Source organism: Trachypithecus francoisi, unplaced genomic scaffold (genome assembly GCF_009764315.1).
Source record: "Trachypithecus francoisi isolate TF-2019V2 unplaced genomic scaffold, Tfra_2.0 Lachesis_group3, whole genome shotgun sequence".
Taxonomy (NCBI): domain Eukaryota; kingdom Metazoa; phylum Chordata; class Mammalia; order Primates; family Cercopithecidae; genus Trachypithecus; species Trachypithecus francoisi.
This window is the reverse complement of record NW_022681468.1, coordinates 137,210,907-137,494,373: the sequence shown is the minus strand read 5'-3', so window position 1 is coordinate 137,494,373 and position 283,467 is coordinate 137,210,907. Positions and strand designations below refer to the sequence as shown.

The following is a 283,467-nucleotide window of genomic DNA, read 5'->3' as shown; positions in this document are numbered from 1 at the left end:
TAGGTGTTTATTGCTATAAACTTCCCTCTCAGCACTGCTTTTGCTGTATCCCTTAGGTTTGCTATGTTGTGTGTTTCTTTCTTTCTCCCCTTTTTTTTTTCAGACAAAATCTTGCTCTTGTCTCCCGGGCTGGAGTGCGATGGCACGATCTCGGCTCACTGCAACCTCTGCCTCCCGGGTTCAAGTGATTCTTCTGCCTCAGCCTCCCAAGTAGCTGGGATTACAGCCGCCTGCCACCATGCCCAGCTAATTTTTGTATTTTCAGTAGAGACGGGGTTTCACCATATTGGCCAGGCTGGTCTCGAACTCCCAACCTCAGGTGATCCGCCCACCTCAGCCTCCCAAAGTGCTGGGATTACAGGCATGAGCAACCTTGCCTGGCCAGTATGTTGTTTCAATTTTCATTTGTTTCAGGAAATATTTTTATTTCCTCCTTAATTTCTTCCTTGACTCAATGGTCATTCAGAAGCATGTTGTTTAATTTCCACTGTATTTTTAGTTTCCCGGGTTCCTCTTGTTACTGATTTCCAGTTTTATTCCACTGTGGTCTGAAAAGATACTTGATTTTTAAAAACTTGTTGTGAGTTGTTTTGTGTCATAACATATGATCTATCCTGCAGAATGTTCCGTGTGCTAATGAGAATGTATATTTTGTAACTGTTGGATAAAATGTTCTGTAAATGTCTGTTAGGTCCATTTGGTCTATGTGCAGTATTTTTTGTTTTTATTTTGTTTTTTTTTGAGACAGTCTCACTCTGTTACCCAGGCTGGAGTGTGTTGGCATGATCTCAGCTCACTGCAACCTCTGCCTCCCTGATTCAAGAGATTCCCCTGCCTCAGCCACCTGAGTAGCTGGGATTACAGGTGCATGCCACCACGTCTGGCTAATTTTTGTATTCTTAGCAGAAATGGGGTTTCACCATGTTGGCCAGGCTGGTCTCAAACTCCTGACCTCAAGTGATCCACCTGCCTTGGCCTCCTGAAGTGCTGGGATTACAGGAGTGAGCCACCAAACCTAACCTGTAATTTAAATGCAGTTTTAAAATTTTCTAATGCTGAAAATGCAGTGTTGCAGTCTCCACTGTGATTGCATTAGTGTCTTTCTCTTTAGATCTGATAATGCTTGCTTTATCAATTGGTGCTCCAATGTTGAGTGAATATGTTTAGAATTGTTATATCCTGATAAAACTGATCCTTTTATCATTTTATAATGTGCTTCTCTCCTTACCATTTTTGACTTAAATTTTTTTTTATCTGATTAAATATAGCTATTCCTGCATGCTTTTGGTCTCCATTTGCATGGAAAAATCTTTTTCCATCTCTTTACTTTCAGTCTTATATGTGTCATTACAAGTGAGATGAGTTTCTTGTAGGTAGCATATAGTTGGGTCATGATTTTGAATCCATTCAGCCACTTTATCTCTTTTTTTTTTTTTTTTGAGGCGGAGTCTCGCTCTGTCGCCCAGACTGGAGTGCAGTGGCCAGATCTCAGCTCACTGCAAGGTCCGCCTCCTGGGTTTACGCCATTCTCCTGCCTCAGCCTCCTGAGTAGCTGGGACTACAGGCGCCCGCCACCTTGCCCGGCTCGTTTTTGTATTTTTAGTAGAGATGGGGTTTCACCGTGTTAGCCAGGATGGTCTCGATCTCCTGACCTCGTGATCCGCCCATCTCGGCCTCCCAAAGTGCTGGGATTACAGGCTTGAGCCACCGCGCCCGGCCCACTTTATCTCTTAACTGGAAAGTTGTAATCCGTTTACAATATTATTGATATGTGAGGGCTTATTTCTGTGATTATTTCTGGTTGTTTTGTATATCATGAGCTGGTGTTGGCAGCTGATGGAATGGGCTGGGTTGGGCCAGTCCCCAGGCCCACAGGTGGCGTATTAGGTGGGTGCCCACTGTGGTGGTAGCAGCAGGTTCAACAGGACTGACATCAGGCCCCCAGGAGTCCTCAGATGTCAACAATGGTGGACTCAGCTGGGCAGTCCCCAGGTCCCTGGATGGCATGCTTGGACACAGGATGTGGAGCCAGGCTGAGTGGACCTGTTCTCAAGCCTCCTAGTGGCGTGTGCAGGTACTGACTGTGGCAGGCAGGGGAAGGGTGATCCTCAGGCTTATAGCAGGATGCTTGTGGTGGTGGCGGCGGGGCAGTGGCCACACTGCAGCTCTGATACTGTAGAGGGCAAGGTTGTTTTCAGTTGCAGCAGCCACACCCAGGAGGCTATGAGCCTGCGCTTCACTCGTGCATTGGCCCTGGTTGCAGCAGCCTGCATCAGGCCACCGCAGGCAGTGGAGTTTGTCCTCGGGGCACACAAAAATGCATGCCAGCTCTACTACTGGGGCAGCAAGGTCTTTACCAATGGCTGGGCACTTCAGCCCTGTAGGGAGCAGCCAGCTGTGGTGGTGGCTATTGGGTGGTGAACATCAATGAGGTTCTAGAGATGTGGAGATGCAAGGGCTGTAGGGCCTCTCTGCAGGACGCACTTTGGTGGGGGCTAAGCACTCAATATGGTGCCTTGCTGTAGATGCTTAGGGCTTTGGGTGAGGAGATAGTGTAAGCTGTCTCTCTGGAGCAGTATCTTTTGTGGTCTCCAGGCAGCTCCCTATGTTAGTCTTGGGGTCTGCGAGGGTCTAGAGGCTTTCCTGTGGCTAGGATGCAGGAGTCTGTGGTGAGAATGTGGACTTCTGGGAGTCACTCATTTAACCCTTCCAGGCCCCCAGAAGATCCTGGCCAAGTAGGCTGCCTTGCTTCCCTCTCCTCCCTTAAGTGTCTCCTTTCCTTTCTCTGTTTAATTCCTGAGTTCTCTCGTGAATGATCTGGCTGAGGTGTTATCTCCTCACTATTGTGGCTCTCTGTGGAGGAGCTGAGTACCAGATGTCTCTAGTCAGCCAAGTTGAAGCCCCTCCTCTGTAATGTTTTACAAATAAGATGAAAAAGACTCACAATCTGCAAACATTTAATCCTACCTTACGTACAAAGCCTTTACAAATGAAAAAAAAAAATCAAAGATTACAAGTCGATTTCTTTCTGCATACAGTAATAGTTGAAATATAGAGAGATCAACTTCAGAAAAAAACACAGAAAAACATACCACTTTAATAAGACAACACTGCAAATTAAATCAATAGAAATTAGGTAGATCCATTTATTTTTTAAATACAAGTATAATTTTGGAAAGGGTATTTGACAAATTCAGCATTAACTGCCAACTCTATAGACATGTTTAACAAAAAACAAAACAAAAAACAAAACAAGGCATTTACTCTTGGCCCTTTCAGTACAGGTGACGTGTCCTACTGCATCACAAGTGCTAGTGATGCAGTAATAGATCCAAGGGCATAATATTAAATGTTTTTTTCCGACTGCGATTTAGTTGAAAAATAACATAATACAAACATATATTAACTATCAAGACCACCAGTGATCTGCAGAATACCTAGAGACCTACCTACTTAGAAGGTTGAAACTTAGTAAAACTGTATTCAAGTCAGTGTTTTTATTCTTAGATTAACAATGACAGAATGAGATATCTTTGATTCCAACTTTATAAGGTGTGGTGGGGAACTGAGAGGAGATATTGGGGAAGACTGGCAGTGTGTGCTGAGTTTGACTTGGGAATGTGGCTCAAATTAGTCAATATTGATTAGGATATTGTTTTAGAAAATTTTAAATGTGTCCTAAATTGTGGCATATTGAAAACGATATTAAGGAACAATGATTCATTAGCCCTAAACACAATTTAATGAGTGCCATCGATGGGCTTAAGAAATAAGCAGGGATGGGGGATGGTGAGGCAAAATGAGGTGAAAGAGAAAATGGAAAGTGGAAAATATGCTTGAACATTGGAGAATGTGAAAAGGCCACCAAATAAACTGCTGTAGTTATCACTCAGAAGTGCTCTTCCCATTGGCTACCTGCTCCTGATCACCCAAACACCAATTTTAGAGCACAGAAGCAGTAATCCCCTTTATCTGCAAATTCACTTTCTGTAGTTACCCGAGGCAACCTTGGTCCAAACACATTGCATGGAAAATTCCAGAAATAAACAATTCATGTATTAAATCACAAGCCGGCTGGGCATTGTGGCACATGCCTATAATCCCAGCACTTTGGAAGGCCGAGGCGGGTGGATCACCTGAGGTCAGGAGTTCGAGACCAGCCTGGCCAACATGGTGAAACCCCATCTCTGCTAAAGATACAAAAATTAGCTGGGCATGGTGGCAGGCACCTGTAATCCCAGCTACTTGGGAGACTGAGGCAGGAGAATTGCCTGAACCCAGGAGGTGGAGGTTGCAGTGAGCCGAGATTGCACCATCGCACTCCAGCCTAGGCAACAGAGCGAGGCTCCATCTCAAAAAAAGAATAAAATAAATCACAAGTCGTCCCGAGTGATGAAATCTCATTATCTCTTGCTCTATCCTGCCTGGGATGTGAATCATCCCTTTGTTCTGCTTACCCACACTGTATACTACCTGACCCTTAGTCGCACAGTAGCCGCCTTGGTTGTGAGATTGAAAAAACATAGTTGATAAAGGGTTCAGTACTATCTGAGGTTTCAGGCATCCACTAGGGGTCTTGGAATGTATCTCTTGCAGATAAGGGGATACTACTGTATTACATTTCAGCTTCCATAAACTTTAGTAATTTGGATTAAGAACACAAAGCTGATTTAGTAAAAAGTATCCATAAATATTCAGAGGTATAGTTTTGTTTCATCAAGTAAAAAGAGCAACTAATTCCAACTGTTGAAGTAGTAACAAGTAAAGGCTTCACCAGGCTTTCCTTGATGAATAGTTAAGACATATTTTTAGGTCATCAGCACAAGATTATTGAATAACTTGTATGCCACAAACATGCTGCTTCCACTCATCAAAACAACCCAATAATCCTTACTATTCCAACTTGCTGAGAACCATGTCAGATGTTGCGTTCAAGAATGAAATGTTCCTCAAAACTGTTCTATCAAATGTAGTAGCTATTGGACATAAAACAAGTAATTTATTTCAGACTTGAGTTTTCATGAAGTATTTATCATCAACTTCAGTTTATTCCAACATTAATTTATGATAGGACAGTTATTAAGATTAGCCATTTCTCAGACTGTAACTTTGAAATAATAAGAAATGGACAATTAAGCTCACTAGTCAAAATCTTGATTCAAGTGGTGACACAATAGCTTACAAATGTCTTCAATAAACTGAGCTTTGAGGCAGAACAAAAAAACAGAAAAATCTAAAACCTCTCTATCCCAAGCACCAATAATGGAGGCTAAGCAATTATATCTACAAATCTGTAACGACAGGTCTCTCCTAATGAAAAATCCTGAGATTTAAGCACTGTGACTTACAGAAGGCAGGTTGGCTTAATGAGGAAATTTACTTTTAATAAAAAGACAATCAGCAATATTTTATTTTGGGCACTTAGCATTTCACAGATCCTCAATACGTTTTGAGGTAGGTCAAATATTAATAGTGTATTTTACAAACAAAACTCAAGCAGTTGTTTTGTTACTTGTCCCAAACCACAGGAGCAGTTCTATCATGGTCAGGAATAACATGGTCTCTCTGATCTTTCAGATTAGTCTTTCATGTGTGAATTTAATGGTAATTACTTGCAAATATTCATGAAAAAACCAAAAGACTAGATATAGAAATTCTACTCTGGGATATTTTAAACTTCTTAAATTGATCCTATAATGAGTATATACTTGCTCTCGTTACAAATATATATATAACTGATCTTTACAATTACAAATGAGCACAGGAGTGACTGTGTTGCTTTTCTGCCTTTTGGGGTTAGCACATCAGGAAGATAATCAGCAAGCTTTCCTCAGAGCACTAGGCAGCCTTTAACTGAAGGTGCTATGTTCGAGGCACCATTGAGTATGACTTGGGATCACAGGAGAGCAGGTATATTGATGGAACCAGGATTCAGAAAAGATGCCTGGATCCAAAAAGGGGAGGCTCTCTGCAAGTCGAAGATGAAGAGAAAAACAGTAACATCTCAAGCTACTGATCCTGAGTATCATGCTACAGCATCACAACTACTTGTGACAGGAGCTCCTACAAGAGCAGTAAACTTGTCCCAATAAAGTCTGTTAAGTTCTGACTAACTAGATAAGCCACAAGTAAAACTAAATTGGTATTTTACTAAAGTGACATCTACAGAAGCAAATATCTACACATTTTTAATAGGAGTTGTACCTGTCATGTGAATTACTCTCATTGTCAAAAGCCTAATTCAATTAGCTTGTCATAATCCCTAAAATAATTTACCAAAATTCAGCTCATTTTGACATACGTTCTTGAGCCAGTATTCCGAACTGTTTCATTATAAAGTTCCTTTTATTTAAACAATTGTAGAATATTAGTAATAATAAAGGATCAAGAATAGTTAACTTGAGCCTAGGAGTAAGGTTGCAGTGAGCTATGATTGCAGTACTGCACTAGAGCTCAGGTGATACAGCAAGACCCTATCTTAAAAAAAAAAGAGAGAGAGAGAGAGGTTATCAACTGAGAAATTAGAAGGAAAATGCCATTATTGTGTTATATAAAAGAGTAAGGATATAGACACCTATGCTTCCATATACAACAAACAGCTCAATACCATTTTGAGTCAAAGAACAAAGGGGGAAAAAAAACAGGTGGCAGGGACATGGAATGCGGAGTATTGAAGCCTTTTACTCTAGTGTCTCCAAAATTAAGTGTGGAAGTAAAAAGTTTCTACATTTAAAAAGTTCATATAAATTACATGAATTGCAACTTTCATAAAAATCAAAATGAAAGGTTCTGCATAGGACAAAAGATATGCCTAAGCAACATATCGTATTTGCACAAGGCCACTGAATGTCACGGATATTAGGAACAAATGAAAAGCTTAAGTCTATGGCAGATTGAACTAAGATTTCAGTTTGGTATTCTATAAGCCCGAGATTGTAAACTACTCATTATACAAAAGCTATTAATGACTTACAGAGTTTTGTGGAGGAACTCTTGTGCTTCTGGTTGGCACATTATCTACTTTTTAAGTATGTGAAATTAATACAGACATTTGTGAGAGGTTGTGCAAAACTACTGTATTTACAAAAATGGCACAAAAGTGAATTCAACAGTCAATGCACATGCATACTTCATTCACATCTTCAACAACAAAAGGTATTCTAACTCTACAGAACTGAATTATTAGCTTCAATGGCAGCTGTTAAGCACTAGAGTCACGTAAGTTACACCAGAATGGGCAAATATTGCCCAAGTAAAATTCTACTGTTAAAGCTGAAACAGGTTTAAGGCCATTCAAGTTCAAGCACAGAGATAGAAATCTTTCAGAGCCCCATCGAGTTGTGTTTGAAATATGTGACCTTTCTTCTAACTTGTGGTCTTAAACTTCTGTTTTACAAAATCCAAAAGGTAAATACAGAAGAAATCAATACAACAGAGATTATATTAAATAAGAGTAACATACAAAGCTATAATTAAGACGAAGTAATGAAAGCCAAAACATTAAAATTGTAAAACTTGCTTGTTATTTGTTAGAACCAGTACTACACTAGGAGTTAGGTAATATATACAATTTTTTTTCAAGTAGTTTACTTATGTTGCTCTAACATGTCCTCTTCACCAGTGCACTGTTAAACTAATCAAAAATTCTACACATGTATATTCTACAATAGCAGCACACACTACTGCTACCTGCAAAGCTGTCAGTCTCAAATGACTTAGTGAACGAAAGGAAATAAAAAGTAGATAAGTAACATATTAAGGAGAAATAATGGGAATTAGCAGATTCATGCAGTTCAGCCTTTTAATCAGCCAGCCAGCTTGCTAGCAACAAGGGATGGTTTCCGTTGAGGAAGGTCCTGCGGAGTGGGAATGTGGTCACCAGTGACCTCCGTCTTATCTGGAGCTGCAGCAGGAAGTTGCTTGTTCTTCATTTTTGCTTTAGCCATGTTGTAATCCCCAGAATCAAAATATTTTTGCTATAAGTAAAAAACAAACAAACAAACAAAGAACAATTCAGATTAGAGCTTAGCAATTACTGATTTAAGATGTCGATGCAATCTCATACTGTCAGTACAAGGTTGGTCTAAAAAAATTTAAACAGGAATATGAATTAGATGAAACAGTCTCTGTATTGAGTTCCAGCATAAGTCAACAGCTGAGAAGCCCCCTTCAGACCAGGCACAGTGGCTCATTCTTGAAATCCCAACACTTTGGGAGGCCAAGGCAGGCGAACCACTTGAGGTCAGGAGTTCCAGGCCAGCCTGGCCAATATGGAAAAACCCAGTTTCTACTAAAAAAAAAACACAAAAATTAGCTGGGTGTGGTGGCGCACACCTGTAATTCCAGCTACTCCAGAGGTTGAGGCATGAGAGTCACATGAATCTGGGAGGTGGAGGCTGCAGTGAGCCGAGATTACCCCACTGTACTCCATCCAGCCTTGGCAACAGAGTGAGACTGTCTCAAAAAAAAAAATTAAAAAACCCTCCCCCTCAGGCTTTCTTAAACCATTCTGGTTCTAATAAAGAACCATCAAGACTAATAAAATATTAAGCTATTTGGGAAGTCCCAGACTCAGTGAAATAAAAACCTTTCATTTATTAATGGAACAACCAGGTTGAAACACTTGCTTAAATTATTTTATAAATAAAACACATAATTTGGCTGGGCATGGTGGCTCATGCCTGTAATCCCAGCACTTTGGGAGGCCAAGGCGGGTGGATCACTTGAGGTCAGGAGTTTGAAACCAGCCCGGCCAACATGGTGAAACCTCGTCTCTACTAAAAATACAAAAATTAGTCGGTTGTGGTGGCGTGTGCCAGTAATCCCAGCTACTCCAGAGGCTGAGACATGAGAATCGCTTGAACCCGCCAGGGTGTGGAGGTTGCAGAGAGCTGAGATTGTGCCACTGTACTCTAGCCTGGGTGACAGAGCAAGACTGTCTCAAAAACAAACCCAACCCCCATAATTACAGTTATTAAAACTATTACTTATAGTTTCTGGTATTCTGTCATTTAGAGCAAGTGTTTCTGCAAGAATTTAAATCATATTTATTTGAACTAGAGCAGTTCACCAAAAATTAAGGTAAAAATATAGCGCCGGGCGCGGTGGCTCAAGCCTGTAATCCCAGCACTTTGGGAGGCCGAGACGGGCGGATCACGAGGTCAGGAGATCGAGACCATCCTGGCGAACACGGTGAAACCCCGTCTCTACTAAAAATACAAAAACTAGCTGGGCGAGGCGGCGGGCGCCTGTAGTCCCAGCTACTCGGGAGGCTGAGGCAGGAGAATGGCGGGAACCCGGGAGGCGGAGCTTGCAGTGAGCTGAGATCCGGCCACTGCACTCCAGTCTGGGCGACAGAGCGAGACTCCGCCTCAAAAAAAAAAAAAAAAAAATATATATATATATAAATATTAGAGTAATGAAAGAAATAAACTCACTAGAAATTACTACTTAAAATGCACATCCCTACTCTACACCCCCTCCATTTTTCACATAGAGACACGAAGTATGACTACTGCTTTTTTTAGTTGCCCTTTACCACTAACATGCAAATTGTGATGAGAGCTAAATATCAACCTTAATACAACGAATCTACTTGACTTCTAGAGTGAAAACATAAATTTGCCTGGGTTCTGACTTACACCTATTATGCTGAGCCCACCTTTACTGAGTGCCTGCTATACGTGAGGCACTATGTGAGAGCTAGAGTCAGATACAAAGATGGGACAACAGTCAAGTAAATCAACGATTACAATACTGCCTTAAGTACAAACAGGGCTATATGATGCTCAAAGAAGGGGACTCTAATCTCAGTCTTGGGTTGGCCAAGGAAATAATCCAGATATGAAACAAGGGCTTGGACAAAGGGTGAAAAAAACATAATATTTATGGAATCTTATGCTAATATCTTCAGGGATATTTCACGTGATAAAACAAAATAGCTGGGAACTCACAGCTTAGTATAAGACTGTTGAGTGGCCTCAGGAAAGTCTCATTGGCTGCTTTCCTCCATCATTCTTTGATAAGCCAGACCTGGCCTACGGCCCAAAGGCCTAAGGATAGAAACTGCTTTAATGTATTACTGTATATGTACCATACAGAACAGTAACAAGGAACCCTGGACCAGGCCTTTCTAAAGCTTTCTGCAGCTTCACTTCTGTATGTTTTAAAATGAGCAGACAGAAAAACCTCAGAATTTTGAGGCACTGTATCATATTAAAAAGCTACTTCTGAATTTTGTAGCCTCTAGAGGAGAACAAAGCAGCCTGCCAAATTTCTTATTTCGTCAAAAGCACATACTGAGAAATTTAACACACATGTACATTTTAGGCAGATTTCCCCCCAATGTAATAAACCCAGTTTCTAAAGTGAGTAATTTTATAGTAAGCAAAAGTTCATCACAAGGGGATCTCATTTAACTGTAGATTAGGCTACTCTGGGGGAAAGGAATTAAATTTAGTATGACTAGAGATAAAACTAAAATCAATGCTTGACAATTAGAATTGCCCTAAAAAGGAAAAGTTTACTGCAAAAGGCAGCAAATAATCAAACAGAGATTCAGCAAATATAATAATACAACAAAGATGTCAGAGAAAGAAGTTAATGCTTTAAGATAGAAGTGAACTAAATTAATGTTTCTCAAACTGGGATCCACAGATAACAATGACGATGATATCAGCTGTCTTTAACAATCTCTAGAGTTTGTAATGAAAACATTTAAAAATTAATTATGATCTAGATGATAATCTTATAAAAGCCTTCTCTCACCCAAATTTACAGGCCATACTTAACATCGGCATTTACAACTACACTGACACTAAGTCATCACCTAAACTGATAAAAGTTCAACTTTAAAGCCATGTTTCTTACAACTGGATTCTCTCTTTTCTTGGGACTTCACAACCCCTACAAATATGAAAAAACAAAACAAAAAACAAAAAGAAATAAAAAATGTAAAAATGGGCTACACAGCTTCTTGATATCCCTCCTAGCTCTGATCATCTATGTAGTCATGCATACATGGTCATATTGTTAAAAGCCTAATAGTAACATTAACCTCATAATAACATTAATGAGTACAACACAGGAAGAGACCTATTATAATCATCACATCTAACCAAACCTTCTCAAATTAAGAAGCTACTTAAAGATGCTAAGATAATTTGTCAAGTTTGCTAACTAGTGACAGAGGAAAATTAAAACCCAGAACCTGTGATCCAGAGTTTTAAAAAAATCAAAACTTCATATAAAAGAACTTATTCACTGATATTCTGTTATAATACAGAATCATTAAGGAGCTCACTTCTCAATTTCTATCTACTTATTTCTTGATTCAGTGGCATTTTTTTCCTTCTCAACTATTTATATCTACAACACCAACTCCAAGATACAATGAAATCTGACTTAAAGATACTTAAAAAGTAATAAATAATTGAAGCTAGAGAAAAATTAAAATGACAACTGCCCAAATATTGGAAGAAAGCCTATCAGTCAACGTTATGCTGAAGATGAGCAAAGAAAACACTTCCTAAACAGTAATAATCAAGTCAAAATAATTTAATAGCCAAAGATTAAATAATTTATCTCATAACTAAAAAACACAGTTGTCATTCTACTTTTTCTATTTATCCCGTACATTATGATCTTTATGTTCTAAAATAACCACATAATACTCTATTTTACTGACTTCAACTTATTTAATCATTTCTCTGCTGTTGAATAGTGGGGTGCAACATACTAATTATAGTTATAAGCTATAAGGAGGATCTTCCAATTTGGAAGACTTTTTCCTTGTACTGAATTATACCCTTAGATTTAATAAGACATTATTGATTTGAAGAACATTTTTATAAACCTTAATCCATACCCCATTCTGAAACGAGTAATAATTTTTAATGTTTAAACACAACAAAGAGCGTGTTAGTTTCATTCAACTTCAACCTTAGCAACAGGTATTATTTTAAACATTTTTGTAATTTAGTTATATAAATACTATGATGTAATTTGCATTTCATTGATTTCTATAATGTATAAACATTTTTCTGTTTACTATATTTCCTGTTAAAATCCTTTATCCAGGAGCACCTTAAGTGTTTTTCTTGTATATTTAAAAGTTCCCTTTTGTATATTTAAAAGTTTTTGTATGTATTTTAGATATTAACTATCATTTTTGTAATAACTTCCTTACTTGATTACATATTTCATGGTACAGGAGTTTTACATCTTTATAGATTTGGTGTAATTATTTCTTGTCATCCTACTATTTTAAAGCTGTGAATGTCATTCTTTTATGTAAGATTAAAAATACCATTCTATTTTTTGCCACTGTAAAACAATCCATATGTCACTAGAACTAACACACACACACACACACACACACACACGTTTTTTAAGCAAGCGGCCGATACCAGTATATCAATGTATTTAAGGAGAAACATGATTTAGCATCTCATTCAACAATTCTCTTCTGTAAGTAATATTTCATCCTTCCCTGTATAGTAAATAATTTGAATATGCTTAAGCTGAAGATGGAACTAATTTTTTATGGCAAAGGAAGGGGTACAGGACAATACTTATAGGGAACAAACAGGTCAGCATTATCTCAATCTCATTATTGAGAAAAAATGGTATCTACCTCACAAAACATGGCAAGAATTTGAAAATAATATCTTCAGTAATTTCAACTATGAAAACGAAAATGTTTAAATTGTATTAGAGTAAATCTGTGAAACATATTACATAAAGGAGACAGCTATGCTTTTATAAGTGATCATTTCATCCAAATAAGTATTTTAAGCTTTTGAATGTTGTGTGGGAATCATCTGCAAAAAAGATGTAAGTTTCAAAATATGGGCAGAAGGATAAACACCAGCTTCTGGATAGTGGTTGCTTTTGGAGAGATAAGAGAAAGGGCTCATATTTACATATAGGGCAGGTTTCAACTATATCTACAACAGTTTCTTTCTTAAGAAAGATAAAACTGAAACCAACATGGCAAAATATAAACATTAAATCTGGGAAGGGGTACATGGGTTCTGTTATATCAGCTCTATTTCTACATGCTTTAAATAGTTTATTATTAAAAATGCTAAAGAGTGGTACATTCTCATAATGCTTATTTATAAACTTCAAAATATTGGAAAAACCCATTACAGATACATATACACACACGTACATATCTGATAGAGTACAACGCTATATGCACAGATAGTCATTTCACAATCTGTCAGCATACTGAGTTCGTAGGGCTTAAGTATTTGGAAATTACCCATGAAAACTTACCCCTTTCTGCAAACGTTTCCTTAAGAAATCTGAACCTCCAGGCTTTTGTCCCAGATGAGGATATCTTGCTTTTAATTTTGCTTCTTCTGCTTTCTCTGGACTAGTCACTTTATCTTCCATTTCCTAAAATAATTTCAAATAAATTACTTCTCTATTACAACTCAGTTATTTAAAAGAATTCACCTTTAAAAATCTGGATTCTGAATTCTAGTTGTTAAATGCCAAGTACCACAGCTTCTGACTAAGAAATCAAACCCAGAAGCCTTTAAAACATCTCTATCTTGTTTTTCAAAAGATCCATGTGATAGCTCTATTATAGCTGTGATGCATGTGTAACACCCCACACACTGGATAAAAATATCAAGATAGCTCAGCTCTGAAGTCTTGCTTGCTATTACTTTTCCAGTCATGTATAATACATTTATAGTTAGTCACCTTCTATGGAACTCTTCAGTTCTTTGCCTATATTTAGAGAATCATCCTAATACTGTTAAAATATACAGGATTTTTTTCTATTTATGTAAAATTATGTATGATTTGAAGTTACTGAGATTCTTTACTAAAAACTAACAGCAGCCTACTCATCAGTACATTTTTCTTGAATAAAGATGATCCTGATATTTGTTACTTTTTATAATAAATTTTTAATATTTTTATTATTTTAAATAATAGGCCGGGCGCAGTGGCTCAAGCCTGTAATCCCAGCACTTTGGGAGGCTGAGACGGGCGGATCACGAGGTCAGGAGATCGAGACCATCCTGGCTAACACGGTGAAACTCTGTCTCTACTAAAAAAAATACAAAAAAAAAAAACTAGCCGGGCGAGGTGGCGGGCACCTGTAGTCCCAGCTACTCGGGAGGCTGAGGCAGGAGAATGGCATAAACCCGGGAGGCGGAGCTTGCAGTGAGCCGAGATCCGGCCAGTGCACTCCAGCCTGGGTGACAGAGCGAGACTCCGTCTCAAAAAAAAAAAAAAAATAAATAAATAAATAAAAAATAAAAAAAAAAATAGAGATGGGGTCTTGCTATATTGCCTAGGCTGGTCTTGAACTCCTGGGCTCAAATAATCCTGCCTCGATCTCCCAAAGTCATAGGATTACAGGCATGACCCACCATGCCTGGCCCATCCTGATATTTTTAAAGAAGAAAAACATCAGTTTTTGTCAATCCTCACATCTATGTATATCACTGCCTAACTCTCCCCCATGTTTAAAATGACAAACTCTGTTCATGTCAAACATCCTATTCTTTAATATATCAAAAACCTGTTTCCTGTCAGAACTATCAATTCTTCAGTCTATTCACTTTGAACAACAGTTTTGATTTATTCTGCTTTCTTTCAAAGTGCTATATTTTATAGGGAAGGAGTGTTTATTACTTCATGGCAAGTACTGCAGAAGAATGAATCAAGAAAAACAGGCTGGGCACGGTGGCTCACTCCCGTAATCCCAACACTTGAGGAGCCGTGGGCAGATCCTTGAGGCCAGTAGTTCAAGACCAGCCTGCAATATGGACAAAACCCAATCTTTGTAAAAAAGTTTAAAAATTAGCCAGGCCATTGGTATGTGTCTGTGGTCCCAGCTACTCAAAAGGCTGAGGCAAAATGACTGCCTAAGCCCGGGAGGTTGAGGCTGCAGTGAGGCATGATCATACCACTGCACTCTAGCCTGGGTGACAGTGAGACCCTGCCTCAAAACAAAACAGTGAAGGTAAAAAAAAGAAAAGAAAAGAAAAGAAAAGAAAAAAAAAAAGGAAAGGAGGGGGAGAGAGAGAGAGAGAGAGAGAGAGAGAGAGAGGGAGAGAGAGAGAGAGAGGGAGAGAGGGAGAGAGGGAGAGAGAGGGAGAGAGGGAGAAAGGGAGAGAGGGAGAGAGAGAGAAAGGAAAAGCTGTCCTGAAATAGACAAACCAGGCAGCTGGCAAGGCACATTTTCTAAGTAATGGACTCATTTCTGCACATTAAATCAGCAAATCACATACATCTGCCTATCTTGAGCCTTCTAGGTTACTTAGGAATAGTCAAAGCAAACCATTTATCTATCTAAGAATTGGAAAAAAATACTTTATAAAATGTTGGCATATATTATTATATTCATATATTAAAAAAAAAGAGAGATGAAGATCCTGTTTCCCTTCCCTTTGTACCCACAGGGGGGAAAATTACAGGTCAGGCTATATTGTCCAGGCTGGTTTTGAACTCCTGGCCTCAAAGCTATCCTCTCACCTCAGCTTCCCAATGTGCTGGGATTATAGGCATGCACCACCACGTCCAGCTTTCAAACATGTTTTATAATCAGCTTCATTCATTTTATATATTATCAGTATTTCATCCTGAACTGCTTCTTCATTTGTTGTTAGATCTTCTCTTTTTCAGTCTTGGAGAATTTTGAGAAAAAAGCTGCTGCTCTCAAATACTGTTTTCTGTGGAGCCTCTTTTTATGCTGCAGATTCATCCATTTATGTTATCTCTTTACAGTGGCCACATCATTCACTCACTTGACATGCACGACATTCAATTATGTGCACTCAGCCAGAAATAGAGAATTTAAATAGTAGTGGTGAGTCTACCAGTCATTCCATTCAAGAAGGGTATGCCCTAGAGAGGTAAAGTGTGAGGTATGTGATGCAAACCTGCCATTCCCACGTTAGTCTCTCGTTGGGTATCTTGCAGAGCCTAAGTACATCATCATTGTAGTGTTTAAAATCTCAGCCCGTACAACACAAGCCTATTACCTCAGCTAGCACTCAACCTAAGAATCACCCTAGCCATCTAGCCATCTGTTCAAACACTGTACATAAAAGTGACTACCTGCTCAACTGAGAATTGATGGGGCAGTCTCCAATATGATTATGCCTTCTCTAGAATTTTGTCAAGGGTGATTTTAGTTATATGTGATTTTTTTTCCCCTTACTAACATTAGAACCTAAGCCCATGTAAGATATGACCACACCATATTCATCACAAAAGCCAGAGAAATAAACATAAATGTAAGATTACCAAGTTTAATGTAGGAAGGCAGGCTGAGTCACTGCACAGCTTCACTGTGGCTCAGCCCTCACTGCAGATACCTACTGCAGCCCAAGGGTGTTCTCAGTGCTGCAGTTTAGAAGTGGATGTGGGAGGAGAGGCCTACTCTTGGGTTTCCCTGCACAGCTGGCTTCAAATAATATTGGTTGAAAAGGACCCCCAAGCTAATTGTCACCTTTTAGTCCCTGCACCTTCAAATTAAGGGTGTTACTGGAGTCCTACATTTCCAATAAAAATTCAGCTTTCTTTAGCCTAGGAAATGAGACCTCTCCACTTCTTCCTTTGATTTGAAATAGTTCTCCAAGTCTAACAGTTCCCTGAATGCCTAAAACATTTTCAAAGGAAAATTGTATGTAGGTAGCAACTTACTCTAGTTTCCAGTGTTTCTGCAGGTTTCCTCCATTTGATATATAAAGGAAAATACCTTGTACACAATCCTGGCATTTCCTTATTTTCTCTTTTTTTTTTTGCCATGATGGCCAGGCTGATCTTGAACTCCTGACCCCAGGTGATCTGTCCGCCTTGGCCTCCCAAAGTGCTGGATCACAGGCGCAAGCCACTGGGTCCAGCTGCATTCTCTTGTTTTCTTAATAAGGAATACATTGATATATCATATTAAGCATGCTCAATTAAATTAAAAAATGTTTTGGGCAAAACAGCATCTATGAGCTGCAAATACCATTTATATTTAGAATGAATTTATAATATGTCTTCTTGAACATTCTTGCCATAGCACAATTGAAAGCCCCTGCTAGCTGCAACTTCCTAACTGGATTCAGAATTTCAGTTGGATTTAACACCAAAAGGGGAAAAGATGACCTAGTCTAGATTTTTTGATGTGGTAAACACCATTAAGACATCCACAATACTTTTCATGACTCCTACAGAAACATTCTACAGAGGTAGGTAGTTCTAGGACCTTAATGATAAGTTAGTTCAAGTGCTTGGACATGCATTAATATTCTGACAGTTACTGAGTTTCTATTAGGTTCTGCCAGATTAAAAGGCATGAGAGAAAGAATCCATTCTGCTCCTGGTGATGCCACCACCAATAGCAGACAGCAGTCGCCCCTGTGAGCTCCCACAGAGGGACATATCGCAGATAAACAGGGGCTCTAGTAGCAGATGATCGTCTGGTCCATGGGAGCAGACGATCATGGACTCTGAACAGTACTCATCCTTGCAGGGTCAAAGGCTTTCTGTAATCCTTACCTCTGGAAACATCATCTTCCTCTCTTTTGTTCCTCTATTCCTTCTAATAATGTGTAACCTTATTCCCTAAAAATCATATTCCTTCCTTTTTAAAACATGCAAAGTGGTTTCTGCTCCTGTCTCCCAACAGGACACTGAAAAAAGCAGGTAAAATAAGCGATTTATCCATACAGTCATGTTCAAAAATGCAAAATAGAATATAATTTGATGGGACTCCATGTTTCTGGACCTCAAGGGAATTCCCAAACATTTACTTAAGCAAGAATGAAAACAAAGGGGAGATAAGCAAATAGTTATTTATTTGCTTATTTTTTCCAAAAAGAATCACAGAAAGATTAAATCATAAACTAGTCAAACTTTGGGTTAAACAGGTTAGGATGTAAGGGATAAAGGACAGAAATGACTATTACTAAAGAAAGAAATTGGTATATATATACATATACTGGTAACAAGTCAATATTGTAATTTTAATGTCTTTATCATGTAGAGGTAAAAAAGGAAAAAAAAATACTTTATAACAGTACCATATTTTTAGTTTAAGTGTTCTATGGTCCTGTATAATTTAGAATAGGGCTTATAATCTTAATTTTTACATCTTGTTTAGTTAAGAATGCATGAAAAACTTAAACGAGAAACAATTAAATAGCAGAAATAAAAAGGAGTGTTGGGGAGAGCAAGAAAGGAAGAAAAATTTAAAAAATTTTAAATACCAAAAAGAAGCCAAAGGTAAGGAGAAACAAATCCCAATATGTGAATAACCACGATAACTATACTGAAGCAATAAACTATCCATTTAAATCCAGTAGCTGAATTAAAGAAAAAAAAAAAAAATCTAACCACTTGTGGAGCACACATTTAAAAAAATCTAAACAAGGACATAGGTTGAAAGTAAAAAAGACTGAGGGGTAGGTGATGGTGGTGACATACCAGGCAAATCCTTACCAAAACAGAGCTAGCGCAGTGCACCTACATTTTTTTTTTTTTTTTTTTTAAGATACATGGTCTTCCTACGTTGCCCAGGCTGGTCTAGAACTCCTCGCCTCAAGCAATCCCCCTGCCTTGGCCTCCCAAAGTGCTGGGACTGCAGGTGTGAGCCACTGTGCTGGACTGTGCCACTAATAAAATGGCCTGAAAATATATAAAGCAAAAATTGACAGAACTATAGGGAGCAACTGACACTATGGAATTCAACACACCCTCCTTACTTATTGATAGCTATAAAAGATAAAGTAGTTAAGATACTTGATTTTACTTTTACACCTAACAATTAGGGAATACATATTCTTCCACAAGCACAAATGGAAAAACTGACTTATACTAGGCCATAAAGCAAATCTTAACTATTTTCTTCCAGACCACCATCTATGACTGCAATTCATTAAAGTCAGTAACAATAAAAAAATTATAAATCTCTAATATTTAGAAATTAAAAACATACTTCTAAATAACTCCTGGTTAAAAAAGAAAGCATGAGTATTTTAAAAAATAGGAGTTCTACACCTACCTGGCAACACAGTAAGACCTCGGCCTTTACAAAAAAATTTTTTTAATTAGGTAGGTGTCGTAGTAGATGCTTATATGCCTATAGTCCTGGCTGCTTGGGAGGCTGAGGTGGGAGGGTCACTTAAACCTACCCTGGAGACAGAGCGAGATCCTGTTTCTTTAAAAACAAACAAACAAAACCCTACACATACCAAAACTTGTGGGATATAGCAAGTATCCCTCAAGGGCTTATATCAGAAAAGAAAGCTAAATCTCATGAGCTACGCATCCAATTTAAGAAGTCAGACAAAGAAAGGAACCCAAAGAAAATAGAGAAATAAAAAAGCAGAAATTAATGAAAAAGATAAAATTGAAAGGGCCAACAAAGGGGATGGGGATGACAAGCTTAAGAAGTTTTTTTTTTTGAGACAGAGTCTCACTCTGTTGCCCAGGCTGGAGTGCGGTGGCATGACCCTGGCTCACTACAACCTCCACCCCTCCCCGTGCCGAATTCAAGAGATTCTCCTGCCTCAGCCTCCTGAGTAGCTGGGATTACAGGCACCCACCACCGTGCCTGGCTAATTTTTGTATTTTTAGTACAGATGGAGTTTCATCATCTCGCCCAGGCTGGTCTTGAACTCCTGACCTCGTGATCCACCTGCCTCTGCCTCCCAAAGTGCTGGGATTCCAGGTGTGAGCCACCGTGAAGAAGCAATTTTTATAATTCAAATCTGGTTTTGAAGTTTTATTCTCCAAGAAGTCTTTGTGTTACACAGCAATTTTACTATATTTTAAAAATAGATGCTGTAATGTAAGTGGATTTACTTAGGTAAGTAGCTTCTAAATTGATAATGGGGTCCGGAGAAGGCAGAATTCTGAACTTCTGGCTATTGGCTACAAGTTGGGAAAGGAACCCCAGGATATGGTAACACAGATATATGTTTACACACAGATACATGTATACGATGTATCCAAAACAAAAACTAAAACCTTAAGAACAGTATTTTTAATAATAGTTATTATCTTGGCATGTGCATTTTTGTGAAATGTACAACTGAAATACATCAGAAATTCTTTCTGTGAATAGGTGGAGTATAAGTTATAAATACATACATGTAAAAAGGACATTCAAATAACTAAGGATTATTTTGTAGTCCATTATACACTGAGCATAATTATGTCTCAATGACTGTTACTACTTTTCAGCCTTTGGCAGAGGAGAGTTACACAGCAACACCAGCAATAAAAATCTGATCACTCTAAGCAAATTCTCCTCTATCTGCTCAGCAGTATGTTCACCGATGCACTGATTGATGAATAACTGAAAGGATTAATGAAAGCCAACAAATGCTTTGGGATATTGCCAGGAAGGTACCAATACCGTATCAAGCTCTATGGAAAATTACTGTTGTCATTCTATTAAGTCCTTGCTTGCCCAGTGTCTAGCATTTAATGAATGTTCAATAAAAGTTCACTCATCTGAATGAAAAAATACAATGTACTTGTTTCCATAAAGCTATAAAGCTAAGAAACTCTCCACACTTGAGGATTTCACCATCAGCTCATCTTTAATATTTTATGTTATAGTCAAACACAGCTTCAGGATTAAAAGTTGTTAAGTATTAAAAGTCTTGCACAAACAAAAGAAGCAATCCTAACAAACTGCTGTATAGCAAACTGCTAAGACAGCTAAGAGAAACACTTAAAAACTTTTCTGACGTTTACCTCCAGATTGTTAGGAATCGATGGTTGCAAAGACCAAGGGTGCTTGATGTGTTCACTCTGAATAGAAACAGAAAACATGGATGTGGCGGTGGCTCACACCTGCAGCCCCAGCTACTCGGAGGCTGAGGTATAAGGCTAGGTGAGCCCAGAAGTTCAAGGCTGCAATATGCTATCATTGTGCCACTGCACCCCAGCCTGGGCGACAGAGCAAGACCCTGTCTCAAACATAACAAAAATATTCTTGAGCCTTTAGGTAACCAAAAGTAGTGTCAAAAGAGCCCCTGAAAATACCAATATGAACTCCTATTTTTAAAATACTGGAAGCATCGGAAAACAATTTATATCTCTTTATGGTTGATATATTAAAATAATTTAGATAAAGGTTCTTTTCCTCTTCTACCACTCATAAAGGCACCAACCTGTATCTTTTACCTGACAATGTCATTGACAGCTTTACTGTAGGTATCCTTTCCACGACATGTTAGTTTGGTGAGTCTTACAACCTCTAGAAAACCTGCTATTGAGATCTTAAAAAAAAAAATTAAGGCTACAACACAAACGAAAAAATATATACACACATCCCTGTAGTTTTGTTCAAGAGATCTTAAGTGGGTCTAAGCTAAGGTTTTCATCTTACCATGGTCTATTCTTCTTTGTGGTACTAGCATTGTCATTTGTTTTGAAATAGTACATCGGCAAAGGTTTTAACAGAAAAGTTCTGAGAAAAATCCATTCAACCATTTTGTAAATAATGTCAAGCACAATGTTGAGTGCTGTGAGAGAGCAGACATACAAACCAGGGTCCCTAAGCATAAGCTGCTCACAGTGCAATTAAAATTACCATCTCTCTTTTTTTTTTAGACAGGGTCTCCCTTGGTCACCCAGTGGCGCCATCAAAGCTTACTGTGGTTTTGACCTCCTGGAGGTCAAGTGATCCTCCCCTCAGCCTCTGGAGTAGGTGGCACTACAGGTGTAGATTTATTATTATATTTTAGAGATGGGGTTTTTCTTTCTTTTTTTTTTTTTTTTTGAGACTGAGTCTGGCTCTGTCGCCCAGACTGGAGCGCAGTGGCCGGATCTCAGCTCATTGCAAACTCTGCCTCCCAGGTTCACACCATTCTCCTGCCTCAGCCTCCCGAGTAGCTGGGATTACAGGCGCCCGCCACCTTGCCCGGCTAGTTTTTTGTATTTTTTAGTAGAGACGGGGTTTCACCGTGTTAGCCAGGATGGTTTCGATCTCCTGACCTCATGATCCACCCGTCTCGGCCTCCCAAAGTGCTGGGATTACAGGCTTGAGCCACCGCGCCCGGCCTAGAGATGGGGTTTTTCTATGTTGCCCAGGCTGGTCTCAAACTCCTGGCCTCAAGCGATCTTCCCACCTTGGCCTCCCAAAGTGCTGGGATTACAGGCATGAGCCACCTTGCAGGGCCAGAATTATCTGTTTTAAGTTCCCACTTGCCTCTTCTCCCCTCCAGGTCTAGTACACATGCCTTAGCTTACTGTTGATAGATTCATGAGCTCTGTGCTCAAAACTTCTAAATGTTTTGTTTTCACTTCAGTGGTTATCTTAAAGACAAATATAAGCATATTCTGCGGCATCTGAATCACTATGTTGCATCTAAGTAGTGCTATGTGGGTTCTGCATCTGAGCTTTCTTGCACAAAGACTCAGCAGGTTACTCCAACTGTTCAAGAAAATGAGAAAAGAATGGAGCTGAACTTAAAATGTGATTGTATCTATGACTCTGGAAACTCAGTGACCTCATAGCTTACTCTTAAAGTGAACTGAGCCACCACATGGCCTAGGGGAGTGTTTACTTGACAAACTCAAAAACTCCCTTAACTTTTAACAATTGCTGTCATATTCCAAATACATTGGAAACTTAGTTTCAGCAAAATACCAAGCACACAATCAAAAATTTAGACTGGCTTTGCTTGTATTTAATCTATTTTAAATTTTATTTTTTTCAGACAGAGTCTCACTCTGTTGCCCAGGCTGGAATGCAGTGGCACGATCTCTGCTCACTGCAACCTCCACCTCCCAGGTTCAAGCCATTCTCCTGCCTCAGCCTCCTGAGTAGCTGGAACTACAGGTGTGCGCCACCACACCCGGATAATTTTTGTATTTTTTAGTAGAGATGGGGTTTCACCATATTGGCCAGGCTGTTCTTGAACTCCTGACCTCGTGATCCACCAGCCTCGGCCTCCCAAAGTGCTGGGATTACAAGTGTGAGTCACCGTGCCCGGCCAAATTTTATTTTATTTATTTATTTTTTGACACAGAATCTTGTTCCGTTGCACAGGCTGGAGTACAGTGGTATGATCTCAATTCACTGCAACCTCTGCCTCCTGGGTTCAAGCAATTCTTGTGCCTCAGTCTTCCGAGTAGCTGGGATTACAGGTGTGGGCCACAGCACGGCCTTTTAAATTTTTAAAAAATATTTTTAAAGCAGTTCACTATAGCCTCAAACTCCTGGTCTCAAGTGATCCTCCCACCTCAGCCTCCCCAGTAGCTGGGACTACAGGCCTACAGGCATGCCACCACACCTGGCTAATTTTTATTTTTATTTAATTAAATTAATTAATTTTTATTTTTTTATTTTTTTTTGAGACGGATTCTCGCTCTGTCGCCCAGGCTGGAGTGCAGTGGCCGGATCTCAGCTCACTGCAAGCTCCACCTCCCAGGTTTACGCCATTCTCCTGCCTCAGCCTCCCGAGTAGCTGGGACTACAGGCGCCCGCCACTTCGCCCGGCTAGTTTTTGTATTTTTAGTAGAGACGGGGTTTCACCGTGTTAGCCAGAATGGTCTCGATCTCCTGACCTCGTGATCCGCCCGTCTCGGCCTGCCAAAGTGCTGGGATTACAGGCTTGAGCCACTGCGCCCGGCCAATTTTTTTTTTTTTTTTTTTTGAGACAGAGTCTTGCTCTGTCGCCCAGGCTGGAATGCAGTGGCATGATCTCGGCTCACTGCAAACTCCACTACCCGGGTTCGTGCCATTCTCCTGCCTCAGCCTCCCGAGTAGCGGGGATTACAGGCACCCGCCACCACGACCAGCTAAGTTTTGTACTTTTAATAGAGACAGGGTTTCACCGTGTTGGCCAGGATGGTCTCAATCTCCTGACCTCGTGATCCGCCCGTCTCGGCCTCCCAAAGTGTTGGGATTACAGGTGTGAGCCACCGTGCCAGTCCTATTTTTATTTTTTGTAGAGACAGAATCTTACTGTGTTGACCAGGCTGGTCTCAAACTCCTGGCATCAAGCAATCCTCCTGCCTCAGCCTCCGAAAGTGCCAGAATTACAGGCAAGAGCCACCATGCCTGGCTGTTTTAGTTTTAGAGTGGTACACAAGTTAAGAGATAAGAGTTTATACTTATTTTTTATGTTTGTACATATTTAATTGTATCCTAATACAAGATAGGAATCTATCTGGTTTTCTTCTCTTACCAAGGGAGCACACACCACTCAAGATAGAGAAAGTGACTTAGCTTTTACTCCATGCAAGGCCCAGCTATCTACCTTAATTCTTTAGAGGCAATAGGCAACCTACCAGTAAACTATAAAGGTATTTTTAGCTGAATACTTTGGCTTTAAGTGGAGGGTCAATTGGGTACACAGACAATAACTCAATTTTTTAGGTCATCAAACTGATCCTTCAAATAGAAGAAACAGGTGATTTGGCCCACAGGAACACAGAAGTGACTGTGCACATTTTCTTCATGGTTAGGTACACTATCCATGCCACAGCCACTTAGCATTTACAGTCAATCCTGAATTTAAGAAGGAACATTATATTCCTAACATATTTTGGTTGATTTTAATGACAGCAGCTAAAACCAAAGCACCTTAAATGTTTAATGTAGACAATCAATAAGAGAAAATGTTCAAGCTACCCTTAGTATTGTTAAAAGATACATTAGGCTTTTCCAAGTAAAAGTATTTACACTCTAGAAATCAACACTGCATACTTTAGCAACACACTAACAGAACTTATCAAAGATAATTACACAGCACACTACGGTGCACCAGAAGTTAATGCTAAGTTTGATGTCAGTGTTTAAGACAAAACACCACAGACAGGGACTTATTTTTTAGGGTTCCTAAATTTCAAGCAATAATGAACACAACAAGTATTTTTACAATAGGCAGGTAATACTTAATATTCCTTTTAAGATTGCAATCTTCAATATTTGTATTTTTTGTCCCCCCCAAATTCATTATTTTGGTAATGTGTTAAAATATCTATTTTCACTGGATATTCTCAAATAATGTGGTAATTTGGACTTTTACCTATGCTATACGTTGTTTTCTCGCTTTTCAATTACTTTAACATCCTAACAGAAGCACCCAACTCAAGAGAAGTTAACACGGTTTTAAGAACATATGGAATGGCCTTAGAACACTAATCCAATTCCCAACTTAATTAGGACATAAGCGCAACATTAAGCAGAAACCCGCACGAAGGTCAAGCAGTAGACCAAAATCGTATTTAACGACAACACAACCTGATTTGTAAGAAAAATTGTTGATAAACAATTTAGGAAACAGGATACCTCGGCCATTTCTCACTTCTCGGCCAGTCACACCTACCTAGGAGAGCAGGGCGGTGGAAATAATTATAATGGGAGAGACAAACACTAGCCTAAAAAGAGAGTCTTGATAGTCATAATTTGAACCACACTAACACTCCTGGCCTATTCCCCTACATCAGGAAGGCACAAGTGCGTTTTAAAAATATTCCTATGTTTCCAATAAAACCCTGATTAATTTCGTGAGTAAAATTTTAAAATTCCATCCTTTCGATTTTTAGTCGAGTATCCTATCTGAGTCCCATTAACTGCAACCTTTTCTGGCACAGACTGCGCTGAACACTACAGGTGACTCACCTCTAGGCCTCACCCCGCCATGGGAGGCAAGCACCAGGATTCCGCCTTTACAGGTGAAGGCACTGAAGGCCGGACTGTACCCACTGACCATGGTTACAAGGGTTGGCCCTGAAATGCCAAGCCCGGCCCACATCGTGGCCTCACACGAGGCACTGCCTTTGGCGTGAACCGCACGCTTACAATACAAGTAGTTGGAGAGTTCTTCAGAAAAAAAAATCAAACTTCCTAAGCAAATTGACGCTCACAGAAAAACTTTAGGCTCTACGCCCAGACTGCGTCCTGGGCGCTCACGTAAATGTAAGCAACTGAGGAACACCGAGACCCACGGAGGTGTTAGAAAAGGCACGATTCAGAGTAAATGCGGGGCACGTTGGAACTCCCAGTTTGTCGGCGCACCAGCCAGTGACTGCGGGAAGCCAAAAGTGGGGCGCAGGCGCCTCGGCCCCGCACGCAGGGCGCGCCCCTCCGCCCGGCGGGAGCAGGCCGCCCGCCAGACCCGGCCCCGGCCAGGGCCCAGAGCCCAGGGCCCACGCCCCACGCCCCACGCCCCGCGCACTCACCTTCTGCTCCTCCGCGGAGGCTGCCTCGGGGATTTCCGCAGACATAGTGCTCCCTCTGCAGACGAGACGCCGGGAAAAGATGCGATTAGCGGGTGGCCGAGGCCACCCGGCAGCCTGCCGCCTCAGGCCCGCCCGCCGCCCGGCCCAGCTCTCCCAGCGCCCGCCGGGCCGCCTCCGCCCGCAAAAATGGCCGCCGCCTTATGACGACACGGAGCCGCGAAGCGCTCCGCTGGCCAAGGCCCTCGCACGCCGGAGCCCGCCTGCCCCTCCCGCACCGCGCCCCTACCTACTTGACCCCGCTTCTCCCGCTCGCTGTCGTCCAAACACTTCCTTTTTTCCTTCAAAGGTCGCCGCTCCCGCCTCACCTCACATCCGTCTGTGGCTGCCTAATGCTTCCTGGGAATTGTAGTTTCTAAGTGGAACCGCCTTTCCCCGCCCTTTCCTGCTCACTCTATCCCCCTCGTTCTAGGAGCTTTTTGTTTTACTCTTTCTACTTAACCAGCCTCGCCTAGTTCTGTTCTCCTCGCTCTCCACTCTGTAGCCATACAGGCTGTCTTTTGGGCACGCCAAAGCTCCTTCCTCCATTCTGCCACGCCTTCACATCTCCAGTCTTACCTCTCTGCCTCAGAACCTTTCCTTCCTAAACCTCTACACTAGGCCAGAGCCACCTCTTAAAGGCCGTCACAGCTCTGTACAGTTCCTCAACAACACGAACTGTATCATTAGACAATTGTCGTGACTTTAGGTCACCTTTCCTGCTCAGATAAGCCACACCAGGGCAGAGATCTCGTCTGTAATTACTTATATTTTACTCTGAGGGTCCAGCACTTCCTGGATAACTAACGAAGCAATTCAGATTCATTTGTCCACTCCCAGGGGGTCCACTCCCACAAGCTTACCGAAACTGCTAGCATTGAGCTCCCCTAATGACTCTTCCATTTGCCAAGCCCCGTGGCTTCATACTGAATCCTCATTCTACTTGATATCTGAATTTACTGGCAATGTTTGTCGATTCCAACAAAATGTCCCTCAGAAACTTGGAAATAAGATTGCCCTCAAAGAGTTAAACTAGTAAAAAACCACAGAAAATGAATGCAATTCTGGGGGCAGGGAAGCAATCGAAAGACCCTAAGTGGCTGGATAAGGAATTTGGAAACCATCGAAACTCAGCCAGGATGTAGAATCTCAGACAGGAAGAATTGCACTGGAATTGCAACTAGAAAAACAAAAAGAGTTAATATTGCGCTCCTTTTGGAGAAACGAAGGAAGGTGTTTGTCAGCCAAGGAAGTATTGAAAGTAAAATGGTTCAATAGGCCAACTGTTTGACAAAGATACCCCTTAAGAATGTCTCACGCTGGGCTAACTGAGAAACTATAAGATCAACGACATATTTGTTCTCATTCTATACTCACAAAGTAATATACTGAAAATTTGCCTTTCCCTTAAGCAGAACTGCAGAGAGAAAGAAGAATGCACTAGTTAGGCCAACTGGAGCATTTAACAATTGTATTTTTATTAATAAATTGACCGGCATTCTAGTATATGTCCTATATTAATGTATTTGTGAACTTGGGTTAAAATCTGATAGACATACACTTATGATGAAACACAGCCTCAAGAAAATTGGCTGTGGCCGGCAGTGTCTCACTCCTAATCCCAGCACTTTGGGAGGCCAAGGCAGGCAAATCACTTGAGCTCAGCAGTTCAAGACCAGCCTGGCCAACATGGTGAATCTCTGTCTCTACAAAAAGAAAAAAAAAAGTTTTTTTTTCTTTTTCTTTTTCAGACAGACCACCCAGGCTGGAGTGCAATGGTGCAATCTCAGCTCACTGCAACCTCTGCCTCCTGGGTTCGAGCAATTCTGCCTCAGCCTCCCAAGTAGCTAGGATTACAGTTGCCCACCACCACACCCAGATAATTTTTTGTATTTTTAGTAGAGACAGGGCTTTCCCCATGTTGTTCAGGCTGGTCTTGAACCCCTGGCCTCAAGTGATCCACCCTCTTTGGCCTCCCAAAGTGCTGGGATTATAGGCGTGAGCCACCACACCTGGTCTTTTTTTTTTAATTGGCTATGTGATCTTGGTTAAAAAGAATCTGTTTCTGATAGTGACACTCCCAGGAGGGGAAGTTTGAATTTCTGGAGGGCAGACTTTGGTCAAATGGAGAATTCACCATGGGCAACGCTCCACTATACAGACTGCCTGGAAAGTCATTCTTTCCCAACTAACACCACTCTGCATCATTATGAACCTTAATGTGTGAAATGGCACACTGGTCCCCAGCACCCTGTTTCTCAAAACTCCCTTCTCTTGATCTCCAGGATACTATTGTCTCATGGATTTCCTCCTACTTGACCTGCCTGTTGAATCTTAACCTGCCTCTTAATGGGAGGATTCTAACAGTTCTGTCCTTGGATCCCCTTCTCTTCTAGGTTTACACAGCCACCAGGAAATAACTTCCACCTTCATAACTTTTTTCTTTTTTGAGACAAAGTATCACTCTGCCACCCACGCTAGGGTGCAGTGGCACGATCTCGGCTCACTGCAATTTGCCTCCTAGGTTCAAGTGATTCTCCTGACTCAGCTTCCCAAGTAGCTGGGACCACAGGCACATGCCAGCATGCCTGGCTAATTTTTTTATTTTTTAATAATTGTAGGCCAGGTGTGGTGGCTCACACCTGTAATCCCAGCACTTTGGGAGGCTGAGGTGGGTGGATCATCTGAGGTCAGGGGTTCGAGACCAGCCTGGCCAACATGGTAAAACCCTGTCTCTACTAAAAATACAAAAATTAGCTGGGCACGGTGGTGGGCACCTGTAATCCCAGCTACACGGGAGGTTGAGGCAAGAGAATTGCTCAAACCTAGGAGGTGGAGGTTGCAGTGAGCTGAGATCACATCACTGCACTCCAGCCTGGGCGACAAGAGCGAAACTGTCTCAAATAATACTACTACTAATAATTTGTAAAGACGGGGTGTTGCTTTCTTGGCCAGGCTGGTCTCAAACTCCTGGCCTCAAGTGCTCTGCCTGCCTCAGCCTCCCGAAGTGCTGGGATTACAGACTTGAGCCACTGGGCCCACTGGGCATTCATAGTTTCAACTGCCATCTAGGGATACCTTCTTTTTTGGGGCTTCATTTTATTGTACTTCTAGATACTGCGTTTTTCACAAATTGAAGGTTTCTGGCAACCCTGCCTCCAGCCTCTATAGGCGCCACTTCTCCAACACCATGTGCTCACTTTGTGTCTGTGTGTAACATTTGGGTAATTCTTGCAATATTTCAAACTTTTTCATTATTATTACATCTATTATAGTGATCTGTGATCAGTTATCTTTGATATTACTATTGTAATTTTGGGGGAGTACCACACACCACTCCCAAATAAGACAGTGAACTTAACCGATAAACGTGTATGCTCTGACTGCTCCACCAACCAGCATTCCCCTGTCTCTCTCTCCTTGGGCCTCCCTATCCCCTGAGACACAATGATATTGAAATTAGGCCAAATAGTAACCCTACAATGGCCTTTCAGTGTTCAAGTGAAAGAAGAGTTGCATATCTCTTCCTTTAAATCAAAGGCTAGAAATGGCCAGGTGCGGTGGCTCCTGCCTGTAATCCCTGAATTTTGAGAGGCTGGGGCTGGTGGATTGCTTGAGCCCAGGAGTTTGAAACCAGCCTTGGCAATATGGTAAACTTCATCTCTACCAAAAATACAAAAATTAGCCAGTCTCATAACCTGATCTCTAAAGAAACAAATAAATAGATTAAAATTTTTTTAAAGGCTGGAAATGATTAAGTTTAGTGAGGAAGGCATGTCAAAAGCTGAGACAAGGCTGGGCACGGTGGCTCAAGCCTGTAATCCCAGCACTTTGGGAGGCCGAGACGGGCGGATCACGAGGTCAGGAGATCGAGACCATCCTGGCTAACCCGGTGAAACCCCATCTCTACTAAAAATACAAAAAACTAGCCGGGCGAGGTGGCGGGCGCCTGTAGTCCCAGCTACTCGGGAGGCTGAGGCAGGAGAATGGCGTGAACCCGGGAGGCGGAGCTTGCAAGTGAGCTGAGATCCGGTCACTGCACTCCAGCCCCAGCGACAGAGCAAGACTCCGTCTCAAAAAAAAAAAAAAAAAAGAGCTGAGACAGCCAAAAACTAGGCCTTTTGTGCCGGAGAGTTAGCCAAGTTATGAATGCACAGGAAACGTTATTGAAGGAAATTGAAAGTGCTACTCCTGTGAACATATGAATGATATGAAAACGAGACAGCCTTATTGCTGATATAGTCCAAGTGTTAGTGATCTGTATAGACAGCAAACCAGCCACAACACTCCTTTAAGCCAAAGCCTAATCCAGAGCAAGGGCTTAACTGTCTTCAATTCTATGAAGTCTCAGAGAGGTGAGGAAGCTGCAGAAGAAAAGTTTGAAGCCAGCAGAGGTGAGTTCATGAAGTTTAAAGAAAGAAGGCATCTTCATTACATAAAAGTATAAGGTAAAGTAGAAAGTGCCGATGGAGAAGCTGCAGCAAGTTACCCAGAAGATCTAGCTAAGCTAATTGATGAAGGGGGCTACAGTGAGCAACAGATTTTCAGTGTGGACAAAACGACCTTCTGTTGGAAAATGTCATCCAGGACTTTCATACTAGAGAGAAGTCAATGCCTGACTTCGAAGCTTCAAAAGACAGGCTGACTCTCTTCTTAGGGGCTATTGCAGCTGGTGACTTTAAGCTGAAGCCAATGCTCATTTACTGTTCTGAAAATCCTAGGCTTCTAAATCTGCTCTACCTGTGCTCTGTAAATGGAACCACAAAGCCTGGATGACAGCACATCTGTTTAGAACATGGTTTAGTTTGACTTAGTTAATATTTTAAGCTCACATTGAGACCTACTGCTCAGAAAAAAAAAAAAAAAATCCTTTCAAAATATTATAGCTCATTAACAACGCACTTTCCTAAGAGCCCCGAAGGAGGTGTACAAGGAGATTAATGTGTTTTCATGCATTCTAACACAACATCCATCTTGTGGCCCATAGATCAAGGAATAATTTCAACTTTCAAGTCTATTTTTTTTTCTTTGAGATGCAGTCTTGCTCTGTTGCCCAGGCTGGAGTGCAGCGGGTGCAATCTCGGCTTACTGCAGCCTCTGCCTCTTGGGTTCCAGCGATTCTCCTGCCTCAGCCTCCTGGGTAGCTGGGATTAGCCACCACGCCTGGCTAATTTTTTAATTTTTAGTAGAGACGGGGTTTTGCCACGTTGACCAGGCTAGTTTCGAACTCTTGACCTTAGGTGATCTGCCTGCCTTGGCCTCCCAAAGTGCTTCAAGTCTTAATGGGAAATCCATTTTGTAAAGCTATAGCTGTCATATACAGTGATTCGTCTTATAGATGTGGGAAAACGAAACTGAAAACCTTCTGGAAAGAATTCACCATTCTAGATGCTATTAAGAACATTTGTGGGCCGGGCGCGGTGGCTCAAGCCTGTAATCCCAGCACTTTGGGAGGCCGAGACGGGCGGATCACGAGGTCAGGCGATCGAGACCATCCTGGCTAACAGGGTGAAACCCCGTCTCTACTAAAAATACAAAAAAAAAAAAAACTAGCCGGGCGAGGTGGCGGGCGCCTGTAGTCCCAGCTACTCCGGAGGCTGAGGCAGGAGAATGGCGTAAAACCCGGGAGGCGGAGCTTGCAGTGAGCTGAGATCCGGCCACTGCACTCCAGCCCGGGCGAAGGAGCAAGACTCCGTCTCAAAAAAAAAAAAAAAAAAAAAAGAACATTTGTGATTCAAGGGAGCAGGTCATTGTATCAACATTAACAGAAATTTGGAAGAAGTTAATTCCAACCCTCATGGATGACTTTGAGGTATTCAAGACTTCAGTGGAGGAAGTAACTGCGGATGTGACAAAAAGAGCAAGAGAACTACAAGTGGAACTTGACAATGTGACTGAATTACTGCAATATCACGATAAAATTTGAATGGATGAAGAATTGCTTCTTATGGATGAGCAAAGTAACTGGTTTCTTGAGATGGAATTTACTCCTGATGAAGATGCTGTGAATGTTGTTGAAATGACAACAAAAACTTCATTGGTACTCATTACCAACCTCTCTTCATCCTCCTCTCCCCAATTCCTTTGCAGCTTCTGGTAATCACCATTCCTCTCTCTACCTCCATGAGATCCACTTTTTTTTTTTAGCTCCCATATGAATGAGAACATGCTACACTTGACTTCCTCTGTCTGTTTTATTTCACTGAATATAATGACCCCAAATTCCATCCAGTTGCTGCAAATGACAGAATTTCATTCTTTTTTTATGGCTGAATAATATTCCATTATGTATGTATACTACAATTTCTATACCTATTCATCCATTGATGTACACCTAGGTTGACTCCATATCTTGGCTATTGTGAATAGTGCTGCAGTAAACATGGGAGTGTAGATATCTCTTTGACACATTGATTTCCTTTCTTTCCTTCTTCTTCTTCTTTTTTTTTTTTTTTTTGAGACAGTCTCACTCTGCCAACCCAGGCTGGAATGCAGTGGCTTACTGCAACCTGTGCCTGCTGGGTTCAAGTGATTCTCATGCCTCAGCCTCCTGAGTAACTGGGATTACAGGATGCACCACCACACCTGATTAATTTTTAGACACGGTTTCACCAGGCTGGTCTTGAACTCCTGATGACCTCAAGTGATCCACCTACCTTGTCCTCCCAAAGTGCTGAGATTACAGGTATGAGTCACTGTACTTGGCCAAGGATCTGAATTCTTTTCTTTTCTTTTTTTTAAACTAAAAACTTTTTTTTTTTTTTTTTTTTTTTTTTTGAGACGGAGTCTCGCTCTGTCGCCCGGGCTGAAGTGCAGTGGCCGGATCTCAGCTCACTGCAAGCTCCGCCTCCCGGGTTCACGCCATTCTCCTGCCTCAGCCTCCGGAGTAGCTGGGACTACAGACACCCGCCACGCCCGGCTAGATTTTTGTATTTTTTAGTAGAGACGGGGTTTCACCGTGTTAGCCAGGATGGTCTCGATCTCCTGACTTCGTGATCCGCCCGTCTCGGCCTCCCAAAGTGCTGGGATTACAGGCTTGAGCCACCGCGCCCGGCCTTTTTTTTTTTTTTTTTTGGAGACAGAGTCTTACTTGGTTGTCCAGGCTGGAGTGCAGTGGTGTGATCTTGGCTCACTACAACCTCCGCCTCCCAGGTTCAAACAATCCTCCCACCTCAGCCTCCCAAGCAGCTGGGATTACAAGTGTGTGCTACCACGCATAGCTAATTTTGTAGTTTTTTGTAGACAGAGTCTCACTGTGGTGTCCAGGCTGGTTTTGAACTCTGAGCTCAAGTGATCTGCCCACCTTGGCCTCCCAAAGTGCCGGGATTATAGGCGTGAGCCACTGCACACAGCCATATGTCTTCTTCTGAGAAATGTCCAGTCAGGTCTTTTGTGCATTTTAAAATTGAATTATTTGTTTGTTTGTTTTTTTGCTATTGTTTGAGTTCTTTATATATTCAATCTCTTGTTTGATGGAAGTTTGCAAAGTTTGTAGCTTCTCTTGTCTTCATTTGTTTACTCTGCTATGCAGAAGATTTTTAGCTTGATGTAATCCCACTTGTCTATTTTTGCTTTTGTTGCCTGTCCTTTTTTTTGTTTGTTTCTTTTAGAGATAGGGCCTCGCTCTGTCACCCAGGCTGGAGTGCCATGGTGCGATCTCAGCTCACTGCAACCTCCACCTCTCGGGTTCAAGCAATTCTCCTGCCTCAGCCTTCCCAGTAGCTGGGATTACAGGCATGAGCCACCGTGCCTGGCTAATTTTTGTATTTTCAGTAGAGATGGGGTTTCACCATGTTGGTCAGACAGGTCTCGAACTCCTGACCTCAGGTGATCCGCCCACCTCGGCCTCCCAATATGCTGGGATTACAGGCATGAGCCACCGTGCCCGACCTGTTGTCTGTGCAACACCTGTTGAGGTGTTACCTAAAAAGTCTTTGCCCAGACCAATGTCCTGGAGCATTTACCCAATGTGTTTTTTTTAGTAGTTTTAGGTCTTACATTTAAATCTTTAATTCATTTTGACTTGATTTTTGTATATGGTGAATGATAAGGATTTAATTTCATTCTTCTACATATGGATATCATTTTCCCAGCACCATTTACTAGAGAAACTGTCCTTTCCCCAGTGTATGTTCTGGGAATCTTTGTCAAAAATGGGTTGGCTGTGTATTTGTTTCTGGGTTCTCTATTCTGTTCCTTTGGTCTGTGTGTCTGTTTTTATGCCAATACTATTCTGTTTTGGTTACTATAGTTTTGTAGCACAATTTGGGTAGTATAGACATTTTAACAATATTAACTGTTCCAATCCATGAGCAAGGGATAGCTCATGGTGTGTTCTCTTCAATTTCTTTCATCAGTGTTTTATAAATTTCCTCATAGAGGTCTTTCACTTCTTTGCTTAAATTTATTCCTAGGTATGTTACTTTTTTTGTAGCTATTGTAAACGTAATTGCTTTCGTTTTCAGATTGATTGCTACAACAAAAGGTTTTAAAATATTATATAAACTTAGCTCATAAAGCAGTGGCCAGATTTGAGAGGACTGACTCCAATTTTGAGACAAGTTCTATTATGGGTAGGTAAAATGCTATCAAACAGCATTGCATGCTACAGAGAAATCTTGTGTGAAAGGAAGAGTCAATTGATGAGAAACTTCATTGATGTCTATTTTAAGAAATTCCCACAGCCACTCCAACCTTCAGCAACCACTACCCTGACCAGTTGGCAGCCATCAACATTAAGGCAAGATCCTCCACCAGTAAAGATTATGACTTCTTGAGGGCTCAGATGATTGTTAGTATTTTTTAGCTATAGATAATTTTTTTTTTTTTTTTTTTTGAGATAAGGTCTCACATTGTCACCCAGGCTGGAGTTCAGAGGTGCCATCATAGGCCACTGTAACCTTGAACTCCTGGGCTCAAGTGACAATAAACTATTTTTTATTTTTATTTCTTTTAGAGACAGGGTCTCACTTGTCACCAAGGCTGGAGTGATCTTGGCTCACTGTAACCTCGAACTGTTGGTGTCCAGTGATTTACCTGTCTCAGCTTCCCAAAGTGCTTGGATTACAGGTGTGAACCACCATGCCCAGCCCCATCATCTGTTTTTTGTTTAGGGTGTGTTTTTAGACATGATGCTATTGCACACTTCTAAGGTATAATATAGTATAAACATAACTTTTTAAAATTATTATTTTGAGGGGAGTTTCGTTCTTGTTGCCCAGGCTGGAGTACAATGGCATGATCTCAGCTCACCACAACCTCCGCCTGTCGGGTTAAACTGATTCTCCTGCCTCAGCCTCCCAAGTAGCTGGGATTACAGGCATGCACCACCATGCCTAATTTTTTTGTATTTAGTAGAGATGGGGTTTCACCATGTTAGTCAGGCTGGTCTTGAACTCCTGACCTCAGGTGATCCACCTGTCTCAGCCTCCCAAAGTGCTGGGATTACAGAGTGCGCCACTGGGCTCAGCCAAATGTAACTTTTATATGCACTGGAAATAAAAAAATGTGTATGACTTACTTTATTGTTGTGGTCTGGAACCAAACCTGCAACATCTCCAAGGTATGTGTGTATTCTAGATTAGTGCGGTCTCATAGCACTTTGTGTGATGGAACTGTTCTATATGTGTGCTCTCAAATACAGTAGCCACTAGCTACATATGACAATTGAGCATTTGAAATGTAACTAGGGAAACCAAGGAATTGAATTTTTAATTAATTCTATTAGCCATAGGGAATAGAATCACGGAGTGACCCTTTAGACAGAGATTCTCATTAAGTTTGGGGCAAGGTCCAACAATTGATGTTTAACCAAAGTTCCTCCGGTGATTCTGATGCATACATGCACAACATATTTTTTTGATTTGGAACTTGATAGGTGTATAAAAGCTTTAAAAAGAACAGGGTTCCTTTTGAGGTTTAGTTGGCCTAGTTCAAGAGTTTATAGGAGTAAGGAGATGAAGTAATGTCTCCCTCCATTCAATCCTCAAACAATTGAGAGAGGAAGTCCACCTGCATCATCAGAGTGTAGCAAACACCAAGAACAGAACACATTTTGAATGAGAGGAAGAGACTGGAAAATCAACTCAGGGAAACCAAGTGAGATACTGAACACCAAAAATCCTGGGATGAATAGTGATTTCTGTGAGCAAAGCCCAGAGATTATTAACTGAATAAACAGGTCAGATAACTGTAAACAGCAGTTTCAACAACTTGCGTGTTGCAAGTGGAACTTAGAAAGTGGATGATCCCACTTCTCTAGACTTAGTGGTTGGAACAGGAAAATTTTGAATAAATTAAAAATAAAGGGCTGGGTGTGGTGGCTCACGCCTGTAATCCCAGCACTTTGGGAGGCAGAGGTGAGTGGATCACTTGAGGTCAGGAGTTTGAGACCAGCCTGGCCAACATGGTGAAACCCTGTCTCTATTAAAAATACAAAAATTAGCTGGGCATGGTGGCAGTGCCCAGCTACTCAGGAGGCTGAGGCAGAAGAATCAATTGAACCTGCGAGGCGGAGGTTGCAGTGAGCCAAGATCATGCCACCGCACTCCAGCCTGGGTGACAGAGTGAGACTCCATCTCAAAAAACAAAACAAAACAAAACAATACAGTGAACGATAGGGTAAAAGGGGATCTGGAAGAGACTCGAAAAACTGAATCTTTACCTCATGCCTCCTGACAGTATATTACGTTGAATAGCGTCTGAGTTGCATTAGGATATTCATTCCCAAAGTTGTAGGTTTTAAAAAAATTGGACACTTGAGGTAGGCATTTCCTTACTATACCTCACTTACCACGTGGAAAGTATTATCTTTACTTCCAAGAATATTGATGGAAAGTATATTTCTGGTGGAAAAATATAATGGAAATGAGGAAAAAAGGCAAAATATCAGTGTAGTAGAGTGAAAAAGACACTCTGTAACCCGGATTTGAATTCTGGTTCTTCTACTTATTGCCAGTATGACCTTGGGCAAGTTTCAAACCCCCTTTTAACTGGAGAATAACTGTAGAATTTTCACTCTTTTTCTGAAGCATGGTTTTTAAGGACTCAGTGACATATAAACTGCCTGTACAATGCCTAGTACATTGCAAGCATTCATATGTTCTCTTCCTTCTCCCCATGTCCACATTTTTGCCGTATCTCCCACAGATAGCCTATGATGGAGTAGAATGGGCTGATTCCAGTGCTATATAGGGATAGTCTAGGGATTTAGAGTTAATGCTCACCAATATGAAAAGCCTACTTCCATTTATATTGATCCTGTTTTCCTAGGTCTAGCAAACCATATGGTGTATCACATACCAAATTTTCAGCAGTCACCAGCCCTGTTAAAGCAGTAGCTGCAAAGATCAACTTGAGGGAGGGGACTTTTTCATTTACTTTATATACTTATATGATGTGAACATTTTTTATAATGGACATGTATTTTATAAAGTCAGAAAAGAATCACCACTTTATTCACAAAGTTAATTAGGAAAGAAAGAGTGAGGATTTTTTTTTTTTTTTTTGAGGCGGAGTCTCGCTCTGTCGCCCGGACTGGAGTGCAGTGGCCAGATCTCAGCTCACTGCAAGCTCCGCCTCCCGGGTTCACGCCATTCTCCTGCCTCAGCCTCCCGAGTAGCTGGGACTACAGGCGCCCGCCACTTTGCCCGGCTAGTTTTTGTATTTTTAGTAGAGATGGGGTTTCACCGTGTTAGCCAGGATGGTCTCGATCTCCTGACCTCGTGATCCGCCCGTCTCGGCCTCCCAAAGTGCTGGGATTACAGGCTTGAGCCACCGCGCCCGGCCCGAGTGAGGATTTCAAAGGTGAAGCCTTTGAAGGAGAAATTTTCCCCTTCGTTAGCCCTCAGGGAATGACAGATCTGGTGAGGGAAAATGGCAAGAGGGGAGAACCTTCTGTTGGGTATTTTCCAGCTAGACCTCATTTCATCACTTCGATTTTTTAAATTCTCATGACAGATTTTAGCACTGTAATCGAAGAAAATCTCCAAAGGTTATTTGTGATCCATAGTTCCCTTTTTTTTTTTTTTTTGAGACGGAGTCTCGCTCTGTCACCCAGGCTGGAATGCAGTGGCGCATTCTCGGCTCACTGCAAGCTCTGCCTCCCAGGTTCACGCCATTCTCCTGCCTCAGCCTCCAGAGTAACTGGGACTACAGGCATCCGTCACCACGCCTGACTAATTTTTTTTTTTTTTTTTTTTTTTAGTAGAGATGGGGTTTCGCCATGTTGGGCCAGGTTGGTCTCGATCTCCTGACATCATGATCCGCCCACTTCGGCCTCCCAACCGTAGTTCCTTTTTAAAGGGCGTTATCAGTTATGACTCATTTTATTGATCTGCAACACTGCCAGCTGGGCCTGCAGTAAGATCTCTAGTATCTATCACAGGTAACAATGTTGGTTGTCTGCTGGTGTCTTTCTGTGCATGCCAACACTCAACTGTTATATAATCTAGTGATATAATTGAATACAGATAATAGAGATGTGGTAATGCCTTGGCCTATAACTACACAAGGGTAGAAAAAGAACCAGTGTGATAGAGATAATGCCAGGGCAAGTGAGAACAGACGCTGGGTAATTTTACCTCACAGAGGAAAAACATAAGTGAAAAAGGCCCTAAGAAGTAGAGGAGCAAAAGGTCAGCACGTGCTTGCTCTGCACAAACTTACCAGGAAGAAAGCACAGGATGCACCCAGGTGTTCTATTCAACTTCAAAGTTTCTAAAAACTGCTCAGAAAGGTTGGAAGACCATGTACTAGAAAGCATCTTGGAAAGACTGCAGTGTGGTATCCATGCAAAAAGACGCCTGCACACAAGTATGTGACTATTTTTTGGTTAAACTTTACTGGAGAGGTCAAAAAAGAAATTTAAAAATGTTTTTGATGTTTTCCAAGTTTTATATAAAATTATCAATATTGACTTACCACATGCATATCTAGATTTATATATTGAAATACTTATTTCAAGAATTAGATAACAGAATTTAAGAAGAGAAGGCACATTAATCATACTCTCGCCACATTTTCTCAATCACACAGACCTGGAAACATTAGGGGATTCCTGGAGTCAGTTCCATCAGATACCATTAAAGCTGGGACTACAATCCAAACCTTTGGGTCCTTGTCCCATCTGTTTTCCACACAGTCTAAAGATTGAAAACAATCTTCATAAATTTGCACCACTGAAATATATTTTTTTTAGCTTTATGGAATATAAACAGCCTTTTTAAACTGATATTTTAAAAGAAATATATTAAGAGGTATCTGCTTGCCATTCCACAGTCTGCTGGCCTGCAGCCACACACTCATCACCTGGACAGATAGATTCTCTTAAGCAGTCTGTCTAATGCCTGGGTCCGAAAGTAGACTTTCCCCTTTCCCAATTCCAGACTGCTTACCAGGCTCTAGATTCCCACGTCTCCTGGGTCTGGCCTACTTGAGTGGTATGTTTTTTTAACTTGCAGTCATAGATTTCTACCAGCATTCCTAGTATTTTTGCCTTGTTATTTAATCTGCTGTTGCCCACTGTCTGAGCACAAACATCTAAAAACCACCCTGTTTTTTCCAAGGGTGTTGGAAGACAGACTTCTGATGTGCTTAGTGATAAACTGGGAACAAGACTCAAGACATCTTCCCCCTCCTTCTTTGCAGCTGTACAGCTAGAATGAAAATGCCTAATGGCTAATTCACTCAATCACATAAATGTCTCATCTACAAATAAAAGCCAAGTACACGTTTCTTAGTTTTTTTTGCATATATTTACAATATAAATACTAATTTGTTTCCAAAGTACATATTCTTTTAACAGTTTGAGAAAATTATCTAGCATAGGACAGTAATTTAATGTAAAGACTCTATAGTAGTGATTAAGGAAAAATAGAACTGTTTGGGGGTTTGGGGGATAAGGAATCCTGGCTATGAATGGGCATGATGATCTGAACTTGCAAAGGGAATGTGAAGCAGCTTAGTCCACATTGCACTGCTAATACAATAGGTGTGAGATAGCAACCTGGATATGGTGTTATAAAAACTAAACATGAGAGATGTAAGAAGTACACATGCTTGCATAGTGTGTTAATTTTAAAGAAGCTCAACATTTTATTCTCATTTTCAATAACTTAAATGAACAGCACTTAACACATCACACAAAATTAAAGACTTGTGCATATATTTCAGATTTCAACATTAATGTCAAAAATACATAGTATGATTTTACATAGGATTTGTGCTACATTAGAACACTAGAGACAAACATCACTTGAGTATTAAGGAAAACATTAAATATTAAATAACTGAGAAATAAAATGTGTAAACACTAATCTAACTGGGGGTTTTGCTATTGCAACACGTCCAATGAAGTGGTTTCAACAGTACAAAAAGTATCAGAACATGAGTTTTTCCAGTCTACATGGAATATATGGATTTCATTTCAGGAATCCTTTCATAAAAACTGGTCCAGGATAACGGGAGAGGATCCACTCTCCTGATTGTTAATTTGGTACACTCCATTCTATGCTAATTTTTACTTGCAAACTTGGGTACTGAGTAAATACTTTAAATCATCACTCCTTATCAACATCTTGGTGAAAACTGAGGGTTTGTTGGCGATTCAGTGTAAGATTTGAGTTCATACGCAGCACCGCTATCAACCTCCATTGACTTTCTAGAGAACAGGAGCCGTACATCTCTATGGAGGTAGATCTTTCCAGATTTAGAACTCTGGAACCTAAACAAATAAACAAAATATAAAACATTTCAGAGAATGAGTTTTTAAAATAAACTAGAATAATTAAAATTTGAAAGCAGGAAGAACTAATCTTGCTACAATATTAGGTCAACACTAACTATTTAACATGATATTTAAGGTCTTTTCTAAAGACCAAAGCATATGCTTTTATTTAAACATTGCTCTCTTACCATTCCCTAAATACCTCATACTTCTTTTCCTTCCCTGAATGCCTGAGATGCTTCTTCCTGTAGATCTTGAGTGTCAAACAGAATCTTACTTTTCCTCCCTGACTCCACAGTACACGCACCTTTCCTCATCTGCAGGTTCACGTGGCAGTTCACTCACATTACTCAATAACATTACATTTGGGCTCTGTAGCCCTGGCATCTTCTAGCTCCATAGACCCATTTCACACAACGTAGCCTCCCATGATTTGGGGTAGATGATAAAAAACTATAATCAACAGTGGCTAGGCTAAGTAAAACCCAGCCACCATCAAAAGTCAAGAGAAAAGTTAGCAGTAAAATGAAAATGGCTATCAAAACCGTATATGAAACTGTTTCTATCCACTGCTAGTATCTGTAACACAGTGCAGGGATTTGGAATCTTCACTCACATTAACTTACCTACCAAATAGACAAACATACCCTGTAGTGCTAACGTCTCTTTGTTTTTCCCTTGGCATAGCATAAATACTCTCTGGGTTTGTGGATTTTACTCCTGAACTAGCTGAAAGATGTAGTGGTTACAGCTCTGTATGTTAAAGCAGACTGGCTCTGACTGGGCTCACTCTTCCCTCCTCTCTGCAGTTTTTCACCTTCCCAAACTGAAGGAGAACATTCTTTGGGAAGTATACCGTTTTCCCTAAAAAGGTTTCTTTAAAGTGTCCTGTGATTATGTGGAGATTATAAAAGCTAAGGTGGCTGATTTTTACTCTGGCCAGTATCAGTTACAATTAGCTATGGTTGTTAAACTTCAAGAGGAATGGTGTCAAATGTAAGTTTAACCAGAGAGGGTTGAATCTTTTTCTGGTTTGGGAGGTATTCTCATAGTCTGCAATTTCATACCATGTCATTCATTTATTCACTCATTCATTTATGAGACGGAGTCTTGCTCCTTTGCTCAGGCTGGAGTGCAGTGGCGCGATCTCAGCTCACTACAACTTCTGCCTCCCAGGTTCAAGTAATTCTCCTGCCTCAGCTTCCTGAGGAGCTAGGATTACAGGCGTCCACCACCACGCCTGACTAATTTTTGTATTTTTAGTAGAGATAGGGTTTCACCATGTTGGCCAGGTTGGTCTTGAGCTCCTGACCTCAGGTGATCGCCCGCCTCGGCCTCCCAGAGTGCTGGGATTATAGGTGTGAGCCATCGCGCCAGGCCATACCATGTCTTTTAAAAACTGTTTTCCAAGTCTGTTTTTCATAGATTTTTCATTCCTACAATCTGTGTAACATTTCTCATGTGGCTTACAGGTAGTATCAGGTTTGGTTTAAATACATTATGCTGGCTGAACATGTCTTTTGCATACAGAACAACAGGCAGAAGACTGAGATGAAAGAACGAATTAAATAGTGCTTTGGGAAGAATAATTAACAGACTTTCATGTATGGGACTTGAGTGTATAACTCGCTGCTTTTTCACTCCAGATCACCACTGCAAGGCATATATAAAGAAAGATAGCAGGTGGTCACCATCAGCAATAACAGATTGAAGAAGTCTTCTGCCTGGACCCGAGATGAAAGTTGACTCCTCCTGATGAGTAACACTCCTTACTGTAAGGAGTTAGTCTAAGATAAACATCACTGATGTGACTGAGGACTTTCTATGGAAGGGATCAGAAAATTATTAGAAACAGAGTTACAGGCAAAAGTCTACTGAGCCCTCTTTTAACCAATCAATTCACTCATTGATCCTGAGAGCTAAACTAGGCTTTCAGGGCTGAAAACCTTACCCTGGCATACTGACAACTTTGGCCTCAAGAGCAAACAAGTGGCTTCTCACAACCTTGAACCATGAGTTGGGTAGTAAAAGTTAGAGGGAAAGATATCTATAATGGAAGGACTAGAGTATAAGCTCTACGAGAGCAGATTTTTGTCACTGCTGTTTTGCTAGTGTCTAGAAGCACGCCTGGCCCATAAATATCAGTTGAAGAAATTAATGAAGTTTAAGAACTTCTCTTTCCAATACAGTAGCCATTAGCCATATGTGGTTATTGAGCATTTGAAATGTAGCTAGCTCAAATTTAAGTGTAAAATGCATACTTGATTTCAAGGAGTTGGTGATATTAAATATCTCATTGATAATTTTTATATCAGTTATATATTCAAATGGTAAAATTTGGATAGGCTGAGCTAAATAAAACATATTAATTTACCTGTTTATTACTTTTTAAACATGGCTATTGAAAAATATAGAATGATTTGGCTGGGCGTGGTGACTCATGCCTGTAATCCCAGCACTTTGGGAGGCGGAGGCGGAGGCGGGTGGATCACAAGGTCAAGAGATTGAGACCATCCTGGCCAACATAGTGAAACCCCGTGTCTACTAAAAATACAAAAATTTAGCTGGGTGTGGGGGTGGGCACCTGTAGTCCCAGCTACTTGGGAGGCTAAGGCAGGAGAATCACTTGAACCCAGGAGGCGGAGGTTGCAGTGGGCCAAGATTGCACCACTGCACTCCAGCCTGGCAATGGAGTAAGACTCCGTCTCAAAAAAAAAAAAAAAAAAGAAAAAGAAAAATATAGAATGATTTATATGGCTCGTATTACTTTTTTTTTTTTTTTTTTGAGACGGAGTCTCACTCTCGTCACCAGGCTGGAGTCCAATGGTGTGATCTTAGCTCACTGCAACCTCCACCTCCCAGGTTCAAGCGATTCTCTTGCCTCAGCCTCCTGAGTAGCTGGGATTACAGGAACCCACCATCACGCCCAGGTAATTTCTGTATTTTTAGTACAGACAGGGTTTCACTATGTTGGCCAGGCTGGTCTCAAACTCCTGAAGATGATCCGCCCACCTCGGCCTCCCAAAGTGCTGGAATTACAGGTGTGAGCCACTGCACCCGGCCCTCGTATTACATTTTTAAATAGTATTTGTTTAGAAAATGTGTTTCATTGCCCCAGATGCATTTGTTTTGGCATAAAATATTTTATATTAAACAGCTATAAATGAAAACTTCCTTAATTCAACAAGTAATAACCACAGGAAGGCATCTTGGCACATCATCAAGAGTCCCCAAGCTAAGCAAAGTCCCAAGGGACACTGGTCTAGTTACAGTCACAGTTTAAAAAAAAACACTAAAAATTTCAGAGTTGTTCTAAAGTAACATTTTCATATTAATTTGAAGCATTACCTCAGATGTATGAGGTAGCGTAATAACCGTTCTTCTGTGTGTCGGATGTTCTCTTTATTAACACTTCTCTTCACTTCTTGTTTAACAGGTACAGAAAAAGTTCTTTGTCGTAGGAATGTCTGATGATTGGCTGGCATATCTCGTAAATCATATATCACAACAAACATCTTCACCACAGTCTTATTAGGATTAAATAAGGTCTGAAGAAACAATACAGAAATTATTCCTTAAAAATAGTGATTTGTTGATGTGACTCAGAATGATTGTACCAATAATCAAACAAGATTTTAAACAACAATACCACTGAATATAATTCAGTTTCAGGGACTAAAATTAACAAAATTTCAAAAGTTTATGAAATAATATTCAGTATTTTTTAAAAGGTTCAATTTTTTGTTTTACAATAACATAAGGTCCAGTAAAAATCAAAATCTTTAGTCACAAATTTCATATGTATAAATTTTACTCCTTGTTCAGAGGAGTAACTCTAAGGAATAGTTCTACTAGCTTAAGCAAAATACATCCTTATTGGGTTAAAATATTCCAGTTCAATTATTTCAAACATAATAGCTTTGCTAAAGAGTATCAACTTCAAACTTCTCAAAATTGAGTTTTAATTTTTCTCACATTTTAATACCAGAGTATTTCAAATAAAAATACAAGCTCAGTAAAATTAGCATGTTTGATGTCTTAGGGACATGTGATTATTATAAAATTTAAAATAGGTGCTCAAAGAAGAGACTTTTTCCTATCTGAACATTTCCCCAAGTTTAGAAAACAAAGCTCACTAGATCTATTAATATTAGATCTAAATTAGGCTTAATACTTCATTTACTCATACATGGAATCATTTCAAAATCTGTAGCAAAACTAAGCTTTAAAAAAAATCCTCAATATCATTATAGACCAAAATATGTATCCATGGTGACGACTGAATTAAATTCAATTGTTGCTTGGTTATGAATAGTTGAAGGAATATTATTTTTAAAGTACTCATTTTTACACAAAACCTCAAGCTGCTGATCTGACTTTAACCAAATTACCAACACATCAATAGGTAACTTGGTACCCATGCTTTCAGAAGCTCATCCGTGGCACTGGACATCACTCACTGAATCAAAATGAGAAATATATCAATATCATAATCCAATTTTTGAAATCTAGTGAGTCTTAAGATTAAGGCTAATACATTCAACAACCACACCTCATAAGCCAGGAGTTCAAATCATGTTTATACACAGTTAAACTGTACACGGGATAGAAGACATACCCACATTTCATACTTATAATTAACCACTAAAGTTGGCAGTCTCCAAACGAGGTGAATGTGTTACCTCCGAGTTTATGCTTCACTATGATCACAACTGACAGCTAGCTTTCTGCTGACTCACACTTTCTCATGAGCTACACAGCCAAAGGCAAGAGAACACTGTCACTCCTTTACTTCAAGAAATCGGTTTACTTGTGGTATTCTTGTGGTAATTCCTCCTCAGTAAAACTTATATAAATATGTATTACTATATATGTATATATATATACACACACACGTACACATATTACATAGTTCTGTTTCATTCCTGTGTGATAGGAAATAAATGTATAGACTCCTTGCAGTATTGGAACAATGATGATGAGTAAAAGTGATCTGACAAAGTACTGAACACACTGAGGTCAAAGGTCATAAAAAGGCTTGCTGGATTAGGTCAAATCCTGGGAATGAGGAGCAAGCCTTAGCTAGACTCTCTTTCAGTCTGCAAACTCTGTAATAGATTTGAGGGCTTGCAGGATTATGCTGGGTCAGATCTAGAGTGAACTCAATTTCAAGCTGGCCTTAATATTAGATTCTTCTTCTCAGAACCCTAGACCAGGGACGATGAAAGACTGTTCTGAGATAGGAGGACTCTGAGCCAAAATATCAATGCCTAGACCAAAAGGAATGATGCCTTCTCTGCCCTGACATCTGTCAGACTATATTTCTGCTTTGTGTGGTCATCTCATTAAATCAATTTTAGAAATTATTAGAAATAAAATAATTTTGTTTCTCAAGTTTTCCTGCCAAAGCAATTCTAATATTTGGGGTCTCCTTTTAAATAGGTTCGTCTCAATCTGGTTTATTAAAAAGAAGGCACCAGTAGTATTAGGTTCTAAATATATTGAAAAGAGCCCTATTGAAGTTATGCAAACTGTCATATGCTATTTTTCTTAAGTATTCACCTTGATTAGCTTATTAATGCTTTCCTTTTATGGAGGTCCCCAAATGGTCATTCCTGGGGCAGAGCAGGGAAACTCCAAACAAAGCTGCAGCCCCACTGTTACTTACCAAAGTTGTTGCAGCAGCAGTAGCAGGAGAAAGGGCTAAGTTCTATATGTATGTGAGAGAATGATTATTGCAATTGTAGGCTATAAAACACATACCACTTGTATTGTTCCTGAAGGAGGTACTCGATAACCCCTTTTACCAAGGGACTCTAAAGTAATCACACCCTTTAAATAAAAGAAGACAAATTGAGTACAAACTGATGCATATGTACATAAAAGACTAAAATAACTCATGTAATTTATTAAAATTTCAGAATCTATTTCTATGGAAAAACATTCATATTGAATTAATAGAGATACATTCTATGTTTCTACCCCTAAGGAAACACTTTACTGTTCTTCCTGGTGATGTCACTATAAAGAATATATAACATCAATGGCCACAGCACTCAAAATTACTATTAAGATATAGGAATAAAAGTAAGGAGTTCCTAACTAAAAAGGAAATGAAGGAAGGTAACAGGACCCTTTCCATGTATCTTGAGGGAGAGGGGAAATGAAGGAGCAAGTAATTTATTGGTCTTTGGGCATGTAAAAAGTCACAAGTGTAGGAAAGTAAGTCTTGGCCAAAAATAAAGTCAATTCTTCAGTCTGGGAGTTAAGTTACATATCTGGATTTCTGAATAAAGACAGAAAAAAAATAAAAAAGGAATTTGGAAGTCTGTAGTTCCTGCCTGGTACTACTTTATGGGATAAGAGATGTTTAAGACAAAATGTGGAAAATGAAAGTTAAATCAGTAACTTTCAGGCTGTGGAATGTTCTATAGTAAAGCTATAAAATCTCACCTTCCTAAAATTAAATATTTCTTCAGAAACAATCTTATGTTGTGTTTTAATCTGGATATTATTAAGGTATTTTGCTTTTGTTTGGTCATTTACTTATTAAGGAATCTAAGAATCCAAATTGATTCTAAATCAGAACACAATGGATTGAGAGCTGATTTGAGTCAAGGTTAAAGCTAAATGAGGGTCATTTCATTAGAGAAGTCTAAAAGAGGATATTAGGAGTCCTCCAGTTGGTCTGGTACTCAAAGAACGATCCTCAGATGAGCATCATCAGCATCACCTGTGAACTCGTTAGGACTGTGAAATGTCTGGCCTCTTCCCAGACCTTACGAAGTCAAATATACATTTTAACAAGATTCTCCAGATGATATCAATTTACATTAAGGTTTGGGAGCCCTGCTCCAGTATATAAAGTAGTTTTTCTCAGGATGTTCTCATCACTGCAAAATCCAATCAAAGGGGAAAAAGCGTATATTAAAACAAGGTAAGTTCAAACGGAATGTGTAAAAGTTTCTCAATAACCAGGATGATCAATAACTAGGATAACCAAATGACTATCGGTGGTAATTGTGATACTTTTTTTTTTTTTTTGAGACGCTGTCTCAGTCTGTCACCGAGGCTGGAGTGCACTGGTGTGATCTCGGCTCACTGCAACCCTTGCCTCCCAGGTTCAAGCGATTCTTCTGTCTCAGCCGCCCAAGTAGCTGGGACTACAGGCGCTCACCATCACGCCCAGCTAATTTTTGTATTTTTAGTAGAGATGGCGGGGGCGGGGGGGGGGGGTTCTACCATGTTGTCCAGGCTGGTCTCGAACTCCTGACCTCAGGTGATCCACCCGCCTCTGCCACCCAAAGTACTAGGATCACAGGCGTGACCCACCGTGCCCAGCCTGTGATACTTAAAGAATGAATGCTGATGCATTTATGTTAACTGGGATAATACTTTTCTTTCAAGCAGTTAAGGTAGTTAAGGAGAACTGTATGTTCTACATTTCATGATTCCATTATTATACATCGTACATGCCAAACTTATGTAAAAGCAAATATAAAACAGGCCTGTCCTATTAGGTGACATCTCTCTGTTGGGTTACAGGGTTAGGAAGTAAAAAGGAGTGGATAAAGGTAAAAGGGAAAGCCACATTCTGACATATGGATTCCTCAACCTCAAGTGAACAACACTTGACATCAGATTATTAAATTAACACATTAAGGTTAACACATACGTGGTTCTTGACAAATCAGATTTGTCAAGTGGTTATTAAAAGCATGAAAAAAGCACATCAACAAACTGCAACCCTAACCAAAACAGCAATGAAACAATTTACCTCTTGCAATCTGCCCTTACATGCCTAATGAGGTACTCTGTATACTACTTTTTTTAATGAGCACAATGTGGCTATTTTCTCTACATGAAAAAGGTATGGTATATTATACACATCTTCTTCCTAGTTTCAGAAAGAAAAAGTAAAATATACCTAAATAATAGCTATCTTTAAAATCACATAACTACATGTAATATACTACCGTTCTTCCTTGCCAGCCATCGGCCTCCCCACCAAATACATACAGTAAAAGTGGTAGAACAACTACTACCAAGTTTATACTCGCTTCCTTTAATACATTCAATTCCAATAGTTTTTAGAACACAGTAACAGTAACTAAATCAATTTATTAAAAAAAATAGCTTTTTGAAAAAAACCATAAAGTTTAAGGCAATAATTTAAAACAATTTGTAAGCAATGTTAAGACTAGTAGCATTGGCAAGTTAGGAATTTTAGAAAGGGACTGGGAAATTATTTGGAATTTTATTATTATTCATCATTATTGTAATAATTTCATCATTTTAACTGATCAGCATATTAATATTAATACCTACGAAAACTTACCATATTTAACACAAAAGAGAAAAACACATTTTCTTCTGGCATTTTTGTTTTTCTTTTTTTTGAGATGGAGCCTCGTTCTGTCATAAAGACTGGAATGCAGTGGCACAATCTTGGCTTAGTGCAACCTCTGCCTCCTGGGTTCAAGCGATTCTTGTACCTCAGCCTCCCGAGTAGCTGGTATTACAGGCACCTACCACCACACCCAGCTAATTTTTGTGCTTTTAGTAGAGATGGGGTTTTACCATGTTGGCCAGGCTGGTCTTGAACTCCTGACCTCAAGGTATCCGCCTGCCCCAGCCTCCCAAAGTGCTGGGATTACAGGTGTGAGCCACCATGCCTGGCCTTTCTTCTGGTATTTTAAAATGGAATAGTAGGGTTAAAATAAATATGGTCAAAATCTTATACAAAAATTCCTCAAATTATTATGGAATAGTGAATATGCACAAATAAGTGGAAAACCGAAAGAAATATATCTTGATCTGGTTAATTACAAATGAAAGGAAATCATACGTGGCCCTGATAATATTATAATGAAAGTCATATTATAAATTTGCCACTGGCACACCTGCCTTAGATATTTCTGCCTGGTTTCACAATACAACAGTTTCTAGACAGCTAAGTGTTGTCATATAACACTTGGAGAACATTTTTACCACTAACTCCCAACCGGAGAATAATATTATATAGCTTTGAGTTAATCTTTAAGGAATCATTTAATGAGAAATCCTATACCACACCTCTATACCACAAAGATAGATTTTTCTGTGCTAAAATTTTACCCGTGTGAGTCATTTGAATAATCTGTGATAAGACGTCCCAAAATTATTATCAGAGTAACAAGGTTATTATAAGAGTAACAAATAGGAGTTTTATGTCTTCACCCTGCTGGTTTGTGATATGCATAGTCTTACCAAAACATAACCAGTTATTTGAAAAGAGACTCAACTACAAAAGTATAGATAATATTCCCTGAGGAACAAAATTAATCCATAGCAGGAAACACTGGGACTGGGTCATTTGCAAAAAGAATGCATTCCTAATAAGTAAACTTTTAATAGAAAAATACAAACTATTTTTTGAAAATATTCTAATTTTTTCATAGGAAAAATATAAATGGGATAGTTGATTGAAGAATGTTATCAGAGAAAAGAAAATCAGAGATTCTCAAAAGGATAGATTAAATTCAGTAACCTGATTCATACCCTTGCCAATATCTATTCAATGATCTGCAATCATCTGTGTGTACATCTCTAGTACTTTCTGGAGTGATAAAATCTTTTATGTCCCAATCATTCATTTTTTAGACATCAACTAAGGTAAAAGATTAATGCTGTTTTGCTTTTTTTTTTTTTTTGAGACGGAGTCTCGCTCTGTCGCCCAGGCTGGAGTGCAGTGGCCGGATCTCAGCTCACTGCAAGCTCCGCCTCCCGGGTTCACGCCATTCTCCTGCCTCAGCCTCCCGAGTAGCTGGGACTACAGGCGCCCGCCATCTGGCCCGGCTAATTTTTTTTTGTATTTTTTAAGTGGAGACGGGGTTTCACTGTGTTAGCCAGGATGGTCTCGACCTCCTGACCTCGTGATCCGCCCGCCTCGGCCTCCCAAAGTGCTGGGATTACAGGCTTGAGCCACCGCGCCCGGCCCTGTTTTGCTTTTTAAAAGCATAGTTCAAATTACCTTTTGCTCATTAATTTCCATCAAAGATATTTATATGAGCTGATTTTCAGCCAGTTTACCCTTTTATCTTGTTTCCAAGCCATCCTAATGGCCAACAGGGACTCTGTTCACTAATGACAGATCACAGTATTTTATTTTATTTATTTATTTTGAGACAGAGTTTTGCTCTTGTAGCCCAGGCTGGAGTGCAATGATGCGATCTCAGCTCACTGCAACCTCTGCCTCCTGGATTCAAGCGATTCTCCTGCCTTAGCCTCCCAAGTAGCTGGTATTACAGGCTTGTGCCACCATGCCCAGCTAATTTTTTGTATTGTTAGTAGAGACAGGGTTTCACCATGTTGACCAGGCTGGTCTTGAACTCTTGGCCTTAGGCGATCTGCGGGCCTCAGGTGATCTGCCTGCCTCAGCCTCCCAAAATGCTGGGATTCAGGCATGAGCCACTGCACACGGCCAGATCACAGTATTTTAGACCTTATCTTTCCATCCTCTATTACTACATGCCAATAAAAGGTGTGAAACTGATGAGACTCTTGATGTCCTGGTAAGGCAAACAGGCTGTAGATATACTCTCATACTGTAAGTATTTGAGTATGATATGCATTTATTCTGGTATTAAACTTATCTCAGTGGTACTTTCCATTTCATTAACTGTCCAAAATTATTTTTTCCAAAATAATTCTGAAAAGTGGGTACATCTTTCTATGGTAAATGAAGAGATAGCATATGTAATAACTGGGCAGGTTTGTGAAGGGGGGCCTCTTCTTTCGATAATAACCTATGCTGGGCATCTTCATGCTTATGACCCACAGATGTGAATGTTGTTGGGAAAAGAAAATTTTGAATAAACAAGCAGACACCACTATGCTTTTTCTATGAAAGTGTGAAACACTAATCAAGCTCTTGACTAATATCTTCACCCTTACAATGGAATAAGCTTTCCTTGAGGAAACTGGGCCAATAATGAGTAGGTCACATATGGGTTCCTAAGAGTAGCTTCCTTTCCTCTCTGTTGTTTCTCAATTATATAGATGTCCCTTTTTACAGCTTTTATTTAATAACAAAAGTCATTGTTACTAATGTCCTTGAAAACCTAGAAGGTTGGAGAGAGGCGTGTTAGGAGAGGAAGCAGTTGGGCCAGGTAGTAAGTTAGGAAATTCAAGCAGCAAGACTAGGCTATAATGTTCAATGCCTACAGTAATCTGCATTTCTCAAAAGTAACACCTAACATGAAAACCCGGATTTGACTCCGTATTTGATACCATCACTGTCAATTTTTTACAGACCTGCATGGCTAGCTGCTTACCTCTCTTTGTCTTTTGGAAGAGGGCTGATACTAATCATATACTAGTACTCAGTATCATTTTTGCAAACGAATGCTTATATTATCCACAAGCCATTGGAATAAAAAAAAATCAGAAAGGTGAAGTCATAAATTGATCTTAAGGCTCAACACTATAACTCAGAGGTGTCCCATCTTTGGCTTCCCTGGGCCACACTGGCAGAAGAATAATTGTCTTGGGTCACACATAAAATATACTAACACTAACAACAGCTGATGAACTAAAAAAAGAAAAAATCACAAAAAAATCTCATAATGTTTTAAGAATGTTTACAAATTTGTGTTGGGTTACATTCAAAGCCTTCCTGGGTTGCATGTGGGCTGTAGGCCAGACAAGCTTGCTCTAACTCCTCTTAGTTATTTCACTCTCCATTAAGACATTAGCATGAGTCTGAAGTAGCTAGTATCCTAAAGAACTCTAGGATTAGGCCAGTTGTGGTGGCTCATGCCTGTAATTCCAACACTTGGAAGGCCAAAGTGGGAGGTCTGCTTGAGGCCAGGAGTTCAAGACCAGCCTGGGCAACATAGGGAGGCCCTGCTTCTACAAAACATAAAAATGAGCTAGGCATGGTGGCGCATATCTGCAGACCCAGCTACTTAGGAGCTCCAAGGCAGGAGGATGGTTTGAGGCCAGAAGTTTGAGGCTGCAGTGGGCTATGACTGTACCACTGCACTCCAGCCTAGGCAACAGAGTGAGAGCTTATCCCCCCCCAAAAAAAAGAACCCTAGGATTAGAATAGGCCCAAAAACAAACCAAACCAAACAGGAGAAAAGGGAGTAAAAGGGCCCTACAGAAGCCTTATGTCACCAAAGCCTTGTAGGACTAGAGGGCCGAGTGCATAGTAAGCATTTGAGAATGTGTGTGAACCCAGCACAATGGAATTACAGTGTCACTAATCGATTTTTACCATTTTTTCAAGACAAAGAGAAACAAGTACATTTTTAGTACCATCCTTAAATGCAAAAGAGGTTATCTGTTGTTTGAACTAGCTTAGAAAGAAGTCGTGAGGTAATATTTTGGCATGTTAGTTTGTATTCAGCTCTTAGGAAGTGATTTATACTTTCAAGAATTGCACCAAAGCACTTAAAGAAATTTGTCATTAAGTTGGTTGACTTGGCAGGAAGACACACAATATAAAAAATACTTGCCATATAAGGAGAGGGAGCATTGTCATCTGAAACACTGTAGAATGACACTTCAACTGGAAGAGTCAAATGTGTGGGGCAGAAAGCACCACTTGCCCCTACCTCGGCAGTAAAACCATCAACAATGCCGAGAGGATCTAAACGATAGTTCAAGACAGATTCCTGGAAGACAAAATAATTTTTATAACTCAATTTAAAAAGCTAACACATTCATTTTTTTTCTATTTAAAGAAATATACACTTAGCCTAAAGGCAGAGAAGTGATAAAAAGAAATATATTACTAAGCTTTCTAGCACTAGAACAGTGGTTGTTACCATTGCCATGTCCTTATTTCTGCTTTTCATCTGACTTGAAGTCAACTCCATCTCCCATCAGTCTTCTACCATCCTACAACAGTTTGTTCTTCTCTCACTATTCCAACTCACACTGAATTCTCCTGCAACTTCAGCATTAGTTAGGCCTAATTATTTACTATGTTGTTTTTATATCTGTAAATTTAAAAATATGCTCTATCAGAGCAGGTATTTATCCCTCGCAGTGCCTATTCATGGTGCTAGGCACAGAGAAACACTTGAAAACCTAACAGGTTATATATGGAAGTTCCATTAAAAGATGAAGTCAAGCACTTATAATTCTAACCAAGAAATAATTGCTTCTCTTATAAATACTGTAGTATGTGACAAGTTTTATTTTGTTTAATTTAAAAACATAAAAACATGCATTTATAAAAAGTTAAAAGTACAGAAATAGTACAGAAGCCCTTATCCATCCCTCCCCCCAGGTCATTTAGTGAGATAACTACTTTTAACAATTTAGTGGTTATCTTCCCAGTTATGAGAAACATATAAAACTTTTTGCAAGCTTTATTTTATATACATATATTAACACATATATGCATACATCATGAAACATGAGTAGCATTCTTTTAATTCTTTGAAAAGAAATGCTACAAAGCCTCATGATTCTAAAAGTTTGTGTAGTCTAAATGCGAAATAGTGACATATCAGCAATTCTAATCTCCTGATCAAAAAGATAAAGCCAAATGACCTGGGTCACAATCAACCTTCTATATCTCCTTTTTGCCCTCTAATCAATCCAATCCATATCCTGTTGATTTTACCTCTCAGTCTCATGGCCTCATCTCCATCCCCACCACCACCACTATCCTAGTGATCCTCATAACCTCTCCTCTAAATTAACGCTACATCTTCTAATTAGTCTTTCTATCTGTAGTGTATTCTCTGTAGTACTGCCAGAGTTCTTTTTTTTTTTTTTAAGGCTTATAGTATCATCTACCACTTAAAAACTTTGTTTCCTGCTGTCTATAGGATGAGGTCAACATTCATAGCACAGCACTTAAGCTCCACCATGCCTCTTGTTTCATCTCTCCAACATGTACAGAGTCCCATGCTCCAGCTCCAGTTGATCCTTTCCGACATCGCCATGCTCTTTTACATTTGCACATGTGCCTTTGCACATGCAGTTCCCTTTGTCTATAATCTCTGATTCCTGCACAAATTTACTCGGCAAATTCCTTCTCATCTTTTGTGACCAAGCTCAAACGACAGTTCCTCAGTAAAGCTTTCCTCAATTCCTTTTTAGCAGAGACAGTAGATATAAGTACTAGGAAACTTCTATTACAATGCTAATTACTTGAGTTTATAAATTATTTACCCTCCTGGGTAAATTATATGCCCACCTTCTCCAGTAGACAATAAACGTCTCTAAGGCAGGAACTTTATCATTTAAACTTTGTATTCCTAGCACATAGTAAGTACTCAACTAATGTTTCCTAAATAAGAAGTCCATTCTGAAGATGCAAAAAATTTTCATAGGAAAGGCACATACAAAAATGTTTATGGATTAAGGCAAATGACCAATATTAGTTGCTGACTCTATCTGAGATAATTTAGATTTTTGTAAATGTAATATACAAGCATATATGCTAGGCCCCACTCAGTGCAGCATGACAAGAAAAAAAAAAAGGCATGAAAATAAAAAGCCAAAACTATCCATATTTATAGAGGACAAGATTGTCTACGTAGAAAAATCCCAAGGATTATTTTTAAAAATCTACTGAAATTAATGAGTTGAACAAGATCACTGATTTTTTATAGATAATACACACATACATTCATTTAAAAATACTAGCAACGAACAACTGACAATTTTTAAGTTACAATATCCCAGAAAACATGAAATACTTATGTATACATCTACAAAAAGATATCAAAAATCTGGGCTAGGCGTGGTGGCTCACACTTGTAATCCCAGCAGTTTGGGAGACTGAGGTGAGTAGACTGCTTGAGGCCAGGAGTTTATGAAAAGCCTGTGCAAACACAGCAAGGCCCTATTTCTACAAAAATTTTTAAAAAAATTAGCTGGGTGTGGTGGTGCAAGCGTGGAGTCCTAGCTATTCGGGAGGCTGACGTGGGATGAATGCTTCAACCCAAGAGATCGAGGCTGCAATGAGGTATGATCATGCAGCTACACTCCAGCCTGGGTAACAGAGAAAAGTCCCTACCCCTATTTTTTAAAAAAAGATGTCTGAGATATGCATGCTAAAATCTATAAAACACTGACGAAAGAAATAAAATAATATCTAAATAAATAGATTTCATGGACTGAAAGACTTTATATTTTTAAGATGTCAATTTTCCTCCAATTGGTCTATATTAAAGTAAGCCAAACAAAATCTCAGCAGGCTATTTTGTGGAAATAGACAAGCCGATTCTAAAATTTATATGAAAAAATAAAGGAGCTAACATAGTTTAAGCAATTCTGAGAAAAAACAATAAAGTTAGAACTCACATTACCTGATTTCAAGACTAGAAAATTGAACATCCATATGCATAAAAAAGGGAACCTTGACTGCACACCTCCTATCATGTAAAAATCAACTCAAAATAGATCACAGATCTAAACATATGAGCTAACACGAACTTTCAGAAGAAAACAGAAAAAAAGCTTTGTGACCTTGGGTTGGGCCAGTGGTTCTCACCCAGGGGATATATGGTAATATATGAAGACATTTTTGGTTACTAGAACTAGAAAGGGGGGTACTATTGGAATCAAGTGGGTAGAGGCCAGAGATTCTGCTAAACATCCCACAAAGCACAAACAGCCCTTCAGAAGAATTATCTAACTCAAATATCAACAGTACTAGTGTAAAGAAGCCTTGGGCTAGGTAATGTTTTTTTAGATTCAACATCAAAAAGTAAGATTCATTAAAGAAAATGTTACTAAATTAGACATCAAAAAACTTAAAATCTTTTTCTCTTGTAAAGACACTGTCACAAAAATGTACAGCCAAACTTCAGACTTGGAAAACATATATGCTTATTTGGCAAATAAGTGCAGGAAAAGAGGCTCAACATCAATAGTCATCAGGGAAATACAAATTAAAACCACAATAATTAAGGTGAAAACGACTGATCATTGCAAACACTGGCAAGGATGTGGAAGAACTAGAACTCTCATACAATGCTGATGCAAATTAAAATGGTATAATCACTTTGGAAAACAGCTTGGCAGTTTCTTTTTTTTTTTTTTTTGAGGCGGAGTCTCGCTCTGTCGCCCGGACTGGAGTGCAGTGGCCAGATCTCAGCTCACTGCAAGCTCCGCCTCCTGGGTTTCCGCCATTCTCCTGCCTCAGCCTCCCAAGTAGCTGGGACTACAGGCGCCCGCCACCTCGCCCGGCTAGTTTTTGTATTTTTAGTAGAGACGGGGTTTCACCGTATTAGCCAGGATGGTCTCGATCTCCTGACCTCGTGATCCGCCCGTCTCGGCCTCCCAAAGTGCTGGGATTACAGGCTTGAGCCACCGCGCCCGGCCGGCAGTTTCTTAAGAGTTAAACATACATCTATCCTATTACCTACTCTACTCCTATTCTCTTCTCTTCTCTTCTATTCTTTCCTCTCCTATTCTGGGTAATTACCCAAGTGAAATGAAAATTTATGTCCACATAAAAATTCATACACAAATGTTTATAGCAGCTTTATTTTTAATAACCCCAAACTGGTGACAACCCAAATGTCTAAAATCAGGTGAATGAATAAACAAACTGTGGTCTATCCATACAACAGCATTGAAAATGAATGAACTCTTGATACACAGGACAACACAGATTATCTTAAAAAAATGACAGTGAGTTAAATAAATCCACAAGCCACCCCCCTAAGAGTAAATATTGTGTGACTGTATTTATATAAAATTCTAGAATATACAAGCTATTTTATACTGACAGAAAGCACTAAGATTCTCTCCTATAGGAAAAATAACTCATTTCCAATGGTTGTATTATGCTGGACTGAACTGACTGAAGAAAATCACAGGACAGATGAATTGAATGGAGGATGACAAGGTTTTGCAGTAGAAAACTCTAAATAAGGGGTGTCCAATCTTTTGGCTTCCCTGGGCCACATTGGAAGAGAACTGACTTGGGGCATATGTAAAATATGAATTGTCTTGGGCCACATGTAAAATACACTAACACTGGTTGGGCATGGTGGCTTATGCCTGTAATCCCAGCACTTTGGGAGGCCGAGGCAGTTGGATCACCTGAGATCAAGAGTTCAAGACCAGCCTGACCAGCATGGTGAAACTCGTCTCTACTGAAAATACAAAAATTAGCTGGGCATGGTGGTGTGTTCCTGTAATCCCAGTTACTTGGGAGGCTGAGGCAGGAGAACTGCTTGAACCTGGGAGGCAGAGGTTGCAGTGAGCCAAGGTTGTGCCACTGCACTCAGACCTGGCGAATAGAGTGAGACTGCCTCAAAAAAACAAAAAAAAAACCAAAAAAAAACCTCTCTCTCTCTCTCTCTAGATACATATACATACACATTAACAATAGCTGATGAGCCTAATAAAAATCACAAAAAAAATCTAACAACATTTTAAGAAAGTTTATGAATTTGTGTCGGGCTGCATTTAAAGCTGTCCTAGGCCCCAGGCTGGACAAGCTAAATGGTGGCAAGAAAAGGTGACTATTAGCTATTAGACTATTTGGGTGTTATTCTATGTCCATGTGTTTCCAAACTCCACCTAATGCCCCACAAATAATGTCTAAGGATGATGATTTCCCCCAACAACATTACAGGGATAAGACTTTTCCCTGTTTTCACTAAACAAGTCTAATGTGTCATTTTAGTGACTCAAATCTAACCCCATCTTTTATTGCACAGAATGTCAAATTCACTAAGCCGAGGAAATATCTTCTGTAATTTACTTAAGAAAACATCAAATTCATTATAAATAAAACCTATGGGTTGGACAGTCTCAGAGCATCTCTATTTCTTCCTTAAGTCACTTGAAAAATGTATGTATATCTGCACAAATAGAATCCTCTGAAAAAAACTGTGTACTGATTTTTAACTATCTTCCCTGATATGGTTTGCATATTGTCTCCTTCAAATCTCATGTTGAAATGTAATCCCCAGTGTTGAAGGTGGAGGCCTGGTAGGAGCTATTTTGGTCACGGAGGTGGATCCTTCACAAATGGCTTGGTTCCGTCCTTGCAATAGTAGGTTCTTACAAGATCTGGTTGTTTAAAAGCATATGGCACCTCCTCCCTTGCCCTCTTGCTCCTGCTCTCACCATATGATTTGCCTGCTCCCGCTGTGCCTACTACCGTAAGTAAAAGCTCCCCGAGGCCTCATCAGAAGCAGATGCCAGCACCATGCTTCATGTAAAGCCTGCAGAACTGTGAGCCAATAAACCTCTTTTCTTAAAAATTATCCAGCCTCTGGCATTTCTTTATAGCAATGCAAAAACAGCCTAATACATTCCCTTTTCTAAACTTTTCACATATCAGACTGCTTTCTTTTTCACTTATACATTTTTTGTAGTACATGCCTCAAAAGTGGCAATAAAAAAAATTTCTTGTAGTACAAAGGCTGCAGAGCCACCCGACCCTCACAATGGCCTATGCACTTTTAATTTGATGACAAAGAGGAACAGAGAGCTTGACATCTTTGAACTGGTACCTTGGAAGTGACATGGAAAAGACTTACTTACCATGAAATATCTTTTCATTCCCACTAAAACTTTGAAAGATAGCTTCACTAGTAAAATAGTTATAAAGCAAATGGTTAATATACCAAAACACAACTCCTGTAAAACTATCTTAAAAACACAAAATTTTAATTATTTTCCCCTAAAAAAACTCACCAGTTAAAATCACTTTAAAAATGTCATTTATACATTCATGTTTAAGGTTAAGCTGATTTCTAATTACAGACAATTGAAACCCATGATTTCTACTTGACCCCAAGTAAAAATATTGGGAGTAAACATATCAGAAATCTTTATTTGAATTTTTAAAAAATAACCTTGTTACTTTAGAATAGCTGTAGATTTACAAAGAAGTTGCAAATAAAGTACAGAGAACCGTTTGGTTTTGTAAATCAACTTTCCTGATTATGAAGAGGCTGCTAATAGTCCCTCATTATTTTCTCTGGGTCCTAGACCCAATTTTACCAAGTAAGAAGATGTAGCCAAATCTATCCTCCTGGCTTAAGTACCAGATTCCTCAATCCAACCTGATTTCACCAGGTCTTCTCTTCTTCACTACCAGCTACCCAAATCTAAGATGTCAGTGCCAACTGACTTCCCTTCTTGTGAAAATAAAGTAAAAAGATAATTTCAAGGCTTGAAAAAAGACAATTAGTTATTTCTTTTTCACAACCAAAGTTAAAGACATAAAATGACATCCTGGAACCTAGGGTATAAAATTTTCATTTAAAAAACAGTTTCAAAGCACATTACCTCAAAATTTCCTAGGAGACTAAGACTTGTTATAGGTGGAGCACTAGAACTCAAAAACGGTTTTTCATGAATATCTGGATCATCTTCAATGTTTAAACATGGTCGAGGACTATTAGAAAAACAAATCAGCAAAAGAACACATTAGCCACAATACTTTATTTTTTTTAATCTTGACACAGGGTCTCACTCTGTTACCCAGGCTGGAGTACAGTGGCACCATCATAACTCATTACAGCCTCAAACTCCTGGCTTCAGGCAATGCTCCTGCCTCAGCCTCCCAAAGTGCTGGGGATTACAGGCGTGAGCCACCAAGCCAAGGCACAATATTATTTACTTTTGTACAAAATTAGGAAAATCTGAACAATCCTACTCAAACTACCATATTAATGTTATCAAATTTTACAATATAAAATTTCAAGTTTAAAATTCCCAGATTTTATTATCTTTGTTACAATATTTTATAAACACACATACACACATCCTAAAAGATTTCGAGGTAGAATTTAGAACATATCACATAGTGGCATCTACCGGAAATAAATAATAATTCAGACTTCTATATCAATCTTATTTTCAGTTAAGTATGAGAATACAAGGGCAAAATTGTGTCACTAAAGAATATAATCAGAGTATTATTTGCCAACATGGAAAAAAATGGCCAAGGTTGTTTTTTTCCCCCCTGAAAGAGTGAAAGGTAGTAGAGGTTAGTAACTAGAAATATATAAAACCATTTAAATGTTAAAACCAATGTAAGAGTTCATTATGATGACCACTAGATAGTTGCTACTTACTGCCTTAATTTCTTCCACACTCATCCTTAATAACTGTGTGTGTACATGGTATCATGCTGTAAATAAGATTCCTGTTAAAATTCTGATTTTTAGAATCAACATTATTTATTGTTAAATACCAGAATTTTGTGAAATTCTGTTTGAAACACACAAATGAATTTTGAGATAAATACCTTCTAGATGAGAAGCTTTTCAGATGCAGTAATGAAGAATCCAGATCAAAGCAACCTGATTGTGTTTTTCTCTGAGGAACCTAAAGTCAAAATGATCATTTGTGATATTAAAAAAAACCATAATTTCTTTCTTGAATTGATAAAAGAGTTTTTAAATGAAATTTAAGCATATCTTTGAAATACTACAGCTTCTCCTATAATAGCTTATTTAAAATCATGCTGTTCATTACATACTGTTCTTATTTTTACTTTATTAACTAGTGTTGGAAAAACAGATGATTAATAAAAGCACTTTTACTAGGTTTTGATTTTTTAAGAAGCAGAAACAGTTCTTTCCAAAACCTGTTTGGAAAAACATGGAAAAAATTGCATGGAATTCCAATATATAGTATAAAGATTATTTTGCTTTTTTATATACTTCTCTATTTTTTTGGGAGGTGGGAAACACTTCCAACTTTAAAATAAAAAGGAAAAAAAACAAAAAAAACAAAATAGAGATAGGAGCCTGAGGTCCCGCCAGCACTGCCCACTCTTTGCCCATTCCACCTACTGCAACATTTCCAAGAATCCTATGTTTTACAGAGAATAGATTTGAAAAGTACTACACTCCTAGGTTTTCAACCATCGTTGTATACCAGATTACATTTAAAGCAAAACACCACCTAGCTCAAAATATCCTAAAAAAAAAATACCTAAATGTTAATTAAAGGCAAAATCATATACAACATACAAGTTAGACAGTTTTGTTTCTAGAATATTAAATATGTGTACCTGACTCTCTGGTCTAATTGGTGACTGAAGAGACAGATGACACTGAAAATTTAAACCACCTCAACATTTTGGAGAGCTGTACAAGTGCACCATGTTATTTACTGTAGTCAGAACTTAACTGTGAAATTTTCAATCTAAATCCTCATGTCTTCAATTCTGCAAAGTTCTCTACTTTCATTTCTAATATTGCATTTTCTTATTCTATTTAGTCCTTCCTTTTAAACTTCTACCAGACTTACATTGAACATCTCATTCTTTTTTCTTTATGGCTTTTTCGTGTTTTACTATTTCTCTTCCTTTTTGTGCTTCATTCTAGGTGCTTCCTAAATATTTGTCTACCCACTCACAAAATCTCTATTGAGTTGATCCTAGTCTGCTGTTTATTCATCTGTATGCGTATGCAAGTGTGTGTATACACTTCATGTATTTTTCATATCTAGAATTTCTATTTAGTTCAAATCCATGTTCTTTCATCTAAATTCCCTATCTTTGCCTTCATTTCTCTCCCAGAACACTTTAAACAATTTTTAACTCTCAAGTTGCTCTGATAACAGAGTTCCTATACGTGCATCCTTCCATTTCTTGCTCCTGCTGATTCTTTTAAGGTGCTTTGTAATTTTTTTTTCCTCTAAAGTCATCTTCAGTAAGAGGTATCTTCCATAGATGTGGGATAGTTTCACGTTTCCCCTACTAATACTAAATGGATTTCATGGGTTCTTTAGTTTTTATGGCTATTTCTTAGCTAGACATCTCTGAATCTCACAGGTAGCATAAATTCAGAACCCCTACTATGTGTGGCTTAGATTTAGGTACAATTTCTTTCGGGTGCTTCCTTTTCTCCCATGTACTCCACGCCTGAGTAAATAGATGGATATTTTTTTCCCCCTCTCTCATTTAGAGAAGGCCAGTCTTCCCTGTGCCTGGCTTTATGAAGAATCTGGTCTCAGCTAAGATTGTTACAGACTTGCAGCCTTGACTCCTATCTCAGCAGGGGCATTGAACTCTAGTGCTATTTTAGGTTCAAATATCCTAGCGGAGCAAAATTTGACCCAGGTTACTCCTTGGGAATTTTTCTTTCTTGCTCTTACACAACGTTATGCATTTGGAAGTTATTATACCTCTTCCAGCATCTCTGTGGGGGCAAGGAGCAAGTGTCTTCCTATATTGACTCAGTCCACCGTATTGACCAGAAGTCTGTGGTGCTTTTTACACTAGCAAGACACTGAAAATTTTTTCCCTGATCTCTTGGGCATTTTAAATCACCTCACAGGTAGGTCAAACATTTGGGGTTTTTATTTTAAAATGGACAAAAAAAATCTGAACAGATGTTTCTCAAAAGACAACATGGAAATGGCCAACAGGTATATGAAAAAATGCTCAATGCCACTAACCAGAGAAATGCATATTAAAACCATAACAAGATGTTGTCTCACTCCAGTTACAATGACTCCTATCCAAAAGACAGCCAATAACAGCTGCTGGCAAGGATGGAATAAAAGGGAAACCCTCATACACTATTAGTGGGAATGTAAATTAGTATAGCTGCTGTGGAGAAGACTATGGAAGTTCCTTAAAAAACTAAAAATAGAACTACCATATGACCCAGCAATCCCACTGCTGGGCATATATCTTAAGGAAAAAAAAGGGAAATTAATATATGAAAGAGACAGCTGCACTCCAATGTTTACTACAGCACCATTTGCAACAGCCAAGATATGGAAGCAACCTAAGTGTCCATCAATAGATGAATGAATAAAGAAAATGTAGTATATACACAATGGAATATTATTCAGCCACAAAAGGAATGAAATCCTGTCATTTGCAACAATATGAACAAAGCTGAAGGACATTATGCTAAGTGAAATAGGCCAGGCAAGAAAGACAGATACTCCATGTTCTCACTCATATGGGGGAGCTTAACAAAAACAATTGAACTAATGAAGATAAAGGGTATAAGGGTGGTTGCCAGAGGCTTGGAAGAGTTGTGAGGAGGCAGGGATACAGTGGGAATGGTTAATAGGTTCAAAAACACTGTTGGATACAATGAATAAGATCTAGTATTTGGTTGCATAACAGGGTGACTATAGTTAACAATAATTTATTGTATATTTAAAAATAAAGAGTGAAATAGGAAGGTTCCTAACATAAAGAAATGATAAAGGCTTGAAGTGATGGATAATCCATTTACCCCGAATTGATCATTACACATTGTATGCCCATATCAAAACATCACACGTACCCTATAAATATATACAACTATTATGTACCCGTAAGAATTAAAAAAAAAAAAAAAAAGCAAAAACCATTTGGAATTTTTAAAAAGTTGTTTGGACTTTAATTTTTCTAAAATAGAAGCCTGAGGTCCATGTTATACATTTAAATTCTGCGTCTATTGTCCAATAATTATTTTTTGAACATACACAAGATACTGTATTTTTCTAGTTACTAAAAAACACATACAACTAAAAATACGTTTGTAGCAAATTACAAGGATTTTTAGTTCTGCTACACAATTTACAGCTTACCTCAAGTTTAACTGAAATGGTAGCCATACCAACTAACTACTGACTGCTTACATGCAAGAGGGATGATACTAACCATCCTCACAACACTAAGGTAGACATCATCATCCTGATTTACATATGAGGAAACAGACTCCAAGAGATTGTGTTGCATAACTAGGGGGAAGTCAATGTGACTCCAAAGTGATGCTTTTAACCACTGCACTCAGATCTGTAAATCTATTTGTAATTCAGGAGTGGAGAGATTTATATGTCTCAAGATGATTAAGTGAAGGGATTCCAAATCAAAAACAGCAATAGATTTAACTTGCAGATGACCCAGTTAGTGGTATCAGTAAGATAAAAATCCACTTGATGGTTTTTGCTTTTTTCACATCTAGTAACAGTTAAAATGTTAGGCAAAAGAATTTCAGAGAAATATTGTAACTCTAATACATTTAATATTTATTCACATTTTTGTCTTTCCCTGTATTATCACATAGCTGTTAAACGTGTGGTCAAAAAATAAAATGTTTCATAACTGGACATTTAAAGATATTTAAATTTTTTTCAATTAAAATTTGAATGAAATTATTTGTAAACCTTTCAGATGTGTGCAAGTTCTAAGCACGAGATAAGAAAAAAAATGCTTACAGGGCTTGAAAGAAGAGGCAAACCAGTTTGAGGATGAAAGGCTCTGGTTGAAGTTCCATCCAAGGAATGAAAATTATGTTTTCGCCAGACATTTGAATGTTTCAGTGTAGTCCTCTGTTAGGAAAATAATTAGATTTTAATTGTAATATTTAAATACCATTTAAAGAATTTGGACAGCTTTTTCATTTTTAGACTCATTCCTAATACATTCTGAGGTACTGCTGGTGAAGTTGGTGATACACAAGTGGGATATCCCTTATCCAAAATACTTGGGGACTAGAAGTGTTTAGAAGTTTGGATTTTTTTTCTGATTTTGGAATATTTGCATCATATATACTTTACTGGTTAAGCACCCCAAATGCAAAAATCCCAAATCTGAAATGTTCCAATGAAAATTTCCTTTGAGCACCTTGTCAGCAATTAAAAAGTTTGGGATTTTGGAACATTTCAAATTTGGGATGCTCAACCTGTACATCTACATCTTATGTTTACACACAATATATATATTTCAATTGGAAAACAATGTCTAAAATGGTTATTGCAATATGCTGAATTAAGTTCTAAAGAAAATATGTCCAAATGTAAATGCCTTATATGTTCATGTTTGTTCAGAATTTATCATCTAGCAAGCTAATATTTGATTATTTCAATTTGTGAAAAAACTACTACAGTAGTCCCCTCTTATGCTTAGGGGATATATTCCATGAACCCCAGTGGATGCCTGAAATCACGTGTAGTACCAAACAATGTATATATATTTTCCTATACATACCTATCCTAAAGTTTAATTTATAAATTAGGTACAATAAGAGATTAATAATAAAAAAAACACATAATAATATGACATAATAAAAGTTATTTGTGAATGTAGTCTTTCTCTCTTTCAAAGGATCTTATTGTACTATACTCACCTATTTTCTGACCTGGTTGACCATGAGTAAACTGAAACGATGGATAAGGGGCGACTACTGTACTCACAGGAAAAATTAGTGTAATGTTAGTATATTATATAAATACTAGTATAATGAAAAAATATAAAACTATGTCAATTAAAACCATTTTCAGATGATATAATTTGGTGGAACATCATACAGAAATATAAGAAACACTGTAAATTTAAAATTATATATAATGCAGTCACAGCACTATGTTTTTGATGTTATACAAGAAATAGGTTAATTCTTAAGGATTGGACAAGTTTATACCCAAAGATCAGAAATTCATAAAAATTACATGAATAAAAATTATAAAAGACTATTCTGGGTCTTGGCTCTACCATTTATTAGCTTTGTAACCTGGGCAAGTTATGTAATTTCCCTAGCTCAAGGTCCTCATTTGTAAACTGGAGTTAGTAAAAGCACCTAATCTCATATCAAAGTGAGAGGGATTAAGTAAGTCAACATGTGTAAAATATTCAGATGGGGCACACAGTAAACTGTTTATTATATTTAAAACAGGTACATGAAAAAAATGAATTTTAGTGGGCTTGAAAAATACCATGGCCAGGGTTAAGCCTCCCTATTAGATAACAGGATCAAAAGAACTGAATATTCTTAAGGCCATTGTAGGTTTTTGTGACATTTATGCTTTTAGAAAAATGGAAACTAACATTTGATTAAACCCCATGTTAGGGTGAGATCTTCTGAAGAAAAATATAAACTGGAAACATGGCATAATTTTGAAATGTCCAGAAAAACGAATTTGAGTGATAAAAAAGACAAACCAAGGTCATTTAGACTTGGATTAAGGTACTTAAGAAGAAGTTTTCCATATAATTGAGATACTGCTTGGAAAAATAAAGGAAAGTGAAGCCTAATGATTTTAGAAATTAAAAGGTAGTTTGGTAGGAAATCAAATAAAATGAAAATAACTTAAAATATCTTTTATGTATATAGTACATTAAGGACTACAAAATATTTATAAATTGTTTATCACTGCTCTAAGGCAAAAGATATTAATCATGAGTCTTGTAAAATTGAGGAAACAGGTTTTTAGAAGTAATATGACTTATTTATGGTCACTCAAGGACTAAACTGTGAAGCCAGGACTAGAACTCAGGCGTTTTGACCAGTAGCTTGGTGATTTCCCTATAGACATTTTGAAAGTCATTAACTGATCAATGGCATAGCACAATGGGCACACCGCTAATATTGGGTTGGACCTGCTAACAAATAATACATTAAGCTAATACAAATTTGATTTCCGACTCTTGTTTACACTCCCAGAATTGTTTGTAAGTGCTGAAATAAACAAAAAAGGGCAGCAGGAGGGATTAATTTGTTTTCTCAACAGGAGGGATGAACCAAGGATTTGTACAGTCCACAAATTTGTCCTTGATTATTGTCAGGTAGTAGAAAGGAGCCTGGATTAGGAGTCAAGAGACTGGGGTGAGGGTGCCAGTTGAATCACTAAGGACTTTGTACAGCTACTGGTATGTCAGTTATTCTCTTTGAGTCCCAGTTTCCTCATAACTGTCCTACCTGTCCCATATGGTGAAGTACCACAAAGAACCAAGTATCCTATTAGGTTCGTGCAAAAGCAATTGAGGTTTGCCATTACTTTCAGTGGCAAAAACTTCAATTACTTTTGCAGAAACCTAATATGCAATATAACTGAACGTTATATACAAGCAACATACAAAATCCTAGTAATATTTTATATTATATAGTATTCATTCTCTTGACATTACAGATCAAATATTAAAAAGCTGAGTGCTTCTGTTTTTGTTTTTTTTTTTTTTTGGTTGGTTGTTTTTTTTCTGTTTTTGTTTTTTTGAGACAGGGTCTCACTCTGTCACCCAGGCTGGAATGCAATGGGACAATTATAGCTCACTGCAACCTTGAACTCCTGGGCTCAAGTGATTCCGGCACCTCAGCCTCTCAAATAGCTAGGCCTACAGTCATGTACCACCATGCCTAGCTTAGTTTTAATTTTTTTTTTTTTTTTTTTTGTAGAGACAGGGTCTCATTATGTTGCCCAGGCTGGTCTCCAACTCCTAAGCTCAAGTGATCTTCTGCCTTGGCCTCCCAAAGTGTTGGGATCATAGGCTGTGAGCCACTGTGCCTGGCCTGGGTGCTTCTGACTAGAAGAAAAAGAGGCCTTTAAGATGGGGGAGCAGGCAGAGAACAGAGCTAGAAGACCTAAATAATAGACCTAACACCTCATGAAAACAATTACTGTCCTATTAACAGTTTTAAAAAAAGGTACCACTTCCTAGTTTTTAAACAGCCTGATCTTTATTTCCTCCATTTACCTTTTGTTCTTAGGAAAGTGGGTTATTTGCAAGGATGTTAATACTAGTTCTGTAGGTTTATTGCTGTATCAGATTGTATGTCCTATAGATAATGGAACCTTGGGACTTTATAACTAGATCTCCTGTGAAGAAAATTTAAATCATAACAAATATTTCAGAATTATATTTGACATATTAGATGTTACTTACCAATACCTCTGTATTTTTTGGTTGCTCACATGTAGACAAACAGTCTTGTATACTTGTCTGAGAATAGTTTTGGGATTTTTCATTAGTTGGATCTTCTTTCTTATCCTGTTCATTTTTTAATTGGTCTGACTTTTTACATTTGAAACCTTCATTATCTTTATTGAGATAATTCTCTATGCTATTAAGTTGAGTGTACTGCTCACATGTCTTAGGCCTTTTTGAGTCTTTATTTGAGGACATGCTTTCATATTTGTTCAAATATTCAGACATTTCCAACACAGTAACTTTTATTTTTGAGTCATTTTTCTTTGAATCATTAGATTGAAGATTGCCAAAGAATTTTGGATTATAGTTCTCATTTATTATTTTTTCCTTATACTTATTTGTACAAATCTGTTTGTCAATACTGCTGTAATTTGAATACTGTTTATCAGTTCCATTGCTCATTTCTTGCTCCTTAAATCTGCTTGTCAAATCTAAGTTATTTTCTTTGTGCTGAGACAAAATTGAGGAAGTCGACAAACTAGAACTTTTGTTCTGTGTTTCCTGATATGTACTTTGGATGATTTCACTAGGATTGTTCTGACACTGATTTCTTGTTTGACGTTTCCAAGAACACTTTTCTTTACTATTATTTTTAAAAGAAGTAAAACATTTATTAGATACTAAGTTTTTCCCATCACTGGTGTCTCCTAACAAGGAACATTTTGTGTGAGAAATGGAAACTGAGGACTTATCCTTAATTTTCTTCAACAAATTTTTGTCTTCATATGAACTCCTAAATACTTTAGATGCAACCGAACTGGAATCATGCATGTTGAATGACGGCCGGGGGATATGTGATGCTGTTGGATCAATGTGCTCCAAGTGTTGAGCAATCCTTGCAATAACATCTTGCCGCTCCTGGAGTAAAGAGCCTATCAAAGGATTAGTCTCTCCAACAGGCATATGAGAAGAAAAGTCATTAGAAATACAAGTTTCACTTCGAGGAGTTTCTGGTTTTAGTCGAATTTTCCCCTCATTGCTGTCTTCTGGGGAGGTAAACTCTGGATTACCAAAAGACATGGAGAAAGTTTCTTTACCTTTTCCCACATTCTCATTTTCTTGTGAAACACGGGAAAGTTTTGAATGGAGTGAACTAGACTCTTGAGTATTAAATGGATGTCCAGAAACATGTGAAGTGCTTGGATCACAATGAATCAAATGCTGGGCAATTCTTGCAATGATTTCTTGCCGCTCCTGAATTAAAGAGCCTATTAAAGGGTTAGTCTCACCAGCTGACTGCCAGAAACTCTGGCGGTTAGAGACACTGGAATCAACCATTGAAAATGATTTTAAAGTTCTCACTGATGTTTCATGTGATTTTGTATCGCCTATACCACTAAAGCCCAGAATATTGGCCTGAGATGTCCCATGGTCAGATTTACTGCCAGTGCCTGGATATAGTTTGACGTTTTTGACAGCTGCAGTATATTCTGGACTTGGGCCACTTTTTGCATGTAATACACTTTCAGGTGCCATGGTCCAAGTTTGTTTGCTACACAGACGCTGTGAACTGTTTGTACCACATTGTTCTGCTTCATTTGGATTATGGTGCTGATGGGTTTTAAGTTTATGTTGTTGAATTCTTTTCTCATAAAGGCCAATATTAGTATGAATACTGCAGGTCAAGACTGGGTAATTAGATTGTCTGGGCAAGGACTGAACACTGACTTTCAAGGCAACATTGTGAGAAACATTAGGAACAGGAAACACATGCTCAATTGGAGTCTGTGAAAAATTCCACTGTAGGTCTACATCAGCAGCACTGATTCTAGAATCACACAGAAAAATACTGTATTAATGGATTACAAAGGTTATATTCTTATTATTTTATATTATTGTAAATGTAAAGCAGTCATACACTTATTTTTGTTTGCATTAATTACCACTGAGGTTTACTTTTAGCCATTTTACCATGCATATAATTCTGATAAAACCAATGTAAGTAATACAACAGCTTATGCTTGGAAGAGATGACCTTTTTAAGACCACCAGATCACTTAAGCATTAAAGCTCAAGAACATAATAATTTAAAAATATTTGTTAAAACAGAAAAAATACTTTGTAATTACTAGTACATAAATGGATTCAGCTAATTTTATTGTGCAAGGTGATTAAGAGACACCCTATCTCATGGCCATTTGCCTAAAAAGCCAATTAGCTAAACAGCTAATTGTTAACAGCCTATCTGTTAACATTATCCAAGATGCCAAAAATTAAGTAAAACACAGAAATTCAGCAGCCCAGAAAACTTTTCTACTTTATAATAGTAGCATTAAGTCCATTGGTTCTCTAAAGTAAGCTTAAAGTTCTCTTGATATTATTCTATATCAAATTTAATACAACAAACAAAATTCATACTGATTCAATCTAAATCTCTCTAACTTGTTTTGAAAAACCTCAGTAAATTTTATCCATTTATATTTAGAATTGCAGGAAATAATCTATTTAAAAGGTAAAATACCATTCGGTTGCTAACCAAGGTGTTTGAATATGCACTGTCCTTTTTTTTTTTTGGCCCTAGACATACCTGTAGAGAATATTTCGTGGAATAGCACCATGAGAAACACTCAGCCACGCACTTAACTGAGAAAAAAACACAAATGAGCGGACAGCCAACAGAAGTGTCTTCTCTTCAATAAATCGGTCACCATTCCTAAGGAAAGTAACAAAGCATAATTTAAAAATAAGTACAAAATGACTGAATTTTAGAATGGCAGAAGCTGACATCCATAAACTTATCACTCAGGATTTGTGCTTTGAAGAGCATAGGAATGCACTTACGATGTCACTTGAAGTCACAACTACTAAATGTAAGTACTACATTTACTCATATTTAGTGCCAAATATAAATAATATCTCAATTTTATTACATAAATAGAGGAATTAAAAGACATGACACATTAAAATAATTTATAGCAAGTAATGGAAAACTTGATTTACCAAGAACAACTCTGAACTAACGTTCAACAACTTACTGTCGAGGAACTGGCTCCAAGATCCATCTTTCTAGTAATAATGCATCTTGCTTAATTGCAGGATCATTTAGATCAATTCCCTCTGTGGTGGGCCCATCATCGCTGTAGCAGCAGTCTGGTAGTAGCATCATTTCCACCATGACTGGAAGGTTATTCTTCCACAACAATGTGACCTCAGACCTAGTTCGTCTGGCTTGGCGGCACTTAGAGAAAATGAATATAAGCAAAATGTCTCAAAAACCCACCTAATTTTGTATTATAGAAAATTATAATTGTAAAGTAGACATCTGTATGAGAAATGAGTCATCTATTGTAGAGCTTTTGCTCAGAATGCTATCTAGGTTTCCTCATTTAATAATGGATCTATGCTAGTGAGGTCTAGAGTGCAATGATTAGTACTGAACATTTATTTTATTTTATTTTTTTTGCGACTGAGACTCACTCTGTCGCTCAAGCTGGAGTGCAGTGGTGCGATCTCGGCTCACTGCAACCTCCGCCTCCTGGGTTCAAGCGATTCTCCTGCCTCAGCCTCTCAAGTAGCTGGGATTACAGGTGCCTGCCAGCATGCCGGGCTAATTTTTGTACTTTTAGTAGAGACAGGGCTTCTCCATGATGGCCAGGCTGATCTCAAACTCCTAACCTCAGGTGATCTGCCTACCTTGGCCTCCCAAAGTGCTGGGATTACAGGCATGAGCCACTGTGCCCCGGCAGTAATGAACATTTGTAATGCAAATTTTCTTGAGGACTGTATCTTTGCTCTACCTTGTGGAAAAAGAACTGCTATATCCAATGTCTGACAGGCCTCTGAGTTGGCCCAGCCTTGACTACTTTATTAATTTCATCATTTCACAGAAAAGATTACTTCTTAAATCTGAACACCAAAATGTTAAAAACTCATTTTCATTAAACACTCAAAATAAACAAGATCTTTTTTTTGAGATGGAGTCTCACTCTTGTTGACCAGGCTGGAGTGCAATGGCATGATCTTGGCTCACTGCAACCTCTGCCTCCCAGGTTCAAGCAATTCTCTCCTGCCTCGCCTCCTGAGTAGCTGAGATTACAGGCACCCGCCACCACGCCCAGCTATGTTTTGTATTTTTAGTAGAGATGAGATTTCACTGTGTTGGCCAGGCCAACCACTACGCCTGGCCTCAAAATAGACAAGATTTTTAAAGTTTAAAATTTTGGATCACATTTGAGAAACTAATAAGTGCGAGAAAAATTCTTAAAGCAAATTGTATGCTACCTACACCAAAATATTTTGAACAATGTTACACAAAAACATTAACAAAAAATATCTTCCCATTAAAAAAAAGGAATACAAAAGAGAAATTGGTTAATGTGGGGAAAATAATCATAACAACATCAATTTACCAAATGAATAACAATACAAAGTGGAAGAGCCAGGGCTGAGATTCTAAAAATAAAGCAGGCCGGGCATCATGGTTCATGCCTTTAATCCCAGCACTGTGGGAGGCTGAGGAGGGCGGATCACAAGGTCAGGAGTTGGAGACCAGTCTGGCAAATATGGTGAAACCCCATCTCTATGAAAAATACAAAAATTAGCCGAGTGTGGTGGCATGCACCTGTAGTCCCAGCTACTCAGCAGGCTGAGGCAGAAGAATTGCTTGAACCCAGGAGGTGGAGGTTGCAGTGAGACAACATTGTGCCACTGCACTCCAGCCTGGGCGACAGAGCGAGACTCCATCTCCAATAAACAAATATATAAATAAAGTAAAATCCAACAGCAGAGATAGTCTTAAATCCAGCTTATGAGATGGCGGGTATGAAACTGGGTGCCCACCTCCCCAGTGATCAGCAAAACTACCTGCAAGCCTTCAAGAGCCTTATTTGAGAGCCAAGTTTATTAGCTATGGTCCAGGATTTGGATTTTTTTCCCTTTATGATTATGATCAATTTTACATTGAAATGTGATAATTATAATTGTAATAAAATAAAGGTGATGATGAACATAAACTAGTTTATATAAAAGATATAAAGCATTCAACACAAGATTCTCACCTGGGCCAGCTTGTCACTACATTCATGTTTGGTAGTTACTGGGTAACAAGACTGTGCTGGAGGGCAATGAAAGCTTTCTGTTCGACCTTTTACAGAACATTCAGGTGTTCGTCCTTCTGTTATCAGCAACGCCAAAGAGACCAAGAACTCCTCTGCATCATATTCAAAATATTCATCCAGAGTATCTGATATAAAAAAAGGGGCAAAGGGTCCTCCTCAATTTAATGTACTCTTAATAAGAACTCATCTGGTCTGCCTAAAATAACTAATGTCACATTACACATTTAAGAATATTCATTTAACAAAGAGTGAAAATAATAAAATCAAGACAATCAAAATATACTAAACTCTTGATCCACAAACTATATAGAAGTGAGGAGATGATGGATAATTCCAAATTCTAGTTGAACTGGTTAAAATTATGGAATTGTTTTTATATAAACATTAGTTAAAACACTGAAGGTTTAGAAATACATTTATCATCCTCTGATAATAATAATAATTATTATTATTTTGAGACAGAGTTTCATTCTTTTTGTCCAGGCTGGAGTGCAATGGCACAATCTGGCTCACCGCAACCTCCACCTCCTGGGTTCAAGTGATTCTCCTGCCTCAGCCTTCCAAGTAGCTGGGATTATAGGCATGTACCACCATGTATGGCTAATTTTTGTATTTTTAGTAGAGATGGGGTTTTGCCATGTTGGTCAGGCTGGTCTCGAACTCCCGACCTCTGGTGATCTGCCCGCCTCTGCCTCCCATAGTGTTGGGATTCAGGCATGAACCACTGCGCCTGGCCTATAATAATTATATTTTTGGGTCAGGTGTGGTGGCTTACTTTTCTAATTAAAAAGTAACACATTTTCTGAGAAATTTATAAAATTCAGAGAGTAAGACAAAAACTCATTATTCAGAGATATCTATTTTAACTTTATAGCCTATAATAATTATATTTTTGGGTCTGGTGTGGTGGCTCATGCCTGTAATCCCAGCACTTTGGGAGGCCGAGGTGGGCAGATCACCCGAGGTCGGGAGTTCGAGACCAGCCTGACCAACATGGCGAAACCCAGTCTCTACTAAAAATACAAAAATCAGCTGGGTGCAGTGGCGCATGCCTGTAATCCCAGCTACTCAGGAGGTGGAGGCTGCAGTGAGCCAAGATCGCTCCATTGCACTCCAGCCTGAGCGACAGAGCAAGACTCTTATGTCAGGGGAAAAAAAAAAAAAAAAATTATATTTTTGGATGTCAGGTACAATAGTTTTTGCACACAAATAATCACTAATAGCTAAAAGGTTAAAATGTCTTATGTTGTATTTTTACCTAAGATGTTCTATTGCTAGTATTTACATATTAGAAAAAGATACAGATCCACTGCATGTTTTTCTCTCCCCCTCCCTTCCTTTACTAGTTCCTTAGTTTCACAGCACTAATTCTGTGACATGAAAATTCATAGTCATGAGGTCCTCTGTGCTTTTACTATATAGTAGTAACAATTGCTAAGGAAGAAATGCTATAATTATCCAGCAGCAGCACAAAGCCTGATTTGCAATATGTGGAGTGTGGTATTTTGGTTATTACAGTTTCAAACAATCTAATCTGTAGATTTTTTTTTCATGTAGTTATGGTAATTTAAATATTTCTCATGCGTGCTCATAGTTTTTTAAGTTAATTTTAAAAACTGTTAACCTGCTATACAAGTTGTTCATACACAAAAGTGCACATACTATTCAATTTGTTGTATAATTTGTTGTACAAAAAGTTGCTCTTATCTCTGCCAATTAAGCAACAAATATTTCAAGTGCCTATTATACCTCAGGTAATAGGGGGACACAGTCATATGTACATAGTTCCTAGTTTTGAAACCTTTGCAATTCAAAGAATTTTAAAAACAAACAGAACAATGCAGCATGAAATGGGAAGAGAGAAGGTGAATTTGAGCAGAGATTTCTTATAGAGAAAAGTATGCAAAAAGAAGGACTGGAGCCAGATTATGAATAGCTTTGAAGGGTATGACGAAGAATGCTCTTTTCTAGCTTCAGGAAGGCTTATCAGGAAAGGAAGAAGCCTTGAAGTAAACTTTATTGAATTGGCATTTTAAGACCATTCAGAAAAGTTTCTCTAAAGTGACCATTTGGAACATATAAAATGACAGCCAACATTTGGTAATTTATCACTGTCAGTTCTAAGTACTTTCTACATATCAACTCATTTAATCCTCAGAGCAGCTCTAGAAGGTGAGGACTATTACTTCTATTTTTCAGATAAATGAAGCATGGATAGGTTAAGTAACTTGCCCAAGATCATCAATTAGGAAGTAGCAAACTTGAATTTTGAAGCTGGACAGTTTAGCTCCAGAACCTGGGCTCTAGTTCTATTCCCAGTCAATTCATTCAGTTTATCATACATCCCCAGGTTAAAAAATACATGGATCATACACTTTAAAAATTCTCAGAGCAGTAGACACAACAACCAAATACATACTATACTGTGATAACCACTCGTACAGACATTAGCAGTCTATAAGAGCACGGACTGGTGGCCAGTAGTTGGGTAGGGGTATGTGGTGGAAGACAGTGGTGAGAAAAGGTTCTAAGGGGTATGTGGTGAAGACAGTGGTGAGGAAGAGTTCTACGGTACTGACATGTTGCTTGAGACAAGTCACTTACTGTTTTCTTCCATTAAATGAAGGTAACATCTGCCTAGTTATCTGAAAGAGCTTTAGGAAGATCACATAGAGCAAGATTTTAACAGTGGCCATTGTCAAGAGTGAACACCGGCAGCCTTCTTTAAGTTGTGTGACCCCTGGTTGGAAGTGATGGTTCATGCCTATAATCCTAGCATTTTGGGAGGCTGAGGCAAAAGCATCCATTAAGCCCAGGAGTTCGAGACCAGCCTGGGCAACACAGGGAGACCCTGTCTCTACTATATATACAAAAAAGTGTGACCCTGTTCCCCAACCGCACCAAAGCCAATTGATTCAAAGTGGGCACCTGACCATCCTGGGTCAGTCTATTCCCCAAGACACTGGAGTTAGGATTCAGAGATGTTAGTTTGTCCCTATCTGCTATGACTTAAACTGAGGCAATGTACACCCAGGAGCTATGCAATGACCATAGACTGCCATGGGCATGGAACAGAAAAATTAGAGAATGAAATAAGCTCCATAGTGAATGAGAGAGAAAGGAGACTCTGTAGCCATAGAAAGCCAGAAAAAGTAGTTGCCTGATTCCTGACAATGTTCCAGTCCCTCATAAAACTACTGAGAGAGAACTCTGTATCCCTAGCAATCAATTCCTTTAAGCTTGAGTGAATTATTTGTAATCAAAAGCACCTTGACTAGTAACTAAAATATACTATTATGAAATTAGAGAAGATAATCATCAAAAATAAAAAAATTGCTAGCCTATAAATGAGAATTATTGAGTGATGGGCTGAATTGAAATTCATATATTGAAGCCTTAACCGGCACTGTGACTGTATTTGGAAATAAGGCTTTTAGGAGGTAATTACAGTAAAATGAGGTCATAAGGGTGGTAATGCAGATAGCTTTAAAAGAGAAAGTGACCTCCTCTCTCCCTGCTTTCCCCCACCTCCCACAGCCCGCATGTGTCTCCCTCTCGCTTTCTTTCTCTTCAAGGAAAGGCCACATGAGCACACAGGGAGAAGGCAGCTGTCTGTGAGCCAGGAAGAGAGCTCTCACCAGGACCTGAACATGCTGGCACCCTGATCTTGGACTTCCAGCCTTCGGAAACGTGAGAAAATAAATTTTCGTTGTTTAAGCCACCCAAGTCTATGGTATTTTATGGCAGCCTGAACACACTAAAACATCGAGGAAAATAAAACTTTCCAAAAATGTGACTATTTCAAAATTTAAATAATAATTTTCTAACTAAAAAGTAACACATTTACTGAGAAATTTATAAAATTCAGAGTAAGACAAAAATAGCTCATTTTTCAGAGATATCTATTGTTAACTTAACAGCCTTGTTTTAAGCATGTATACAACTTTTAAAACAAACTTAGGTTCATACAATGTAGCTTTTAATCTTATTTGTTACATCACACTATATAGTCTCCACTTTTGAATAAATAAATATTATTTAAAATAAATAAATAAATGAAATATGTAAAATTTGTAAGAAAGTCCATAATTCTTTTAAAACCAAATCCACATAATTGTAACACATAATTGACTGACTACCTCTGCATTATCACCTTGGTATTAAGCATGACTCATCTGCAGGCCTCTACCCAGAGCATTAATGTATATGATCTTCCCAAATACTATGTACCAAAGCCTGGCTAAAAACTCATCATTGCCCTCATCTATTTTTATTCACTTTTTTTTTTTTTTTTTTTTTGAGACAGAGTCCTGCTCTGTCACCCAGGTTGGAGTGCAGTGGCGCATTACTGGCTCACTGCATACTCTGCCTTCCAGGTTCATGTTCACGCCATTCTCCGGCCTTAGCCTCCCGAGCAGCTGGGGCTACAGGCACCCACCACCATGCCCGGCTAACTTTTTTGTATTTTTAGTAGACGTGGGGTTTCACTGTGCTAGCCAAGATGGTCTCGATCTCCTGATTTCGTGATCTGCCCACCTCAGCCTCCCAAAGTGCTGGGATTACAGGTGGGAGCCACCACACCCAGCCCAATTTTTCTTCACTCTTAACAAGGAAGTCTCTTAAAACTACTTTTTAAACACTACCACTACCACTATACATATCCTAAAGAGCACCTGATCATTTCTGCAGTGACAAAATTCTGCAAAACTAACAGGTTAGATTAGGAAAGGACATACAAAGTGGGGAAGAGGGTGGAGAAAGTGCAATGACTGAAAGAAAGATAGATGTTACCAGGACTCTATGACTTGTTATCCTTATGCCTGCAAAACTGTAATACATTTCCAAAGCTCCTAGCAGGGAGTGGCTAACTCTTGCAGTAGGAATTATCAAGTCTAAAGTGATAAACACTGAACTGTTACAAAAGAGTATTTTCTTCTTCTTCTTTTTTGTTTTAGAGACAGGGTCTTGCTTTGTGCCCAGGGTGGAGTGCAGTGGCGTGATCATGGCTCACTTTAACCTCAAACTCCTGGCCTCAAGCAATTCTCCCACCTTGGCCTCCCAAAGTGTTGGGATTACAGATGTGAGCCACTGCCCCAAGCCACTTTTAAATAATGTAACATTGGACTAAAATTTGGTTGCTTTGGTCATTGTCTCTGTGGGGCACAAACTAAACAAACTTCAAAACCATGACTGGAGTTTGCAATCCTGCAGATGACTTACTGAACTTAGGGTGTTAAATGTTTCTTTTTTTTTTGAGACAGAGTCTTGCTCTGTCACTCAGGCTGGAGTGCAATGGCGTGATCTTGGCTCACTGCGAACTCCGCCTCCCGGGTTCATGCCATTCTCCTGCCTCAGCCTCTCGAGTAGGTGGGATTACAGGCGCCTGCCACCACGCCCAGCTAATTTTTTGTATTTTTAGTAGAGACGGGGTTTCACTGTGTTAGCCAGGATGGTCTTCATCTCCTGACCCCATGATTCGCCCGTCTTGGCCTCCCAAAGTGCTGGGATTACAGGCGTGAGCCAGGGTGCCCAGCGAGGGTGTTAAATGTTTAAATGAAAAATCTGAAACAAAGATTAGAAATGATACTAGTTATCTGTTAATTACCAGTGTAACTATTACATAAGTATTGAAAGGAATACTATGGATTATACAATGGTATTTTGAAACACATAAAATATTACCTAAGTACAAGTGATATGTGATGACAACTTTTAGAAATTTGTCAAGAATGTCTAATTTTAATAAATGAGAATACTAAATCATAGTAGTCCTCAGAACAGTTACATTGTTATAGGTTGTCCTTGAAAATTGGCAGTAAAAAATTTTTTTTAAAGAAAAGTTGGCCGGGCGCAGTGGCTCAAGCCTGTAATCCCAGCACTTTGGGAGGCTGAGGCGGGTGGATCACGAGGTCAGGAGATCAAGACCATCCTGGCTAACATGGTGAAACCCCGTCTCTACTAAAAAATACAAAAAACTAGCCGGGCGTGGTGGCGGGCGCCTGTAGTCCCAGCTACGCGGAGGCTGAGGCGGGAGAATGGCGTGAACCCGGGAGGCGGACCTTGCAGTGAGCCGAGATCGTGCCACTGCACTCCAGCCTGGGTGACACAGCGAGACTCCGTCTCAAAAAAAAAAAGTTACATCATTAAAATTTTTATGTCAACCTCTAAACACAACAGCAGAGTTTACTGAAGAATATGACCAATAATTGGGAAATATGTCAGACTAAAGAGAATTCAATAGATCTAATTTGATATTCTGAGGACATAGCTCACACTAGAAATAAAGTTTGATTTTAGAGCACCTGAAAAAGTCTACTTTTACAAAAAAAAAAAAAGTGTTTCGAATCTAGACTAATATGAACTGCTAGGCCTTCTTACCAGTTTCATATGTTAGAAGAAATAAATTTTTTGGCCAGGTGCGGTGGCTTACTCCTGTAGCTCACTCCTGGAGGTGAATCACTTGAGGTCAGGGGTTTGAGACCAGCCTGACCAACATGGTGAAACCCTGTCTCTACTAAAAATACAAAAATTAGCCAGGCATGGTGGTGCATGTTTGTAATCCCAGCTACTTGGGAGGCTGAGATGGGAGGATCACTTGAACCCAGGAGGTGGAAGTTGCAGTGAACTGAGATTGCACCACTGCACTCCAGCCTGAGGGACAGAGAGAGACTGTCTTAAAAAAAAAAAAAAAAAAGAAAAGAAAAATAAATTATTGGACATACAATGTAATATTGAGGAAAACAGAAAGGATGTTATAAATTTTCACAGGCTATGAAGGACAGATTACTGGACACCAGTGATTAACCAATGAAAACACAGTTCTGGGGGTCCCTCTACCTAAGATCTCAATGAGGATTGTGCTTGCACTAGGCTGTCTGGGAGCTATGATCAGACTGACTGCTTTTGCATGCTCTTCTGGTTCTGGAGTGTAGCAGCTTCTTAAAATTCCCCACCTGTTGTCCATCGAGAAAAGTGAACAACTTAGCCATTGGGAAAACTTTGAACAACTGGAGTGATCTGTAGACTAAACAGACTAAGAAGTAAATTCTTCATTGCTAGAGGTGTTCAAGGAAAGTTTGATAAACACTTGCCAGGGTGTGGCTGAAGAGATTTACGTAAGCGAGTGGTTCAATTAGGCTTGTTCTCAGGTTTTGTCCAACTCTTGAGAATTTATGATGCTTTGTTCTTCAGAAAAACCACAGGAGAGAGACCAGAACAACTAACTCCTTCTTGAGAGACTCTAACCAGGAGCCCAGCTGAAGCACTACTCATTATATACACACATTTCTTGATTTAGGAAAACAAACAAACAAACAAACAAACCAGGATGGCTCAAAGCTACTTCAATGGGAATGAAAGAAGAGTGTCTTTCCCATTGCTAGGCTGTTACATATGCTGTTTTTTCCCTAAAGCCTGCCAGGGAAGGAGAAGGAGTCTAGGCCTCTTATGCCATGAATTAACACGGAAAAGGAGGCCTGGGAACAGCCTGGGGAACTGCTGCTAAGAAAGTTTATCTAAAAATCATGTCCAGCCAGGGGCAGTGGTTCATGCCTGTAATCCCAGCGCACTGGGAGGCTCAGGCAGACTGATTGCTTGAGCTCAGGAATTCAAAATCAGCCTGGCAACCTGGCTAAACCCCATCTCTACAAAAATCAGCCGGTGTGGTGGCTACTCGGAAGGCAGATGAGGGAGGATCACTTGAGCCTGGAGGTTGAGGCTGCAGTGAGCTGGGATTGTGCCATTGCACTCTAACCTGGGCAACAGAGCGAGACTCTGTCTCAAAAAATAAAATAAAAAAAAAATGTGTCCTTTTTACTTCATGATGTACAACTGATTACTGCGAATAAAAGTCCTCCTTCTATGAATTTGTCCCCAGGAAATAACAGAAGAAGTACACCAAGCCAAAGGTCCAAGGATGTTTATGAAAACATTTATACCAACTTAAAAAAATCGGCATCAACCTAAATATTCAACAATATGAGACTGGTTAAATATACTGTGGTTCAATTAGATCTAAAATAATGACATATCTACTTTTGACAAGGAAACATATCTACAATATAAATAAAAACCTAATGTTTAAGAACAATGTTAGGATTATGTATCTGTGGAATCACAAGCATATATAAGCACAGACAGACATACATACAACAAAATATTATCAGTCCCATAAAGCAAACACATAATCTCATATACTAAATTGTAAATAAATCACTATTCTCTGACTAGCATTAGGTAAGTAATTCCTATTAACTGAAAAATAATATGCAATAAAAGCAGTCCCAGTTTCATATATTTTTAACTAATGAGTTACTACTTTTTGTAACCCCTACTGATATGGTTTGGCTCTGTACAAATCTCACCTTGAATTGTAATAATCCCCACCTGTCATGGGAGGGTCCCAGTGGGAGGTAACTGAATCATGGGGGTGGGTTTTTCCATTCTGTTCTTGTGATAGTGAATAAGTCTCATAAGTCTCATGAGATCTGATGGTTTTATAAAGGGGAGTTCCCCTGCATACACTCTCTCTTGCCTGCTGCCACTTAAGATGTGCCTTTCACCTTCCGCCATGATTGTGAGGCCTCTCCAGTCATGTGGAACTGTGAGTCCATTAAACCTTTTTTTCTTTATAAATTATTCAGTCTTAGGTATGTCTTTATTAGCAGCATGAGAATACACGAATACACTTACTATTTCTTTTCTTTCTTTTTTTTTTTTTTTTTTGAGGCGGAGTCTGGCTCTGTCGCCCGGACTGGAGTGCAGTGGCCAGATCTCAGCTCACTGCAAGCTCCACCTCCCAGGTTTACGCCATTCTCCTGCCTCAGCCTCCTCAGTAGCTGGGACTACAGGCACCCACCACCTTGCCCGGCTAGTTTTTGGATTTTTAGTAGAGACAGGGTTTCACCGTGTTAGCCAGGATGGTCTCGATCTCCTGACCTCGTGATCCACCCGTCTCGGCCTCCCAAAGTGCTGGGATTACAGGCTTGAGCCACCGCGCCCAGCCCTTTCTTTTTTTTTTGAGACAGTCTCGTTCTATCACCCAGGCTGCAGTGCAATGACATGACCTCGGCTCACTGCAACCTCTGCCTCCGGGGTTCAAGCAATTCTCTTGCTTCAGCCTCCTGAGTAGAGATCACAGGTGCGCTTCACCATGTCCAGCTAATTTTTGTATTTTTAGTAGAGATGAGGTTTCACTACATTGGCCAGGGTGGTCTCAAACTCCTGACCTCAAGTGATCTACCAACCTTGGCCTCCCAAAGTGCTGGATTACAGGCATGAGCCACTGCACCCGGCCTACTATTTCTTAAAGTAGGTCATAGTTTGGTTACTTAATACTGGCATTTGTGAAGACACGCACAGGTAACAGTATACTGGTTCTGGTATTGAGAAACTGGAACTTAGTATCTGAAACACTTTTTCTTTTTAAAAACAAACTTTTAAAAAAATTAGGTAAGAACTGGAATCTCAGTGAGATTCCGTATGAGAAACATATGGAAATTAGTTGAGGCACCTGTGAATGGATATTAAGAATTAGTGGAAGAGGTTATGCTCAAAGAATGGGACTCTCAGTTAACATAACCACTATGTAGGTACTAAGACTTCATTTATTCAACAAATACCATAAAAGTACCAGGTTCCAGGCACTTTTGTAGACAGTGGGGCTTGGAGCTTATATTGTTGTGATGGCACAGAAAAACAAAAACAAATTAATAAAATATCAGATGCTAAGTATTATGCAATAATTATAAAAAGGATGATGTGATATGAGAATGATTCTGGCAATGCTTTCTATCAGGTGGGTAGGGAGGGCTTTTTGAAGCAGGTAACATTTCAGCTGAGATCTAAATGAGAAGGAGCTAACCATTCAAAAATTAGGGGAAAGAGCATTCTGAGCAATGACAAAGGTGGGAACGAATGGGTCAAATCCCAGGAACTAGAAGGTGAATGAGGCTGAAATTGCAGTGGAGGGAGAGGGAAAACAGTAAGAGATGGACATTTAGCCAGGCAGGGTGGCTCACACCCATAATCCCAACCCTTTGGGAAACCAAGGGGGGTGGATTGCTTAAGCCCAGGAGTTCGAGACCAGCCTGGGCAACACAGTGAGACCCTGTCTCTATTTAAAAATAAAATAAAATAAAAAAATAATAAATAAAGCCAGGTGTGGTAACATGTGCCTGTGGTTCCAGCTACTTGTGAGGTTGAGGCAGGAGGGCTGCTTGAGCCCAGGAGTTCAAGGCTGCAGTAAACTATGATTGCACCACTGTACTCCTACCTGGGCAACAGAGCGAGACCCTGTGTTAAAAAAAAAAAAAAAAGTTTAGAAAGGTGGTCAGGGACTAGATCACAAAGGATTTTGAAAATAGGGTAAAAAGTTTAGATTTTATTCTAAATGGAATGGGGAGCCATTAGAGGGTTTTAACTAGAGAAATGCATGATCCGATTTACATTTAAAATGATCACTCTGGCTGCTATGTGGATAAAAGAATAGGGGGAAAGAATGAAAGTAGCTATACTAATTAGGAGGTTATTATAGTTGTCTGGGGTTGTAGTATATATAGCTTTGGGGATTGCTGGCATTTGGATAGTATTTATAATCAAGAGTTATCTAGAGGAATATGTAGATAGAGGAGAGCAGGGAACTCATGACAGAGCCCTGGGGGCACTCCAACAATTAGAGAAGATGACGAACAACAAAACGAGCTGTCAGGTATGGTATAATGGAAGCCTCGAGAGAATAGAAGGTTTCCACGAGTGCATGATCAATGGTCTCAAACACTGGTGAGGTTTAATAAAATATAAACAAAGAAGTGACCATTGAATTTGACAATAAGGAAGTCACTGGTGACCTTGAAAATAGTGAGCTCAGTAGGCGGTGATGATGGAAGATTAGACAAATGTGACATACACTATTATTCTGCAGCGTATATATGATAAATGCAAAAGTCTACTTTCTTAGTCCTCTCTTAACACAATGGGCATTGATATAATACAATAGCCCTTTCTAGAAAAGTATTAAATATGCAATATCATCACTCATAGAGAATTATTTCCAAATCTCAAAATGAGACTAAAAGTAGTTTTAACTGCTTCCCTTCTAAGGCTATGGCACAGGTGGTAAGAGATTCTCCCGTATAATCCTGAAATTACTAAATTTTAATTTGTTTTAAATTTTTCTCAGAATTAAACTCTTCCTTTTTATCCCCCAAACAGTTACCTAGTTAGGTTCTTATTAATTTATACCTGAATTACTACAAGTTTCCTAGCTATTGTCTAGGATTCTAGGCATCTCCTTATCCATCTTGAATCCTAATGCAGATTAATCTTCCCAAAAAGCCATTCCAGTACAATCCTCTCAAGCTTAAACGTTTTTGGTTTTTTTGTTTTTGTTTTTGTTTTTTTTAAACCTATCAAGCATGACTTCCTCCTCTCCTTCCCACGAACTCAAAGTTTTCTGGACTCCCACTCTTTTCTATGAAAAAGCCCATTCCTAACTCCTTTCCACATTGATCTTTGACTTACTTTGTACTCTTCCCCAGAATTTACAGAAGCCATCTAGGCTATAAATGGTTACTGTAGGGTGTTGGTGTACCAACTAAAGGTCATGAATTTCACCTTCTTATGGGTAAAATTTCACTCTGTTCCACGGACAGACTGTACAGTTAACTTCAGCCAAACTTCTCCAAAACTTAGGGCATTAATCACAAATGTGACCATGAAAAAGGAAAGGACATATCAGTGCAAATGAACCACACTTCAGGAAAAATTCAGCACGATTTGACAGCTGTATAGTTGTATCAACCTATTCGTTTTTTTTGAGTTTTCTTAACATGTTATGGACGTATATCTACTAATGGGTTAAATTTCACAGTCACTGAAATATTTTTGGCTTCTCATTTATGTGTTCCAATCTCAAAGGAATATGTTATGTGTACCGGTTTTTTTTTTTTTTTTTTGAGATGGAGTCTTGTTCTGTCACCCATGCTGGAGTGCAGTGGTGCGATCTTGGCTCACTGCAACCTCTGCCTCCTGGGTTCAAGTGAAGTTTCCTGCCTCAGCCTCCAGAGTAGCTGGGATTACAGGCACCTGCCACCATATCCAGCTAATTTTTTTTATTTTTAGTAGAGATGGGGTTTTACCATGTTGGTCAGGCTGGTCTCAAACTCCTAACCTCAAGTGATCCACCCATCTTGGCCTCCCAAAGTGCTGGGATTATAGGTAGGAGCCACTGCACCTGGCCATGTGTACCTGTTTTAAGTGAGAATTGTAAAGGATCTTAGAAATTATCTTAGCCTAACCTACTTTACTTCCAGATGAGGAAAATAAGGTACAAAGACATCAACTTCCTTGCTTAAATAATATACTAAAAACCAAGCAATAGCGAACTACAATTCAAGTTTCTCAATACCTAGTACAAGTCATTTTATATACCATGAAAAGTTTTCAAGCACAGAAGAAGAGGCAAAGCTGACATTAGTGACAAGTGTGAAAAACACTGGCCATGGCTATAAGTGAAACAGCAATTTTATGTGTACACTATTATTTTATTATTAGTTATAAATATTCTCATCTACAGAACAGTATTTTCTAATATGAAAATACTCTCTATTCTTGGTCTTGTTAATCCACAACAAAATTTATTTATTTTAATCCTCAGCACTCTATTATGAAAAAAGACAAGTGATCAACTTATCAACTATGATAAGTAACAAATTTATCACAGACTGACTTTTAAAAGCAGTTTTCTGAACTTGAGCATGGTTTGTTTAAATTCAACCAAGTATCTCTGCTCTACACCTACACAATAACCACCAAAGTTCAAAATTATGTATGACTAAAATACTGTAGTATCATAAGGTGCCATCTAAAAAAACAAGTTATATGTTTTTATGGTAATCTAGCTCTTTGAAAATTGGCTATTAAATTCATTGTCATGTAAAACCCAAACATTCAATTAAACAAAGATGATCCCCATCAACCTGAGTTGTGAATTGTTTTATCAAGTTAGTCCTCACGAAGCAGCATACAGCAGTAGTAAAGGGCTCAACTCTGAAGTCTGTCTGAAGTCTGTCAACCAGCTCTGCTACTTGCTAGTTGTTTGGATTTTACACAACATCTCTTTCCTCAATATTTCACCTAATTAAATGGGGATAATAGTATCAACTTTCAGAGGGCAGTTACAAGTATAATTATTTATGTAACTTTTACAATGCTGCATGTGTTTGTTAAATTTAAAATAAAACTAAATGCTATGATACACATCTTTCCCCATTTTACAGATGAGAATTCTAAATTTACAAAATCATTTGCCCAAGGCCACATACTTTATCAGTAAGTGGAGGATCATCTTGAAGCCCATTGGTATTACATGAATTCGGACAGTTACTCCTTTTGTTCCGCATGTCTCCCCTTTTTAAAGCTCTCAATTTAAGCACTATGGAAAAAGTCTAGATCATGTGGTTCCAGAAACAAGAGGATATCCAACTTAGAAACATTATCCTTATAATGCATGGCAAAACAGTACAATTACATCTGGTTATATATAAAGTGTTTTAATGTTCTGCTTTGTGCATTAAAAAACACCTAGAGTTAATTAAAACTAAGCTTGGTCCCTTTATCATCAAAGGGAAATAAGCAGCTTCTGTGGGAGAAAAGATAAGGGAAAGTTGAAAAAAAAAAAAAAAAAAAGAGAGAGAGAAAGGTCAAGAGTTTTTTTTTTTTTTTTTTTTTTTTGAGACGGAGTCTCGCTCTGTCGCCCAGGCTGGAGTGCAGTGGCCTGATCTCAGCTCACGGCAAGCTCCGCCTCCCGGGTTTACACCATTCTCCTGCCTCAGCCTCCCGAGTAGCTGGGACTACAGGCGCCCGCCACCTCGCCCGGCTAGTTTTTTTTTGTGTATTTTTTTAGTATAGACGGGGTTTCACTATGTTAGCCAGGATGGTCTCGATCTCCTGACCTTGTGATCCACCCGTCTTGGCCTCCCAAAGTGCTGGGATTACAGGCTTGAGCCACCGCGCCCGGCCCAACGTCATTTTTGTTGCCTATTCTGTACCAGTTATTCAGCCTCTTGAGGTTTGATCGGTGTCCTTACTGTAAAACATGTTGGTATTTAATTCCCAATCCCAGTTTTCCTATGAATTCTAACTAGGTTTTCCAGTTCTCTATTCTGCTTTCCTGCCAGAATGCTTTGTTTCTCTGCCCATGCAACCCCTCTGACCCCATTTTTGTCAATGAGACATAACATTAGTTGTGTTTCCTCAATGTCAACCATATTTGATAGACTCCTGTTTGCTACAGTCACCCAAATTCTAAACCTGATACTTTCAAAGTTGCAAAAGAAGGTCTGTGAATGAGTTAGAAAATACTCATTCTATTTTCTATGGGAAGGGAAGGAGAAGGGTAGACAACTTAACTGAAGAGTACCCTGTCACAAACTGCACATTTTTCAATGAAGAAACTGAACATTTGCCAACTTCTAATCACTGATTTCAGTTAAATTTCAATTACCTTATTGTAATGGCCTGTTTGCCTCTAACTCGACTATAAACTCTCTGAGCAAAGAGCCAGGTCTAAAATATTCATCATTTTATTACCAGTGCCTAGGACACTGCTTGACACATAGGAAGTACTCAGTAAATATACAAGCAAAATGAAAGCAGGCATAAAAGTGTAGTGATTTAGCTTAGCTTATTGAAAGGCACTAGCACTTGTAAATCAACTTTGATCTATCTTGAAGTATGACCAGCTGAAGAATTCACACATTATAAGACAGGCAAACTCAGATTATTAGTCCTACATTAAGGGAGAAAAAATGTCAGATTGAAGGTGGTCGGAATGCATAAGAAGTCCTTTTGCTTTTATTGTACTATGATTTTTAAAAACAGAATTTAACTTATTCACACTGATTTTAATAAAGAGTTGTTAACACATGCAGGACTGAAATTATTACATTTATGTATGTTCCTGGGCTTCAGACATCAGCATCTCAAGAGAATTTATAATGCCACTTAATAGCCAATTCTGCAATCTGATAGTGTCTTCAATAAAATGGTAAAAGTAGGTCCCTTTCAACCTCAAGTAATTTTGAGAGGCAGATTTCATCACACTAAATCTCACAGAAGCCAAAGGAAAAAATCTTTGGCTAATTCTCTAATTGCTAATTCTCGATTGTGAATGATTAGGACAACTAGAATCACCAGTGGAAATGAAGGAACGAAAAGCAGGCTTGGTGACTGACAAGACACGTGGGAATTTGGAATTTAATTCTTTCCAGTGCTCTAAAATGTCTCTTAGATATATCTAATGCTGTTCTTCATGTCTGCAGACATTCTATCAGGCCCCCACACACTCTTGATTATGAACAAAATCAATATAAAATATTCACTCAATGATTTTCGATATTTTAAGATTAATAGTATTTTATAAAGCTCTTTGAGCTTCTTGGAACAATGAATCTAAGTAATGTTAAAATCCAAGTATTTCTAGACAAAAGACTTAAAAAGAACCTAAGAGAATTCTGGAAACACAGAAGATGCTCCTCTGATATGAGCCATGCCAGGGCGGTGTACTCAGAACTCAGGCCACACTGATTTTCTGTGATGTTCTCTAAGTCAATTACAGCTAAGTAATAAAATGGGTACTAATATCTTTCTCACTTTTGTAAATACTGCAAAACATAAAACAGTAATTACCTGTCAATCTGAATTTGTTACCATAACTATTTACTACAGTAATTTAACAACTACAATGTGATATCATTTTTGAAAAACACTATCCTAGATACAGCAAAACTTTTAAAAAGGCATATTTTTAATGTTATTTAAACTCCTCAAATGATATTATGAATAGATTAAAAGCTTACATGACAGGCCGGGCGCGGTGGCTCAAGCCTGTAATCCCAGCACTTTGGGAGGCCGAGACGGGCGGATCACGAGGTCAGGAGATCGAGACCATCCTGGCTAACACGGTGAAACCCCGTCTCTACTAAAAATACAAAAACTAGCCGGGCGAGGTGGCGGGCGCCTGTAGTCCCAGCTACTCAGGAGGCTGAGGCAGGAGAATGGCGTGAACCCGGGAGGCGGAGCTTGCAGTGAGCTGAGATCCGGCCACTGCACTCCAGTCCGGGCGACAGAGCGAGACTCCGCCTCAAAAAAAAAAAAAAAAAAAAAAAAAAAAAAAAAAAGCTTACATGACAAATAAATGAATGTCATGTGATTAGTTTTTATGTATCTTCCATTAAAATAATTTTAACTACTTAAATTACTATCAAAGCACAACATGAAACAAAGACTCTATTTCAATAATAGTACAATTGATGACTTCATTAAATAAATTTCGATCTACTTTATGCAACTACTTAATTTTTCACTCAATTGTTAACAAATACATTTTCCAGACCACAAAAACCTGAAGCTAAGGTAAATCTCCTCCTTTATACAATCCTGAAGGGCCATTCTCTTCCCAGAAGACTAAAATTGGCTGCCATAACAAACGTCTTCCCCTCGCCAATTCAAATTCTTAATTATAGAAAGCCTTCAAACTGTAAGTGCTGTCCACATTCCCTTCCTGGCTGTTTAACAATTCAAACGTAAGTCATTGGTAAGGGTTTTTTTGGTTTGCTTTTAACTAAAGGTTTTTTTTAAAAATTCAGTATCACGTTAGAGGTCATATAAAGACTTTTTTTTTTTTTTTTGAGGCAGAGTCTCGCTCTGTCTCCCAGACTGGAGTGCAGTGGCGCAATCTCGGCTCACTGCAAGCTCCGCCTCCCGGGTTCACGCCATTCTCCTGCCTCAGCCTCCCGAGTAGCTGGGACTACAGGCGCCTGCCACCTCGCCTGGCTAGTTTTTTGTATTTTTAGTAGAGACAGGGTTTCACCATGTTAGCCAGGATGGTCTCGATCTCCTGACCTCGTGATCCGCCCGTCTCGGCCTCCCAAAGTGCTGGGATTACAGGCTTGAGCCACCGCGCCCGGCTAAAGACGTTTTAAGAGCAGTTTTAAGTTTACAGCAAAACTGAGTGGCAAGTACAGAGATTACACCCGCTCCCCAACACCTGTATGGCCTCCTCCATTATGAACAACCCCAAAAGAGTGGTACATTTGTTACACTTGATGAACCTACACTGACACATCATAATCACTCAAAGTCCACAGTTTATGTTGGGTTTCACTCAGGATGTCATATATTTTCTGGGTTTGGAAAAATGTTAATGACATGTATCCACCATGATAGTATCATACAGAATCCTTTCATGCCCTAAAAATCCTCAGTGGAAGTAAGTGTAGTTAAAAAAAAAAAAGAAAAAAAAAAGCCAGGCATGGCGGCTCATGCCTGTAATCCCAGCACTGTGGGAGGCTGAGGCGGGCGATCATGAGATCAGGAGTTCGAGACCAGTCTGGCCAACATGGTGAAACCCCGCCTCTACCAAAAATAAAAAAATTACCTGGGTTTGGTGGCGGGCGCCTGTAATCCCGGCTACTCGAGAGGCTGAGGCAGGAGAATCGCTTGAACCCGGAAGGCAGAGGTTGCAGGGAGCTGAGATTGCGCCACTGCACTCCAGCCTGGGCAACAGAGCAAGACTCTGTCTAAAAAAAATAAAAAAATAAAAACCAGAAAAGACTAGAAGGATAAGTAACTAAGAATTGAAATCAAAACGAAGACCTTTGTAGGTATGATATGCTTCATAATTTTAAAAAATTTACATTGTCTCACGTATGACAAAATAAACCTGTTTTTAAAATTTCAGCATGTATATGGAAAACTGAAGTCTGGGAATTTTGCACAACATCTCACTCTTGCCAAGGTCTCACTGTTTGTAAGGCAGTACTAGTTAGTGAAAAATAATCACTGTATTGGATTTCATGAGGGCCACATTCTCCCTATTAACCTCTTTTGTTCTAGCTTTCTTTAACTATCGAAGTACACCACTTCTTAAAAAAAATCTTCCAACTTTAAGATTTTATGAATTGATGAAAATATTAAGGTGAAGAATTATGGTATAAAGGGGAAAAAGGCAATATTCAACTTATAATATTGTTTAACTTTCCATAGGATACAAAGCTGATAAATCCAAGTAATAAGACAAACACCTAAGCCTGTGTGTTATGGTAAATTAATTTGCCATATATATAATTTCTAGAAAGCATTTTGCATTTTTTAATGTGAGAAACAAGTTTTAAAGCAAGCAACGTATCTCAAATTGAACACCCAAACTGAAAGCTATAGACAAGAAGTTAGATTTCCTTGTTGGCTGGACAAATAACTAAAACGTTCTAAAACACAATGCTGACCCAATAAATTGCATGGTCCAAAATGTGTTTTGAAATTGAATAGGCAGTCCTTTACTTTTACATGAGCATAATATTTACTTTGGGGATAAATGTCAGTAAATATGCAATAGACCTATTCCATCATAAAGTTGTACAATTATCACTTGTTTCACTGGGGCATTACCTGCATTGTGTAATGTAGTTCTCTAGAAATCATGGACTTCCTTGTTTGTGGCAGAATTTAAATCAATTCTATTGGCAAGTGAATCCTTTTTACAAACTGTTATTATTTACTTATTTAATATGGTTATTACCCATCTGCTTTCTGTAAATTCCACAGGGGCAGAGATTTTGGTCAGTTCTGCTGACTAACACAGACCTAACATCCGGGAACTATGGCTGGCACATGATAGGCACTCAGAAATATTTGTGGAAGTGATTAATTCTACATTATGAGGAAGCTAGTTATATAAATCAATACTACACCTAGCCAAGAATAATGATGGTATTTTCTTTTTCTTTTTCTTTTTTTTTGGAAACAGAGTCTTGCTCTGTTGCCTAGGCTGCGGTGCAGTAGAACAACCATAGCCCATTGTAACCTCAAACTCCTGGACTCAAGCGATCCTCCTACCTCAGCCTCCCAAGTAGCAAGGACTACAGGATTGTGCCATCATGCCCAGCTATTTTTTTAAACTTTTCTGTAGAGACAGGAGCCTTGCTATGTTGCCCAGGTTGGTCTCAAACTCCTGGCCTCAAGTGATCCTTCAGCTTCGGCCTCCCAAAGTGCTGGGATTACAGGTAAAGGCTGACTGTGCTGGGAATACATTGCACCTGACCAGACAGTATTTCTTAAATAATTTTCCCTTCATTATAGGAAGGTAGCTGTATACCCATTGACTAAAAACATCTTAAAGTGGAAAAGACTAATTTCATCTGAATTTTAGTTCATGATACTGTTCAAAAGTTACAGTGCCTCAATTTAGTGAGCATAAAATATTGACTACAACTTAAGCAAGTAGTTCTCTTAATCTTTATTTCTCTAGTAAGAGATGATCTATTGCTTGAGAACCATGTTGCTTATAATAATTTCTTGTTTGTTTAATAACACCATAAAGGTTAATTTTACTAAGGGTTAAATAAGATTCCAAAATTATAACTAATCTTATACCTGAAATACTGAAATCTGATACTTTTCTATGGAACTGTGATGGTAAAACACTGTAGCATAACTAGGAGAAAAGAATAGGCTTTTTTGATCAAGTAGGCATAAAAATCCAAATACCGAGTAACTCTGGGAAAGGTGAAATAATAATTCTTGCCCCTGAGAAATTTATAGGGAAAAAAAACTCTGCCCTTTGATTTTTGGCACACTTTGCTATGATAGGAATTATTAGATTAGTTTTCAGTTAATATTTGACCTTTAAACAGCAAGCCCAGTGTAGTTGACAAGTATTTATTTTAAAACTGACTATAAACACACTGCTCCATACAGTCAGAAGATATTCTTAGCAAAGCTTTTATACAAAGGACCAGAATATAAATTAAGAAACTACTGATTTCATGAAGTATTTCATTCATAATATATTTTATTCAAGGAATGTCATGAAGCATAAAATCTTCCCCCCTTAAGAAATGAAATGGGATTATACGTAACATAACTGATGGCCAAGGAGAAGTGATAACTAAAATTCATACAAAAGATTTGAAAATAAAATTGTTCTTTAATAACTGTTTTGTAACTGTGGTAAGTAAAACATTTACTGTAGAATTCAATTTTACAAAGAAGGGAGTAAGATCCAATAAGTTCAATCTGAGCAAGTTCAGGCATGTTAGTTCCTTTCTTCATTTATGAAATGGGAATGATACGTGTTAGGGGAGCAGGGAACCTTTTCTCTTTATTCAGGTTGGGCCTGTATACATAGAGAGGACAGGACTTTACCATAAGCCTTATCTTCCTACTAGGTGATAGGCTGGAGGGAAAACCTGATTTCTATATTCACTCCTTTTTGAATTTTTCCACAAGGCTGGTGGGGTGGCTAACTGACTTTGAAAATCACTGGGCTGTTTTCAGCCAGGACAGAGTAACAGATCTAATTTATTCTCACACTTTAAACCACTCAAAATACATAAAAGAACTGTTTTCAGACATTGACCAGTAGACAGGACAGGACTGTTATCCAGATGGGGAAATAAACGGGTGAGACCAACAACTGCCCCACCTTACTGTCTGGAGCAAGTTTCCAGACTGAAGCACTGGGAAAGCCACACAGAGGCCAGCAGTCTCCCTAAATTGATGGCAAAAGAATGAGAAGGGAAGGTTCTAAGCAGTTAAAGCACCAAAGAGGAGAGAGTAGCACACAGAAAGCAAGCTCCAGAGAAATGGAGAGCAGTGAAAGAAAAAAATCCCATCAATTAGATTTAAAAAACCAAAGCAGAATACTTTTTTAGATATCAAAGCACCAAAAAAAAAAAATCACTATCAGCAGACCTGCACTATCAAGGAAGTTCTTCTGACAGAAGGAAAATAACATTCTCTACACAAAGAGCACTGGAAATCACAAAATCATGTACGTAAATATAATTTTTTCTAAGTTTTAAAATCACTTTTAAATGTAATTATTTAAAGGAAAAATAATCATAATGCATTGTGGGATTTATAACAGCCTAGATATAAAATGCATAACGATAGCATAAAGGCCCAAAGAAGGTGAAATGGAAGGTTCTTATACTATACACAAAGTGGCATATTATTGCGTGGAGGTAGCCTATAGCAAGTTAAAAATAATGTGCACCCTAAAGTAACTAGTAGTAAAAAACAAAACAAAATCCAAGAGGTATAACTAAGAAGTTAACAAATGAGATAAAATAGAATTAAAAAAAAAATCCAAAGAGCTCAGAAAAAGAGTGAAAAAGGGGCCAGGCACGGTGGTTCATGCCTGTAATCCCAGCACTTTGGGAGGCCAGGCCGGACGGATCACCTGAGGTGAGGAGTTCGAGACCAGCCTTGCCAACATGTTGAAAGTGTCTCTACTAAAAATACAAAAATTAGTCAGGCATGGTGGCGTAAGCCTGTAATCCCAGCTACCTGGGAGGCTGAGGCAGGAGACTCGCTAGCCAAGATTGCACCACTGCACTCCAGCCTGGGCAACAAAGTGAGTAAAAAAGAAAAAGAGAGAAAAAGGCACAAAGAAAGATGGGACAAATAAAATTGTAAGATCGTGGATTTAAGCCCATCTATATCAACAATCACCTTAAATGTGAATGGTATAAGCATCTTATTAAAAGGCAGACGTTGTGAGATTTTTTTTAAAAAAAGCCAGACCCAATATATGCTACTTACAAGATGTCAATTTTTCTTTTTCTTCTTTTTTTTTTTTTTTTTGAGACAGAGTCTTACTCTGTTGCCCAGGCTGGAGTGCAGTGGCATGATCTTGGCTCACTGCAACCTCTGCCTCTCGGGTTCAAGCAATTCTCCTGCCTCAGCCTCCTGAGTATCTGGGATTACAGGCACATGCCACCACGCCCAGCTAATTTTTTTATTTTTGGTAGAGACAGGGTTTCACCATGTTGGTCAGGCTGCTCTCGAACTCCTGACATCAGGTGATTCGCTCGTCTTGGCCTCCCAAAGTGCTGGGATTATAGGTGTGAGCCACGGTGCCTGGCCAGATGTCAATTTTGAATATAAAGAAATAATAGGTTAAAAGTTAAGTGTTAGGCCGGGCGCGGTGGCTCAAGCCTGTAATCCCAGCACTTTGGGAGGCCGAGACGGGCGGATCACGAGGTCAGGAGATCGAGACCATCCTGGCTAACACGGTGAAACCCCGTCTCTACTAAAAATACAAAAAAACTAGCCGGGCGAGGTGGCCGGCGCCTGTAGTCCCAGCTACTCGGGAGGCTGAGGCAGGAGAATGGCGTGAACCTGGGAGACGGAGCTTGCAGTGAGCTGAGATCCGGCCACCGCACTCCAGTCCAGGCGACAGAGCGAGACTCCGCCTCAAAAAAAAAAAAAAAAAAAAAAAAAGTTAGTGTTAAAAAAATATATACCATGCTAACACTAATCAAAAGAAAGCTGGAGTGGTTATATTAATATCAGATTAAATAGATTTCAGAAAAAAGTGATATTGCTAGTGATGAGGTCTATTTCATAATGATAAGCCAATCACCAAGAGTGTGTAACAGCCCTAAACACTTAGGCACCTAACAACATAGCTTCAAAATATATGAAGCAAACACCAACAGAACTGTAAGGAAAAATAGAAACACCTACAATTTTATTTGGAGATTTCAACATACCCTGTTTCAATAATAATCAATAGAACAATTAACAAAGTATCACTAAAAATATAGAAAACTTGACACTTATAAAACACTCCACCATCAAAAGCAGAATGTAGATTCTTACCAGATGCACACAAAACATTTACCATGATAGATCATATTCTGGGACATGAAACAAGTCTCAATAAATTCAAAAGAATTTAGACGAGGTGCAGTGGCTCACACCTGTAATGTCAGCACTTTGGAAGGCTGAAGTGGGAGGATCACTTGAGCTCAGGAGTTCAAGAACAACCTGGACAACAAAATAAGATACCTGTCTCTACACATACACACACACAAAATTAGCTAGGCTCAGTGATGTGAGTTTGCAGTCCCAGCTACTTGGGAGGCCGAGGTGGGACGACAGCTTGGGCCTGAAAGTATGCGGCTGCAGTGAGCTACGACTGTGCCTCTGCACTTCTGCCTGGGCAACACAGTGAGAATTAAAATTGGCCGGGCACAGTGGCTCATGCCTGTAATCCCAGCACTTTGGGAGGCCAAGGCAGGTGGATCATGAGGTCAGGAGCTCAAGATCAGCCTGGCCAAGATGGTGAAACTCCATCTCCACTAAAAATACAAAAATTAGCTGGGTGTGGTGGCAGGCGCCTGTAATCCCAGCTACTCAGGAAGCTGAGGCAGGAGAATCACTTGAACCCCAGGGGCAGGGGAGGTTGCAGTGAGCCAAAATCGTACCACTGCACTCCAGCCTGGGTGACAGAGTGAGAATCTATCTCAAAAATAAATAAATAAATAAATAAATAATAAAATAAAAATAAAAATAAGGATTTAAATCATAAAGTGTTTTCCAACCACAATGGAATTAAATTAGAAATCAATAAGAGATATCTGGAAAATCTCAAAATATTTGGAAATTAAACGACTGGTGATTTTGATAGTCATTGCACCACCCTTAACTCTGAAATGAGGTTACCAAGTGCTATGGGCTAAACGGTGTCCCTTCCAAAATTCATATGTTGAAGCCCTAACCCTCAAGGGGACTGTACTTGGAGACAGGGCTTTTAGGAGGTAATTAAGATTAAATGGGGTTATACCAACAGGGTCCTAATCCCGTACAACTGAGAATACAAAGGAATATTATATTCTTTATATTCTCTTAAAAGATGAAGGCTCACATAAAAGCCATGCGAGCAAGCCAGTGAGAGTGCCTCACCAGAATAAAATCAGCTGGCATCTTGCTCTTGGGCTTCCCAAACTCCAGAACTATGATAAAACAAAATTCTGTTGTTTAAGTTACCCAGTCTACCGTATTTTGTTATGGCAGCCTGAGCTGATTAATATACCAAGGCTAAATAAAAGCCAGGAATTTGAGTCCTTATTTCCTGTTCATTCCTGAAACTCAGGGGAAGTAGTCTTGCCCTTAGCTTTAGATTCCTGGATAAGGCATGCTGGGGCCTGTACCTAGAGCTAGGTGTTCTCAGTTAATAAAGAGGGAGTTTTCCTGTTCCTTCCTGAAACTCAAGGGAAATGGTCTTGCCTTTAGCTCTAGATTCCTGGATAAGACATGGTGGGGCCTGCACCTAGAGCTAGGTGTTCTCAGTTAATAAAGAGGGAGTTAAAGTACCAGGAATAAATTGGGGTTTCCAGAAGTCTTACACTTGGGGAATCTGGGGATGCATGCTCAGATTAATAGTGTGGTACTGTATTCCACTACCAATTATTGTGTGTATGTACTTCTGGTTGGCACTCATTTGGAGAAATGGTACCTTGAATTCCCAGCAATTATAGTAACTATCCAACCACCTTACTAAGGGAAACTTAAGAGGAAGAATAAATTTGGGATTGGGAGATCAGGGGTAGGAGTAGGAAATGTTGGACTTCGTGAATGCTACATGTATTTATCATTTTTGTTTGCTGTTAAACATCAAAGTCCTATGGCTTTAATTGTTATGATGATTAGAAGTGAAGTATATCAAAGACTGAATTATCAATCTTACCCCAAAAGAGAAAAAAAATCTTCTGTTCTATGGCATGGCGAAGTCAAGTTGGGAGACAGGAGAAAAAGGGAGAAAATTAAGACAAAAAGAATGAGGAATAAATGGAAAAGGAAAATGATACATACACGTAGCATTCATGAAGTCCAACATCATTTCATACTCCTACCCCTGCTCTCCCAACCCCAAATTTGCTCATCCTCTGAAGCTTCCTATTTACCATTATCCATGCTCAACAACCCGAGCCAAAAACTTAGTAATTGGGTCTTATAAATTGTACCTCCTAATAGCTCTAGCCAAGTTTGGTCCTCACTGCCAATGCTACTAAGGCCATCATCTCTTTCATTGGTCTCTCTGCATCTCATCTCTTACTCTTCCCATCTTTACCTCTCTTGTTAGAATTCTATAAAATGTAAATATGATTATATTGGATTAAATCTCCATAATGGACCCCACTATATACTAATAAGAGCCCAAACTCTTACACTTTTTAAAGCAGTTTAAAAGTCACTTAGTAGAAACAGAGGTGAAGCCTCCCTTACTCTCTCAGGCAGACATTTATTATTAGAGTATTGCTATTACAGCTAATAACCAGTGACTTCCTGTAAGACGGAAGCACTCCCAGTCACTCCTGTATCCTGAATATTAGGATTTTCTACATAAACAATCGTATCACTGTAATGTAATGTTACTTCTTTCCAGTCTTTATGTTTCTACTTCTTTTTCTTGCCTTATTGTAATGGCTAGCTATACAATGTGGTATGAAAAAGCAGCTTGAGTGTCTTCCTTCTGATCTCAGTAAGAAAATATTCAATATTTCACCACTGAAGTATATTAGGTATAAATTTTCATAGATGTTCTTTATCAGGTTGAGAAGGTTTATAAGATTATCTTGGTTTGATGAATAGCATATGATATAAATTTCTCAAGGAAATTTTATTTTTTACTTAATTTAGAATGAACCATGAGTGCCAAATAAATTTTAAAGCAACAAACTTGTTTGCTGAAGAATATGCCATTTTTCAAATTATTTCTTATTTAAGAAACAGCCATATATTTAAAAATACTTATCTTCTATAACATGACAGAAAAAATACATATCCTATTCACTGAGAGTAAACCCTAATGTAAACTACGGACTCTGGGTGATGGTGTTAAAAAAGAGTACCACTGTGGGCTGGGCACGGTGGCTCCCAGCACTTTGGGAGGCTGAGATGGGCAGATCACCTGAGGTCAAGAGTTTGAGACCAGCCTGGCCAACATGGTGAAACCTCAACTCTACAAAAAATACAAAAATTAGCTGAGTGTGGTGGTGAGCACCTGTAATCCCAGCTACTTGGGAGGTGGAGAAGGGGAATCACTTGAACCTGGGAGGCGGAAGTTGCAGTGAGCCAAGATCGCACCACTGCACTCTAGCCTGGGCGAGAGAGTGAGTGAGACTCTGCCTCAAAAAAAAAAAAAAAAAAAAAGTACCACTGGCGTGAGTGGATATCAGTAATGGGAAGGTGTGTGCATGTGGAGACAAAGGATATATGGGAAAGTTCTTCAGAGTTTTGCTGTGAACATAAAACTGCTCTAAAAACAAATCTTATTACTAATTTAAAAAAATTACCTTCTATAAAGGCCAGAAAAACATATACTTATTTTGCACAGTTTTAAAAAATAATCTGTTCACTTATTCTAAAATTGTATTTAAGAAGCCTCCCTTGAGAAGCATAGATTATGAAGAAAAAAACCCAAAAATTACTGGAGAAAGCAACTTGAAAGTGACTTCAGGCAAAAAAAGAAAAGTGTCAAAGCTCAGATGAGTCTTTACTGTCCCCGCCCCCCCAAAAAAAGAAGTCCACCCAAATAGGCTTAAATTAGAAGTGTATCTTTTAGATTAAGTATTTTACTATCTGATAAGTATGAATATATTTACAAGTCTTCAGGGCCTGAAAATCAGACTAGATTAGTTACTAGAAGGGATAAGTGCTAATTCTGTAATATCATCTGTTCCTGAACTTGTACTACAAGCAAAAAAACTGTTAAGTGGCTAAGGGAAGCACAGTTCTCATAGTAACTGACATTCTCAAAGTCTACTGACAATAACCTTGTTTCTCATATAATCTCTGGTGCTGAGTTTCTTGGACAAAATTTCCCTGGACTAGACTACTGAATATTTGTATCAGGTTTCTATATTTTAGAGATATGCCAGAATAAGAGTCTCTAATGAGTAGTATAATATATTGTACAATGACAGATTTTAGCATTCTATAAATACAATAGTCTGGGAAATAGCAATTTAGTGCCAGTCAGGTTTCTGTTTGTAAAAGGTCTTATCTATAGAAAATAGCTGAAAAGACAGCTGAATTATTTCATTTACATTGAAGACTGCTGGTAACTGCTTTCTGGTTTGTGACTGTGGATCAATCATGCAGTTTTAACACTGTTATAATGTTATAATAATGGCTAACACTTCTTAGGCTCTTACTATATGCTAGATTCCGTGATGAATATTTATTTATTTTTTTGAGACAGAGTCTTGGTCTTGTGGCCCAGGTTGGAGTGCAATGGCATAATCTCGGCTTACTACAACCTCCGCCTTCTGGGTTCAAGGGGTTCTCCTGCCTCAGCCTCCCAAGTAGCTGGGATTACAGGCACCCGCCACCACACCCAGCTAAATTTTTTTGTGTCTGGTATTTTTAGTAGAGATGGGGTTGCGCCATGTTGGCCAGGCTGGTCTTGAACTCCTGATCTCGTGATCCGCCAGCCTCAGCTTCCTAAAGTGTTGGGATTACAGGTGTGAGCCACCATGCCTAGATGATGAGTATTTTTTCTTATTTAATCTTCACAAAATACTTAGAATACAGTAAAAGTTAAGATACTTGCCCAAAGCCCACATATTAACCATCACACTGTACTTCCAAGAATAGGCCCATCATATACGTAACAGTCATTCATGTGTAATTACTATTGTTAACTAATCAAATCTAAAATGTCAATTTTAAGACATTACTCTTTTATCTTTTACTAACAAAAAAGCTTCCAATTAAACTATAGTGTGGGCCAGGTGAGGTGGCTCACACCTGTAATCCCAGCACTTTGGGAGGCTGAGGTTAGGAGTTCGAGAAGAGCCTGGCCAACATGGTGAAAACCCATCTCTACTAAAAATACAAAAATTAGCCGGGTGTGGTGGTAGGCACCTGTAACCCCAGCTACTTGGGAGGCTGAGGCATGACAATCACTTGAACCTGGGAGGTGGAGGTTGCAGTGAGCCGAGATCCTACCACCAAACTCCAGCCTGGGCAACAGAACAAGACTCAGTCTCAAAAAAAAAAAAAAAAAAAAAAAAGCAGCAATCTTACATCAGAGATTTAAAATGTAGACTATGTACATTTTAAAATAAACTAAATATGATTATCCTAAAATTATCAGTTTTATCAGATTTTGATTTAAATGCAATATATACTACTAGAACTGAAAACAAAGTGAGTAAACTATTTGAATGATTTTCAGCTTCTTTTAAATTTTTATTTATAACTGACATAATTATACATATTTATGGGGTAACAGTGTGATGTTTCAATGCATTTATATATTGTATAATGATCAAATAGTATAGCCATTATGGAAAACACTATGAAGGTTCATCAAAAACTTAAAAATAGAACTACCATATGATCTAGCATCCCATTATTGAACATACATTCAAAGGAAATGAAATCAGTATGTCAAAGAGATACCTGTACTACCATGTTTATTGCAGTCCTTTTAAGCATCTTTTGAAAAGATATCCAGTCTTGGAGAATGAAACCATTTATCACAAACCTCTTATTTGAAGAAAAAATAAAACAGCTACAGGTACAGGTGTTTATAAGAACTGTATTCATAACTTATGCTTACATATTTCTAGTCAGTTTGTACATTAATCAAAGTTAAAATATTTCCATCAAAATGTATGTTTAATAAAGACTGGTTAAAGTAAACCTGTATTGTAAACAATGGGATGAATCAACACTGGATATTTTATGAGAAAGGCTGCCAAAGGGCACTGAGCTGAAAGTTGTTTGACTTCACTCTCTGTGTGAATAGTAACCAAGAGCCCGCCTACAGTGCTATGGGGTCTTTCTCATCCTTTCCACTGCTCCCATCTTGATCAGCCCAAGAGAAGCTTATCTATCATTTGAAGGAGCAATGATGGGAGGGTAGAGACCATGTTCCACGAAAGTAGAAAATTATCAGTTCTAAAAAAGGGGGTGATGGACCAGAAGTGTATGAGAATGATAGCTTGCCAAAAAGAAAATGAGATGATGTAATCACATCAAGAAAGAATACCCACCAGTTCCTTCAGTCATTTAACCAGTTGAAGGAGGCAGGCAATGCCACTCTTGTAACTGTTTGTATGACTGGATTCATTCATTACTTTCTGTGCAAATACAGGAAGATCAATTATTTGAGATGGAAAATTATAATTTAATTGTAAATGGAAGTTGTAAAGATATCACCTTGTTATAAGGTTGGTAAGAACAGAAACAACACATTTTCTGATTTTTTTCCCCACAAAGTAAGTTTCATATTGCTCTGTTTCCTCTTTGAAATAGTAACTCTGCCAAAGGCAGTATCGTTTGATAAAGGTAACAATCAAGTAGTGGGATTTAACACTAAAGTAATGTTTTAATTAATGTTTTATTGGATGACTCTGTGGTTATTATCATTAACTTCAGGTAGCCAAGTATAGAATACTTCTCAGAGCCAGATTAAACTGGTTTTAATTCAGCCGATTCTCACACAATGAGAACTGTAGTCAACTAAGCACAGCTATTATGATCAAGCAATTACTTATTTTGTGTTATTCTGAAATCATCTGTTTAGAAGATAAATTTGCCAATCTGTTTAAATTCCATATTTAACTTGGATCTTTCCCCTAGATTTTGATAGCTAAATAACAGATCTTAAAGATCAGCATTTTCAGTTGTTATATATCCTGAAATTCACAGATCTCTCAATAAAACAAAAATCAAATGAAAATAATACGAAGCAACTTGCAAAAAGTATGAAAATTGCCGCACTAGAAGCCAGAAGACCTGGATTTTAATTTCATCTTCGTAATAAACTAGCCCTGAGAACCTTGGGAAAAGCCAATTAAACTCTGTGAGCCTCAGTAAACTCGCATGTAAAATGAAGGTATGTGAAACTAGATGGCCCCTTCCAATTCTAATTATCTAATTCTACTTAAGCCAAATTTTGAAATTATAAAATACTACAATCCCATTTATTGTTAGTATCCGTCTGGCCACAAGCACAGACTAACTCTGTTACATTTAGCCTGCCACAAACTAAAAATAATCATGGGGGTGTAGGTCAGAGTACAAAGCTTGTTCCAACTATAGCTGTTTTGCTTTTTGTGACTTGAAATCTTAGAATTACTTATGCCTCCTCTCTTTCACTTATTCCCAATAAGCCATCAATGTTAAAGTCCGACTGCTATTTCAGCAACCTCCCATATCTAACTCCTCACCCATTCCCAGACAGGCCAGAACATTAGATGCATAAAGGGGAGTAATGACAGACAGGTGAAAAAAGATCATATTTGTTTTTTTGTGACAAGGTCTCACTCTGTCGCCCAGGCTACAGTTTAGTTTGATCATAGCTCACTGTAACCTCAAACTCCTGGGCTCAAACAATCTTCCCGCCTTGGCCTCCCAAACTACTGGGATTACAGGTGTGAGCCTCTACACACAGTCCCTATCTACCTTTTTTAACCTCACCTTCCAACACTCCCTTTTATGCTCCCATCACACCTGCCAAACTCATTCTCTCCCAGGGCCACCTCAAGATGCCCCACCCTCTGTATTCCACTAAATCACCAGAATTCCTCCTGTTTCCAGAATTCCCCTCATAGCAGGCCTTATAAAGACGTACCATGGAAAAACTTTGTGGTCAGAAAGTGATTCATACTTTGTGCATCAGGAGAATATTCTAACTCTCTTAACATGCTTTCTGCTTTTCCAATCTTCAGATTTAATGGTTGTTCCCAAAAATTACAGCTAGTGACTCAAAAAACACTTGAACTTTTTTAAAAAAATTGACCCAGCATCTTGCTCTGTAGCCCAGGCTGGAGTACAGTGGCACAATCATAGCTCACTGAAGCTCTGAACTCCTGTACTCAAGGGATCCTCCCACCTCAGCCTCCCGAGTAGCTGGGACTACAGGCATGCACCACCACACCTGGCTGTTTTTTTTTTCCTTTTTGTAGAGACAGCATCTTACTATGTTGCCCAGACTGGTCTTGAACTCCTGGGCTCAAGTGATCCCCCTGCCTCACAAAGTGCCAGAGTTACCAGGTGTAAGCCACAGTACCTGGCCTTGAACTTTTTTTTTTTTTTTGGAACTAACTTTTCAAAAACTATATTTTAGCCAGGCGCGATGAGTAGCTCATGCCTGTAATCCCAGCACTTTGCAAGGCTGAGGCAGGTGGATCACAAGGTCAGGGGTTCGAGAACAGCTTGACCAACATGGTGAAACCCTGTCTCTACTGAAAATACAAAAATTAGCCAGGTGCAGTGGTGTGCACCTGTAATCCCAGCTTCTCAGGAGGCTGAGGCAGGAGAATCACTTGAACCCGGGAGGCAGAAGTTGCAGTGAGCCGAGATCACGCCACTGCACTCCAGCCTGGGTGACAGACGGAGACTCAGTCTCAAAACAAACAAACAAACAAACAACAAAAAACTCCTGTATTTTAAAGGTTTAAATCTTGTCATTTATGAAAGTCTTTAAAAATATTTGGTAGAGTTTTAAAATATTTATAAAGTTCCTGAATATATCTGTTAAGTTTATTCAAAATTAGATGTTTGTTACTCTTGTGAAAGGCAATTTTTTTTTTTTTTTTTTTTAAGTTTTGGAGATACAGTCTTGCTATGTTGCCAGGCCGGTTTTGAACTCCTGGCCTCAAGCAATCCTCCAACCTCGGCCTCCCAAAGTGCTGGGATTTCAGTCATGAGTCACTGCGCCTGGCCTACATTTTCTAACATAATTTCTATTCTTATGGAGGAAAATTTTAACTTTACCTCTTCATCCAATTCTTCAGATTAAAAAATTACGGTAAGAAACAATCAGATGATCTCTGTTTCAGCTTACATACATAATTCTTCATTACATCCATCTCATCTGATCCCATTACCTTCTTTCATGGCTTTTTATCATTGTTAGAAGAACCTGTGACACCTTATACTTTTCCTTCTTAGAATTTAGCACAAATAAAGTTAAGTCATTATTTGAGCTTTATGAGAATAAGATCAACTCTCTTACTATTGCTTAGCATAGTGCTTGACATGAACAGGTAGGCACTCAAATGGATGTTTAATGTTTGACCGTATTTTGTTTTCTTCTCAGTTTCAGCTTATTTCTGGTTAAAGTGATGAAAGCTAATTGTTACCCTTCTCAGATAACTATTGCTTTATTCTGCTCTTGGGTTTCATATTTTAATTGCCAATTGTTTTTCTATCTTATCAATGTAATTATCTTAAATGAGATAAGGAAATATTTGTTTAAAGTGATTAGGCAATCACTAAATCTCTATATCAAGGGCAAAAATTGTCAAAAATAAAAAATAAAAGTAGAGAACACTTTGAGTTCTAATTTCTGTATTGATTACTAGAATTTCTAGGCCTCAACAGTTATTTAAAGGATTACAGATTGATCACAGCAACCTATTGAATGCTTATGTGAGCAGCTGAGGGCAACTCAAGCTATACAAAAAAAACTAAATTATAAGTAATTTGAAAGGCTAGAAGAGTAGAAAAAAGAAGTATTTGATATTTATGTGTTAAAAACTGTCAGTGAGATTGAGCTCTTCTACAGAGGCAATGGGAGAATAAGCTACTGTCACTACCTTCTAGTAGGGGGCGGCTGTATGGAGAGAACACAGATAAGCCTAATTCATGGTGATGTGATAAATGAGGTCAGGTGCAGTGGCTCACACCTGTAATCCCAGCTCTCTGGGAGGCCGAGGTGGGTGCATCACGTGAGGTCAGGTGTTCGAGGCCAGCCTGGCAAACATGGTGAAACCCCATCTCTACCAAAAATACAAAAATTAGCTGGGCATGGTGGCACATGCTTGTAATCCCAGCAACTTGGGAGGCTGAGGTGGTAGGATTGCTTGAACCTAGGAGGCGGAGGCTGAAGTGAGCCAAGATCACGCTATGCCACTGCACTCCAGCCTGGGCGACAAAGCAAGACTCCATCTCAAATAAATAAATAAATAAAAAACAAATAAAATAAGAGATCAAGGTGCTATGGGAATATTTAGGAGGGAACTCAATCTTGGATATCAGAGAAAGCTCCCAGGGGGTATGATATTTAAAATGTATGACTTAGAACTAGTCAGTGTTATCGAGAAAACTTACTGGTTTCCTCAATTCATTTCTGTCTTATCTGCACTAATCCTATTCAATTTAATTTCTCCGTGCTCTGTGTAAACCATCAGACACAATTCATCATAGTTTCAGGGCCTGAAGACTCTCAAGTAGAAAATACTGTCCTTTTCACTATCCTTTGTGGGAATATTCCTGATTATACGGTGTTATCACTCCACACCCCATACAGAAAGAACTCTGAGACAAAGATCTGAGAAAACATTGTAACAAAAGGAAACAAACTCCTGTCTCTCAAAACCAAATTCTAGATTTACCTATACTCTCATAACAATATTCTGTGTTTAAAAGGCAACAATCCACTATTCCAGTGCTGTTTTTTTTCCCCCAGCTTCATTAATCCTAGATAAATGGCACATAACTTTCCAAAATTATCCTTCAACTTAATCTAGTCTTACATTTTTACCTCATGAGAAAATGGTTATAACATAGGTGGTCCCCCAAAATACATTCTGTCCTTTCAACCTCCTTCTCCCAACCATATGAATGACCCCTACTTCTAGTACTCTCAACATCCTATTTCCCACTGAATGTGTGTATGTGTGAAATCTAAAACTCCTCGAGAAATAAAAAGTGGACGAAGACAGAGGTCTTTTTAATTAAGAGGTGAGAGACTTGGGGGCAGAGCGAGACTCCGTCTCAAAAAAAAAAAAAAAAGAGGTGAGAAACTTGGGCACACACAGATCAGTTCTGCTTGATTCTCTTGAACAAAGATAGAACTGGGTGACATTCATAGCAGTGGACCTGTCATTCCTCGTGCAGAATGATTTCTGGAAGAGATTCCAGGTGGCAGCCTAAGGCCAAAGGAGGTGTCATTAGGTCTTCTCTAATCTCAGTCTACAACTCAGAGATGTGGCATGTAGGTTTTGAAGACCTGAACACCGCATTCCAGGCTGGTCCTTTTGTGCTAGATTTTCTATCAGAAGCCATCTAGAACGTCGGAGTCTGCGAAGGAATACTGGGTACTGTCCAGGGCAAACCCATCTACAAGGGTACTAATGTATGGAGCACCTATGGGAACATTTTACCATATCCCTTGAAGCGGAAAAAAAAAAAAAACAAAACCATGTGACACTTTGCTTGCATACATATTCTGAAAGTCACATCCAGTCCATTTTAAGCCTCAATTTTTAAGTATTAATGCTTTTATACTCTGACTATAAAAAAATTTTGTTTTAAAAAATTTCTTAACCTAAGGTAATTTATGATCCTCTTTGCTATTTTCCACAAAATTATGTGTACATAAACACAGATATGTTTTTCCCCCAGCAAGGGGGTTAATAGCATTAAGCAGATTCTCAAAAGGATCAGCAGAAGATGCTGACATACAGCAATCATTCTTTTTCTACATGGATATTTTTGAGAGAAGCGATTTAAGGTAAGTATGCATTACCCAAAAACATATACACCAATGCAATGTAGTCAGTTAAAATTAGGATACCTATTTCTAAAAGGGCTGTCCTCCCCTTTTGTCAACTGCAAGTAGTCTCTGGGCCCAATGCAGAAGCTGATTGGTTAATATTACTGGACTCAATGACAGTGATAAAATGGAGTATACTTGGAAAATACTTTTTGTTTTGTTTTATATTTGTGTGTTCTCTTTCAATAAGCTAACCTGCACCTTCCAGCAAATTGGAGGGCTAAATAAATTTATGTAAAAAAAAAAAAATCACAAAAATTATACCCTTAATGAAAATATGAAAAATAGAATGGAACCCAGATTAAACCTCTCTCCCAAAATAACGTATGTCAGCTCAAAGCAACGAAAATACTGTGGTTAGTTGAAAAAAGCTGAAATTTTGTGTAATTATGAAAGTGAAAAAAGAGCATTTTGGCTTTGAAGTTTGAGTTTTCACACCAACATCAGATTTTTAGTCTTAAATTTTAATATTTCAAGACAATTACACTCATATCTGTGATATTTAATTTCTGCCTTCCAGGCAGCTGGCTTGTCCCTTGTCATTAATATGGAAGGCAATTACAATGTCACCTTTAGCTCAGTTCTAGCTGAGGAATTCAAAAGAAAAGTCAGAAACAAGTTACTTCCCAGTAAATAAATCACCAAGGGATTTAGCTAGTCAATCAGCTCAGCATTTGCGGGCGTCAGAGGGGTGGGGGAGATCTGGGGGTGTTAGCACACACGAGTGTACATACACACACAACAGAAACAAAGTAATACTACAATAATCAAACTATATTAATATGTTATCAAAACACTACAAACAGAACAAATGTTTCTTTTGCCTTCTATGTCTTTTCTCATTTTACTCATTCTTTCCTTATCACTATTGACTATTACCTTTCTTCAGATATTTAGCCATGCACTTACCCATGAATCCTGTCTTCTTTTTCTGTCCCAATCCCCATATCTCCATGGCTTTCCAGTTAATGAAGTATCTTAGGAAATTGAGAAACCTGGAAGTATATCTTAGGGAAAGGTCTAAAAAACTATGCTTAAAATTCCCAAAACACTGAGAAAACTCAACATATTCACATTTCTAATGTAGAATAATTTTAAAGAAAAGTTATAATAAAATCTCACATTTTATTATAATAACTAATTAATAAGTAGTAATGAATCTAAGTAGTTTCGCACATTCTTTCATTTAAATCCCAAAATCATCCTAAAATCTCATGATACTGAGGGGGATACTAAGGCCCAGAAGGTGAAACTATGCCCAATATTACACAGCTAAATAATAAATTATACAGGCAATCCACCCAAAATTGTTTTTCCTTTTTATTTATTGATATACCATAGTTGTATGTATTTTGGGGGGTACACGTGATCTTTTAACACATGTATACAATGTGTAATGATCAAATCAGGGTAACTGGAATATCCATCACTCAAACAGTTATATTTTCTTTGTGCTGGGAACATTACAATTCTTCTGTTCTAGGTATTTTGAAATATACAATAAATATTAACTATAATTTCCTATCATATTGTTGAATGATAGAACTGGTTTCTTCTAACTGTATGTTTGTACCCACCACCCAAAATTTGAACCTCAAAAAGCAAAACACCTTCAAAATATTAAGAAAACAGAAACCAACATAAATTTTAATGGTAAATATTTAGCAATGTTAAAGAACAGGAATACACATAACTGATTCACATAGTATCCCTATAATATGATAGATGACAGGAAGCTTATAGCAAAATCTGAGGCCCAACTGTGTATGAGCCTTAGGGGCTGATTACTTTTTATACATTATCTTGACTACTTTCTCAAATTTATAATTTTACTTTCCCTGGGCTTATTATAAACCTTCTCTTCAAGTCCTATGAAGTCCAGAAGTCTTTCAATGAGTAAAACCGAGGAATCCAGTAAAAAAAAGAATAGAAAGATATTTCTAGTTTCTCAATAGTCCTCATGCTGTCACTTTTATAACTGAGCCTCATCACAAAGGATTATATAATAGATTCAAGTAATACTGCAAACAATTTTATTTTTAAAAGTTAGGTCTTTGATTTTTTGATACTATAACATCTGAAGATTAAAAAAAAGATTTACTATATACTTGAAAAAGCAATATAGTTTATGCAAAAACACTGTCGATATGTGAAAATGCCTGACAAAAAGTTGTCAAGACCAAATTTTTGGCCCTGCTGACTATGAAAAGCGAGTATTTCTTGGATTCAAACTATGAACAAGTAATGAAATTTCTGCAAGGAAGACTCAAGGAAAACATGTGTCATATAGCACTTAAGGCATACATATAGAAATCAAACATTTGTGATAATACCTGAAGTAGGAATGATTTAACAAAAGATTTTCACAGAACACTTAGAGAAAAAGAAAAACTCAGATTGTTACCCCTTCCCAATCTGAGTTTTTATGTTACAGATGTTTTAAAGAACTGTAAACAAAACAACATTTATATATTATTGCCTGATTTCAAAATAATCAAAAACAATCTGTTTTACTTAAAACCAACTGTAGCAATCACTGCATCTAGTTAATAGTAGCACTTCTATTTGCTATTCCTTATAAAGAGGCAAAAACAAAAAAGAAATCACTGTTTTTGAGAACTAAAGTATTTTTCCATAAGCACAAAATAGCCAATTTAAAGATATGACATAGACAGAGACAATAAAAATTATATTGTCAAATAACAGACAAATACAAAAAAATTGAAATATGCTAGCTCAATTACCCTGAAGTTCTGCTACTGAATAGGAACTTTCAGATGCTCCAGTATATAAAACATTTTTAGGTGCTAAGCCCAGGAATAATGTCTGGAATCCTGCCAATAATATTCCTCCTGAACACAACGGCAAAGCCCCTGTGTGACACGGCAGTACACTCAACTTTTTTACAATTTCATGTTCCCCCATCTTTTGCAGCATATGAATGAGAAATAGCCTTTCTCTTGGAGGCTCTATTAACTTTTATGAAATAAACCAACACAAAATGGGTAGCAAACCAATTTAAGCAAAATTTTCATTGTTATGGTTCTATAATTAGAAAATAAAATTAGTAATTGATGAGAGTTACAGCTCAAAAAATGAAAATTACTAGATTGACCTTCATGTGGTTAGTCATATTTAACAAACTTGAGTCCTCTCTGCCTGTGCCTGCCTTTCACTCCAAACTCCCTGTCATACCCCTACCCCTTCTACACAGAGCTGCTCTTCTTGAAGTGAGTGCTTTACATTGTGGAGGCCACCAAGTCCAAATAACATAACTTTATTTTGCTATAATTTTTATAACTTCTATCAAATTCAAGTTTTTGGCTGCACCTTACAAACTTGAAAATCTAAGAAATGCCAGTCTTTTAAACTTCAGCCACATATAGGTCTACGTAAAACACTTTTTTAATCTTTAAGGGCTATTTTGTAAATTTTCACCAATTATTAGAAATATTTTTAATACAAATATTATATACATAGTATTGTTAAAAAGATCAGCAAAAGGCACAAAAGCATGGGATATATTTTGAGTTCTTTTTAAAGAAAAGAAATTTCTCTCCTTACCAGAAATGCTAACACTGATTGTTAAGACTTTCTAATGACAGGTATTTTTTGAAAAGAACAACAACAAACCCATCCTATTCCAAACTATATAGTTTGTAGAGATAACAAAGCCCTAATATTAACTCTGAGCTTATACTAACTTTACTCATCAGACATACATCACTGAGTGAATTAAAAGCCACTTAGCCATGTAAAACGAAAAAGCAAAGGAAAAACTGGTTATTAGCTCAATACGGATTATTCGTAAAATGGGCACTATGCTAATTAGTCTGCTCTGCTTTAATTAAAAGAATCATTAGCTAAATCACATACGTAAACTTCAATTTCACAGTATTTGAGAAAGATACAAAAAGACCTTTTGTTTATTAAAACACTTTAAAACTTTCCTATAATCTGTTGAACAGACCAATTTTTCCAGATCCTGTATAAAAAAATGGTAACCTATACTTTGTTCAATTATCACATATATTAGTGTAGTTTAATAAGATTTGACTATATTTGAAGTATTAACTAAGTCAGATATCCAATTATTACATTTAGGAGGTCTACTTCAATTTTAAAATACTAGCTTAACCCTGTATGTTGTTTTCAAAATCCTTTATTTTTCAGTTTTCTATATGGATGTTTAATAGAACACTACACTGACTTTGCAGTTTAATTATGACGCTTTACCTGAACTGCACAGAACTAGTCAATGGATTAAATAATTAAGAGATTGCACAATTTGAGGTAGGATTTTCAGAAATGCTTTATAAAAAGATTTTAGCACACCAATTACTTAAACTATGTCAAAAATCTCACTTAGTTAAATTCTGACAATCTTTGTCAAATTCAGACACATGAATTCAATTAAAAATAGGCAGCTTATTTAAAATACATTTGTCTTAACAGCTTTAACTTAAAAAACACCTCCTGCCCCCATATACAGTTAATGCTTCTGGCTAATGCACATTCTCTTCCCTCTATTCTCATTTGTATCACATTTTTTCCCCATTAAAGTGAGCACATTGTATTTGGTTTCTTTTCTTCCTATTCATTGTTCAGTTCAGCATTTTAATAATCTTTTCAGTACTGCTGTTCAAAGAAAACAGGCTATATGAAGCTAAAGAAAATTCTCTAAGTTCAATGGTTTTCAAAGTGAGATAATTTTCCTAGACCTATTTATTAAAAATCCATGCAAAACAAGCACCTCAACCAACTGGTAAACAGCTACAGAAAATTGGAAGCTTAAAAATAAAGCCGTTAAAAACACTTCACTACACACCTTCTCTGTGAAGCCCTTTGTTTCCACTGAAAACCATACTGGAATCCTTGTATAAAAGAAGTTGCCTTCTGGCTATCAATAGCTATACTATCAGTTACTGAGGGATCCAGATGTCTGCAGCGGTTAAAACAAATGTTCAGCGTTGGGTGCTGATTCCGCTTCCCTCCGTGCAAGGTTTTTCACAAAGGCAGCAGAGTAAGAGCGCACATAGCAACAGCACTCACAGCTGATTGGACAGAGGGTGTGCTCAACCTCCCCTGCTCACTAGGTCCACTACAGCTTCCTGTCTACTTGGCAGCACTGTCATGTTTTCTTTGCTCGTCTTAGGAACTCAGCTGTGTTTAGGCAACTTGAAAGGAAAGAACAGTAGACTGACAATGGCAAAGTATTCTAGGGTAAGCCCCTAAAATGTGTTTCTTTAGTTGCTTTTAAAAAGAGAAATTCGTGAGACAAAAATTTATTTCAGTTAGTGAAATAAATGAAACTGAAGACAAAGAAGGGTTGTGGAGGGAATCAATTACTTCACATTTAAATTAAATCAGGTCTACCAAATGAAACCCTGTGAAAATGTGTAAATAAAAAACTTTACAATAATCAGAATAAAGCATTATCCTCCATATACCTAGAACTATAAAGTATTTTACAACACTTCACAAATTCCTAGAAAAGCACAACCTGTTACATATTTAAAATGGGATAGGTCCTGAAATGGTCTCTCCTCAAAAGCATGCAGTACCTTTTAAGAGGGCTAAAGAAACAGGTTACCAGACTGACTAGAAAAAGATTCAGAAAGGAAAAATTATCAGTTACTTAATAATCTCTGACAATACAAGATTTAACTAGGTCTTTATAGTAAAATGTCTCTGGATACATGGAACAATGACATTTAGCTTAAATTCATTTACTTTTTGTTATCATAAAATTACCCAGAGATATAAAAGCATAGACTTTTTTTCAGGTTTCAAGTACTGGGCTTCAGTTTACCAGTTCATACTGTCTCCACGAACTTTAACAGCAAAAACCCCTCCCCAGCTTACAAAGTTGTTTGGGAGAATCAATGAAAGTAGTAGGGGATGAACAGATGTGATGAATTATAAAAATTTCTCACTTTAGAAGTATTTCCCCTGAACGTCACATCAACTAGGATGGTGGTTTTCAAACGTTTAAAGCAATGGAACTCTATTTGCATTCTTCCTATAAAATGCATTATCAGTGGTAGCTCTAGGACTTCTATACAGGAAAGGTTTGTGGGAGTAGGCTGAGGCAGCAGCAGAAGCATGCCGTTTACTACTCAGATCTTTGTTTATCTTGAGTGTCTCGGCATTAGGGAGTGGAGGCTGATGGAAATGTTGGAGTTACTAAAGCGCCCCATGAGCACTATGAGGCTATTTTTAAGTGAGAAGCCACAAATAGCACGCAATTTCATCTCAGACCCAGAATTCACAAGATTTCTACCCCTGAAGAAGCTTCTAGGATTCCTGGAGTTCTATAGTACAGAAGAAATACAACCTGGAAGAGGTTTATTGCTTTAAAGAAATCTCATTACTTTAAAGAATCTGATCACTCGCTCCACATTTAGCCAGAGGGAGAGCTGCTAAGCCCCCTGAGAAATAACAAGACGTGTTTGGAAACACAATAAGCCTGAGGTAGGTGACTCAGAGAAAGAATGGCATGGTAGAGAGAGCAAGGATTTTGGAGGTAGGCCAACCTGTGTTCAAAACAGGAATCTGCTGTTACTAACAGTGGGACCACATATAAGATTATTACACCATTATGAGCTTCAGTTTCCTCATCTGTACAACTCCTAATCCAAGACTAGTCACAGGCCCACTGTACTTTTTCCTTAACACTTAGTTCATAGAATGTAGAAAGACTGTTTACAAAATGACTGGTTTAATGAGTCTCCTCCATCATACTGTAAGTGCTTTAAAGGTAGGTACTATGTCTACTTGTTTACCTAGCACCATGCCTCATTTATATTTTATACAATATTTGATTTGATTTCACAATCATGGGAGGTGACTAGTACAAGTAGAACATCTTACTTGACCATCTTCATTGTTTAAATAAGGAAATTAGATCTAAAATTTACAAGTCACAACTAGAAGTTAAAGGAAATAAAATTTAAAAATTTTTTGGATTAATAAATTTATATTTCAAAATCAACCTTTTTCTATCTCCTATAATATATAATCCCAGGGTTGTTTTGGAATATTTTCTTTCAGTTATAATCCTTAAACTTTAAAATTAAAGGCTAGTGATATCATATATCTATAATATAAATCTACTGATGTCATATAAAAAAAGAATTTACAGAAAAAACATTAAATGTATTTAGTCACAACATGTAATTATAAATGATAAAAGACACTCTAAATAGATGTGCCACCTTAAAAACTTAAATCCAACTGAGACAGCATTTTATTTAGTGAAATGCTCCCCTCTCTGCTGCTAGTTTTCCAATAAATTTCAGAACAGCACTTCATATATTTTTGAAAAAAGTTTGCTTTTCCCCAATTTGCTCATCTTGGTACGCAAAACTAAATAATGAGTATGCTATAAAATGATGGCACATTATCTACTTTGTAAATCTCAAGACTACAAACTAAGAATCTGAATAACATGAATTTCTACACAAGTGTTAGTCCCAAATTCTCAATTCTCAATTCCCAACCATGACAAACCTCCTTCCCCCACTCCTCCAGAACCCACCTAGCATGGTTGTTAAGTATGTTCTCTAAATGGACAGTTCAGGAAACATATCATGCTCCTGCAGGGAAACAAATAGGATAGTAGATCTTTTACAAAAGTTTTAAAAACACAACTATATATTCCAAATACAAAATGCAAAAATTTCAAATAACTGTTTCAGATCATCTATGCTTTCTGTTAGCAGAAATAACTGAGATATACTGATAGTAAGATACTTTAAGAGATAATCATGCTATCTTTGAGACTTTCTAAACAAAAAAAAATTATTGCAGATAGAAAAAAGAGCCCTTCAAAGGTAATGATTAAATAGCTACTATACATATAGACATAAAAATAATTACTAAATATATATTATATACATATTAAATAGCCACTACCTACTGGCCCATGGGCCAGGCATGATGCTAATCCCTTTACATACTCTTCTCAGATCCTTAGGTAGTTGTTATCCCCACAGATTAAAACTGGTACAAAATCCAACCTCATGATTGGAAAGACCCCTTAAAGCAGCAAGACATAATGGAGGAGGAAAGCCACAAATTCAAGCTCTTTCCACTTACAGGATGTGTTACCAAATTATTTAACCTGCCTGAATCTATTTATTTGAAAAGTGGGAATAATCATTTCTCTAAGTGCTATAAACCACCTAGGTGAGTACTTGGGCTCTTAATTTGAAGTCTCCTCTTTCCCTTTGCAGACATCAGGTCTACATGACATAACCATATGTCTGCATACACACACACGCACACGCACACAACAAATAACAGCAATACATTAGCATACATTAGTTGTACACAGTATTAATAAAAACGAGAATGAAACAACTCTTGACCAAAGAAAGATTTCTGTGATGCTGAATTATTTTTAAGTTTCTTAAATAATGTCACATCTAACAACACATGTAACAGCTGAATAACTAATTTGTAATGAAGACTAAGCAATAGTTAAAATTTAACATTAACAGTTTTGGAAAATAGAGAAATTTATGACATCATTAAATCAGTTTTTATTAAAAAACAAAATATGATGTTCAGGTCACTTCAGGGATAAATTAAACCATACATTATAGTGACTGCCATTTACATGAGATTCCCAGCAATCATACTTGCTGCAATGATCACCCACTGACTTGTATTCATTATAACAAAGTACAAATAAACCAAATGGCCAAACAGCAACCCAAATATACCATTTTAAGAGTTAAACACAGTCTTAAAATTAAAATGCTAAAAAGTACCTAAGAGACTTAATTGAGGATCTCATCTTTCAAAAGATTTTGGGTTATGATGACCTAGATTAGTTCCAGGAGTAGTGCCTTGTTTACAAAATCTAAGATCTTGGAAAGAAGAAAATGTTCTAGCCTGTTTTTTGGCATCATTCATACTACATTGTTTAAAATGAGCTAGAACAGGGGTTATTTATAAGCTAAGCTACTAGACAAACACTTCGTCTAATAATATCTTGTAGACAAGTCAGATTTAATAAGAATCAAGATCATGTATTAAGAATTCACTTTTAATATCCTATATACTTTGTAAATTAATATCACCACCATTACATAAAATGTGTGCAGAGGTGCATATGGGTTTTTCTTTATGCATACTTCTTTTAAAGATATATTATGGGATGTTGTTAATCTCCTGCTATTACAAAGAATGCTATGTTTGATTCAATCTTAGATTGAAAACCAATCATACATTTTTATTATAATAAAATAACATTTTACGACAAGTTTTTCCATGAAGATAATGGATCCCATATTTACCTGTCCCTTTGACAACTGCAACTTTGTGAAATAATATTTTGTAGATGAAGAAACGGGATCATAGAAATTGAGGTAGGTCACCTTGTAAGAATCACCTACTCTAGGTTTAATTCCAAGTGCTGTGGTTTTTTTCCACAATTACCTATTACTGATACATGTCATTATCTCTGCTAACAGAGACAAACAGTCATACAAATGACTGATTCTGCAGTTTAAATTCTGGAGACTGTTAACAGAAATCTGGTTGAGTGAAAAAGCTGTATGTGTATTTAGTCAATCTTGTGTAGCTTAAGGAGACGCAATCATTAAGTCCCCAAAGCTTTAATACTGTTTGCTTTGCATTTAACATTTAAAAAAATCTGCTTATTTGAAACTATTTTACGTTGGTTTGCTTCCAAGTGATATGACTAAACTCTTTTGGCTACCTCAAACTCTAGCATGTCTAAAACTGAATTAGTTTTCCTCTGAACAAGAGTCACCATTATTGTCAGTGACATCCTCCCAATTCCCTAAGCTAACAAACTTTGGAGAGAACCTACTCATTGACTGTGTGTTTAGTAAGTGCCTGGCACAACCACTTCACTCAGGTTATGTCATTCTAACAAGGTTATAAAACGGTGTAAAATACTATTACTATACCAGTTTTAATCAATCTAATGGCAACTCAGAGTAAGTTGGCAACTTAAGCTTACACAGAAAAGGTAACAAAATCAAATCTTGAACACTTTTAGTTCTAAGTGCTAAAGCAATCTGTAGAATTAATGTGCTATAAAATTAATATAAGGGGTTGAGACTATCATTTTCTTTTTAAATAAAGTAGAAAAAAGAAAAAAAATCAGTCATCATTGCTCATGGCAAAATTGGTAAATGACTTGCTTTTGGGCAGGGGTTGATACGGATGTTGTTATGGAGCAGCATTGTGAAATGTCTAATTGTGGATTGCAGTCAAAAAAATGCTAAGGCCACTGCTCCATCGGACACTGTCTCTCAATTACTACCATCCCTCCCACTGTCTCCAAATAGATACTGGTTTTTACCATATCATATTCAACAAACATGGACTTTGGAAGCACAACAGCTGAAATTAGGTAGAACTGTACTAAATAGAGTTGGAGAAAATAGTCACTAGAGACTTACAGCCAAAATTCACATATATCACAGGCTGTCACCACTCAATTCTACAGACCCTCTTTTCCTAGAGGTGACACTACTAAAGACACAGATGTTCAGAGATCCCTAACGATTCACAATGTACAAATGCTGTAACTACCGAATATAGCTTTCTGTGTAGAGGGAAACAATAGTTGTCTTTTCCCTTATATAAATGCTAGAGTCAACCTTTCTATGAGAGCTCTCCATTTTCAATGCAATTTCAGTTTATAAAGTACTTATTTGAATACCTCAATAGTTTTTACCACTTTAGACCAAGAAGATTTTTAACTGCAGCACCTAAGAGAGGAAACAACAGTAAGACCTCATAAACTGAGCTCCTCAATTGAAGCTTGCACTTCCTGGGAATAATTTTTCATTCTTCATTCACAAAAACAAAACAAACCATCAAACATACATGCCCCCTCCCATTCAAACTCAAAATATTGGAGACCACCACAAATAGAAAGGGATAGTGGAGGTCAGGCATGGTGGTTCATGCTCGTAATTCCAGACTTTAGGAGGCTGAGACAGGAGGACTGCTTGAGGATAGAGTTTAAGACCAGGCTGGGCAACAGTGAGACCTCGTTTCTAAAAAAAAAAAAAAAAAAAATTAAAAATCACCTGGGCATGGTGGTGCACACTGTAGTCCCAGCTTCTCAGGGACTGAGGCAGGAGGATTGCTTGAGCCCAGGAATTGGAGGTTGCAGTGAGCCACAATCAAGCCACTGTACTCCAGCTTGGGCAACAGAGCAAGAACCTGTATCAATAAACAAAAAAAGAAAGGGATAGTAGAGTGTACAATTTCTGTAAGTTTGTACAGGCCATCTGATACTCTCTTATTCCTCTGGGCCAGCTCCTCTACCCCCAAGTCCCACCTCTTCTAAAACATCACAGGGTAATCTCAGCTTCTGATTCACCTGTTGCACCAGGAAGAAAGGACTTTGTTTTTTGTTTTTTTGTTTTTTTTTTCAAACTACAAGTTTCTGAGGGCAGAGGCCATGTTAGTTCTTGCTCATCACAGTACTTCCAGCACATACGCCAGGCACATTGAAAGTGCTCGGTGAATACTTGTTTCAGTGAACAAGAGAGGGAGAATGGTCCAAATGTCTAAGGTTTTACTATTTCTAACAGTTAAATTCTAAAGTGTTGTCATATTTAACCAATAAGACTATATAATCACAACTATATTGCAGAAGGAAATATTCATAAGAATTCATATCGCTTTCAAAATGAACATTTTGTCAAAATATGGGTGTTGGGAGAAACATTTTAGAAATAGAGCATTTCTAAAACAAAATCCAAGTGTTTTGTACTAAATCAAAACAAGCATCCCATGTTGTCAATCCCTTGATTTCATACAAGGGCCCATGTAAATTACAAAATATTAGATGCAATATCCTACAAAACACAGCTGGGGCAAATCAGCTATTTTAATCTATATTTAAGCTATCTAAGTACAGAATGAAATACCAGTTAATGAAAGACAAGATTTGAGTGCACTAGCAGAACAGTAAAATGACTATTACGGTTATCATAAAATTCATTGTCCACTGAGGTGGGAGGTTTGCTTGAGGCCAGGAGTTCAAGACCATCCTGGCCAACACAGAAAGACCTTGTCTCTAAAAAGAAAAAAAATATGTATTAAAAAAATTGAAGAATAAAATTCATGATCCAAACAGTGGTAACACATTTAGAGTGAAAGGAGACCATTATGAAATCGGATTGGACACAGGGACAACAGGCATAAACCAGGACCATCCTATGTAGCATTTAACCCAGCCCATTAAAATAGTTTGAACTTAATGGTACAGTTAGAGATATAAAACGGTTAAATATGTTAAATTTTTTAAGCGTGAATTTTGTATTTCATGAAACTCACTGATAAAAGCCCAAACATAAAATTATGGTATCTTAGAACTTACATAGTTGTGGCCGGGCGCGGTGGCTCAAGCCTGTAATCCCAGCACTCTGGGAGGCCGAGACGGGCGGATCACAAGGTCAGGAGATCGAGACCATCCTGGTGAACACAGTGAAACCCCGTCTCTACTAAAAGTACAAAAAACTAGCCGGGCGAGGTGGCAGGCGCCTGTAGTCCCAGCTACTTGGGAGGCTGAGGCAGGAGAATGGCGGGAACCCGGGAGGCAGAGCTTGCAGTGAGCTGAGATCCGGCCACTGCACTCCAGCCTGGGCGACAGAACAAGACTCTGCCTCAAAAAAAAAAAAAAGAACTTACATAGTTGTTAAGTAAGCAATAGGCACTTAATTTTTTTATCAAGCATCTAATAAATACTAATTCTGTGTCAACCTGTGACAGGTGTGAGGAAAACAGCTGGGAAGAAGTCAGATGTCATCACTGCCCTTGAAGAACAATTATTCTAGCGGAGACAGTATAAAATGAAGAAATGAGGGAAGCACAAACTATCATATAGTGGCTGGCCTTCTTGCAGTTCCTAAAGCATGCCAGACTCTTTCTAAATTCAGGACCTTTGCACATATACCTTTGGGCTGGGATGTTCTTCCCCCTTACACAACTGGTGCCTTCTCATCCTTTGCTCATTTTCTCAGGGGCCTTACCTAACCATTCTAACCAAAGAGGACTTCTCCTTGCTCTCACTTGGCCACTCTCTTAGCCTTTGTATATTTCCTTCAGCGTACTTGGAATGTGTTTATCTTACATATTGAAGAGATGCTAATTTATTAACAATGATAGGCAAATTTATTGAGTATTTACTCAGAATCAAATACTATTTTGTTTTGTTTTGTTTTTTTGAGACGGAGTTTTCTTTTGTTGCCCAGGCTGGAATGCAATGGCTCCATCTCGGTTCATCGCAACCTCCACCTCCTGGGTTCAAGCAATTCTCCTGCCTCAGCCTCCCAAGTAGCTGGGATGACAAGCATGGGCCACCATGCCCGGCTAATTTTTTTGTATTTTTAGTAGAAATGGGGTTTCTCCTTGTTGGTAAGGCTGGTCTCGAACTCCCGACCTCAGGTGATCCGCCCGCCTCGGCCTCCAAGTGCTGGGAAAACAGGCATGAGCCACTGTGCCCGGCTCAAATACTATTTTCTAAGCACCTTATATGGACTATCTCATTTCCTCATTACAATAGCCCTTTAAGTAGGTACTATCACTAGCCTCATTTTTTTTTTTTTTTTTTTTTTTTTTTTTTTTTGAGACGGAGTCTCGCTCTGTCGCCCAGGCTGGAGTGCAGTGGCCGGATCTCAGCTCACTGCAAGCTCCGCCTCCCGGGTTCACGCCATTCTCCTGCCTCAGCCTCCCGAGTAGCTGGGACTACAGGCGCCCACCACCTCGCCCGGCTAGTTTTTTGTATTTTTTAGTAGAGACGGGGTTTCACCGTGTTAGTCAGGATGGTCTCGATCTCCTGACCTCGTGATCCGCCCGTCTCGGCCTCCCAAAGTGCTGGGATTACAGGCTTGAGCCACCGCGCCCGGCACTAGCCTCATTTTTTATACATTGAAACTAAAGAAAAAATATTGTCCTCTATATTTCTAAATAATTAGTTTGTACTATTTCCTGATTTTTAAATTTGACAATTATTTCTAATTTCTTATTTCTTTATATCCATCTCTTTCTTAGCTTCCTAGTTTCAAGAATGAAATGTCTTATTCACTTTGAGTCTACTTATTACCATTCGACTTACTTTTAAGAGTATGCATGTATTACTTTGAGAACAATGTCAAAATATAATCACCTAGTCTGTTCCTTTCCAGTTTCCTGATAAAAGCCAGATGATCATTATTTCATTTCTGGTGCCAGAACCTAAAGGCAACTGTGCTCTGCTAGAGGCTAAAAGTAATACCAAATACAGAAAATACTAAAGCAACTAGCAGGGAATTTGAGTTTTACTTTTTTAGTTGGATAGGTTGCTTTTCTCCAGGTCTTATGTTTTCTCAACTGTAAAAATGAAAGAAACTCACACACTTTAAGGATCTTTCCAACTGTGGTTTCTAGTGACAGAGTGATTTTGTGAGTAATTTCAGAATAACAAAATTATTTTCACATCCTGAACTTTTAAAAGTGGATTTAATATGTACCACTATGTAACCTGAATTTTGTTGTTGTTGTTAGCAACTTAGAGTACCCTGGTAAATACCTAAATTCTGCACCATAAGCTACTACAAAAGGTACAGGCCAGGGTTAGACTACAACCTCCTGAACCACAGAAGTGTGGCTGCAGAACCTGCATTCAATCAACACAATAACTACTCAGAGGCATAGGGATGTTCTTTACCTCAATTTCTGAAAAGTTAGTATGCCAACTTAATGACACACATGCTCAGAGAAACAATATTTAAGAAAGGAGTTATGCCATCAGAAACCTTACAAGCCAGGCCAAAAAAAAAAAGATCAAACCTTAGACCTAGAGGGAACCGCCAAAATGATCGAATCTAATCTCTTATCAGATGAGGCAACTGGTGGTCAAAGAGGTTGGTGATTATTCACACAGATAGTGGCAAACTAAGACCAGGAAACTGAGATTGCTTCTTAGTGCTCTACCACAATATACTGAACAAACCTCACTCTTACGATCACCATTTTTTTTTTTTTAAAGCTTTAGCGTGAAAGTGTTTATCTGGTTGGGGAGAGAAGAAGATACATCTCTACTCCTGATATAGCTAGGAAAGCTTATCAGTATCATGGGGACTTCCTTCATTCTCAGACCTTACATGAAGCTGAAGGGTATGAAAGCCTCTAATAGAATTCAAACTTCTGCCAGCAATTATCTGGAATGAGAAATGGAATCTCCAGTTTTACTCTGTATTTTTCTTCCATTTGTTATAACACACAGCTATTTTAAAATAAATAGTGCAGCTTACTACTCTGACAAAGAGTATTATAAAACAATAGACATAGTATTGTTAGTATTGCGTACCATGTTAACATTCCCAAGAATTTCTGTAAAATAAAACACAAATCCTTCATATATTATAAACAAAGAATGGTGGCAAAGGGAAAAATAAATGGAGAAGAAAAAGATTTAGCTAACAGTAGATGAGTGTTAGGTATTTTTTATAACAGCAGGCCATAATGTAATTTTGAGAGCTAAAAACTGATTTTAAGACTGTCTGATACTAGCAAATGAATGAGGCTCAAACGCCTTATAGCTTACTATTCAAAACTCTAATCTCTCCCTATTCCAAAGCAACCCTTCCCATTCACATTAGTCTATCTGTCGTCCGTTAAACATCGGAATTCTATCTTCACACCTTAACCCATTCCCTCTGATCAGAATGTCCTTCCTTCCACTCCCTTCCCTGCCCCAATCTCTAAATTTTTATCTATCCAAATCATACCAGTTTTTTAAGGATCAACTCAGCTGCTGTCTCTGCTAAGACAATCCCAGCCCTAAATTAACTTCTCCAACTGGAATTAATCATTCCCTATGACCTTTGATAAACATTACTCTTATCATTCATTCAGTTCTCAAATGTCCTGCATTATACTTATCTTCTTTCTTGGATTTACATTTGCTATAGGGCAGAGAATATAATACATATCTCAGAGGTCATACCACAGAATGGTTCATCGATAAATACTACTGAATGAAAAGAAAACATTTAGCCCAATGATCATGTGCACAAAACCATCACTTTTTTCAGATTACCTAATTGTTGCAAGATAAACTAAAAATAAGAGTTGTACATATTGTTAAGACGACACATATTACATTAATTTAACTATTTAATCAAAACTTTTTTTTTTGAGACTAGGTTTCACTCTGTCGCCCAGGCTAGAGTGCAATGGCTTTATCATAGCTCACTACAGCCTCAAATCCTCAGCTCAAGTGATCCTCCCATCTCAGCATCCCAAGAGCTGGGACTATAGGCGTGCACTAACAAGCTCAGCTAATTTTTATTTTTAAGTTTTTTTTGTAGAGATGGGGTCTCCCTATGTCATACAGGTTTGTCTTGAGCTCTTAGGCTCAAGCAATCCTCCCACCTCGGTAACCAAAACTTTCCTTAGTGAGATATCAAAGAAGTTGAGAAATATTAGAGCTGAAATAGACACACGTATCTACATAAAATGAATGCCACAAAAATTCAAATTCATTGCACAGCAAATTTGAATTCTATCCATCCAGAGCAGGCATAAGTTTCTCTTTTTATCCAAAATTAGAGTAAGCTGAAACACTGTTGAATCAACAAAGGAAATCGATGCCAGAGTTTAACTTCACAGAAGGCCACTCTGCCTTGTGCTCAGTCCTTACTAAAGTAGGAAACCATGGATTGACAACATCTGCAGTTGAGCACAACTGTCATGACAGCAAATTCTCATATAATTACACAGCACTAAAGACTTTAGACATTATCCCCCACAGACTTTCTAGATGTAAGTACTACTGTTAGTAAACTTTATTATAGTTACAGTTCTAGAATCCTAGTTGGAAAAAGTAGATTTAGGGGATACTGGCCCTGTATCCTCAGCATGACAACTTGTTTTCATAGAAAGCTGGCGCCCACCTTGTGCCCAGGCACTGAGCTGGATGCTAACATGTACTATTTCTTTCAATCCTCACAGAAACTTTGAGAAAAGAATTGCTATTCCCATTTTTACAGATTTCCAGGCAATTAAGACATAGAGAGTTTAACTTTCCTAAACGCACCCAGCTAGTAAGTAATGATGCTGATGTTTGAACAATGAGTTGTCCAGCTCCAAACCCATGTTCTTTCCACTGCCCTAACTGCCAACAACAATTCCTGAAAGTCAAATCAAGAATACCATCTAGAGTGTGGGCATGGTGGCTCACGCCTGCAATCTCAGCACTTGGGGAAGCTGAGGCAGGAGGACTGCTCAAGGACAGGAGTTCCAGACCTCGGCAACATAACAAGACCTGTCTCTACAAAAAATTTAAAAGTTACCTGGGCAGGGTGGTGTGCGCCTGTAGTTTTAGTTGCCTGGGAGGCTGAGGTGGAAGGATTACTTGAGCCCAGGAGTTCAAGGATGTGGTGACCTATGATCATGCCACTGCACTGCAGCTCGGGCAACAGAGTGAAACCCTATCTCTGGGTGGAGGAGCGGGGTGCAGGGGAAGGAATACTAGCCAGAAATTGACCAAAAGAAAAATCTATTACATGTTCTCACTTGTAAGCGGGAGTAAACACTGAGTATACATGGACATAAAAGTGGGAACAATAGACACTGGGGACTACAAGGGGAATGGAGGGAGGCAGGTGCAGACTGAAAAACTACCTGTGGGTACTATGCTCACCATCTGGGTGATGGGATCATCTGTATCCCAAAACCCAAGCATCCCAAAATACACTCATGTAATGAATCTGCACGTGTACCCCCTGAATCTAAAATAAAAGTTGAAATTATGGGGGTGAGGGGAGGCTGAAGATTTCAGTTAGAATTTAGGTTGGGCATATAATGTTGGAGAATGAAAAGATGTCTACTATTTGTACGTGAAGGAAAACAAGATACAAATCAGATAGTAATTAGCCATTTTCTTTCAAGAATATCTATAAGAATGTGAAATCAAATTTAGAATCGTTTGTGTGAGTTTTGCTCATACATTAAAGCTAACAAGAGCGTCAGGTAGGGGAAAAACTATTTTTATTCTCATATACTGTTGGTGACCAAAAATTGGCACTTTTTTACCATAATCAAAAAGTGTGATTTTATAATAATCAAAAAATGTTTGTATATACTTTGATCAAGTAATTCTACTTTTAGAACTTTATCTGGAAAAAATAAGGAAATACACCAGGATTTAAATTACAGGAATGTTCGTTACAGTGCTGTTTGTATTTGCCAAAACTTGGAGCTTAAGTATCCAACAAAAAGATTGTACACATGAAATGGTTAGGATGATAAATTTTACATTATCTACATTTTACCACAGTTAAAAATTAAAACATTAAGAAGTATAAATCGGCCAAATAACACAGGCATGCAAAAGTTAGCTATACAACCATTAAAGATACCATAATGGAAGAATAATGACATGAAAATACACAAATTATATTAGGTAAAAAATAGTTTGCTAAATGTTATATATGGTTTAATTTAAAAATATATTATTAATATGTACATACATTTATAGACTAGAAGGATACACACACTCACACCCCCAAAATGTGAACTGTCTAATCACAGAATAGGAGCATTACTATTATTTTCTCCCTTTCTTTTAGCTTATCTTTATTTTGTACTTCTTTGACAGACTCATATTACTAGTGTAATTTTTAAGAGGATAGAAGATTGAAGGATGTTAATCAATGTCTTAGTTTAGGGAACCAATATATCTGAGGCCATGATTCCTCAAACCACAAACACTACATTAGCAAGAGACATTGCCAAAGGAGTCAAGAATTTTTCTAGTTGCCACCCAGACTCACACACAGTACCCTGATGACTTATTCATCTGTATGTTTCCAGAACCTCGCACAATAGCTGATATGTAAACATAAATGCTTAGAGAATGAACAGCTGCTTATATTTACATAGCACTCTATCTTGTATACAGGGAGTTCATGTATATCATCTCATCTGATCCCCCAACAACCTTGTGAAGTGGGCATAAACATTCCCATTTAGAAGCAAAAAACTGACAGTGGAGAATTACATCTTAGGGTTACTAAACTAACACATCTCAGAAAAGAGAATGCATAAAGTTGTCAAGTAATAAGTTTTATGCTATACCACAAAGATATTAAAATGCATGCAAGTGTTCATTCAACAGTCAACATTTATTGAAGAGCCTCTAAATGCCAGGTACCTGTCTGTGTATAGGGAAATGCAGCAGTGAACAAATGCCACTAAATCCCTTCCCTGCCCTCATGAAGCTTATATTCCTGTTGGGGAGAGGGGAAAAGAAACACAGAACATCAGGTTAAACAATGTTAAGGACTATGAGGAAGAGTAATGAAGAGTAAAGGGAGAATAAATTAGCTGTACTCTTCGAAGGATGGTCTGAGAAGGCTTCCTTGATGGCAGAAAGTCAAGTTAAAAAAAAAAAAAAGGAGCCATGAGACTTATATTCTGAGAGAAGACATCAAATATAAAGGCCCCAAGGTGTCAAATGTGCTTGTAGTGACTAAAGAATAACAAGACCAATATGGCTAGACTGCAGGGAACCTTGGAAATCACTAGGAAATGAAGTCAGTCAGCCTGAGACTTTAGGTTTAAAAATATAATTCTTTAATGTGTTATCGATGAATAAAATCTGGAATTTCAACAACATTCACTTTTCTCTTTAATCCATTTTGTACAAATAATATTTAAAAGCTAGAGAAAAAATCTACTAAAATATTACTTAGCTGTTCTATTTACATGATCTAATTTTTTATCATATTCTTATGGTGTACTCCAAAACTTTTGTAAATGTTGTCTAACATCAGGGTCTAACTCAATTTCTGTAAAAGGAAGCAATGCACAACTTTAAAAGGCAGTATGACTAAAGATATTATTGGAACAAGGTAAACATGAGTATAAACTATACATTAGATATCAATATTATGTAAGTATTAGATTTCTTGAATGTAGTAAGTGTATTGCAGGTATACAGAAGAATATTTTTATTTTTAGAAGACATGCAGTGGTGTGGTGGTAAATGTTTAACAACTGGCTCAGAAAGGAAAAAAGGCCTTGGTTTGTAGCACTGCCAATTTCCATGGTATAAATACCGTTACCATGGCTGATTTCAAGTAACCAACTAGGTGTAGAGTTGAAATGAAATGTACACAATCAGCTTTTGCAAGTCAGTACCTGCCAGCTCTAGCATACTGCTGGATACATGTAGTATGTGGGGCTGAAGTGTCAAGATGTCTGCAACTTATACGAGTGGCCAACAGGTATATGAAGATATGTTCAACATTACTAATAATCAGAGAAATGCAAATCAAAACCACAACGAGATACAACCTTACTCAGGTTAGAACGGCTGGAGACAAAAGAAAACAAATGTTGGCAAGGATGTGGAGAAAAGGGGAACAGTTACACATGGTTGAGACTGTAAGTTATTACAGCCATTACGGAAAACAGTACAGAGGTTCCTCAACATATCAGAGATAGAACTACCATATCATCCAGCAATTCCACTACTGGGCATATATATCCAAAGGAAATGAAATCAGCATGTTGAAGAGTTATCTGTACTCCCATGTTTATTGCAGTACTACTCACAATAGCCAACATATGGAATCAATCTCTGTCCATAAAGAAAATGTGGTACACACACACGTGCATACACATAATGGAATACTATAGAGCCACAAAAGGAATAAAATACTGTCATTTGCAACAACATAAATGAACCTGGAGGACATCGTGCTCAGTGAAATCAGCCAGACACAGAAAGACAAATACTGCATGATCTCACTTATGTGGAATCTTAAAAAAAGCTGTTATCATAGAAGCAGCGAGTAGAACAGTGGTTTCCAGAAACCGGGGAAGGCGAAGGAGAGAATAGAGAGAGGATGATCAACAGATACAAAGTTACAATTAGATAGGAGGAATAAATTCTGGTGTTCTACTGCATAGTAGGATGATTAAGGATAACCCTAAATTATTGTATATTACAAAATAGCTAGAAGAGGCTTTTGAATATTCCCACCACAAGGAAATGATAAATGCATGAGGTGAGAGATATGCTGAATACCCTGATTTAATTATTACACAACACATATATGTACTGGAACATCATATTGGACCTCATAAATATATACAATTGCAATGTGTCAACTGAAAAAAGTAGCAGTTTGAAATAATAAAAAGGCTTTGCATTAAAAATAGAAAAAATAGACAACAAAACTCCATGTCTATCCATCCCACCCACCTATCTCACCTACTTATATGGAGATACAACAAAAGTTGTAAAAGGTTAACAATTAATCTATGAAAAGCTAAATGGATGTTAATCGTAGTATTTCAACTCCTCAGTGGGTTTGAAAATTTTAATTATAATAATGGTACAGCAAGCAAAGTATGGTAACTTAGAGAAATCCTATGGTCAGTTCTTTTATAAAATGAATAATAATTTTTTGTATATCAGCATCCTTCTGTCAAACAGACCAAATATGATATAGACCTTTAAAGTTATTTTAAGACCAAAACAAACAAAAAGAAGTTTGTCAATATCAAGGGCTAAAATTGTACATTCTCTTACTGTTAAAAATTTAAGTAGAAATGGCCAACTAGATAATGATCTCTCTCACAAACCATGATCTCTCTTCACAAAAGAAAATTGCTAATGTGATGGAAAATGTAAATGCATTTTCTAGATGTTAGGATAAAGTTTTATAAATAGCCTAATTTCAGATACTGATGCTAAATTAATTCCATTCAGGAATATACATTTGGTTGAGTGGGAAACCAAAATATGAAAACTTTAAATATTAATTTGTTTATTCCCAAATACAGATTGGTCATGTTCCCAAAAGGGATATGTTTAAGTTTGACCATTATTTAGGCTTAAATATTACTGACACGCAACATAAGTTATGATTAGATTCCCAGAAGAGTCTACCAAAGTTTTCTTAACCTATAATGGCCATCTTGCAGCATCATGGAACAAATCTAAATTCTGGGTCACAGAAGCAGAAGGGCCATGCTCCAAGCACTGTATTGATCCTAGGTAATACTCTGAAATAAAGAAAAAAGCAATTTTGGGCAGCATCTCACCACTCTGTATTTTCCATCAGTCTCTTTCTAGTTCCCACCTCTGCCTCACTCTCTGCCCTGATGCTGCTCTAAACTGTTCATTATGGTCTACTATCACCCAGAAACAGTGGGTTGTGTTCCAAATTACCTACTTTCCCTCTCCCATTGCATTTGCATTAAAGATTGGGTAGTTCAATGCTGGTTTTGATTTTTTTCTATGTGGTTGTATATTTCAGAAGACAAAGTTGACAATGACATAATAAGTGTCCATTGATCTTTTATGCTTGTTACAACTAGTTTTCAAAACGGAGTTCTGAAACACTCATTTCCTCAGTGCAGCTGTTCCAAGTTGTGTATTCTTGTTAGCAGAGGAAACCACTTAGCAATCCCTACCCAGTGCTAGGCATATGTTAAGTGCCAAACCATATGTTCTCAGTTTACCTTTCCCACAAGGCTTAAGGTTGATGATATTAGAGCAAAAACACAAAACCGTTGTTCAGAAAGGCTGTGTAATTTTTTCAAGGTCATTTGGCTAGTAAGTGCCGAAGTTAGAATTTCAATCTAAATTCGATCCTAAAAGCTTAGTGTCTTAACTTTTCTTGCATTATAGTACATTGCTAAAAGGAAACCATTTAAACTAAAATATGACCATCATTTCAACCATCCTTGAAAAATGTATAACTAAGTATACATTTATTAATCCAAGTGAATCTCTAGTTTGGTATAATTTCTGTCAGGATAGCAAGAGGAAACTAAAAGTTATAAAATCCTCATACTGTGTGAATAGCACCAACTAAGATGCAGCTGGCTGTGTTTGGGAAGACCTGGCCCTTTGCTCATCTATACAAATAATCCTGCCCACAGAGTAAATTAGTCCACATTTATATAGCATTTCACGGCTTACTATGTTCTCTGACACATTATCTTAGTTGAAGCTCTGAAGCAACACCCTTGGCCAGCTACATCTTCCAGATAAGAAAACAGGTTTGGGACTTAGTCCAAGAATGGGTCCCAAATCTAAACCATAAATCCTTCGAGTTTTTTTTCCTATTATTCTATCCGACTTGTACTTTCTTATACTCATAAACCTGAGGTTTACTAATTTGAACATACAGACATTCTCCCTCTCTCTCAGAAACAGCAACAGGAGCAAATTCAGCACAGGGGGTGGACGTCAGAGAGCTTCTAGCAAATGTTTGTGCATGAATCATCCGTTAGTCAGATGTATATAAACTGGAAACCATTGTCACCAAACGGCTTTTGCCTACTTTGAAGATATTTTATAGTGTTTTAATTCCATAAGATATGATTAATTAAGAAATATAATCTTTATCTTATTATTTTTTTTGAGACTGTCTTGCTGTCGCCCAGGCTGGAGTGCAGGGGCGCGATCTCGGCTCACAGCAAGCTCCGCCTCCCAAGTTCACTCCATTCTCCTGCCTCAGCCTCCTGAGTAGCTGAGACTACAGGTGCCCGCCACCACACCTGGCTAATTTGTATTTTTATTTTTAGTAGAGATGGGGTTTCACCGTGTTAGCCAGGATAATCTCGATCTCCTGACCTCATGATCCACCCGCCTTGGCTTCCCAAAGTGCTAGGATTACAGGCATGAGCCACCGCACCTGGCGAAATATAACCTTTATTTAAGTAAGTTATGGACAGTATCCTTCAATGTATTTCCAAAAAATTGTATATAAAATTGTGATAAGAACCTAACAGTCATTAATTCAAACCAATCCCTAAATTGGTAGAATTTCAGCTGGTATCAGTAAAACAATCAAAGATTGCTACCCAGCTGCTCCTATTCCTATCTGGTCCACAAACACTGAGACATACAAGTCTTCTTTCATTTAACAAATATGTATTAAACACCTATGCACCTACCATGTACAAGACTGCTTACTAAAGGATGGGAATACAAGTGTGAATAAGAGACAAGGTTTCTGGACTCACAAAACTTAAAATCTAGCTGTAGAGACAGACAATAAACAAAAGAAATTACAAAATGTTGTCAATGCTATGAAGGAAATACAGGCTGCTCAGACACAGAATAACAAGGGATATCTCATTTAATAAATGACAGCAATTAACATTCACTGAGCACTTTAGATAGGGTAGTGACAGAAAACCTCTGAAAAAATGACAGTTAAGTTCTATAACAAAAGAATGACATGGAGCCGCCAATGTGATGACTGGGGAGAAAGGCTTTTTAGGCAGCAGGAATTGCACATACAAGATCCTGAGTGGTAATTAAAAACCTAAAAGGCAGTTAGTGGGGCTGGATATGGTAAACAAGGGGAAGAGACGAGTATCTTTTACATGGAAAGGGAAATACGAGAAAGCTCAACTCAAATTATTACCAGGAATTGTGGTATTACACATGGGCTCTTAGTCTATTATTTTTTATTATCTACTGGCATTTTTTACCTATTCCATCCTGTTTTACATAAGCAAGAGTCTGGGCCAGGTGCAATGCCTCACACCTGTAATCCCAGCACTTTGAGAGGCCGAGGCAGGAGGATTGCTTGAGCCCATGAGAGTGAGAACAGCCTGGGCAACATAGTGAGACCCCATCTCTCAAAATAAATAAATAAATAATAAGACAATTAGCCAGGCATAGTGGCGTGCACCTGTAGTCCCAGCTACTCTGGAGGTTTAAGCAGGATGATCTCTTGATCTTAGGAGTTGGAGGCTACAGTGAATTATGATTGCACCACTGTACTCCAGTCTGAGTGAGAGAGTAAGACCCTGCCTCATGAAAAAGAAAAAGTCTTACGTGAAGAGCTATTCTGATTTTTCACCTATTTGAGCAAAGACTATTAACAAATTGACTTTGGTTCACCTACTAAGAAGTACTGTTTCCAAGTACTACAATTTTGCCTTTTCATTATCAAAAAAAAAAAAATCAGTATTATTAGTCTGAGTTTAATATTTCCAGTTTTTAAAATCCCCAGCCTCAAAAAGGGGAAAAACATTTTCATAATTAGATCCAAAGGTGAGAAAGGCAAAAGAATAAATATAAATATTCTTTAAGAACTAATTTTTTTCCTACATTTGTTCACAATGCAGAATGCTCAGACCCCATGGGTTTCTTCAGTTCTTGAAGAGAAAATCAATTTTTAAGTCATTCTCCTTATATACACATTTGCCTCTCAGTTCTGCCTTCCAATTATTTTTTTTTCTCATTCTTCAAAGAAATGACAGAGTTTAGTCCACTGAATCATCTCCTTCTTACTGGATGACAGGCAAAAACATAGACGGGGTATTTCTATGTCAACCCCTTTAGTATCTGAATCTCAGAAGTTGTATCAAGCCAGTGATTATTTGACAGCTACTAATGTCAAGACTCATCAGCATAAATGGATGAAAGACCAACAGTAGCCAGCTTTTAACTTGAGATCACAGTGAATATACAAAACATGCAGCTGAATTAGCCCCCTTCTTTTGTCTTCCTCAGCTTTCACTAACTGACTGGCTTCTTCTTTAGAAAATGTCCAAAAATAATAGTTTATATTTGAATGCTAAGTGTCAGCCACTGTCTTAAGCACATTACACACATTAATTTAATCCTCAAAATAACCATGAGCTGAGGTACTATTATTTTCCCTATTGTAAAGATAAAAACTGAGGCAGAGAGGATACGCAGCTTTCCAAGATCACAATACTTACCAAATACCTGTTTTGAGTTTTCCTCAAGTATTTTTAAACCACTTTGGTCCCAAAATCTTATGGTATTTTAACATTAGTTACTGCTACCAGTCAGGGAGCTTAAGAGCATATACTCAAGTTCACTTCACATTTGAGCATGGCCTTTTATTAGCTGTGTAACCTTGGGTAAGTTACCAGACTTCTCTCTGTGACTCAGTTTCATTTATCCATAAAACAGAGATGACAACAGCATCTATTTCCTTGAGTATCTGTGAGGATTAAATGAGTTATATATGTGAAGTACTTAAGACAGTGCCTGGCACATAGTATGAACAAGTATTAGCTATTGTTATTCATACTATCACCACCACCTCTACCTGGGAATTTAGCAAAAGGCTGCTTTATTTAATCTAGTCAATATTTCTTCTCCAACATCTGCCATTTCTTTTGTTTGACTTACATCAATTAACAATGAACTATTCTTAGCAAGCAATGCACCTAATTGCTTTGCTACATTTTTCTAGTCCTTAACACTTCTTTCCTCCTATTTCACCTGCCTAGGAGTGAATTGTTTGAGGTTAACAGGGTTGCATTATGGTACAGTTAAGTTCATAAACCACTGGAATTCTAAGGCTAACGTCTAAATTTGTAATATAGCCAAGATGGAGGAAAAAACTAAGCACTTCTCTGTTTTAACCTCAAAAACAAAAACCCCAAAATTAGTCTGGTGTTTTGTTTGTGCAACCCATTTTGTACTAATAGTTTTAACTTAAAGATCAATAGCCTACAATGTTTTTGAATATGAATTTTAACAGTAGATTTAAATTACTAATTTATTGATGATTTATTTTATAGGTCTTAATCTTTCATAGTGGTTTTGATAAGCTCAGATATCAAAAATACAAAATTAGAAATACATTTACAACATAACCTAATATGTTTTTAATTACTTCTACACTAAGACCACATTTATTTTTAAACAGAGATAGGGTCTTGTTATGTTGCTCAGGTTGGTCTCGAACTCAAAGTGGTCTCAGTCTCAAGCTCAAGCCATCAACCTGCCTCAGCCTCCCAAAGTGCTGGGATTACAGGCATGAGTCACCGCAACAGGCCACGGACCACACTTTAGACTTCTCTTGAAACACCAGGTATTCAATATACACACAGATCTAGAACCAGGTCCAAACTTGTACATCCTTGAGTCAAAGATGGAATAACATTAAATTTTCCAGCTGCCCAGCTCTAGTCAGCTGTTAACATCACTTAAAAATCTAATTATTCCAGAAAGCTTAGTCCACCCATGTCATCCTCGACATATAGAAGTCATAATTGTAATAGCAAATGACAATATAAAGAAACACATTATACATATACTGCAAGTATCCTTCTGTAGCTTTTATATTTTCTTAGATAACTATATATTAAAAATTATTAATCTGCTCAAGTCTTAGCAGGTTGAACACTATGAATGCAAAACAAAACAAAATAGCATTAGGTTATTAAACATTTCATTATTTCTTCTGTTGAGTGTATCTTGTAACTGACCAATATATAAGCATCTGTAGTGCTTATTTAACATAATAAATGCTATTATCTATTTAATATCTGCTATGTGCCAAGCACTGTCATATTTCATTCTAACTGTGAGAAGCTGGAATTATTCCCATTTTACAGATAAGGAAACTGAGACTCTTAGAGATTATGTGATGAAGATTAGAGAGCAAGCAAATAATGGAACAAGTATAAAAACACAGGTCTGTTTCTAAAGCTTGTTAATGACAACATCTAAGACTCATCTTTGGCAGTGTTACCCAAGTAATGTTATATTATTGCTTAAAATTAAATTTTTTACCTTTACAGTAAAATACTATTGACTATTGTGAAATGTAGCTATCATGCTATACCATAACATCTTATTTGAAAATATAGTAGAAACTCCTGATCTTCAGATAATTTTTTCTATTGGCTATCAGTTTGTTTTTATGGAGGGTATAGAGAGCAGAAGTGACCAATGCTCTCCATACCTTCCATAAAAACAGACAGTCAATAGAAAAAGAATTAAGCTTTTTTTCCTGACCCCCACCTTAGACTTTTACTGTTAGCCAACCATCACACCCAATCATGTAGGATAAGAGGCTATTGTATTTATTTAGAAACTTTAACTCTTTGACGTACAGCTGTCTCCCACAAAACTAGTATCTGAGTCTCTACATTAAAATTCACACTTTACTCACATTCTGAATGAGTAGCTGAGCAGTTCTCCTATTTATGTTCATCTTATAGAAAACTTAGTGTTAAGTACGGTTATCTCATTCTCTAGCAGGAAAATTAAAAGGTGGCAAGGATAAATATATTAACAAAAACTATTGATATCCAGGGAACATAAAAATCAGAATAAAAAAGATAGGCTGAGATAGTTTAAACTAGAGACAAAAAAAAATCTCAAACCAGAAGCATGAACATTTTTAAAATGTGTCCATATATCATGATTACAACTGAAAATATTTTGACTTTTAAAAAGTTTCAATTATCCAGAAAAGTAATTTATATAGGATAGTTCTTTAGACACCAATGTAGTTAAAAAAAAAAAATGAAGTGTAATTGTTTTCTTGTTAAGAGTTGTCCATAACTGTGCCTTTCAAATTGCAGGTCATCATGACCCATTAATTGGTGAAGAAATCAATTCAATGGGTGGTGACAGCAATTTTTCAAAATGTGAAACAGAACAGAAAATATAACACTATATTGTGCACAGTAAGGGTAAGTACATTTGTGAAAAGCTTATTTCAATATTTCTTTACTAGTTTGCTAAGTAAAAGATTACTTACACTGGTCTTAGTAAAAGACAAGAAAAGCCATGGGTCTAAAGGTTTATGTTATTATTATGGAATATAATCACAATACTAAACTCACAATCCCATCATTTTTACCTGAGAACGCTAAAGAAAGCTACAATTTTTAAGGTGAAAACTTCTTTGGAAATCTTGATGAATAAATTTGTTTTCCCTAAAAATCTGTATCAGTACATAACTAAACATTTTATTGTGTTTAACACTAGTTTTGGCTGCAAATACTATTTTTAAAACTGCTTATGACTGTAAAGCAACTTTTCAAAACAATTCAAAATAAATAGTGACTTTGATTTTATTTGCTTGTTTATTCTGAGATTCAATTACTAACCTTGGTGCCATTTTTCCAAAGTCATTGATATAATCTAAAAATCTAAACTTGGTATATTCTACACAAGGAACCTGCTCAGGAGCAATACACTTACTAAACATACATAGCTGCTGCCTAATTGTATATCATAGCCAACACCTAAAACTAATTTAACTCACTAAATTAAGTACAGTTTTCTCCAATTCCGTCTGGTGCATTTCAATAGACCTATTTTACCCAGAGAATCTGTCTAATCACTTTGAAAAAATATATGGAAAAATAACCAGTTTAATATATATAAATTTTAAAATAAGCATCTAATTTCGTTGGATAAATTAATATTTGCAATCCTAAAGACTTGGATTTGGAAGGAAATCTGTCATCTAGTCCAGCCCCCTACCAAATAAAATAATCCCCACTTCACAGTGTTCTTTGGAATCAAACTCATATCTGACTGAAAAGCTCTCACTACTAACCACTATATTAACATTTTCTAAAATTGGTTCTTGCCATTAATCAGAAGACTGATTAAACAATTACCTTGAAATCCTTGAAAAACAGTGTATATAATATTCTTACAAATCCTGAAAATACAGGTTTAAAAAGGAAGTGACATTTACTTATCACTAGGGATTTCAGTGGCCCAAACTGTCCATATGCTGGTATACTGAATACTGGAGTACTCTGCAAACTTTTAGAGTTTGCTTAAAGCACAAAAATCAACTAATCAAAGTAGTAATAAAATAATACTTATCAACTCAAAATCTTAAGTTTTCTCTTCATTTTATCAAGTTCACATTCAAGTTTAAAAAGCTTATGAACTTCTTGAAAGCTGAAGTTAATTGACTGCCTAAAAACGAGCAAGTACAACTCTAAAATACCTGTATTGTGGCAACAGATACAAATACCGTTCTTTACTTTCATTTTGAGATACACTAGAATCTCTCTTGAAGCTACTGTTTCAGAAGTACTTTTGTTAAAAAAGCTTAACCTTCTCTTCCATATGCCTTTCTCTACCTCACCAGCTGGAATCTGTCACAAAAACAGATAATCACATATGATACAGAAATAGTTGATCCTACTGCAGAATTAGGTTAACACTTCTAAATTGAGGTACAGAAAAGAAGGGGGTGGGGGAACAAGCCCTACTTAAATAATTTACCTCGGTCTGGCTTCATTTTCACATCCAATTTTCACCCAGAGTGCTGTGAAATGCACGTGTGGGTTCTTTCAACAGGCTCGCCGCTGATTCTACGGCTTCTGCTTCGATTTCAAAATGCTGAAAGAGATAAAAATAAAATTAATCTGGCCCTATTCTAATACCCGGACCTTGCAAGTAAACTACTGTTAAGTTAGGCCTCTTCCTGGCACCAACTGCGGTGACAGCACCCTCGGCTGGTCTGAAAAAAGCAAAACTCTCTCTGCACCGCCTCCCCCATCTCCTCCGGATCGAGCACCCTCTTCCCTGCCTCTGTGCTCTCCAGGCCAATGTGTCCTTCTCTGACACACAGTCTCTGAACCAAAGCAGAATCTATTTATAACCTGGAGGTACAGGCAAGAAGAAGAAAAAGATTCGAGCAACACAAACTAACCCCTTCGTACAAAAACGCCTCTGGGAACAGGGGCACCTCCGCAGGGTTGGTATGGAAATTCTTCCACCTGGTGCCTGGGCGCAGCCAACTCTTCCAGTCCCCTGCGCCTCCCGAGCGCTCCGCCCGCCCCGCCGGGCCTCACCTGTGTAATTACCCTCTGGCTAGCCTTCCTGCGGCAACCGCGGCCAAGTTTACACAGAAACCCGAGTCACCTCCTCCTGCCCAGCCCCCAGCCCCAAACGAACTCTTCCGGGCTGTCCCGGGGCGACCCTACCAACTCCCAACCAGTCCTCCGCGGCCGGCTCCGGGGGAGGTGTTTACAGCCGGGGGCTTGCCCCTTCCGTCCCGCCGCGGCCCCGGATTTCCTTCAGCCCCGCCGCACCGAGCGCCGCGCCTGCCCCTCTCCCTGCCGGAGAGTTGTTTTCATGGCGCTCTCGGGCTGGCCGGCTCCTCCGCTCCCTCGGCCGACCTCTGCTGACTAACTCGCTCTCCTCTCTCGTCCCAATCCCGCCTCCTCTTGGCACTTCTCTCCACCGCTCGCCCAGCGGCTCACATCACACTCCCACCTCAGACCTCAGGCTCCGAGAGGCGCAGGGCCGGCGGGAGCGGAGTGTGGAGCACAGCGGCCCCAGGGGCTGCCTCAGGGGACCGTGGGGACCCGAGACGACCAGCCCGAAGCGGCTCCCCGGCGCCCCTGTGGCCATCCACCCGCGCCTTCAGCCACCGCCTCGCTCCGCTCCTACGCTCAGCCCCTCGCCCTGCCTGACTGGCACCGGAGCCCCGCGGCCCCCGGGCTTCCCCCGCCCGTATCTCCAGCCGGCCCTCTTGCCCTGAGCTTCTGCCAGCTCCTTGCTCGCCCGCTGTCTCTAGCTCTGGCGCCCGGGCTCCCCGTCCCCCTCGCTCGGCCAGTTCTTTCTCTGCTGTTTGCCCTGTCAAAACACTGCCTGGGTCACGTGTCCCAACAACAGCCAACCCACCCCGCTCGTCACTTCCTCCCCGGCGGCCTCCGCGGCCCTGGTGCCCGGTTGCTATGGCAATGCCGCCGCTCGCCCCGGGGCGCTAGTTTGGGACCGGGTTTTCGGTGCAGGTGCCCGGCGGGTGCGACGGCGCCGGAGATGGCGGCCGGAGGCACCGGCGGAATACGGGAAGCCTGAGAGGTCCCAGGCACTTCGGCTGCTCCCCCAGCCAGCCGAGGCGCGCCTGGATTCTGAGACTAGGAATCGGAGCTGCGCTATTAGAGCGCAGGGTAACTGGGGAGATGTCATCCAAGGGCCTGCCCCAGACGTGGAGGATAATTATAGTCTCCTCCTCCTCCTCCTCCACACGGGATGCTGGCGCAGAGTTGTGATCGAGCCCCAAGTGGATTGCAGCGCACAATGGAACCCGGGTTTAATGTGGCCGGGACAGGAGGGTGGGCAGCTATGCGGGTCAGGGAGTGGGATAATTTAAGAACAAAGCCCACCCCCACCCTAGATTTTCCCAAATCACTAAGGATTTTAGTAGGATTCAGAACCCAAGCTTCCAAGACACTGGCTGTGCTAAAAATAATCTTCATAACTTCTAAAACACTGACTCATGGGCAGGAGGACACTTTGACAGCATGTTATTGTTGGGGAGCTGTAATTTTGTTGTGCTATAGCAATGTGACATGATGACATTTCGTGTTGTGATGTTGTCATTTAAACACAAACAGATGACAAGAATCTGCTGTACTTAAAAAAACACAATCTTAACAAGCGCTGCAGCTATTAGCTACTCAGTCTGTAGACAAAGTACATCTGGGGCATGAGCCCAAATGGAGACAGGTAAAAATTTGCAAGGCTCTTTGGTTTCATTAGAAAAAGGTTTTTTTTTAGATATAATTTTGCATAAAAGGATCACAACAGGAAAGTACTAGGACAAGTCTAAGGCGATTTTATTTGTGCCTTTCTGTTTTAATTTTTTTTTTTTTACAATGAGCCTATTATTTTCACATCAGAAGAGTTTTATATAGTGTAAGATTGACAGTTCTATTTTTTGGGGGGCCTCAGATAAAGTTCTTATGAAAAAAGCATGAAATATTTAAAAAGTAACATTTTCTATTGCTTAGATATGTACAGTAAAATAGCATGTACAACTGAAATTGTTAACCTTAACTCCACGATTGTATCTAATCAGAGCAGAGAGAACATTCAGGAGGGTAACATTTCATTTTCTCTGAAATGTTCTGGCATCATGAAGATGAAACTGACAAATGGCAACAGTTCTTTAATCTATAAAATGCTACAAATATTAAATCCCAGTGGATTTGACTTTGATATTATTGAATACTGTATTATGCAGTTTTTAAAAAAATGAACTGAAGTTTTACTTGTTCTACAATCACTTTGCAATTAACCTTGGTAATGGGAGACAGAACAGTTACAGATAAGCCAAAAACCTAAATTTAGCACAACAGCTGGGACCAAATAACAGCTATTGTAAAAGGCTTACTGGGTGAACAGGCAGTAAAATCTGGTTTAGCTTCTTTCTTCCTCTATCTAATGCAAAAGAGGTAAAAAGACCAGGAAATGTTGAGAGCAGAAGCCAAGACTATTAGTCTGTAGCACAAACTATTCTCTCTTAAATAAGTTTTTAACAGCACATGGGTAAATGATGATGTCAACATTTGTTAGACTAACCTGAAGTCTTTTTCTAAATTTAGAATCTTAAACCTTTTCAAAAATCTGAAATCATTATTGCAGTAGAAAAAGTATTTAAAAGGTGTATTTCTGACACATTATTCAAATTGTTTCATTCCATAATATGCATTTACTGAATACTACCTGGTAGGCACATACAAGTCTCTGAGAATATAAACATCACCAAAACCAGATAGGGTCACTATTCTCAAGGAGCTTACAGTACTACTACAGTTACATGGCCCTAATCAAGTCATATTCTAAAATCTTTGTTCCACCTATAAAATTGAGGTGTTTAGATTCTGACAATAGTTATCGCTTTCTTTTATCCTATGATTATGTAACACATGTTCAGAGTGTTTGGAAATAATGCCTTGAAATGGCAATTCACTCTAAGGTGCTCTGTTCACACCTCAGAGCACATAAGCAGAACAAATGTTGGTGAAGGGTAAGGGTAAGCAAGGGAATCAAGATAGCTGGCAAGAACTTTACCCTCTTTTCATCTGATTTGCTTTCCGTTTTGCTTTCCCCTAGTGTTCCAAAGCCATATATGAGTAACTAACTTCAAAAAACATTAATTCATCTTCAGCAACTCATCTTCATCCCCTCAACTTTTACAGGTTTTGTTGAAATGGGTGGTGTATGATCAATCTGTAATGACTGTCTCTAAGTTCTTTTACTTATTAAGGTGATGAGGATAACTGGTTTGCTCACTTTATGAATACAAGGCTGTTACTATGACCAAAGTCATGGAACCAGTCCAGGCTACCAGGATGAGCTCCCCCAGAGCAGGGATTGGTACCTTTTTCTTTCTTGTATCCCCAGCACTTAGCAAAGAACTGGATATAAAGTAGGAGCTTGGTGTTAACCTTTGTATTCTCTAATACGCTTTTCTTGTGCATGCCTATATTCTGCACGTCTAATACTGGCTGGCATTTTCTCCCTAGTGGGATAAAGCTAGAGGTGAGAAACTGGTGGGTAGCACAAATTTCATTTGTAAATGATACATTTTCATTATACTTTTGAGGCAATGTATACATTATATGTTGTCTCATAATAGTAGCAACCCATTGTGGGTTGAAATGTGTTCTCCCCTCAAAAAAAAAAAAAAGAGATATGTTGCAGTCCTACTCCCATCCCCCATCTGTGAATGTGAACTTAGATATGTACAGTAATGAAGTTAAGATGAGGTGGATCATTAGGGTAGATTCCAAATCCGTTGACTAGTGTCCTGATAAGAAGGAGAGGTTTGAAGGCAGAAGACACACAGGGAAGATGACCATGTGACTAAGAAAGAGAATGGAGGTTCTGATTGGTTACTCAAACATGAAGAACTTTAACTCTGTAAAATTTACAGTAAATGAGTGAAAAATGTTAAGATCTCTCTAGTATCTTAAAAGAACAACTCTATGACCCACAGCTAGAGGATAATCATGAATAAGTGGTTGGGAATCAAATGAAGATACATTATTTTAAAGATGGTAATCAGTACATCTTATTCACCGTGAAATATTGTAGAAATAAAGATGAGTAGAATTAAAATGTATAAATAAATCTGTTCTTGCAAAGTTAAAAAAACAAACTGTGTACTTTTAGTACTTGTTGAAACAAGATGAAATGCAAGCTATCTTTTCCATATCTAAATTGTTTCTCATTATCCACTTAAATTCAGTACAGTTAATTTCTAAGAGAGAAAAATCATGGAGTCATTGCTAAGGCATTGGCTTCTGTAAACAACCCTCTACCTTCACATATGTTGGTTGTCTGGCTTATTCTTTTTTGAGGTTCCTGTTTGTCTACCCTGTAAAACCACAGGTATAAGGAAGTAAAAATATATTCTTTCTGGTCCCAGCCTGCATGAAGTGTCTTAGGGCTTAGAAATACAAGGGCCTCTGAACTTCAAGGTGGATAAACCTTTAATTAATTTGACCATTTTGCTGAGCTTCTGGAGGTCTCTAAGCCACCAAGACTTAATGTCTTTTTAAAGAATAATAATGGCCGTTTTTCGTGACAGTAACTGTGCTCAGCATTTTACATATATTGTGTATTTGATCCAAAGAGGGTGATAACTATTTCTCAGATTAGGAAATTGAGGCTCAGAGAAACAAGTTTCCCAAAGCTATACTTAATAAGTAGAAGGCAGCTGCTTCCTGAATACACTCATTTAATTTCTACTACAATATTCTGAAATAAGTTAAATAATTTCAAAATTCTCAAGTGGGTAAACTATGGCTCAGAAATGTTGAGAAATGGTTCTGCATTTAGAATTTAAATTGGTTGCTATACACTTAGGCTTAGTGCTTTAAGATATAAGTTCTAAATCAAATAGCCCTGGCTGGTTTGTTATGTGTATACCCCAAAGAGCAAATAGTCATCCTCAGATAATAGCTGCTGAAATTTCTTCAGTACTTAAGTCATAAGCACTATTCTGAATGATTTATATATTTATTAGTCCATTTAATACAACATCCCTATGAAATATCCCTATTTTATAACCAAATAAACAGGAAAGGGCAAGTTAAATAATTTGCCCAAGTTTAAGCAGTTAGGCAGTAGCAGAGTCAGGATTCATACCTAGTGAGCATGACTTGAGAGCATATGTTCTTACCCTCTATTTGTTACAGGTCTCTTAGTTTCATTTTCCACCCAAACCCTGCACCTTCCTGACACTGGGCTTCTGCCCTACATGAGATCCCCACCCCCAACTACTATGGAAACCCTTCTGGACTTTCAGGGCCCAAAGTCTCACCTCACAATGTCTTTTAGAACCCATACACTCACACACACCACCTGTCTTTTTTCTGAACACGTATTTATGATCTTTAAACCGCATATTCCTTTTATATTTTAAGGGCAGATGGACTGACTTCCAATTCCTTTGTCTTTCCTTGTTGAATAGCACCAGCCTAGGCACAAAGATTCAAGTGATTATTGAAGATCCAAGGCTGTCACTATTCTCTAGAACTGCCCTGGCCTATACAGTAACTACAGTCATCTGTGGTTATTGAGTGCTTGAAATGTGACTAGTGAAACTGAGAAACTGAATTGTTAATTTTAATTAATTTAAATATAACTTTTCAGCTGGGCATGGTAGCTCATGGCTGTAATTCTGGCACTTTAGGAGGCCCAGGTGGGAGGCTTGCTTGAGGTCAGGAATTTGAGACCATCCCGGGCAACATAGGGAGACCATTGTCTCTATAAAAAAGTTAGAAAGTTAGCCAGGCATGATGGCATGAGCCTGTAGTCCTAGCTACTCAGGAAGCTGAGGCAGGAGGATCACTTGAGCCCAGGAGTTCAAGACTGCAGTGAGCTATGATTGTGCCCCTGCACTCCAGCCTAGGCAACACTGCAAGATCCTGTCTCTAAAAACAAACAAACAAATTTTCAATAACTGAACTCATTTTTAAAGCTAAGTATGCTTAGAACAACTGAGTATATGCATCTAATTTTTTTTACACTTGATCTTAGCCAAAAGGCCAAGAAGTGAATCTAATTTTTTAACTGCAGATTTTAGGAAATCTAAACACAGATCAGGTTTTCTTTTTTTTTTTTCTCCAAATTTTTAAAGTTCTTCCAAGAGACAGGGTCTTGCTCTGTTACTTGGGCTAGAGTGCAGTGGTGTGATCCTAGCTCAAGCGGAGCTCCTGCCTCAGCCTCCCAAAGTGTTGTGATTGTAGGGAGGAGCCACTGTGCCTAGCTCCACATCAGGTATTTCTAATGAGAACTGAACCTACAAATTGAAATGTGCTATGAGTATAAAATATATAGCAGATTTCAAAGACAGTGTGAAAAAAATGTATAATATCCCTATTGATACTTTTAAAATATTGATCACATGTTGAAATGGTAGTACTTGAAATATGTTCAGTTTCTTTTTAATTTTTCAAAATGTGGCTAATGGAAAATTTAAAGTTACATATGTAGCTTACATAATATTTCTATTTGCTGTGGGACTCAGTGGCTTACCCAGCATCTCAGAAGTCATTTGAAAATCAGCCATGTTCCTCAACCAAGTGATGCCTTTTAGTGGTACAAATTCTGGGCTAAGGAAACTTGCTGCTTGCCCTAATCTTTTCTTTTTCTTTCTTTTTTTAATGTGTCATGTGGCATTTAATTGCCCTTATCTTATCAAGGGTTCAGTGCACCCTAATGAGACTTGAATGCATCACAAAATGGTAAGGGCACAACCTAGATATAGTAGGAACAATGGTGAACAACCCTTCTGAAAACAGGCTAGATTCAGTAGAGTTTTGTTTTGTTTGTTTTTGTTTTTGTTTTTTGTTTGTTTTTCTAAGACAGGGTCTTGTTCTGTTGCCCAGGCTGGAGTGCAGTGGTATGATCTTGGCTTGCTGCAACCTCTGCCTTCCAGGCTTAAATGATCCTCCTGCCTCGGCCTCCTGAGTAGCTGGGACTAAAGGTACATGCCACCACACCCAGCTAATTTTTATGTACTTTGTTGAAAAGGAGTTTTGCCATGTTGCCCAGGCTGGTCTTGAACTGCTGGGCTCAAGTGATCTGCCTGGCCTTGGCCTCACAAAGTGCTGGGATTACAGGTGTTTGTTTTTTAGAGACAGGGTCTCACCCTCTCACCTAGGCTGGAGTGCAGTGGAGTATCTTAGCTCATTGTAACCTTGGACTCCTGTGGGCAAATTATCCTTCTGCCTCAGCCTCTGGAGGAGGTAGGCCTATAGCCGCCCACCACTGTGCCTGCTCATTTTTTAACTTATTTGCCAGGGTAGGGCAGAGGAGTTCTCGCTATGTTGCTCAGGCTGGTCTCAAACTCCTGGACTCACTCAAGTGATCTTCCCACCTCAGCCTCCCACAGGATTACACAAATGAGCCACAGCACCCACTTTAGGTTCAGTAGAGTTTTCACAGAAATTAATTTTCTCTTCATACTTGTTAGAGGGTCACACACAGAACTACCTATCCAAACAGTGTGAGCTATTTTCAGAAGCAGTGATGGGCAGACTTCACTTTAAGCAGCTTCACTCTTCATGAGTTGGTAGAGATATTGTTTCTTATAAATGAAGTTACTGATCCTTTACATCTTGTCATCAGAATATATCAGTTCATTGCATCCTAATGAGAATTCCACAATAGTACTTTTCATGGTTAAAAAGATTTCATACATTGGACTTGAAAAGTAGATATAAACAGCAACAGTGATCTCCATTTCAAAATGTGCAATATAAACTGATCAGGTATTTCAGAAAAGCATTTTTGAATAGAGTTTTACCTTTCAAAAAGATTTGAAAGAGAAATATTTTCTACGGTTACTGTCTCAATTTAAAAAAGAAAAAGATTTGTAAGAATGCATAAAAACTACAGAAATTCCCTAACCCCTTTTCACAAATGGGAAAACTCATAATTGAGACTAAATTCTTTACATGTAGTAGATAGAGCATGATAAAACAACCTGTAGTACCTTTTTGATAAATCCAGTTTCTGCTGCTTCTATCAGAACCCCAAAGCTCAATTAGGCATAGAGAATTCTAGGAGCTATTCCTTTATTTGCTGATTGTATATATCTCAGTTTTCCTTTTGCATTTTCAGATGGGGTCTTGCAGTGTTTCCCAGACTGGTCTCTAACTCCTGGGAGCTCTATCAGTCCTCCTACCTCAGCCTCCCTAGTACCCATGGTTAAAGGCAAGCTCTGCTATGCCTGGCTCTCAATAATTTCATGCTGCCATGCTTCAGAGAAAAGAGAACATTAGCCCTCTTATTTCAAATTGCACAGGCAAATTCTTTACCTGCAATTCAAAATAATTGGTCTTTATTTCCAAAATGTCATTTCTGTATAATATAAGTTTAATTCAATTCCGTATTCATTGAACTTTGTATGCTAAATACTTTGCTGGGCCCTAGAAATACAGAGACTAGAAAAGCAAGTGTTTACCCCAAAAAGCTCTATCAATCTAGAAGGGAGACAGTCATGTTAATAAATAATTGCAATTTCGTTTGGTAACAGCAAAAATATTCGTGCATAAAGAAAACACGTGGCACAAAGAAGGAAAAGTTAATTCTCTCTAGGGGGGGGCTGCTAAGGAAAGAAAAGAACATATTAGCTATATTTTGGGGAATAAAGAGTGAGGTTGACAGGCAAAGTGGGGTAGGATGGTGGAAGCTATTCTTCACAGATGAAACAGCATGTCACTGAGGCATGTTAGAACATATCAAGATGCCATTTTGGAAGGTCAGTTTCAAAGAGGTTAAACATAAGCAATAGGTACAGCATTAGAGAGAGGTTTTGCTTGTGTGTGTGTGTGTGTGTGTGTGTGTGTGTGTGTTTGGCATTAGCCCCAGTCTTCATTCCTCCCCACATCCATGCCTTTGGCAGGTAACTGCAGTCCCTCTCACTAACAGGTCAGAGTATACGTCCCAGCTCTTGGTTCAGCCACATAAATTGCTCTAATGAAGAGAATAAGGCTGAAGGGACAGTATATTAGCTCTGAGCTAAATCTTAAGAAACCTTGCCTATTTCCTCTGTTGTTGTCTTTGCCATTACCATGAAAAGCAGATGCCTGGGCTAACCTGCTGTTCCCAGGAGAATAAGACACATGGAAGGGACTGGAGCTGACTCACACATCAACCCAACTTTGATTAGCAGAACCATCATGGCTGACCCATAGATTCATAAGAATAAGTTATTGTTTAAAGTTGCTAATTTCTGGAAGAGTTTGTTATGCATCATTGTTGCAACAGCAAACCAAAGTAACTATAGTAGCAAATTTGGAATTTCTTGTAGATGACAGAAAGCTATAAAAGGTTAACAAATAGATTGTTTCAGAAAGATTGCTTCAACAACAGAAGATGGAGATGGGAAGAGAATGGTGGGGGAGGTGGTAGCAAAGAAGTTATTCCGGTGATCCAACCTCAAGCTCATGTAAATGTGAACTAAAGCAATGGCAGCAGGATGGAGCAGAGAAGACGGACTGGAGAGAGTTTTAGGAGGTAGAATTGATAGAACTCTGGTGGTGACTGGCTGTAGGGAAAGAGCGGTCAGTCATCCATCCTCCTCAGAATAGTTGGTAGGTCACCGTGTACTTTAAGATAGGAAATATAACAGAAAGATCAGATTGGCCACTGAGAGATGGGGGTGGGGAAGAAAAGGACCAAAAGAACTTAGTTTCAGATGCATTTTGTTTGAAAAACCCACAGCATCTAGACAGATATTCTGAAGACAGAAAAAGATTCTGCTCTGGGACTTCAGGATGAGGTCTCATTTGAAGGTATAGTACTCAGAAGCCATCAGCCTGTAAACGGTGGCTGCTGCATGGGAGTAGATGAACATATTGGTGTCATGGTCTATCAGGAAGGAAAGGGTGTTTAGCTATGTTGGCTGTTGTGGAAAAGTCAAATAAAACAAGGACTGAGAAATATCTTTTTGATCTGGCAATCATGTCACCCAAAAGAGAAGGAACAATTTTGAAACTCTTTACAGATGGAGAAAGGTAGCCTGGGCCCATTTGAACTCACTGTGTATTCAGAAAATAACCCACAGTTGAGAAATTCACAGTGCCATTGCTTTGAATCAAATCCTTACTTCATACCAGGTCATTATGGTATAATTCTGAGAATAGTTAGTAGCTTTAGCCCAGGCACATATTTTGGGAATTCAACATTGTTTGTACTATATCCCCCCAAAAAACATTGTCCATGATCTCGATGTGTGCCAGCAAAATCCAACATGCAGAGGTTTTGCAGAAATTGTTTTTCTGAGAGTAATATACTTCAGAAATGTTTGATTTATAGGCAGTCACATGTGAAAAACTAAAAAATGTCCCTAGCTGTTATTCAAAAATATACATGTATTGAATTTCTTTGCAGTGTGCTATATACATGACATTTTCCTCTCAGTAAATCATGGCTTATTTCTGTCTCTTCATCAGAATGTACCATGATTCTTGGAAACATGACTGGGTATTGATGTCTTGTCTAGCCAATGAAATCCACATAGCAAAGATGTTATGAAGACATGGAAACATGAATATGAAATAAAATCAGTATAGCTATTTGAATGATTAGCTATTGACACAAGACAGCCCCTGGTTATTGCCTTTAATAGTAAGGTAGCACTAGGCCATGAAAGGTGCCTCAGTGTACCTGCCTCATTTGTGGCTCCCTTTTAGCCATGTGACCCTAACTCCCCTGGCCAGAAGTGGCTGAACCAGCAATCAATACCTGACCTGAAGGCAACACTCTATAGGCTGGCAAGCAGCCTACAAAGTTGCTCCGTGCTAGAGAACTGAGCCCAACGGAAGAAGTACATTCTAATGGTTAGTGATTGGCCAATCATGTTCTTTATGATGGTGCTGATGCGAGGGTAGTGATGTGCATCAGACATGCAGAGTTAGCGCCAGCTGGAGCAGACACAGAAGCCTCCCTAACAATGAGCAATGGAGAAAGGAACAACAGAGGGTTCTGAGTGGATACCAAGTACTCCTAAGCCAAAAGCTATAGTTAGGCTGCTGGAGGTACTGCCAGTCCTGAATGATGGCAATGATGGTCCATTTTTCTGTGAAACTTGACTGTATACCTGTTGAGTTTTTTTGTGTTCCTTTTAAGGCTCCGTGAATCTTTCCAATAAACAAGTTCGTAACAAAGGCAACCTGAACATCTCTGATACTTGAAACCTGAAAATATCTAATACAATTTTATATCACTTTCAAATCATGAGTGAAGAAGTTAATGTGTTATTGAATTAGATTCCCTATATCTATGTCAGTTACTTATTAAATCAATAATAAGTACTGATAACCTACTATGTGCCAGATATATACTAGCATTAGGAATTTAGCAGTGAACAAGATTGACATGACTCCTGCCTGGATTGTGCTATGGTCTAGTCTGGAATATTTAGACTCCTTGGGTCTTAATACATACGGAGAAACCCAAACTTAATGTATGTCAGAAGCATGTGATCTACATTTGTTTGCTTTCATTTTAAATATTCATGGTTTCCGAATATATTCCATGAATAAGAATGTAACATTAAAACCCATGTGTTAACATTTTAATCTAAGGATATTTATATCAAAGTACAGCTTAGTTCAGAGCTTTCTAAAATTTAGCACATCTGAAACAAAGTGAACAACAGAAAGAAGGTTGACAAAACCATAAACTGTTAAGTAGAACATAGCCCCTATGTAGAGCCAGAAGTATAGCACTGTAACAAGATGAGACTTGCAGAATCCAACAGAAGAAGAGAAAATGATGACATTGATATGCTAGCGTTTTGCAACAGTAGTAATGTGCCACCTGTAAATGGAGTGAATCCTGGAAATAAAAAGGTTGGCCATTTTTCCTCATCCTAAGTAAAAGATAAACTGAAAATTAATGGCATGGATTGCCCAAGATAACAGACTGAAAATAAAGATACAGGTGATTCATTAAACTAGATGAAGAAAAATGGAGAAGATAGAATCTGAGGCTTGGTGAAATTGAAATGTCAAAGAATTGACATTGATGCATTCTGTGATGATCCTGCTGGTAACTCAATAGTCAAGCAAAGGATTTTAATGTTATGTTTCTTAGACCAACTAAAATTAAGAATGAATGTCTTTCCCAGTAGAGATAAGATGGCCCAGGGGGAGTGGAGAGTTGAGGGAGCCTTGTTAAATGCTTCTGAGTTTCTAGGGCTTTCTTTTTTTTACCTAGTCAATCTCTGCTTATCTATCTAGGACTCTTTAGTTATTATTTTAGTGGAGCATCAAGAGACTAAAAATGCTCTTATGTTTTATCATTCAAACATTTTAGGCTTTCTTTCCAAGATACCCAAATCCCTAAACACCTGAACTTCTAATAGCTTTACAAGACTTAGTCTCATTGGTTGCTATAGTACTGCTGTGGAAATTCTCTTCTTGTCTTCAATTAAATAGGCTGTAGTTTAAATGTCTGCAACTCTCTGGGAACACAAACAACATTGGAAATTAGAAAGATAACTGTGGCTACAGCAGGTAACTTTTAATTATCAGGTTTATATGTAATTTTATACATTCAAATTTGAAAACTAAAATGAATAGATGGCCTTAAGGAAACTAAATTATTAAATGGAATCAAGAATAGGTAGAGAACCCAAATAGATTGATAATCATCTAAGAAACTGAAAAGATTTGGGAGGCTGAGGCAGGAGAGTAGCTTGAGCCCAGAGTTTCAAGACCAGCCTAGGCAATATAGTGAGACTCCGTCTCTACAACAAGTTAAAAAATTAGCCAGGCATGGTGGTGCATACCTGTAGTCCCAGCTACTCAGGAGGCTGAGGTGGGAGGATCACTTGAGCCCAGGTGGTCAAGGCTGCAGTGAGACTTAATCACACCACTGTACTCCAACCTGGGAGACAGAGCAAGACCTGTGTCAAAAATAAATAAATAAGAAAAGAAAAAGAAATTGAAAAATGAGTCAAAGATCCACTCCAAGAAGAGATACCAGGCCCAGAAGAGTTTGAGAAAGTTCTACTAAACCATCAAAGAGCAGATCTTGCCTTTTTTTTTTTTTTTAATAAGCTGACCAGAGCAAAGGAAAGGATAAAAAGTCTCCCATTTCATTTTAGATCAACATAATCTTAATAAACCAAAATGAAAAGTAGTCCTCCATCCCCCCAAAAACACAAGAAATAAATCTCAACTGTAAACATAGAAAGAAAAATACGAAATATCAGCACAGAATCCAGCAGTGTATTAAAGGAATATTACATCATGACCAAGAGTTTATCCTAGGAATGTAGGACTGCTTCAAAATTATAAAATGTATTAATACAAATTGCCATACTATCTGAGTGAAGAAAATAGAAAGCAAATGATTGTTTTATGCCAAAATCTACACTTGACAAAATTTAATATTCATTCCTATTAAAATGTTTTTGAGAGCTAAGAAGACAGGAAAACTTTTGACACAAGGTTTTGCTCCATCACCCAGGCTGGAGTATAGTGGCGTGATCCCTGCTCACTGCAACTTCTGCTTCCCAGGCTCAGGCAACCCTCCCGCCTCAGCCTCCTGTGTAACTGCGATTTTAGGCACGCACAAGCATGCCCAGCTAATTTTTGCATTTTTTGTAGAGACATGGTTTCACCATATTGCCCAGGCTGGTCTCAAACTCCTGAGCTCAAGCCATTGTCCTGCTTTGGCCCCAAAGTGCTGGGATTACAGGCACAAGCCACTGCACCCAGCCTGAAAACTTTCTCTTTTTCTTCTTAGAGATGGGGTCGCACTCTGTTGGTCAGGCTGGAGTGCAGTGGCTTAATCAGGCTCACTGCAGTTTGGAACCCCTGGACTCAAGCAATCCTCCTGTCTCAGCCTCCTGAGGTGTGAGTTACAGCACAGGGCCGTTTTTTTTTTTTTTTTTTTTTTTTTTGAGAGAGGGAGTCTTACTCTGTTGACCAGGCTGGCCTTGCACTCCTGGCCTCAAGTGATTCTTATGCATTGGCCTCCCAAAACCTTGGGATTGCAAACATGAGCCACCATACCTGGCATAAAACTCTCTTATAGAGCATTTACCAAACCTTATAGTAAGCATCACACCTAATAGTGAAACATTCAAAGCAAGCATTCCTTGAAAGTCAAGAACAAGAATATCTTTTGCCACTTTAATTTTAGTCAATATGCTAAAACAGAAAAAGAGACATACAAATGGAAAGATGGAAACAAAACTATTTCGGGCATGGTGCAGCGGCTCACCCCTGTAATCTCAGCACTTTGGGAGGCCGAGGCGGGTGGATCACTTGAGGTCAGGAGTTTGAGACCAGCCTGGCCAACATGGAAAAACCCTGTCTCTACCAAAACTACAAAAATTAGCCGGGCGTGGTGGTGCATGCCTGTAATCTCAGCTACTCGGGAGGCTGAGGCAGGAGAATTGCTTGAACCCAGGAGGCAGAGGTTGCAGTGAGCCGAGATCATGCTCCTTCACTACAGCCTGGGTGACAGAGCAAGACTCTATCTCAAAACAAAAACAAACAAACAAACAAACAAAAAAACAAAAACAAAACAAAAAAACTATTTTGGAGAATATAGTTAAATTAGCAGAACTAATAGAATTTAGTACTGTGGTTGGATATATGATCAACATTTTACAAATTAACAGCTTCTAGTATATCACCACTGGGTAGAAAATGTTAAGGGATGGGGTCCATTCACAAAAACAAAACCATACTATCACTTAGAAATAAATCTAATTAAAAAACATTAAAGACCCACGAAAAATGGCATAAAAGATCTAAATAAATTGGAAGACAGATCTTGTCTGTCCTTTCTCAATCCATAAAGTCAACATAATCTCAGTCAAGATTTCCAAAATATTTTCTTTTTTTTTTTTTTTTTTTTTTCTGAGACGGAGTCTTGCTCTGCCGCCCAGGCTGGAGTGCAGTGGCCGGTTCTCAGCTCACTGCAAGCTCCGCCTCCGGGTTTACGCCATTCTCCTGCCTCAGCCTCCCGAGTAGCTGGGACTACAGACGCCCACCACCTCGCCCGGCTAGTTTTTGTATTTTTTAGTAGAGACGGGGTTTCACCGTATATAGCCAGGATGGTCTCGATCTCCTGACCTCGTGATCCGCCTGTCTCGGCCTCCCAAAGTGCTGGGATTACAGGCTTGAGCCACCGCGCCCGGCCTCCAAAATATTTTCTAATGGAGTTTAACAAATTAATTCCAAAAATTTATGTGGAATACTAGAATTACACCTGGCACAGTGAAATGCTTACTCTAAGAGAGACACATAAAAACTAATACCAACTAAATAGAAAAACCACTTCTAGCCTTGCCTCTCATAGTTATGTAGAAGACAGTAGTTGAGTGGAATGGCAGATATGTGTATCTGAACTACTTAAATTGTTCTGATACCTCGCTCTCTCTTCTCTTTTGCTCAAGTTCTCTAAATTAATGGGTTAAGTGCACCATAAGGTGTGACTGCTTTGCATTTTTATACATTCTCTCCAAATATACAACATAGAATTTTGTAATGTTTCATGTGAATCTCTTTATATGGTCCACTTAATCCCTCAGCTGAGTGTGTGTGTGTGTGTGAGTGTGTGTGTGTGTGTGTAGAGAGAGAGAGAGAGAGAAAGTTTTTGTTTGTTTGTTTTTCGAGATGAAGTTTTGCTCTTGTTGCCCAGGCTGGGGTGCAATGGCACGATCTCCGCTCACTGCAACCTCCACCTCCTGGGTTCAAACGATTCTCCTGCCTCAGCCTCCTGAGTAGCTGGGATTACAGGCATGTGCCACCACATCTGGCTAATTCTGTATTTTTAGTAGAGACGGGGTTTCTCCATGTTGGTCAGGCTGGTCTCAAACTCCTGAACTCTAGTGATCTGCCCTCCTCGGCCTCCCAAAGTGCTGGGACTACAGGCATGAGCCACTGCTCCTGGCCTGCTGAGTATATTTTAATATATGATTGCTCAGAATTAAAACAAATAATTACCATTTCTACTTTGAGACTCAAAAATTTCTGAAAATTTGCTGGGTGTAGTGGCCCATAATCCCACTACTTTGGGAGGCCGAGGTGAGAGAATTGCTTGAGCCCAGGAGTTGGAATATAGCCAGACCCCATCTCTATTTTTTTAATTAAAAAAAAAGAACTCATGAAAATTCGACCTCATGCCCTATTATCAGATAAGCTAGAAAATACAAAATACACACAATGCCAAAATAGAACGTTTGTGATATACATAGAATCCCACTGTTTTACAACAGCACTGCTGCTAGAGTACTAAGAAAAAAAACTATTACACATTTTAAAATTTAAATTTAAAATATGTTTTGTCTCACTGATTTACCAGGGATAATCACCATACTGTCCCCATTATTCTTTGTCTTTCTTTTTTCTTTTTTTTTTTTCCTGTTTTTTGTTTTGTTTTTTTGAGACAGGGTCTCACCCTGTGGCCCCGGTTGGAGTATAGTGGTGTGATCTCGGCTCACTGCAACCTCTACCTCCCGAGTTCAGGCAATTCTCATGCCTCGGCCTCCCAAGAAGCTGGGATTACAGGCGTGCATCACCATGTTTTTTTCTTTTTTAGTTTTTAGTAGAGATGGGGTTTCACAGCATTGGCCAGGCTGGTCTTGAACTCCTGGTCTCAAGCAATCTGTCCACCTTGGTCTCCTAAAGTGCTGGGATTACAAATGTGAACCACCATGCCTGGCCCTGACTACTTTTTAAACATTAGTTTTACCACCAAATTGCTCAGGCTAAAAGTACTCTCTGAACAAGTCCACACTTCATCTGTCTCCCTTGTGCCAATCAGCTTCCAAATCTACATTTCTAGCATAAACCATCCTTTCCTGCCCTCCAGGCTACCCAGCTGTCTACATCTACAGGATGACTCACAGATCCTTCCAAATCAACATTCAATCAACAACATTCTCTTTCTTCCCTGAGAGCTTCTACTTCTCTCCTGCCTTTTCTTCCTTTGTGATTAAAATCCTCCCTATTCATTCTTACTATATCTATTGAGCACCTACTTTGCACCAGTCACTGTTAAGATATTTGGAACAGTGAATGAAAAGAATCTTGTCCTCATGCACCTATGAGTGTGCAGGGACTCATATTTGCTATGTGGACTGAGAGGGACAATAAATGAATAAATGGTATGAGATATGAGAGGCAGGAAAAAATTGAGCAGAGCAAGTGGGATTTGGGGAAAGGCATTTCCAGATAGGGTTGTCAGGGTAGGCGTCATCGGAAGGAGATTAAGGGAGAAAAGACTTGAAGAGGTTTGAGCAAAGACATGAAGGAGTTAAGGGAGTTAGCATGTGGCTATCTAGAGGAAGACTGTTCCAGGCCAAGGGACAGTGAGCACAAAGGCTCAAGGCAGGAGCATTCTCTTATATGCTTGTGAAGAGCAGTTGCAGCTGGAACTCAATGAATGTGAGTGGGGAGACAGTAGAAAATGAGGTTGGAGAGGAGATGGAGGCCTAGATTACATGGGGTTTTAGGGACTATCATAAGGACTAGTCATTGCAGGGCTTTGAGCAGAGACATTATGTGGCCTTATGTTTAAAACGTTCACTCTGACTGCTCTGTTGAAATTAGATGATAGTGGGGCAGGGGCAGGCACATGGAAACTAACAGTAGGCTATTCCTGCAACCCAGGTAAGAGCTAGTGTGGTTTGGTCTGCCATCCTCTGTCTTACCCAAGCTAGAAATCTCAGTGAACTCCTCTAGCCATTCCTCCCTCCCACTTCCCCACCCATTCCCCTACACATCCTGCAATATACACATCTGGATTCTATTTCCAAATACCAGCCACTGCCCTCTACCCAACCACAACAGCCTCCATTCAGGCTTATCTGGATCATTGAAACAGCCTCCTAATTGGCCTCCCTGCCTTTCACTTACCCCTTCTTCCAGTCTATCCTATCAGTTGGGGTGTTCTTCTCATTACAGAGGGTTCTAGCTTGGGATATATGCATAGAATTCACTGGGTCTGTGACCTTGTGAATTCTAGAAAAGTTTGCTTTTATTTTCATTTACATCCAACTGAAATTTAGCATTTCCTTTATGCTTACAAACATAAGCAACAAACCGCAGTACCAGTGACTGTCACCAACAGAAATTAGATATTTTCATAACATGATTAAAGTTGACACATATCTCAAGGTATCATTTATATGCATTACTTTGAAATTATGATATTAGACCTACCACTAAATTCTTTTAAATGTGCTAATAATTGAGCAAATATCACAATTAAGAACTATTTTGTATTTCAAAATTATTGAATTCCTTTTAATTCCTATGTATTTTAATTTATACAAAGATTAAATATATGATATTTAATCTAATATAAATTATATTTTGAGGGATTCATGGGCTTTATCAGATAGCCAAAGGGGTTCAAGGCCAGAAAAGATTAAAAACCCATGTTCTAACCATATTTAATCTATTCAGACCTGATCCATAATTTGAAAATCCTGAGGTTTCTGGCTAGCATACAGGATAAAAGTCCAAAGTTCTAACAATACTAATAAGGTTCTCCTATCTTCACTTGGCTTTTTCTGCTTTATTACAAATCATTCCTTCTTTCTCCTATCCTATGTTCTGACCACCACAGACCCCCACTGCTCCTTGGCATATGACCTTTCATTCCTCTGGGCATTTGTTTCTTATGTTCCCTTTTCCTGCAAAGCCTGCACGACCATGAAAACTCTTGCTCCATCTTCAAAGACTTCCCTTCTTACAATACTGCCGTCTCAGGCCAAATGAGTTTCTCCCTCATCCTTGCTCCTGTAGCATGTTACACGCCGCTTTTCACATCTTACAGCAGTCTTGGTTGCCCACTTGCCTCTCTTTCTCCACGGTAACACCTCATGGGAGGACCTATCTTACATATCTTGGAATCCTTAGAAGATGTGAACAGATGCTTCATAAATGGCTAGCTGAAATGAACTAAATACTTTTTAAAAAAATTTATCTGAAACATGACTCACTTCTTTAATGCATAAGAATATGACAAAATATACCTTAGAATTTTTTCCCCAGTCTTCTTATAACCTTTAGGTTAAGTATATAATGTTACATTTGCTTATAAATAAATGTTTGCAAACCAGACTAGAAGATACTTGCAATACATATATCTAACAAACAATTCGGAACTACCATTACCAAAAAAAAAGATTTCTACAAATTATTAAGAAAAAGACAACCAGCCCAATAAAAAATTGGGCAAAGACTTGAACAGAAACTTGGAAAAGATAGATATCCAAATGGTCAAAATAATGAAACAAAGCTCACCAGGGCTTTATATGACTCGTTAGGATGATACAAATTAAAAATCACAACAAGAAACCACTACCACCACTCCCAGAAAGGCTCAAATTTAAAAGATTGACAATCCTAAGTGTTTTCAAGGATGTAGAATTCTTTTTTTTTTTTTTTTTTTGAGATGGAGTCTCACTCTGTTGCCCAGGCTGGAGTGCAGTGGCGTGATCTTGGCTCACTGCAACCTCTGCCTCCTGGATTCAAGTAATTCTCTTGCCTCAGCCTTCCAAATAATTTTCTTTTCTATTTTTATTCGAGATGGGGTTTCACTGTGTTAGCTAGGATGGTCTCGATCTCCTGAGCTCGTGATCCGCCTGCCTCGGCCTCCCACAGTGCTGGGATTACAGGCATGAGCCACCGTGCCTGGCCCAAGGATGTAGAATTCTTATTCATAGCTGGGGGAACATGCACAATAATACAATTGTTTTGAAAAACCACTGAGTTTCTACTAGAGATAACATGCATCTGCTTTATGATCCAGTAATTCCATTCTTTATACTCAAAAGAAATTAGTGCTATGTTCTCTCATTTGTACATTATATTCACAGCAGCTTTGTTCATAATATCCAAAAGATGAAACAATCCAAATGCTCAAATAAATTGTAATAGATTTACATAAAGGAATATTGCACATTAAAAAAAATCAGCTCCAACAAGTTGGAGAAATCACATAGAGATACCACGTTGAGTGAAAGAAGTCAGACACAAACAAGTTCTAGTGTGTGACTCATTTATACAAAGTTTAAGAATAAGCACAATGAAAAGATGTTTATAGAAGTCAGAATAGTGATTAACCTTTCAAGGAACAGACTGAAAAGTACACAAGAGAATCTCATGCAGCACAGAAAATGTATAATTTTATCTAGAGGGTGGTTATACAGATGTATACATAAGTAAAAATTCAAGCTACACACTTAAGATTACTGTACTGTCTTCATTTCCCATTTGTAAGTTGTTACTCACTAAACAATATAAATAAACTTGGCCAAATTTGCTGAAGTGGTGGTGATTTTGGAAACTTGAGCCATGGCAAAACTTTGGAAAACGGTTTTAATATAGTCCAGAACATACTGCCAGTTGACTCAGTGAAAATAAAAAGTTGGCCGGGCGTGGTGGCTCAAGCCTGTAATCCCAGCACTTTGGGAGGCCGAGACGGGCGGATCACGAGGTCAGGAGATCGAGACCATCCTGGCTAACACGGTGAAACCCCGCTCTACTAAAAAAATACAAAAAAACTAGCCGGGCGAGGTGGCAGGCGCCTGTAGTCCCAGCTACTCGGGAGGCTGAGGCAGGAGAATGGCGTGAACCCGGGGGCGGAGCTTGCAGTGAGCTGAGATCCGGCCACTGCACTCCAGTTCGGCGACAGAGCAAGACTCCGTCTCAAAAAAAAAAAAAAAAAAAAAAAAAAAAAAGAAAATAAGAAAGTTATTATTGGATGAATAAAATGGAGAATGAAAATAGAAGTACAGATACTGGAAATAAAAGCACTGCATAAATGCACAGTGCTAGCATAAGCTTGCTCCAGCCTTGGACCAATAAAAACCTAGGTTAAGCCACTAATGGCTCAGAAATCACTGAGTACCGTGACAAGGTTAGCCTCCTAACCATCAGTACCTGTTTTGTTTACTGTCTACTTTCTACTTCCTCTCCTCTTTCTTGTCTGTGCCTTCACAGTGGTGGCAGTTGGGACTGAAAAACATTTTATTCCTGTTGTAGTCAGGCAGGAGATGGAAAAATGTCTTTGAAGGAGATTATTTGGCTAGAAGGAAAGGGACCTCCAAGTTCCAACATTCCCACATCCTTGTTAAGTAAGTATGATTATCCTTGATGGGTCCTCCTCCTGGTTCAATCTCCAAATCCTTTTAATCCTATCTTGTGCCTGCACAGCCTTTTAAGGCCTTTATTGTTCTTGTACAGCTTCCTGGGTAAGTCTTCTTGCCTCAGAAGGCCTCTTCACCCTCCCATTTCACTCTCCCACAGAGTAACTAATTCGAAAAAACCAGATCTTATCATGCCATTCCATTTGAGGGTTCCTTTTGTCTCGGAGAATCTAAACTCTGCGGTGGTAAACAGGGCCCTTTATAATCTGTCCACACATATTGCCCCCTCCAGCCTTATCTCCCCAGCAGGCATCCTGTGCAAGTCCTTAGAATGTGATATCAAGTGGGAATGTGCCCAGGTTAGCCTGCAGAGTATTACCATGCCCGTGTCTTACTGTTGGCCCTTACTGTAGCATTCGGATTTAGTGTTTGAGGAAATCTGAAGGATACTAGTGGCATCAGCAGCAATTCAGTCTTCTGCCTTCTTGCCTTTGTCTCTTGGAATTTTCAGCTTTAGAGCGAGATTTCCAAACCTGAAGATTAATCACAACACAGCTTCTTTTTCCTTAATGCTCAGAATATGCATGGGTATGCCATCAACTACTGTATTTTCTTTTTTTTTCTTTTTCTTTTTTTTTTTTTGAGGTGGAGTCTCCTTCCGTCGCCCGGACTGGAGTGCAGTGGCCAAATCTCAGCTCACTGCAAGCTCCGCCTCCCGGGTTTACGCCATTCTCCTGCCTCAGCCTCCCGAGGAGCTGGGACTACAGGCGCCCCGCCAACTCGCCGGCTAGTTTTTGTATTTTTTTTAGTAGAGACGGGGTTTCACTGTGTTAGCCAGGATGGTCTCGATCTCCTGACCTCGTGATCCGCCCGTCTCGGCCTCCCAAAGTGCTGGGATTACAGGCTTGAGCCACCGCGCCTGGCCAACTACTGTATTTTCAATGTATACATTTTTCAGATCTAAAGTTTAGATTGTTAACATGAAATTAACTGAAAAGATTGACCATCAGTGGAGGAAGAAGGTAGATGCTTATTCTCTTTTCTACTACTTTTTTTTTTTACAGGAACAACTCTATGATCTTCTTGGTGAAATTTTACATACCAAATTAAAATTTGCTTGTCAACAAATTTAGGTTATGAACCCCTCAAAAGAAATAGGGAGGCATGAATAATATGTATTATTGTCCATGTGTAAAGTTCCTAAACCCAGATATTGCCTACCCTTCTCTAGGTTTGTAAGACTGTAATATATAACCCACAGTGTAGGAGTTCAAAACTAGTACCTAAGTATTGGTTTCAAGGGGGGTCTCTGCCCCCTCTCCTCCCCTGCAAAAATTATTGTAAACTTATGTATTTTGAGGGAAAGAGTCCATAGCTTTCAGGTTCTCAACAGGATCCAAGACCACTTCAAACCATAGCTTTCAGGTTCTCAACAGGATCCAAGACCACTTCAAAAAAAGCCTTGTTGTGACTAGGTTTTTTATACTTAAAAGCAACTACCCTTCATATTTATCTAGAGCACACTTAAGGAAGTGCTGTCTAGCAAACTTGAATGCTGCAGACCAAGATGTCTGTAATTCTTCAGCACAATTAAAGATAATTAAGCAGTATGTTATTATTGTTTTTAAGTTGTTGCTTTCCTTTATTGGAAAGCAAAAATAAACTACTTGTTTTTTACCTCTCTCATGGAAGTAATTTCTGGTTCAGTTTTTAAATATATTTACCTTAACATATATTTAACAAAAGAAGGCTTTAACAAATGGAAGGATATCCCTTGTTCTTGGTTAGAATACTGAATCATCAAAACGTCAGTTCTCCCTAAGTTAACTTATAAATTTAACACGATCTCAATAAAAATACTAACAAGTTGTTTTTTTTGGAGCTAGACAGGTTGATAAAGTTAATATAGAGAAAAAAACATACAAGAATACCTAAAAAATGTGAAAAGGAAGATTAGCTGAGGGGAAGGGGAGAGAGACTAGTCCTACCACACAATTAAAATATACAACAAAGCCTCTATACTTAAAACAAGGTTGTACTAAAACATGAAGCAGACCAACAAATGAAATATAATAGAAAAAGAACATATGGAAATACGGCATATGGCCAGGCCTGGTGGCTCACGCCTGTAATCCCAGCACTTCAGGAGGCCAAGGTGCGAGGATAGCTTGAGCCCTGTCTCTACAAAGTATAACATTAACCAGTCATGGTGGCATAAGCCTGTAATGCCAGCTACTTGAGAAGCTGAGGCAAGAGAATCACTTGAGCCCAGGAGTTCAAGGTTGCAATAAGCTGTAACGGTGCCACTGCACTCCAGCATGGGCAACAGAATGAGACCCTGTCTCCAGTATATATATATATGTAAATCATAGAGGTGATTTCTTTAATCACTAGGACAAAAATAAACATTTGAAATCTCAGTATAACTGGCTACCCATTTAGAAAGGATAAATTAGATCCTTTCTTCACAATACACAGAGTAAACTTCAAATGATCAGAAATCTAAACATAAAAGGTAAAACTACACTAATAGAATAAAACAGGCGAATTTCTCCATAATGTGGGCCGAAGGAAAGGATTCCTAACTATGATTGAAAATTCAGATACCATTAAGAACAATACATTTGCCATCAAATGAATTTAAAATTGTGCATAAAAACACTTTAAGTAAAATTAACATACAAATGAAAAATTGGGGGAAAACATCTGTACCATTTCGAGATAAAGATCTAATGTTCCTCATACAGAAAGAGCTTTAAAAATAGAGAAGACCAGGGCCAATGTGGGAGGATCGCTTGAGGCCAGGAGTTTAAGAGCAGCCTGGGCCACATAGCAAGACCTCATCTCAACTAAAAAAATAAATTTTAAAAAAGAGAAGATGAAAAATCTTACAGAAAAATAACAAACACATGAAAAAATGCTCCACATCACTAATCAGAGAAATGCAAGTCAAAATCACACGATTTTACAGGAGATACCATTTCATACTAGTCTGAATGTCTACTAAAAAGTCAAAGAACAACAGATGCTGGCAAGGCTACAGAGAAAAGGGAACCCTTATACACTGTTGGTGGGAATGCAAATTAGTTCAGCCACTGTGGAAAGCACTTATGGAGATTTGTCAAAGAATTTAGAACTACCATTCAACCCAGAAATCCTCTTATAAGGTATACATCCAAATGAAAAATCTTCCTACCAAAAAGACACATGCACTCACATGTTCATCATGGCACTGTTCACAATAGCAAAGATACAGAGTCAACCTAGGTGCCTAACAACAAATGAGCTGGATAAAGAAAATGTGGTACTTATACACTATGTAATACCACACAGCCATCAAAAGAGAACAAAATCATGTCCTTTGCAGCAACATGGATGCAGCTGGAGGCCATTATCCTAAGTAAATTAATGCAGGAACAGAAAACCAAATGCCACATGTTCTCATTTATAAGTGGGAGACAAAGATTGGGGTACTCATGGACATAGAGATGACAGCGGTAGAAACTTGGAATTACTAGGGGCAGAGAAGGATGAAGACAAGAGCTGAAAAAGTAACTGTTAGATACTATGCTCAGTACCTGAATGACAGGATCAACTGTACCCCACACCTCAGTATCATGCAGTATACCCAGGTAACAAACCTATGCATGTATCCCCTGAATCTAAAATTTGAAAAAAAAGTGTTTCCAAAAAAAAAAAAAAAAAAAAAGGAAAATGGGCAAAACACATGAATGGATAATCACAAAAGATAGAAAAATGACATTTAAAATGACATTAAAAATGACATTTAATGAGCATTTAAAATTCTCAGTTTCACCCATAATAAGCCATTCTGTCAGATACTTACCCAAGGGAAACAAAAACATATGTCTCCACAATGACTTGTACACAAATTTTCATAGTAACTTTATTTGCAATAGTCCCAAACTAGAAACAACCTAAATGTCAATTATCAGGTAAAGAGATAAACAAAATGTAGTATATTCACACAATAGAATAGTATTCAGAGATAAAAAAAAGAACAGGGTCTGACACACATAACAATGAGGGTGAATCTCAGAATCACTACGCTGAAAGAAACCAGATAAAAGAATACACATGGTGGCCGGGCATGGTGGCTCAAGCCTGTAATCCCAGCACTTTGGGAGGCCGAGACGGGTGGATCACGAGGTCAGGAGATCGAGACCATCCTGGCTAACACGGTGAAACCCCGTCTCTACTAAAAAATACAAAAAACTAGCCGGGCGACGCGGCGGGCGCCTGTAGTCCCAGCTACTCGGGAGGCTGAGGCAGGAGAGTGGCGTAAACCCAGGAGGCAGAGCTTGCAGTGAGCTGAGATCCGGCCACTGCACTCCAGCCTGGGCGACAGAGCGAGACTCCGTCTCAAAAAAAAAAAAAAAAAAAAAAGAATACACATGGTTTGATTTTTATATACAAATTTAGATACTGCAAACTAATCTAAAATAACAAAAAGCAAATCAGTGGTTCCTTGGGCACAGGGGTGGAGGGAGGAATTTATTTAAAAGAGCCACAGGAAAAATTTTAGGGGTGATAGAAATGTTTTATACTGATTGTATACTAATTAAATTTTATACAGTTCATAGGATTTCAACTATACTTCAATAAAGTTCACAAAAATGGCCTTTAAAAGATCAATTTCATTAATAATAAGCAAAATACAAATTAAACTACCCTAACATACTATTTCTTGTCCATCAGTTTAACAAAATGGTGCATTCTGTTAGCAAGGCTGTGGAGAAACCCATCCCATATGAAGGGAATGTGCTATACCTAACAAACCTACCTGATGGTTGCTTAACCATCAACCAGCAATTTTACTCCTAGAAATCTAGAAAAGATATACTTCCAAACATCTGAAAATACATATGCACAAGGTTATTCATTGCAGTATAGAAGACTAGTTTAATAAAATGTGGTACACACACCGGGGCCTGGGGGCTGGGGGAGGGATAGCATTAGGAGAAATACCTAATGTAAATGACGAGTTGATGTGTGCAGCAAACCAACATGGCACATGTATACCTATATAACAAACCTGCACATTATGTACATGTACCCTAGAACTTAAAGTATAATTTTTTTAAAAAGAAAGAAAAATAATTAAATGTGGTACATACACACAATAGAGTATTATATTGCTGTGTAAAAATAGGGGGCGGGAATGTCTTCTGAACTAATTTGGTGTGACTTCCAGGATATATTATTAAGAGAAAAAAGGCAAAAAGCAAAAGAATATCCATAGTATACTACCTTTTTATAGAAAATGAGGAAGAAAGAAAACATACATAGGTTCATTATTTTGCACAAAAAGAAAAAGGGGAAGGACATATCAGAAAATAAATAAATTGGTTACCTTTAACCAAAACAGCATGGTACTAGTACCAAAACAGAGATATAGACCAATGGAACAGAATAGAAGCCTCAGAAATAACACCACACATCTACAACCATCTGATCTTTGACAAACCTGACAAAAACAAGCAACGGGGAAAGGATTCCCTATTTAATAAATTGTGCTGGGAAAACTGGCTAGCCATATGTAGAAAGCTGAAACTGGATCCCTTCCTTATGCCTTATACAAAAATTAACTCAAGATGGATGAAGACTTCAATGTAAGACCTGAAACCATAAAAACCCTAGAAGAAATTCTAGGCACTACCATTCAGGACATAGGCATGGGAAAAGACTTCCTGACTAAAACACCAAAAGCAATGGCAACAAAAGCCAAAATAGACGAATCCGATCTAATTAAACTAAAGAGCTTCTGCACAGCAAAAGAAACTATCATCAGAGTGAACAGGCAACCTACAGAATGGGAGAAAATTTTTGCAATCTATCCATCTGACAAAGGGCTAATATCCAGAATCTACAAAGAACTTAAATTTACGAGAAAAAAACAAACGACCCCATCAAAAAGTGGGCAAAGGATATGAACAGACACTTCTCAAAAGAAGATATTTATGAGACTAACAGACATGAAAAAATACTCATCATCTCTGATCATCAGAGAAATGCAAATCAAAACCACAATGAGATACCATCTCATGCCAGTTAGAATGGCGATCATTAAAAAGTCAGGAAACAACAGATGCTGGAGAGGATATGGATAAATAGGAACACTTTTACACTATTGGTGGGAGTGTAAATTAGTTCAACCATTGTGGAAGACAGTGTGGCAATTCCTCAAGGATCTAGAACTAGAAATACCATTTGACCCAGCCATCCCATTACGGGGTATATACCCAAAGGATTATAAATCATGCTATTATAAAGACACATGCACATGTATGTTTATTGCAGCACTATTCACAATAGCAAAGTCTTGGAACCAACACAAATGTCCACCAATAATAGACTGGATAAAGAAAAGGTGGCACACATACACCATGGAATACTGTGCAGCCATAAAAAAGGATGAGTTCATGTCCTTTGCAGGGACATGGATGAAGCTGGAAACCATCATTCTCAGCAAAATATCACAGGGACAGAAAACCAAACACCACATGTTCTCACTCATAAGTGGGAGCTGAACAATGAGATCACATGGACACAGGCAGGGGAATATCACACACACACTGGGGTCTGTTGTGGTGGGGGGGCTGGGGGAGGGATAGCGTTAGGAGAAATACCTAATGTAAATGATGAGTTGATAGATACAGCCAACCAACATGGCACATGTATACCTATGTAACAAACCTGCACATTGTGCACATGTACCCTAGAACTTAAAGTATAATAATATAAAAAGAAATTACCCAGAAAGAAGAGAAAAAAAAACTTTGTGGATGAAAGTACATATTGCAGCATTATATCAATTTAATTTGTAAATGAGGTATAACAGGTACACTGTAAAAGATACATAAGCATATAATTCAGTGAATTCTTACTTAAGTATATACATATATACTTAAGTATATATGTGATCACCACTCAGATCAATACACAGATTCCCAGTACCAGAACAGAGCTCTCTTATCTTTAATGTCAATAGCACCAACACCCCCAGCCCAAGCATCTCACCCCCAACTAACCACTATTCTCACTTCTATCACCATAGTTTTGTCTGTTTCTGAATTTTGTGTAAGTTGAGTAAAATATAATTTTATATGATTTTTACTCTATATTATATATGATTTATAGGATCAGTTATGTATAGAAGTTTTTGTTTTTGTGTGGCATTCCATTGTATTAATATACCATAATTTATTTATCTACTCTCTGATGTACATTTCGGTCGCTTCCAGTTTTTCAGTATTACATATTAAACTGCTGTGAAACAAACAAAAAAAAGAAATCAGTCACCTTCAAAGCGTGCAAAAGGAATGGGTTAGGGGAGATAGGTCAGGGAATTATACTTCTATAAGTATACATGCTTTATTAGTTTTCACTTTTGGAAGGATATTAATGTTCTACATATTAAAAAATAAAACCAAGGCAAGATGGAGTGAAAACTGTAACAATACAAACAAATGAACCAGTGAAACCAATGTTCTCTCAAATGAGTAATAAAGCCACAACGAAGGGGGAAAAAGAACTAATCCAACCAATTTGTGAACACAGGAACTTGACTAGCCTCAGTCTATGGAGAAAAGAACTACAAATAAATCTTTTACTCTGGTTAGTAGATGAGCTTTCCATGACGACATGGCTTTAGCAATTCAGAAATTATTGAATACATATTGCAGGACTGGGCAAATGAATGCATTGATGTTGTTGGGAACGAAGGTTTTCACTAGGAAGGAAGGAGACAAAAATGCTCATCACGTAGGCTGTCTTATAAGAACAAACAAAAAGAAAATGTTCCAAAAAATTGATAGGGACATGTCAAAAGGAAACAAAAACGAACTTGAAAGACCCAAATCTGGGAAAGTTGAGCATCAAAAAGTAAATAAATAAATAAATAAGGACAATAATGATTATAACTCACTGCCTAAAAACAGGAATTCATAAGTCTATACAGAGAATAACTCAGCAATAAAAGGGAGCGATGTGTTGACACATGCCACAAAATGGGTGAAATCAAAAACATCATGCCAAGTACAAGAAGCCAGATCACACATTGTATGATTCCACTGATATAAGATATTCAGAATAGGCAGATCTGTAGAGAGAGAAAGTAGATTAGTGTTTCCTTAGGGCTGGGGGAAATGGGGGGATGACTGCTAGCAGGTATGGGGTTTCTTTCTGGGGTGCTGAAATGTTCTAAAATTGATTGTGGTGATGGCTATACAATTCTGACTATACTAAAAACCACTGAGTTGCACATTTTGAAAAGGGGAATTGTGTGGTATGTGAAATATATTAATAAAACTGTAAACAAATGGTGGTAAAGATTTCCTTATAACAGAATGTCATTTGATCAATGTAGAGGCAGTGGTGATATAATCAGAAAGTTACCATGTTACAGCCATCATGGTAAATATTGGTTTGAACCAAGAATGGATGCTAAATCTAGGGGCAAATGTTTGATACAGAGCAGGGTATTTACATGGGCTCACTGTCTTTCCACAAACTGTTTATTGATTGCAAAGGAACAAGTAGTAAATATACAGTGGAAAAACTAGGCAGCAACTAGGTAATTAAAATTAACACCACTCAATAGAGACAGATATCACATGTCTCCAGAAATGATATTCTGAGAAGGGCACAAAATTGCCTATGAAAAAATCCAGCTAGGGATGCATACTAGATAAACCCGTCAAGAACATAGAACGATCAGCCTACATTCTTCAAAAATGTCATTGTCATAAAAGACAAAGACAGGCTGAGGAATTACTCCAGATTAAGGGAAGTGAAAGAGTCATGATTTAATCCTATGTTGGTGGGAGAAAAGTATTACTGTTTGGACAAGTGAAATTGAAATATAGACTGTAGGTTAGATAAAAATAATAGATCAATATTAAATTTCTGAAATTTGCTATTTTGTGGTTACATGAAAGAATATCCTTGGTCTTAGAAAATTTACACTGAAGGAACATGATATTTGCCACATACTCTTGAATAATTCAGAAAAAGTAAAATAGTGGAAAAGGGGAGAGAAGGAGGAAGAGAGAGGGAGAGAATACATTAAAGCAAAAGTTTAATAAAAGTATGGTTGTGAGAATGAGAAATATTCAAAGATACAAAATGGTATTGTTAAATTCACTTGCCTTTCCTATGTGAGCCCCTGAATGCCGTTTTGCTTTGGATAGCCAGGAAAATACCAGTCTCAAATCCACACCATTCCTGTCATAGAAACCTTATTACCAGAGGCTGAAACCTCAGGAGGCTTGGGGATGGTTTTCCGGGACTTCAGGAAAGGAGAGTGAAGTTACCCGGGGAAAACTGCACTGAATATTAAATTAGAACTGTAGTAAATAGGACAAAATGAAAAATGAACAAAATGAAGGGAAGGAGGTTGGGCAAGGCTGGGGTCAACCACACTTTCAGCATCTTGGGAAACTGGTTCCACAATCAGACAGCTTAGTCCTTTCAGAGCCTCCTTCCTCTCTCATCCGCACGACCCTGCCCTCCTTTCTCACAGCAGAAAATGGCAGGAGAAGATGAGAGGGACTTTCCTTCAGGTTCCAAAAGCACTTTTGGATCTAGCCCCAGTGTCAAGGCTGCTTCTGGATTCCCACTCCCAACTCTAGGATTTCTAGGGCACCTAAATGCTTGATGGGATCATCGTTATTAAACTATAGGACACAAACTCTCCTACTTGTGTGATTTATGAAGATGTGTTTGCTTATCAGATTGACTTTATAATGGAGGTCAAGGTTTGGGGGGTGGTTTTTGAATCAAGGTATGATTACTGAATTAAGTCACTCTCTATTGCATTGTTTTTCAATCTGTTAAGTGAGAATAGCTGCATTTGTAAAATCTACTTTGCAAAATTGTTGGGTCTGAAGGAACAGTTTCTGCTAAACCACACTGGGAAAGAAACAACCCAGCATCCCTTTAAAATTGGGTACTTTTTTTCTGCTTCAGTTGGTCAAAAACAAATTCTCCTCAGAGGCTCTCACCCAAACGCTTAAGTCACTCACAATATTATCCAGTTGTTTACAGGTAGCTAATTGTTTTACTAACATATCGTGGAGGCTACCTCCCTTCCTCCATGGTAGAATAAGGTTTATTGCTAGTTGCTTTACTAGCACACTGTGGGAATCATCTCTCTTCCTGGCTGGTAGGATGAAGTTTCTGACTTAAGTAGTGATCACAAACCCAAATGCCTCCAGAGCCCAATCAGGTAACACAATTTAGAGAAGCTGGCTGATGTGGAGGTGAATAATGATGAAGGGGTGGTAAGGACTGGACCCATGGAGAGTACTCCCTGTCTGCGAGTCTTCATGTTAAAAAAAAAAAAAAAAAGAAAGAAAGAAAAGAAAAAAGAAAGGTGAACCTAGGCAGACCAAACAAAGCACACCCAGGCAAATGGGTCAGTTTTGCCCTCTCTTTATTGGAAGATGTCTACATTCCCTTTCACCTCCCAAAACCCACAATTGATCATTTTGAAGTTTTACATTTGTTGTGGAAACTGGCCCAGAGCCTCTTTCCTAATATTTATTAACCTGCCTGTCACCTATCATTGCAAAATCATTGGCTTTTGCTGTCACTTATCATTGCAAAATCATTGGCTTTAATGTAGTAGAGTGGTTACTGCTGAATGAGAAGTTTACATAAATGTTTCTCATATTTGCTGAACTTTACCCCAAAGCTCTAATTCTACCATCTCTCTTAAAGGACCACACTACTGGTTAAAAAACTACAAGGTGCAAAGTATTTTTCACACTGACCTTTTAACATAAAATGCATATAAGTCCCTTTCACTCATAGGTTCCCAAGACTGCATGCAGCTTCCACTTCATGCCCCCTGAATACTCCAGATCGCTCTCCCACCCCCACCACTTGCTAGCCCCTTCTCCCTCCTCACTCCTCACCACACACCACTTCCTATCTCTTATCTCCTTACTCCCATCAGCCATTCCCACTCCCCTCTTTCTCCAGACACGTACCTATTGGGTTGTGTCCACACCAGCCAGTAGCTTTCCTTCACACAGAAAAGGGAGATGATCTGAAAGTCTATAGACAGCAGCAGCAGCAGTAGACTGTTCGCTGTGCCTTCTGTAAATAGAGCAAGGTAGAGGGTGGAGTCTGGGGAAGGGAGGAGCCCTGAGGGAAGCTAATTAGAGAGACTCGCCCATCAGAGAGGCCAGGCTTGTTGAAGGAGGCGGGCCTTGGACTGTTGCAGCCTGGCTAACTCAGTCATCTTACTGTTAAGGTCTGGTTCCCAATACTGCAGCCTGATTCCTCTCAGTATGTTTTTTTATTGTTATAATTATGTTGAACCTAATACCATGACATTTGTGTTGATGAGTTGATCTCTGCCCTGCAAGAACACAGAACCACAAATGTCTAGAGCAAGTGTTATGCTGACCAGTCCCTGCTGGGCTGTATTGCTGGCAGCTGATCCCAAAGCAAGGCAGAGGAAGGTCAGGTGTCCCAAAGTTTCGAGGCCCGGTGGGTGGGTGTGAGAGTTAGCACCTGGAAGATGGCAGCTGTAAGCAGTCAAGTTTCTGTTGCTGTTGTTTGTGTATTTATGTGATTTTAGGTCCCTGAAACATAGGCTGGGCCTACCAGCTCCTTGGACTCTTATTACAGTCTGCTGCTGTGCACCTCTTGGAATCCAGTCTCTCTCCTGGCTACGAGGCCCTCCCTACTCTGCCTCTGCCAACCTGTCAGCTTCCTCCACTACCATGTGACCCTCTTTCATTATGCTCCCGCCTCACTGTCTTCTTGATGTGTCATATAGCTTAAATAAGCCAAATGAGATCTGCCTCAGGGCCTTTGCACTGACTATTTCTGCTACTGGAACATTCATCTCACTTCCCTCCCTGCTTCTTTACTTAAATATCTGGCTCCTTCTCATTCAACTTACAGGGTCACTGTCTTTCTAAGGTTTTCCCTGACTCTCCCCTCTATCAGAGTACAGTTTTGTTTTCTTCATAGCTGTTAACACTACCTGAAATCATTGAATGTTTTTATTTACTTGGTCTCCATTACCCTCTCCCCACTAGATTGTAAGTGCCACGAGTTGGCTCTGTATTGCTCATGACATTATCCACACCTCTAGAATCAGTACCTGAAACATAGTAGGTGTTTACTGTGTGTGTAGTGACTAAATGAATGGACACCATTCATTCACTGACTAAATGTTATTGCATCCTTGGTGTGTGCCAGGCACTGAGTACTGGAGACACAACAAGACAGCGAAGGGCTCCCTCAAGGAGGCTTCTCATCTAAAGGGAAGAGGGCCATTACATTAATAGTCCATTGAAATTATATTTTAAAAGAAATAAACAAAGAAGAAACCACATGTTTGTTCACAGATTGAAATGAATGCGTATACCAGAAGTGCTAGTAGGGGGTGAGCACCCAGTCATAGAGCCTAGAATTCTTAGGAATCTGAGCCATGCTTATAAATTGATGAAGGGATTTTATTCCTGTAAACATGATGGGATCCCATGAAGCAAAGTCCCCATTTGTAGCTCTCAGACTCACTTTCTGCAGAGGAGTGTAATCAAGACTGCCCTGTAGCACCAGCATATTTATGAGGCCCTGTGTGTTTTACTGGAGAATAACCTTTGAATCGACATTTCAACGTTCAAAGAATACAAATTCTAGGGATGTCCTAGGGCTCTCAGTGTTTTTGGAGCTTGTAAAAGAGATCTGCCATGAGGCTAGGCGTGTAATAGGCCAATGGGGCTTCTTTTAATGTTTCAGAGGAGGATTGAGACTAGGTCATTTCCCTCGGGGAGAATTCACTTCAATAATCTTGTTGGAATCCTCCAGTTTCCTCCAGGACCCCAAATCTCTACTTGACTTTTTTATTACCTGCCTGGCCCCTGAAGGTGTTTGATTTTGTGGGCCCTGCTTCTAGACATTGTTTTTGGCATCCTGAGAGTTTTAGGATTCTGAAATAGCTGGAAATTTTTTGCTAAAAAAATCATTTTTCAGGTCCTGTATCTCCTGGAAAAATTCAGATGTTAAAATGCTAGTAACTAGGGTACCAACCCAGAAAACTTTAATACACAGAGGTCTAAGATTCTAGTATTATAACTCTCAAATCCTAAAGATTCATAAAATAAAACTTTTGGGGAACATTCTTTTGAATTTCCTCAAAAGGAGCAATTTATTCATTTATTTATTTTAAGACAGGGTCTCACTCTGTCACCTAGGCTGGAGTACAGTGGTGCGATCTCAGCTCAGTGCAATCAACAGGGCAAATTTTACCCTTTGCTGGTTGTTTAGTTATTATTGCTGCCTAACAAACCACTCCAAAACTTACGGGCATAAAATAATCATTTTATTGTGCTCAAAGGTTCTGTGGGTTAGGAATTCTGACAGGGTAGAGAGGGTACAGCTTGAGTCTGCACTGTGATGTCTGGGTCCTCAACTGAGAAGGCGGCAGGGGTGACTCAGTGGCTGAAGGTGAGAATCAGATGGAGACATCCTCACTCAGATGTCTGGTAATTTATGTGGACTACTGGCTAGGCACGCCTTCACATGGTGTCTCAGTGAGGGAGATGCACAGGCTAGTTTGGGCTTCCTTACAGCATGGCATCTGGGTTCCAAGAACAAGAATTTCAAGACAGCAAGGCAGAGGTGCATGGCATTTTTACCATCTGGCTCAAGGTCTCATGGTAAGAAGAGAATGTGGGATGGAATTATTTGAGGCATTTTTGGAAAATACAATTTGCCAGAGTAATAGATTTGACTTTCAAAAATAGCTAAAAGTCATTAGGAGTTAAGCCTTGATGAGTAACGTGAGTGAAGCTGTTTCGATTAAAAATTGAGGAGTGTGGCCATTAAATAACAAGAACACTTTCTTCTGTGGATCACTTTCAGTCCAGAATGTATTTTTGAAAGAGCACTTTTAGAACTTTTCAAACAACCTGCATCATTTTACCAATCACCATGGTTGATTTGATTGGGCAATGTATGACGTATATCATCTTCCAGGGAAGTATTTGAAGAAGAATTGCCATGTAGACAGATACTTTCTTGAATTTTTATTGAAGATGAACAAATATCTTTTACAGTCTATACCCCAGATTGCTTTTCACATTTGTGAAACAGCCTTGAAACCCAGGCAACACAGTCCTGTTCCATAATGAGCTTTTATCAAATGGCCCCAGGCATCCTCCATCCCAAGTTAATCAGATTAACTTGTATCTTATCATCTTATATCACATTTAGTACACACAGCCATCTTCACAAGCTACACTTTTCTTTTGGGATAAACTCTGATATACTAGCAACAATCAGTGGATCTAAAATGCTTTATAATGGTGTTTCCTAAAACTGTGTTCTGAGAAGCACTAGTTCCTGGAGATGGGACATTTTCCTCCCAGAAGTTAACAATTATCAATTCATGAGTATTAAAGGATCTCCACAAAAGAAACTTGTTTGACATTGTTAACCTAGTGACCGAAAACTCCTTTTACAAGGAGATCCTATGAATATCTCTTGGAACTAGTATACTGTGGAAAATACTGCCCTGTGGTCTTGTCCTTAAAACATAGTTGGAAATAGCAATGACAACAACAACAAAATACCATTGGTTTGCCATTTTGCCCCCAGCATTCATTTTTAGCTTCTGATTAAACTGGTGCCAGTTAATCTGATTAACTTGGGATGGAGGACACCTGGGGCCATTTGATAAAAGCTCATTAATATAACACGACTGTGTTGCCTGGGTTTCAAGGCCGCTTTCACAAATGTGGAAAGCAATCTGGGGTATAGACTGTAAAAGAACCGAAGAGTTGAAGGAAACCTTAGAGATGATCTACTTTAACTCCTTTATCTTAAAGATGGAAACTGAGGCTTAATGTCTGTTGGACGACTTCCCCAAGAAACACTGGTCAACGCCAAATCAGAACTGGAAGCCACATGTACTTTCCTAAGGTAGCTTTTCCAAATATTAAAAAGTGCATTTGTATGTCTTAGAATAAGTCTGGATCCTGTGTCCCTCAGGAACAAGAATTTGGAATCAGGCCTTATGAGACACTTTTCCATTTATTAGCTGTGTATTTTTAGGTAACTTACTAACCCACTCACCTCCTCCAAGCCTCTGTTTTCTCATATATAAAATGAGAATGATATTGTACCCTAGCTGCCTTATGGCATAGTTGTGAGGGTCAAATGAGGTAATGTTTTTGAAAGCACTTTGAAGGAACTTTGTGTGGAGTATTATGCAAACATAGGCAATTGATTGCTCTCTGCTAATATGCAGCCCTATCAGCCCATAGAATCGTGACTCTGGGCTCCTTAGTAATTTGATTGGCTTGAGATGTTGATGGACTCCCCAGTGTAATTTAAACCAGCCACTGTCTTTCTTTACCTCTCCTTTTCACCTGTTTTATCAAAATGAATCATTGAGGACAAAACCTCAAAGCACATTTCCAAAGATTTTTAGAGATAAAACCTAAGATATGGCCAGGCCTGGTGGCTCACGCCTGTAATCCCAGCACTTTGGGAGGCCAAGGTGGGTGGATCACGAGGTCAGGAGATTGAGACCATCCTGGCTAACACGGTGAAACCGTGTCTCTACTGAAAAAAAAAAAAAATTAGCTGGGCGTGGTGGCAGGCACCTGTAGTCCCAGCTATTCGAGAGGCTGAGGCAGGAGAATAGCGTGAGGCAGGAGAATAGCCTGAACCAGGAGGCGGAGCTTGCAGTGAGCCGAGATTGCGCCACTGCACTCCAGCCTGGGCAACAGAGTAAGACTCCATCTCAAAACAAAACAAAACCTAAGATACAACAGATGCCCTCTCATTGCACTTAGGAGTTGGAAAATCTAATGTTTGTCTTAAAAAATTCCAGGTATTGGGAAACCTGTTAGGCAGGCTGACCACTATGATTTGTAAGGCTCAGGGCAAGAATACTGAGGCCCACACACCCTATGTCTACATATTTAAAAGTTGTAAATTAGGTTTACCAAGTGTTAAAAAAATATATATGTTCAATTCTTTGTGTGTGCGTGATAGAGACTTGCTCTGTCGCCTAGGCTGGAGTGTAGTGGTGTGATCTCTGCTCACTGCAACCTCGGCCTTCCAGGTTAAAGTGATTCTCCTGCCTCAGCCTCCTGAGTACCTGGGATTACAGGCGTCCACAATCACACCTAGCTAATTTTGTGTGTATGTGTGTGTGTGTGTGTATATATACATATTTTTTTTTTTTTTTTTTTGTAGAGATGGGGTTTCACTATGTTGGCCAAGCTGGTCTCGAACTCCTGACCTCAAGTGATCCACCTGCCTTGGCTTCCCAAATTGCTGGGATTACAGGCATGAGCCACCGCGCCTGGGCTGAATAAGCATTTGTAGGCAAAAGTGTTCTTATATTTCATACATTGGGAGTGGTTGCCAACTATCTGGGACTACAGGTGCATGCGGAGCCCAGCTTCTGCATTTGAATGAAAAATTCTTAGAATCCTACACAAAATGTAGCATCACAGAGAGAGCTGAACCTGGCTCCAAGACCCTGGCGCTGTGCCCATAGCCCACTCCCTTCTTTTCCCTGGATACCATGTAGCACTATGAAGGCCTCTCTCATATATGGGAGGTGAACTCCTACATCCAAACTGCATAACCACATCCCCTTCAAATAGCCACCCCAGACTACCCTTTAGACCTAAGGATTTGCGGCATTCATTGCCAGAAGGCTGGATCCCAGGAAAAGGCCTGCATAGCCTCTGGAAGCAGGCTCAGGACTGTATGGACAAGGAATTTCAGAATCCAAACAATGATGTTCCAGTCATGGTCTAGAAATGGGTGCTTAGACTGGAAGTGGCATGTCCCTTATCTCTGCAGTATCCTCGCTTTGCCAATAGAGGCAATGCCAGATGATGGCCAGGACAGGTGCTCCTTTTGCCTGGGTCTAAGAGGGGGACTGCAGTTAGAAGCCTCTTGCAAAAGTCCCAGTGAATGGTGACAGGACTGTAACCAAAGAAGTAAAAGGGGTCAGCGATCGGGAAGGTCACATAGGGACTTCATGGTACTTAGAAACTAACAAGCCATGGGAGAACGAAAAAGGAAGGAGGTAACAGAAGACACCAAACTTTCAATCCTGGGTTGTCGGTGGGGCTGGGGGAAATCCTCTACCAGGAAAATCTTCTAAGGTTTCTGTTAGCATTACGATATTTTCCTGGCTGAGCAACACTCTTTTCCGAATAGTTTTAAACAGAATCGTTACCCATTCATGTGTTTTCACAATAGTGCATATTTTTAAGCGTTTTCTTTATGCGTGAAATGTAAGTACATTTTTGCTTAGAAATGCTTATTCAGGCCAGGTTAGTGAATGGTTCACACCTTTAATCCCAGCTTTTTAGGAGGCTGAGGTCAGAGGATATCTTGAGGCCAGGAGTTTGAGACCAGCCTGAGCAACATAATGAGACTCCATTTCTTTTTTTTTTTTTTTTTTTTTTTTTGAGACGGAGTCTCGCTCTGTCGCCCAGGCTGGAGTGCTGTGGCCAGATCTCAGCTCACTGCAAGCTCCGCCTCCCGGGTTCACGCCATTCTCCTGCCTCAGCCTCCCGAGTAGCTGGGACTACAGGCGCCCGCCACCTCGCCCGGCTAATTTTTTTGTATTTTTAGTAGAGACGGGGTTTCACCGTGTTAGCCAGGATGGTCTCGATCTCTTGACCTCGTGATCCGCCCGTCTTGGCCTCCCAAAGTGCTGGGATTACAGGCTTGAGCCACCGCGCCCGGCCGAGACTCCATTTCTAAAATAAATAAATAAAAATAAAAAAGAAGGAAATGTCCATTTACAGCAATATCGTAGAGCAACATACTTTAGGAAAATGTGTGATTTCTATTTAAATGTTTTGCCACCTTAAGTCATACGAATGAACTTGATTCTGTAAACTTTACGGCTAAGAATTCAATCAGCTACAAAATAGGGCTATTGAAACTGCTTCATCACTAATTTTTATTTTTCATTTTATATTATTTTTTGAAACAGAGTCTCACTCTGTCACCCAGGCTGGAGTGCGGTGGCATGATCTCAACTGACTGCAAACTCCACCTCCCAGGTTCAAACGATTCTCATGCCTCAGCCTCCTGAGCTGCGGGATTACAGGGGCACACCACCACTTCCAGCTAACTTTTGTATTTTTAGTAGAGATGGGGTTTTGCCATGTTGGCCAGGCTGGTCTCAAACTCCTGACCCCAAGTGATACGCCTACCTCAGCCTACCAAAGTGCTGGGATTATAGGCGTGAGCCACTGTGCATGGTCTGTCACTAGTTTTTACAGTCCGCTTCTAGAGTGTAATGGGGTGAGATTTGACTAAGCCTGAGCCCTCAAAAGTATAAAATATGACTTTTTCTATTACAGGTTAATCCAGCTGGATCATAGGAAAGAAATATGTAGGTGGACTATAATTATTGTGGTTGGTACATAGCCATGACAGCTAGCCAACAATCCAGTCAGAAAAGGCATGTTAGGCCGGGCGCGGTGGCTCAAGCCTGTAATCCCAGCACTTTGGGAGGCCGAGGCGGGTGGATCACGAGGTCAGGAGATCGAGACCCTCCTGGCTAACACGGTGAAACCCCGTCTCTACTAAAAATACAAAAAACTAGCCGGGCGAGGTGGCGGGCGCCTGTAGTCCCAGCTACTCGGAGGCTGAGGCGGGAGAATGGCGGGAACCCAGGAGGCGGAGCTTGCAGTGAGCCGAGATCGCGCCACTGCACTCCAGCCTGGGCTACACAGCAAAACTCCGTCTCAAAAAAAAAAAAAAAAAAAAAAAAGAAAAGGCATGTTATTTTTGGTTGGTTCATTGCTTTTGTGAGACATCAGTTTGTGCTAGATAACTCTGCGAATGTAATTGAAATCTAGAGTTATTGTTCTAAACTCACTTGTAATATGAGAAATAAAAACATGTCTTTCTTTGAAAGTAATCAATTAAATGCTTATTTGAAAGATAAAAATGTTTAGTCTTATGAAAGTTTCCATTAATAAATAATAAATTGTAGAATTCCCAAGATGGTTTTTTCCTTAGTAGAGATTTTTAAACTGTTTCACTCTTTCTTGTAATATTGATAACTATGCCAGGTAAACCACATAGAATTAAGTTCATCTTAGGTTAAAGGCCCTTAGAGCATTCCAGATGCCCCAGGTATCCACAGTGTACCCCAAATCAGAGTTTAAGAGACACTGAAAGGGACTGGAGCAGGATATGACCATGGGTGACAAGATCTTCATCGCCAACTTTATATGCTTTGCAGTTCACAGAATGCATTTGGTAAACCCAAGGTCTCAAATAGGGGTGGTAAAAGCTAGGGGTAGAGGTGGGGGCAATATGGCTACTAAGAAAATGTATGGCCAGGCATGGTGGCTCATGCCTGTGATTCCAGCACTTTGGGAGGCCAAGAGGGGTGGATCACTAGCGATCAGGAGTTCAAGACCAGCCTGGCCAACATGGTGAAACCCCATCTCTACTAAAATACAAAAATTAGATGGGCGTGGTGGCGGGTGCCTATAATCCCAGGTAGTCGGGAGGCTGAGGCAGAAGGCAGAGGTTGCAGTGAGCTGGGATTGTGCCACTGCACTCCAGCCCGGGAGTGTAGTGAGACTCAGTCTCAAAAAAAAAAAAAAAAGAAAATGTATTAGAGTAAGTTCTTACTCTTTCTTTAGAGGACATGGAGAAGCAAGGGAGTAGAATTCCTTGCTAAGTCATTCCCCTCAGTCTTTGTTGACATCTTAGGAACACCAGACAATCACATGCTTCCTTTTTTCTGGTTCTCAATGAGTTGAAAAATAGGCATACAAGTGTAATGGAAATCAAAATGCATGCTTACTCTTGGTAAAGCTGGACCAGAGAACACAGCTTGCACTGTGGCCTGGATAGGGGCTACTACCAACCGAGTTTGGTCCGTCATTTCTACCTATGCATAGAGAGAGTTTTCTTCAGAGCACACTTGACCTGCCTATGCTGGAAAGGGAGTCTCTGCTCTCATTCCCTGTTAAACACAGAGAAGTGAGCCGTGGGACATTAGCCTCCAGAAGGTAGGCCCTGAGCCCTCATCCTGCTCTGCTGGATGCAAGGGAACAAAATTAGAGAGAACTGCATGCGGGCAGGTCTCAACTAGGGAGAGAGAGCAGGCAGCTTGACCTTTGCTCCCATCTGCCTGACCGTATGGCCACTCCTCCCCACAGGGCAGAGCCGGAAGCAGTTTTCTTGCTTCTCTGAGAGGACAAAGTGTGGACAAAAGGCACTATTTTAGGGCCCGATGATGTAACACAAGAAGAAAGGGAGAAGTGTTCCCTCGGCTGTCATGTGGCTCAGTGTTATCCTCTCAGAACATTCCAGAATAGGTGGGTTCCGGAAGTTAGATTTTGAAATGAGCTCAAGTTGTAATCAGGGTAGCTCTGGCTAATATCCACTCCCTGCCACTCACCGGTGGATGAGCTGGGGGAGGCAGATGTAATTTGTGGTTTGAGCACTTGCCACTGGAACTCTTGAGATCAGTCCCGGAAAGGAGCCAGGGATTCCCTGGAGAAAGGAAAGTAATTTATATTTATTTTTATTTGAAACTGTCCTTAAGAATAAAAGGTGTCTCCCTCCTGAGGCTGTCAGTCAGGAGGAGAAAAGCCTTGGTGAGGAGTGGGCATGTGTGGCTATGTGTTTGAGGGCAAGGTTGAGTTTTAATAATGTCCTCCTTCTGCTCTTAAGTAAAACCCTCCCTTATCTTCAAGATGACCTTTGCTTCCACCTAAACTCGTCAAAACAGGCATTCCTTCATTCCTTCAAGTGTGGCTCATAGGTAGATGGTAGAAGAAAAATAAATTAATTAAAATAATTAACAATGAATTGTGAGTCTTAGATCTCTTTAGCTACCTCAGATGCATTTGTATTTTTTTTTTTTTTTTTTTTGAGACGGAGTCTTGCTCTCTCGCCCAGGCTGAAGTGCAGTGGCACGATCTCAGCTCACTGCAAGCTCCACCTCTCGGTTCACACCATTCTCCTGCCTCAGCCTCCTGAGTAGCTGGGACTACAGGTGCCCACCACCAAGCCCGGCTAATTTTTTGTATTTTTAGTAGAGGCGTGGTTTCACCATGTTAGACAGGATGGTCTCCATCTCCTGACCTCGTGATCCACCTGCCTCGGCCTCCCAAAGTGCTGGGATTACAGGCGTGAGCCACTGCGCCTGGCCAAATGCATTTGTATTTTAAAAGAACAGTGAATCTATAGGAATAAATACCTCATTGGTTTAACTTTCAGGCAGAATTCTGAAGCTATTTGTCTGGGAATCGGAGATAGATAGAATTGTTCCCAGTACCATGGAGACAATACAGCCTTCTATGAAAAGTGCAATGAGTAAGGACCAGGCACAGATTAGCAGAGGTCAAGGAGGATGAAGACACAGAAGTGACCATTGATTGGCATAGAATGAGGTCACTGGTCACTTAAAGGAATTGGGGAGCAATAGTGCTTACGGAAGATAATGCTGGTAGTATGGTTCAATCCAACTAGTAGTAAGAATGGGATGCTATCTGCCAAGCTCTGGGCTGTACACAACCAAAGCTTAAGTAAAAGAATACACTCACCTAGAAGAATGGGACAGTGCTCGGGAGAAGGAGTAGAATGAAACATTTTAGTAGTCTGAACGTTTGAACTGGTGAGTAGACTTCCCTTTTTCTAAGGAAACCCCTAGTCTTGAATGAAGAAAATGCCAGCCCCTTCCTTTATGGCTGTAGAACTCATACCATGCTCCACCTAGATGACATGCTCTGGCCAGTCCTTTGATCCATCCAAATATGCATTCGGTTCCTCCCCTCAGCAATCCTTCTGCTCAGCCAAGCTGGTACCCACTTGGCACCTCATACCTTTCACACATCTCTTTGCCTCTGCTCCTGCTATTCTCTCCAGCTTCCAAGACAGGGCTCTTCACACCTTCTGAATTCTGCACCTCCTTTGAAGCTGGCCCAAGTACTCAGGTTTTCTGGGCAGGCTTCCCTGAGTACCAGGATCCTTCCTGATTTGTTTTTCTAAGACCACCAGAGCGGGCCGGGCGCGGTGGCTCAAGCCTGTAATCCCAGCACTTTGGGAGGCCGAGACGGGCGGATCACGAGGTCAGATCGAGACCTTCCTGGCTAACATGGTGAAACCCCGTCTCTACTAAAAATACAAAAACTAGCCGGGCGAGATGGCGGGCACCTGTAGTCCCAGCTACTCGGGAGGCTGAGGCAGGAGAATGGCGTAAACCCGGGAGGCGGAGCTTGCAGTGAGCTTAGATCCGGCCACTGCACTACAGTCCGGGCAACAGAACGAGACTCCGCCTCAAAAAAAAAAAAAAGACCACCAGAGCAGGCACAAAAGAACCAGCGACTAGGCAAGTGTAGGAGCAAAACTGCAAGTTTATTTTGGTCACCTAAGGTGTGGGGAAGAGGTCTGTCGGCCTCCGGCAAAGAAGGCCGACAGAGTCCCCCAGTGGGGCTCTCTGACGGAGTTCCTACAGTCCCGACATCCCGACAGGAGTGGGGCTGTGAGAAGGCCGCGCGTGGCGTCCCTCCGGAGCAGCTTTTCTAGGAGTGGGAGGGCAATAGGCGGGGCACGGGCATGTCGGGGGGCGTTCCACAGGTGCGACCAGGTAAATCTTGGTCTCTTCGGATTGATGTCACCTGGCGCATGCCCAGTTGGTCTGCACCTTCCCGGGCGCCGGCTGCATTTTCGCACGCGCGGGAAAAGTTGATGAAGAAGAACCCGGAAGTGCACCATCTTGCCTCCCGTTCGTCCAAACATTCCAACCTTTTATTGGTAATAGTGATAAGGGGCGCCGTGGTCTGTCTGGCTACTTCCTGCTGTTAAGGGGCGTCGTTAAGGTCGGGGCCCATGGTTGGCATTTGGACGTACGGATGAAGAATAAAATAAGGCACAGTATTAGCACAGGAATGAGGAATGGAAGCATTTGTTGGAATAGGGGCAAAACCCAGAAGGAAGGTCCCAGCAAGGTTGAGGAGTATGAGATAGTTAAGAAAATTTAGTAAGTTTGAGGCGAGTGGGGGAAAGCCAAACTGATTTCCACTGATTGCTTTCGGTAGGGGCCCTTTTTAGCTGGGAATGAGGAACGAGTGCGCAGAGTAGTTGTTGGCCAGGCAGCAATTAAGGAGTGGAGTTTTTGTGGAGTGGATGGCTTTCCGCTTACTCCTACTACAGAGATATTGGATGGAAGGCTAAGTCCAGAGAAGGACGGCAAAACAGAATAGGTAGCCTCGCTGTTGATTAAAAAATTGATTGTCTTACCCGCTACCAGGAGAGTTACCCGCGGCTCTGCGAGGGTGATGGGGGTCCCCGAGTCTCGGCACTTTCAGTTGTCGTCGTCGTCCAGGAGCTGGAGCTGGAAGTAGGAGTAGGAAGGAGCTCCAGGAATAGGAGCTGGAAGGAGCTCCCAGGATCCTGGGAAAGGGGGTCACGTGGAGACGCAGCACCTGTTCTCAGGGTGGGGCAATCAAGACTTCCAGTGTCCTCCTTGCTGGCAAGCAGGGCAGGGGGCTGCTGGTGGATGAGGGTTAGGACATTCACTGGCCCAATGTCCTGACGCCTTGCACTTATAGCAAGGCTGCGTTGGGGCTCAGGGACCTTGCGGACACCTGTTGGCATAGTGTCCTGCCTTGCCGCACTTATAGCAGGCTCCTTTCGTAGCCTTGGAGTCTGCGGAGTGTGTACTCTCTGGCGTGGGGTTACGACTGGGCTGTAAAGCCGCTGCTAGGAGCTGGGCCTTCTGTTCAAGGCGAGCTTGCCGTCTCCTCTCTGGAGTTATAGACCTTAAAGGCTAATTTAACCAGGTCTTGTATTGGTGTCTGAGGACCATCCTCTACCTTTTTAAGTTTTTTACGAATGTCAGGAGCTGATTGAGAAATGAAATAAGACACCAAAATGGTGGCCCCTGTAGGGGAGGCCGGATCTAACCGGGTATACTGGGTTAGAACCTCAGTCAGTTTAGGGTAGAGGTTAGGATAACCTGGAGGTTATGCCAAGTTAAGTCATAGGCCTGACAAAGGTATCTAAATTCCTTTATGTAGATGGTGGGATTAGCTGAGAAATCCCCCAAACGCTTCTCAATTTTGGGAAGATCGGCCAATGAAAAAGGGACATGTACTCTGACTACCCCCTCCGCCCCAGCCACCTCTCGCAAAGGTGCTAACACTGTAGGAGGGTGTGGGCAGAGATAGGGGACTCAAGACAGCCAGTTGGGGGCCCCGAAGGAGGCACGGGACCGAGTGGATTACTAGTAGGTAAGGAAGAGGAAGGAGGAGTCTGGATGGGGGAGGGGGAGGAGTCTGGGCAGGAAGGGAGGGGTTGGAGAGAGCGGGGAGAGAAGGAGGAGTATAGGGCAGGTCGGGACGAGAGCATAAGGCCCAAAAGCCTTGTATGTAATTAATTTAAGACCACTTGCCTAGCCACTGGCAGAAATTGCTGAGGTCGATCACGCCACAGTGGAAAGGAAAATTAACTGCTTCCTCCTAAGGTCTTGTTCGACCTGTAAGGTTTTTAAATTGGCTAGGAGGCACCCCAAGGGAGTGCTCTTTGGAAATTTGGACTGGGGGGTTTCCCGTTTGTTTCCTCTTTACTTACACAATGGACACAATGGAAATGGAAGTGGATCTCTGCCTGGCTTCAAAGCGTCCTTTGGAACCAGCAGAGACAGACTGGAGGCTCATGGAGCCAAAGTGGAGATTACCTTCAGGCGGACGTCTCCATCCTGAACGGGTCTCCCAAGCCACATGGTGGCTCAAAATGGACCTCGGACCTGCGCAGGATTTTGGCCGAGGGAGGTAAAGGGGAGACAAGGGCACTTACCCCAGAGAGGCCGTGAGAGTGAGGGAAGCGGGTCTCAGGTCCTGGTCCTTCTGCCGTGTGGGAGCAGGAGGAGGTTCCTCAACCCTTAGAGGCCTGAGGAGGGGTCTCCTCCCGGGTCTTCAGCACCAACTGATTTGTTTTTCTAAGACCACCAGAGTGGGCACAAAAGAACCAGTGACTAGGCAAGTGTAGGAGCAAAACTGCAAGTTTATTTTGGTCACCTAAGGTGTGGGGAAGAGGTCTGTCGGCCTCCGGCAAAGAAGGCCGACTGAGTCCCCCCTCGGAGGGAGTTCCCACAGTCTGACATCCCGACAGGAGTGGGGCTGTGAGAAGGCTGCTCGAGGCGTCCCGCCGGAGCGGCTTTTCTAGGAGTGGGAGGGCAATAGGCGGGGCATGGGCGTGTCCGGGGGCGTTCCACAGGTGCGACCAGGTAAATCTTGGTCTCTTCGGATTGACGTCACCTGGCGCATGCCTAGTTGGTCTGCACCTTCCAGGGTGCCAGCTGCATTTTCGCGCGCGCGGGAAAAGTTGATGAAGAAGAACCCGGAAGTGCACCATCTTGCCTCCGTTCGTCCAAACACTTCCCTTCTCTGAATTCCAGGTATTATATTAATAATCATAATGGCAATGATCACAGCAGTAATGATAATGCCTTACATATGAATAGGTACTAAGAATTTTTCAAAGTGCTGCCGCATACTTCATTACACTTACGTGTCACAGGATGATGCAAAGGATGGTAAGAGATTAAGCTTGTTTCTGCCTAAAAAACAAAATAAACAATTCAACAATGAGACTGGGCACTGTGACTCATGCCTGTAATCCCAGTACTTTAGGAGGCTGAGGCAGGAGGATTGCTTAAGCCTAGGAATTCAAGATTACAGCAAGCTATGATTATGCCCCTACATTCTAGCTTGGGCAACAGAGTGAGACCCTGTCTCAAAAAAAAAAAAAAAAAAAAATTCAGCAATGAGATCCATAAAGAGTAAATACTTTTCTACCTTTCCAGGGCCATATACTCCAGGATGCACTGCATCTGCCAGTTGGGTCTGATTTAAGGTACAGTTTCTGATTAAATGTTATTTTACACTGATTTCAAAGTACTTCATATTGCTAGTGTTGGCTTTCTAATCAGATATATACTTTTCTTCAGGGCAGGAAAATCTCTTGTCTTTTTTGGTATTTCCCTAGCACTTGGGATTACATTGAGTCCACAAAGTGGGCTTATAAAATGCTTTAATGATGATGTTGATGGTCACAGGGTTATGTTCCTGCACGTTGTATGAGTGTGAATATTTGAGTTTGCTGGGAGGCACCAAGGCACCATAATTCCATTTGACCCTATTTCTTTTTTTTTTTTTTTTTGTATTTTTTAGTAGAGACAGGGTTTCACCGGGTTAGCCAGGATGGTCTCGATCTCCTGACCTCGTGATCCGCCCGTCTCGGCCTCCCAAAGTGCTGGGATTACAGGCTTGAGCCACCGCGCCCGGCCGACCCTATTTCAAGTGTTGGAGATCATGGGGCATCTGGAGATCATGGGACACATGTAGACTGAGGAGTAGCTCTCTACAATGAAGTTCTTTTAGATTAGGAATGCTAGCATTGTCTACAACATCAGTAGTACGTCATCAGCAGACAATGATATACTACTGATGTAGTCGACAATGCTACCATTCCTAATCTAAAAGAACTTCATCATGGGTATACAGATGGGGAGGAATAAAATGTCTTAAAGTGTCATCTCCATAGCCCCTACAATATTAATTTTAATTTGGAAGTATGTGCCCTGACCTTTTGAGCCATCTGATGTGAAATTCCCTGCCTTCCTCTCTCCTATCAGTCGTGGCATTTTAGCCTGTACCTGGTTCAGTGGGAAAGAGGGAAAGCACTTGATTCTATGGCATGGCAATAATGCTCATAAAGAGAATGTGCTGGAAGGTTGGCCATTCTGCTGGTGCCTTTGGCCATCTGAAAAGGAAACTGGGGAGGCATGAGATGGTCCTCTCTTTTCTGGGGCTTTGGGAAGGAAGGCTGGTCTAAGGATCACTCCCCTGGCTCCATGGTTGACCCCTAAAGGAGAGGAGTGGAGCTCTGCACAGGCTCCAAACCCAAATCCTTGAGGGTAAAGCTACTAAAGATAATTGAGGTGACAGGGTAAGGACAATCTGTGGTTCAGCTCAGGGATGGGCTGACTGCATGTCAAAGGAGTGATGGAGCCACTGCTTGATGTATCTACTGGCTTGTGGCTGTGTAGATTTATGTCCCTCAATTAGGGTATGCCGTCTCAAAATATGATGACATCGTGACAGTTTGCTTATACATTAACATTATAGTTTCAATATTTACAGAAAACCCTACTAACTATTGATTACTGTGTAAAAGATTAATTGGAACCAGTATTCAAACTCAAGTATGTAGGCATGCCAGCAAGATTATTGAGTCAAAAAATATTAATGTATGCCTCTCAGTTTCTGAATCACTCTGGTGGATTACTTTTAATAAACATGTAACAACTACTTCATTTCTGAATAATGACATCAAATGTTCCAGAGAACTCGACCTTTTCCAGAGGGAAATCAATCAAACTCTGACAATGTAACAAACATCCTGAGACAAATGTAAGGACAAGGGGAATAAATAGAATATGTATTATGATAAGAATTATTTCCAGAATTCTTATCTTTGAGTTGATCACACTGGGAAGTCCTAGAATTGGCTGTGAGATGAAAACAAAGGAAGTAGTTTAAAAATTCTGAGTAAGAAAATATTTATTTCATACATATTAAAGTATAAAATCTTATTACAGAGGCAACACTAGCAGCAAGAAAGAATTTTAAAACAGTGTGAGATAACATTCAATGATAAACCATAAATCAGAGAGACCAAGATGGCAGATATAATGCATGGGCTGGTATCTAGTTTTTTAACTCATGCCTCAAAGTAAAACAAGCAAGTACTCATGTAGTGCTGATTATATGCCAGGCACTATCCTAAGTGATTTAAATATGCTAATTGACTTAACTCTCATAATAACCTGATGAGATAGGTCTTCTGATACTCATTTTATAGATGAGGAAACTGTGGCACAGATCAGTTAAGTAATTTTCCCAAGGTCACACACCCAGTAAGTGACAATGCTGGGCATGTGACCCCAGGGAGTCTAATTCCAAAGCCTGAGATCTTAACCACATAGCATCTCGTATGTCTAGTACTAGTGGTAGTAATAATAACCCTTTTGTTATTATCTTCTATTTCAATACCTGAAGTAAACTTTCAGGTTTTAAATGAAATACATACATGCATGTAACTGACCATTGTTGTATAACAAGCCATATCCAGAATACCCCATCTTCACATATGCAGACTATAATGGGCACTATGCAAGTGTCCTGATCATTATCTAGCTCACTTACATGGAGCTGGAAATTGTTTGCAGGCCCACAGCCCATTCCCTATATGCAGGTTGCCATAACTTGTGCCATGGAGGTACGAACCACCAGGCCAGGCTTGGACACCTGCTCCAAAGGCAGCCATCTGAAGACTGGGCAGTGACCTGTGGCCGATCTAACCTAACCCCTTCGACCAACATGGTGGTGATGGGACCCGTCACACTCTCTCTCGGAGACGTTTCACATGAGGCTGTAGAGCAGATGCTGAGTGAGCGAACTGGTGTTGAATTGGAGAGAGACCCGGAGAAAGCACTGGAGAGAAGTCATGAGGCATCAGAAGCCATGAACAAGCGGGGGCATGAGGTAGACAGGGAGAGGGCAGGAGTCAGTCAGCTGCGGGTAGGAGGAAAAACGCGAGCCAAGAGCAGGCTGTGAGGAATGGAGTCATACATTCAGTTGCTGATGGAGAATGCGGGTGAGCCCTGGGTTGACACTGGGTGACCAGAGCTAAGTGGCATCTTGAAATGTCATGAGTGACACTTTCTGTGAAGCCAGCAGTGCAGTTCTGAAGATGGTTTCTTGTCCTCTTTAGGTTCCCATACATCCTTATAATGACCTCCCATTACAGAAATATTTTGAATATATATATATATTTTCATCTTGCAACCTGAAATAACCTAACCCAGGGACTTAGAATCCTAGCCTTTGCCTTCTTTTTGTTCCTTCTCCTCCTGTATGCCATTACCAAATCCTTGCCAAATTTGTCCTTGGACCCCTCCTCCCTCCTTTCCACGCTATCTATGGTCCTTAATCCTCCCACCCACGTGCCTGCAGTGGCCTCCTAGCAGGGACTGCTTTAAAAAAATCAGAAACATAATTTTCTAAATTGTTTAAAAACCATTCTGTTGAAGAATTTCAGTGAGTTTTGGACTTATTTGTTTAAAAAATATAAATTGTCTTTTTTTGATGGATGTGCTATTATCACTGATTGAAATAAAAGAATATGAACATTTCCTGGCTGAATTTCAACAAAAATGCTTGCATAATGGTATGTGGGATTGAAAAAGTAATTGTAATTTAGAAGCACACTTCTTCTTTTGGGTCAGCTTTACTTTGGTAAAGTGTCTTTTATCAGCTATGACAGCCCTTAAAACCCAGTGTTAGAATATACCAGTCTTCTGTAGGTCAAAATTTTCAAAATAATGAATCTAGCCCATCTTATTTATTCACCCCTAAATTATTACTATTTTAAGGAATAATTAATATTAAATATTATTTGAAATGCTTATATTTTCTAATCTCTCATTTAAAAAATTCTTTCTGAGCGTATGTTTTACAATGCATATATTAGTAAAGTAGTGTGAACATTTTATAAAGTGGTACGAGTTCAAAGCATTTTAAATGATGATGTATGTGACAAAAAATATTGGGGGGCCAAGGCCTATAGGATAAAATGTTAGGTTGTCAAAGTTTTTCTCTGGTTAGCCTCCTCTTACCTTGCCTCTCTGACCATTTTCCACCCCAGCTTCTCTGCTCCATTCAAGCTCTCCATTTCTGGAAGGTGATGCTACTACAAGCTCCCCTCTCAGCTTCTCCTTCATCAGGTGACCTCAGTTGACATTCCTTTCTCCTTCTACCAATCCAGATGATCAAATTTTATTTTATTTTTGATATGGTTTGGCTGTGTCCCCACCCAAATCTCACCTTGAATTGTAGCTCCCATAATTCCCATATGTTGTGGGAGGGACCTGGTGAGAGGTAATTGAATCATGGGGGTAGGCATAGGAAAGCCTATGCCGTTCTCATGGTAGTGAATAAGTCTCATGAGATCTGATGGTTTTATAAAGGGCGGTTCCCCTGCACACGCTCTCTTGCCTGCTACCATGTAAGCTATGCCTTTAGTCCTCATTTGCACTCTGCCATGATTGTGAGGCCTCCCAACCATGTGGAACCGTGAGTCCATTAAACCTAATTTCTTTATAAATTACCCAGTCTCAAGTATGTCTTTATTAGCAGTGTGAGAACAGACTAATACAATTAAAAAAAAAACGCTTATAGTCCCAAAGTTTTAATTTCTTGCCCATAACAGTGATACAGCCACTAGTTTAAAATATGCCGGTGTCCAATATTTTAGTTCTGCTTTGTTTTATTGTTGAACTACAAATTAGATCCTAATATTATAATGTTATACCAAAAGTGTTTAGATTTACCTGCATGTTTGCCAATATATTGACTCATTATTTCCTATAGCATGCCAGATCTTCCCCTTCCCATCATTTTCCATTTCAGGTAGTCCATTAGTAGTAGACAATGCCAATAGCCCTTCCACATCCTCTCAGCACAATTTTCAAGCTCAGCTGGCCATCCCACTCTCAACACCTGTGATTGCGCCCAAGGGCTCTCTCTGGCTGCTGCAGCCCCTCTGCTCCTGCTGGGAGCAGGCCAAAAATGAGAGGGAAATAATGTCTCCTGGGAGCAGCCCTCAACTAAGATCTGTGCTGAGACCAGCTCAGTCAGGGAGACCCTAACCCAGTGGTGCTAGAGGAATTAAAGACACACACAGAAACATAGAGGTGTGAAGTGGGAAATCAGAGGTCTCACAGCCTACAGAGCTGAGAGCCTCAAACAGAGATTTACCCACACATTTATTAACAGCAAGCCAGTAATAAGCATTGTTTCTATAGATTATATATTAACTAAAAGAATTCCTTATGGGAAACAAAGGGATGGGCTGAAACAAAGGGATGGGTCTGGCTAGTTATCTGCAGCAGGAATATGTCCTTAAGGCACAGATTGCTCATGCTATTATTTGTGGCTTAGGAATGCCTTTAAACAGTTTTCCACCCTGGGTGGGCCAGGTGTTCCTTGCCCTCATTCCGGTAAACCCACAACCTTCCAGTTCCTTGCCCTCATTCGGGTAAACCCACAACCTTCCAGCGTGGGCGTTATGGCCATAGTTAAAATGTCACAATGCTGCAGAGATTTTGTTTATGGCCAGTTTTGGGGCCAGTTTATGGCCAGATTTTGGGGGGGGCCTGTTCCCAACAGTCTGCAGGGAGTTGTTGAATACACCAGCTCTCTTGCCCTTTAGGCAGGAAAACTGAGAATTCTCTTTCCTGGCCCCAGGTTTCCTCAGTAGGATTAAGCTCCGGTTGCCAATGGTGGTGACTTGCTTGATAATTAACTTGTTTTGGCTTCCTTTCCTTTTTCTTCTCTCACTTTCCTACTTGCCTAAAACTATTGCCTGAGATCACCTCGCAAGTAAAATACTTGCACTCAAATCAGAGTATATTTTGGAGGAAACCCAAATGAAAACAAGATTCTTTATAAGTTCCCTTAGTGCAGGTCCATTGGTGGTAAATTCAAATTTTGCTTATCTGGGAACATTTACATTTCACTCTTGTTCTTGGAAAATAGTTTTGATAGATGTACAATCCCAAATTGTCAGGTGTTTTTTCCCTCAAACTTTGAAAGTATAATTCTGCTCTCTTTTGCCATGCACCTGTATAGGTGATCTGTCTTTTCTCTCTGAGAAAAGATCCTCCCTTTGTCTCTGGTGTTCTGCAAATTTTACTATGATATACCTAGGTTTACATTTTTAAGAAATTTATTTTTCTTTTTGGGGATTGCTCTTACTGGATCTGTGGATTCTTATCTTTCATCATTCTGGAAAGTTCTCAGCAATGATATCTTCAAATACCTCCTCTCTTACAGTCTCTCTTATCTCTCCTTCTGAGACTCTAGTTAGACGTATGCTGAACATTTTCTAATGTCTAAACATTTTACGATCTCACCTCCAGTTAGCCAATTTTTGCTTCAACTGTTTCTAATCTATTTAATCCTTCCATTGAGATTTTTAAAAATTCATATATATATATATAATAGTAGATATCTTCAGAATGTATTAATTCAGTGGCTTCTATATTTATGTTTTTATTTTTAAAGTTCTATGTGAATATTTTTTCAATTGGCTCTATCATTTTTAAAATTTTTTTATTTTGTAGAGATGGGGTCTTACTGTGTTGCCCAGGCTGGTCTTAAATTCCTGGGTTCAGGTGATCCTCCTGCCCTGGCCTCCCAAAGTGCTGGGATTACAGGTGTGAGCCATTGTGCCCCGCCACCTCTATCATTTTTTATTGTCTCTTTTTTCTTTGTATGTGATTCTAACTTCTATTTCTTTCGACATTTCATACAATGTTATTTTATACTCTTATCTGAAAATTCTAGTATTTAAAGTTTTTGGAGGGTTCTAACTCTATTGTTTTTGCTGATGCTCACTCATGGTTTCCCTTCCCCCTATTTTTGTTTTGTTTTGAGACAGGGTCTTGCTCTGTGGCCCAGGCTGGAGTACAGTGGCTTGATCACAGCTCACTGCAGCCTCAACCTCCTGGGCTCAAGCCATCCTCTTGCCTTAGCCTCCTGAGTAGCTGGGACTATAGGTGTACGCCACCGTGCCTCGCTAATTTTTTATTTTTTGTGGATACCAGGTCACCCTGTGTTGCCCAGTCTGGGCTCAAGCTATCCTCCCACCTTGGCCTCTCAAAGTGTTGGGATTACGGGTGTGAGCCTCTGCATCCGGCCTCCTCTTCTCCCTGCTGATCTTTGGTAGTGACTGTACATTTGTTTGATCTTAATCTGTAGGAAACCTCAGGGCCTAAACTGAGATTGCTTTCTTTCAGAGGAAATTTTCATTTGTATCTGCACACAGGAGGCACTACCTACCTGGGAACATTTGATGTCTTCCAGCATCCTTGGCTTACTCTGAGGTCTAGGGTTCACACCTTCACTTTGCTGCTGACCCAAGTCTTAGGCTCTGTTATGGCCTGAATTATGTCCTTCTCAAATTCATATATTAAAGTCCCAACCACCAGTGCCTAAGAATGCAACCATTTTCAGTTAATATAAGGTTTTTAAAGAAGTGATTAACTTAAAATGAGGCCCTTGGGGTGGGATCGTAATTCAATATGACTGGTGTCTTTATAGAGGAAGAGTCACCAATGAGGTGTGCCCACGGGGATGACCCTGGGAAGAGGCAGCAAGAGGGCCACCATCTGTAGACCCAGGAGAGCAGCCTCAGAAGAACCCAACACTATCAGCTCCTTGATTTTGCACTGCTAGCCTCCAGAACTGTGAGAACATACATTTCTATTGTGTAAGCCACCCAGTCTATGGTACTTTGTTATGGCAACCCAAGCAGACTAATACAGCCTCCACAGGGCAGTTCATTAGGGTTTGCCCTTAGGGTAACTGCAGCTTTCCTGTATACCTACTATTCCTCATTTGGATTCAGCTCATATTTTCATCCCTGCCCCTGGGAAATTTCCCTTACTTCCTACAAGCTCACGGATGCAAATAAAAGTATGTTTCCATGCAGGTCTAGTTGTTCTGTTGGGGTATCTATTCAGAGTGTCTGGTCTGCCACACTGCCTGAAGTGCTTTAGAGTCCACTGCTTCCTTAAGTGCTGATTTCACTCTTTTTTCTTCTGTGATATCTTCCTGAGAAATCTTCTCCCACAGGAGTACTTCCCTCCTTAAACTCTTAGCACTTACTTATACATTATTTATTGTCACTTAGGCTACCTTAGAATTAGTCACCGGCTGGGCGCTGTGGCTCACACCTGTAATCCCAGCACTTTGGGAGGTCAAGGTGGGCAGATCACCTGAGGTCAGGAGTTCTAGACCAGCCTGGCCAACATGGTGAAACCCCATCTCTACAAAAATTAAAAATTAGCCCTGATGATGGGTGCCTGTAATCCCAGCTACTGGGGAAGCTGAGGCGGGAGAAGTGCTTGAACCCGAGAGCGGGAGGTTGCAGTGAATTGAGATCACGCCATTGCACTGCGGCCTGGGAGACAGAGCAAGACTCTGTCTCAAAAAAAAAAAAAAAAAAAAAAGAATTAGTTACCAACTATTTCCTTGAAAACAGAGGTCAGTTCTTACACCTCTCCCTCATGCAGCTCATAGGACAATCCTAGACACAGTGTGTGCTGATTTCATGTTTCTGGAATGAGGGAATATAAAATAAAAAACCAGGAGTCAGAAATCTGTTCGCTGTCAGTATGACATTAAAAAGACTGCATGAACCATAGAGTTGATTGTGGATGTTAAGTGGTCCAAACTTTTTTTTTTTTTTTTTTGAGACGGAGTCTCGCTGGTCACCCAGGCTGGAGTGCAGTGGCGTGATCTCGGCTCACTGCAAGCTCCCCCTTCCAGGTTTACGCCATTCTCCTGCCTCAGCCTCCCGAGTAGCTGGGACTACAGGCACCCGCCACCACGCCCGGCTAATTTTTTGTATTTTTAGTAGAGACGGGGTTTCACCATGTTAGCCAGGATGGTCTTGATCTCCTGACCTCGTGATCCACCCGCCTCGGCCTCCCAAAGTGCTGGGATTACAGGCGTGAGCCACCGCGCCCGGTCCCAAGCATGTTTTTTTTTTTTTTTTTTTTTTTGAGACGGAGTCTGGCTCTGTCGCCCGGGTTGGAGTACAGTGGCCGGATCTCAGCTCACTGCAAGCTCTGCCTCCCGGGTTCACGCCATTCTCCTGCCTCAGCCTCCGGAGTAGCTGGGACTACAGGCGCCTGCCACCTCGCCTGGCTAGTTTTTTGTATTTTTAGTAGAGACGAGGTTTCACCGTGTTAGCCAGGATGGTCTCGATCTCCTGACCTCGTGATCCGCCCGTCTCGGCCTCCCAAAGTGCTGGGATTACAGGCTTGAGCCACCGCGCCCGGCCCCAAGCATGTTTTAACAATAAAAAGATCACATCTCAGGCCGGATTCACAGGGAGCCTTTGGATAGTTAATGAGAGACCTTTCATTATTGGTCAGAAACACCCCTGAAGGGAAATGAAAATTGAAGGCATCAGGTCGGTAATCCTCATTTATTTAGCAAGTTCTGATCTGCCTGAGAAACAGCAAAAATAATGGAAACGAAATTTATCTTGCACTGCCTCAAACCGGAAAGGAAAACACAGTCACCTGTTGGGACTCATTTGCATTCTATTTGGTAATGGTTTCCAGATTCCTCTTCCAATTAAAAAGCAGGGCAGAAGAACCAAGATTGTTTAGTTAAGTCTGTTTGGTAATAGTTATTAGACCGTAACTACATAAAGTCACTTACAATAAGGGATCAGAGTCTGTAAATGAATTCTGATTTAAAAAATTAGTGAGATTTCAGGGTTCTGCAATTAATTGGGTCATTTCATTTTGCTGAAGAAATAAGGAATGAAGTGCAAAACAAATATTTAATGGTCATATAGTCACATGGTCATAGCAATTTTATTATATTAGAGGTTCTTTCTTTTTTCTTTTTGAGATGGAGTCTCACTCTGTTGCCAAGTTGGAGTGCAGTGGTGCGATCTCGGATCACTGCAACCTCCGCCTCCCGGGTTCAAGCAATTCTTGGGGTTTCATTTTTAAAAAATTAACACATGAATCCCAGTCAGGAAGAAGAGGGACAATGAGTAGTTAGGAAGCTGAAAGGCTAGAAAGAGGAGAATAGAGATTTAAAATGCAGAGACCACAGCAGAGAGGTGCTGGCTTCCAAGGCTACTTTTTTGAGGTCACTCAGAAATCTGAAAGTAGCTTTCCTCCCTCCCAGCCCGAAAGGGCTTCTTGAGGGGTTCCAACAAGCATTTGGAGTCTGGACAGCTATAAACTGTATCCCCTGTCCCTGCCTTGCAACTAGGTGTATTCTATATCCATGATATGCTAGGAGGTCAGGATTATTCTTAGACCAGTTTGAACCCCAAAAACCTAGACTGAATTTGATTTAGATTCTTGAACAGGCTCCAGTTTCTGAAAGGATCACATAGCCTTGTAATCAGAATGCTGGTGGTTTCTGTAGACGTATCTTCCTGTTGCCTTTCTTTTTTAACCAAACTCACTACCTGCTTAAGTTTAGCCTTCTTTTCTCTTTACAGAAGGGACAATTATCTCCAAATGGGTCTAAACTCAAGTTACTTTCTAGCCCGGCACTTGCTCAGCTGGTAGCTTGTGGGGCTATATTTACTTAAGTGTCTGCATCCTCTTCTGTTAATCAGTTCTGCATATCAACATCCCTCCATCCCTTCTTTTGGTGAGAGAAAAATCCACCCTCCCCAAATCTGCAAAGGCTCTGCATAGCACACATGCTTCCACTTTTGTCGTCTCCTCACAGACGGCATGATCCATTTCCTGTTGACTTGGTTTGTCTCACGCATGCGCCATTAGATCTTATGACTAACGCATGCCACCTTCTGAAGAGAACCTAAATAACCTACCTGTAATTCTAGTTCTTTTGTAATAGACCCAAATCTGGTTTCTCTTCCTGGTCTAGTTAAGGCAAATGCTATGGAGGTAATTTTTCTATCCCCTTCCCTAAGGATGTGAGGGTCAGGTTAGCGACCCACCGCTGCACTGCACTTCTGCTTCAGAAGCAAAAGAAAGACAATAGCCAAAGGGTTACTGGAGAAGCAAAATAAATAGTTTTCACTTATTACAGCTTTTGTGGTCCAGTTCTCCAAGGTGCATAAAACCAGCACATTGAGATAGGGCAAATGAGTCTAAGTGTTATATCGTGGCTTTCTTGTCTCATAGTACACCCCGGAGAATACCTGAAACCCTGTGTAAGCCAACACCAAGGTTAAAAATACCTCTCTGTCCTCTGGCTGGGGGAGAGAGTAGGCTTCACCTTGTAGAGGGACAGTAAAGGCCATAGCCACACTTGCTTGACTAGGACATTCTCTTGCTGGAGACCTGCCCAAATACAAGTACAGCCCACCAAACAATTTCTCCCAGAAGCATGGTTCCTTCTTGAACTGTCAGCATGACTTCAGAAATGTTGGGAAGGGCTTTCTTCTAGCAAAGACTACCTCCTCTCCCTTAATAGCCAGAGAGTCAGCCACCTGAAATTCTTTTCCTTTTTTCCTTTAAAAAAAAAAAAAAGAGTCTTGCTATATTGCCCAGGGTGGTCTTGAACTCCTGCTTTCAAGTGATCTTCCCGCCTAGTCCTCCCAAAGTCCTGGGATTACAGATGTGAGCCACCCCACTTGGCCAGCCACCTGAAATTCTATCAGGGACAGATTCCTTTAGCTGAAGTCATGTTCAAATGTAATCCTCCCAAGAATGGTCACATTATCCATCAATGTATGAAACAAAACAACTTGTGGCTATTGAAAAAGTCATGTGTCCACATAGTAAAACAAAATTCAAATAGTACAAAAGGGTGTATAGCTCGGCACAGTGACTCATGCCTGTAATCCCAGCACTTTGGGAGGCTGAGGCAGGAGGGTCACTTGAAGCTAGGAGTTCAAGACCAGGGCAAAAAGCAAGACTGCTGACTCTACAAAAAGCAAAAATTAGCTCAGCATGGTGGCACGTGCCTATGGTCCCAGCTACTCAGGAGGCTCAAGTGACCTATGACTCCACCACTGTACTCCAGCCTGTACCGTGGAGTTAGACCCTCTCTCTAAAGAAAAAAAAAAAAAAAAGAGTATACATTAAAATTAGTCTTCTTCCTCCCCAGTACCCTCAGTACCCCAGTTATTCCCCGTCTCTCCACCCCCCATGTCCCAGCAATCATACTCAGCAGCCTTATCTGGGCTTCCTGAAATATTCTGTACATTTTCAGGCATATGTATAATATATGCCCCTTTAGAGCCCTCCCTCTTTTTGCCTCCTTGCTTTTGCTCCAAGGGTAACTTAGCACTTGGAGAGGGATTTCATCCTTCTCAGCAGCTGCCCTGTGTTCCACGGTCACCACAACACAGGGCAGAAGCTGACCTGGCTCAAGGATGATTGAGAGGCTCAATATTTCCTTCAACAGACAAACAAAAAAATGCCAAGGTCACCTTAAGGTGGCTTGCTTTAGTAAGACATAAGCTCATAAAACAGTATTTATTCAATGAAACATGGTAAAATATTTTGGGAGTAAGTTAAGTTTTGCCATGAGAAGTGCTTATAAACTTTGAGAGCGAGGTAGATCTTCACATATCCAGCCTTCTTCTACCTGAATGTGTTACTGCTACTCTTGCTTTTGTCCCTTATGGGTTTAGGGTGCAGGTAGAGACCAGGCAGAGCAGTTGTGAAAGTAGAAGGGGTTGGACCTTGCCCAGAATGAGGGGTGAGATCAGGGTAGGGGTGTAAGTTAAAAATAAAAACAGACAAATCCATTTCCCAAGAGAACACAGGGGAGTTTCCTGTAGAAGCCTGAAGCATTCTGATTTCTATATAAAACATTTCATGTCTGTGACTTACTTGATTCTAAGGTTAGAATTAAGTAGATTCCATCCATATAATGAATAAGTAAGTAGGTTTTGTGTTTCGTGAGATTAAGATAAATGTGGTCTAATTGAGCAGTACCAGTTTCATACATGTTTGATACTTTATATATCTTGTATAATTATCATTTATGTCACTCAGCTTTTCCGTGTGACACTTTCTCCATTTATAAGATACACTTAGAATTCTGTCAGTTTAGAAATTTTTACCTGAATCTCAAACTTTTAGATCTAACTTCCAGGTTACAAAAACATCAAAGAATAGAGAAAAAGCTAAATAACATCACTAAGAAGCCATTAGACACATCCAGGAGGCCTGGCATTTGGAAGGTCAACTGATGCCATGTCCACAGAAAGAGACTGTTAGAGATTGAGAGACTATAGGGACATTAAAAAACAGATGCAATGTATCGTCTTGTATTGGATCTTAGTTTAGACAAACCAAGTATAAAGACATTTTTAGGACAATTTGGAAAATTTGAGTTTTAATTAGGAATTATATATTAAATAATATAATTATTTTATTTAATTTTCCCCCAGAAAATCCTTATGCAGAAAGGATTATAATCATACCATTTGGCTAAATGTAAATGTGTTATTTTGACTCTAAAAAAAGTTTTATTTGCAAAAGATGTACCCTGAAGTTAAAAAAACGGTGTTTTTCCTCCCTTTGAACTTTGAGTTCTTAAAATAAAGGTTAACAGACCAGGATAAACATGGCTGTGCTACATTTTCATTTTTGTGCTGGTTGCTCAGAAGCAAGTGTCATTATTAACAACTGGGATGGGGTGTGTGGAGAGGAAATTACAGCTAATCAAAATGTTTGCAGCCATACATGGCTGTCATTCTTGAGTTACCTCTTTGTGGGTATTGAGTTCTTGTATTAAGTTTTGCACCATCAGCAGGGCAGGACATGTGTTATGTAAAGCCAGGTTCTTGCATCACAGTATTCAAGCCCTCTTACCCAGATCCTATCACATTCAGCTGCAGATGTAGCAAGAAGTTCCAAAGAAAGAAAAAAAAAAAAAAAAAAAAAAAAAGCATGTCCCCGAACTACAACCTGCACTCTGGGTCTCAGTATATTATGAATTAAACAGAACAATAAAGACTCCCTGTTGGGTGGGAAGGCAGAGGTAAGTCACTTGGGGCTTCAGGGCCCTCCAAGCATAGAAACCTCAGAATCATGTCTGAGTCTCTCCTTTCTTTCTTTTTTTTTTTTTTTTAAGACGGAGTCTCGCTCTGTCGCCTCTCGCTCTGTCGCCCAGGCTGGAGTGCAGTGGCCGGATCTCAGCTCACTGCAAGCTCCGCCTCCCGGGTTTAGGCCATTCTCCTGCCTCAGCCTCCCGAGTACCTGGGACTACAGGCGCCTGCCACGTCGCCCTGCTAGTGTTTTTTTTGTATTTTTTGGTAGAGACGGGGTTTCACCGTGTTAGCCGGAATGGTCTCGATCTCCTGACCTCGTGATCCGCCCGTCTCGGCCTCCCAAAGTGCTGGGATTACAGGCTTGAGCCACCGCGCCCGGCCCTGAGTCTCTCCTAAGAAGTCCTTTCTCAGGAGGAACCAGTGAGAAGAACCAACTATTAAGTGGGCGCTCCAGCTTCCTGGGCTGGAAGATTTGGACTAGACCTTGAGGTTCCTATAGAGACAGCTGCCCTCAGTGGCCCCCAACCTGAGCCTGGACCTGAGAGTCAGGAACAGCTCCCATGAGAACTGCCTCTTTAAGCTCATTCCTGTCTGTCCTAATATCCCTCAAGCCAAGGCCCCAGGGATCCCTGCTGGATTCTGGCTGATTCAGAAGGCCGTGTCCTACACATCCTTCCAAGTGGCTGCTCTACTGAGTGGGCTGGGAGGAGGTGCAGCCTGCTGGGCAGTGAGCATTGACTGAGTATTCTGATAGCGCTGGGGAGCTCTCTGAGCAGGCACCACATGCCCATCTCTCCATTAGCAGTAGGCTATGGATTAGGAGTGGTAGAAAGGATATCTTTAAATAGATTTCTTTGTTTGTTTGTTTGCTTTGAGGCCTAGTGATTGAGGTCACTCTGGGAAAAGCTTCAGGAAGCTCTGGTCAGAAACTTTGGGTTTTACATTTCACAACCATTATCCTTCCACTGGGGGAAATAAAAGGTTAGTTGGGGGATAGGGGGTAGAGAAATGAGGACCAGAAGTTCCCAGCCGAGGAAAATCAGAATATGAAACATTATTGAAATACATATTAATATTTCATATGTCTTAGTCATGGCTGGGAGGGTTCGGCCTAGTTGGCAAACTCAGCTTTATCAGGGAATCCTTGGTATCTGCTGCTGAAATGCAACTCAGATCCTTGTCACCTTTGAGCCTGTCCTTCACAGACAAAAGACATGAGTTTGGAATGTGTTTCTGCACTGTGGAAGGGGGAATAGACTTATTCAACATCTTGGCTTTAAGTCCTAGCTCTGGTACTTGTTAATCTTGGTGTTTTAAATAAGTCTCTTGGCAGGCATCGTGGCTTATGCTTGTAATCCCTGCACTTTAGGAGGCCAAGGTGGGAGATTTCTTGAGCCCAGGAGTTGGAGACCAGCCTGGGCAATTTAGTGAGACCATTTCTACAAAAAAATTTAAAACTAGTTTGGTGTGGTGGTGCATACCTGTAGTCCTAGCTACTCGAGAGGATAGCTTGAGTCCAGAAGGTCAAGGTTGCAGTGAGCTATGATCACACCACTGCACTCCAGCCTGGGTGACAAAACAAACAAACAGAAAAAAACAACAAAAACAAGTTTCTTGGCCTCCCTGGGGCTCAGCAACTAACAGATAACTGAGATAACTGTGGTGAGATACAGGCTCGGGAAACTGTACATGGTGAGCAGATCTGGGGCTTGTGAGAGAAGACAGAAGAGAATTGAGTGAAGCTCCTTCCAGGCCCAAAACAAAAAATTATAAATTTGGAGGCTGGGCATGGTGGCACACACCTGTAGTCCTAGCTACCTGGGAGGCTGAGGCAGGAGGATCGCTTGTGCTCAGTAGTTTGAGATTGCAGAGAGCTGTGATCACACCACTGCATTCAGCCTGGGTGACAGAGCAAGATCGTCTCCAGTATACATACATAGATATATACACAAATATATAATTTGGCTGTAGTTTTATTTTTAAAATATATTTTAAATGATGGAACTTCCTATACTAGCATATAATTTATAATTTCTTTGTGATTCATTTTTTGAAAGTGTTAAACATTTGCAAGTCGCCCTTTATTCTTCTTTCACCAGTGTAGTATTAATCACCCAGTGATTACCCAGAGATAATGCTTAGGGCTCCTTCCTGATGCCCCAGGCTAGGGGATAGACAGGGTAGGGGATAGGGTGGGGATGGGGTGTGGGCAGGTAGTTTTGCCTCCAAACCTTACGTCACTGTTTACAAGTTCATTCCAACCTGCCTCATCATGTAAATCCCCATAAAAATGGCATCTCCCTATAGTGACTGTCCATCAAATCATGACTTTGTCACCTTCTGCTCCTGTGTTCCGGGTATCTCATTGTTTTACCTCCCTCTCTCTGCTCCCTTTTTCCCTGGGTTTTGCTGATGGAACGTGGTCAAGTGCTGCCACCTACTGGTCAATCTGTATATTACTAAAGAGCTGTGGTTTGGAAAAGGTTAAGGCCCAAGGTGCCTGTAATACAAATGACTGGATTGCTGCTTTTCACATAATTTTGTTAGCAACCTATCAGGCAAAGAAAGAGTTCACAACTGACCTTTCAGGGAAAAACGAATTTTGACACAGTTGTTTAATGAATGTTAAAACTTTTATGTTGAAATAGTTTTAGATTTACAGAAAAGTTGCACAAATGGTACAAGAAGTTCTGCTTGGCCTTTGCTCAGTGTTCCCTAATATTAACATTCCTAAGAGTAACTGCAGGACAATAATTGAAAGCAGGAATTGGACATTTGTACAAAACTGTTAACTACTCCACTGACATAATTTTAAGTTTGCCAGCTTTCTCACTAATGCTCTTTTTCTTATCCAGGATCCAATGATTCATTATCTTCTATTATATTTAGTTGTCTTGTCTCCTGGACTCCTCTAATCTGTGACGGCTCCTCCATCTTTCTTGACCTTCATACTTTTTTTTTTTTGAGACAGGGTCACCTAGGCTGGAGTGCAGTGGCACGATCATCAGGGCTCACTGCAGCCTCGACCTCCTGGGCTCAGGAGCTCCTCCCACCTCAGCCTCGTGAGTAGCTGGGACCACAGGTGCAGGCCACCACACCTGGTGATATGGTTTGGCTCTGTGTCCCCACCCAAATCTCATCTCAAATTGTAATCCCCATAATCCCCATGTCTTGAGAGAGGGATTGGGTGGGAGGTGATTGGATCACAGGGGTGGTCTCCCCGATGCTGTTCTCGGTATGGTGAGTGAGTTCTTACAAGATCTGATGGTTTTCTAAGGCAGTTTTCCCTTGCTGGCTCTCCCCTGCCTGCTGCCATGTAAGATGTGTTTGCTTGCCGTTCTGCCACTGTTTTAAGTTTCCTGAGGCCTCCCTAGCACTGGGGGAACTCTGAGTCAATTAAACCTCCTTTGTTTATAAATTACTCAGTCTCGGGTACTATCTTTATAGCAGTGTGTGAATGGACTAATACACCCGGCTAATATATATGTATAATATATATAATATAATATATAATATATAAAGTATATATTATATATAATATATAAAACCCTGTCCCCACTATATATAATATATAATATTATTATGTATAATATAATATAAATAGTGGAGACAGGGTTTTTTTTTACATTGCCCAGGCTGGTCTTGAACTTCTGGGCTCAAGCCATCTGCCTGCCTCGGCCTCTCAAAGTGCTGGGATTACAGGATTACAGGCGTGAGCCACTGCACCCGACGACCTTCACATTTTGAAGAGTAATGGTCAGTTTTCTTGGAAAATGTCTCTCAGTTTTTCCACTATTTTCTCATGATTAGTTGAGGTAATCTGTCCTTGGGGAGAATACTACCATGTTCTTAGTGCATCATATGAGGGGATGCATGATGTTGATACATCTTATTTATTCGTAGTGTTGCTAACTTTTATCTCTTGGTTAAGCGGGGGACTGTCAAGTTCCTCCTGTTTAAAGTTGCTATTTTTCCTTTGTAATTAATAAGTATTGCAGGAAAATGCTTTGAGATTATGCAAACATCCTATTTCTTACCATGCTTTACCTATTGACTTTAGAATTCCTGGATGGTTCTTGCCTGCAGCAATAATTAATGTGGTATTTGTTTGCATAGCTGTGATTACCTATTTTCATCTCTCCTACATTTTAAAACAGGAATTCTACTATAAGGAAGAGCTGGCCCTTTCCCCCATTTATTTATCTATTCAATTATATATTTAGCTCAGTATGGACTCATGCATATTTTATTCCGTGGACTATAATCCAATACTATCATTATTTATTTTGTTGTTCAAATTATCCAAGTTTAGGCTTTGGGAGCTCTTTCTTTTTCTTTTTCTTTTTTTTGGAGACAGAGTCTTGCTCAGTCGCCCAGGCTGGAGTGCGGTGGCACGATCTCGGCTCACTGCAAGTTCCGCCTCCCGGATTCTGGCCATTCTCCTGCCTCAGCCTCCCGAGTAGCTGGGACTACAGGCACCCGCCACTACGCCCGGCTAGTTTTTTGTATTTTTAGTAGAGACGGGGTTTCACCGTGTTAGCCAGGATGGTCTCGATCTCCTGACCTCGTGATCCACCCGTCTCGGCCTCCCAAAGTGCTGGGATTACAGGCGTGAGCCACCGCGCCCGGCCGTGGGAGCTCTTTCAAGCTAGCTTCTGTGCCCTTTGACATGCCCCATAATTTTTAAAAAGCAGCTTTCTGGAGGTATAATTGACAAATACAAATTGTGCTAATTTACACTGTATAACTTAATATATATGTGTGTGTGTATATATATGTGTGTGTATATATATATATCAGCTTTCTCAGGAACCTCACAGACCACATCATGTTATTCTCAATATGTGAACTCAGAAAAGGGCATGTGAAATCGCCTTCCCTGAGCACAATTACTCAGTTACTACCCAATTATCAGAAGTATCCAACCCAGGACCTCAGGACCTTGGCATTTTGCCCTGTGGAGAAATAGACTTGGCATGACAAAAGTAGCAATTATGAAGAAGTTACAAAGGTTTTAAAAAAAGAGTGGGTGTGGTGGCTCATGCCTGTAATCTCAGCACTTCGGGAGGCCAAGGTAGGTGAATCACTTGTGGTTAGGAGTTAGAGGCCAGCCTGGCCAATATAGCGAACCCCCGTCTCTACTAAAAATACAAAAATTAGCTGAGCGTGGTGGTGCACGCCTGTAATCCCAGCTACTCAGGAGGCTGAGGCAGGAGAATTGCTTGAGCCCAGGAGGCGGAGCTTGCAGTGAGCTGAGATTGTGCCACTGCACTCCAGCCTGGGGTGACAGAATGAGGCTCTGTTTAAAAAAAAAAAAAATCTTTAAGTTCTGAAACTTTCTGAACCACTAGCATGTATGGCTGCTGGCTTCCTTGCTGAGAGGGCATGTGAACATCAGCTTGGTGCTTTCATCCTTGGGCAGAGAGGAATGACAGAGAAGGAACTCTGAAAAGCATCTCCTCTACAAAGGTGATGAGAACACTGGCAAAAATGGTCAAAATCAACTTTTTCAGAACTCTGGAAATTATCCAAAGGCTTGCAACAATTGGAGGAATGTTTAAGAAAAACAGCCTGAATCTCAGTAAGAACAGCCAGGTTTGTGACATTTTAACTTGGGCTATTCCTACAACCTCTGATATGGTAATACAGGAGTTACCAAGAAATTATTTGTCAGTTAGAGCAGGTAAAAGAGTTCTCAGTGGAATTTTCCTGAATAAAAAGCATCCCCCTAACCACTTCTTCACTAGCAGAAAGCATCCTGAAAAATCAAGCTGCAAGCATAGATATGCAAGCTAGACGCCTGCACATGTAAATGACAGTGGGTGTAACTGGAAGCCAGGTACATTCAATATGGTGATTCCCGCTCCCTTTCCTTGTCACCATATGTGTCAGTTTCATGGCACCAGCCAGGTAAAGCCATGTGTGCAGGTGTCATGGCAACAGCCAGGTAGAAGTCACATTTGCATAATAAACGATTAGGCTGGGAGGACCAGTTTCTTCACAGGCTATGTAAATGACACTCCTGGTCAAACCAATCCCCCAGGCCCTATGTAAAACGATCACTGCCTCCTCCAGCCTCTCTACAAAATCAATCACATTCCACCCCAAACCTGGAAACCCTCTCTTGGGCGACCTGCTCTCTCAACACGAGAAAGCTTTCTCTCCCTTTCCTCTTCTGTGTCTATTAGACTTTGCAGTCCTAAACCCACGCCTTGTGTGTGACTACGTCCTTACTTTTCTTGGTGTGAGACAATGAACTCCAGGTATTTACTCCAGACATTGGAGCTGTTTCAACAGTTTGGCTGTGTCCCCACCCAAATATTATCTTGAATTGTAATCGCCATATTCCCCATGTGTCTAGGTAGAGAGCTGGTGGGAGGTGACTGGATCATGGGGGATGTTCCCCCATGCTGTTCTCATGATAGTGAGTGAGTCCTCACAAAATCTGATGGTTTCATAAGGGGCTCTTCCCCCTTCACTCCTCTGTCTCTTGCCTGCCACCATGTGAAGAAGGTGCCTGCTTCCTTGCTTCCCCTTCTGCCATGATTGTGCTTCCTGAGGCTTCCTTAGCCATGTGGAACTGTGAGTTAATTAAACCTGCTTCCTTTATAAATTACTCAGTCTCGGGTATTATCTTTATAACAGTGTGAGGATGGACTTATACACCCTCTTCCCCAGCTTTGCAGTCTCCTTAAGAACTAACAGCCCTGTCACCTCTGGAGGGGGAATGGGAGGGCAGAAGGGGTTTGATGCTCTCTCAAAACACCATTCTCAGATCATCACCATTCTTTGACTTATCAGGAAGTTCTCTGGGAACCTCCATTTACAGGGCTTTTAAACATTTTACCTAGTTCTGATGCCAGTAGGTTGAGGGAGGCCCCCAAAAGCAGGTGGCACCTTGACCCCAGCCAGTGTCCAGGATGTTGACATTATCGTGAGAAGGAATTCAAGGATGAGTCAGAAAACAGGGAGAGCATGGAGATTTATTGTAAAGGGAAAACTTAAAAAAAAAAAAAAAAAAGGGGAGAGTGTGCATACTCAAGAGAGAGTCTTACAGTGGGGTTTGCGGTTTCTATCTTCATGGGTTTCTTTCACCAAAGGGGTGGAATATTCATGAAGATTCCTGGAAAAAGGTAGAGATTTCTTGGAATCTGGTGCCACTCATTTTTACACCAAATACAGGTGTTCCCAGAACTGTCATGGTACTGGTGGGCATGTGATTGAGTATGTTAATGAGCATACAATGAATTCCTAGGAGAAACCTAGGTCAAATCCGGTGCCATGTTGGGTCCAGTCAGTCTTAGCCAGCTTGGTTCACACCCTGGCTCAGTCCCTAACTTCTGCAGCTATTCTGATAGTTTCCTTTTGCTTAGTCATGTGAAACTACTGCCTGGAATATTCTGTTCTCTTGTGACCACCCTGTATTATTCCTGTCTCAACTCAGTTTCCATCAATTCCTGAGGCATTTGTCAAAAACAATCAGGGGGCTTGGTGTGGTGGCTCATGCCTGTAATCCCAACCCTTTGGGAAGCGAAGGTGGGAGGATTGCTTGAGTCCAGGAATTTGAGACCAGCCTGGGCAATATGGCAAGACTCTGTCCCCACCAAAAAACAATGAATTCCTAGTATAAAACAATAAAAACAATCAAGGATGATTGTTTAATATTGCAGTTGCCTGAGCCAGGGACAACAGTTGAGACCAACTCAAAAGCTGACCAAAAATCTTAAAGGAAAATTTGGGGAATGAGATATGAAATGTGAAAGGGAAGTAAAAACTTGGGATCCCACTTCACTCGGCTAAAAAGAAAAAATTAATCTGAAAGCTGAGTCATGCAAGAAGCTGCCTTTTCTTTTGTTCCTAACCAGATAGCTACAGATAAAAGGTTAAATATCTTTACAGGTAGCTACTCTATGTTCACGTTATCTTATATGATGTGCTGATTTACTGAGAGTGAGAGGAATATATAATTGACTCTTCCCCTACTGCTCCTTTTCTCTTGCAACGTGTGGATGACCATGCCTTCCCTCTTTCCCCTCCAGTCCACTTTGCCCCTTTAAACATTGAAGTGCTCAAATTCATGTTTGGAGAAAGGCACAGACCACAGGCTGTTTCTGTGATTCTGTGTTTTTTTCTTCCAGGAATGTCCTTAAACTTGGCCAAATAAACGTCTAAATTGATCGAGACCTGTCTCAGATATACTTTTTGCTTTACCCCATTGAGGGCTTTGGAAAGTTGCAATATATTCCTGAGAATCTGGACTGCTCTGCACACCTGTGTGAGATATTCTCCTTTATTTAAAGTCAACTGATTATGAACAGCAATCACATCCACCAAATACCTTCATGGCAACACCTAGTGTTTGATTGAGTAACTGGGGACCAGAGACTAGTCAAGTTGACACATAAAACTGATCATCACAAGACAGAACAGAGCCATATAGGAACAGAGCTATATAGGAACATTATAAACAAAATGTTTATATAGCATTGAAATTGGTATTAATCATCCTTGGGGCAGAACTCAGCATACCTCCCACCCATCCCACTGGTATGCCCCAAAGCCCACTCATAACTATACATGTGAAAGTACTGAGAGATAAATGGGCATGATATATGCAACCTATTCTCCAAAGGTTCCAGGAAACTAATTATGTAAACATATACACAGAGAATGATAAAGCAAATGTGACAAAATATAAAGCATTGTTAAATCTGGCTAATAGGTACACAGGAATTCTTTATGCATCCGTGCAACTTTTCTGTAAGTTTGAAATTATTTCAAAATAAAACTTTTTAGAAAATGTCCACAAAAAGCTTTGTAGAAGAACATTAATATCACCTTCATTAAAAGTAGCCAAGGCTGGGTACCGTGGCTCATGCTTATAACCCCAGCTCTTTGGGAGGCCAGGAGTTCAAGACAGCCTGGGCAACATGGCGAGAACCTGTCTCTACAAAAACAAAAACAAAAACAAAACAAAAAACAAAAACCAAAAAGCAAAACACACACACACACACACACACACACGCACTAGTGGGGTATGGTGGCATGTGCCTGTAGTTGCAGCTACTTGGAAGACTGAGGCAGGAGGATCACGTTAGCCCACGAGGTCCAGGTTGCAGTGAGTGGTAATCACGCTGCTGCACTCCAGCCTGGGTGACACAAGGAGACCCCATCTCAAAATAAATAAATAATTTAAAAAGGGAAAGCAGTCCTACTCCTGTATTTAAAAAATGAAACACCATAGAAAATAGTTTTTTTGTTCGTCTGCTTGTTTGTTTTGAGACGGAGTCTCGCTCTGTTTTCAGGCTGGAGTACAGTGACAGGATCTCGGCTCACTGCAACCTTCGCCTCCTGGGTTCAAGCGATTCTGCTGCCTCAGTCTCCTGAGTAGCTGGGACTACAGGCATGCGCCACCACACCCGGCTAATTTTTTTGTATTTTCAGTAGAGATGGGGTTTCACCATGTTGGCCAGGATGGTCTTGATCTCTTGACCTTGTGATCTGCCTGCCTTGGCCTCCCAAAGTGCTGGGATTACAGGCATGAGCCACTGCGCCCGGCTGTAAATAGTTTTTTTAACTGGAAAAAATCTGCATTTTAAGATATTTGCTGAGCCTGTAATCCCAGCTATTAGGGAGGCTGAAGCCCAGGAGGATCACTTGAGCCTAGGAGTTTGACGCTAGCTTGGGTAACAGGGCAAGACCCTGTCTCTAAATCTATCATCTATCTATCTATCTATCTATCTATCTATCTATCTTTCTATCTATCAATCAATCATCTCTCTGTCCATCTATCAATCATCTATCTAATTTGCTGATAATGAATATAGCTAAGATTTATTGAGGATTTATATGCCAGACACTGGGCTAAGCTTTACCTACTTCTAGTGTCTAATCCTCACAACCACCCTGTAATGTAGATATTTATGCCTATTTTACAGATGAAGAAACAGACTGAGGGAAGTTAAGTAATTTGCCCAAGGTCTTGCAATTAGTAATCAGCACAGCAGGAAAGCCAAACCTGGTTTCCCTGTTGCCTTAGCCAGGCCTCTTGATCGGTTACTACATTCTATTAAAAAGGACCTTAATTTCCCTGCCCTCCCCCAGCTTCTGAGACACACAAATACCCACACAAGTTATTTTACTGGAGAGGACTTTTAAGGACGATCCTCTCTAATTATAATTTTTACTTCTTCTGAGAGTCAATCAGGTTAATATAAATGGCTAATCTCTAGAAATAGTATGTTCCACTTTCATTTAAAAGCATTATTTTGCTCCACTAGAGAACATCTCTTTATTTTCCCTGAATTAATCTTTCTTTGACCATGGCACTGGCTTTTGTTTTCAAGCATGTTGTCCTCTCCGTTTCACCCTTCCTCCAAAGAAAATCGATGAGCTACTTGCTTAGGATTTCAGGTAGAATAAAAACAAAAGAAGGCAAGAATTGTCTAAATTTAAAGTGCTGGAAAATCCAACATTTTATTTACTACATTTTGGTGACTACATAAATGCTGAAACATTTTAACACTGAAAAGCATGATGGCATCATCACTTGCTTTTTTTTCTTTTTTTCTTTTTTGCTTAGCAAACACAGCAGATGATATTGCACGGCATAAAGTGAGAACAGTAGCGAAGCTTAAAATAAATGAAAGAAACCTTAATGCAGTACAGGAGATACTCAGAAACAAACCAGAATAATGCCTAATGCATTACACATTTTTGTTGCTACACACAAAAATACAGAAGAAGCATTGGACAGAGAGAAAGAGAGAGAGACAAAATATTAGCAAACAACCATAACTGGGTACAATAATCATTTAGTCTGAAATGTAGATGCAACGTAGAAACTACCACTGTTTTCTAATTGACAAAGAAAATGACAGCAACATTTGTCTTTTATCAAAAAATCTTCTAACCCCCTCATGGTTAGGGTTTTCATTAATTGTTTAATTATGTATTTACCTTTTTTTTTTTTGTCTTTTTTTCATTGTTAAGGAAGAACTCCCTCTGCTCTTGGAAGATTTTCTACTCTACTGATCTTTTTTATTTTATTTTATTTTTACCTGATGATTGTCTTAGGCACCCTCCTTATGTAATAAACCATCAAGCTAACTTGAACAGGGAAACTGAGTCACACTCAAACAATAGCTAAGGTCAAAAGTGTAGTGAAAATAGAAACAGGAGGAAGGGATAGGTCTAAGTGAGTGACAGATAGGCTGATTCAGACAGGACAATAAGCACAGGGAGATATGAAGACAACTACCAAAGCAAGTGGAAGACAAGGTTTTCAACTTTATTGTATTGAAAAATACTTGTCACTTGGTTCAGACGGCAAATCTAAAAGGAGCCCACAATGATTATGTAATAAATGCAGAACGTACCACAACAAATCGAGACTAACATGGAAACGGTTGTGACCTTGTGAATACAACGCCACTCAGCGTTTCACTGCTGATTTAACAGTTGACTCCCTCACCATTGTCCTAAGTTTCCATAACTCATCGCACAGCATTGGTAATAAAAACAAATAATTGGTCAATGCTTCCCAACAGCACACTGAGTGATCCTGCAACCCAAAGCAGATTTATTGCCCTATTAAAACACATAATGAGTATAAAAATGTTCCTAAGAAAATGTAACGTTTGACCTGAAGTCTAAGCCCTCTCTTTCCTTCCCCATCACAAACACCCCTGTGGAGGGAAAAAATAAATAAAAAATAAGGCAAAATTTGTATGTTGAGAGGGAAAGTATTTACATCTATGGGTTTATGACGTGTAGTCAGAGCAACTTCTTTCAGCAAAATAAAACAAAATAGTGAGCACCGACTCTTCTGAGGATGCCACTGTCAGTTGAGAATTCCGTGTGTGTGCTCATCACAAGTAGGGCCAAGTATCTGAACTGCCTCCATGAAGGGAGCTGAGGGCAGGGATCATCTCTAGTGCAGAAAAGAAACCAATCGGAAGATGAAGAGTGAGTGGAGACAAACGCAGAGAGGCATGGAGTACATTCACCCCAGGACCCTGACATTTGAGGATGACTCCTGTGACTTTGGTAGGGATATGTGGGGAGAGGAGGGGCAGTCGTGAGTAGCAGATTCCAAGAAACTGATTTGGAGAGGGATGTGTAACTTTGATTTTTCCCTTAAGTTCTATTGATAATTGAGGCCAAGCAATCGTGTTTTGCATCTACTGTGGACTGGCCAGAGGGGAAGGGGCCGGGTCAGCTGCTCCCCAGCCTTGACTTTCTGTCTAAGGGCATGAGGCCATTACACTCTCCTCTCAGCTTTGCAAAAGGAACTGTGTCTCCATGCCCTGCCCCCTGCCTTGAAGCAATTCAGAAACTTGGGAAAACCTAGAGGATTTCCAAATTCAAGTTAGCTTGTCTCTTTGAGTTTTTACACTCTACTTCTCATACCCGTGCGAATGGTTAAAAAAAAAAAAAAAAAAAAAGTAGCAAAGTATCTCACAAATGCCAGTGCTTTGAAATATTTAAAAAGTCTTAAATTCTTTGGAATTTCAGGTCTTACCTGCAAAGTAATCTTTTCTAAAAAAAATTAATAAATTAAAGGAAGAACACGAATAATGCCTTTCTTCTTTCTAAATGACAAAAAGGACTATCTTGAAACACTCACTTTGGCATGTACAAGTTTCTGAGGGGGTCCTGGCAGTGTTTACAGCACACACTGAAATACCTACTAAGAAAAAGCTAAAGATACACCCTGCAGTTAAGAGAAGCTCTTGCCTTCAGCTTATCTTAGCATTGAGAACAAAAAGATTGTAACATAAAGCTTTGGCCATTTCAATTCTACTATATACATTTTAAAAACTACACAGTCATAAATTAAAGCAATGATTAAATAAGCTCATATAAAATGTAATTAAATTAAAAAAATCACAGCACATTACAGAGAAAAATAGGAACCAGCTCACCAAAAAGAGATTATATATATATATATATATATATATTTTTTTTTTTTTTTTTTACCCTGTGGAAACAAATTTTCTACAGAACACAAAAACTTCGTAAGTAACCATCAAAACAAAAATCATTTCTTATTCCATTCTTGCTTTTTTTACACAACCCTTAACTCACTGGAGGAACATTTCCAGAAATTAAGTCTTCCTTGAGCAACAGAGCAGTTCTGCCAAGAAAATAAACCCCAAACCAAAGGGGAGGGGGGACATCCCAAACATACAAACTACAAAATAAATAAGAATTATAAAGTTTTTTTAAAAGTAACCTTAACAATTATCAAACTAGTAAGTTCTGCCTTATCACATAGACTCTCTATACAACATAACCCTAAAACTTTATTACTATGAGGTATTTGGAGGAATTGGTAAAAGTTATGCACGGCCTGCCTGGTGGAGGGACAGGTGAAGTCAGGTGGGGGGAACTTGAGAGGGAACAAGGAGGAGGAGCTTTGGTTTATCAGCAAGAAATTGGGAAAAAAAAAGTCATCCTTTGGTATCAAAGAAAGTTTCATTGCATGGTTGCACGGAAAAAGCACCACGGTGAATAATTATTCCTTTTTTTTTTTTCATTAGTGGCCTTTCTAAGAGGCTGAGGTATTCAAAGAGTATAAGGTGAAAGAGGTCAACAGCGGTTTAACACTTTGGTTCAAGCAAGGCACTCGTCCTAGGAGTTTACAAAGTTTGCAACATGTTTGCCTAGAGATTTACAAGTAGAACTAGCAGTAATAAGAGTAGTATTTCCTAATGTTGTTGTTGTCATTATCGTATCATTATTAAGAATGAAGACAAGTTTACACACTGAGTGAAGAGTGAGGAAGGGTGGTGGGGGAAGGGAAGGGGCGGAATTCCCTCTGCAGACTGAGACCGTGCATGAAAATATCTTTGGTATTCTTTGGTATCATCAATGTGATTAAAATCACCAATGGAAATTGAGTGAGGTAGCGTCTTTGGTTCACACTATAAATAGTAGATCTTTACACTTTTTTTTCTTTCTTTTTTTTGTTTTTGTTTTTTTTTTTTTTTTTTTTTTTTGTTTTGTTTGTTTTTTTTTTTTTTTTTTTACACGTGGAAGTAGCTATTTTTTACCTTCTGCTTCTTTGTCCTTACTATTTAGGAAGTAGTTACCAAATGTACTGTAAAGCTAACCACACCACAGTAATAACCCAGAAGGCCAAACATGTCTCAAAACAGCCTCTGGTGTTTGAATGCACCCTAAACAACTAGATAGAAAAAGGAGAAGTGCTTTCTCTTTGTTTGCTAAATGCATAGTTTTCATCCTTTATGTACAAAGAAGGGAGGACCTTTCTTAGGGAAAATGCCTTTACAGCTCATGTGAAAATGTCCTAGGACTCTTTGGTATAGCAAAGTTTGCATTTAATCTGCAACTACGGTCATTCACCTGGGGTAGCAATGGGAGTGGAATGAATCCAAAAGTAGTGTAGTGCTTTTATATTTTCCTGGAAAAATAATTTCGCTTTTTTTGCGGGGGCACAGTGAGTGACATGTTCATTTAGAACTTCTGGATTTCCCACACATTTTCTTTGGTCTTTGTAGTCTATTCCAGCTGCATCTGGGGACTGGAATACTCAATTCCTGACATCCAGAGCTCTTTTACCTGAACATTTATTGACGTCTGGGGTTTTGCGGTGTCCAGACGTCACACCTCCCTGCCCTCTACAGGAAAGCTTCCAGTGATGACAGGACCTGAATGACTTATGGCCAGAAACAGACTAACTTCCATTCTACCAAAAAAAAAAAAAAAGAAAAAAAAGAAAAAAAAAGGATTACTTTAAGTGCAGTTTTGGAATAAACACACAGACAAATAAAAGAGTAAGATAGATACCTTTTTCTGGTGAATTTTGCAAAAGAATTGAGAAATGATGGGTGAACAAATGGCACATGATCGGCTCTGTGGAATGTAGATTAAAAAACTCAAGCCAGAAATTAATGTTACATTCAATAGGAATGGAAGCATTGTGTTTTTTTTTCTACATGCCAGTTCAGGAGCAAGTAAAGAATCGGTCATACATGATGTAATAAGTGTATTGCTTGTGAGAAGCTGAGTTTTGTCCATCACGATTTCTAAAAAGCAAAGGATGTGAGTATGCTTAAACAGTCGAGTAAAAAAATTGCTTTTCAGGCTCTGATTTGTGCATCTGTTTATGAGAAAATATATCTCTAAGCCCTGAAATTGCATAATGGGTGCAAATTCAATGCTGGTATGAAAGTTATCTTTGGTGTTAGCAAATAGGATAACTGGTGAGTTTCTTAAAAAACCATTATGGTGGGATACTGAAAATGAAGCAATATTCTATGGAACTGTGCCTACACAGTACCAAAATAATTGGTCAAAAATGTAACATGGGCCAGGTGCAGTGGCTCATGCCTGTAATCCCAGCACTTTGGGAGGCCGAGGTGGGTGGATTACCAGAGGTCAGGAGTTCAAGATCAGCCTGGCCAACATGGTGAAACCCTGTCTCTACTAAAAATACAAAAATTAGCTGGGCGTGGTGGCGCCTGTAATCGCAACTACTTGGGAGGCTGAGGCAGGAGAATCACTTGAACCTGGGAGGTAGAGGTTGCAGTGAGCTCAGATCGCACCACTCCACTCCAGCCTGGGTGACGGAGTGAAACTCTGTCTCAAAAAAAAAAAAAAAAAGGTAACATGCATGTTGGATTGATTTTGGGGTTAATATATAGTAACAACAAATAAAAAACATGGTTGTCTGAATTCTGCTTTTCTTTTCTTGGAGTATTGAATTTGGTAAGATTGTGTGTAGACACAACTTGAATTTCCCTGCATTTAGAATTATCACGTTTTAGATAAATAAGGCTTTCCTCCCTCCTAAATTATAAATACATTATGTAGCTGTATCCCCGGCTCCCTCCATTCCTGGAGAGAGAGAAAATGTTAATCAGTTTTTTCCGTTTTGTTTATGTCATTGACAAGATTCTATTTTTTAATAAATCTTGAAGGGTGGCCATTTAAATGGTCTCTTTCAATAGCTGAACTATAATTGTGCCATATTTAGAAGGGAAATTTTTAAGCTGGAATTGTGGGTGAAATTTTTTCAAAAAGACAAAACATGTCAAGACAAATGCAGTATTTCATCCAAAGAGAAGTATATGTTGGTTTCCTCTTCTCATTCAGCAGCAGACATGAAGGAGACACAGATAGATGGCTTGTTCGTTTTGCTTCACCTCTCTAGTTGCGTGCCTGTTACAGACCTAGACAAGGTGCTGAGATTTGATGCTAAGGAGTTATGTTTTGTGTCAAGATGGTTCAGTTTTATTCTTTGGCATTTTTAATGAATCTCAATAAAACAACTTATCATTAGGATAACATTTAATTTTATAGTTCTAAGTAGGGGTGGTAATTAACTAAGAGTATCCAATTCTTTACCTAATGGCATAATAGGCATCCACTTACATAAGTTACAGTCCAACTGAATTCAGAGAGAATTTTTCTGGAAATCTAATGATTCACTGGGGTACCACTAATACAACTTCTTTTTTTTTTTTTTTTTTTTGGCTTTGATTTCTACAGCTCTGGTTAAGTGATTTGGAAAAATAGATGTAAAATTTTGTATTTGTAAGCTCAGGTCTAGTTTTTAATCTGTCCCTGTTAGAGAGCAAAATCTATATTATAAAATTTCCAGCTTAATGCAGTAGCAAGAAAGAATGCAGAATGCTTTGGAGGCTATTCTTAGTTCAATAAATTGATTAATATCAATAGATCAAAAGTCTTGTCATCCACCAGAACACTGGCTTTTTCTTTGCAGCTCCACCAATTCCACCATTTCTGCTGTTTTATTGATGTCCAAGTGATAAAATTTCTGGGATTGGCAATAAGTTAGTTTGTTTACTTTTTAGGATACTTATAAGTACTGAATAGTTCATTTGAATAATAATTTTTTTTTTACTTTATTTGTATTTGTAAAGTATTTAAAAGAGGTTTTTGGTGCCAAATGCATAAAGCAAATATAAGTCAATTAATCTAAGGATAGTTCTTCATTTACTGACCTTTTATAAAAAGCATTACTTTGGACGAATTTTCTACTTTAGTTACCTTCCCTGTTAAACTTAGTTTTCTAGTGTAAAAATGGGGTCCTACTTTGGAAAGATCCTCAGGTTTTCTCAGCTAGGAACAGATTATGGAATTATGTCTATCTCTCTACTTTAGTGACATTTATGGGTCCTGAAAAGGAGTGTGCCATCTGGATGTACACGTGTACTGCATCGACCTCTCTGCTATGATATTAATTGCTTCCCTGAAGCTACATTCTTTCTTGCCAGTTCTGAAAACTCATATTTCAAATGCTTCAAGAGTCATAAATAATAGTCATGATTCTATGTGGCATGTGTATTACAGCTAGATCAGTTCATACGTATAACTTTACATAGTATCTTGTGTAAAAATAGCTTTGGTTATTAAAATCATTGCAATAAAATACCTGCACTATAATATTAAGTGTGTTCTTTGGTACCTAGGTGATTTTTTAAATGGATGGACTCTTGTTTCATTTCTTAAAAAATATCTGAACATTCCTTAACAAACAAAGAGAATGCACTGGTTTAGGTGTCATTCAAATTTTCTTTGCTGGGTTTGAATCTGCATTTAGGTTGCGGGCCTGGCAGGTTCAAACGCTAGGCTAGATGAGCAAAATCACTAATCCAATGAACTCAGACAACCCCATACCATGTTGGTTGCACTCCTATAGCACAACCATTTCTGAAGACCAGCTCTGCCTAAGTCTCTAACCACTGGTGGTGGTGGTTGTGTGTGTGCGTGCACGTGTGTGTACGTGCACGCACACACACACGCACACACACCCACACACAGTACTGAGACATCATACACCTTCGTGGCATGGTAGAACAGATGAGAAAGTTCGATCTTAAAAGATGTCCGCTCAATGGCTCAAAATCACTATGCTCCAAACCACTAAACAGCCAAGCACAGCGAGGATGGTCATGGATTGAAGGTGTGAGATCCAGTGGTGTTTTCCTGCTCATCATTTGTCTTGCCAAGTCGCCGCCCCGCTGAAGTGTGTGTCTCCAAACAAAGTCAGAATGCAGGTGAGCTAAGTCTTTGGTTTCTTTGGACTATAAATAACACTTTTTTTTTTTCAAATATTTCTAAGTATAAACCTGCTATCTTGAGGTCCTGGTCTTTTAAAAATTTTTTTTTAATTTAAAGCTTTTCCACCGAGGTTTTAGTTTGTGGTTCTTCATGCTTTGGTACAAGTGCTTGATGAAGAAGATGAGTTGCCTGAATTGGAGCTGCCCTCGTCCTGCCACTTGTCCAGACTCCTCCTCCTTGCGTTCATGAAGAAGTTGCTGACAGTGCTCAACTCCAGCCCCAGCTGCTGGGAAATGGTGATTTGCAATTCTTTGGATGGACGCTTATTTTCCTTGAATATTGCGTGTAGAGTTCGACGCTGGACATCTGTGAAGACCAACCTGGGCTTTTTGGGTGTGTTGCCTCTATCCTTCCCATGTTCTTGTTCTTTCCTTTTACATGCTGTGAAGAAACACAGAAGATGTTAGAACAAATGATCTAGGGGAGAATCGAGAGTAAGAAAGACAGAGCTAATAAAAATTTGTTAGCCACTCCTCGTGGCCTGCTTTCTGTTTGCTGACCTCTGCTTTAAGCACCATGGGGGGCTGGGAGGAAAGTGTAATAAGAGAATGGAGAATTGGGATATAGGTGAAGTTCTGTGAGGCCTGGGTGTGGGTTGTGGCTTTGATGAGTATTTGCTCTTTGTCCTGGGTAAGTCAGTTAACTCCATCTGGGCCTCAGATTCCTCACCTGTAGAATGTAAGTTTCTGGCTAAATGAACTTATCACTTTGAACTTTTGTTTCTTCATCTGCAAAATGCATATAAGAATACCTACCTTGCTGTGTTGTGGTATGAAATAGTGTACGTAAAAGTTTATGCTAACTTTACAAATGCAATGCCTTGTTAGCAAGAAGCAGCTGTAGCCCTCAAAGGGTTTATAGTCTGCTGCCAGTAGAATATTAAGAGCCTAATCAGAGTCTGAAAACATAGTAGAAAGGAATTGCATTTGTTTCCCTTCTGATCTTTTTTATTTTCCAGGAAAATCTGTATATAAGAAAGTTCAGTATATAGTTTTTTATCATGGCCATCAGTCTTCTACCGATTTTCTAGTGGAACCGGGAACTGTGGAGGTGTGAACCACTCTTCCTCGACATTGAGACTAAACCTGCCAAGTTAGCCATGTTCATCTTTGGGGTCTCTCTGTGCCTCCTTTTTGCAAGCCATGCTCTTGGAGTCCCCCTCATCCCTTACCTGGTCTCCCACTGAGGGGCCCATTCCCTACCCATGCATGTTTGGTCCTGTATTAAGAAGCTGCTTTTTGGCTGCTGGAGCTATTCTAACATATCATCCCAATGCAGCCCTCAGGCCCCAGGGTTTGGCGCCAGATCAGGGTCTCTCCTGATTTTAGATGCCATAATTCTCTTTCCATCCTAATGCGGCTCACTAGTTTCCACCTGCTAAAGGACTCTCAGGGCTGCACTGGTAACAATGCACACCGCCCCTCCACCCAATCTCCACCATCAATCAATCCCCACAACCATCCACAAATAACCATATAACCCAGATGCTCTGATATGCGAATGCAGCCTTAAGACAAGGCTCCTATGCCCTCACTGCAATCAGATTGCTGCCTCTTAGCCCCGTATGTAGGTGTTCTAGAGCTGCCACTGCCACCTTTATATCTGGCTGACTATACCTCTCATCCCCACCATAGTAGAAGATGGATGGCGCATGCTTCGTGGTGGAGGGAGGGATTGCCACTCTTCCATATCGCATCCCTCTCATTGCTGTCCTGCCTGTTGCTGCCTTCTGCTTCACCACATGCATCTGTGTATTCCAGGTTCTCAATTCCTTACCTGATGGTTCACCAGCTCTGGCTAAATTCAGCCTCTGTGCTCTCCTCAGCCTCCCCCTCCCTTTCATTCCCAGCTGGGTAGATCCTGGACTTCAGAGTTCCTGTAAAACTTCAGGTGCCCATTGGTAGAAATTAGCTCAGCAACAGATCAGCTGCAGAGCTCATAGGTGAAAGCTGGAGAGGGCTCAAGGCTTTACAGTCCAATCCAGAGGGCTCCAATTTTTTAAAACAATGTGCTACTTAGTAAAAAAAAGTTCTGAGTGTATATTCCCTTATATTATTTATTTATAAATCATATACATGTGTTAGTATACTACTGTATCGTGCACATTATAAAACATATACAATACAAAAACATTTTTTTTTGAGATAGGATCTCACCCTGTTGCCCGGGCTGGAGTGCAGTGGTGCAATCTCAGTGCACTGCAACCTCTGCCTCCCTGGGCTCAAGCGATCCTCTCACCTCAGCCTCTGGAGTAGATGGCACTACAGGTGCGTGCTCCCATACCCGGCTATTTTTTTTGTATTTTTTATAGAGATGGGGTTTCACCATGTTGCCCAGGCTGGTCTTGAGCTCCTGGGCTCAAGCAATCTCCCCACCTCGGCCTCCCATTAGAGGTGTGAGCCACTGCCCACAGCCCACAATACTAAAACTTTTAAAGGGATAAAATAAAAATAGACATGAAATTCTCTTCTAGAGATGCATCTGCTTGCCCAGGCTCTGGGTATTCACTCCACTTACGGGGCCACTGATCCAACTATTAGTAAATATAGGAGTGAGAATTTCAGAATGAACATGAAAGGAGGGCTCAGTCATGAAAGAGAGCTTTGTAGGCAAGGCAGGCCTTATGGCCTTTTGTAACATGTAGGTCACTTGCTATGCTTCTTGCCCACCATGGGGGGCGGCATCAACCTAATGGGCAGTGTTACTAAATGCCCAACTCCCTCAGAGCCTCGAGTTATATACATCCTGAGCCAGGTGAGAGTCTCCAAATAGAGTTCCTCCTCCCAGGGGCCTACAGCCCTCACTGGGCACCTAGATTAAGTCCCAGAAAAAAATGACTAAAGTCAACTCCAGTTAGTTTGAGTCAGCCCATGTAGACACAGCCTTATACAATACTGATGCAGATGGCTGATTCATTGACTTAAAAATGAATACAAGGCCAGGCGTGGTGGCTCACGCCTGTAATCCCAGCACTTTGGGAGGCCGAGGCGGGCGGATCATGAGGTCAGGAGATCGAGACCATCCTGGCTAACACGGTGAAACTCCGTCTCTACTAAAAATACAAAAAATTAGCCGGGTGTGGTGGCGGGCGCCTGTAGTCCCAGCTACTTCGGAGGCTGAGGCAGGAGAATGGTGTGAACCTGGGAGGTGGAGCTTGCAGTGAGCTGAGATGGCACCACTGTACTTCAGCCTGGGCGACAGAGCGAGACTCCGTCTGAAAATAAATAAATAAATAAATAAAAATAAAATAAATAAATAAATAAACAAAAAGAATACAACGCAGGTTTTGCTCTTAAGGATGCCAGATTTAAGCAAATAACTGCATATAAGCAATTAACTACAAGAGTATAAAAAGAGTGTACAGAGTCTACTGCTTGAAGATATTCAGGAAGGCATTATAGAGAACGGGCTTCAGATGGGCCCTAAAGGATAAATGGAGGCTTGCTAGTGAGAGGAGTGGGAAGAGTGGGAAAGCTCGTTCCCTGCAGAGGGAGCAGCACTGTGAAGGATTGATAAGTATTAGTAGATTGGTATTTGTGAGGCAAGAGGGCACACAAGAAGGAAAGGCTGTGGGAGATGGCTTCGTGCTTAGACAGAGATCAGATATGAATCATCTCGTAAGTAAGGAGGAGGTATGGAGAGGTATAATAAGTAAGGGTGTAGTGTGATTACATTTGGGCTTAGAAAAACCCCCCTGGTGGTGTTGTGGAGGGAGAACTGGAAAGCAGCAAGATTAGGAACAAGAATGCTATAGTCGGTGCTGTGATCCGAGTGCCTCAGATCCCCCTTCAGGACTGAGGCACTCATTCCTCCAGCTGCTGGAAGGGTTGGTGACGGGTGGCTCTCAGGTGAGGTCCATTCTTGGAATCGCCCTTGGCCAAAGGTTATGCCACCCTGGGGTGGGGTTGGGGTTTGCCCATATCTAGTAGAGGTGGGTGGGGGGGGTGTAGGAGATGGGGTTATGGAAGGTGGTGGTCTAGGAGAGTGGAAATGAGTTGGTTTAAGGACCTTCAACCTAACCCCTTGCATCAAGTGAGACAACTCTAAAGAGTCATCTGGTTCAAGAGCACTCCATATAATTGGTTGAGGGTATTTTTGCACCTACATTGCTGTTCAACTCCTCCTTCTGCCCAATCTTACTTCCTTCACCACCCCCAGGGGAGTTATTCTCCTTAACATGTTCCAAAAACCTTTCTGCTTGCGCATCTCAGAAACTCAGAGTCTGTTTTGCAGAGAAACAGACCTAAAATAGAAGTCAGAAAACCACCGTAGGGCCAGGCACAGTTGCTCACTCCTGTAATCCCAGCACTTTGGGAGGCCGAGGCAGGCAGATTACTTGAGGTCAGGAGTTCGAGACCAACCTGGCCAACATGGTGAAACCCTGTCTCTACTAAAAATACAAAAATTAGCAGGGCGTGGTCGTGGGCGCCTGTAATCCCAGCTACTCAGGAGGCTGAGGCAGGAGAATTGCTTGAACCTGGGAGGCGGAGGTTGCAGTCAGCTGATATTGCACCACTGCACCCCAGCCTGGGTGATAGAGCGAGACTCCATCTCCAAAAAAGAAAAGAAAACCACTGTAATGAGGACCCATAATTAGACAATGGCAGTTGGGAGGTCAAATCAAGAAGACTTACTGAGTACTTGGCTAAGAAGGTGTAGTCTGGAACATCTGCCAGGTTTCTGGTTGGATGATAGCAATGGGGCCATTAGGAAATACAGATGGAGAATGAGTTTTATGAGGGTAGTAACCACTTCTATATGGAACAAATACTATTGGATGTGTTTGCTGGACATTCTGTTAAAGATCTCCAATAGGTGGTTGTCCAGCAGGCAGCAGGATGTATGGGATCTGGAGTTCAGGGAAGAGGTCTGGGCTAGAAATATAGACTTGGAAGTCATTACGTCTCTAGATGGTAAATTACACAGAACACTCACCCATGGAAAAGTAAATAACAGAGCACTGGGTGCAGACTTGACTTATTTATCATTCAAAAGGCAGAGCTAAGGGAAATCAGAAAGAGTTATTCATCTTCCATCTAGCCAGATTGTATGTTTGAATGACTTCAGTCTGGTCCTTGGCGTTTGGCAGGACTGTCTGCTGAAGCTACCCCTGAGCCAGCATTTCCCAAATGGCGTCAGGAGAATGATACTCTCTCAAACAGGGGTTCCTTGAAAAGATGGTTTGCAGATCAAGGACATTTAAAAAAATCTATTATATATTGCTTCTTCCTCAAGATTCATAATATAGGTAAGCACACCTAATTCTGTTTCTCAAATTTGTTTGACCCCAGAACCCTTTTTGGTGGAGACTGTCGATTAATGTCTTATACAATATTAATGTTGGGGAAATGCAGTTTGGAAGTTCCTGCCCCGGGACCTCAAGCACCGTAGACGTTACAACACAAGAACCTGGGGAGTGAGATTCTCTTGGAGCAGGGACCCTGGCTGACTCACTCTGTATCTCCAGGACACTCTGGCCTAGGGCCTGGTTGTAAGGGCAGATCAGTATCCATGTGGGTATGGGACAGAGGTATATCTGTGAATAAGTGGATGTGATTAGATCTGGAGGAAATGCTGCCAAAGTTGGAGGTGCTGAAAAAGAAAGCAGAGATATCAGTAAAATGGAGAGTAGACTAAAGCTTATTGAGAGTCCCTGAATGACCAGAGGAGGCTAGGAGGAGCAACCTATAGAAACAAGCCATACTTCTAGAAGCTTTCACCAGACCATAGCTGTGAGAGCTGAAATTTCCACAGAGTTGATTTCAGAGTAGAGATTACCCATCGTAATTCCTACCTTACCATCGTAAGGTAGGAAACTCCAAATTGGAGGTTATGAGAGTCCATGTGAGTGTGCAAGATCTTTCTCTCTCTCTCTCTCTCTATATATATATAGAGAGATATCTATCTATATATATACAGAGAGAGAGAGAGAGAGAGAGAGAGAAAGATGCCCTTGGGGGTGGGCAAGCAGACAGATCTATAGGATGCACTGGCAAAGGGCAGCAGGGGCTCATATCAGACTTTGATGTTTATAGGTGAGGTCACCGGAAATGAGTACTATGGAGGAGGTAGAAGTAGGCATGAAAGATGGTAAAAGTCAGAGCATGACTTTGTGTGCCACAGGAATAAAAGATTATAAAAACAAAAAACAAAAAACAAACAAAACAACAGAGCATAAGGGTGTGGGCAAAGGACAGAGGCTTCTCTTTCAGGCATGCCTGGGGACTGCTTTGACCATAGTAGGCAAGGCAGAGCCAAGTTAGTTTCAAGAAATGTAACTTTGCAGGAGGTTGAAAGGTATTTTGTGAACAATGAGTTGTGAGGTCAAGTTAGTTTGGGAAATGCTGAATTAATTAATGATTAACCAAACTTCTTTAATGCAGGACTTTTCAGAGCTTTAATATGTTACTGAGCATCAACACTTTCTAGCTTATAGGGTCTCCCAAACTTATTTGATCAAAGAACTGTTTATTCTTTTTTTTTTTTTTCGAGACGGAGTCTTGCTCTGTCCCCCAGGCCAGAGTGCAGTGGTGCCATCTCGGCTCACTGCAAGCTCCACCTCCTGGGTGCACACCATTCTCCTGCCTCAGCCTCCCAAGTAGCTGGGACTACAGGCGCCCGCCACCACACCCGGCTAATTTTTTTGTATTTTTCATAGAGAAGGGGTTTCACGGTGTTAGCCAGGATGGTCTCGATCTCCTGACCTCATGATCTGCCCGCCTCGGCCTCCCAAAGTGCTGGGATTATAGGTGTGAGCCACCGCGCCCGGCCAAGAACTCTTTATTCAAGGAATTTCTCTCAGGAATGGTGTTCCTTAGAACAGTTTCTCAGAGTGTGGTTGGCAGACCTGTGCTGGTCTGTGAACCATTAATGACCTGCAACAAGGTCAGTACAAAAAATTGAGACTAAGCAATTACAAATGTTTATGGCAGTTTGACATTGCTGCAACATTCAAATGTGTGATTATTTTTCTAGTAATATATTTTTTATTGTATTATCAAAATTATTCATTCAGGACAGATGGAAGTTAGAAACAAACCAACAAACTAGTCCTTCACTACCTAGAGTTTAAGAAGCCCTGTCTTAGAACACACTTTATAAAACATAGTATATAGTAACATCTTAGGATCAGTTGTCACTCAAGCATTTGTATACCAACTTATATCCATTTTCCTGACTTAATGATACAAAGGACTTTACAACGTATAAAGTGCTGATTGAATTATGCAAAAGTCTGCCAAGAATTTGGGAATATGTGGGCACAGACATTTTGGCCTGGGAGGCATTAATAAAGCCAGATGAACTTATGATACAACTACTTAAATGAGCCTGGACTCAGAAGATGCAAGCTCTGGCCCAGCTCCGTGGATATGCACCTGCAAATACCACCAACTTCATGAATTTGGGGATTATGTTTCCAACACAGGAAATTTGGGGGACGCATTCAAACCATAAAAGATATTATCTTACTAATTCTTAGTACCATTTTGTGAGGTGAGAGAAGCCATCATATTCCATTTTGCAGCTGGGGACACTAAGCTCAAAGAAGGTGAGGGACTTGGGCAAGATCACACAACTATCAGTGGCAACAGAGCTGGGCTTGAGCTGTGTGCCGGCAGCTTATCTACTCAAACGTGGCTTGCTCTCTGTGAGTCCTTGGACTCTAGCCAAGTATTTTCTCCCTCGAAATAGCTGCCCTAGAGTATGTTGTCCTAACATCATTGCAGAGAAAGTGGGCTAGAAAGCAGTAAAGGGGAAGGGCTGAGATGTCCAGGACATCATGAAACTGCCTTGACATCTAAAGACAACTTGGCCTTTTCATAAGGGCCTGCTGGAGATGCAGCATCTTCACCTTAAAGGCTGATGTAGATGCTGAAAACTGCAAACCCTCAGCAGCCTGCAGGGCCAAGTGTTCTTGCACAGGTAAGCCTGTGATGTCTGAGTCACGCAAGGGGGCCCTGGCCTGGATTTAGAAGAGAAACGTCCAGGCGGCCCTCAGCCCCTTTGCTGCTCCAGTGCCTCTGGGTCAGAAGGGGGTGCACTGGTAAGGCAAGACACATCCTGAAGTTCTCAAGAGCCAGCCCAGGGCTGCTACCCAGATTCCTGATGGGCTTGGCCATGACATCCCTGCAAACCCTGCTCAGGAGAGCTTGGGGCTTCAGGGGTAGGGAACAAAAATATCCAAAAGCATGTGGGCCAGAATGTGAAAATTCACAGGGATAGAAAGCAGGCTGGTGGTTGCTTATGGCTGAAGGGGTGGTGGTGGGAAATGGGAGTGACTAATAGGTAAGGTGCTTCTTTTTTGGGGGCTGATGAAAATGTTCTAAAATTGACTGTGGTTGAAAAGTTCTGTGACTAACTGGATAATTTTAAATGGGTGAATTCTACGGTATGTGAGTTACATCTCTATTAAGTTGTAAGAGCAGTGACAGCCAGGCATGCACACGGGGTGAGCCCTCTGCTCTCACCCCTACCTGCCACTGAGAGAGACCGTTTTCTGGGCTGTGGCAAAGGACAAGAGGTAGTTCATGTGCATTCAGCCCCGAAGACCCTCTCTTGTCAGATGAAGCTGTTTTTCAAAATAAACTCTTAGAGACAATGTATGTGGACAAGTGAGCACACAAATAAACAGATTTCAGTAAAATGCAATGGGGGTAGGGAGAGACACATGAAGGGGGAGCTATGCAAGTAAACGTGGCAGGACTGTTCCTGAGCCTGTATTCCAGGCCAGTACCTACACTGTGGAGATTAAAGAGCCATTGGACTGACCGAAACAGTCAGGATTAGAGCTCAGACTCCAGGAGTCCTACGTCAGAATGTTATCTGCCTTGCCTTGAGTGATCTTACTGTGCTGTGCATATTTTTATAAGCTGTGTCCCCAGTTGTTTGGGGGGATAAAGGAGCTCTTAAGTGGCAAATTCAGAGGGCACAGCCCAATGTGCCATTTGCAAAGCAACACCAGTGAGCTGTAACTGATATGGGCAAGGACAGCCTTTGCATGGGAAGCAAAGTCCCGCACAGATTGTCTGGAAACTGACGGCCAGCAGAGGGAAGTGGAGCCCAAACAACCCGCTGGACATGAGCTGTGTTTGCTGTCTCTGTGGGTAGCCAGAGCAACTATGGAAACTCTTTTGGTCACACACATGGAAGGCCTAATAAGAACATGCAAAGGGTAGACATTCCCAGTGGGGAATAATCACCGTAACTCACCCTTGTGTCTTGCTTTACAGTGGTGAAAACACCTCCATAAAACCTTACCATGTGATCCCCACAAAACTCAGGTTAGGTAGAAATGGGTATTCTTTCTTTTTTTTGTAGGTGAAACCCTGTCAGAGAGGTTAGGCAAGTTGCTTGTGGGCTGGTTAGTAGGGGACTTGGGCCTCCAGCTTCACTGGACCCTGGAAGCAGAGGGCAGCAACAGTGAACACATCATGGAAACTTTCCCCAGGATGGTGAAACGGGGGCCGAAGCTGAAGCAGCGGGTGAAGTGGAGCTCAGAGGACTTGCACCCAAGGTGAACAGAACAGCAGCAGTTGGTCAGCCAAGCAGTTGTCACTTGTCAGCCAGACCTGTGTTGATGTGGCTGAAAGGACTGCAGTTTGGCCTTCCAGGAAAGTGGGCTGGATGGAAGTTGAGACAAAGGGAGTTCTGGCAGCATAGCAGACAGCACACCCATGCTGGCCTGGGAGAGGGACTGGAGTAGTCTCATGTCAGGAAGGGTGCAGGGGAGCCTGGGATGGCTGTCTTCTTGTGTGTATCAGCTTTGAGAAGAAGCTGAAGGAAGCAGCTCACCCAGTGGAAAAGGAAAAAGCAGGAGCAGAGGGCCTTGGCAAAAGCCAGGTCAGGGAAGTCACTGTAGCCTCTCCCTGCCCCTGATCTGCTTCCCTAGCAGAGGTGTCCAGGACAGAATCCTGTCATTCCATAGTCTGCTGCCTGGAGTCCTTCCTGAGTCAGTGAATAAAATGTGGTGATGGACCTGTCTTCTCCAGGTGAAGCTCCACAGCTGCATCCCAAGAGAGATGGGAACCCTGGACAAGGTTGCCTGGGCCTGGGAGGGGTGGACAGCATCTCCTGAGCGAAGCCCCATTCATGAATCACCTTACCAGACCTCACAATAAGGGCACGAGGGAGATACTGTTATTCTCGCTAGTCGACGAATGAGCAGCCTGAAGCTCGGCGAGGTTAAGGGACTGGCCCACGTCACCCCAACAGCAAAATGGTACAGCTGGGATTTCAGCCAGCGCAGGGCCCCATGACAGCACTGGAGGACATCGGGAGGTGTGCCCCTGCTCCTCCTCAGGAACAGACTGCGGGGAAACAGAACCATACCAGCTTTCGCTTTCTCTGATCCTGCAAACAGCTATTTTGGTGTGATTCTAGACTATCTCAGTTCTTCTCTCCACAAGCTTTGTCTTCCATCCCTTGTTCTGTTTTCCCTGTGATAGAGGCTAAACCTGAATTAGAATAGTAGCTGAGAATTCTTGTCGAAAGAATGCATTTAGTACCCAATGACACTGGCATCGTCCTCTTGCTGGCCATTCACGCTCACGTGCACACATTTTCCTGAGCACAGGCTCATCAGTTTTCATACTCACAGGAAGAGACACCCATCAACCTGACCCTTCCCTCCATGAAGCTCTCCCCCTGTACTGCAGCTTCAAAGGAGCTGGTGGGGAGTGAGAAGCTGCAGCCTTGCACCTGCTAGTTTGGTCAGTAGCAAAGGGCAATATGGCTCTTTTCTGCAAGTTTGGCTCAAGAATTTTGATTTCTATCCATATATTGAAGGGATATCTGCACTGCCATGTTTATTGCAGCACTAGTCACAATAGGCAAGATGTGGCATCAATCTAAGTGTCCATCAACAGGTGAATGGATAAAGAAAATGTGGTACATATACATATATACATATAATTCAGCCATAAAAAGAATGAAATCTTGTCATTTGCAGCAACACGGATGGAACTGGAGGGTATTACGTTTAGTGAAATAAGCCAGGCACAGAAAGGTAAATATTGCATGTTCTCACTCACAGGTAGGAGCTAAAAAAAAAAAACTGAACTCATGGAGATGGAGAGTAGAATGATGGTTACCAGAGGCTGGGAAGGGTAGTGGGGAGTGGGGGACAAAGAGGGGATGCTTAATGGGTACAAATATACAGTTAGATAGAATGCATAAGATCTAGTGTTAGGTGGCGCTATAGGGCAACTACAGTTAATTATAATTTATTGTGTATTTCAAAATCGCTAAAAGAGTTGAATTGGAACGTTCTGAACATGAAAAAATGATAAATGCTTGAAGTGATGGATAACCTAGTTACCCTGATTTTATCATTACAGATTGTATGCTTGTATCAAAATATCACATGTACCCCATAAATATATACAACTATTATGTATCCATAATTAAAAATTAAAACTAAAAAAGGATTTTTCTAAATTCTTTAAGAATTCTAAATTCCTAAACTTCTGGTAATGGCTGATCAGTTGGAGTTTTATTACATCAGTATCTCTCACTTAAAAAAGACTCTCAATAGTTTGCCTCCAATAATTGGAAATCTGTGATATGGATGCTCTAGTTATAATGGTAATTCCACAAAACAGTCAAAACAAAAAGCATACCTGATGAATTACCTGCTTATTTTTACCTCATCTGTGCCTATTGTGAATTGTAAGTCTTAGCTTATCGACCTAATTTTTCTAACTAATAGATGTATATGTTATAGTATTTACAGTAATTGAGAGTTATAAAACAGAATTTCTTTTAAAAACCTACAATCTTGAGTTTTCACTAAGTCATCAGACATTTTCTCTAATTAATTTCCAATTAGTGAAGTTTTCCTAGTTTGCTTTTCTGGAAAGTTGTCCGTAGAGTCAAACTGTAAATGCTGTTCTTCCCATGACACGCATTTTGTACAATCCGTTTCACAGGGGTCTCCCAAAAGCCCAAGATGAAAGCCCTTGGCGGCTGCTCTCCCATGATATTCAAGGACCTTGACACTCTGACCTCAACCACGTTTCCCATGTCACCTCCTACTACTGCCCACTCAATATCAATCGCTCCTGCCACACTGCTCAGAAGTCATTCCTAGGTACGAACCTCCACACCCCCACTGCTTTGCCCAAGATGTTTCCTGCACCCAGAATGTCCTTCCTTTTCTCTTTTCCATACAAAAACTCCCTATGCAATGAAGGCCAACCTCAAGCATCTTCTTTTCTGCTAAGCCTTCTCCTTCCCCTCTCCCAGGGAGAGTTGTTGTCTTTTGTGCCCACAGAGCACCCTCCCACAATATAATTAGTTACCTACCCATCTCTCTCACACAGTCGGTAACACTAGACCATGTATTATTTCCTCAGCATACTCAGCACCCTTGTTGGAAAAGCAAGTTGGATGCGGCTCCATAGAAAATAGAGATGCAAAAGACACAAGTCTTTTAAGTTTTGAAAATGTGTACATAGAATGAAGTTCTATGAGATAGCCTTAATACCTTTACTGGATAGTGATATTTGCAGTAGTTTAATGGCACCATGGGGATATTTCTGAAATGTTATATCAGAAATATATGGGGATATATATGGGGAATATATGGGGATATATCTGATATGTCACTGACTGGGAAGTCAGTGAAGGTTGGCTGAGTCCTTGGTATTGCCACCACTCCTATGACTGGGTCTGAAGGGAGCTCAGGGACAGGTAAAGAGCAGGCTGGAGCAACAGAGCTGGAGGAGCAGAAGGCGCAGAGGAAATTAATTTGGAGTGGGACATTGAAATTAGTTAGGAGTAGGTAGTCAGCCCCACTTTCTCAAGGTTAGGTGCTCAGGGGGGGCCACTGAGTACCAGAGGGCAGAGGTGTACTGTCTGTGTCCGTCTTTGCTAAGTTTGGGTGGTGACTGGTCAATATCTGCCTTAAATAGAGAGGAGATAAGGATCAGATTTATGGATAATGTCAGCAAATATCCAGAGAGTCTGTGTGGTAGAAACCTTAACAATAAATTCATGAGATGACTCCAGCAGAATAGTCTTGAAGAAATTCAAATTCAAGGGATGAAAGACTCAAAGAATGCTTTGTAAATAAGGTGAAATGCTATCCCATTTTGTTTCTTTTTCTTCTGGCAAGCCACTGGGCTTTTTGAGTAGGACCTCTGGCTATTATAGAGCCCTGGATCCATGGGTTAGGGCATCATTTATTTCTCCTGGGCTTCAGGGCTGGCCTGCATTCTGCAATGGGAGAGACTGGAAGGACCCTCAGAAGTTTTTAGCCTTCTCTGTAAATGGGAACCACTGAGAAACTTTAAAAGCACTTGTGCCTGGGATCCTTCTCCAGAGATACTGATTTATTCAGTCTCGCAGAGGCCTAAGCCTGGGATTTTTGAAAGCTCCCTAGGTGATTCTAATACTTAGCCAAGGCTGAGAACCACTCCTCTAAATCGGTCTTCTCAAACTTAAATCACCTGGACATCTTGTTAAGACGAAGATTCTGATTCGGCAGGCCAGGGTAGGCCCTGAGATTCTGACCATCTAACAAGCTCCCAGGTGATGTCTAGCTGCTGGTCCAGGACCACACTCTGAGTAACAAGGGCTGAGAGTCCCGAGTGTGAACTCCATTAAAGGTGTGGCCCAAATATATCACCATCGCCTGGGAGCACAAAGGGGCGGCTTGTTCACAATGCACATTTTGGAACCTCATCCTATACCTACTGTCTCTGAGAGTGAGGTTTGCAAGCAGATATTTTGTTTTCTAATTAATTTTTTTAACGTGGAAAAAAATGAACTTTAATATGGCTTAAAAATACCACAAACCAAATCCAAAGACAAAAATTGAGAAGCAGTTGTAAAATACACAATAATTTCTTTATGCAAATCACTCAGAAATAAAAGAACATCCACGGCAAAGGATATGAACTCTCTGTCAGTTTATGAGAGAGAGAGAACATTTATTTTGATTTTTTGTCTATCAGATTGGCAAAGATTTAAAACCTTACTAATCCTCAGTGCTGACAAGAATAAGGAGCAATAGGCACTTTTGATGGGAACATTAGTTGGAACAACTGTTCTGAAAGACGATCTACATTTACATCAATATTAAAATATATTTACTTTTGATCAAGTAATTAACAATTCTAGGAATTTATTCTAAGGCTATCTTCAGGCAAGTGCTCAAAAATATACGTACACATTCATCATAGATCCTTTTATAGTAGTGAAAACTATAGGGAGTTAATTAAGGAATTATGGTAAATTTGTGTTTGCAAAGACTTGCTTACCTATGACTACATCCCCAGAATCTAGCTCAGTGCTTGGTCTATATATGAACGTTTACTGAATAAATGAACAAATAAATATAGTAGAAAATTCTATAGCCATTAAGAATAATGATGTAGATATATATTTATTGCAGTGGAAAACTATTCATCCTGTCTTACAAAAAGGACAAGCAGACGACAAAACTGCATAGATAGAATCATCTCATTTTTGCATAAAAAGCAAGTGTGTGTATCTATGGAAAAAAGTTGAGAAGAATGTATACCAAAATATAAATTGTGATTCTTCCTAAATGGTGAGATTATAGATGTTGTTTGCATTCTTATTTATGCTGTTAAGTAATGTCTGGATTTTTTTTTACACTGAGCATGTATTAATAGATGTAATTTTGATAATCACAATTTTTTTTTCATTTTTGTTCCATAGGTTATTGAGGTACAGGTGGTGTTTGGTTACATGAGTAAGTTCTTTAGTGGTGATTTGTGAGATTTTGGTGCATCCATCACAAGCAGATATTTTAAACAAGCTTCCCAGTAATTTGAATGCCCAATAAACTGGAGAGCCACTTGCTCCTAGGACAGTATTTTAGACCTTTCCAAGATCAAAAGAATTACTCCATACTTTGGCAAAAACACAGGCTGACTACATCAGAATTTTAGGAGTGGCCTGGGAATCTGTGCTTTGAGAAGTATACCAGGTAATTCCTGTGATTTCGAGTCCAGGAAAGCTTGCTTTGTGGGGACTTTCTGTGGGACTGGGCAAGGCCCAGGTAACCATCCTCTCTCCCTGCAGTGAAATTGTACTTGTCAAACCCAGCTGCATTGATTGTCATAGACAGTCTGGCAGAGGAAAAAAAAAGCGAGATGTGTGTGAAGTGTCCACGGAGTTCATTGCTGGAGGCAGAGGGTTTTGTTCTGTGATTATGATGAAAGAGGAAGTTGGGTGAGAATGGAGGAAAAGATCACAGTAATGACTGTGAGTTTTTAGCACTAATTGACAGGGCCTCCTTCATCTTGACTTGTCCGAATTTACTGCCAAGTGCCTAACATGGGAGGGAGGGAGCTGTGGGACTGAAGGGCATCCCTGTGGGCAAGTAAGGGTATCTCATGCCCAGAAAGAGGAAGAACAAGGTTTCTGTGCCACCCCTTATTATCCACCGGGCTGGCACCAAGAGATGAACTAAAGAACTGGAGGGTTTTTGTTGTTTTTGTTTTAATTTCTGCACCTCCACACCCATGCTGTGACAGGACCCCTATTAGTTTGTACTGGGCTTGTTTTAGAGTTGTTACATTCAGAGCATGTTTAAAGTGTTATTTTACATAATAACATGTGGCATGAGTGCACACACACATACACATAAAACAAACTCAAACTGCATATTTTGGGGTGTGTTTATCAAACTGTAACATGCATTAGAATCACTTCCAGGGCTTGTTAAAATGTAACAAGCCAGAGTTTCCAGCCAGTTTCTGATTCCATAGGATTCCTAACAAGCTCCCAAGTCATGCTGGGGTGTGGATATGGCGGATGGGGTGGGGAGAGAGAACTGCAAAAGAATCTTAACCAAAGCATTTTTAAACAGCTTTGTTTATTTTATGGGTATGGGCAAAGCAATTTTGAAATGATTCTAGATGTATTACAGGATTGCGCAAATGAGTAAATGTGTGTGAGAGAGACAGAGAGAAAGAAAGAGAGAGGGTGAGAGGTAGGTTACTGGGTACCAGAGTTCCCACTGTGCAGGAAAAGACATGTAAATAGGGAATGGGGGAAGGCAGGAAAACATCCTCTGAGGATATATTGCAATTGGAGGTGGAGGTACTAGTATGAACTAATAAGTTTAGAAGTACGTACATGAGCATGTATATAAGCATGTTTATGTGTACATGGATATTATGTATGTATGAATGTGTATATGAGTATTTGTATGTGTGTGTAAATAAATGTATATGTATCTGTTTCCTGGCTTTGTCTGAGAGGGTAGAAAACCAAAGTCACCCTAATAGCCATGAGCACACTTAGTGCCCAGGCCATCTTGGACTCTAACATTGTTCCCTACCAGGATGAACCAGGGCTCATCAAAGAAGTGGCACATTCTAGGATTGGGGTAGAATATGTACCAAATGAGCTTGGAACATCTTATGATGCCAGAAAGTTAAAAAAAAAAATGTGAGCATGTCACAGGGACACAGGAGTCAGAATGAAAGGGCTCTCATCAGTCAAATCTGGGACAATTTAGCACCAAAAGAATTAAGTACAGTAATGAATTGTAAGCCACTGGAAAAAAAAGGAACGCCTGAGTCCACTCCAATAACAAATGGATAGTGAGAGAGAAGGAAGGCTGTTGTTTACTGTAGAAAGCTAAAGGCTGACCGTTAAACATGGCAGGAGTGCTAGAGAGGGAAAATCATTTTAAAACCATGATGACAAAGATTAGATCAGGCAAGAATCAATAGAAGCTAAATCTATGGGGGAATTTTGATGAAGGGTAGGATATTTGCATGATCTTAAAGCATTTCCCCATAGCCTGCTTATAAGTTGTAAGGAAGGAAATAAAACAGTGATTATACAGTAGAGAAATCAGACAACACCTTGATCACCTTGACTGAGCGATCAAAATTAACTCACCAATTAAGTGAGGGACAGACAGACACTGTGGGCTTTCAGATGTGATCCCTTGAAAAAACGATACTGTCACCTATGCAGCTTTCTGGGTAAGAAAGCTCAACCTCGAACTAATCATGAGGAAACATCAGGTAAACATGAAAGGAGAATAATCTTATTTTAAAAGAGAGCATGTCAATATTGTAAAAGGCAAAGATTGTGGAAATGTTTCATATTAAAAGCAGCAAAAGACATGTGACTACTAACCTCAAGACTGAATCCTGCATTGGAGGAAAACAATGCTAGAAGGGACATGACTGGGTTAATTCACAAAACTGAACTGTGGCTATCTAAGAGAATATCCCTCTTCTTAAGAAATACATTCAAGTATTTAGGGGTAAGGGGCCATGACATATGCAACTTACCCTCAAATGTCTCAGTGAAGAAAGGCTGTGCATGAGAGAATGAAGGCAAGAGCACACATGCCAATGATAAAGCAAATGGGATAAAATGTTAATTGGCCAATTGCTCAATGTTAATGGGGTAAAGAGTATACCGATGTTTTCTGTAGGATTTTAATTTTGCAACTATTTATAAATTTGAAATAATTTCCAAATAAAAATGTTAAATATCATGTTTTTGAATGTTTAATGACATTGAGTTAGATTTAACTGTATATTCAGTTTTTTCAATTTTGTGAAAAATAAAAGTTTTAGATGTATTTTGTATGTGTACTTTTTAAAAAACTAGAAGGAAACAAACCAATATATAAGTAGCTATTGTCTCTGGGTTGTGGGATTATGGGTGTTTTGATTCTGTTTTATTGTTTATAATGTTTCATATTTTCCAAAGCTTCTACATGGAGAATGTATTCCTTTAATAATGTGAGAAATAATTTCTCAAATAGTAGCTTAAGAAAAATTATTTTTGAAAGAAGAAAAAAACTATTCGATAGAGTTTCATGTATACTTTTGCTGACTGCTGTGCCATTAGTTAATAATGGCAAAAACAAAACAAAATGAAAAACCCTGGAAAACACCTGAAATATCCAATGATAGAAAGGTTGTTGGAAAGACTATGTAAATGAAGATATTTCTAAAATATTATGAAATCAAAAAAATTTGATTCCCAACCAATTTATGGACCAAGTTAAGTGCCTAAAAATAGGGGAATGGTTAAATAAATTATAGCATAGCATAGCTCTGAAATAGAAGATTTGTAGAATATTTTCTAATATAGAGTGCTCCAGGAACAAAGGGATAGCTTTTGCCTCTTCCTCTGCTACCTTGCAAATATCCTCTCACTATAGCTATATGTTGAATAAATGAATGCTATTCATGATGTATTTGGGAAAGGACAGGGATGATGGAATTACCAGAGTTTTTTTATTGTCTCCATTATTCTTTTATGTATTTTCAAATACTCCACCATAAATTTAATAACAGGATTTTTTAATTTAAAAAGTTGCAAGATAGTAGTATGTACCATCCCATAGGGAAAAGATTGGAAGGACACACACACACACACACACACACACACACACACGGTTATCTGTATGGGGTGCTGTGGGTGATTCTTGTATTTTTTTTTCTTTATTAGTATTTTACCCTGCAGCTCCAGCTCAAAGGATGTATATAATACTAATACTTTTACAACAAGAAATGAAGTTACTTATTTTATTTTTTTATTTTTTTGAGACAGAGTTTCGCTCTTGTTGCCCAGGCTGGAGTGCAATGGCACAATCTTGGCTCATTGCAACCTCCCCCTCCAGGGTTCAAATGATTCTCCTGCCTCAGCCTCCCAAATAGCTTGGACTATAGGCAAGCGCCACCATGCCCAGCTAATTTTGTATTTTTAGTAGGGACGGGGTTTCACCATGTTGCTCAGGCTGGTCTTGAAATCCTGACCTCAGGTGATCCACCCACCTGGGCCTCCCAAAGTGCTGGGATTACAGGCGTGAGCCACCCGCACCTGGCCAGAAGTTACTTTTTAAAAAAGCATTGGAATTAAAAAATAAATTAAGAAATAAGATACAAGGTGCTTGAACATGGTAAGTATCAAACGAATGTTAAAAAAATTTACTAAGGCTATGTCATGACAAAAGCAGACTTCAAAGAAATATATATAAATGGTACAATAATTAACTTTTTGGAAAAAATCTCCACCCTTGTGTTGAAGGTCGTGCTCTAAAATGATATTGTAGTTGTGTCTGAGTGTAGTTATTACTTTAAAAGAGGAAACTGTATGGTAGATTGAATGTTTTATAAGCTTGCATTTTGAACACCTTTCACACATTGAATTGTCTTTCGTAAAAGAGCTAGAATAAGAGGTTGAGGTGGGCAGATCACCTGAGGTCAGGAGTTCCAGACCAGGCTGGCCAACATGGCGAAACCCTGTCTCTACTAAAAATACAAAACATGGCCGGGTGCACTGGTATGCACCTGTAATTCCCAGTTACTCTGGAGACTGAGGCAGGAGAATCACTTGAACACAGGAGGTGGAGGTTGTAGTGAGCTGGGATTTCGCCACTGCACTCCAGCCTGGGTGACAGAGTGAGACTGTCTCAAAAAGAAAAAGAGCTAGAATAAGGGGACCACCATTGAAGCACTTGGGAGCATTTTCAACCTACCTACAGGGGTAGTCACTCTGTGCTACTTCTCTTTTAATTTCATTACTCAGATAATTGCACTGGGCAACATATTCTAGGGAGGCAATTTTCTGGCAAAATAATTAAAAGAAGTAACAGCCATTTAGTACTTTCCCTAGAAAGTTATCTTTTGGGAGATGGGAGAGGCCCTTGATTATTTTTAAAGAGGAACACACACACACAAACACACACACACTCTTAAAAAGCCATAGACTATCTCTTAAGAATATACAAGAAACTGGTAACAGGGGTTTCTTCTAAGGGAGGGGGACTTGGGGACTTAGGGAATACGGTTGGGAGGAAAACTTGTTTTTTTCCGTATACATTTTCATGCTGTCCAACTTAAAAAAAGTGATATGCATATAGTATATGTTCAAAATATTTATTAATTAAAAACAATTCTTTTAAAAAATCTGTTGCTCATGGAACAGCTGTGAAAATAACTAGATTGGAGGAAAGCAAAATGTGTTTTCATATGAAAATATGCTTGCCTTTAAACTGATTAGTTTCCATCACAGTCAGATTTGTAAGTGACTCAAACCAGGACTTTCCAACATTTGTCTGCCCCACCCACATGTCTATGCTTCTGTCTACTCTGCTATGTTCTTTGTTTATAGATAGACAGCTCTTGAGCTACCATTACTGGGGAGTTACTTTTGTTTCTCTAACAGCAGGGATGGATTTGGGCTAACTCCTTCCACTGGTTCTTCAGGGCTCCTTGTACGCAGGGAGGTGGCTGGCTGGAATGTGAATAACTACCATTGCCCTCCTACAGCAGGAAGTGAAAACTGGACCCAAAGGACCCACAGTCTTCACCTCATTAGCATCATGCTCACATCGTGTCTCTCCCAGTAAGTAACAGGTTCCAGTGAGACAGAAATAATCTAACTGATTGGATACCTCAAATCTGTACAGAAGCCAGACAGCCCATCTGTCGTAGGAATGTGTTTGAGAGGGTGGGCTATTCTGAAACATTCCATCTTTATATTGACATCCACATAGCCACTCTGCAGTTAAAGGTATATCCAAGCACCCAGCTTCCCATGCCAGAAGCAAGGAGCCTGTTCCATTTCCATTTTCACTCTCCACCATGTCTACTTGACTTTAGAAATAGCTGTCAAATTTTGCCACCCAGTTTCTCCACCTTTGCTGACAATGACATATAATCAGACCCTCAGAATCTATTGCCACTTCTAGTTAGTCCCCTGCGACTTTTCTTCCCATTATCTCCATCTCCAGCATGCTTTCAAAAGCACAAATCTGATCATTTCACTCCACGACAGGTCACAACTTCCTTTGGGCTGCACAAACACACCAGGTCCTTTGTCATCTCCTTTCAGTCTTCTTTCCAGTTTTCCTGCCTGTTCCCATAGAACTTTATTCCTACCCAGATCAGAGACGTTGTCAGTATTTATTTTCCTGAGTGCTTCCTCCCTGTGAGCTCCTCCAGGATACAATAGACACCTCATTCCTCTTTTGTGCCTCTGTACTCAGCCTAGTGCCTGGCACATAGGAGGCACCCGATCAGTGTTTGGGCGAATGAAGGAAAACAGACCTTTTGAGTGACGTAACATGGCCATGAGTGGTGCTTCTCAGACTTTAATGGACACAAGAATTTCCTGGGGGTCTTGTTGAAATGCAGATTCAGGTTCAGTAGGTCTAGGGTGGAACCTGAGGGTCTACAGTTCTTACAAGTTCCCAGGTGAGGTCGATGCTGCTGTTCAGGGAGCCACATTTTGAGTAGTGAGGACCTATAGAACATTAATAACTTTTTTAGATGGAGGAGCAGGTTGAATCAATTATTCCTCTAAGGATCTTGAGGTTTGAGTGAACTTTTGATTTCAAAAAGATCAAAAGAAGTAAAAGATTTTATAAACACACAAACACACAGTTATACACAGAGTAAGCTACGAAGCTATAGGTTATTCCAGAAATAAATAAGAAAAGGGAGTAAAAGTAAGAGTCGTCTGCCCTTAAATTCTCAATACCATTATTCTAATTCACCACTTGAATTTATATTAGAATCACCTGGGAAACTTTTTAAGCAGCACATATTCTCCCCCTTTCTCCCCCTCCAATCTGATTTGCTCTTCTAGAGGAATGTGAAACCCTCAGTCCATGGCTCCCCACCACTGAAAACCACAGCTTTGGAGAATGCTTTTGTAATTGATGGCAATGTTTTGTGTCACTCAGCTGTGCTGGGGAAGAAACAAGCTTTTAGCTTCATAGTAATTCCAACCTAAGAGCTCTTCTGCAAAAGGAGTTGAGCCAGGGCCACCACACATGCTGTTGTTCCCTCTGCCTGGAAACCTCTTCCTCCATTTCTGTCCCAAGTCCTACTCATCCTCCAGATCTTCAAAACTGTCCCTTCATCACACCTTAAACTTGTCCTTCCTGGAAAACACACACACACACACACACACACACACACACACGAAACATGTAAACAGCTATTTGTTCTCTTCCCTGCTAGACTGTGAGTTCCAAAGAAAAAGCGTGTTACACATTCCATTCCCAGTCCTGAGCACGGAACTTGCTACAGCAGGAGTACAAATGAGTGAAAGAATTAACTCTTCTTTCCATATTTAATGAAATTCTCTCTTTTACTTATTTTATCCTCCTGTCCAAAATTGGCTGAATATAATTCCTATGAGAGCTGACATTTAGTATGGAGCTAGAACCTGCTTAAATGACAATAGAGTATGTCTTGAGGTTTGCTTGGTCCGAATTGCTTGGGTTGGGGAATCAGACAAAAACAATGTTTTTACCTCCCCAACGTTAAAAATAAATAATAATCACTGCCTACCAAACAATATGTATCATATATGTAAGATATGAAGCACAGTAACAAAATGAGCAGCTATGAGCCCACCACTCAACAAAAGAACTAGAACATTAGTTGCCTTGTGAAGCTACTTGGTGTTCTTGCCTCTTATCTTCCTGCCTTCCCCTATCAGAGGTAACTACTCCTTTAACTTTATGTTTCTCATTTTTTTAAAAAAATAGTTTTTATATATCATGATTTATTTATGCATTCCTTGTCAGTGAATGTTTAGACTTTTTCTGTTTTTCTGCTCTTAGGAACAATGCTGATATGAACAGTCTTTGCATGTCTCTAAGAGCATTTATGAATTTACCTATAAAATATGCCAAAGGGTAGAATTGCTAGATATATGTAGGTGCAGGTGGAGAAGATGATGCCAAGTTATTGACACTATTTTTTTTTCTGTAGTCAAGGTGCCAATTTACTTTCCTTTCCACCAGCAGTGGTTAAGAGTTCCTAATGACCCATATCCTTGCCAACACGTTTGTATTACTAGAACACAAGCAATGGAATCTCAAGCCGCAGCACTTTGGAGCTCGAAGGCAGAGCTCCTGCCTGGATAGGTTATTTACTCCTGACCACCTGACAAGGGACTGCTCCCCTGAGCCTTACACGTTGTTGAGTCCTGAAACTGCAGACATGGCACTAAACTTAGAAGAGACTAGGGTCCCAACTAAGCTTCCCCCATGGATAGATACACAGTCATCATAGAAGGCAATCAACCATAGAATGTGACACCTGGAAGGGACTCTAAAGCCAAATCCTTCATTCCACATTTATTGAGACTGAGGCCCAGAAAGGTTAAATTACTTGACAATATCTAAGAGCTAATTACTACAGGAAACTTTCTCTGGGGCACTTGATTCTTAATCCAGAGAGGGAATTTTATTTTATTTTTGTAACTGAAGGTGGTATAATACAATCCATTACATTAATAATGACTCTGTAAATATTCAAATAACTGACCAGTTTATTTTATTTATTTACTTATTTTGCGATGGAGTCTCACTCTGTCGCCTAGGCTGGAGGAATGGTGCGACCTCGGCTCACTACAACCTCTGCCTCCCAGGTTCAAGTGATTCCCCTGCCTCAGCCTCCTGAGTAGCTGGGGCTACAGGCACAGGCCACCATACCTGGGTTACTTTTTTTTTTTTTCTTGTATTTTAGTACAGACAGGGCTTCACCCTGTTGACCAGGATGGTCTCAATCTCATGACCTCGTGATCTGCCTGCCTCAGCCTCCCAAAGTGCTGGGATTACAGGCATGAGCCACTGTGCCCGGCCGACCAGTTTATTTAAAAAGAAAATACTGCTTTTCGCAACGGGTTTGCTGCCAGAACAGAGGTGTCGTGAAAACTACCCCTAAAAGCCAAAATGGGAAAGGAAAAGACTCATATCAACATTGTCGTCATTGGACACGTAGATTCGGGCAAGTCCACCACTACTGGCCATCTGATCTACAAATGCGGTGGCATCGATAAAAGAACCATTGAAAAATTTGAGAAGGAGGCTGCTGAGATGGGAAAGAGCTCCTTCAAGTATGCCTGGGTCTTGGATAAACTGAAAGCTGAGTGGGAACGTGGTATCACCATTGATATCTCCTTGTGGAAATTTGAGACCAGCAAGTATTATGTGACTATCATTGATGCCCCAGGACACAGAGACTTCATCAAAAACATGATTACAGGGACATCTCAGGCTGACTGTGCTGTCCTAATTGTTGCTGCTGGTGTTGGTGAATTTGGAGCTGGTATCTCCAAGAATGGGCAGACCCGAGAGCATGCTCTTCTGGGTTACACACTGGGTGTGAAACAACTAATTTTTGGTGTTAACAAAACGGATTCCACTGAGCCACCCTACAGCCAGAAGAGATATGAGGAAATTGTTAAGGAAGTCAGCACTTACATTAAGAAAATTAGCTACAACCCCGACACAGTAGCATTTGTGCCAATTTCTGGTTGGAATGGTGACAACACGCTGGAGCCAAGTGCTAACATGCCTTGGTTCAAGGGATGGAAGGTCACCCGTAAGGATGGCAATGCCAGTGGAACCATGCTGCTTGAGGCTCTGGACTGCATCCTACCACCAACTCGTCCAACTGACAAGCCCTTGCGCCTGCCTCTCCAGGATGTCTACAAAATTGGTGGTATTGTTACTGTTCCTGTTGGCCGAGTGGAGACTGGTGTTCTCAAACCCAGTATGGTGGTCACCTTTGCTCCAGTCAACATAACAACTGAAGTAAAATCTGTTGAAATGCACCATGAAGCTTTGAGTGAAGCTCTTCCTGGGGACAACGTGGGCTTTAATCTCAAGAATGTGTCTGTCAAGGATGTTCGTCGTGGCAACGTTGCTGGTGACAGCAAGAATGACCCACCTCTTGAAGCTGCTGGATTCACCGCCCAGGTTATTATCCTGAACCACCCTGGCCAGATCAGTGCTGGGTATGCACCTGTGCTGGATTGCCACACTGCTCACATTGCTTGCAAGTTTGCTGAGCTGAAGGAGAAGATCGATCGTCGTTCTGGTAAGAAACTGGAAGAAAACCCCAAGTTCCTGAAGTCTGGTGATGCCGCCATCGTTGAAATGGTCCCAGGCAAACCCATGTGTGTGGAGAGCTTCTCTGACTACCCTCCTCTTGGACGCTTTGCTGTGCGTGATATGAGGCAGACAGTTGCTGTTGGAGTCATCAAGGCTGTTGAGAAGAAGGCTGCCAGTGCTGGCAAAGTCACCAAGTCTGCCCAGAAAGCTCAGAAGGCTAAATGAATATTATCCCTAATACCTGCCACCCCACTCTTAATCAGTGGTGGAAGAACGGTCTCAGAACTGTTTGTTTCAATTGGCCATTTAAGTTTAGTAGTAAAAGACTGGTTAATGATAACAATGCATCGTAAAACCTTCAGAAGGAAAGGAGAATGTTTTGTGGACCACTTTGGTTTTCTTTTTTGCGTGTGGCAGTTTTAAGTTATTAGTTTTTAAAATCAGTACTTTTTAATGGAAACAACTTGACCAAAAATTTGTCACAGAATTTTGAGACCCATTAAAAAAGTTTAATGAGAAAAAAAAAAAAACAACAAAAAAAGAAAATACTTGTTTAAGTGACATAAATTTGATAACTTTCATTTCTTTGGTTATAAACAGGGGTGATATAATTCGATGGGATAAGTAAATCTCAATTACAGTTTCCATATGCAAATTTAACTATACTAAGAGATACTGGTCTCCTGGGGGAAAAACAGTCCCCAATTATCTGATTGATCATTCTTGTCCTTGGATCATTCCCCATAACCACCAGCCAAAGACTAGGCACTTCCTTAAAAAGCCATTTTTGTGAGTAAGGAAAACTTTAAATTCATTTCATTTAAAATCATCTTCCCTTTAGGAGCACTCATAATTAGGCTATACTAAGATTCTGGGAACGACCTATGGAGATTATTGCAAAATAGCCTCAGTGACTTGATGGTTTCTAATCCACATGTGAATGTGGGAAAATGCCGAAAAGAGAGCAATCTGCAGCAAAGGTACTTAGCGCTCTTTGGAGTGTGCATAATAACCGCGTGTGGTATAAGTCCAGGGCAGAGGCATCTGTCTCCATCCATCTGACAGTGAATGTGGAGCTGGGGAGGTGAAGGAGACCTTCCTAACAGGATGGGTGTTGGTGTGAACAAAGGGGGCTTTCGAAGCCTGTAGTGGAAATTTTTCTTCTGGAGCTATGTTCTTCAGGAATTCTCTTCCTCCCTACCCCTTCCCATCTGCCTGGTTCTCTCTACACCAAGTCGCCTTTTACCATTTAAACATATGTTTTGGTTTAACAACGTCTGCAGGCAGATGCTAAAAGCTTTCTGTGAGGCAGCCCTTTTTTAATGTCAGGATGAAACTCAGGAGCTGTTTATTACTCTGGGGTAGGGGGCTTGGAGGGAAAGAACACCAAGCAATTTTGTGCAGGAATGCTGACCAAACAGTACTGAGGTACTTCTGGTTCCAGTTTTCCTCCGAGCAGTCATTTTAATCAGCACTTCCCCTTTTAATGAGCTGGTAGTGCCATTACATAATCACCCAGCTCACTGGATTAATGATGAAAAGAGGAACTGATTTTTCCAGTTGCATCATTTGAAGTAAATGTTAACTTTCTTTCTGAGTCCTTAGTTAACCGCATTAGTGTGACAAATATGTCTTTGTCTAGCATAAGTAATTAGAATTTAATCACTTTAACTGCATCTTAATTACCCCAAATGAATTGAAAAGACATTTAATAGCAAAGATTAAATTGCCTTAATGAACGATTTTTGTGACTCCATCAATACTGGAATCGCGTTAGCCACTCCTCTCACGCACTTCAGTCGTAGAAGCTGCAGCGAACACAGAGGTCACTAGGTGGCGCGCTTCGCTCGTTTGTTTATTTAATTTTCCCCATTGATCTGTTTTAGAAGACAACAGGAAAGAAAGCAAAAAGCATATGGTTTATTGCGTTCCTTCGATAACCTCTCTTTGGGACTATGAGATCATCACCAGATGTGAAAACGAAAGCAGTGATTTCAGAAACCGTCGATTCTGAGTATCCCACGGCGGCATATGCAAAGGAAGATGAGAAACACATGGAGACTGGAAACACGCAGTGTTTGACAGAAATTGCAAGATGCCCTCTAGACAACTGCCAGCCTGTATACTGAGTTTTGGTCAATTTATTACTTTTTAGTGCAGAGCCCTAAAATATGAGTTACGGACAAGCTTTGAAATAGCAAGGCAGGCACTGACGTGGAGCCAAGAACTGTAATTGCTGTCCAAGTGCAGATCAGAATGCCAATGCCTGAAGGTATGGGAAGATCTGGGCCCTTGGGCCCCCTTCCAAGGCAAGGGACAAAATGGACCAATTCCACCTACAGGCACATCTAATGAGATAGGTCTTGTCCATCAATAATTGTTTAAGTGAACAAATGGATGGGGAGACTGGGATTCCACATCTACCTCTGGCACTTCCTTGCATTTTCTGGCCGCTTCTTCAAAAAAGAATAATAAAAAATCTCTTTTAAAAGTCTTGAGTATAAAAGAAACAAGTTCTCATAAGTGACTCTGAGAGTCCGAAATGAAAGACACACTTTCTCTATTTTCAAGAGCTTTATTATGTAGATACTTTCGAATCAGTTATTGCCACATTCTTGCTCCACTAACCTGGTGCACCTGTCCTGGCAACAGAAGCATGGGATGGAGGATAAAAGGTTCTGGGCTTTGAAATGGGAAAGCCAAGCTCAGGGCATTACTGTTTTTCAGAGGTGTTATCAAAAGTAAATTATTTAGCTTCACTGAAGAGAGCAACAGGGAAAGAAGCAGTAACCACCACATAGACTAATGGTTCCCAAACTTGGCTGCACATCAAAATCGCCTGGGAGTTTATAAAAATCCCAATGCCCATGTCACATCCTGTACCAATTACATACAAATATCTGAAGCTGCAGCTAGGCATCAGTTTTTTAAAGGTCTGTAAGTGATTCCAATGTATAGTAAGATTTGGGAACCACTGGTATAAATGGTGAGTCTTCAATGAGAACATCTATGTTCCTATCGCAGTACCCAACAAATAGAATGTGCACAAAAAACTTAAGCTTCTTCCTTATCAGTTACTATGACAAATGAGATGGGTTGTACTTTAGGGTCTAGTTCTGTCCAGCTGTTGTCTTATTAAATTGCCTCATCTAAAAGAGAAGAACATTTCTTTGTTTTCTTCAACTTTTGAGTTCCAAGGTACATGTGCAGGATGTGCAGGTTTGTTACATAGGTAAACATGTGCCATGGTGGTTTGCTGCACAGATCAACCCATCATCTTGGTACTAAGCCCAGCATCCATTAGCTATTAAGAGAAGAAAATTTCTAGAAGTTAATTTGTTCCAGTTTTATGATACTGTAACAGCTCTTGAAAGAGACAAATGTGGATGCTTCTATAGCAAGACCCTGTGATAAATAATTTTTATATTTGTATCAAAATAATCAGATTGCCTTGTGATTGGTCTAGTTGCCTAGCCCAATCTTATTATCTCAGGAGGAAATTAAGCTTCATTAGTATTAACATACTTGTGCTAAAATAAGAACCTATACAAACCTATTGATAGAAGGTAGGAATTTATGATTGTGTACTAAATCCATTCACATAAGAAATACTTTTTTTTTTTTACTGGACTCTATGAGACTGACATTTTTCATGTAGAAATAATGTGGCTTTCTTCTCCCAAAGATGCTTATCCATCTTATTTAAATAGAGACACAATGAGAATATTATTTAATAAATATTTGTTAAATGTTTTCTCCAGCATTATAAGAAATGCACCCTCTAACAACCACAACTTCAGTAACACCTTCCTTCTGTTGCTACCTTAGGTTGGGGGCCATTCAATTTTACCAAGAGTGTGGAAATTCTGCTGTTTTAATGGGCACTGAAATGAAACTAGTCATTTTTCATTCAACACATCAAGACTCCTAGATTGATTTAAAATATTAAGTCCGTGTTTAAATATTCCAATATATGGACTTTACAAAGAGCACGAGCAATGTCATTTGAGGAACAAGGCCTCAAGCTGAGGAGCAGGATACTGGAGAGCCTCCTTCTTAATTACCCGCCTTTATTAGACTTGAGGATTTTCTGTCTTACAAGAAAATCAGAAATAAATTGTATTGGTATGCTCTGTAAGAACGATTTCTTCTGATAACTTGGGGTAGCAGCATTTGTTTGATTAGCTGAATTTGCCATGAATGTGGAAATAATGACATCAAAACAGCTCGTGTAACAACCTCCTTAAAGACCTCGTAGATTAGAGATGACTATAGATTTTCCCCAGCGCGGATCAAAGGGACCGAATTGAACGTTTTAGCTTAATGATCCAACCCCTGTCACACCCACAGGGACGCGAATTCCGATTTTATAAGCAGGTGTGCACGTGCCCTCAGATACTCACACAAAGCCGCGTGGAGGGACAAAAAGATCAACCACCCGATCGACGAGGATAGGTTTGATCTTTTCGATGACCTCACTGTGCCAGTGTATATTCCTGACTGGGCCTTACGCCATTATAAACTTCGGAACTTTAGCTGTTAATTTTTGTTTTCTTACTATGACTTCCGAAAGACATTCTATCCGCCTATCAGGGGCAAAGAGAAATGGGACCAGGCGACAGGGCGGTGGGACCCTGTCCAGGGTCCTGACGCCACGCCAGGGCTCCAGGCCAGTCGGCCTCCGAAGGCCCTTTCACCCACCCCACACGAGAGGAAACAAAGACTTCCCAGCTCAAGGCCTCAAGGCTGCCTCCTGACTCGGGCCAGTTTGCAGGAAGAGGAAACAACAAAACAAAGGAACCGTCAATCTGCCGGGTATTATATCCCTCAGCTCCAACCTCTGACTTCAGACCGCCAGGGTCACCTTCTCTACTCTGACCCCGCTTTTCTTAAATGAAAACATGCCAACAAAAGCATACTTTGGATGCAAAATCCAAGTACGCATCTTGTTTGGGGAGGTTAGAGCTGGGGTGTACTTCGGGGGATGAGAATTTTGTTTTCATGAATTGGGTAACATCCAGGCATTGTTGGGGACCTCGACATACCCTCTATATAGCCTTCTCTTCCTCCTTCACACTTTCTTCCTATCAAAATAGTTATTGTTTTGAAATTCACTAGGACAACGACGTTCTAAAAACAAAGACGCAGCAAGCATCCCTTTTCTCTCCGCAGCGGGCTGAACCACTGACGCTCGCGGGGCGCCCGGCCCCGACGGCCCGCAGGGGGCGCGCGCCGCTCCCCTAGCACGGCCCGGCTACCCCAAGAAAGAGAGCCGAATGGAGGGAAGCAGGGAGCGCGGAGGGCTCGAGGCTTGCAGATAAGGAGAGGCGCATCCTGGGATTTGAGTCCTCTGCTGCTACAACACAACCGTGCTATTGCTGGCACTGTCCCACTCAAGTGTCGGTTGTAAGCGGAGATGTCGGGACTGGGTCTCTAGCAACCCCTGTGCCCTGGGTCAGGCGGGTCGCCCAACTACCGGGATCCCTCGCCGGATGCTTCCAAGGCTATAGGGGCTGCACTCCCAGACGGGATAGCCACATACCTCCGAACAGGTAGTGGAGTTTGTCTCTGGCAGGCATCCTAGCTGCGCTGACACCAAGGTCGCCACACAACAGCCATCAGCCCCCCTCAAGCCCCAGAAGTAGGTTTCGCCTGCTTCAGTCGTTGCCACGAGCCCACTTCTTATCTCCAAGGGCACCCCCTCTCCTCAGCCCGGTTTATACCCGTTACACTGAGAGAATTACATAGAGGGAACTATGGTCCTACACCCTCGAGGGGACAGACACCGGCCGCGAGACAGGCACCACGCAGAGCCTTCTGGTGACTGCAAGAGCGAGACCTTTTGGTTTTACAATCTGCTGGTGTGTGTGTGTGTGTGTGAGGGTCCCCAGCCGACTACCGGGACGCACTGCCACTTTTCGGCCTGGTAGGCTCTGAGACTCCTTGGTCTCCGCAGCAGGCCATCCCAGGCCTTCGGAGGAGGCGCTCCCCGCTGGCGGCGCCCCTCGCCCCGGGCTCCTAGGCGGACACGGTCGGTCGCGCCCTGCCGGCCCTTTGTTCGCGCCGCAGCGGGCTGGGAGCAGCTGCGCGGCACCAGATCCGCAGGGCCAAGACGCGAAGCGTGAGGAAATCGCTGCGCTTGACGCCTTCTCCCCCAGCTCTTGGGCCCAGAAACGCTGTTCCAGCTCCTGCGTCCCACACGCCCAGTCCTGGCTTCTCTCCCGGCCCAGTAGTCTTCAAGGATTGAAGGGCGCTGCCTAGGGCCCCGCACTCCTGCCTGGCTCCCATGGCCCAGAAAAGCGGGGGGACATTTGAAATGTCACCCCTGGGATAAATATTAACAAAAAAGCAAATGGACTTGTGCGGGGGCCAGTTATCAATCAACCAGGCCGCAAGGCCACTCAGGGCAAACACAGCCCAGGTTGGGCTGGGCGAGACTTTCTCATGGCCGCCTCCCGACCGAACCCCTCCCCTCTGGCTCAAGTCCTCCTTCAGGTCTTTCTGGGGCAAACACTGGACGGGAAGGGGGCGCAGTCCCGGTGCTGGAGGCCCCGCCAACCCCCCCGCGGGGTTTGGAGGTTTCCTCCCCTCCAAGTCGGGCAGGGTCGGAGTGCCCAACACCCACCCCCGCCCGAACCTCGGGCCTGCGCAGCCTTCTACTGGGTCCGCGGTGCTGAGCTTGCTGGTGGTTGTGTGTTGCAGTTTCTTTCTGAGCCGGCAGCCCCCGCCGTGTGGCCGAAGCTCTCTGGAATCTTTAATTGGAAACTAATCTTGCGTCTTGATAAGCGCCCACGTCAGAGGCGCGCCACCCACCCACCCGCCCGCCTCATCCGGGAGGAGATGCGGCGAGAACCCTGTCGCTCTGCTCTTTAATGGGGCAGCAGCAAGTAGTACATGGAGTGAACATATATTGATTTTTAAGAGGTAGCTAATTTGGTGGGAATTTTCTCCTGTCGTCCTTTTTCCACCAGCCGCTGTTACTTCGTGACCGGAAGGCGCCTCCCCAAACACAGCGCCACGAGCAGAGGGTTTTGACCCTCTGCAACAGGCGGCCGGCACCTGGAGGACAGAGGGGCGTGGAGAAGCCACCACTCTCCCGCTGCGGAGCGAAGGAACCGGGCTCAGTGAGCCCTGACCTCGCAAGGTGGTTGGAATGAGACTGGGGGAGGGTCTCTGAGCACAACAGCAAGGAAAGCTGCCAGGGGCTCCTCCTCACATGGGAGCTGGTGGGGGGTGGGGGGCAGGCACTAATGTCCTGTAGGAACGGCCAAGGCGCTCTGCAATTCGTTTTAAGGTTCTTGCACTTGGCCCACTAGAGATCATTTGGAAAGTTCAGAAAATAACCCCACTCTTTTTACAATATGAAAATGTTAATGAGAAGGCTCGTTCTTCAGTAACTTAAAAATAGGTTGTGAAGAGACTGTTCCTGGTTCCTTGCAGGAGGCCCTCCTGGACCAACACAGCGCCCTCAATCCTAGCCCTTTCCACCATCACTTTTAAGTTAAGGAAACAAAAATGTAATAGACATGCTTCCTCAGGGTCTCAGGACACAGTCGGCTGGGTGTTTGGTGCCAAATGTCTGCCCTGCTGGAGTCTCCAATGTTTCACTTTTTCGAGGAAAAGGCCATGGGTCTGGGGCCGAGGGCTGCATGGCTCTCCACAGGTTGCTGGGTGCCCAGGCAGGCGCTCCTTCGATAGCCTCCTGGGTGCCACGAACACCTGACAGGCACCAGGTTTGCGCCTCCAGAGTGTGGGTCCCAGCCCTCAGGCTCCCTCCCCCTCCACAGTGCCGTCCCCTGAGCTCGGCTCTGTAGCTCTCCACGCTTGGAGGTCAGAGGGCGCTCCTGTGGCCAGGTTTCCATGGCTCAGAGGTCGTCTCTGAACAGAACGTGTCCGTCTGTCCTTCCAGGGGGCGACAGCAGGCAGTGGGGGGAGGAGGGACATTGAAGTCCAGAGCAAGAGCCTCCAGGGGGCGGGGGTGGGGGATGGGGACCGAGTTTTCCTGGAGGGGTGGCCTTCTCCATTTCTATCTTCTTCCCACATTCCCTTGCCCCACTCGTTGGCTTCAGCAGGCACTGCCTGGGTAAGAGGCCCTGAAGCCCGGCTCTGGGGTGGTGTGAGTGTGTGAAAAGGCACTACCTTGGGCTCTGGAGAGACGAAGCTGTCAAGGCGAGGAGCAGCCCCTTCGCCCACTCCCTCCGGAACCTCAGCTGCTTGCGGGCAGCCCACGGGTGGATATATGGAGATATTTCACTCTCTAGCACAAGGACTAGAGAGTGGAAACCCAGGAGCCTGCGATTCGCGGGGGCGCCCAGCAGGAACCTGCATGAGGACTTTGCCTGGGGCGAACGAAGGCAGGGCTGGGCTGGAAAACCTGGCAGGGCAGAGTCTCAGCCAGCGCGGCGCTTCGGGACGGGAGGCCTGGAGCGCCCAAACCCAAAGAACGCTTTGGGTCGCTTCCGGGCATGAATCACAAGCTGGTCGGCACCTGCCACCCCCTAGCTTCTCATTGGCAGGCACGAGTTGGGGGAGGGGGCTTTGGCCTCACGCTTTGATTTTAGACTGTGAAACGGCTCAGTGCCCCCGGCTCAGAGCGGATTGACTGTCTCTCGTTCTCCAGGGACGAATTAATGGAGAACGATCAGTTAATTAACAAACCCTCATTCCGGCTTTTACCTTTTCTCTTTGCCAAGGCTCAGGCCCGGGCGCCGGGCTGAGACGGAGGTGGGGGTTAGGGAGTTGGGGCGGGGGGAAGGGGGCATGAACCAAGAGTCAATCAACTTGGCAACCGCTGCCCGGATCTCATCAAACCCAGGCCACCCTCCGCTGTCCTTAGCTCTACCTCCCCTCATGTTCTCCACCCTCAAGGGTCGCCGAATCCTCCTGAAATCCCCGGTGGGGTTCGGGCTGGGCTCAGCTGTCTTCTCCGCCTATCCGTGGTCTAGGGGAGCCAGGCGCGGTGTCTGCGCCCCGCCAAGGAGACCTTCCCGCTGAACTCAGAAACACCTGGGGTTTGGGGTTTTGGGCAGGAGACCTCTGCTCGCAGACTTGGGGGTCATTTACACACTCCCACCCCCAAATCCCCCTCCCGCACGGGGATTCAGGCTAAAATCGCGAAGAAGAATCATAAAACAAAATACAAAGTCCTCAGGGAGTCGGCAGCGAAGGCGGTCCCCGGACTTGGCTATTGCTTTGCAGCTCTCACTGGGACCTTGGGACGGTCAGTCTCCCGCTCCTTTCCACAGCCAATTCCATTCGCAGAGAGCGTCCTAACCCTTACACCTTGTCTGTGCTACAAACCCATTGCCCAGCGGCTTTGAAACTTTTTGCCCATACTCTTAGATTGAGATCACTCCAGCCAGCGCCAAAAGAATGAGCGCGGGAGGGGATCACAGCAGCCAGTTCAGCTAAACCTCAACGCAGCTCCGGCACGCTCCAGCCCAGCGCCTGGGATGTGTCAGAGTTACCTGCGAGGAACATTTGCGTGCGATTCCACGCACGCGTTGTCCTCCCTATTCCCAAACCCGGATCGCTGAACTGAGAGGTGGCGCAGAGTGTCTCACCAGGTGCGGGGATTTCTCTCCGCCTCAGGCCGTACGAGCTTCCCTCGCTGTCCCTGAGCGCAAATGCGCCTCTTCAGTCGCCGAGGCCCCGCCGCTTAGCTCTCGGAGCCTTCCACAGCCCAACACACTGAGCCCTAGAGTAGGAAATTTGCTCCCACAGCCCTGTGCTGGCCCTTCCAGGCACAGGGAGTCCTCCTTCTGGGGGTAGGGGTGGGCGGAATGAAGCGCACCCAGCCCTCTCTCCTACCCTCCCTCCTTTGGTCCCTTCGGCTTTCGTGTACCTTATCTCCCCCGCGCCCAGCTCCTTGGCCGGCTCACCTGCTAAGCGGAGCGCGGACATGCGCTGGAACTCTGGCTCCTGCAGCCACTTCCACATCCTCCGGAAGGTCTCCCGGCCGGATTTGAGTTTGCTCCAGGGTTTGGGGTTGCGCAGCAGGTCCGAGAGGGTCCCCTGGGAGCGGCAGAGCACCCTCTGCGCGAAGATGGCCTGTGGGATGCTGTAGCGCTTGAGCTCGGTGGTGATACGCTGCGCCACCTCTTTGGTATTGATCTCTTCCATCTGCCCTGAATTACTTCCATTGCTGACCTGCGCGCCGGTCACCGAAGGGTTGGGCTCCCGGGCTGTGCCCAGGAGCTGCCCGTGGCCCTGGGCGTTCAGGTGGGCGTGGGGATGGTGCGGAGGAAGGCCGTTGATGGGCACCATGCCGGCCGAGGTGGGCGTGAGGTGCTGCTCCCCGTGGCGGCCGAGCATGGCCGGGTGGTGGGCTTCGAAGCCGTTGGGGGTGAGCATCTTGTCGGTGGGCATGGCGGCCCCCGGGTGGGCGTAGTGGGGGAGCCCTTGCTGGGAGTTGTGGATGCTGCCCAGACTGGAGCTGGAGAGGGGCGAGAGGCTCTGGCCCATGCCAGCCACGTCCTTGTGGTAGGGGGTATAGAGGTTATTCATGGAGGCCAGCCCGCGCTCATCCCGCATGAGCGTGAAGCTACCGCTCACGTTGCCCGCCAGGCGCTGGTGGTGGTGCGGGTGGTGGTGGTGATGGTGGTGGTGGTGATGGTGGGGGAACTTGTCCGAGACTGTGGAGATGGGCGGCAGCGGCTGCAGAGGGGTCAAGGTGGTGTAGGTGGTGGGCATGCTCATACCTGGGGGAGTCTCGCAGGCCATGGTCATGGTGGGGTGCAGGGGACCGGCCAGGCTGTGCTCGGGGGCCCGGTGGTGGTGGTGGTAATCGCTGCCGCCGCTGCCGCCGTCCAGCAGGGACGCCATGCCCATGGAGCGCGGGTGCGCAGGGGGCAGGTGGCTGCCGCGGTGCGCCACGGAGCTGCGCGCGTGGGGGCTGCCGCCCAGCAGGTCGGCAGGGGCGGGCACCGGCTCATGGCTCACCCCGTGCAGCTCGCCGATCGCTTCCATGGTCAGCTGCGCGTTCATCGTGATCCGGGCGAGCAGGCGGCGGACACAACATCGATGTGGCCAGGCAGAGGCGGCGAGGGGCGCACGGAGTCCGGTCTTCACATCAGCTGCTGACGACTGTTGCCTTCCTTCCTCTCACTGTGGGGCTCTGTCTCTGTCTCTCTCTCTCCGTGTGTGTGTGTCTGTGTGTGCGCGCGCGTGTGTGTGTGTGTGTCTCCTTCCCTCTTACCCCCCACCTTCCCCTCTGCGTCCTCGGCTTTTTTTTTTTTTTTTTAATATTAATTTCCAAAAAGGATCCGCGCCGTTGGGAGAGCGCAGTGCTCCAGCCCGCCCGCCCCGGCCACCTCTCGCCCCTCTCTTTCTTAAAATTCTGAGGCCCCCGGCTCCCCTGCCGCGGCCCGCGCGCCTGCCGCGGCTGCTGCCTGCCAGCGCCGCTGGCCAGCTTGAGCCATGGCTCTGTTACTGTTGCAGACTCTGTGGCCGCGGTTCGGTAGCCGCCTCTGCCGCCGCTGCCGCGGCCCGCCCTCACGCCCGCCGGGGGCAGCGCGCATGCGCGAGGCCAGACCCCGCCCCCTCAATCTCCGCAAGCCCGGCCCTTGACGTCCCCGTACAAACGAAGGAGGGGGCCCAGCGCCTTCCCAGCGGCGCCGGATAGCCAGGGAGCTACGCGCACGTGCGAAAGATTGGCGCAGAGCGCGACCTGGGGCCGCCGCTGCAACCCCAGGAGACTCGCGCCTGGCTGGCTCGCCTCCCTTGCTTGGGTGGGCTCTCTCCTCCCAGCCCCGGGACGCTCCTGTCCGGCTCCTAGTGGCTGGCGTGCTATGCTTGGAGAGACATCGCCCCTCTCTCTCCAGTTGCTGCTTCCCAGTGCAGGTTGCCCTGTGAGCTGGGGACTGTGTTATCACCCCGTCGGCTCTGGCCCACTAAGCTTTATTTCCCGGGGTGCTGCTGGGAGTGCGTTTCCCACCCCTGAATACACGGCCTATTGGGGGGTGGGGGTTGGGGTGGGGTGGTATGCAAATTGCTTAAAGGGCTGCGTCCGTTTGGCGGCCGTTGACCCGGCACCCTTCGTTCTCCCAGATACATATTTGCCCACCCTTTCTCATCCATGCCCTGGGGAGAAGAGCACTCAGTGCCTGGAGTCCCAGTTAGGACCATACCTCACTGTCCCCCGCCGCCTGGCTCCTTCTCCCGCTCAGCTCATAATTAAGGTTGTGCGTCCGCTTCGCCAATGACTCGGCCTGTGGAGGGGGGCGAGGGAGAGCGGAGGGAGTGCCCTGGTGGGTACCCGTGTTAACTTCCGGGTGCTGGTGGGGCCGTGGAGGCTCAGACAGTTCCTCCGGTTCCTCCCAAGGCCTTCCTGCTAAAGCACCCAGAGGCGGTTGCTTTCCAGAAGTACTGACGCAGGCAGGATGGACGCCGGCGCGCGGGTCTCCGCTTGGCTCGTAGGGACGCCCTTTTCCCGGCGTCCCCGAGAGAAGCCTCCAGATTTGAAAATCAATTCAGCTTCGGGAGTAATTTCGCCCTTTCCACAGGCACACTCCAATCCGGAATCGAACCTGGTCTTTGGGCCTGGTGGGGACGCCTGCGTAGGCCCCCAGTTTGAGACGTACACCCGGCCGCCACATGCCGCGGCTTTCTTTCATTTACAAAAGAAAGAAAAAAAATCCGCAACAAAAGGCAGAGCCGTGTCCGCTTAGGTGCTTTCATCCCTCGGAGAAAGGACAGATGTGCCCATTGTCCAGCCCGTGGCAGTTATGGCCGGGTCAGCGCCGAGCCTCAGCCCCAGGCAAGCGGTGGTTACAATGAGAGTAGCCTCTCAGAGCCGGGGTATCTGGACTCAGATACGGAATAAAGTGTGTGTAGCCTGTGCTGGGCCAGACTCAGACTGTAGGTTTGCTTGCTGGGGCACCAAACTGCAGCCCACCCGTGGTGTTTCCACTGCAAATGGAAGTGGAAGCCAAGGCCTCCATTCAGAGAGGCCAGGGCTGTGGCAGTGGTGGTAGTTGGGTCCCCAAGGCAAAAGTTTGGACTGGCCAACCCTTTGGGAAAAGTCCCCACCGGCCCAGGAATGAGTAGGCCTATCTCTTTGCCCAGGTCCTTGCTACCACTAGGGCAACATCCTAATCCAGGTAGGTCAAGTTCAGTGGATACAGTCAACATGACTTCCTTGAAAGTGCCATGTCTTGGGACTGGTTAATCTGGCTAGTTTTATCACCAGAGACACTCCCATCCTGTCCAAACAGTGCATATGGAGGCCCTGCAAATAATTCATCTCAATGGATTTCATGTCTACTTGCATAAAGAACATTTTGGAATTTAGGAACTCCCACAGAAGAATATATATTTTGGGTAAAATACACTGATGTAAAGAAACTCAGAAAACACAATTATCTCTTCAAACTTGTATCTATATCTACCTATTCATACATGCATACACACAAGCACAAACCATATATTTCCTGCCTAGTAGATTACATTATGTTGGTGGAAAGCTGCATCTTTGGTTTTTAATTGTTTCTGTTCTCATTTCCCACAGCATAAGAGACCAAACAATGGGTTAAAGTAGCAGGCAGTCTTTCACCTAAACAGTTGTCCCCCGCCCCCCAATATTTTAGTCCTGCTGAAATGATTGATTTGCCCTTATGACAACTCTCTTCCCAAAAGGCAGTTTGTTAAAAGAAAGAAGTAAATACCACCAAGTGCACAAATTGTTCATGGTTTTCTCTTTGCGTAGCTAATTAGGAACTTGATCTTGAAAACCCTCCTTTACATGAGGCACTCAGCTGAGCCTCTGGAGTCCACATGAAGAAGGCTGGCATCAGGTGAGCTCAACTTTCCCCCTCCCCCAAGGGCATTTATGAAACGGGGGCTGGCTCTGTGTTGGTCCCTAAAGAAGGAGCCAAGGAAAAGACCTGAAGAAGCACCATATGTGTTGGGCTTGCTCAGTAATTTTTGATTTTTTTCTAAAACATTAAAAAAATTGTATGTGCAGGATTTGCTTTGGTTTGCAAATCTCCCTAATCTTTCTTGGCTATTCACACTGTTTATCTGGCCATTGTTCTTCCCTAATTGACTGAGTTACAGTGGTTTCTCAGTCAGAAACAACACATTACTGTATTCTTATTTGACCTCTCAAAAGTTTTCTTCTTACTAAGAATGTGATGGGTAGGAAGAATGCTCTTCTTAGGCCTAGTTAAGGTGAGTTTGTATGTATGGAGGGAGGAGGGGCACCAGAGAGATTGTTAACTGCTGGAAAGCTGGGACTTCTTTTTGTCATTTTGTCCCTTTCCTTCTTTCCCCCTTCCAGTGACTAGAACAAAGCCTGGCACCCATTAGGTACACTACGGGGATTGAAGGAATTAGAGCCCACAGAGGAATCCCTGGAAACTTGGTAGGTGTAGGTCAATGTGTGTGATTGAGGGGGAGAACTTATTTTTAGCTGCTTAGATTTTGTGTAGCTGCAGGAAATTTAAAGAAAAAATAGTGTCAACCACTAGCAGAAAATTACAGACATGTATATATGTAAGAAAAAAGGAAATAGGACTATGACTAGATGCTTGTTGCTGACAATATTTTCAGCATGAAAACAAGGAATTGAAGATGTTTATTTTGTAAATGTCAGGAGGAGAACCTGGGATATGGGATGGACAGGAGCAATCCTTCTTATGCTGGGTAGGCTAGAGCTTACCAGGCAGCCCTACCAGGTTCAGCAAAGAAAAAGTGCAAAGAGAATAAAACCATTCCCCCAAATGCTGGCCACATGAGCTTCTCTGAAAACCTTCCATTGGTTTCAGAAATTAATGCTTTAATTATTTTTGTGAGTAGTAGAGATGTAACATATGGCCCAGTCCTAGTTCTCAGGACCATTCCAAAGAAATGTTTCTAGTTCCTCCAAACCATGAAATGTCTACTTCCCATTTTTTGGACCCACAAAGAGCCAGATCCTGGGTGTCAGGACAAATTCTTCTACCCAGGGATCCAGGGGGAGACTGATTCCTTGGCTAGAACCCCAGGACATGCTCACTAGCATTTCTGATGCCTGTAGCTAGTCTAACATTAAACTCTTGGGGAGGAACCATTTCTTTGGTGTCTGGCTACGGTAGAGCACTAGATAACTGGAAAGTGAAGGATTTGGTCCTGGGTGCTTCCTGGCAAGCTCTCCTGTTCCGCTTCTACAGAAATTTTATTCAGAAAATTGCTGTAGGCTTAGAGTAGAACACCAAGAAATTCAGAATGGGGTGGCCTGGTGATTCACTATTGAAAACTATTTTTAAAAATCACTCAATGACTTCTCTCCACTCTCTGGGGACCACGGAAGTGGTAACTAATTATGCTGGCCCTTTGCTTCAATCTTTGATACTCTGTTTAGCTTATTTTATTCATACGTTCGGTACCATTTTTCCTTCTCAAGTTACAGTTTTTGTCCGAGAAAATATTTTAAATTGGACATTTTTTTTTTGCACTTTACTCTGTTTTATCTACTTCTTGTCCTTCCATATCCCAAAGAGAAGATGCTCTGTCAAAGGGCTGTCAGCTCATGCCATCCGCAACTGACTCCAGGTTCTGGAAGTTGCCGAGGGCTGCCTGGGCGGCCATCCAAGGACACCAGACCACTCCGCTCGTATCTCTGCTTACTTCCTGCGCTGAGGGAAAAAACGCTTGCTCTCCTGGGTGCTCGGGTAAACTAGAGGCGGCTTCTTCTGGGTTGGAATCCGTTTTGGCGGTCGCCTACTTCCGCGAGGGCTTTTTCACTGCTTCAAGCCAAGAGCGCTGAAGGGAGAAAGGGTATACTGATGCCGTAGGGCTCAGGGAGGGGTTCCAGGCTCCTGGGGTGTTCTCCCGCGCTGGCCGCAGCCAGCCCAGTTCCGGAGGAGCTGGCTTCGTCCAGCCAACAGTTCAGTAGGTTTTCTTTCTTGGTCATAACTTCATATAATTGAAATAGTCTACAAAGGACACCAGCTCAGGCCACGAGGGCGTTGAATTGTCCGGATTTGGGGTGGCGGCTAATGCTCCTCTTCTAGTGCCTCCCCCGCTGGTGCTCTGAGTTCCATTAGCCACGCGCTAGGGTAGAGAGTGCCAAGTTTAGGGGCTGGAGAGGACAAGGGGAAGGACGAGAGAACTCTTGCACTGACACAGTTCCAAGCGACCCGAAAATGGGGGGGACGGAGGACAAAGTCGGCCCAGGACGATCTTCAGGCGCAGCATTCTCTAGCCCTGGAGCTAGCTCCAGGGAAGGGCGGAAGCCGAGGGTCGCTGTCCATCCGGGAGCCTCGGATCCACGGGACTTGGACCAGCCACCCCACCCTATGGTGACTGAGGACTGGGCGGCCGAACTTGCGGCCCACTTAGCTAATGCCGGGTAATGCCGGCCCCGGCCCAAGAGCAGCAGCTGCACTTGGGAAGGAAAACTCTTTAAACAAATCATTTTGGTGTCTAATCAATTAGTGTTTGCGCAGTCAAGTACCGTAGATTTAACAGAATAATCGTTACTGCCCTTGTCTTTATTTGACCCGCAGACACCTAGAAGATTTAAAAATGAAACGCCGGTGTTCCAGGCTCCCAACCCCTTGCCTTAGACTCCCTCCGGGGCCTGCTAGGCCGGGTCGGGGCTCTTGCTTTCTCCAGGCCTAACCTCTTCTTTGCCTCCCTCTTCAGTCCTCCTTCCCCTTCATACTTTTCCACACTTTACCTTGTTTTCTTGCCCTTCCGGCCCTGTCGGCCTTCCAAGTCTCGACCTCCTCATCCCCCAGTTCTTTACCCCGGTGGGTGGCACGAGAACCGGCTTCTGATTGTCGGACACCCAGGACTCTGGGCGAGCGCACCTGCCTTTTGGACTAAGAGCCATCTGGGCGTAGAATTAGGGAGTCGCCAAGCGCTCAGTTGTCTTTTCCCTGGACCCTCACTCTCTTACCCCTTCCTGAACCAGCCCAAGACCCGAGGGGATCCTGTGCGAGCTCTTTAGCTTCTGTGGAGCTTGGAAAATACCTTTACCTGCGGGCGGGGTCTGCCTGAGTCTCTCTCGGTAAATGCAGTGACCCAGGGTGCAGGACGGGGGTTAAGAGGAAAAGCTGAGTGTATAGCCTTGGTCCCTAAAACCCGTTTGTGGGGCGCGGGGGAATTGGGTCTAAGGGCGGGAGGGAGGACGTTGTGGGGGGGAATTCGTGGGGGGCTTCCCAGTTGACTGTTTTGCGGTGACTGCACTCTCTGATGCATGCTTCTCTGGGCCAGGTTAGCTTCCAAGGTCCAGGGGTTGCAGCTAGGAGGTTCTCCAGGTGCTTCTGAATAGCTGCTCCTGCGCCTCCCTCCTCACCCGGTGTCTTTTTCAGGCCTAACAGGTGTGGACGCCTGTGTATGTGTAGTCTGGTTGTGCGCCATGCCTGGTCCTCAGGCCACCACGACTGGGCTGCAGGAGCGCCCCAGCCCTGAATCGAGGCTCCACAGGGTTGGAAGGATGCTTACCAGGGCCAAGAGACCTGGAGGTGGGACTGCAGAAGTTTGGGCCAACCGAGTGGCCAAGAACATCTCCACTCCTTAATTCCGATAATCATTTAGCTCAGCAGGGAGGACGAGGTTGGAGGCTGATGCACCTGGGTAGTGCCTGTACCTGTAGAGGCTGTAATTCTAAAAGGGGGCGAGGGGGAGTGTGCTGGAGGTAAAACTGCGTCTTCCTTTCCACATTTGGGGCTCTGGTTGCCCCAAATTGAGCCTGGAATGTTTATACGCCCCCAGAACTGCCTCGCAGTCCCTGGTCTCCATCACCCACCTGAGAAACTTTGCTCTCAACAATAGATGATTATAATGTATTTGACTAATGCCTGTATTTTCCTGTTTAACATACATTAATCTGAGTAACAAAAAAAATCAATATTGCTAACAACATTGCAAACAAATCCTCACACAAAAACCTCCTCCGATTTTCAGTCACTCCTACCCCCTTGAATTTTGTTACTCACCTTTAGTCTACTGGTAGCCCCTGGCTAGTCTGGAATCCAATCCTGGCTGGCTGTCAACAGCCCTTCTCTAAAACTCCCGATTTTTTTTTTCTTTTTCTTTCTTTCTTTCATTTTATTTTTTTTCAGCCATGAGTGGAATCTGGGACATTCAAAATGCCATCCTCCTTTCTCTTGGGCCATTTGAAGACCTCGAGTTTACCTCAAACTTCGTCCCTTCCAGCACCAGCAAATGCCCAAAGTCACTGGCCAATGACTTATGCTTTTTTGTTTTCCTTCCCTAACAATCTCCCCTGTGTGACAGCCACCAGCACCTCCCTAGGGCAGGAGACCCCACACTCTGCTCTCACGTAGCTGCCACCTGCAGCTAATCTCAGCTGGCAGTTATTGTTGAAAGTTTATGATTCTGATTTTGATTATTTTTTAAAATTGGTGTTTTCCACCTGGAAGGAACAGACCGGAAGGGCTGGCTAATGAAGGAACTTAGGTTTGCAAAACACTGTGAATAATTTAGTATTGTATTTCAAGGAAAAAAATATAGCTTTCTTAAATCATCCCCACAATGTAAATTGCAGACTTATAGTATGGTCCTGGTAAGTCTAAATTTTTAAAGGAGCAATATTCAAAGAGACATAGATGTCTGTATTAATTATTTATTCGCTGGTGCCTTCCTTCGTTTCTAACTTATTATTAATTAGGCGCCTCTAGTCTTTCGCAGAGCGCTCCACTGAGCCGGTTGCAGCTTTAAATATGAATTAAAAGCAAATCCAAGCTACTGTAATGCGAAAATTATTCCGTGTCTTGCATGGCAGAGATGAATAGCTGCGTGGATCAATACCGTGAAACTCGGCTCCCAACGACAGGGTTATTGATAGCTTATATTAATGATGTTAATGATGGAAAAAGGAAAACAACGGCCTACCAGACTTAGAAACTTTTTAGCCGCTGAAACCCCGCAATAAAAACGGGAAGGGGGCAGGAATCAGGCTTAAGTGTAATAAGAAAATTATTTATGAAACCGGATAAATGACTTCAGAGCCTTGATGCATTTGAACCTAACGCTCTCGGCTCCTGGCGGCCCCGGCTCCAGCTGGGGAGACCGCGAAAACCCCAAACCACGGAGAGCTGGGGGGCGGGGGGCGCTCTGCTTGCCTATGCAGCCTCCGGCTTGCCGCCCCTCTTCCTCCGTCCCCGCCGGAAGAGCCCTCTGGGGCGCTGGTCGCAGAAGCTTTGGGAAGTTGGTGGAATGGGGTAGTGACAGGGCTGGTCCCTGCTGTCCAGGCGGGGACAGAAAGCCTGGTTAGTGGTGACCAGCGGTCTGGGATTTGGTTCGTTTTCTTCACGGGTTCTCTTGGCACCTGCTCAAATGCTGTGGCCTTGTCGGGGGCCCAGGTCGGACTCTGCACTGTGGCCTCCTGCCCATCTGGCCAAGGCTTTTGGGATCCCCCAAATGCAAACGGTGCCTGGTGCCTGAGCAGGAGAGGGAAGGCTTTATATGAAGAGAAACCGTTCTAAGCACGGTAGGAAAACTGGAAAAGGCGCTCACCCTCCTCCCTGGTCCCCCGTGCCGCCGTGGGTTCTTTACCAGGCCCAGGGTTTAATTGGGCCTTGGCATAAGGCTCCCACCAAGCGCAGGACATTCCAGGCTAGCTGTTCCGGGCTAGAGGAGAGTGAGCGCTCAGGTCTGGGCCCAGTTCTCCTGTAATTCGGCACAGGCGCCGCCCCCACTTACCCGCTGGCCCCAAATATCGACCCACTCTCCGTTTTCCCCTAGTTGAGGGCCACTGAGAGGGAGGAGGAGAAACGGAGGGGGTGGGGGCGAGAAAGGTTAAATCCGGAGGACCGCGGGAAAGGTCGAGCCCAAGGGTCAATCTCAGGCCCGAGGTCCCATCCCCCACTGCTGGGGGTAGAGCCGCCAGGTCCCCTCCCCCGAGCTAGGGTCCTGGGTCCTTGGAAGCGAAGCGTGAGGGAGTGGGGCGACCCCTGGCCGCGGTGGGATGGGGGCGGTGCTGCAATGCTAGGGTAGCCGGTGGTGTCCCGGCCTGGCGGTATGGTCCGGGGTGCCCTGAGTTCAGTCTTTCGGATTGGTGTGGGAAGTTGAGGGGCTTTTAATTTACGCCCGGACTGTCATTTGTTCTGTGCCTCAGAAGGGAGGAGAGGCCGTCTGGTACTGCACGCAAAGGCCCAGGTGGTCCACCAGGGCAATTACAATTTCCTAGAAAAGACCGGGTAATTTTGTGTTTTTTTTTATTAGGTCTTTTAAGATCTGTTTTTCTTCCTTCTCTCCCTCCTGTCTTCCTTTCTCTCTCTTCCTTTTCCTACCTCCCTTCCTTTCTCTCTCCTTGGTTCCCTCCCTCCATTCTTTTCTTCCTTCTCTACCACTCCTTTCTTATTTTCTTCTCCCTTTCCCCCTCCCTCCTTTTTTCTTTCTTTTTCTCCACCCCTATCTTATTCTTTCCTTCTCCCTAGCTTTCTTCTCTCATCCCCTCCCTCCTTCTCTACAGGGGAGCCTCGTGCAGGTCTCTACACCTCCAGACTTTCATATGAAACGTGCCAGTCCATTTGACACAACAAACTAATCCTGTTTCTGAAAAAAAGGAGAAAGAAAGGAGAGCGCCAGGTAAGCCTCAGGATGCAGAGGCGGTACCTAAGCTCCTGGGACCTTTTCGCAGTAACTGGCCTTTCCTAATGTTTCTCAGCTAGGCTTCAGTCCTTACCCCGTGCAGGGTCCTGCCCCTTTCCTGAGCCTGGTACATTTCTGACATCCCTGGAGGATGCATTCCTTTTGCTAAGTAATATTCCCGTGGTGCCATCTGGGCCCCTGACATCAGCAAGATTTGGGGTTGTTTTTATTTTTATTTATTTGATTTTATTTTGAGAAAAACTTAAACCTGTCAATCTCCAATGCTGTAACCCCTAAAAGCACCGTCAAAGCCTTACATCTAGTCTAGGGCACCGGGGCGGCCCATTCAAATCACTGTCTCAGACAAAATCCAAACTTCCTGCCACTCAGGAAGAACCCCTTGTCAGCCATCCGGCTTCAAAGCCCACAACGTGTTTCAGATAAGCACCAGCCTGCATAGACGCAGCCCCATTGCCACACTGTCTACAAGAAAACAGCTGTTCTTCAGAAAGGAAACACAACAGCCACTACAAAAAATCACTGGATTCTGGAAAATAATCAATATCAAAATTAGATTTATTGTCTGCTTATGTGATTAAAAATGACAAAGTGTTGCCTTTTATTTTCATAAAAAGAGAGAAGGCTGAACAAAATAATTTACTATCGAGTTCTGCTCGTTTCATTTGCCTGGCAAAACCTGGAGGAGGCCTGTAGGGCGGTTGTGGAGAGCAGTGGCAGAGCCAGAAGCCCACTGCCCAGGAGTGAGCTCGCTGTCAGAGGATGTGTGTGCTACTGTGTCCGAGAATAATTTCCTAATCCAAACTAAGCTGGTTCAGCTGGGCAGGTCTCATTTCTGTCTCGCTCCAAAGAAATACTGGGTAATCTGTTCCTTGCTCATAATTTTTTGATTCAAACCCAGACTCCAGGTCCTGTTCTTCCAAAGAACTTTCAAGACAACACTGCTGTATTGGTTTCCCTCACAGTCTTCCTGGTTCACTTAGCCACAGCCTCCCAGATCCGCATCCAGCCTTCCATCCTGCGAAGAGCTACGCCATCCGTGTGTGTGTGTGTGTGTGTGTGTGTGGGTGTGTGTGTCCGACTGCTTGGCCCGGGCCGGGCTCTCTTTCCTGGGAGGTTCGTAGGGTTTCAGTCTAGGCTGGAATCACTCAAACTGGGTTTCCGAAACCTCTGTGGGCTGGATTCCTCAAGTGTGGCAGGCAGAGAGTGCATTCGAGGAAAACGACTTCATTGGTAACGGGCTGATTACACGGACGATGGGGTTATTTATCTACGTTAAAAACAAAAAAGGAAAAACTAAAAAAATCCAGTGTGTCTCTCATTTTACACTCCCCTTCCCCTCCCCAGGCCGGATCAGACTACCCGCGTCTTTCCGATGCTGCTGCTGCTGCTCTTGGATTACGGTACAGCGTGCGCAGCCAGGGCTCCTATTCATCCGCTGCCTTCCTCCGGAACAAAGTGGCTCCCCATCGCGCCAGGGGTCTCGGAGCAAGGCCCGCGAGAGTGCAAATAGCTTCACTCACACTTAACAGCACCACTGGAAAAATAACTACCAAGCCGGGTCCCTGAGAGCCCCTAAATGAGCCTTCCGATTTGGAACTGGCGTTGTTCGGCGGGTTGCACACGCCAGGGACTAATTTGTGCAGGCGTTAATTGGTCCTCCGTTTGTTCTGAAACCAAACCGAGAGGGTTCATCTCCTGGTATTGGTGCAAATGAAACCCAACCAAACCATCTCCTCCATAGAATCCCCAGGGGGCATGGCTCCTGCAAGGTCGTCCTGGCCTCCTCTTGGGGTCCAGGGCTTAAGGAGAAGCGGACATGGTCCCTTGTTACTTGTAAATGTGACAGGCCCCGCTGGACGCCAACGCTGGACTAGCAGTGGCCCAAGACCCGCCAGCTCAGCCGCCACCTGCTGTTGGGTTCGACTTTTGTCTCTCTTCGCCCCTGTCGTGCGGTGCCAGAACGCCCTTGAGTCAGGGCGCCTTTTCCCCAGATGCTGGAAGGGAGGCGGCAAGGGAGCCTGGGTTCCAACAGACAGGCCTGACCTGGCTGCCTCTGGGATGGTGAAGGCAGCCCGAGGGTCGGGCGTCGGGTGGCCCCTGCTGTGGGGCAGCTCTAGCTCCTTTCTGCGTCAAGGTAGAGTCCTCCACTAGCTTCCCGGGGAAGAAACCCAGCCTTTCCTATTGCCCTGCGGGGCCCTCTCTAGCCTTGTCTCCCAACCCGCCTCCCTCTGCAGACTCTAGCGCCCCGGAGCTGTCGGGCCAAGGGTCAAAGGTCAGGCCTTCTCTAGGCCCAGAGTTCCTTTCCGCTTGGGCTGTTGTGAGTGCACGAGTCGCCCAGGCCTGTCATTCGCGCTGGACCTCCATTTCCAGAGAGAACAGGCGCATATCTCAGAGCTTAACCTTCACTTCCCAAGTTAGCTCTCTGATTATGTGGGGTCTTGATGGGGGTGGAGCAGTTTAATTTAGGAAATTATATCCAGACCATAAAGTCACTTATCTGGACATTTTAGGAGGGTTTTTTTAAAAAAATGATTTCTCTAAGCTTAAGCAAGTCGAGGTGGCTTTGACCACAGGACTGAGGAGGAGTCTCCCATTGCTTAATTTCATTGCCCCAACCTGGCCAGAACTGGAAAGAAGTTGCCAGAAGGGATACAGGAAAAGCAAACGAATGCCCAGTCCTTCAAATAGACAGTTCTGTTCCAAAGGGGCTGACCTATTGCCTGAGTGGGGGCAAGGCTGGGAGAGTAAAAAGCAGATTTCTATGCATGTTCATGTGGCCCAATGTAATGAACACATCTCTATCAATTTCTGGAGGCAGAAGGCTCAATTTATTTTGGTTTTAGTCGTGGAAAGTCCTCAGCCTTAGCTCTGACTGATGACAGAGCAACCGAGTAGTTAGAATTCTTTCTCCAACGAAAGCGATGGTCAATAGAATTCTCAGTATCAAATGAGCAATAATTTGCTGTGGCTACATGCTGGATAATGAAAGATGTTAGCGGGATCAATAAAAAATGAAAACACTTTTACTTACATCTTGAGTTACTGTTTTAAGAGAGCAAGATATGTAACAAACCCAAAGCCAGGTTCAGAGCCACCCAATACCCCTCAAAACCCCAAGGCAGAGAGTTTTGTCACCACTTGACTGGCCCTTCCAGAATGCCAGGCCTCCACCTTCTCCCTCAGGAGAGTAGATTATTTACATCAAATTAACCCTGTAGAGACCAGTAATAATTTAACTGCCAGGGTTTAAAATTTTTCTTTTGTTTCCTAAAGCCGGGAATACATTTTAAATTGTTTTCCACCAGGATTAAAGGTCACGTAACTGGTTGCAGTTTGCCAAAAAAGTATGCAAGTGTCCCAGAGCTGACTTGTCCTTTGAAATGCCTCAAAATGTGCATCTGACCCAGATGCTTAAGAGGGTAAAAGAATACATTTAATTCCTTTGAATTTGTTCTGTGTTGCCATTTAATCTGTAAAGTTCAGACCCTAAACTCGATTTTTCCACACAAGTTAATTCCCCCATCTTCTTTCATAATCATTTCATGTTTAATTTGTTTTCAGTTTGGATTGGGTTTATTTGCACTTTCCAGTCTGCTTTTCTCACCACTCAATCCCAAACGTTTTCTTACATATCTGGTTGTTAAGGAACATACTGTGAAACAAACAGAGACACATTCTACGTTTTTAAAAGATACCAAGACGTAAAAGATGAGAAAAACATTCCGGGTGCTCTGCATAAACCACACGCAACGAAAAAGCTCACCGCCAGACAGCTTCCAGCAATCGAACCGATACAAGTAAAGCACATTTGAAAATGTGTTTGGCTGTTTTTGTAGGTTTAAGAAGACTACATTTTTCTGACCACTTCAAAAAAACAAACACGAATTCAGCCGCTGCTTTAATGCCCTCTGACCAGAGGAGCTGATTTTGCCACCGAGTTACCGGTCAGTGCTGCAAAGTCAGTGGCCTGTGTTTATAGCAGGTTTGGCTTGGATTTGGCGAGACAGCCAGCAAACCTGGGAGATTATGAAACCATGAACCAGCCCAGGGAAATGTAGTCAAGTTTCAGTTTGGGGATTTCTCCGGGTGAGGGAATGCGGCGAGCTCCATTTCTACAAGGCTAACAAACGCAGGTGCAGTTTGGCGGCCGCACGCTGCCTGGCAGGAGAAACGCACAAACCGCAGACGCGTGCTCGCGTAGTGGCCACTAGCTCGGGGCACGCCCGTGTTATTTACACCCTGCTCGGGGGCCCCCCTCTCATTTGTTACTTTAAACTCGCGGGGAGGAACTGTTAGCTGCCGTGGCGGGACTGGCAGGCTGGGAGGGGGGCGCCCCCGTTCGGCTCCCGGGGCCGTGACGCGGCCGCTGCCCTCCGCCCCTGGCTTCCACCCTGTTTGCATGGCCACAAGCGCGGCGGTGCACCAGCGTGGCCAGGCCCCCGGAGCCCTTGCTCCGGCCTACCGCCCCCTACTTCTTCCCCCCCGCCCCCGCTCCTCCATACGCCTGTGAGACTGGCTTACCCTGGTGGGCGAGTCGCGGCGCATTAGCGGATTTCATGGCAAGTTGCTTCTGTGACATGAGATCAGGTTCGGGTTCGAGGATTTGCCCCCTAGGAGGGAAGGAAAGGAGAGTCAATCTGCATAATTTCAAATGAGAAATAAATAGGGAAACAGGGAACTGAATTTCAAGCCCCCTAATTCCTCCCTCCCCTCGAACCTATAAGTCATCCCGCACCCCCACAACACGTCCCGTGCACAGGAAAAAAAAAGTAATCCGCACACTTCGCAGGTGATACCTTTTATTGTGCTCATTTTAAAGACAGGGACAGGATGGTCTCCTGCCCGAAGACTTTCTCTGCAGCCGGGGCCTGGGGCAGGAGGGTCAGACGGGCAGCAGCCGGGCCCGCGGATTTCTGCAAGGTCGCGGGGTGAGAGGTGCGGGGAGGATAGACGTCAGGCTCGGCGCCCAACGGCCCCCCTAGGCGCGCAGGGTCTGGGCCAGACGCACAAGCCCAAATTCCCTCCAGCTCCTTCGGCTCCATCTTTAAGTCCAGGCAAAGATCAATTCCCTCTCTCTCTTGCACACACACATTTGCAGCCATAAATAAACAGCTCCCAGCTAAATCAGGAACCGGAGAGGAGAAAGGGAAAAAGAAAGGAGAAAAGAGAAGGATTGAGAACCCGAGCGCGAGTCTCGCCTCTCCCGGGCGCCGAGTGGCTCTTTTTGGTCAGGCCAGCCTCGCATTTGGGGATGCAACTTGCATTTGAATAGCTGCCTGGGCTTGTTATGGACCCGGGAAAGCTCTGAAAGGGAATCACTATGCAAATTGTCCCAGTTACAATCGAAAGGTTCGATCTCCAGGAGCTGCCTGACGGAAGTTGATGTCAGCTATCTATGCATTAGGGTTGCTTTACCGCCTTGGTCTGCCTCCTCGCCACCCCCGCTCGCGCCTGCAGGGGCGGCTTTTTTTTTTTTTTTTTATGTGTATATTTTCCCTCAGTAATTAAAAAAAAAAAAAGAAAAAAGAAAAAAAGAAAATAAAAGACTGAAGGTGGTGGCGTAGCTCGCTAGGGCCTGGGAGGCCCACGGGCGGAGAGGGGAGGTGTGGACGGAAGGGTGTGTGTGTGTGTGGGGCGGGGGGGGGGTCGTTCTTTTGCAGCAGGTGTTGATGGTGCGTTTGAAATCAAACATTTAGATTTTTTTTTTTTTTTTTTTTCACTTTGCCGGACGAGGCGGAGGCGTTGGCGGCGGGGGGTTGAGGCGGCGATGTCTGCCTCCGCCCGCCCGCTTGATCCTACAATGCTGGCTGCGGATCAATACCCGCTCACTGTAATCCCAGTAATTGTAGGGCTCGCAGCTTTTATTTTAAAGAAATAGGACACTAGGGCGCCGGCAGGCGGCCGAGGCAGAACGGTTGGGCTGTGGTGCCTCCGGGGGCCTTTTGGGGCGCCCATCTTTTACCCCAGAGCTCAGAAAGCTCCCGGCAGCGAGGTGGTGGCGGAATGGCCAGTAGCCAGGGCCCACCTGGCGGCCCGCCGGGATGTGGAGGCCCACGTGAGTTCCGGCCGGGCATGGCGCTGACGAGAAGCCGCTGCTGGGCGCGTAGGGTAGGCAGCACGCGGAATCTGGCCTTTTCCCGACCTGCGCGCGGGTCCTGGCGGGAGGCCCAGGTCCAGGATGGGCGTCTTGGGCTTGGGCGCCGACTGTGGGCGGTCTTGGCCCCAGACCACGACGCGTGGGGACCCAGGATGCTGGAACTCATGCCTTCGGCCTAGAAAGACAGAGGTTTTGTCCCCTTTCTGCCGCCTTTCAGGGCCGGAGGCCGGGCCAGGCTCCTGGGTGGCCTAGCTCTGGCCTAGTCTGCGTCTGGCCCTCGGTCTGAAAATTGGCAGGGACGCTAGGACCCAGTGATCTATCGCCCGCGCGGCCTCTTAGGCCGGGGTTTCCTCCAGGTGCTCTTGCCGCGCGTTCGCCCGACGTCCGCAGACCCCGTCGCGCCCGCGGGCCGGGCCAGCTCCTCATGGCGCCTGCTACCTCTGCCGCCCGCCCCTTGCTGGAAGAGCCCGGGCGGGACTGCCGGGGCCTGGGGCCGCAGCCCCCGCGCCGCTGGCCCCCCGCAGCTTCTGGCGCCCCCGAAAATAACCATCTGTCATTCAATTAAGGTTTCAGGGCAGCTGATGGGGGAGCCAGGGTCAGCGACCCCAGGACAAAACGGCCTGCTGCCTCGGATAGGAGAAGTTCAAATGTTAAATGCAGAACATTGTGCCCTCTCCCAGTCCGGGGCCCCACCCGGTCGCAGGTCCTGCCGGTGGACAGCAGCGGGGTGAAGGGCAGCGGTCATTAGCACTTAGATTTCAGCTCTGGGCCCAGCTCCTTCTGTTGGGCTATTTTGACCAGAGAACCTTTAACCCTTTCACGCCAGCCCTCCCTCTAGAGAAGGCCAGATTGTCCAAAGGGGGAAAGTAGGAGAGGGAACTTAGATGCACCCTAATGAAGAGGGTTCAAAATTTCTTTTTGAGCTCATTTCTTCATAGGAATGGCAGACAAAATACCTACAAGGTAGAAAAACGTTCATTATAGCCAAAACAAACGAAAAGTCCTCAGAAAGTTTTACTTTTAAATTTTTAGTTTTGGGGAAAGGAGTGCATTTATTAAATATGACAGTGAAACTGCTGGGCCAGTGTGGAGAGAATCTGTAAAATATTCCAGACTTTTCTCCCATAACTATGTTTACCCAAATGTGTGTGAATGGTGATGAGACTCTGCTAGCTACAGACAACTCCATTTATGTGTTGGTGATGAAGTCTCCATGCAGCCAGTCTCATTTACAGTTGAAAATAAGTTAGACAGTTGGCTTTTCCCTTTTGAGACATTCCTATAATAAAATGAGGTAAAAGTAATTGTAACTAATGGAATTCATAAAGTACATTCATTAAGCATGTATATAATGCCCACACGCTGTGGGCATTTAGGTATTAATATGCTTGGCTTTTCCGCACTAATCTGAGGAGAAGCAGCCACACACCTAGCAGTTTTCAGTGGAAGATCTAGCTAGTCTTCTTAATTATTAACCAGGAAGCCTGAAAACAGCTATATTAGCAAGATATCATTTCCAGGCTTCGAAATCTAAGTCCTTCAGCAGGCTAGTTAGCAATAGAGGAAGAACTCAGAGCTTCTAGCTTCCAGCGCCTGGTTCTAAACATTAAATCTAGTCCTTACTTTTTGGAAGTAACTATCAAGCAATCAATTAATCAATCAGGCATTCAGCATTGAAGCACCTTAGAAAAATTTTCATTGGATAACAATGAATAATGCATGGCCCTCCAGTATATTGACTGTGGTAAATGGTCTTTAAGGTAAGGTGCTGCAACAAGTACCTTTAAATAAAATCAAATAAAAAGTTTACCACAATCATAATAAATTGTTCAGTCATCTTCTTATTGACCCATGTAGTGTCTTTCTTCAGGGGCATTTGGAGTTATTTTTTTCCCCCTTACAAACAGACCAGAACAAATTGATGAATTGAGCTTTCACTATGCTAATTTAGACATTATAAATATTTAATTAACATCCCTAATAGCCAGCCATAAAGCCCCCTTCCCTTCTGCTTTACACTCTTCTTAATCTAAAGTAAATGCTTTTCCCATTAATAGACTGATGCCATATTAGCGCTGCCTCGGTAAAAGAGCCCCATTTAGTCCAAAAGGAGGGAGCACTGAGTAGTCTGCATTAGGCAGGGGTTTATTCCTGTTTGTAAAGGATCCTGGGAGCTGTTACACATCTCTACAAATTCTACCTTTCTTGGTTCTTGCTGAAGTGAGACCATTCTAAGAAGGGGGGAGCCTCTCAATTTCATTTTTTGAGACACTTTCAAGGTTGTAGTAGAATAGAACTATTTATTTTAGTAAGCCCTGGAAGTGGGTCATAGATAATGGACAGCAAATTTCTAACCAGGGACCGTGCTAGTCTTTTCAGCAAAAGTTATGCAGTGAAAAGAATTTTGAACCAGGAGTCAAAGGACCTAAGTTCAAATCCTATGGCACCCACTAGCAGTGGGACTCTTGGGCAAGGGATTTAGCCCTTCAAAACTGCAGTTTTCTCTTTTAAAATGGAGATAATGTCTATGCCATAGAGTAAAAGATTGAATGCGAGAATGTATGTGAAATTGCTTGGCATATAGTAGACAATAAACATTAGGTTAATTCCTAAATGACTGCCTCAAATTCATGAATCCTTCTCTCCCCTTATATTTATTCTTGTCATCCTTAAAATGCCCTGTTATCATAATCTAACATTGCAATAACACTTTATATTTGCAAGCATTGTTTGTCGTATTAATCCTTTGATTTGGTTTCTATAATGTAAAATAGGGAGAAACTAGAAGACCTAAACTCTGAGCAAGAGACAGTTTAAAAACAGATACTGGAACTTAGATGCTCAAAAGCTCTGAGTCATAAACTCTGATGACTGAAATGTCCTTCCACAACAGTCCTTGTGTGGTTTAGAAAGATTCCAGAAGCTACATTATATTTCCCTGGGGGCAGGAATCAGGTCAGAACTGAGAGTTCAAGAAATTAGAAGCTCTCCAGGCTGATCTAACTCTGGAACTAGAATCTGTAGATGCTGAACATTAAATAGCTGAAAAAAGGAAAAGAAGCTTCGGACAATTTAAATGTAAAACACTGGAATGATAAGCCATTTTATTCTGAGAATATTTCTCCATCTGAGAAAAACATACTTAACTTGTGGGATGTTGCTGGTTACAGAGAGAGTAGAAACTCTGAGTTATTCTTTTTGTTTGCCAGCACAAAATAAATACCACTTAATGTAATATACTCATTAATACTGAGAAGAGATATATTTATCTGGATAGAGTAAATATCCTAGTAAAATCACATAGTTTTGATTTTTGGTGGAAATCAAATTTTTCTTTTCCTTTTTGGTTAGCAGTGGAAAGGCCCAGATAGAAAAAATAATGGGAAAAGCGCAAGAAATTGGCTGGAACTACTTCCTACATAACAGGGAGTGGCAGGAGGTGTGAGCTCACAGACAGCAGAGACTGTCCTTGGATAGCTCCCCCTCTCTTTCATGCTCTGCTCTTCCACTCTTCTGCTCTCTCTTACTCTCTCATTTTTTCGTTCTAAGCTGTGCAGATCCATTGAATAGAAAGGGAAACATTTTTGCACCCTCCCTCAACATTTTGCTTGAGATACCTATGGGGAAAATTTTTGACAAGTGTTTCCTAGGGGTGTGTCCCACAGTGTTACTCTCCAAGAACACCATCAATTCATTCTACAGGAATGATTGGTGTGGGTCCAGAGAACTCTCATCTACTTCTTGGGCTTTCCATGTGAAGACAAGGGACCTTTTGGAGTTAGGCTATGGAAAACTGCCCTGAAGCTCTTGGAAACAAGGTAAAAAGTGATTTGCAGAATGAAAAACATTATGTTTCTTAGCTATTCACTGCCCACTATTGCCAGGCTCCTTGCTAGGTGTACAGGTGTTCAGAGAAAGTAAGAAATAGGACCTGTTCTTTATCTGAGGGAAGTGACAGACATTTAGATGGTATTTCAGAGATCCAAAGAAAGCTGGGAGAGAGGTTGGGGAACTGCCTGGGGACAGGGAGTTTGTCTCCAAAGGCTTTATCTAGGAGGATGAGATGGAGTTGGGCAGGTGAGGATGAAAGTAGAGGAAGAACATAGAGACAAACAGAATGAACAAAGTGTCCAGCCTGGCAGACATGAGTGTAACAGCTCCAAGAGAAAGTCAGCTGGGGCCTGGGAAGGGCCTGTTGCCAAGTTGGGTTTGGATTTTCTCATTTACCCAGCAGGGAACCAATAGAAGTTTTTAAGCAGGTAAATGAGGTAATACAATTTATTGCTTAGCAAAAGAACTGGTTTAAGAGTGAGGAGAATGGGGACAGGGAGGTCAGTATAAACACAACAGCAACACACACAAACAAAGCTGGTGTTCCTGTTGTTGGTATATAAAGCCCTAGTCCATTAAATAATTTTCCAAATCTCCATTTTTTCTTAAGTACAAAAATCAAAGTATCAGATTTATCTGAGGAGAATAAGTGTGATGTTTTTCTATTTACTATTATTGTTTGATTTTCCCTTCTATTACTATAAGCACCCCATCATTTTGCATCTGAATTTTGTTGTTCTCTGTTGAACTTGATTGGCTTGTTTTGAGTGGACAACCATTGTCTCAGAACTGAGGTTCTGCCTGTGTCTGAAGCTTGCTCTCAGTGGCTGTGTGCGCTGGTCACATTTGAACAAAACATACGGCAACTCAAAAAGCCTTGAAGAACAATGTGAATCTTCACTCTGTCTTCCTTTTTTTTCTATGTTTATTTTTAGAGATGAGTTTTCATTTTGTCCCAGGCTGGAGTGCAGTGATGTGATTACAGCTCACTGCCACCTCGAATTCCTGGGCTCAAGGAATCATGCTTCAGCCTCCCAAGTAGCTGGGACTACAGGCACACTCTACCATGCCTGGTTAATTTTTTTTTTTTTCACAACATTTTGGTTGTGAGAACTCACCACCTTGCCCAGGCTGGTCTTTAACTGGGCTCAAGTGATTCTTCCGCCTCGGCCTCCTAAAGCACTGGGATCACAGGTGTGAGCCACTGTACCTGGCCTACTTTGTCTTCTTGAAAGTGTTTATATGACACTCTACACAATAAACTTCCCAAAATTCATCTTTAGATGTCTCTTCTTCCTTGCAAGTTTCCCTATGTTGCTAAACAAGCTCTTCTCACCTCTCTGAGAGTCCCTTTTCAGCCATCCTGCTCTTCTGTTGGCTTTCTTCTTCTTTGCTCCCTTGCTGTTCACATACCACCAGGTGTAGAAGCCCATTTCCCCAAGGCGGTCCTGTGGGAGGGTCTCCTCCACCAGCTGGATTTCTTAAGAGAAGCATCCCTGCTGGAATTTTAGGGGAAAAGCCTCTTTGTTCTTATGCTTGGGGAATATAATACTCACATCCACAAAACGGCAGAGAACATTGAACTGCTAACAGGTTTGATAGACTCTGTGTGGTGAGAATTCAGAAAGGAGAAGATAAACTGGACTAGAGTAATCAGAGAAGGCTTGAACCGAGATTGGTAGGATTTGGGGAAGTGAGAGGGAGGCCACAGAACATTTTGGTTGTGAGAACTAGCCCACAAAATGAGCAAACGTACAGGCCTAGGAACTGAAGATTTTCTTTGTGCTTTACACTAGAAAATGAAGTACACAGTCAAGCAAAACTATAGAGCAGAGATGGGAGACCCTCAGAAGATCATCTGGTCTGTCTGTCCTTGAAACAGAGAGCTCAAATGGACAATGATTAATCATTATTTTCAATACCTGTTGATAGCTTATTTCTCCCATCCTTCGGGGAACCTGTAATTTCTTTTTTTTTTTGAGACGGAGTCTCGATTTGTCGCCCAGGCTGGAGTGCAGTGGCCGGATCTCAGCACTGCAAGCTCCGCCTCCTGGATTTATGCCATTCTCCTGCCTCAGCCTCCCGAGTAACTGGGACTACAGGCGCCCACCACCTTGCCTGGCTAGTTGTTTGTATTTTTTAGTAGAAACGGGGTTTCACCATGTTAGCCAGGATGGTCTCTATCTTCTGACCTCGTGATCCACCCGTCTTGGCCTCCCAAAGTGCTGGGATTACAGGCTTGAGCCACCGCGCCTGGCAGGAATCTGTAATTTCTAAGTAATGAGCAAATGAACTGCCAAGTCAACATCCATATTCCTATTCTTCTGTATTAACAAAACTCCTGTATTGTTGGATGTAGCCATGTGCCCAGATATGCAACTGTTATCTCCTAGTCTCTCTTGCAGAAAGATGTTGTGGTCCATGAGAGGTAAGCAGGTGTCTTGTGAGAATTCCAGAAAAGTACTTTAAAGGAGTATGAATCAGCTAGAATGTATGACTTGGTCCTTGCCCCTTTCTTCATCCTGATATCTGAATAGTGGGTTTGATGACTGGAGCCTTAGTGACCATCTTACAAGTAAGAGATGATTTTCAGGGTAAAAGCTATGTGCTAAAGATGGCCCAGCAGAAATATAGAAAGAGCCTCATTCCTGATGACTATGGAGCCATCATTTCAGCCCTTGGTGTATATCTCTGGATTTTTTTCATGAGAGAGATACAGGCCTCTATCTAGGTCTTTTTTCAATGTGTTACTGGAAGTTGAATATATTTCTAAGTGATACATCCCCTACAAACTTTGAAAGTAGATTCTAAATTCTGGAAATCCCAGAAGGAGTGTGTTTATATTATTAATAACTCAATCAAAAGAATGTATTTCCTCCTTGCTTCATTAGGTATTTTAATATAGTTTTGTGCTTTAAAAAAACTTAGGTCAGGCCCGTTGGCTCACGCCTGTAATCTCAGCACTTTGGGAGGCCAAGGCAGGTGGATAACCTGAGGTCCGGAGTTCAAGACTAGCCTGGCCAACGTGGTGAAACCCTGTCTCTACTAAAAATGCAAAAGTTAGCTTGGTGTGGTGGCACGTGCTTGTAATCCCAGTTACTCGGGAGGCAGAGGTAGGAGAATCACTTGAACATGGAAGGCAGAGGTTGCTGTGATCTGAGATCACGCCACTGCACTCCAGCCTGAGAGACAGAGTGAGACTCTATCCAAAAAAAAAAAAAAAAAATTGTAGGGCTAGGGTTTCACTCTGTCCCCCAGGCTGGACTGCAGTGGCATGATCATAGCTTACTGTAGCCCCAAAGTCCCGGGCTCAAGCCATCCTCCCACCACAACCTCCCACATAGCTGAGACTACAGGCATACACCACCATGTCCAGCTAATTTTTAAATTTTTGTCTGTAGAGATAAAGTCTCCCTACATTGCCCAGCTGGTTTTGAACTCCTAGCCTCAAGTGATCCTCCCACCTTGGCCTCACAAAGCGCTGGGTTTATAGGCATGAGCCACTGTGGTTTGAATATGTTCGCTAAAGTTCATGTGTTGGAAACTTAATTCCCAATGCAACAGCGTTGTAGGGAAGGTCTACTGAAAAGTGTTAGATAACGAGCGCTCTGCCCTCATAAATGGATTAAGGTTGTTATCATGAGAATAAGTTTGTTATAAAATTACATTTGTCCCCCCACCTCTTGCTCCTGCTCTTGCCCTTCTGCCTTTTGCCAGGATATGATGCAGTAAGAAGGCTCTTACTAGATGCCAATGCCATGCTCTTGGAATTCCCAGTCTCCAGGACTATGAGCAAAATAAATTTCTGTTCTTTAAAAATTACCCAGTCTCCGTTTTCCGATATAGCAGTACAAAAGGACTAAGAATCATGTCTGAGCATTTACATTTTCAAGTATATATTCTTAAAATATAAATTGCTTTTTATTTCTTCCTTACATCTCTGTTAGAGCCTTATAAAATATGTGCATCAGAGGGTTATATTATCAATGAATTTTACTTTAGGATAGCAAAGGAGACATAAGAAAATTTCTCTTAATAAAGAGGGTATTGGGTGTAATTGGGCTGAGCAATGCTCTTTAGACCTATGCTACACAAAACGTCTGCTGACCAAGACTGACCCATGCTGCTCACTGCATTCAGGTGGGGGTCAAGGTGATGAAGACTGTTATGTATCCACTGAAAAGAATGGAACAGTGCTTGGTGGATAGGGTGCTCTAAATGATCTTGTCCACAAGGCATGCAATTAAGGTTTTCTTTCTTTTCTTTTTTTTTGAGATGGAGTCTCCCTCTGTCGCCCAGGCTGGAGTGTAATGGCATGATCTTGGCTCACTGCAACCTCCGCCTCCCGGGTTCAAGTGATTCTCCTGCCTCAGCCTCCTAAGTGGCTGGGATTACAGGCACGTGCCACCATGCCCAGCTAAGTTTTTTTTGTACTTTTGGTAGAGACGGGGTTTCACCATGTTGGCCAGCCTGGTCTCAAACTCCTGACCTTGTGATCTGCCTGCCTTGGCCTCCTAAAGTGCTGAGATTACAGGCGTGAGCCACCGCACCTGGCAAGGTTTTCTCTTGTGCTTGAATTTGATTTATCTATTTCTATGTTCCTTTGAAACTTACAGCATTATTTTTTCTGTTGTGATATATCCTCTTCCATTTTAGATTTATTGATATAAAATAGTGAAATCCCCAAATCTGTAGAAAGCTGTAGGAAGCTGTGTTCACATGCCTTTTTCTGTTATTGTTGTTCTTATTTCAGTACCAGGGAGTTTGGCCTCAAACCATTGACTTTTATTGTCATTACCAAGTGTAGTGTCTAGTCATATATTACAGTGGGTAGTGTCTTATGGCTCATTTGATTAAAAACAAAGTCATCCTCCTAAAAACAATATTGAATACGTAAAAATACTGAATCTATCCCTTGAAATATGCATTCTTTCTCCTTTGTGTTTTAGGAATTCTAAACTCATTGTCACTGCAATTGTAGTGCCTGGAAGCAGATTAAAAGCAGAGTAAATAGTATAAGGAGATAGAGAGAAAGATAGTCACATTGAAATAGTAATAGAAATAGAACTAATACTGTAAGTCAAAAACAAAATTAAACATCTGATGCTTCTTAAACTTGTGTTATAAAATCTGTCATTTTAAACAGGATCCAAAGTAAAATTCCAGCAACTTTTGCGGATTATAAAGAGTGAATCTTATAAGCCTTAGATTTTTCTTAGAAAAACTGGTGCGAGGAGATGGCTCAGCAGGTAGAGCTCTGGATTTTTACCCCCATTCAAACCAGAGTACTTCTCTTTTACAAAATATTTTGGATATGAATTTATTTGGGTATATACTTTTCCCCCAAAGCAATAGGAAATCAGTTTAGTACTATTTTGGTTAAACTGAAATGGTCGTAAGTCATCAGTATTTTCTGCATGTCTGGGTAATTCAGTTCTTCCAAGTTTTAGGAAAGTCTGTGGTTACTAGCAAATGACAAAGTACAATGACAATTCTCTTTTACAAAGTAATTTTAGCATCCGTGCAAAAATAAATCTTGACCCATATTGGTAAAAATATCCCACTTGATTTTCTGAATTTCTGTTTTTGTTTTGAATTGTTAAAGATTCCTAATTAGACATTTGACACTAGGAAAAACTAGTGATAGTTTCTTATTGACCCAGGTGGTTTATGTATTTCAAGGCCTTCTTTGCCATAATGACAATGCAAATAAAATTTTTCTCAGTGGAGATAATCCTGAATGGGAATAATATCACAATTTTCAGGGATATTAGAGGATGACACAGGCATTTAAAGCATGGTTTAAAAATGAATTTAAGAGATGTAACACTCTAGGTTCTTAAGAGTTTTTGCAAAATGGGGCATATATTTGATGCTGACTTAATATAACTCTGTAGGATGAATTGTACCCTGAAATTCCATTAATGCTTAATTCACACTTAAGTTGAGGTAGACATGGCCATTTTATGCATTATGACCTCTCTGCATATTTTAGTTTTCCAATTGTCAGAAAAGAACAATGGTATCTGCCAGTTTCCTATTTTGTCTATGAGGCAAAAATAAAGAAATATAAATGTTAGATTTAAATAAAAGGACAGAGATGGAAGGTATTAGGATAATCATTTCTTTTGGATGTAGACAGTATACCACCCTCCTTCTGCTGATTCCAGCAAAGTTGAAATATATTTGCTCAAAATCAATAAACATGTCTGTTAATTCGATGGTTAAAGCATAGTAGTTGAGGGCTACAGTGGCACAAGACAGGAATGGAGAGTTGGCAGAGGCTGGACCAGATGGCATCATGTGGGCCATGATAAAAACATTGGTGTTGTAGTCCAAATGCAATAGAAGCCCTTGAAGCCTTTTTTTTTTTTTTAAACTCTTGGTTTATTCACTGAATTATATTTTTCATTGAAAATATTAGATAAGTATGTAACACCTTAAAAAATCTGAAATTTACTGTATGTTACAATCATCAAAGGTTTTAAGATTTTCTTTCTTTCTTTTTTTAAATTATATTTTAAGTTCTGGGATACATGTGCAGAACGTGTAGGTTTGTTACATAGGTATACACGTGCCATGGTGGTTTGCTGCACCCATCAACGCATCATCTACATTAGGTATTTCTCCTAATGGTATCCCTCCCCTAGTCCCCTACCCCCTGACAGGCCCTGCTGTGTGATGTTCCCCTCCCTGTGTCCATGTATTCTCATTGTTCAACTCCCACTTATGAGTGAGAACATGCAGTATTTGGTTTTCTGTTCCTGTGTTAGTTTACTGAGAATGATGGTTTCCAGCTTCATCCATGTTCCTGCAAAGGACATGAATTCATCCTTTTTTATGGCAGCATAGTATTCCATGGTGTATATGTGCCACATTTTCTTTATTCAGTCTATCACTGATGGGCATTTGGGTTGGTTCCAAGTCTTTGCTATTGTGAATACTACTGCGATAAACATATGTGTGCATGTGTCTTTATAGTAGAATGATTTATAATCCTTTGGGTATATATCCAGTAATGGAATTGCTGGGTCAAATGGTATTTCTGGTTCTAGATCCTTGAGGTATTGCCACACTGTCTTCCACAATGGTTGAACTAATTTACACTCCCACCAACAATGTAAAAGCATTCCTCCCGGGGCACGGTGGCTCATGCCTGTAATCCTGGCACTTTGGGAGGCCGAGGCGGGCTGAGGTTGGGAGTTCGAAGCCAGCCTGACCAACAAGGAGAAAGCCTGTCTCTACTAAAAATTCAAAATTAGGCAGGCATGTTGGTGCATGCCTGTAATCCCAGCTACTCAAGAAGGCTGAGGCAGGAGAATCACTTGAACCCAGGAGGTGGAGGTTGCAGTGAGCTGAGATTGTGCCATTATACTCCAGCCTGGGCAACAAGAGTGAAACTCCATCTCAAAAACAACAACAACAACAACAACAACAACAACACAACAAAAAGTGTTCCTATTTCTCCACATCCTCTCCAGTATCTGTTGTTTCCTGACTTTTTAATTATCACCATTCTAACTGGCATGAGATGGTCTCATTGTGGTTTTGATTTGCATTTCTCTAATGACCAGTGATGATGAGCTTTCTTTGATATGTTTGTTGACTGCACAAATGTCTTCTTTTAAGAAGTGTCTGTTCATATCCTTTGCCCATTTTTTGATGGGGTTACTTGTTTTTTTCTTGCAAATTTGTTTAAGTTTCTTGTAGATTCTAGATATTAGCCTTTTGTCAGATGGATAGATTGCAAACATTTTCTCCCATTCTGTAGGTTGCCTGTCCAGTCTACTGATAGTTTCTTTTGCTGTGCAGAAGCTCTTTAGTTTAATTAGGTCCCATTTGTCAGTTTTGGCTTTTGTTGCCATTGGTTTTGGTGTTTTAGTAATGAAGTCTTTGCACATGCCTATGTCCTGAATGGTATTGCCTAGGTTTTCTTCTAGGGTTTTTATGGTTTTAGGTCTTACATTTAAGTCTTTAATCCATCTTGAGTTAGTTTTTGTATAAGGTGTAAGGAAGGGGTCCAGTTTCAGTTTTCTGCATATGGCTAGCCAGTTTTCCCAGCACCATTTATTAAATAGGGAATCCTTTCCCCGTTGCTTGTGTGTGTCAAGTTTGTCAGAGATCAGATGGTTGTAGATGTGTGGCGTTATTTCTGAGGATCTCTGTTCTGTTCCATTGGTCTATATATCTGTTTTGATACCAGTGCCATGCTGTTTTGGTTACTGTAGCCTTGTAGTATAGTTAGAAGTCACGTAGCAGGATACCTCCAGCTTTTTTCTTTTTTCTTAGGATTGTTTTGGCTATATGGGCTCTTTTTTGGTTCCATATGAAATTTAAAGTAGTTTTTCTAATTCTGTGAAGAAAGTCAATGGTAGCTTGATGGGGATAGCATTGAATCTATACATTACTTTGGGCAGTATGGCCATTTTCACGACATTGATTCTTCCTATCCACGAGCATGGAATGTTTTTCCATTTGTTTGTGTCCTCTCTTATTTCCTTGAGCAGTGGTTTGTAGTTCTCCTTGAAGAGGTCCTTCACATTCCTTGTAAGTTGTATTCCTAAATATTTTATTCTCTTTGTAGCAATTGTGAATGGGAGTTCACTCATTATTTGGCTCTCTGTCTATTATTGGTGTATAGAAATGCCTGTGATTTTTGCACATTCATTTTGTATTCTTAGACTTTGCTGAAGTTCCTTATCAGCTGAAGGAGATTTTAGGCTGGGATGATGGGGTTTTCTAAATATACAATCATGTCATCTGCAAACAGAGACAATTTGACTTCTTCTCTTCTTAATTGAATACCTTTATTTCTTTCTCTTGCCTGATTGCCCTGGCCAGAACTTCCAATACTATGTTGAATAGGAGTGGTGAGAGAGGGCATCCTTGTCTTGTGCCGGTTTTCAGAGGGAATGCTTCCAGTTTTTGCCCATTCAGTATGATATTGACTGTGGGTTTGTCATAAATAGCTCTTATTATTTTGAGATACATTCCATCAATACCTAGTTTTTTGAGAGTTTTTAGCATAAAGGGGTATTGAATTTTGTTGAAGGCCTTTTCTGCATCTATTGAGATAATCATGTGGTTTTTGTCATTGGTTCTGTTTATGTGATGCATTACGTTTATTGATTTGGGTATGTTGAACCAACCTTGCATCCTAGGGATGAAGCCAACTTGATCGTGATGAATAAGCTTTTTGATGTGCTGCTGGATTCGGTTTGCCAGTATTTTATTGAGGATTTTCACATTGATGTTTATCGGGGATATTGGCCTGAAATGTTCTTTTTTTGTTGTGTCTCTGCCAGGTTTTGGTATCAGGATGATGCTGGCCTCATAAAATGAGCTAGGGAGGATTCCCTCTTTTTCTGTTGATTGGAGTAGTTTCAGAAGGAATGGTACCAGCTCCTCTTTGTACCTCTGGTAGAACTAGGCTTTGTACCTCTGAATCCGTCTGGTCCTGGGCTTTTTTATTGCTTGGTAGGCTATTAATTACTGCTTCAATTTCAGAACTTGTTTTTGGTCTATTCAGGGATTCAACTTCTTCTTGGTTTAGTCTTAGAAGGGTGTATGTGTCCAGGAATTTATCCATTCCTTCTAGATTTTCTAGTTTATTTGTGTTTATAGTATTCTCTGATGGTAGTTTGTATTTGTGTTTAAAAAGACTTTTGGGCTGTTTCCTGCGGAATGCATGTGGAGGTTCAAGTGTGGGAAGCTTTCAGGGGGTGACTGCAGCTTTAGGTGAGGAAGGATGGTTCGGACTAAGGTAATGGTAGTGGAGAGCCAGAAAAATGGAGATTTTTGGAATATGATTCAGAAGTGGAGCTGATAACAATTGTTGATGAATTGGAAATGTGGCAGTGAGGGGAAACAATTTAAAAGGTAACTATTAGGTAGTTGACTGAAACCACCAGACGGATGGTGGTGCCATTTTACAGAGATGAGGAGACTGTGGGAGGAGCACAGTATTCTTTTGAGAAGGGGAGAGAGGAGGAAGTAGTCCCCATTTCACATTTTACATTTGAGGAGCATTTTATATGTCCTCATTTCTTCCTTTGAGAGATGATAAAAGACAGTGAAGCCATCATGGGTCAGTTTACTGCTGTGAAACCAGTGAAATGGATATAGTGAATTATGAAATCACTGTGTGGTATACTGTATCTAATTTGTTTTTCTGAGGATCCTACATTGAAAAGTATTTGTTTATTGTTTTTAGGAATTTCGTTGAAATGCTGTAATGTGTCAGTTTGATCAGACTCTGACAGGGAAGAGAGTGGTCTGTACTCAGAAAACCCTAAGAGCACACTCATGTGAGAGGAAATTGCTGCTGGAATGTAACTATAGATTTACTCTTCCCGTGGTGACTGTGAAGGAGGCAATACCAATGCACAGTGGCAAAGAAATGGTTTCCCAAAGTCATTTGCTTTCTGTTAAAGATCTTTTATCAGTCAGGTAGATCATCTGTTGTAACAAACTAACCTCAAAAATTACAATAGCTTACCCCAATAGAAGTTTACTTTTTTTGTTCAAGCAAAGCCTAACATGGTTAGTTTTTGGTTGCTGGGTAGCCTTCACTGTGGCCACTCAGGGACACAGGCACTTTCCAGCCTGGTGTCCTCTGATGGAGCTTCTACACTGACTTGGAAGATAGGGAAG

At 41.0% G+C, this 283,467-nt stretch overlaps 4 protein-coding genes and 1 long non-coding RNA gene across 17 annotated transcripts; 1 reads left to right on the top strand and 4 right to left on the bottom strand.

Annotated features, from left to right (window-relative positions):
• Positions 1 to 3,076: 3,076 nt before the first annotated feature.
• On the bottom strand, positions 3,077 to 26,575 carry ARPP19 (cAMP regulated phosphoprotein 19). 5 transcript variants are annotated; one of them, XM_033190081.1, is made up of 5 exons: positions 26,457 to 26,490; positions 26,167 to 26,221; positions 16,675 to 16,891; positions 13,282 to 13,404; positions 3,077 to 7,976 (listed from the first exon to the last, which is right to left on the bottom strand). In XM_033190081.1, exons 3-5 carry the CDS (start codon positions 16,777 to 16,779, stop codon positions 7,806 to 7,808), a joined length of 399 nt encoding a protein of 132 aa, XP_033045972.1. In that variant the 5' UTR covers positions 16,780 to 16,891; positions 26,167 to 26,221; positions 26,457 to 26,490; the 3' UTR covers positions 3,077 to 7,805. The 5 variants fall into 5 exon arrangements, with proteins under 5 accessions (XP_033045972.1, XP_033045974.1, XP_033045975.1 ...); XM_033190083.1 differs by lacking the exon at positions 16,675 to 16,891 and having other exon boundaries at positions 26,457 to 26,575; XM_033190084.1 differs by lacking the exon at positions 16,675 to 16,891 and having other exon boundaries at positions 26,453 to 26,551.
• Positions 26,576 to 39,937: 13,362 nt separating this feature from the next.
• Positions 39,938 to 170,796, bottom strand: FAM214A (family with sequence similarity 214 member A). Of its 6 annotated transcripts, none has more exons than XM_033190075.1 (13): positions 138,470 to 139,411; positions 138,040 to 138,156; positions 73,565 to 73,749; positions 71,543 to 71,745; positions 71,095 to 71,220; positions 68,523 to 70,335; positions 65,081 to 65,194; positions 61,155 to 61,234; positions 60,191 to 60,299; positions 53,428 to 53,586; positions 46,691 to 46,759; positions 44,276 to 44,475; positions 39,938 to 40,924 (listed from the first exon to the last, which is right to left on the bottom strand). In XM_033190075.1, exons 2-13 carry the CDS (start codon positions 138,053 to 138,055, stop codon positions 40,771 to 40,773), a joined length of 3,228 nt encoding a protein of 1,075 aa, XP_033045966.1. In that variant the 5' UTR covers positions 138,056 to 138,156; positions 138,470 to 139,411; the 3' UTR covers positions 39,938 to 40,770. The 6 variants fall into 6 exon arrangements, 5 of the variants coding, with proteins under 5 accessions (XP_033045966.1, XP_033045970.1, XP_033045969.1 ...); XR_004431987.1 differs by having other exon boundaries at positions 39,952 to 40,924; positions 46,596 to 46,759; XM_033190078.1 differs by lacking the exon at positions 138,470 to 139,411 and adding an exon at positions 170,710 to 170,796 and having other exon boundaries at positions 39,952 to 40,924.
• A 44,195-nt stretch (positions 170,797 to 214,991) lies between these two features.
• Positions 214,992 to 253,762, bottom strand: ONECUT1 (one cut homeobox 1). Of its 2 annotated transcripts, XM_033190074.1 has the most exons (4): positions 252,195 to 253,762; positions 251,741 to 251,768; positions 234,338 to 234,385; positions 214,992 to 217,834 (listed from the first exon to the last, which is right to left on the bottom strand). In XM_033190074.1, exons 1-4 carry the CDS (start codon positions 253,305 to 253,307, stop codon positions 217,542 to 217,544), a joined length of 1,482 nt encoding a protein of 493 aa, XP_033045965.1. In that variant the 5' UTR covers positions 253,308 to 253,762; the 3' UTR covers positions 214,992 to 217,541. The 2 variants fall into 2 exon arrangements, with proteins under 2 accessions (XP_033045965.1, XP_033045964.1); XM_033190073.1 differs by lacking the exons at positions 214,992 to 217,834; positions 234,338 to 234,385 and having other exon boundaries at positions 251,594 to 252,018; positions 252,203 to 253,762.
• LOC117070629 (elongation factor 1-alpha 1-like) lies at positions 241,094 to 253,017 on the top strand. 3 transcript variants are annotated; one of them, XM_033190071.1, is made up of 4 exons: positions 241,094 to 241,955; positions 248,925 to 248,931; positions 251,583 to 251,587; positions 252,994 to 253,017. In XM_033190071.1, the coding sequence occupies exons 1-4, from the start codon at positions 241,158 to 241,160 to the stop codon at positions 253,000 to 253,002; spliced, it is 819 nt and encodes a 272-aa protein (XP_033045962.1). In that variant the 5' UTR covers positions 241,094 to 241,157; the 3' UTR covers positions 253,003 to 253,017. The 3 variants fall into 3 exon arrangements, with proteins under 3 accessions (XP_033045962.1, XP_033045963.1, XP_033045961.1); XM_033190072.1 differs by lacking the exon at positions 248,925 to 248,931 and having other exon boundaries at positions 241,094 to 241,770; XM_033190070.1 differs by lacking the exons at positions 248,925 to 248,931; positions 251,583 to 251,587; positions 252,994 to 253,017 and having other exon boundaries at positions 241,094 to 242,851.
• A 9,661-nt stretch (positions 253,763 to 263,423) lies between the features above and the next one.
• Positions 263,424 to 268,193, bottom strand: LOC117070633. The gene is made up of 3 exons (XR_004431986.1): positions 267,683 to 268,193; positions 267,408 to 267,496; positions 263,424 to 264,153 (listed from the first exon to the last, which is right to left on the bottom strand). It is a non-coding gene; the product is annotated as an uncharacterized LOC117070633 (long non-coding RNA).
• Between the last annotated feature and the right edge of the window lie 15,274 nt (positions 268,194 to 283,467).

Excerpts from the sequence above, each read along its gene's own strand:
- ARPP19 (XM_033190081.1), bottom strand. The coding sequence starts at position 16,779 with ATGGCAAAAAAAAAAAGAGAAAATAAGGAAATGCCAGGATTGTGTACA. Across the intron at positions 13,405-16,674 it reads CAGAAACACTGGAAACTAGA|GAAATGGAAGATAAAGTGAC; the intron begins GTAAGTTGCTAC and ends AAATTATTTTAG. Across the intron at positions 7,977-13,281 it reads GGAAACGTTTGCAGAAAGGG|CAAAAATATTTTGATTCTGG; the intron begins GTAAGTTTTCAT and ends TTTTACTTATAG.
- FAM214A (XM_033190078.1), bottom strand. Across the intron at positions 61,235-65,080 it reads TGCCTCTTCTTTCAAGCCCT|GTTCCTCAGAGAAAAACACA; the intron begins GTAAGCATTTTT and ends TTTTGACTTTAG. Across the intron at positions 60,300-61,154 it reads AAAAGCTTCTCATCTAGAAG|TCCTCGACCATGTTTAAACA; the intron begins GTATTTATCTCA and ends TTTTTCTAATAG.
- LOC117070629 (XM_033190070.1), top strand. The coding sequence starts at position 241,158 with ATGGGAAAGGAAAAGACTCATATCAACATTGTCGTCATTGGACACGTA.
- ONECUT1 (XM_033190074.1), bottom strand. The coding sequence starts at position 253,307 with ATGAACGCGCAGCTGACCATGGAAGCGATCGGCGAGCTGCACGGGGTG. Across the intron at positions 251,769-252,194 it reads TCCGCTTAGCAGGTGAGCCG|GCGCTGGGCTGGAGCGTGCC; the intron begins GCCAAGGAGCTG and ends GACACATCCCAG. Across the intron at positions 234,386-251,740 it reads CTGGAGCGTGCCGGAGCTGC|GGATCACATCTGAAAGCCCA; the intron begins GTTGAGGTTTAG and ends CGTTTTTTCAAG.